The sequence below is a fragment of the Leucoraja erinacea genome, chromosome 7 (genome assembly GCF_028641065.1).
Source record: "Leucoraja erinacea ecotype New England chromosome 7, Leri_hhj_1, whole genome shotgun sequence".
Classification (NCBI taxonomy): Eukaryota; Metazoa; Chordata; class Chondrichthyes; order Rajiformes; family Rajidae; genus Leucoraja; species Leucoraja erinaceus.
Genome location: NC_073383.1, coordinates 31,970,347 through 32,258,704, shown reverse-complemented (window position 1 = coordinate 32,258,704; position 288,358 = coordinate 31,970,347). Strand labels below are relative to the sequence as shown.

Sequence of the window (288,358 nt, the reverse complement as noted above, 5' to 3'; positions counted from 1 at the left end):
CTAGAAGTTGCAGGATCATTTCATTCCAAAGAAGAATAAAGATTCAAAAGGGAGTAAGAAGCAACTGTGGCTGACAAGGGAAGTCAAGGACAGTATAAAAATAAAATTGAAGACGTATAACCTAGCAAAGATGAGCAGGGAGCCAGAGGATTGGGAAACTTTTAAAGATCAACATAAGGTAACTAAAAAGGCAATATGGGGAGAAAAGATTGTGCGAAGGTAAGCTAGCCAAGAATATATAGGAGGATAGTAAAAGCTTCTTTAGGTATGTGAAGAGGTAAAAAATAGTTAAGACAAATGTGAGTCCTTTGAAGACAGAAACTGGTGAATTATTATGGGGGACAAAGAAATAGCAGACGTGTTGAACAGGTACTTTGGTTCTGTCTTCACTAATGAAGACACAAACAATCTCCCAGATGTACTAGGGGACAGAGGACCTAGGGTGATGTAAATTAACTGAAGGAAATTCACATTAGTCAGGAAATGGTGTTGGGTAGACTGATGGGACTGAAGGCTGATAAATCCCCAAGGCCTAATGGTCTGTTTCCCATGGTACTCAAGGAGGTGGCTCTAGAAATTGTGGATGCATTGGTGATCATTTTCCAATGTTCTATAGATTCTGGATCAGTTCCTGTGGATTGGAGGGTAGCTATTGTTATCCCACTTTTCAAGAAAGGACAGAGAGAAAGCAAGGAATTGTAGACCAGTTAGCTTGACATCGGTGGTGGGGAAGATGCTGGAGTTGATTATTAAAGATGTAATAGCAGCACATTTGGATAGCAGTAACAGGGTCGGTCCAAGTCAGCATGGATTTATGAAGGGGAAATCATGCTTGACTAATCTTCTGGAATTTTATGTAACAAGTAAAATGGAAAAGGGAGAGTCAGTGGATGTAGTGTACCTGGACTTTCAGAAAGCATTTGCTAAGGTCCCACACAGGAAATTAGTGGGCAGAATTAGTGCACATGGTATTGTGGAAAGGGTATTGACATGGATAGAAAATTGGTTGGCAGACAGGAAACAAAGAGTAGGGATTAACAGATCCTTTACAGAATGCCAGTGAGGTGCTGCACGGCTTAGTGCTGAGACCGCAGCTATTTACAATATACATTAATGATTTAGATGAAGGAATTAAAAGTAACATTAGAAAAATTGCAGATGACACAAAGCTGGGTGGCAGTGTGAACTGTGAAGAGGATGCTATGAGGATGCAAGGTGACCTGGACAGTTTGGGTGAGTGGGCAGATGCGTGGCAGATGCAGTATAATGTGAATAAATGTGAGGTTATCCACTTTGGTGGCAAGAATGGGAAGGCAGATTATTATCTGAATGGTGTCAGGTTAGGAAAAGGGGAAATACAATAAGACCTTGTACATCAGTCACTAAAAGTAAGTATGCAGGAACAGCAGGCAGTGAAGAAAGCTAATGGCATCGTAACAATACGAGTTGAGTATAGGGGCAAAGAGGTCCTTCTGCAGTTGTACAGGGCCCTGGTGAGACCACACCTGGAGTGTTGTGTGCAATTTTGGTCTCCTTATTTGAGGAAGGACATTCTTGCTGTTGAGGGAGTGCAGCGTAGGTTCACAAGGTTAATTCACAGGATGACAGGACAGTCATATGATGAAAGAAAGGAACGACTAGGCTTGTGTTCACTGGAATTTAGATGGATGAGAGGGGATCTTATAGAAACATGTAAAATTATTAAGGGATTGTACATGCTAGATGCAGGAAACATATTCCCGATGTTGGGGGAGTCCAGAACCAGGGCGCACAGTTTAAGATAAGGGGTAGGCCATTTAGAACTGAGATGAGGCAAAACTTTACATTTAAAAGAGAGTTAGATAGAGCTCTTCGGGCTAGCGCAATCAAGGGATATGGGGAGAAAGCAGGAACGAGGTACTGATTGTGGATGGTCAGCCATGATCACATTGAATGGTGGTGCTGGCTCGAAGGGCCGAATGGCCTACTCCTGCACCTATTGTCTATGTATCTATGTATCTATATGTATCCTTCCATTCTCGCCTTAATTTGGCATCACGTTCAGCACAGACATTGTGGGCCAAAGGGCCCTTTCCTGTGTTGTATTGTTCTACTTTCTAACGTGCAAAAGTGGATTTAGTAAATTTTGCAATTCATACCACTGCCCTTTATAATCAAAATGAAAGGGCAATTACATGAGAAGGAACTGCTTAATAAGGTTGTATCTATTAGACAAAATGTGTTTTATATATATGTCTGGACACAAGGAACTGCAGATGCTGGTTTACAAAAGAGGACACAAAGTGCTGGAGTAACTCAGCGGATCATCCAGCATCTCTGGACAACATGGTAAGGGTGATGTTTCAAATCAGCACCCTTCCTTAGTTATATATACACACACATAGCTGTAACAAATATATATATACATGTATATATTAGGATAAATGCAACGTAATATCAATTATCGCCAACATTCTTTACCTTATCCTAAGATCCTTCTCTTTTCAATGTGATAATTTAGACATACAGGAAGTCGTCTTGCTAATTTACATTTGAAAGCCACACTTGCTACCATTTGTGTTAATTTGAACACTTGAAACCCTTGGAAAAAATAGATCATTTTTGTGTATGGTAATTCTCAGTGTTTAATAACTCTTCAGAGTGCCACTACAGATCTGTGGAGGACCATTTTCAGCAGCCTCAGTTGGCAACCTTATTGCTAGGCTTTTTGAACGGAATAAAAATGTTTTATGCATGGCTCTCCATACAGACGGTAAAACGATGTTGCTGAGATGAGCAAATATCAGGTCCAAGTAATAGGGAAAAGTTTTGGAAAGGACGGAGTAATATTTTGTCACGTTTCCAAGGTGCAAGCGAGCGGCAATATTTCCTGCAAGGACAACTTGTCAGTTTAAGGTCATGTCTATAAATTCAGAGTGAAATGATCTTCATCTGCTCGCGTTTAACAGTGGAGAACGGCCAGACGCTGTAGGCAGACTACAGATGATCACAGCTGAAATACTGCAAGATGTCTTTTTTGGGGGGTAGAGTGTATATTTTAAGCTCTTCGACTCCGCAAAATCAATGAAAAAGCAGCATCGAAAGGATCTGCAGGAGTGTATGGGAAGGAACTGTAGATGCTGGTTTACACGGAAGATAGATACAAAGTGCTGGAGTAACTGAACGGGTCAGACAGCATCACTGGACAAAAGGAATAGGTAGCGTTTCGGGTTGAGACCCTCCTTCAGACTGAGAGTCAGAGTGGGAGGGAAACTAGAGTTATGAAAAGGTACAGAACAAATCAGAGCCAACAGCAATGACCCAGGAAAGGTGGAGCCCACAATGGTCCATTGTTGACTGTGAAGATGTGATAATGAAGGGATACAAACAGTGAAACTAGCAAGACGACCAGCATGGGGGAGGGATGGAGAGAGACGGTTACTTGACATTAGAGAAATCAATATTCATAGCGCTGGGTTGTGAGCTGCCCAAGTGAAATATGAGGAGCTGTTCCTCCAATTTTCACATGGCCTCACTCTGACAGTGAAGGATGCCCAGGACAGAAAGGTCTTTATGGGAATGTAAGGGGAATGAAAACGTTTGGCAAGCAGGAGATTGTGTAGGCCAAGGTGGACTGAGTCTACTTGCTGCAAAAAGGCAGCCAGCATCATCAGAGACCGACACCATCCTGGCCACACTCAATGGGTCTGGTAGCATCTGTGGAGGGAATGTACAGGCAATGTTTCTTCAGATTAAGAAATCCGGACATTACAGTTTTCAGCTTCCTGTACCGTATTCCAGATGATAGCAGTGAGATGAGAGCATAGCCAGGGTGGTGTGGGTCTCTGATGATGGTGGCTGCCTTTTTGAGGCAGCGACACTTGTAGATCCCTTCGATGGTGGAGAGGTCGGTACCCGTGATGGACTGGGCAGTGTCCACCAATTTTTGGAATCTTCATAATTCCTGGGCGTTCGAGTTGTCGAACCAGGCCGTGATACTACCGTGATGATGGAAGTAAGAATTGTAAGTAATCCTTGCACTCCGTCCCTCCCCCACCCTCGTCATCCTGCGAGTTTCACTGTCCGTATCCCTTCATTATCATCTCCTCCACAGTCAACAATTGTGGGCTTTTTGTGGGCCATTGTGGGCTCCTTGGTCATTGGTGCCAGCTCTGATTTGTTCTGTACCTTCTCATACCTCTAGCTTCTCTCTCTCTCTCCTGACTCTCAGTCTGAAGAAGGGTCTCGGCTCTCCATAGATGCCTGACCTGCTGAGTTACTCCAGCATTTTGTGTCTACCTTACGAATGTCATCGTTCCGATTCGGGACACATGACAATAAAACACTCTTGACTCTTGAGTTTACACTGTAGCAGCTGGGTGGTAATCCTTTCCCATCCATTTCCATTATTTCCCTTTCAACATCTTAACAGGAAATGTGATTGAGTGTAGACAGGAAAAAACACACACTGAACTAATTCTAATAACATTCTTCATCAGCTTGTCACCTGCTATGTGTCATGCAGAACCACACCAATAGTAAACGAGACTTCCACATGCCCAGCATCTAATATTTGCCCTCTGACAGCAAGTTGTAACATTTGCCGACCAGGCTGCAATACAGGTCGGCAGCCTTGGTTCCAGATCCTTTTTGGATTATCCGATTTGCCGGAACTCCATCAGTACTGGAACGTTCCGACTAGGTCAGTGAGGGGCTGAGATCCCGGCCCGCAAAGACGGCCTCGGAAGTCGGCTATGGGAACCGATCTTCCAGTTCCGGCCGGGCCAGAGCCCTGGCCGCAGCGGGACAATGCCACCCACTAATCGGATCCCTATCTAAAATTGAGATCAGAATGGAGATATACAGTAGAAACAATATCTTTTACGGTACTATGCGTGATTTACACTGCTGACTGCCTTTAATATTAGTCATAGAGTCCCAGAGCACAGAAACAGTCCCTTTGGCCCAACTCGGCCATACAGACCAAGATGCCCCATCTAAGCTAATCCCATTTGCCCACATTTAGTCCATATCTCTCTATAGCTTTCCTATCCATGTACCTGTCTAAATATCCTTTAAATGTTTGTATTGTATCTTCTCTGGCAGTTTATTTCATACACCCACCACCCTCTGTGGGGAAAAGGTTGTGCCTCAGGTTCCTATTAAATCTTTCCCCTCTCACCTTAAACCTTTGTCTTCTGGTTCTTGATTCCCCAACTCTAGTAAATAGACTATCTGCTTGTATTTATCTGGTTATGTCTATTTAAAAACTCAATAATGCATTAAAAGCATAAAGCTGGGCTGAAGGGAACGAAATACTGGAGCATTCAGACAGGAGAAATATTCTTGAAGCAATTGGCATGAGATCTAGCAATTGTTGCCCTTGGCTACTTAGAAGTCAAGGCATATCTACAGCATTCCTCAAACTAACCAGTGCAAGGGATGTTAGTAAAAACACTGGCATGTAGACAAAGCCAAAAATAATGGTGAGCCTTTTATCATTACAAGGCGTTTAACATAACACAGGTGTTGGGTCTGTTCAAATGTGATTCTGCGTCAAATTAATTTGCTTTATATTTTGATGATTAATTCAGTAATGTCTCACAATATAACCTGCAACTTCACCAAGCTAGTTAAAAATGGATTGTTCTATCTCCTGGATTAATGCAAAAGAATCAAAATGATTACTTTTGTTGTTGAGAAGAAAGCAGTAGAAATATATTGGGTAGAGAGGGATGTTGGTGTCCAAGTTCATAATGTCCTGAGAGTGGTGACACATGTGGTAAGGAAGGCATATGGTATGCTTGCTTTCATCAGTCCATGTATTGAGTATAAGAGTCAGGAAATCATGATGCAGCTTTATATGATGTTGGCCTGCTCACGTTTGGTGTATTGCGTGTGGTTCTGGCCACCCTATTAGTTTAGTTTAATTTAGTTTAGTTTAGAGATACGGTGCAGAAACAGGCACTTTGGCCCACTGAGTCCACACCACCCAGCGATCCCTGCACACTAACGCTATCCTACAAACTATGGACAATTATACAATTTTTACCGGCCAATTAACCAAAAAACCTGCACATCTTTGGATGTGTGGGAGGAAACTAGAGCGCCTGGACACCATAAATAGAAAGCATTGGGAGGCTTTGGACAGGGTGCAGAAGATGTTTACCAGAATGATGCCTGAATTAAATGGGTATTAGCTACAGGGAGAGGTCCCGTTTTAAACTTTGCCGCGGGAGAGCTCTTCCCCCGCCCGTTGCTGTTGCACTGCGTGAGACGCTATGTCGCGCATGCGTGCTGGCGGGGTCTTCACGTAGTCACTCATGTGACTCCGAAGTAAAATAGCCTGATGGCTGTGGGGAAGTAGCTATTCTATAGTAGTATATAAAGTAGCTATAGGTTCATTTTAAGTTACTGTTATTTGTTTTTAAATCTCTGAATGGGCTCGCCCCGCCTTACCTCTCTGAGCTGCTCCACCCATACACTCCTGCCCGGTCCCTCAGGTCAGCTGGTCAGCTGCTCCTGGAGGTACCGAGGTCTAGTCGGAGGCTCAGAGGGGATAGAGCCTTCTCTGTTGCTGCTCCGGCACTCTGGAACACCCTGCCGCTGCACATCAGACAGGCCCCCTCACTGTCCATCTTCAAATCCAGTGTTAAAACGCATTTGTACTCCCTGGCTTTTGACCATGCCTGAGGCTTTGCTTCTGTTTGTGGTGTTTTTGATGTTTCTTTATTTTACATGTCTTTTCTACTATTTCTTTTGATTGTTATTTTTGGTGTGTATTAACTTTTTTGTCAATGATTAGTGATGTTCAGCACTTTGTTGCAGCTATGTTTGTTTTTAAAGTGCTCTATAAATAAAATTATTATTATTATTATTATTCCTGAACCTGGTTGTTGCAGTATTCAGGCTACTGTACCTTCTACCTGAAGGTAGCAGGGAGATGAGTGTGTGGCCAGGATGGTGTGGGTCTTTGATGATATTGCCAGCCTTTTTGAGGCAGCGACTGCGATAAATCCCCTCGATGGAAGGAAGGTCAGAGCCGATGATGGACTGGGCAGTGTTTACTACTTTTTGTAGTCTTTTCCTCTCCAGGGCGCTCAAGTTGCCGAACCAAGCCACGATGCAACCGGTCAGCATGCTCTCTACTGTGCACCTGTAGAAGTTAGAGAGAGTCCTCCTTGACAAACCGACTCTCCGTAATCTTCTCAGGAAGTAGAGGCGCTGACGAGCTTTCTTGATAATTGCATTAGTGTTCTCGGACCAGGAAAGATCTTCAGAGATGTGCACGCCCAGGAATTTGAAGTTCTTGACCCTTTCAACCATATAAACGAGGGGCTGTGGGTCCTCCTCCTACTCCTTCCAAAGTCCACAATCAGTTCCTTGGTTTTGCTGGTGTTGAGGGCCAGGTTATTGCGCTGGCACCATATGGACAGTTGCTCGATCTCTCTTCTATACTCTGATTCATCCCCATCAGTGATACGTCCCACAACAGTGGTGTCGTCAGCGAACTTGATGATGGAGTTCGCACTGTGACTGGCTGCGCAGTCATGAATATAGAGTGAGTACAGCAGGGGGTTCTGGTCACCCTATTAGTTTAGTTTAGTTTAGTTTAATTTGTTTAGTTTAGAGACTGGCACTTCGGCCCACTGAATCCACGCCAACCAGCGATCCCTGCACACTAACACCATCCTACAAACTATGGACAATTTTACAATTTTTACCGAAGCCAATTAACCAAAAAACCTGCACCTCTTTGGAGTGTGGGAGGAAATAGAAAGCATGTGGAGGCTTTGGACAGGGTGCAGAGGATGTTTACCAGAATGATGCCTGGATTAAAGGGGTATTAGTTACAGGGAGAGGTTGGATAAACTTGGATTGTTTCTCTGGAACGCTGGAGGTTGCGGCGAGACCTAATAGAAGTGTATTAATATATGAGAGGCATAGATGGGGGTAGACAGACAGAAGCTTTTTCCCAGGATGGAAAAAATCAAATACTAGAGGGCATAGCTTTAAGGTGAGTGGGGCAAAGTTTAAAGGAGATGTACAGGCAAGCTGTTTTACACAGAGGGTGGTCAGTGCCTGGAACATGTTGCTGAAACAGATATGATAGTGGCATTCCGAATAATTTGGGTAGGCATATGAATATGCAGGGGATGGAGGGATATGCGTTATGTGCAGGTAGATGAGAATTGGTCTTGGCATTATGTTCTGCAGAGACATTGTGGGCTGAAGGGCCTGCTACTGTGCTGTACTGTTCTATGTTCTGCACTATATGAAATGAGGATCAATCAGCAAATTCTAGCAAATGATTAGTATCCCTCTGATGCAGCATTTCACTGTGGATAGACACAAACTGCTGGAGTAACTCAGCGGGACAGGCAGCATCTCTGGAGAGAAGGAATGGGTGACGTTTCGGGTCAAGAACCTTCTTCAGACTGATGTCAAGGGAGAGGCAAAATAGATAACATTGATAAAGAAGTGCTAGGTGTGAAAACAGGACATAGGGAATGGAGATCAAGGAAAATGTTGAATAGATCATCGTTAGCTAGAAAAAATAACAACAAAGCAAACAGAGATAAAATGTAGTTAGAGACAGTAAGACCGGTCGGAGAACTGGGAAGGGGGAGGGATGGAGAGAGAGGGAAAGCAAGGGTTACTTGAAGTTAGATAGGTCAATGTTCATACCGCTGGGGTGTAAGCTGCCCAAGTGAAATATGAGGTGCTGTTCCTCCAATTTACACTGGGCCTCACTCTGACAATGGAGGAGGCCCAGGACAGAAAGGTCAGTGTGGGAATGGGGATGGGGGTTAAAGTGTTTAGCAACCAGGAGGTCTAAGCAGACTGATTTCACTGTGATATTGGGTTTTTCTCTGGAACTGTTATGCTACAATGCTGAGAAACTATATTTTGCACTCTGGTCATTTTTCTGTGCACTCCCTGTTTTAATTGTGTAGGCCTTGATTGCATTAATGTAAAATGTTATCACTCTCTCTTCTCCCCTCACCTATCGTGCAGAAGGTGCAAAAGCTTTAAAGCGCGTTCCTCCAGATTCAGGAACAGGTTCTTCCCGCTGTTATCTGACGACTGAATGGTCCACCTATAAGCTAGGGTATAGACCCAATCTTCCAACCTACCTCTCTACAGACTTCACAGTTTTCTCTGTAATGTTATAACACTATAGTCTGCACTCTGGTATTTTTTTCTTTGCACCATCTGTTGTACTTGTGTGTGGCATGATTGTACTCATGAATAGTATGATTTGAATGGATAGTACGCAAACAACAGTTGTTCACTGTACACATGGCAAAACCAACCCTAAACCTAACCCTGCAAGTTGCAATATTTTATATAATTCTATTTATGGCAATTAGAAAGAGAGTTTTTATTTTCAGGCAGTTTGCATTTTACGCTGAGGTTACGTGCTTGAAAAGCAGTGCATAAATCAGAAATCACATAAATCAAACATATCCCAAGCACCACACACGACTTAGCTGCCATACAGTGCCAAGCATAAATCTGAGTGCATTATTCTGAAAATAGGTGGGCTTAAACTAAACTTTGGTAGTAATTAGACAAGCACATTATTCTATCCATGCTTAAATCAAGTAAAACGTGAGGTCAAAAGCTCAATACAAACTCCATGCAGGCAACACCCATAGTCAGGATCGAGCCCGGGCCTCTGATGCTGTAAGGAAACAATTCTACTGCTGCACATCTGTGTAGGGAGTGAATGCAAAAATAGACTAACATAGAACTGGTGTGCATGGGTGTTCGATGGTCAGCGTGGACTCGGTGGGTTGAAGGGCCTGTTCCCATTCTGTATCTCTTAAAAAACACAGGCGAGAACTTGCTAGTGATTCTGTTCGTAGAGATTTATGCTCCTGTCCCACTTAGGAAACCTGAACGTAAACCTCTGGAGACTTTGCGCCCCACCCAAAGTTTCCATGCGGTTCCCGGAGGTTGCAGGTGGTTGCCGGAGGTTGCAGGTAGTGGACGCAGGTAGGGAGACTGACAAAACCCTCTGGGAACCTCCGGGAACCGCATGGAAACCTTAGGTGTGGCGCAAAGTCTTCAGAGGTTTCCGTTCAGGTTTCCTAAGTGGGACAGAGGCATTAGAATGATTCTAATGTGCAACATTCACTTTTTCCCCTGTGTATACAATGGCTTATCATTTGCACTGTCAGGGATTTTTTTATTAAGAGGGCAGGCATTTACAGTGAAGCTTGCTACCTTGCACACCAGGAATCTAACTTCCTTTCAAACCAACCATCTGCACTTGAAGGAAAAAAACTGACCCTACCTTTAAGGTGAGAGGGGCAAAGTTTGAAGGAGATGCGCAGGGCAAGTTGTTTTATACAGAAGGTGCCGTGGAAGCATTGCCATGGGTAGTGATGGAAGCAGATATGACCATGATGTTTAAATAATTTTTGACTCGGTACATGTATATGCAGGTAATAGAGGGTTATGGATTATGCGCAGGCAGGTAAGAATTAGTTAAATTTACTTTAGATATACAGCGTGGAAACAGGCCCACCAGCCCACACAAGTCCGTGCTGACCAATGATCACTCATACACTAGTTCTATCCTACACACTGGGGACAATTAACCTGCAAACCTGCAGAAACAAAGATCGACAGATGCTGGTTTATACCAAAGATAGACACAAATTGCTGGAGTAACTCAACGGGTCAGGCAGCATCTCTGGAGAAAAAGGACGGGTGATGTTACTCGATCGGGACCCTTCTTCAGAATCAAAGTTGCATGTTCTTGGAATGTGGGAGGAATCTGGAGCAGCCGGAGAAAACCCACTTGGTCACAGGGAGAACATACAAACCCCGTACAAACAGCACCTGTAGTCAGGATTGAACCCGGTTCTCTGACGCCGTAAGGCAGCAACTCTACCACTGTGCCGCCCTAGTCTTGACATCATGTTCAGAACTGACACCGTGGACTGAAGGGCCTGTCCTTGTCCTACATTCCATGTATCAGTTCTGAAACTAACAAAAATTAGTCTCCCCTCAGCCCTAGTCTAGATGAAAGCAGTCACATTACAAGCAGATTTATACCTAGTCTTCATGCCACTTTCAAATCATGCACAGCACAATGGAGCAGTGGACTAGCCTAGTATGGCAACTTGGCCTGGCATGAACAAGGTAGGCTGAAGGGCCGGTTTCTGTGTCCTGTCTCTAATTATAAGCCTATAATTGGTTGATTTTTGCTGTTTAACATCTCAAGATTTATCGGAGGGTTAAATTGAACATTTTATTTTTCTGTTTTCCATTCCTTTCCATTGACGGAACTAAATAGCTTCTGAATCATTAATTTTTAATTGATCATGTATTTAATTCGTAGCCAAACAAGCTGTTTCAAATACGCTTTCGATAGTACGCTCTGCTGTAATCAATCACTGTTTTTCTGTCCCAATGGTTTTGAGGGAAAGGTTTGGCACCTTTGTGGGTCATGTATCTGATGCCTCACAACAGATGTGCAACAGAGGTGAAGCATTAAATGCACAATTGTGCTTCCATGGTCATTTTGGAGATTGTGGGACCATCAAAATTAGGATGCGTTGTCTGTGAAAAGATACAATTTGAATTCTGAGTTAAATATGATGTCATAGAGAGTCATAGAGTGATACAGCACGGAAACAGGCCCTTCGGCCCACGCCGACCATCTCTACACTTGTCCCACCTGCCTGCATTTGGCCCATATCCCTCTAAACCTACCCTATCCATGTACCTGTCCAAATGTTTTTAACCACTGTTTTAGTACCTGCCTCAACTACCTCCTACAGCTGCTTGTTCTATATACCTACCACCCTTTGTGTAAAAAAGTTGCCCCTCAGATTTCTATTACTCAGCGGGCCAGGCTGAATCTCTGGAGAACATGGATAGGTGATGTTTCGGGTTATTAAGGGTCTCAACCCAAAACATCACCTATCCATGTTCTCCATAGATGCTGCCTGACATTCTGCGTTACTCCAGCTATCGTGTTTGTTTTCTAGGTCTGCACAAAACTTGAAAGTCTTTAGTTTACAACAGAAGTCTTTAATGTTTCACGCAATGCTGGCAGCAATACCAATGACAATGGCTGCCCGCATACTGTCTACTGACAGGATCAACTATATACAAGACATCTCCCTTTGTCCTGTGTAGCGCCACCTGCTGCACGGGAGGAGCAACGGGTCCTCCCACCACACACAGTCTACCAAACATCACACTCCCCCTTTTCAGTTTGAATGTCTCTAATCCTGAATGAGTCGCCTTGGTACCACGGTTGCAACGTGTCGATCGACAAAGGACCACAGGCAGATCGGCGGGGAGTTCATCTGGCGGAACTTCGTCAGACCTGGGGAGGGGCAAGTCAGGGACTCCAGTATCGACAGTGGGGTGTCGGACTGCTTGGTTTTGGTCAGGTTCTGCGCAGTCTTCGCTGGAGGAACGCGGCTTCTTAATTGGTCATCATGCCGTTTGCATTGTCTGTCTTGTCCTTGGGTGGTACATCATTTTGGTTCCAATGTGAGCCATGATCCTGCCATCTTTCCTTGGCCATATAATTGCGGTAATATACGTAGTCGCCAATGTCAAATTTGGACTTGTTCGACTTCGTTGGCTGAGTGCGCGCCCTATAAGAGTTACGGGTTGGGTTCAAAACTGATAGGGGAGAGTGCACTTGACGTCCAAGCATCATCTCCACTGCAGATCGACCGGTACTGCAGTTTGGAACGGTTCGATATTGCTGTATGAAATCGCACAATGCCAATCGTTTCGATTTTTTTTCGAATCCTACAGCACGTTTCATGGCCTGCTTGAAAACGCTGATGAGCCGCTTTGCCTCACCATTTGAGGGCGGATGAAAAGGTGCTGATGTCAGATGTATGATTGAGTGTTGTTTGCACCAGTCACCAAACATTTGTGAAGCAAATTGGGGTCCATGTTCGCTTACGATTGTTAAGGGCAATCCCCAAATGGCGAACAAATAGTCCAGCGCAGGAGTGGTCGTTTCGGTAGTTGGATACTTATTCATTTGGACAACATGTGGCCATTTTGAATGGGCGTCCATGACGACCACCACAACTCCTCCAGGAACGGTCCGGCAAAATCTATGTGGATTCGCTCCCATGGTTGGTCGTGGACGGGCCATGCGGAGGTCTCTTCCGGCGGATTCGGCGCTGTTTCGGCGCATGGTGTGCAGTCCTTGCAGCATTCCGCTATATCGGTCTCGATATTCGGCCACCACACACACATGCGTGCAAGCGCCTTCATTCGCACAATTCCAATGTGTGTCTTGTGTAACATTTTCAGCATTAGCGATCGCAGTTCCGTCGGAATGATCACTCGACCATTGCGGAGCAGAATGCCATCTTTGAGATTTCCATTTGCGCATTCTGGAATGAGCGGAATTCCTTGTCCAGCTTAGGACTGTTCGCCCACCCCTGAGTGACAAAATGTCGTACCTTCGACAAAATGGGGTTTGTGCTCATGTAGTTGGCGACCGTCCTTGCTGAGGCAGGGAAATTGGCGATGCCCCACATGTTCAGCACGTTCACGTCCATCTCAATTTCCATAATTTCTTCCTCTTTATCGAATGTCAGGTCAGGTCCAATCGGTAGACGAGACAGTGCATCGCCATTGGCAAGCTCGGCAGACTGTCGGTAAATGATGTGGTAATCATATCCCATCATGATCAGGGCCCAACGTTGTAGACGCTGCAACGTCATGACAGGCAAACATTTCTCCGGACTGAAAATAGTCAGCAGCGGCTTGTGGTCGGTGATGAGCAGGAAATGTCACCCACTCAAATATTGGTGGAACTTCTGGACACCAGACACGATCGCCAGTGCTTCTTTCTCCACTTGGCTGTAGCTTTTCTCGGCGGTCGTCAGCGTTTTGGATGCGAACGCGATTGGTTCTTCGTTGCCTTTCGGTGTCTGATTCCTTGAGAATCGCCTGCTGGATGAATGCGTGCCTGCAGTCCATGACCAGCCTATCCCACAACGTATGTCTTGGCACTTTTTGCAGCATTGAGTTTTAAAATCACATGCCTTTGCCTTGGTGTGAATTTCGGCAAGAAATTCGGTGATCGATTGCCCTTCCTTTTGCACCGTCCGGTAGGAATCAAAGCGAGCTGTGTGGAAATTTCGACTTTCTTCGAAATGCAGCTGCAAAGCCATTTTGATTTCAGCATATGAGGCTTCAGTTACTTCTTCTGTAAGTAAATTTTGAAGCAGGGCAAAGGTTTCTGGAGACATTGATGAACACAAGAGAGCCTTCTTCCTCTGGTCCGTAATTGCCATACTTTCAAAATAAAACTCAGTGTGCATTAAAAACTACCACCACCTTTCTCACTCGGGGTCAAAACGATCGAATTGCCGAGACATGTTAGTTTGAGTTCTTTTTTTTTAAATCAAAAGATTGGCTCTTATTGGTCTTTGGACGCCAACCGAAGTATCACACTCCTGACACCACATTCCTGTTCGTTTTCTACGTCTGCACAAAACTTGAAAATCTTTAGTTTACAACAGAAGTCTTTAATGTTTCATTCACTGCTGGCAGCAAGACTAGTCACAATGGCTGCCCGCATACTGTCTACTGACAGGGTCAACTATATACAAGACATCTCCCTTTGTCCTGTGCAGTACCACCTGCTGCACGGGAGGAGCAACAGGTCCTCCCACTTCACATTCCACCAAACATCACACCAGCATTTAGTAACTCCTCCAATATGTTTCCTGAGGCCGATAACCAACTCTGTTTTCCTTGCTGACTACTGCAAGATGATTCGAACTATTTGCCCCCAAATGTGAAATACTTGTTTTTATTTGAAAGCATCAATGTGATGAGGCTACAATTAGAGTATTGTATTCAATTTTGGTCACCCTATAATGAGAAAGATGCTGTTAAGCTGGGAAGGGTGCAGAGAACATTTTTGAGGATGTTGCCAGGACCCAAGGGCCTGAGCTTTAGGGAGAGGTTGAATAGGCTAGGACTTTATTCCTTGGAGCATGGGAGGCTGAAGAAAGATCTTATGGAGGTGCACAAAATCATGAGTGGAATAGGTAGGATGAATGCACTGGTCTTTTACCCAGAGTAGAGGAATCAATAACCAAAACAAAGTAAACCAACGCCTCTACTCCCTCAGGAGACCAAGGAAGTTTGGCATACAGTGATGCAGTGTGAAAACAGGCCCTTTGGCCCAGCTTGCCCACACTGTCAACCTGTCCCAGTTACACTAGTCCCACCTGCCTGCATTTGGTCCATTTTCCTCCAAACCTGTCCTATCCATGTACGTATCTAACAGTTTCTTAAATGTTGGGATAGTCCCAGCCTCAACTACCTCTGGAATTTTCAAATTTTCGCTGGAACTTTAAAGGGCCTGTCCCACTGACGCGACCTTTCAGCGACTGTCTTCGACCTTCAAACTCAAAGGTACTCGCCTGGAAAACCCCGAGCTGGATCGACCGTCAGCGATGAAACCGCAAGCTGGATTGACCAACCGCACACACAAACACATCGCAAAGGCGGGGGCCAGGGAAAGCGGGGGAGCGTTGGCTGGAAATTAACACCCGTGATGAACAGGATGGTAAAAGACGGCTGCACAGAGTACAGAGTAGAGAGTAAGTTCTTTAGAGGGGGGGGGGGGGGGGGGGGGGGGGGGGGGGGGGGGGGGGGGGGGGGGGGGGGGGGGGGGGGGGAGAGAGAGAGGGGGAGAGAGAGGGGAGAGGGGAGAGATAGGGGAGAGAAGGGGGGGGAGAAGGAGTGGAGACACTTTTAAGAAGTCAAACAACGTTTAATAAAGTTTAGTGGGCATTTTACATTACCGGTCGGTTTTCCTTGGACCTGAAAACTCCAATGAGCCAATTAAAATTCCCGGTCAGATTGCTTACGGCTGCCCTCGACTGCCTGTAAGTACATAGTGACCCCACTCCACTGCACAACGAGTTCAAAAGAACCATGCCGACCAATTTTTACTCGCGGAAAATATTTCAACATGCTGAAAAATTTCCTCGACCAAACTGAGGCCGCGAGCATGCGGGAACTTCCCTCGAGCATGAAGGAGAGTTCCAGTGACCTCATAGGACCTCCTAGGACCACGTGTCGACCATACTGCGAGTTTCAGTCGACGGCAAACTCTTCTAAACTCGCAGATTAGGTCGCCGCAGTGGGACAGCCCCTTTACACTACAATGGTGTAACATTCTATTCTACACTCTAGTAGTTTTCTCTTTGCACAACCTGTTGTACTTGTGTGTGTATTGAATGTACTCATGTAGAATATGTTTGACTGGATAGCATGCAAGCAAAACCTTTTCACTGTATCTCAACAATAAACAAACCAACACCAATATCAGTGGAATTGCCAGCCATTAATAGGTCAGTTCCTGCTATTTAATGCATTTAGATTTATAGGATTAAAACAAACATCCGATTTTTCTGTTTTCCATTTCTTCACATTGATATTATTGAAGGAATTAAACAACTTCTGAACTGTTAATATTTAATTGATCATGTATTTAATTGGTAGCTAAACAAGCGGTTTCAAGTAAGCTTTCAATAGCATTTTCTGCAGTAGGCAATCACTATTTTATTGTCCCAAAGGTTTTGAGGGTAAGGCTTGTGGGTCATGTATCTGACGCCTTGCAACAGATGTGCAACAGAGGTGAAGCATTAAATGCATAACTGTGTTTCCATGGTCACCTTGGAGATGGTGGGCCCAGCAAAATTAGAACAAGTTCTCTGCCAGACTATAGCTCCCAAAACATCGGCAACACGATTTGATAGAATGGAAAGAAGGCACACTTGGTATACTTACCTTCAATGGCTGAGGCATTTAGTATAAGAGCCAGGAAGTCTTTAGACTCTAGATTTTAGAGATACAGCGTGGCAACAGGCCCTTTGGCCTACTGAGTCCGCTCCGACCAGTGATCACCCTATACATAACCTATACACGCAGTAGGGACAATTTTACAACTTTCCAAAGGCAATTAACCTACAAACCTGCATGTCTATGGAAACCGGAGCACCCGGAGAAAACCACACGGTCACAGGGAGAATGTAAAACTCCGTACAGACTGCACCCGAGGTTAGGATCGAACCTGCATGTCTGGAGCTGTAAGGCAGCAACCCTACTGCTGTGCCATTGTGCCGCCCATCAGATGAGCATGTTGGATGAGGCATGTTGGTCGGTATTCATGTCAGGCCGAAGGGTTGCTCTTGACTCTTGACGTCATTGATCAAAACACACTTTATCTCCACTGCCATATAATTGGGGAAGAAACCCACAACACTCAGTATTTATTCCAAACCAAAAAACTCGTAGCGCATTGTGTGGCGTTGAGAGTATGTTAGGGTTTGCAAAGTCACACCGATGTGTTGCAAACAGCATCTTCCAGCCTTAGTCTCCGATGGTCAGTACTGTGCAGGATAAATCAATGGTACACCCTTCACTGATCACAGCCTATTTTTTTTTAAATCAATTCCGAGCTGCGGGCTGCGATTTCTCGCCTCTTGATCAGTTTGTGCCTTTCACCGGCACTGAGAGCATATGGCTAGGGAGTTGATCGGGTCAGATCTTTGCAATGCAGAATCTTCCGACTTACTGCAGGTTTGTCGGACTTTGGGCAGGCCGCATTTGGAGTACTGCGTGCAGTTCTGGTCACCCCATTACAGGAAGGATGTGGAGATTTGGAAAGGGTGCAGAGGAGGTTTATCATAATCATGCCTGGATTGGTGGTGGGGGGGGGGGGGGGGGGGGGAGGGAAGGGGGAGAGGGGGTGTTTAGCTACAGGGAGAGGTTGGACAGATTTGGATTGTTTTATTTGGAATGGAGGACAGTGAGGAGACTTGTTAGTTTAATTTATTATTGGCACTTGTATCGAGGTGCAATGAAAAAACTAGCTGCTTAGTGGATGGTTCAGTTTCCTGATAACAGCTGGGAGTAAACTGTCCTTGAATCTGGAGGAATGCATTTTCAAACTTGGTAGAAGTACATAAAATTATGAGAGGCATAGACAAGGTAAACAGTCAGAACCTTTTCCCCAGGTTAGAAAATGACGAAGATTCGAGGGGCAAAATTTTAAAGAGATGTGCGGGGCAAGTTTTTTTTATACAGAGAGTGGTGGTTGCTTGGGACATGCTGCCAGGTGTGGTGGTGGAGGCAGATACAATAGTGACATTTAAGAGGCTTTTAGATAGACATGTGTATATGCAGGGAATAGAAGGATATAGGTCAGGTGCAGGCAGAGGGCATTAGTTTAACTTGGAATCATGTTTGGCAAGGACATTGTTGCCTCTAATTTGCATTTGGCCTCACCGTGGTGTTGGAGGAGATGGTAGATTGACAGGTTGGTGGGGGAACGGAAAGAAGAATTAAAATGGTTTGTAACTGGGAGCTCTAAATGGCCATGGAGAGCAGAGCACATATGCCCAACAAAACTGTTGCCTTGTAAATGAGACCGTGTGGAAATGATCAACGGCAAGAGACCAGAGTGGAGGAGGTGCATGTGGATATATGTCTTCCTTGGAAGGACTGGTGAGGACTTCATAGGACCTGTTTTTGAGCAAGGACCTGGATGTCAACCACCACAACAGCAGTCTTAATTTTGGTTTAGTTTAGTGAGTTTAGTTTAGTTTATTATTGTAGATTAATCGGCCCCCACTAAGTTGCTCCTAGAGTGTAGGGAGTGGATGAGAAAGTGGAATAACATGGAAGTAGTGTGAATGGGGGATCGATGGTCTGTGTGGACTCGGTGGGCTGAAGGGCCCGTTTCCATTTTGTATCTTTCAATTCAGTTCAATTCACACTGTTGTTTAAGATGTGGAAAATCATTTGTAATCTTCTAAATTGAAATTGGAAGATTAAGGTACAGGATCAGGATGGTTCTGTTATTATATCCAAAATATAAAGGCAGAAACCAAGTTTCAGTGTAGTTTAGTTTATTATTGTCACATGTACTAAGGTACAGTGCAAAGTTTTTTTGTTGCGTGTTAATCAGCCAGCGCAAAGACAATACATGATTACAATCGAGCCATTCACAATGTACATGATAAAGGGAATAACGTTTAGTGCAAGATAAAGTCCAGTAAAATCCGAGGGTGTCCAATGAGGTAGATAGTGGCTGAGGACCGCTCTCTAGTTGGTGATAGAATGGTTCAGTTGGTTGATCTTCATGGATTTATACCTAATTTTGTAATTCCTCAGGAGATCTAAGTGTACATTAGCTCTGATTGCAATACATTAGTCAAGAGTGTTTAATTGCTAGATGTACCGGCAATGGAACAATGAACCTCTTACTTGCAGCAGCTGAACAGGCCTGTAAACACAACAACGCACAGATAATATAGAATATTGTTGTTGCCTCTCAGCGCCAGAGACCTGGTTCGATCCTGACCTCGGTGCTGTCTGTGTGAAGTCTGCACGTTTTCCCTGTGACCGCATAGGTTTCCTCCAGGTGCTCCAGTTTCTTCCCACAATCCCAAAGATGTGGGGGTTTATAGGTTAATTGGCCCTCTGTAAATTGCCCCTTGTGTGTAGGGAATGGTTGAGAAAGTGGGATAGCATAGAACTAGTGTGAATGGGTGATGGTCGGAGTGGACTCGGTGGGCCGAATGGTCTGTTTCTGTGGTGTACCTTTCTAACCATGAAAAGAGTAGGAAATCCAATCTCAAGGTAACACTGTACCAGTTTGTACATACAAACTGGGCACTTTTGCAAAGAATGTGATTCTCTAACAAGTCGAATCTCAAAGACAAGCTAAAGGTAAACAAAATGAATTCCCATCTCTGCTTTCCTTTCCTGATTTGAATTCATAGCCGCCCTTTCTTTGTGCAATGCAAGATTTCTTTCATCTTTTAGCTGCGATGGCTCGAAATGAAAAGAGATTGGCCGGTTACCTCCATGTTATTTTTCTCCACCAAGTGATGCATCTTCAGCACCCTGGATAGAGCTTAATAGTTACTCTGTGGGACACTTAATTGAGTTTTGTGTGAATTAATGAAACGTTTTCTTTATATTACTGGGCACAGTTAATCTTGTGGGTTTTTTTTGCATTCTTTTGTGTATCCAATATCTGTTAATGTCTTGACCTTTCCGTAACTCTCTGAGAGTCGCAGTCTTACTTTTGACTTTAAACTTTTCACTGCGCAGAAACAGGCCCTTTGGCCCATCTATTCTGCGGTGACCATTGATCACCCTCCCTCTCCTCCTCCCCTCCACCCCCCTCTCCCTCTGTCTCTTGCCCTTCTGTCTCTGCCCCTTTCTCTCTGTCTCTCCCCATTCTGTCTCTGCCCTCACTCTCTACCCTCCCCCCCCCCCCTCTCTAGACGTGCCTGCGAGGTGGGGGCTATGCAACAGTGGATAGGGCGGTAATGGGGTAAAAGGAGCAAATTAATAATATTAATATATCAAGGGGGGTAGTTAGCGTGTGTGCGGTGGGAGGGGTAGTTAGTGTGTGTGACGCCGCATGCGTCCCCCCCAGCCCCCCCTCCCCCGCAACCATACGGTGGGGGAACAGACCCAACGGGTCTGCACTTGGTCTAGTACTTATTAAAACTCTGATCTTCTTCGTGTGTATACGTGTGTGTATATGTGGTTGTCTTTACATCTTTGCAAAAACACTATTCAGTAACGATTACATTTTTCCATATTCCGTTTGACATTTTTCCCGTCGAGGCCGGGATCACCTTATCTGAACATTTCATACTTTATTTCTCGACCTATTCTCGACTCATTACTGCTTAAGTCAAAAGACTTTGAAATTAAAACCACCAGCTTCAAATGATGACGTCACAATGGCTCAGCTATCAGAGACAAGCCTAAATGAAGATTTCATCCTATATTTGACACGTTATTTGTGATTAAAGCTTTAAAAATGCCAACTTTTACAAGATTTTTACATATTCTGATTCACATTTTTAACCTCGAGGCAGAGATCACTTTTACTGATCATTTTATGCTTTATTGCTCAACTTATTACTGATTAATTACCTTGACCAGCTTCAAATAATGATGTCACAATGGCTCGACCAGGAGGGGGAGGGCGAATTGCTATTGCACACGCAGAGCAAGTGCAATTGGAATTTTTTGATGTCACAATGGCTCGACTAACAGGGGGAGGATGAATTGGTATTGCAACATGCAGGGCAAGTGCAATTGAGGAAGGCAAGGGGAGTGCTGGGGGCTCCGGGTAGGGAACGGGTGTGATGGGGAAGCAGACTCAACGGGCCTGCACTTGGTCTAGCATACTATTAAAAGTCTCATCTTGTATGCATGTATACGTGCGTGTGTGTGTGTATCTGTATGTGTTTTTCAAACTTCGTCATTTAAATATATACATATCCTGACACACATTTTTCCCCTCCACGCAGTAATCAGGTTCACAAGATTTCATCTTATATTTCACAAGTTATTGACGATTCAAGTTTAAAAAAAGGCCAAAAATCGGTTCTCACGCGCAGCCTTTTTCCAGGTCTTTCCACTGATGATGTCACATGCCACATCACTGCGCACCAATCACAATGGGCTCTCAAGATGCCGAGTGCCCCCCCCCCCCCCCCCTCCCCCCCACCCGGGTTATTCACAACCCCCCCCCCCCCCCCCCCGGTTATTCACACCCCCCCCCCCTCCCCCCCCCAGGGTATTCACACCCCCTGCCCCCCCCCCCCGCCCCCTCCCCCTCTGGGTATTCCCACCCCCCACCCCCCCCCCCCCCCCCCCCCCCCACCCGGGTTATTCATGATTAAAGTTTCAGCTTCCAGTGACGTCACAATGCGCTCCCCACCCCCTCAACGGTCCAGTGAAACTGAATATTCCACCACCTTCCTGTGATGTCTGGGAAGGGACTAATTTCAAAAACAGCGTCATCAGCTCCCAAATGCACACCGTTGGGGAGCAGACCTAACGGGTCTGCACTTAGTCTAATATACCTCTAAACCTTTCCTATCCATGTACCTGTCCAAGTGTCTCTTAAATGTTGTTATTGCATTTGCCTCAACTACCTTCTCTGTCAACTTGTTCCATATACCCACCACCGTCTGAGTGAAAAGGTTGCCACTCAGGTTCTTATTAAATCTTTCCCCGGAGGGTATAAGCTATAGGGAGAGGTTGGGCAGGCTCGGTCTTTATTCATACAGTCATAGTCATAGAGTAATACAGGGTGGAAACAGGCCGTTCTGCCTAACTTTCCAACACTGGCCAACATGTCCCAGCTACACTAGTCCCACCTGCCTGTGATTGGCCCATATCCCTCCAAACATGTCCGATCCATGTACTTGTCTAAATGTTTCTTAAATGTTGGGATAGTCCCTGCCTCAACTATCTCCTCTGGCAGCTTGTTCCATCCTATTTTTTGCAAAGAAAGGTGATCAAGTACTACCGGGCATCGGTTTAGGATGAGAGGGGAAAGATTTAATAGGAACCTAAGGGTCTACTTTTTCACACTGTGGGTGGTGGGTATATAGAATAAGCTGCCAGAGGAGGTCGTTGAGGCAGGTATTATATCAGCATTTAAAAGATAGTTGGACAAGTGTATAGATAGGAAACGTTTAGAGGGATATGAGCCAAAAGTGGGATAGCTTTAGGGCTAGATTTTAGGGATACAACACAGAAATAGGCCCTCAGCCCACTGCATCTGCACCGACCAGCATTCACCTGCCCAATAACACTATCCTACACACTAGGGACAATTTTACCACTTACCATAGCCAATTAACCTACAAACCTGTGCATCTTAGGAGTGAGGGTGGAAATCGGAGAAAGCTCAGGGAAAACCCATGTGGTCACAGGGAGAATGTACAAACTCCGTTCAGACAACACCTGTAGTCAGGATCTAACCCGGGCCTCTGGCATTGGAAGGCAACTCTACCGTTGCGCCACAGTGCTGCCCCAGCTTAGATGGGACACCTTGGCTGACATGGAAGAGTTGAACTGATGCACCTGTTTCTGTCTGTATGACTCTATTTGCATCCTTTTATCTTCTCCACTTATCTCCTCCAGCCCTTGTCACTTTCGCCACCACTTCTTTCCTCCATCTGACTCATCTGCAATTCAACCCCTTCCCACCTGGATCCACCTACCATTTGCCAGTCCTTCCCCCTCACCGCTTTGCACATGTTTCTCCTCACCAGGCTCCCAGTCCAGAACGACGAGTACCTGTCTATTCCCTCCACAGATGCTGCCTGACCCACTGCGTTGCTCCTGCACTTTGTGATTTGCTCAAATTTATGGTCATCGTATTACATTTTTCCTGTGACCCTGTGGGTCTCCTCTGGATGCTTTGATTTCCTGCCATATCCCAAAGACGTGCAGGTCTGCAGGTTAATTGGCCCTCTGTAGATTGTCTCTAGTGTGTAGGAAGTGGATGAGACAGTGGGAAAACAGAACTAGTGTGTACGGGTGATTGATGGTCGGCGTGGGCTCGGTGGGCCGAATGGCCTGTTTCCATGCAGTATCTCCAGGTCTAGAATACGGTGTATAAAATCACAAGGGGAATAGGTAAGGTGAATGCACAGAGGTTTTTCCCCAGGGCAGGGGAATCAAGAACAGGAGTGCAGAAGTTTAAGGTGAGAGGGGGAAGATTTAATAAGAACCTTTGCACAGATGTTGGTGGGTGTATGGAAAGAGCTACAACAGGTGTTATATGTATCTCACTCTCAATGTCCTGGGGAACTGGAGAGAGAAAATAAATACATACTATTCTGCCAGCATCCCAGTTTAAGACGAGCCACAGCCAGACACTAATAAATACATACTATTCTGCCAGCTACCCAGTGTAAGACGAGCCACAGCCAGGCACTAATAAGCCGACTGACATCCCTTGTGACACTAACAATCTCAGCAGGAAATACAAAGTCACGGAGAGGAAGGCTTAAAAAAAAGTGGCAATGATTCGAAACTTAAAAGACACTTAAAATAGGATCTCGGCTAGCTACTGAACAAGTGTTTTCTGTAGGTGAACACCAATTTCACGCACAATGCATCTTTAATCGTGGACCCGTACGTGGAGAACAATGCTCTATCTTTGAGATAGCTGGCTAATTAGGCTTCTGATCATATTGTGACAGTCTTGCGCACTCAGACGATATGTCGACTGGAATGAGAGTTATTTAAACCTGTGCAGATTTGTCACACTATGATAACCAGGGTATGATGTCAGCCTCATCCCAGGTAATATGAAGCTCTAGCATTTGACTTACATAAATGCAACTGGTATTAAGACTTTATCTTACTGCCTCACTCTGTTTATTTTTATGTCCCTTTAGAATTGCAAAATGAGCAATCTTTCCAGGCAGGCAACATATTATTTCAGACAAGAGGCCGATACAATAGTGCCATTCAAGATGCTTCAGCATAGCCACATGGGTATGGAGCCGGACACGAGGAATTGCGCATGCTGGAATCTTGTGCTAAAAAAATACAAGGTGCTGGAGTAACGCAGTATCACCAGCAAACATGGGTAGGTGATGTTTCTGATCGGGACCCTTCCTCAAACTGATTGTTCCCCTCATCCCTCCCTCACTACAATCAGCCTAAAAACATTGATATATGCTGTTTTCAATGCACATCCCCATAAGCTAGGGTACAGTCCAATTCACCTCTACTCCATTGTGGACATTGGACATGGTCTCTGGAACTGGTGCACTACAATGCTGAGAACTATATTCTGTATCTTTCCCTTTGCTTTAGCTATCGTAGGAAAGCCACAGCATGCTGGAGTAGCTCAATGGGTCAGTCAGCATCTCTGGACAACATGGATAGGTGAAGTTTCAGGTCGGGACCCTCTTTAGACTCTCACAGGTGACGTTTCGGATTGAGACACTTCTTCAGACCTAAAACATTGCCTATCCATATTCTTCATAGATGCTGCCTGATCCGCTGAGTTACTCAGGCATTCTGTGTCCTTTGTTAGTACTGTGTAAGTCAGCATCTGCAGTTGTTGGTTTCAATATATTATTTTAATCACCTACTTTGGGCATGATCGCAGCGAAATAAATTAACTTTAGTGTGGCTGAAAAAACATATAGAAGATTGAATCTCTGTGTCAATATTCTTATGGGTTGGGGAAATTGTTTATACAGGTATTACCCTGAGGGGTAACATTATTACACAAAATGTGCTGGGTGTATGGAACGAGCTGCTGGAAGACGTATTTTAGGCAGGTACTGTCATAATATTTGAGATATTTGGACAGGTAGATTGGTATAAAAGATTTGGAGTGATATGGGCCATTGCAGGCAGGTGGTCCAATTCACCTGTACCCCATTGTGGACATTGGACTTTTTGTCTCTGGAACTGATGCGCTACAATGCTGAGAACTATATTCTGCACTCTGTATCGTCCCCTTTGCTCTGCCCAATCGAGGGAAAGACACAAAGTGCTGGAGTATCTCAGCGGGTCAGGCAGCATCTCTGGAGAGAGTGGATAGGCGACATTTCAGGTTCGGACCATCTTCAGACTCTTATAGGTGGCATTTCGAGTCAAGACTCTTCTTAAGACCGGAATCATCACCTATCCATGTTCTCCAGGGATGCTGCCTGACCCGCTGAATTACTGCAGCATTTTTTGTCTTTCCTTGGTAAACCAGCATCTGCATTTCCTTGTTTCCGCATTTTGTCTGTCTTTTGTACTTGAGTTTAACTTGATTGTATGTATGTATAGTATATCTGATCTGTTTGGATAGCATGAAAAACAATGCTTAGTACACGTGGTATTAATAAACCTAAACCTAGCAATTGTGAAATCCAGGAAGTAGGAATATTACATTGATTATTTTTTTAATAGAAATGCTGGATATTTATGCTCCTTGCTAATAAACTCTTAACACATGTTTGGTATTCTGGTCTATCTTTCATCCGGCGATGCACCTATTAAAAGACAATACATGTTCCTCTGAAAATTATAACAAGGTTGTTAATTTCTAAAGTGTAATAGCATATAAATTGCTTGATCAGCCATATGGAACTAAACATAATTAAGACCAGTAAGGTTAATTTGTTTCATAATTGCATAATATAAGTAAATGAAAATTGCTTCTTTACCAAATTGCTTTCCATTAAAAACCACAGAGATAAAAGTAATATACAGTGAAAACACATGAAGCATATAGACATTAAAGACCAACAGTAATATAATTTGCTTTATCTGCCTTAACCAATTTTTAATAGATTGTCACTTAGTAATATACAATAGTTCACATCCTTAATGATTTGTCAACAGTACTTTAATGTCCAAATGCAATTTGGTTTGAATATTTTCATAAATTCACTGAATTTATGCCTTATTTAGATGACTTTTAATCAGGATCTTTGTATTTTTTTTTGTGGTGAACAACAAAGCAAATGGAATTAGATCAGGTGGCGTTCTGTAGCATAAGCTAATTACCTACCCAGGGGAAGGAGGTCTCTCTTCGACCATTTAGGGATGGGGATACATTCGAGATCTTGGAGTGGGACAATTTCACAAAACCCCGGGGACCTTCCCCACATCACGCCAAGCAGAGCCACCGCAAATTAGGACAGCGGCGGTATCTTTGTCAGTCACGCACATATTCCTGGTGCTTCTTTTTTAAACTGTTGCAGGCGTCTATTATGCGTGTTTTTTAGAATGCTGGTCATGTCGTGACTAACCATGAAATGGACAACAAGGCAACAGTCAAACTGGTCTATGACAAGTAATTATATAGACTCCACTGTAAAACCTTTTACAAAGGTCACCTGGTACAAATAATTAAAATGCATTATAAATCCTCTTTACTGATGCAATTAAATTATAAAGCTAAAAAAGTAATTATCTATTTAACTAATAGCTTTGTTGGTCAGCAGTATTTAACTAAGGAAGAGCAATGAACCTTTTACATATTTGAGTTCAGAGATGCATCTGACGTGTGGATGAAATACAAAAGTTCTCCACTATTTATTCATGCAGAAAATAAATGATAAAAGATAAAATTTATGTCACAATACGGGACTTTCACAAGTAATAATTAAATGGGCAGTATACCATTGCATTCTTTGTAATTTCTTTGTAGTATGCTCTTGAAATTAAAGTAAAATTAAATCCTATTGTCCTGGTCTGTTGTGAGGATTCTTTTGCAGGTTTAAAGAATTATTTTACACTGACCCAAAATATAATTAATCTTGCGTTGCAGAGTTAAACATTAAGTAATTATTTATTTTGTCTAATCATGATATAAATGAATATTTTATGAAAGATGATCTTTGTTTATTCTTCATTTATCATTTATTCTTCAATATTCATTTGTTTCCTATTGTTTCTATGTGTTACCCACTAAATAATTGTTTTTTCAATCAGTCTGTAGAAGGAACCTGACCTGAAACACCGCCTATCCATTCTCTCCACAGATGTTGTCTGGGCCGCTGAGTTACTCCAGCACTTTGTGTTTTGCTCCTAGATTCCAGCGTCTGCAGTTCCTTGTGTCTACTTGTAATTACTCGCTGCAAGAAACAGTTTTCAACAGCCTTCACGCTTTACTTTCGACTTTAGAGATACAGCACGGAAACAGGCCCTTCAGCCCACCGAGTCCGCAGCAACCAGCGATCACCCAGTCCAATCGACTCTTATGAGGAAGATGGGAGATCAGGACAGCTCTCTAGCTGTTGTTAGGATAGTTCATTTGGCTGATAAGAGCTGGTATGAAACTGTCCCTGAATCTGGAGGTGTACGTTTTCACACTTCTGCACAGCTTGCCTGATGGGAGAGGGGAGAAGAGGGAGTGACCGGGGAGAAGATGGAGAATGGGAATAGTCATTCTGTTTTGAAACAAGTGGGTATTCCAGAGAGAGTAGAAATATTTGAAGTGTGGCATGTCTAAGATCTTATTCTTGAAATATGGTGTAAAGTACATTTTAGAGTACAAATAAATGGTGGAGATATTTTGAAAAGTTAAATTCCGATAAATGCAACATGTACATTTGGAATTTCGTTAATATCCTTTTGTCATTTGTTCTCTATATCTAGTGGACACTAGGGGGCAGTTTACACACAGAAACATCCTTGTATTCCTCAGTAAAGAATGTCTGCAGTGTTAGAGTCATAGAGCCCTACAGCACGGAAACAGGCCCTTCGGCCCAACTTGTCCATGCTGACCAAAATGTCCCATCGAAGCTAGCTCCAATTTCCCTGATTGTCCCATATTCCTCTAAATTTTTCCCATCCATGTACCTGTCCAAGTATCTTTTAAATGCTGTTAAACTGCCTGCTTTAACTACCTCCTCTGGCAGCTTGTTCCATTTACCCACCACCCTCTGAGTGAAAAAGTTGCCGTTCAGGTTTCTATTAAATATTTCCCCTCTCAACTTAAACCTGTTCCATTTCTTTTCTTGATTCCCTCACCCTGGGGTAAAAGACTGTGCATTCACTTTATCTATTCCCCTCATTATTTTTTACATCTATTCCTGTAAGTTTTAAAATATTTCAGAAATATTATTTGGCCATTATTGTGCCGTAAACAACTCAAACTGAATCTAATTAATTCTGCTAAGGTAATAATCGGATCATCGAAATTTAATTTTCCTATAGCGAATTGAATTCTCATCTAGGGTGTATTCTAAAGATGTGATCTTAATTTAATTTAGTTTTGTTTCAGAGATACAGCATGGAAACCAAATCCGTGCAGACCATCGATCACCCGTTCACATCCGTTCTATCCTGCACACTAGCGCACAGTTAACGGAAGCTAATTAACCTGCAAGCCTTTGGGATGTGTGAGGAAACTGGAGCATCCGGAGGAAACCCACATGGTGACAGGGAGAACATGCAAACACCACACAGAGAGTAGCCGAGGTCAGGATCGAACCCGGGTCTCTGGTGCTGTGAGACAGCAGCTTTACCTCTATTACGGTTTTGTGTTTAAAATGTGAATATGTTTGCTGGCTGGGTGTATTTCAGGTCTCTCTGACTGCATGGAACTGTATGGTCCGGGGAAATGCAACGTGTACAAACTCCTCATCGAAAAATGGGAAATAATCCATTGAGTCCCTCAGGTTGTTCTAAGGTGCGTAGTCAAAGACCATGAAGCAAATCAATTCTCTCCTCTTAAAGTCATAGAGTCATACAGCATCGACACAGGCCCTTTGGCCCATCTTGCCCATGCAGACCAACATGCCCCATCCACACTCAGCCCACCTGCCTGTCCATGTACCTCATGTACAGAGAAAGGTGGTTGATGGAACAAACAGGTAGAGGGAATAATCAGAAAAATACATCTGTGTTTAACCATTACATAGAATATAGAGCATAGATTAGTATAGCACGTGTCTTCAATTTTAGGTAACCTCTAACAAACCCCCTCCCTCTACCCTTTCTCTACCCCCCACCCCCCCTCCCACAATCTGTCTGAAGAAGGGTTTTGACCCGAAACGTCCATGTTCCATGTTCTCCAGACCTGCTTAGTTACTCTCGCACTTTGTGCCATTTTTTGTATTAACCAGCATCTGCAGTTCCTTGTTTCTACACGGTGGTGTGTGACGAGTTGCTTGGTCACTTTTCAGAGGACATGTTTATAGAGAGAGAAAATACTTTGTTATGCCATATTGTAACCACATACAATCTACTTTATTTATGGCAATGTACTTATAGTGCAATAAAATCATATGCTTCAGAACCATAACGGAAACTCAAATACTGAGGAAAATACATAAAACCTATTATGATTTTTCATTAGACCTTGTCTGCAGATATATTGGGGTAGTGTCTCCTTCTTTGTATTCATAAACCATATTGTTGCTTAGAAAAAGGATAGGATTATTTATCATTTTCTGGTTACTTGGCTTGGACCAATGTTTGTTTGTTTTTTCCGTTCATTTACGTTGGAGGTGGATATTTGCTCTGAAGTTTGCTCAAAGATTGAAACAAATGAGAAAATGGAGTAGAAAGTCAAGAGTGTTTAATTGCCTTTTGTGCCAGCAACAGACAATTGAAATACTTATTTGCAGCTGCATAACAGGTCCGTAAACATAGTAGTTGTAGATAATATATAATAAACACCAAAGTTAACAAATTAATAACTGCAGTACAAGTGTGAAAAAAAACCTTAGACATGACATAGTCCTCAGACTTAGTCCTTTACATAGAACAAAGACAGGTATTATTTTGTTAACAACAAATATCTTTTGTAGATTGTGAACCAGAGAAACATAGGTTTATAGTAAGGGGGGAAAGATTTAATAGGAATCTGAGGGGTAACATTTTCACACAAAGGATGGTGGGTGTATGGAACGAGCTGCAGGAGGAGGTAATTGAGGCTGGGACGATCACAACATTTAAGAAACATTTAAACAGGTACATGAAAAGGACAGGTTTAGAGGGATATGGGTCAAACACAGGTAGATGGGACTAGTGTAGATGGGCCATGCTGGTCGGCATGGGTAAGTTGAGCTGAAGGGCCCATTTTCACGCTGTAGGATTCGACGAGGTTCTGGAAGGGATTACATTTAGTTTAGTTTAGTTTAGTTTATTATTTTCTTGTGTACCAAGGTAAAGTGAAAAGCTTTTGTTTGTGTGCTATCCAGTCAAAGAAAAGACATGGTTACAATCAAACCTTCAATAGTGTACAGTTAAAGGATAAAGGGTACAACATTTAGTGCAAAATATAACATTGAAATTGGAAAAAGTCTGACAGTATTTAAATGATAACTGTGTTTCTTAGGAATAACTCAGGAAACATAGAAAGACAATAACATTGCACGCTGCCCTGAATCAAAATCACAACTGTTTATTGCTAGTGCAATACGCGATTGATGTCCACCGAGGTTAATTAACTTTCTTCTGTTTAATATAAATTGAAGCCGGTCACCAAAATCATCAGCAAATTGCTTGCAGAATTTTACAACCTTGTATTTAATGTCATTAACATTCTTTACTTTTAAAATCAATTCAGATCTCGTCGTCTGCAGTAAATAAAAATGGTGAAGATTTTGTTGAGTGTGGCACTGCAGACTAATTCTGGTCAAACATGTATTTTCAAGGTTACTGTGTATTTTCGTTTGGTTTTGTTCTTGTTTAAATCTGCTTTCTGTCAGGCTGGACCAGACTATATCTTGCTGAGCCGCCATTCTCTGGGAGTTGCAAGTTGTACAAGAAAAATCTACGGCACTGCACAGATATTATTTATCAATGCCACTCACATAATGGCAGCATTTTGTTTCTCTTTAAGCGAAAAATGATGGCTAAGGATGTTTTATGTGAAACAACTCTTATGTTTTAACGCATCTAAATGTACCTGAAATTCCTGTATCTGAATAAGCAATTACTCTTTATTTGTTTTCACAGCTTAACAGACATGATGCATTTAGCATTTCTTGTTGAGGTGACATTTTCTTCTGTAGAATCCGCTACTTCACATCGAACATAGAACAGTACAGTACAGGAACAGGCCCTTTGGCACTCAATGATTGTGCTGAACATTTTAGTTTGGGTTTAGATTTAATTTTATTATTGTCACATGTACTGAGGTACAGTGAAAAGCTTTGTTATAGAGTCATGGAGTGATACAGTGTGGAAACAGGCCCTTCGGCCCAACTTGCCCACACCGGCCAACATATCCCAGATACACTAGTCCCACCAGCCTGCGTTTTGTCCATATCCCTCCAAATCTGTACCTGTCTAACTGTTTCTTAAATGTTGGGATAGTCCCAGCCTCAACTACCTCCTTTCGCAGCTTGTTCCATACACCCACCACCATTTGCATGAAAAAGTTACCCTTCTTATTAAATCTTTTCCCCTGTGCATCTGTCCGATCTATTACTCTCATGATTTTTGTTTTGCACGCTATCCAATCAGATCTGATAATATTATACATAAATACAATCAAGACAAACTCAAGTACACTAGGTAAAGCACAGTGGGCGATCTGGAATGTAGAATATAGTTTTAGTTAGGTTTAGAGATGCAGCGTGGAAACAGGTCTTTCGGCACACCGAGTCCAAACAGACCTTTGATCATTCACATTAGTTCTATGTTATTCCACTTTCTCATCCACTTCCTACTCACGAGGGGAAATTTATCTTCTAGTCTTTGTCTTTGGGATGTGGCAGGAAACTGGGGCAGCTGGAGGAAACTCACACAGTCACGGGGGGAACGTGCAAACTCCAGACAGACAGCACCCGAGGTCAGGATTGAACCCGTGTCTCAACGCTCTGATGCACTAACGCTACTGCTGCGCCAATATGCCGTCCAGTACTCTGCATTTATTTTAGGTTTAGGTTTATTATTATCACAAGGTGCAATAAAAGCTTTGTTTTACACGTTGTCCAACAGACCAGATGACACCATACATAAATACAATCAAGTCAAACTCAAGTACAATAGATAGAGCAATGGGGAAGATACAGATTGTATAGTATAGTTCTCAGCGTTGTAGTGCATAGTTACAGAGACAAGGTCCAATGTCTGCAAAATGGTAGAGGTGAATCGGACAGCTTCCTGGCTTATGGAAGGACCATTCAAAAGCCTGACAACAGAGGGGAATGAACTATTCCTGAGTGCTGGTGCACACTTTCAAACTTCTGTACCTTTTACCAGACGGGAGTGGGGAGAATAAGGAATGCCCAGGTGGGACAAGTCTTTGATTTTGCTGGCTGCTTTCCTGAGGCAGCGTGAAGTGTAGATGGAGTCAATATATAAATATCTCATGTTAATGCAATCAGAAACAGTCAGCAAAATCAAAGACGTGTTACCCCAGTCATTGTTGGGGAGTCTGGTCTGTGTGATGGACTGGGCTACATCCACAACTTTCTGCAGTTTCTTGCAGTCATGGGCAAAGCTGTTCCCAAACCAAGCTGTGATGCATCCCGACAGTACGCTTTCTATGGTGCATCTGTAGAAGTTGGTCAAAGTCATTGGAGACATGCCGAAAATCATTGGAAACATACACAACATGATGCCAGGTTATTTCATCTCCTCTACCTGCATGTGATCCATATTCTTCCATTCACTGCATGTTCTACTTCTTCTTCTTCTTGCGTATGGCGAGCACAGCCTAAAGTTGCAGGTCAACTTGTTCTATTTGATCTTATTTGATTGTGCACATCGGGTTGATTGCATTAGTCGAAACAGGGCGGACCACGTGAAGGTTGCAATCTCCCACCCCTGCATGTTCTACTAAGTTGTGTAGATAGACTGGTGACCTTTATACATTTCTCTCAAAGGACTTTGAGTGTTTATCAAGTTACTTGCAAATAAAAAAGACTGACTTGTATTCTTGTTTTTTGTACCGCCTTTCATAGATGACATTGAAGATTGTAATGAACGTTGTGTACAAAAAATTGAATTCATAAACTTCCATTTCATTATGTGGATTTTTCTTAATTATGTCACCAAGCAAGTAATAAAGAGGCAAAAATCATAGAACATTTAGCCCATTCAAAAATCATCTTTCATTTACTGGAAGCCTTCGAAAGTAAGGGTCCTAACACGAAACGTCACCAATCCATGTTCTCCAGAGATGCTGCCTAACCTGCTGAGTTACTCCAGCACCTTGTGCCTTCCTTAGAATGTAAGAGTCATTTCACAGACAAAAAGGTCTCGCCCAGCATCCATCCATTGGTATTTTGAGAAAGATTGGGCGAGTTGGGCTGAAGGGCCAGTTTCTTTGCTGTGTGACTTCACATTTTATTGTCGCATTTCAAGGGTTAGAATTGTATTCTAAAGTTTAAATCCACTTTTTGTTGATGCATTTCCTCGTGATATTGATCTCAAAGTGACATTATTAATTATTTCTCCATATATATAATATTCCTTCTGTACCCCTTTCAGAACGATGGTCACTGCATTTAAATGTTCAAATTTCTTTAAATCCCTCTTCATTACTCGTTTTAAATGGTCTTTAATCTGTTCTAAATCACAGATGACTGCAATTTTATGTCATTCATGATTTTCAGCCAACATTCTATATTTTGAATTTGAAGAAGGTTCTCGAACAGAAATATCGTCTGTCCATGTCCTCCACAGATGCTCAAGCGTCCAGCAGCTTCAGTCCCATTCAATATTTTATATTTGTCAGGATAGATTTAATCAGTGAACTCTATGATCACTGGCATAAATAATTGCAATCTGTTTCCAAAGGTTTGAATGAGTCAGAGAGTCATACAGTGTGGAAACAGGCCCGTCATCCCAAACTTGCCCTTGCTGGCCAAGATGGTCCATCTACTCTAGTCCTACTGTCTGTGTTTGGCCCATCTCCCTCTGCATATTTCCTGCCCACATACCTGTCCAAGTGTCTTTTTAAAAAGAGACACAAGGTCCAGCAGTACCTCGGTGGATCAGGTAGTATTCCTGGAGATCGTGGATAGGTGACGTTTCGGATCGGGACCCTTGTTCTGACTCAAAGTCTCAGTCTGAAGAACAGTTCGGACCCAAAACATCACCTATCCATGTTCTCCAGAGATGCTGCCTGACATGCTGAGTTAGTCTAGTTAATCCATGCAAAAATGTACACATCCCTTTTCTCAATCACATCGAGCTAAAATCCCATTAAACAAATGCATTTTGATTAGATTTTAGTTTAATATATTGCATTTGAATTTATGCACCTACTCTATTTAGCTTCTGCAATAAATGGCTTAAATTATATGTAAAAATATAACTAATTAAAAGGAAAATGAACACATAAGTCTCTCCAGAACTTGCATTTCCTTATTTTTACACTTAAAATTATGAATATTAGTTAATTTCCACAACTCTGAAAGGAATGCTCCCACATTACAGTGCCAATGTTTAAAGAAGAGTATTTTATTAATAATTAATTGACAATTTTCATTTTTATCTAATTTCCCTCCAGAAAATTCAGCATCAAATATATGGCAAATTCTTTTACAGACGCTACACAAAAGACTGGTCTATTCTGAGAACATAATGGAAGCTTAAAGTGTCTTTTAGGACCCAGAGGAGTTGAATGAATCGCTAAGAAAGCTTCTTCAAACTATTGAAAATCCAAACAGTGTAGGTTTTATCTTTGCTAGCGTTTACTCTCAATTATAGTTGGACAATCATTTTTTCTCAGGTTACATCTTTTCATGTTTACACTGGAAATCACAGCAATTTCCACTGACATCCAAATGTTTTATTCAGCAAATTAAAAGCATTCAGCTAAATGTAAAACTAAAATATTTTAAACATGATATTTTATTCATTCGTCAAATCTATGTTTGTGCATTGGCTCTAAAATGACTTTGAATCCTGCTCTGTTCAGTCCCGTTGGACAGCATTTGGTTTGCAGTGAATAGAATGTGGATGTAGCCCATCATCTACACTTCACGCTGCTTCGAAAAAGCAACCGACATAATCAAAGACTTGTCCCACTCCGGTCATATCTTCTTCACGCTCCCACCGGTGGAAGATACAGAAGCTTGAAAGTACACGCCACCAGACTCAAGAATAGCTTCTTCACCTCTGTTATCAGGCTGCGGAGTGGTTCTTCCATAAGCTAGGGTACTGTCCGATTCACCTCTACCCCATTACGGGACATTGGGTCTATGGAACTGATACGCCACAATGCTGAGAACTATATTCTGCACTCTGGGTCTTCCCCTTTGCTCTACCTAATGTACTTGAGTTTGACTTGAATGTATTATGTATAGTGTCATCTGATTTGTTTGGATCGCATGCAAACCAAACCCTTACAACTGTACCTCAGTATAGAATCATGCAGCATCATGTTTGGGTGGATATACAGAATCATTTACCTAGCAGAAGGGAATCAAGAACTAGAAGGCATAGGATTGACCGATGAGGTAGTTGAGATAGGTCATAGATTCATAGAGTTACACAGTGTGGAAACAGGCCCTTCGACTCAACTTGCCCCACACCGACCAGCATGCCCCATCTACACTAGTCCCACTTGCCTGTGTTTGGCCCATATATCTCTAAACCTGTCCTCTTCATGTACCTGTCTCATTGGTGCTTAAACGTTGCAATAGTATCTGCCGCAACTATCTCCTCTGGCAGCTTGTTTCATATACCCAACACCATTTGTGTGAAAAGGTTACCCCTCAGATTCCAATAAAATCTTTCCCCCTTCACCTTAAACCTGTACCCTCTGGCTCTCGATCCACCTACTCTTGGCAAGAGACTCTGTGTGTGTGTGCCTGATCTATTCCTCACATGTTTTTAATCACCTCTGTAAGATCACCCCTCATCCTCCTTCACTCCAGGGAATAGACCCAGTCTGCTCAACTCCCCTGATAGGTTAGACCCCCGAGTCCTGGTAACATCCTTGTAAATCTTCTCTGCACCCTTTCCGAGCTTAACATCTTTCCTATAGCATGGTACCCAGAACTGAACACTATACTCTAAATACAGCCTCATCAACACCTTATATAACAAAAACAATTATTATAATATTTAAAGGAAATTTGGACAAGTACATGGATGGGAAAGGTTAAGAGGGATATGGGCCGAACGTGGGCAGGTGGGGTGAGCATAGATGGTCAACAAGGACAAGTTGGGCCGAAGGGCCTGTTTCTGTGTTGTATAACTTTGTGACTATAAACTGGTGTACAAAGGATTTTAACTGCCAGTCAGACTGAGTGTACTGAGCGTGAGAAATGTTGTTATTGTACACCAAATATTTGACCAGGTAACAGCTTATCTAATCTGCTTGCCTGGATCTATTGGCTCTACGCCTGTTGTCAACATTATACTAAAGTGTGGCCAGCACTGGCTGCACCATGTGGCTGGGTTTCAGAGGGATCATCTTTCTATCCTTCTCTCTCCTTCAAAACTCTCAGTGACATCTGAGCTCCTTAGAATAAAAACATCATGTTTCCTCCTGGGAAGTGTGCATTGACCTGAATTATTTTCTTCGAGCATTGCATCTGATTTGCACACTGATGTCATAATAGTCCGACCTATTTATAGAACATAGAAAAGTACAGGACAGGGACAGGTACTTCAGCCCACCATACCCGTACCGAACATGTTGATGCCAAGATCATCTCTTATCTAGTAAACTAAGATGGTACTGGAGTGTCGTGACACAGTGGCACAGCGCTAGAGTTGCTGCCTCACAATGCCAGAGACCCGGGTTCGATCCTGACTCCGGGTGCTGTCTGAATGGTGCCTGTATGTTCTCCCTGTGACCATATGGGTTTTCTCCCAGTGGTCTGGTTTCTTCCCACACGTTAAAGATGTGCGGGTTTGTCGGTTAATTGGCTTTGGTAAAATTATAAATTGCCTCTAGTGTGTAGGATAGTGCTAGTGCAGGTGGTGATCGCTGGTCATCGCGGACTTGGTGGGCCTAAGGGCCTGTTTCCGCACTATCTCTAAAGTCTAAAGTCTGTAGACCATTAAGGTGTTTTTCGTAGACAAGGATCTACTATCATCCGATAAAATGGCTCTACTCTTCTCAATCTCTGTTCTATCTGTAACTATAGGTTCCCCTTTGCTCTATCTATTGTACTTGAGTTTGACTTGATTGTATCTTCATATAGCATTATGTGGATCTGTTTGGAATGCATGCAAAGTTTTTCACTGTACCTCAGTACACTTGACAATAATGAACCCAGACCTAAACCTATGCCCAAATCTACCTGCATATCCATGTGCCTATCCAAAAGTCTCTTAAATGCCACTATCGTATCTGTCCCCACCACCACCACCATGGGCGGCACGTTACAGTCCCCCACAACTCTCTGTGTAAAGAACGTGCCCCGCACATCTCCTTTAAAATTTGCCCTTCTGACTTTAAACTATAGTATTCTAGTATTGAATATTTCCATTCTGAGAAAAAAGTTTAGATACTTCTATCGGGTCCCCCCTCAAACTCCGATGCTCCAGGGAAAACAATTCAAGTCTATCCAACTCCTCCCGAATCCAGGCAGGTTACATGCAGTTTTCAGTACATGTGCAGAATATTGCTGTTTTACCTGGCGGAATTATCTTCTATTAAATATCTTCTATTACGGTTGAGGTAAGTGAGGCATGACATTATTGTAAGCATTGCAAATTGAGCCTGCTTTTCACTGGGAGGGAAGTCAAGATAGGAACAAAGAGCTGCAGATGCTGGTTGACAAAAAAAGACACAGAGTGCTGGAGTAACTTAGCGGGTTAGGCAGCATCTCAGGGGAACATGGATAGGTGATGTTTCGGGTCAGGACCCTTTTTCATCCGAAACATTGCCTATCCATTTTTTCCTGAGGTTTTTCCTCTTGAAGCTTAATCAAAAGTGTTTGCATTACATATGTAGGTTTGCCAGGACTTGAGGGCCTCTGCTACAGGGCCAGGTTGGAGTGCAGGAGGATGAGGGGTGATCTTATAGAGGTGTATAAAATCATGAGGGGAATAGATAGAGTGAATGCACAAAGCACAGCAATTTGAAAACTGTGACCTCCATATTCAAGAACAATTTCTCCCAACAACCATTAGGCTCTTGAACTCCAGACACCAACTAAATTATGAACTATGCGATGTCTTGATTACACTTTGGGCCTTTCTTTGCACTAATATTGGGTTTTTAATTTGTGGAAAGTATATTTGTTGATTATCTTTTCTATGAGTGCTGCATTTGCAGACCTGTTATACAGCTGCATTGTTCCATCTTGGTTACATATCACAATTAAACACCCTGGACATCAAGACCATTGAGAGACCTTTATCCAGGGTAGTAGAATGAAGAAGCAGAGGACATAGGTTTAAGATGAGAGGGGAAATATTTAATAGGATACTGAGGAGCAACGTTTTCACTCGGAAGGTGGTGGGTGTTTGGAATGAACTGTCAGAGGAGGTACAATAAGACATTTGGACATGTACATGGATAGGAAATGTTTAGAGGGATATGGGACAAACACAAGCAGGTGGGACTAGTGTAGATGGGGCATCTTGGTTGGCATGGGCAAGTTGGGCTGAAGAGCCTGTTTTCATGTTGTATGACAATGACTCTCCCATATAAATTTGATATACTTACACTGAAACAGAGTTGGGTAGCAATGCCTGGCTCAATTCTGTTGATATTTTCAGAGTAACAAAGGATTTTTCTTCTCACGTTCTTGCTAATATCTCCAGCCTAACTAGTGATGCCTAGTTAAAGAGCTAACAAGTGGTGTTTCCTCACTGTCAAAAGCAGATTTTAATGAGTGGGCTAAACAAATAATAAATTATAACATGTAGTCATAACATGTTTAGCACATTCACTTTGAACAGGACACAGCATACGAAACATTCCGGGTCTCATTAGAAAAATCACAGCTGTTCTGTCATGGTCAGTGCGATTAGCATTTTAAACAAAATTGACAACTTTTTGTTTTGTTTCATTGTGCATGTGGCACTCAAATACTAATTGCATGTTAAAAATGTTTTAAAGCGAAAGTAATACTATATGTTTGTATACTGAATTTAATTAGCAAGTCAACAATTAGTCCCTCTGAACGTGATCGCAATTGGACACCTCCCTCTCGTATCTGCAGAGCACAAAATCTAACTGTTCACACATACCTTTCCTTTCATACTCTTTAGTTCATTAATTTTGCTAAATTGTATTCTGTGTCTGTGTGTTTGTGTGTCTGTGTGCGATGGTCTGTGTGTGTATGCATATGCATGCATGTGTATGTATGTATGTGTATGTATATGTATATATCTGTATGTGTGTGCATGTGTATGTATATGAGTGCGTGAATGTATATATGTGATTTATGTAATTATATATATATAATTTATATATCATCATCCTTATATGACTATAAAACTCTGATGTATGTGGATGTGTGTGTGTGTGTGTGTATTTATTTGTTCGTGTGTGATCACATCTTCTCGAAAAAACGACAAATTTTTACATATTCCGGTAGAGATTTATCCCGTGAAATAAAAAATCGCCTATCTGAAAAATGTATGCATTATTTCTCGAGTTATTAATCAAAATGTTCACACATCCGATAACATTTTGAAATCAAAAAGCCTGTTTTTGGCTAATGATATCACAATGGATCTGCCTGCCTGCCGTCTGCTCGCGCTTGTATGTGTGTATAGATGTGTGTGTATATATTTGTGTATATGTGGTTGTCTTCATTTTATGCTTCAGAGACCACCTTCACTCCATTTTATGCTTCATTTCTCGACTTATTTTTGACTTATTACTGATTTAAGTTTAAAAAAATCAAAAGACTTTGAATTTGAAACGACCAGCTTCATCTGATGATGTCACAATTGCTCAGCTAGCAGTGATCAGCTAAACTGAAGATTTCATCCTATATTTCACGTCATTCGCGATTAAGGTTTTAAAAATGCCAACTTTAGCAAGATTTTTACTGTTAAAATCCTTCCTCCCAGCTTCAAACGCACCGATACAAAGTTGCAAGACAGAAACACTGAATTTTTCACCTCAAAGGCATATTTCAACAGGAGGGGAAGGGCCAATTGATATTGCAGTTGGAACTGCTGCGGCAGGCAGGGTAAGTGCTGGAATCTTATGTTCGGGAATGGCTTTAGTAGGAGGACCACGCATCCTGCAGGGCCTATGGGTAGGGAATGGGTGCATTGGGGGAGCAGACCCAAAGGGTCAGCACTTGGTCTGGTTATATATAAATATATATATTTCTTGATTAGTAAGGGTGTCAGTGGTTATAGTAATAGTAATAGGTTCTTTATTGTCATTATAACATGTAAACATGTACAATGAAATTAAAAATGCCAACCAGTCAGTGCACCATTCACACATTATCTAAAAGCTAACGATACGTAAAAGAGAAATATCTGAAATAAACAACTAAAATAAATAACATGAAAAAAACCCAAGCATAAACACACAACCATACATTCTTCTGTCGATTGCACAATCCCTTTGGTATGTAGCGCACCTGCACTCATTTGGTGGCTATATTAAGTGTAGTTATTGCTGTGGGATAAAAACTGTTTTTGAGTCTGTTTGTCCTTGTCCTCGTTGATCTGTACTGTCTGCCTGACGGCAACAGTTCAAACAGGGAGTGTCCGGGGTGGGAAATGTCCTTTATGATGTTCTGGGATTTCTTGAGACAGTGTGAACTGTGTAGGTCCTCCAAGGTGAGGAGAGGGCAGCCGACAATCTTCTGGGTGTTGTCAATAGCTCTCTGGAGCGCTTTCCTCTTAGCCGCTGTGCAGCTGGTGTACCACACGCATACACAGTATGTTAGGATGCTCTCTATGCTCTTTACTTGACAACTTCTCTCTCACTCAGCACGTCACCTTTCCCCACCCATGACAAAGGTCATATCCTTGACCTGGTCTGCTCCACAAATCAACCGGTACTCGACCTCCATCCATGCCTCTTCCCCCTCTCTGATCATAAGCTTATACGATTCACCATCCCTTTCTCCGACACCTCGCCCCCGTTTCCTCCGAGAAACCACCTTCCGTAATCTAAAATCCTCATAGTAAGATTAAACGAGAACTTACCAGTTTGAAGTTTGATCTGTATTTTACGAGTAGTTACGATGAGGGATTACGTGAAGAGCCCGCTCAGCACGCATGCACGGCATACTTCAAAGCAGCGGTGTGGAATCACAGATAGACACAGTTATTGAAGTAAACATAGTAAAGACAAGGAGACATCAGTTTATCAGTTTGATCCATATTATTGAGGGTAGGAGCGGAGGGCACATAATCCCTCATCGTAAATCCTCATAAAATACAGATCAAACTTCAAACTGGTAAGTTCTCGTTTAATCTTACTATGTTACTTCGGAATCACGTGAGTGATTCCGTGAAGACTTCAAAACTCTGTGATTTCAAACCGTGTAACAGGTATTATTTCACGCACTGCCGAAGTCCTTGAGGGAGGAAGTGTGTTATCTTAATCAACCAATGAATCTGTTTGTAGAAAAACACAATGGTATTTTTTAACAATAACAACAAAGAAATTAAATTGCTCCCCTGGGCTTAAATTAAATATTTGCAGTTTGTAAAATCTTTCCTGCAAATAAAACAGGTTTTGCCAACGGCTTATTATAAAATTTCTGAACGGTCTTTCCCCCGACCATCCTGCTGTAGCCAGGATGTAGTCTATAGGCACGTCCATTCTTTTAGCCGTCGACGTGGATGCTGCCCTGGTGGAATAAAATTTGTACATGTTAGTGTTTATCCCAGCAGTTTTTAGCACCTGCTTGAGCCATCTCGCAATGGTTTGGCTCGTCACCCGACCATAAGGTTTTTTATGACTGACCCACTAGGCTTTTCATCTCCCTCGAATATTTTGGTTGTGTCTATGTAGGATAGCAGTTGGGTCATGGCACATAACCGTGGTTCTGGCGGGTAAGCCCGGAATTCCACGACTGGATTAGGTGTTCCTGGTCTGCTCTGTTTGATCATTCCCTGGATAATGACAGAAATCTGGTCTGGAGCTGTGAGCATGCTGTCCAGTCGCAATAGGTGTAGTGACTGGACCCTCTGTGCAGATACAAGTGCCACCAACATGAATGTTTTGAGCATAGATTGTTCCAGGTTGAGGGATCTGGCTGGTGGCCATCCCCTGAGGTATGTCAGGACCACACTGACATCCCATGTATAGGTGTACTTTGGTCTAGGGGGTTAGAGTTGTAAATACCCTTGATTAGTTTGACCACCAGCGGGTGGGACCCCATGGCCTGTTGTCCTGGAGCTGGTTTTAAATAGACAGGCAGGGCACTTCTAGCTGTGTTGATGGCTCTGTAGCTGAGTCCTTCATCGTGGTGAAGGTTCACCAGGAATTCCAGTACATTGGTAACTGTAGCGGTTGAGTAGGTGGTCCCTGTATCCAAGCAGTACTTCTCCCATTTTTTGATGTTGGACAAGTGCTGTTTTTTAGTGGATGTTCGGAGGGATGCTGACACGGTGTCGATGGTTTGTTATGATAATCCCAGTCCCAGAAGTAGTTTGTGCAGAATCTGCAACCCAGGAGTTTGATTTTTTCATGGCACGGGTGGCTTGTGCCCGACACTGGGTGTTAATAACTCTGGGTCACTGGGGAATACCATCGGAGCTTCAACAACCATGTCATGGAGTATTGGGAACCATGGCTGTGTAGGCCAGTCGGGTACTATCAAAATACCTGAAGCAGAGTCCATTTGTATTGTGCGTAGACCCCGACTGATGAGGCAGAAGGGAGGAAATGCATAGAAGAAGAATTTCCCCAATCCAGCGCGAACGCATCTACCGCTGCTGCCTCAGGGTCTGGTTCCCAAGCGACAGACATAGGTACCTGGTGATTTAGCCTTGATGCAAATAAATCGATATCTGGCGTGCCATATTGCTTGATATCTTCTGCGAAAAACATGACCTGGTGTCTGCCACTGTGTTTAGCTTACCTGGCAGGTAAGTTACTGATAGCCAAATATGTCTTTGGACACACCATTGCCAAATTATGTTGACCAACTTGTCGCATGATACCGATTTTATGCCGCCCATATGGTTAATAAAGGCCACCACCGTAGTATTATATATTTGTAACCGTACATGTGATGCATATTTATGCATATGCTGTTAAACCATAAAAGTCACCCAACATCTCTAGATAATTAATGCCCAGTGTAAGTGGTAACGATGACTCTGGGTTAGTCCATCTACTACTTGTGCTGGATATAGAGTTAGTTGCTCCCCAGCCTTGAGCACTGGCGTCTGTTTGGATAACTGACATAGGGTTAGTGATGATAATAGGCTGAAACTATGCCAAACGTTTTTTGCCCACCACTGTAGTTCTGATATTGCTTCAGTGGGTAACTTCATGACATGATCATAATGACCTGTATGTCGTTTTTGGTGCAAAGGTCCGAATTATGTAGCCGGAAATGCTGCTACCATTTTCCCAATTACTCTGTTACTTGTCGAGTAGTTGGTAGTTTGTTGATCATTAAATTGTTGCATGATTGTGCCAATTCAACTATTTTGTCTCTTGGCAATGTTACAGTCACGTAGACTGAATTAATTGTGAAGCCCAAGTAGTCCATGATTGTGGATGGCTTCAACTTAGATTTATCTGGATGTAAGACAATCCCAGGGTTTCGAATAACTGTTTGGTAGCTGATACAGCTAACATAGTCAATTTCATGGTCTAGCCTACCATTTAAGATATCATCAAGATATGCCATGACAATATGTTTTTGTCTTCTGAATATTGCCAGAGCTGGTTTTAGTGTCTTGGTGAACAATCTTGGGCTGATGTGAACCCATTGGGTAACGCTTTAAACTGCTATAGCTGCCCCATCCAGGTAAATTTCAGGTATCTGCGATGATCCTTGTGAATGGTACTAAATAGTAAACATCTTTAAGATCAATGCTTGCCATGAAGGATCCTTTGGAATTTAGTTGTTTGGCAGTAACAACCGTTTCCATTTTGAAAAGTATATGCTTAACAAACATATTTAGTGAAGTTAAGTTAATGATGATGCGACATCCATCATCTTTTTTGGGTTTAGTGAATATATTTGATACGAATTGCAAGGGTTCAGGTTTTCCCATGATACCCTTTGTAATTAATCTCACCAGTTCAGCTTGTCCCTCTCGTTTCATTAACGGAGAGGGGAAAATACCCTCTGGGGTGAATGCTGACCTGGTGGCAATTTTTCTAGTATGAATTGTATTTGTATCCACTAATGCCATTGAGTATATACTGATCACTCGTGATAGACTCCCATGTGTTAGTATTACTCTATGTGCTGGTAGGAACCAGACCCACCTACCTCCATGGTTATGGGTATTCTTCTGTTTCCTGCCGGTCCAACAAGTGTTGCACGTCGTCTGACGTGGCGGTGACGTTGGGGGGTGGTACATTTTTCATGGGGTCCGCTCTGGGCCCTGGTCTAAAGAAAGACTTTCGGTGATAGAATGCGGACCCCGAGTTTTCATCAGTCCCATATGGTAGACGTCGACTGATGGATGTGATGGGGTGCTGCTGCGTAGGAATTATTGTTTTTGGTTTGCTCGTCCCGGTCCTGGCCTCATGAGACCAAAAGTTTTTTTTAAACCTTTTTCACGTCCTTCATATGCTTTGTGAGGTTTTTGCCAAAGAGCAGTGGGTCTGGCTCAGTGGCTGCGGTATGCACAACCCCGCAAATGTAGGATTTTTATGGCAGGTCTTATGATTTGTTTACGAAGGTTGTGGTCATCTCCGTATTTGTCCACGGAACGAGGAAAACGATGTGATGGTTGACGTCAGGCTTTTAACGGCCTCCTGCACGTGGGGTTTCCACGTAGCGGTCCACCACACCTAGCAGCTCTTCCTGTTCCTGCACCCCTTGCATACTCCCGAGATCTTCAGCCATTGTCCCCTGTTCTTGACCAGCCCAGTCCTGGTCACCAAAGCTACCCTTGGGTAAGAAGGAAGCAATGGACAGTGCACAAGGCACTGTGGAGGGAGTGCCTGAACTCCCCCTGCGAGAGCGCCCCTCACGAAGCGCGTCTCGCTGGAGCTCCTGTTCCAAGAGCCGCTCCATGCAGCTCAGGCGGCTGACTCCCCTCCCCGTGCGGGTGGAGCGACGTCCCCGTCCGACAAGTCGGAGCCACCGGCCGGACGCCTCTTCCGTGGCTTTACTTCCAGCCCACTGATCAGGTGCTAGCGGGCTGGACTCGGCACGGTGTCGGGGAATAGCGGAGCACCCGGTAAGCGGTCCTACCGCCTTGTTGCTGCCCCCGCCAGATGGAACGCTCCTCCGTGGAGTCGAGCGGGGGGCAGGTCTGTTCAGGCGGCTGTCCTTCCCCCCGTGCCGGTGGAGAGACGTCCCATCCGACAAGTCGGAGCCACCGGCCAGACGCCTCTTCCGTGGCTTTACTTCCAGCCCACTGCTCAGGCACTAGCGGGGCTGGGCTCGGTACGGTGTGGGGGGAAGGATGGTGTTAATAGCACAGCTGTAGTCCACAAAGAGCATCCGCACGTAGCTCCCCCGCTGCTCCAGGTGGGACAGTGCAGCATGGAGGGCTGTGGCTACACATCCTCTGTGGATCTGTTCACTCTATACGCAAACTGGTGGGGGTCAAAGCTTCGGGGCAGGAGTGATGTGATGTGACCCCGGACCAGTTTTTCAAAGCACTTCATCACTGGTGTGAGTGCGACTGGCCGGTAGTCGTTGAGGCTGGAGATGTGGGTTTTTTTGGGCAAGGGGACTATGGTGGAGGACTTCAGACAGGGTGGGACAGTGGACTGGGCCAGAGACTGATTGAAAATCCTCGTAAAGACTCCAGCCAGCTGTCCTTCAGCACGCGTCCAGAGACGTCGTCGGGTCCAGCAGCCTTCCTTGGATTGATGGCCCGCAGCGTGCGCCTCACCTCATGTTCCTCTATTTTGAGGGATAAGCTGCTGTGGACCATGTGGTGTGATGTGGCTGTCTCTGGTGGCTCCACTTCAAAGCGGAAGTTATGAGGAGGAGGCAGGAGAATGGGGTTGAGAGGGAAAGATAGATCAGCCATGATTGAATGGTGGGGTAGGCCTAATTCTGCTCCGGGTACTTATGAACTCATGAACATTTAAATAACAAGAATATATCACAAATATTTGAGGAATTTGAATCTCAAGGAAGAAATTGTAATTACAATTATTGACCCTTTGATTGTAAATGTCTATCTACCATTAGGCCTGGAACAGCACATTAACCACAACATAGTTCAGCAACAATCATCTACTGTTTTGGTTGCACCACAGACTCGTTTTGCACTGTCATGGTCTGGTTACTAAATGTTACTGATGATTAATTTATTGTCTTGTTAATTAAGTTGCAGCAAGTAAGACGTTTGTTGTTCTGTTGCCGGTACATATGACAATTAAACTCTCTTGTTTCTTCTTGGTCCTAAAACACACATTCGGTAAGTGAGTAAGGATAACAGAATAACGACAGTCTTACTCATTTAGGCAGGTATATGGATAGGGTAGGTTTAGAGGGATATGGGCCAAACGCAGGCAGGTGGGACTGGCGTAGATGGGGCATGTTGGTTGGCATGGGCAAGTTGGGCCGAAGGGCCTGTTTCCGTGCTGTATGACTCTATGACTTTATCATTCTGCGTGTTCACTCGAAGGAAATAGACGGCATTGTTCCAGCCAAATTGGAAATTTTGCAAACAAAATATATTTTCCTGATTTAGAAATTGGCTGCTCTTATAACGATTTCATTCCAAGAAAAGACAGCGGGGTGCAATACCTAGAGGTGTGCATGCATTATACATAGCAAGACTACAGCGGAGACCATGTGTGGTAACAACAAACTATGGTCGAAAAAGTTTGTGGTCAAATGTGTGAAATGTGACGAGTACACATGTGAAGGTCAATAGTGATTTAAAAACTGAAATTATTTCAGGAGTATGGAATGGAATAGAATACTTTATTGTCACATGTGACTAGGCACAGTGAGATTCTTTGCTCCATAACCAATGTATACAAATAGCAGCCTCCCACGGCGCTGACAATGTTACAAAGCACGGCAACTCCTCCTTTTGTTCATCCCCCCGCTTCCACAACGGTCCCACCACGCCGGGTCCCCATTGTCCTTTATCCCCTCCCCCCATATTGTCCATTGTTCTCCACACCTCCCCCCACCTCCCCCATTGTTCTCACCCCCCCCCCCTCACGGCTGTCCTCCACGCTCTCATCAACCATTGACCCGCAAGGCATTGCCGCAATCGCAAGGCTTCACCATGCCCAGGCCCCATCACCGCAAGGCTTCACTGTTGCCAATGCTCCACTTCACGCCTCCATGGTGCCGACCCGGGCCCCAGCCGCGGGCTCTGTCGGCCGCTCCACCGTCCCGGACTCCGACCAGCGCGGCCTGGCTCCTCCAACTGACCCGCACAGGCCCGCTGGGCACATATCCAATGTGCCTGAAAACGAGGCATTAGTCAGATCTTATTACATGTAAACAAATACTGTGTGAAAAAGGCAGAAGAAGCAATCTTAAAACCCCTCTCCCCCACTGAGTATGACTCTCCTGCGGTTATTTCCTGAAGGCAATACTTGAACAGGTAGCGTGGGACTAATAAATATATCTGAAATGGAAATTGAAAGAGACATACAGATAAGGAGAGACAGAGAGAGGGATGGGGGGATGAGGGCAGAGAGAAAAAAAGCAGACAGAGAGAAACAAACACGGAAACTGAGGGAAAGAGAGATAGGATAAAAGAGAGATAAAGAGAGAGGGGCTCAAAAAGCTGGAGTAACACAGAAGGACAGGCAGCATCTCTGGAGAAAAGGAATAGGTGATGTTTTCGGGACAAGACCCTGGATCTCAACCCAAAATGTCATCTATTCCTTTTCTCCAGAGATGCTGCCTGACCTGTTATTTACTCCATGTTTTTGTGTGTATCTTTGGTTTAAACCAGCACCTGCAGTTCCTTCTGATACATAAAGAGAGAGGGGACAGACAGACGGACAGGCAGAGAAAGAAGGTGAGAATAGAAAGAAACAAAGACGGAGACAGCGAGAAAGAGAGACAGAAATATATATTTATGTATGTGTGTGTAGGAAGGAACTGCAGATGCTGGTTTACACGGAAGATAGATGGGGGGGTGGTGGTTGTGGGGGCGGGGATGGGTGGCGGGGTGTGTGGGGGGGGGGGGTCTGTGTGTGGGGGTTTGTGTGGGCGGGGGGTTGGGTTTGTGTGGGTGGGGGTGTGTGTGTGGCACGGGAGCTTGTGGGAGGGAGGGGTGTGCAGGCGGGGGATGGGTGGCTGGGTGTGTGGGGGGGTCTGTGTGTGGGGGGTTTGTGTGGGCGGGGTGTGTGTGTGTGTGGGCAGGGGAGCTTGTGGGAGGAGGGGTGTGTGGGGTGTGTGGGGGAGAGGGGTGTGTGTGTGTGGGGGAGAGGGGTGTGTGGGCAGTTGGGGGGGGAGTGGTGTTCGGGCGGGGGGGAGAAATGACGGGGGAAGATGGAGGAGAGGGGGGCATCATGGGTGAGGGGAGGAGGAGCCAGCGAGGGGGACCAGAGGGGTAGTGACTGGAATTGGCGGTGCGATGGGGACTCACAGCGGGCGCTGGTTGCTGGCTGTTCTTCTCCGCCGGGATCAGTCTCAGTTTTCTGTTTGGCGACATCGGCGACATCTTCGACTCCAGGCTGGGCTGGGTCTCCGACTCTGGACTAGGTTTCTGACTGGGCTGGGACTCCCGAGCTGGGCTGGGCTGGGTCTCCAATGCTGGGGTGCTGCTTTGGGCTGGGCTGCTGCTTGGGGCTAGGCTGCTGCTTGAGGCTGGGCTGGGCTGCTTGGGGATGGGCTGCTTGGGGCTGGTCTGGGCTGCTTCGGAAGTCTGGTTGGAAAGCTCCGCTGGTCATCCTCAACTCCCATAAAGGCACGATGGCGTAGGAAGGGTGGACCGTCCCGGTGAGTGACCGGGGAAGAGACTAATCCACGCGGCGCTGAATGGCAGGAGAAGAGATCGATCTGTGCACGTGTGGTTTTTAAGATTTTTAAACCTCGCTAACGTTTATGACATTCAACCGGTCGGAACTAAATTTGGTACACTCGCAGCATTGGACAACGGTGAGTGAACTGGCAAAAAAATCGTAGCGATATCACAAACCGTTTTTGCGCAAATAGAAAGACCGGAAGATAACAAGATCAGAGTTTTAGTTATGTACTAGGCTAAGTGGGACCCATTGGGTCCCATGTTCACACGGGAGGGCTGGTCCCCCAACGCAATATTCCACCTCTCCACCAATTGGAGGCCAGTGGGGGGGGGCTTTCTGGAGCACTAGTATGGGTGTTGTGGGCTGAAGGGACTGGTTTCCAGAGGGCTAGTATGGACATTATGGGCCAAACGGATTCTTGCGGTGGCAACTCAGTCACTCAAGCCTGATGTGCTGGCAGCTCACTCATGGCTGGTGGGCTGGCAGTTGACTCACGGCTATTCTTTGAAATTCCATTTCAAGCAGGGTGCAAGGTCACCAAATTCAAGTGCAGTTTCATACCACTTCAAGCAGGGCGCAAGGCCACCAAATTCAAGTGCAGTTTCATGCCATTTCAAGCAGGGTGCAAGGCCACCAAATTCAAGTGCACTTTCATACCACTTCAAGCAGGGTGCAAGCAAGCCCACTTAATTCATATGCAGTTTCATACTATTTCAAGCAGGGTGCAAGGCCACCAAATTCAAGTGCAGTTTCATACCATTTCATGCAGGGTGCAAGGCCACCAAATTCAAGTGCAGTTTCATACCATTTCAAGCAGGGTGAAACCAGCCATAAAACCACCATAAAACCACACAAAACACCACAAAACACCACACTTCAGTTCAGTAGACATTCAGTGTGTTCAGTTGATTTACAGCTCAGACAGTCATGCCCTCTCCCTCCCCCATCTTGCAGAGACTGAGCCACACCCACACTTCCGGGTTTTATAATCTCCCCCCTCCCACCGGAAGGGGCGTGGCCTACATGGCATGATTGACATGAGAGAGATCCTCAATACTGATAACACTTTTCTTTTTATTAATGGGAAGAATCCTCTGCACCTGATGAGCGGAGGGGGACTGAGTAAGATGGCCAAAAATCGCAGCCGAAAGTGGTAGCGTTTTATTTTAAATCAATTTACAGTGCAAACAGGAAGTTGTCAAGTTTAGACTTCTAATGCAGTGCTTTATTTCAACCCAACCACCACCAACAACCATTTGCTTGGTTTATTTCAAACCAACCATCACCAACAACCATTTGCTGTGCTTTATTTCAAACCAACCATCACCAACAACCATTTGCTGTGGTTTATTTCAAACCAACCATCACCAACAACCATTTGCTGTGCTTTATTTCAAACCAACCACATTTTCATTTTCAAACCACATTAAAGGCACTCAAGGTCAGTAAAACCACACTCACAGTTTAGTAAACTTGTGTTCAGTGTTATTCACAGCTCAGACAGAGAGACGTGACCATCTCACTCCCCCATTTTGCAGCGACTGACTGAGGACAGAACAACAGGAAGTGGTCAAGATCAGACTTTTAGTAATATAGTTACACACACACACACACACACACACACACACACACACACACACACACACACACACACACACACACACACACACACACACACACACACACACACACACACACACACACACACACACACACACACACACACACACACACACACACACACACACACACACACACACACACATACTAGACCAAATGCAGACCCATCGGGTCTGTTTCCCCAATGCACGTTTGCGGTGTGTGGGGGGGGAGGGAGGATGGGGGGGCGGGGCGACATGTGGCATCACACACACACTATCCACCCACACACACCAGGCCCGTACGAAGCTTTTCAAAAAGGGGGGTGGCATGACAGGATTACAAAAAACTTAATGTGAAGGGCCTGTTTCCACACTGCATCAATCTATGACTAAAAAGTGAAGAAGAAAAATGCATGTAGATAAGTAGAGCAGATTTGAAAGAGAAGTGAAATGTAAAGGCAGAGTGAGGTTTATGGGTGGAAAGGAACATAGGGAAGGAGGGGGGAGAGTGGGCTTGGGCAGATGGGTGAAGGGAAAATATTCACAAAGTGCTGGAGTAACTCAGCGAGTATGGCAGCATCTGTGGAGAACATGGATAGGTGACATGCCACAGAGTGCTGGAGTAACTCAGTGGGTCAGGCAGAAATCTCTGGAGAAAAGGTATAGATTATATTTTGGGTCAAGACCATTCTTCAGTAATATTCATGATGTGCCAAGGAGTAGACATTCCTGAATGTTACCAAAACCATCGTGAGCTACTTTGTGCCGGTGCTTGCCCTCTCCCATAACAAATCTGCTGCCTTGGCTGATGCAGGACAGGACACAAGCTTTGGAACATGGTGTGAAGCTATTGCAGTCTGTCCAAGCCTGGTAAAAACCTGGATGGAGTGGATTTGGAGAGGATGTTTCCACTAGTGGGATAGTCTAGGACCAGTGGCCACAGCCTCAGATTTAAAAGACATTCCTTTAAGAAGGAGATGAGCAGGAATTTCTTAAGTCAGAGGGCGGTGAACTGTGGAATTCATTGCCACAGACAGCTGTGGAGGTCAAGTCAATGGACATTTTTCAGGAGGAGATTGATAGATTCTTGATTGATACGGGTGTCAGAGGTAATAGGGAGAAGGCAGGGGGATGGGTTTGAGAGGGAAAGATAGAGTCATAGAGTGATACAGTGTGGAAACAGACCCTTTGGCCCAGCATGTCCCATCTGCACTAGTCCCACCTGCCCACGTTTGACCCATATCCCTCCGAACAACCTGTCCTATCCATGTACCTGTCTAACTGTTTCTTAAATGTTGCGATAGTCCCGGCCTCAACTACCTCCTCTGGCAGCTTGTTCCATACACCTACCACCCTTTGTGTGAAAAACATACCCCACAGATTCCTATTAAATCTTTTGCCCTTCTCCTTAAACATATGTCCTCTGCTCCTCGATTCACCTACTCTGGGCAAAAGACTCAACCATATCTATTCAAATCATGATTTTATACACCTCTATTAGATCATCCCTCGTCCTCCTGTGCTCCAGTCCCAGCCTATTCAACCTCTCCCTATAGCTCTGGCCCTCTAGTCCTGGCAACATCCTCATAAATCTTCACTGTACCCTTTCCAGTTTGATCACATATTTCCTATAACATGGTGCCCAAAACTGAACACAATACTCTGAATGCGGCCTCACCAACTTCTTATGCAACTGCAACATGACCTACCAACTTCTATACTCAGCCTGACCCGCTGAGTTACTCCAGCACTCTGTGAAACGTCACAGAACAGGGCAAGATTAGCAGGTTTGCTGATGATACAGAAATGAGTGGTTTTGCAGACAGTGAAGATGGTTGTGAAAGATTGCAGCAGGATCTGGATCAATTAGCCAGGTGGGCAGAGGAATGGTTGATGGTTGCATGGTTCCTTGAAGGTCGTGTCGCAGGTATATCAGGTGGTCAAAATGTATTTTGGCACTTTGGCCTTCATCAGTGAGAGTATTGAGTATAGAAGTTGGGAGGTCATGTTGCAGTTGTATAAGATGTTGATGAGACCATCTTTAGAATATTGTGTTCAGTTCTGGGCATCATTTTATAGGAAAGATGTCAAACTGAAAAGAGTACAGAGATCCCCATCCTGGATCAGTCCAATCAGGGTTGTGTCATCCGCAAACTTGAGAAGCTTGACAGAGGTGTCTGTGGAGGTGCAGTCATTGGTGTGGCGAGAGTAGAGGAGAGGGGAGAGTATGCATCTTGCGGTGCTCCTATGCTGAGCGTTTGCGGGTCCGAGATATGCTTTCCCGCCTCACATGCTGCTTCCTGTCTGTCAGAAAGCTGGTGATCCACCAACAGAGGGGCTCAGGCACAGTCAACTCAGAAAGTTTGGAGCGCACTAGCTCTGGCACAATGGTGTTGAATGTAGAGCTAAAATCAATAAAAATCAGCAGGGGTGGCGTGGTCCCAGCGGGGGTGGCGTGGACCAAGTAGGGGTGGCATGGTCCCAGCGGGGGCGGCGTGGTCCCAGTGGAGGTGGCGTGGGCCAGCGGGGGTGGCATGGGCCAGTGTGGGGGGAAGATGGCTTCTGCCCCGGCGGCGGGGGGAGGCGAGGGGAGGCGAGGGGAGCGGGCTCCGCCGCAGCGGCGTCTGGTGTTGGGGTTACAGCCGTTGGGTTCAGATTCAGCCACTCCCGCCCGGCGACGGGAGAACAGAGAACTGGCCGTTCTCTGTTTGCACTGGTAGCACCCAACGCACCCCCCCTTCGGACGGCCATGCACACACACTAACTACCCCCCTTGATATTATATTAATATTATTAATTTGCTCCTTTTACCCCATAACCGCCCTATCCACTGACGCATAGCCCCCAACTCGCCGGGGCGTATAGTGAGTGAGGAAGGGTAGAGAGTGATGGCAGAGAGAGAATGGGGAGAGACAAAGAGAAAGGGGCAGAGACAGAAGGGCAAGAGACAGAGGGGTGGAGGGGGGGGGATGGAAGGGAGAAGGAGAGGGAGGGTGGGTGAGGGAGGAGGGTGGGGGAGGAGGGAAGCGTGTGATGGGAGGAGAGAGAGGGGGAGGAGAGAAGGGGGGGAAGAGGGGCTGAGATGGGGGGGAGGGAAGGGGGGAGAGGGGGGTGGGAAGCGAGGGGAAGAGGTGGGGGGGGAGGGAGGGGGGGGATGGGGAGGTGGAGGGGGGTTAGGGGAGGGGGTGGAGGGAAGCGGGGGAGGGGAGGGTGTGGAATGAAGCGGGGGGTTAGACAAGGGATGGTGGGAGAGGGCAGGGGGTTGGGAGGGAGGGGGGGGGAGAGAGAGAGGGGAGAGAGAGAGGGAGAGAGAGAGAGAGAGAGAGAGAGAGAGAGAGAGAGAGAGAGAGAGAGAGAGAGAGAGAGAGGGAGGGAGTAGAGAGAGAGAGGGAGAGAGAGAGAGAGAGAGAGAGAGAGAGAGGGGGGGGGGGGAGAGAGGGTGGTAGTGTCGTTTGTATCTGCAGGGAATGGAGGGATATGGACAATGTGCGGGCCGAGATTAGCTTAATTTAGCATCATGTTTGGCACGGACATTGCAGGCTGAAGGGCCTGTTCCTGTGCTGTACTGTTTCCCCAGCATCTCAAAACTAGAAACTCAGACACCTTGCAACACATTGAAGTTGGAGATTTGCATCACACTTTTTTTTTGACAATTATTTTAATCTGCAAACAACTTCTAGGTTTTTATCAGCAGCCTGAATTTGGGAATACAAACATTCACAAAAGAGAGCAGGAGGGCAATGCATTAAGGCAGTTATGGTGTAGACTATTAACTAGGTAGACGACTCACCTCGGGCTCATCTTGCACGTGGTGTGGTGGTTTATAGATAGAAAATTGGATGTAATTCACCAACCCACTCTTTGCGATCGGATTATTTTAACACAGGACATAAAAGAATAATGGAAAAATAGCTAATGTTACTCACAACAATTTAAAAAAGTCCTGCAAAAGTCTGAGAACTGTTGTAGGGAAGGTTATGGCAATTAAAGTAATTATTTCTGCATGCAGAATGTGTGTTGACTTGTGGACAATGCGACAAGCCTTTTTTTTTTAGAAACCGTGTTTGGATTGATTGCTGGAATTGAGAATATTTTATGAAAGCTTTCCATGATAATAAAAAAAAGCAAGCATTCAAAGAAATGTGTGCTGTCTCTTTCTCTGTCTCCTGCTCTCTCTTTCTCTCTCGCACATTAGACTCATCAGCCTGAAGAAGTAACGGACTACGGGTGCTGTCTGTGCTGAGGTTGTACGTTCTCCCCGTGACCGTGTGGGTTTTCTCCAAGATCTCCGGTTTCCTTCCACACTCGAAAGATGTACAGGTTTGTAGGTTAAAGTGTAAATCTCCATAGTGTATGTAGGATAGTGTTAATGTGCGGGGATCACTGGTTGGTGTGGACTTGGTGGGCTAAAGGGCCTGTTTCCATGCTGTATCTCTAAGTTTATCATGGTTGAAAACATTAGCAGTGCAGTGGTCCTGGTTCCGACGGGAACGGTGACGGACGCACCATATATCTCTGTCCTCCAGTTCCTGCGGACTTCCGCTGCTGGAAGTATAGGATTTTGGTGTGTGTACTTTATCATCATTCCTTACAATGCTATGTACGACAGTGATCGAAACTTCTACTGAAGTGAGGATGGCCGATGGCTCACTAGAAGCTCATCCGCCCTTTGACAGGTCTTGTTTTTGATCCTGCTCCCCCCTCACTTGGGGGAGACGGTTTAGTCACCGACTATCCGTCCATGGAGCAGGTAGCACGGGATTACATGGTACCCATGGCGGGGGGAACTCCCCCCCGACCTGATCTGACCCGACCTATCTTTAAAACTAAAACTAAATATGTAGCCCAACCGGCTGCGTTCCTCCAGCACTTTGTGTTTTGCTCTAAATTCCAGCGTCTGCAGTTCCTTATATCTCCTGCGTTTCCAATTTGCTTCAGGTATAACATTTTGGATTAGGATCCTACGCTGCCCTAATTGGTATCGATTTATTAGATTCAGATTCAGATTCAGATTCAATTTTAATTGTCATTGTCAGTGTACAGTACAGAGACAACGAAATGCATTATTATTATCATGTGCACCAAAATACAATAAAAAACTTAATTTTGATTGCTATCAGACCATATGTGAGTCTGAAGGAGGATCTCGACCCAAAACATTACCTATTCCTTTTCTCCAGAGATGCTGCCTGCCGCTGAATCACTCCGGCATTTTGTGTCTATCTTCATACGTGAGTGCATCAGGTGGTGAAGAACAGAAAATAGACAAGGTTCCGAATATAGTCTTTCTCTACAGGAAAGGTGCAGATAAAAAATAAGTGCAAGATATGAGCAGAACTTTCACCAGTCTGATAACAGCAGGGAAGAAGCTGTTCCTGAGTCTGGTGGTGCGTGCTTTCAAGCTTCTGTATCTTCTGCCTGACGGGAGAGGGGAGAAGAAAGAATGACCGCAGTCCTTGATTATGTTGGCTGCTTTACCGAAGCAGCGTGAAGTGTAGATGGTCGATGGTGGGGAGTCAGGTCTGTGCGATAGACTGGGCTACATCCACAACTCCCTGCAATTCCTTACAGTCTTGGGTTGAGCTGTTCCCACAAGCTGTGATGCATCCTGGCAGGATACTTTCAATGGTGCATTTGTAGAAATTGTAGAGTAATTGGAGAAATTCCAAATATCTTTCGCCTTCTGGAGGAAGTTGAGATGTTGGTGAGCCCTTTTGCCCATTGCACCAATGTGGTACGTTTTGCATAAATTTACGGTGATATTTACACCTAGAAACTGAGAGCTCTCAGCCATCTCCACTTCAGCATATTAGATACAGTCCTCCAAACTGCTTCCTGAAGTCAAAGCAAAGCCCCTTCATTTGCTGACTTTGAGGGAGATTAATAAGTATAAAAAGCTCAAGTGTATAAGATCAAGAGGGGAATAGATAGCGTGAACGCACAGAGTCTTTCATCCAGAGTAGGGGAACCAAGAACCAGAGGGCCTAGGTTTAAGGTGAGAGGAGAAAGATTTAATAGGAACCTGAGGGGCAACATTTTCACATCGTGGGTGGTGGGCATATGAAGCAAGCTGTTAGAGGAGGTATTTGAGGCAGGTACTATAACAGCATTTAAAGAATATTTGGACAGAGTGGTGAATCTCTGGAACTCTCTGCCACAGAGGGTAGTTGAGGCCAGTTCATTGGCTATATTTAGGAGGGAGTTAGATGTGGCCCTTGTGGCTAAGGGGATCAGGGGGTATGGAGAGAAGGCAGGTACGGGATACTGAGTTGGATGATCAGCCATGATCATATTGAATGGCGGTGCAGGCTCGAAGGGCCGAATGGCCTACTTCTGCACCTAATTTCTATGTTTCTATGTTTCTATGTACATGAATAGATTATTTGAGTAGGCACCCAGAGATCTGGATTCGATCTTGACTACTGGTGTTGCCTGTGTGGAGTTTGTACTTTCACCCTGTGACCACGTGAATTTTCTTCAGGTTCTCTGGTATCCTCTCACATTCAGTATTTACTTTAATGTCATTTTAACTGAGTACTTACATACACAGATGAAACAAAAAAAATATTTCTCGATCAGTTACCATCAGTGCGGTTAATAAAAACAGAATAAATACATATAGCTTTAAAATAAATTTAAATGACCATATCTAAAAATAGGCCTAAAAATTGAAATAAAAACAGACATTGAGACCGAACAGTGGCTTTACTTTGACAGGTGTCTAGCTGTCAAAGTATGGGCGAGGTTAGATATGTTGGTGTATGATATATGGGGAGGGGACACAGTCCGTTCACCAGTCTTATTGCCTGTGGGAAGAAGCTGTGGAGCATCCTGTTGGTTTTGCAGCTGATGCTCCTGTACCTCTTCCCAGATGGCAGAATTGCGAAGATGTGGTGTGGTGGATGATGGGGGTCCTTGATAATGGAGATGGCTCTGCTGATGCTCCGCTTCTGATAGATCTCCAACAGGAAAGGGAGTGGGGCACCAATGATCCTGCTGGCGGTCTTCATTATCCTGTTGAGTTGGTTTTGCTCATAAGCCTTGCAGCTCCCGAACCAGGAAGTGATGCCGTAGGTCAATATACTCTCGATGGTGCCCCTGTAGAAGGTCCTTAGATGAACAGTAGGGAGACCTGCTTTCCTTAGTCTCCGGAGAGGGTGGAATCGCTACTGACCCTCTCCACAGCAGCTCCATCAATATGCAGCGGAGTGTGATGTTGTTTACCAGCCCTCCTGAAATCGATCACCATTTCCTTAGTCTTTTCCACATCCCAAAAACGTACAGGTTTGTAGGTTAATTGGCTTCAGTAAAGATTGTAAATTGTACCTAGTGTGTAGGATAGTGTTCTTGTACGGTTGATCGCTGGTCAGCATGGACTTGGTGGGCTGAAGATCCTGTTTCCGCCCTGTATCTCTAAAGTCTTAAATCTAATCCTAGCATCTGTACATTCCCTCCACAGATGCTGCCGGACCCACTGAGTTGCTCCAGCACTTTGCGTTTTGCACAAGATTCCTCATGTCTGAATTAATAAAATTGGAGAACGTAACATTTGTACCGTTGGGTTGTAAGCTGCTCAATTGGACTATGAGATGCTGGACACAACGGTGACTTTAATAACCAGAGTCCACGTGTTACTACTTGAAACAAATTTATTTGTGCTAAGTACAGGATGGTATTTATAATGTTTAAATGAAAGTATAGCCAATACAAAATATGTAAATTATAGTAATTATATATCACAATAAATTTCTGCCATACAGCTGAAAATGGCTGGTATTCAAAGTGGGTAATACTTGGAGTGCACTAACAATTTCATCGCGATGGAGCACTGCACACTCTTGTGGGGTTAAGTACTCCCGTGTGATTATTCAGAATTTTGTTCCTACCTCTGACTACCCAGTTATGGAAATAAGTGTGTCCTCATCTCAGGTCTGAAGTATCACAGGCAGATTTATTTTCTAAAAAAGGACAGATGATAATTTTTTTACATTAACTATTTTTCTAAAAAAGACTCTGAAACTCATAATTACTTTGTGTAATTTAGATTATTTCTTCTCTAAACAACTTCCCATAAGTCACAACTTGAGACATGTCCATTTGTTTTAGATAGCATTGTGTTCAGGAAAAGGAAATAAAACAGGTCTAGGTTTAGGTATATTATTGTCACAGTGAAATACAGTGAAAAGCTCTGTTTTCCATGCTATCTAAAGATCATCAGATAATACTATACATCAATTAAAGTAATTGATGTGTCAAATCATGAGAAGAATAGATCAGGTAGATGCACAGAGTCTCTTGCCCAGAGTAGGTGAATCGAAGTCCAGAGGACATAGGTTTAAGGTGAAGGGGAAAATATTTAATAGGCATCTGAGGGGTAACGTTTTCACCCAAAAGGTGATGGGTGTCGTCCCTTGTCTGGACCTTGAGTCAGAAATAAAGTTTATTATTATTATATTATTATTATTATTATTATTATTATTATTATTATGATGAATGTATGGAACAAGTTGCCAGAGGAGGTAGTTGAGGCTGGGACTATCCCAACGTTTAAGAAACTGTTAGACAAGTACATGGTTTGGACAGGTTTTGAGGGATATGGACCAAAAACAGGCAGATGGGACTAGTGTAGATGGGACTTGTTGGCCGGTGTGGGCAAGTTGGGTCGAAGGGTCTGTTTCCACACTGTATCACTCTATGACCCTGTCACCGTATCAATGTAGTCAAGTCAAACTCAAGTACAATAGTTAGAGCAAAGGGGAAGGTACAGAGTGCAGAATATAGTTCTCAGCATTGTAGCGCACCAGTTCCAGAGACAAAGTTCAATGTCCGTAATAGGGTAGAGGTGAATCGGACAGTACCCTGGGTTATGGAAGGATCGTTCAGAAGTTTGGTAACAGAGGGGAAGAAGCTGTTCCTGAGTCTGATATTGTGCGCTTTCAAGCTTCTGTATCTTTTACCCGATGGGAGCAGGGAGAAGGAGGAATGAAAAGGGGTCGTGGCGCAGCGATAGAGTTGTTGCCTTACAGTGCCAGAGACCCAGGTTTGATCCTGACTATCAGTGCTGTCTGTGTGGAATTTGCATGTTTTCCCTGACGATGTGAGTTTCTTCTGGATGCTCCAGTTTCCTTGCGCATCCCAAAGACTTGCGGGTTAATTGGCCCTCTGTAAATTGCCCCTTGTGTGTATGGAGTGGATGCAAAAGTGGGATAACATAGAACTAGTGTGAACAGGTGATCGATGGTCAGTGTGGTCTCAGTGGGCCGAAGGGCCAGTTTCCATGTTGTATCTCTAAACTAAACTAAGACAAGGCAGATAGACATGTGAGTAACAGTAAAAGTAGAGTCAATACTTGTTCGTGATGCCGAGCTCAGAACATCATACAGTGTTAACCATTCCATCCATCCATTCCCTTCACAGACACTGCCTGGCCCTTTGAGCTCTTCCAGCACTTTGTGTTTTGCACAAGATCCCAGCACCTGCTGTATCCTGCTGTCTTGGTGCAGATATCCTTGTCTTTGAGTCATAGAGTCATACAACGTGACCCCTTGACCCAACTTGCCCACACCGCCCAACATGTCACATCTACACTACCTGCCTGTGTTTGGCCCATATCCCTCTAAGCCCATCTATCCATGTAATTGTCTAACTGTTTCTTAAATGTTGCGATAGTACCTGCCTCGACTACCTCCTCCAGCAGCTCGTTCCATATACCCAGCACCTTTTGAAAAAAAGGGTTAAAAAAGTTACCCCTCGGGTTCCTATCAAACCTTTCCCCGCCTCACATTAAACCTGTCCTCTGGTTCTCAATTCCCCTAATCTGGACTCTGTGCATCCACCCGATCTATTCCTCTCATGATTTTGTTCACCTCCATAAGATCACCTCTAATCCTTCTATGCCTGCCCAACATCTCCCTATAGCTCAGGCCCCTGTGCCCTGGCAATATGATCGTAAAGCTTCTCTTTACCCTTTCCAGCTTGACATCTTTCCTATAACATGGTACCCAAAACTGAATACAATACTCTAAATGTGGCCTCACCAACATCTTATATAACAGTCGCATGCCCTCCCAACTTCTATAATCTTCTCGGGTGATTCCTTGTGATTAAGGACAACCAGTTTCCGTTACGATTCGGTGGGTTCTGAATTAACTGAGAAAGTGACCTGCAGATGTGGCAAGTGATAGGTGGATACAGGTGAGGGGGTGATTGGTAGATGGGTGGAGTAAGTGACAAAAACTGTAGGTGAAAAGGAGACAAAAGGGTGTCAGGAGGAGTGAAATGTAAAGCAGGAGGGAGGGGTATGGGTGGAAGGTGGACAGAGGGAGGGGGAAAGAAGATGTTGTGGGGATGGGGTGGGTTATTACTTGAAATTGGAGAGTTCAATGTTCATACCATAGAAACAAAGAACTGCAGATGCTGGCTAATGCACAAAAAGACACAAAGTGCTGGAGTAACTCAGTGGGTCAGTCAGCATCTCTGGAGAACATGGATGATTGATGTTTCAGGTCGAGATATTTATTCAGTCTGGTGATGAAGGGTCTCTGACAAAGTGTCTTGACCTGAAACATTACCTATCCATGTTCTCCAGGGATGCTGCTTGACCCGCTGAGTTACTCCAGCACTTTGTGTCCTTCAATGTATGTACTGTTGGTTTGTAAGCTATCCAAGCAGAATATGAGGTGCTGTTCCTGCCGTTTGCGTGTGGCCCCAGTTTGTCAACGGAGAAGATCCAGGACTGAAATGTTAGCGCGGGGATTGGAAGGAGATTTCTTGTCTCTCCAAATGATTTCACTAATTATTTATGAGCATTTTAAGGGCTTTCAACCTTGCTTTTCTATAAAAGTTTGCAATTTAACAGAAAAAATTGACTGTTTTTAGGTAACTTTCATATTATGGTAGAAATTCAGGGTAGAAATGTCAAAGACTAGAGGGTGCATCTTTAAGGTGAGGGGGCAAAGTTTAAAGGAGATGAGCGGGACAAGTTTTTTTAGAGGGCAGTGGGTGCCTGGAACGCGCTGCCAGGATTGGTGGTGGAGGCAGATACAATAATGGCATTTAAGAGGCTTTTAGATAGGCACATGGATATGCATCATGTTTAGCACGGACATTGTGGGCCGATGGGCCTGTTCCTGCTTGCTCTATGTTCTTCAGTATCTAGATGTCTCACAAAACCACTACAAAAGTTTTATTTTGACCAGGCCACATTCGGCAGTGCAATGTTGAATAATGAATGTATTTTGAACAGTAGTGAGCGCTTCTCTACAATTCAGCACCAGGAGAAATTCATTATTCTTTCAGATTTATATGTCTTTAATTCTAACAGTTTGAAAATGTGCGTTATAACTCAAAGTAATGTCTTTGCAGATGCATTTGTGGCATTATGTTTGCCATATGTACTTATTGGTGTTCTGGAAGAATTTGATTGTTTGATTTAAACCACAGAAAGCATACTGTTGGGTAGCATCACAGCTTGGTTTGTGAACAGCTCTGCCCAAGAGTTGTGGATGTAGCTCAGTCCATCACACAGACCAGACTCCCCACCATTGACTCCATCTACACTTCATGCTGCCTCGGGAAAGCAGCCGATATAATCAAAGACTTGTCCCAGCCTGGTTATTCCTTCTTCTCCCCACTCCCGTCCGGCAGAAAATGTAGAAGCTTGAAAGTAATGCCCCTCTGTTTTAATTTCATTTCCCTTTTCATTTTTTTTTCTAAAAATGTCTAATCAAACCATTGAAGGAATTCAAGTGTACGTTTCCCTGCATTATTGAAATCGGCTTGCATGGCCAGTAATTCTTTTGAGAATGGATATGCACCATAATTCTACCTCAACAATTACTGTGCACTCAAATACATCAATTATATGTTTTTTTTTAACTGAACTGGTTTTGCATGCATAAAAAACACAGCATTTCGTAATAAATCTATTTTCTGCATGCATAATAGAATGCACAATTTGATTACATCCCTTGGTACATCTAATTGAATGTTAGGGGCACAGTATAAAATATTGGTGCAAGATTTTACTCTTTTTTTGTTTTAAGTGTAAGATTTATGTTCAATTCGAAACACAGATAATGTGTAGGAAGGAACTGCAGATGCTAGTTTATACCAAAGATAGGGACAAAGTGCTGGAGTAATTCAACGGATCAGGCAGCGTCTCTGGAGAAAAAGAATTGGTGACGTTTTGAGTCCGAAATCTTCTCTGAAGAACTGTACGGGGTGATCGATGGTCGGCTGGGACTCTGTGGACCGAAGGGCCTGTTTTCACTCTGTATCTCTAAACTAAACTAAACTAAACAAAACGTTCATATCAGAAATGGGCAGAACACTTCCAAACCTCGACAAAACGGACTCCAATGAGCCAATTAACACCCAAACAAACCTATATGTCATTGATGTCTGAAGAAGGGTCTCGACCCGAAACATCACCTATTCCTTCGGTCCATAGATGCTGCCTCACCCGCGGAGTTTCTCCAGCATTTTTATCTACCTTATATATCACTGATGATTGCTTTCCACAATGCATTTGGAGGATTTGTTCATGCTGTTGAGATCTGATCTCTTTTTGTTTACTTAACAAAGTTTTTTTATTGCATAATCACATACAAAGCACCGCATAGATCAAAACTGCAGTTGATCACCGCGTGTTCCCTCTCCAGGGATACGCGGAGCTTGGGCGTAAGTATAGAAACATAGAAACATAGAGACATAGAAATTAGTTGCAGGGGTAGGCCATTCGGCCCTTCGGGCCTGCACCGCCATTCAATATGATCATGGCTGATCATCCAACTCAGTATCCCGTACCTGCCTTCTCTCCATACCCTCTGATCCCCTTAGCCACAAGGGCCACATCTAACTCCCTCTTAAATATAGCCAATGAACTGGCCTCAACTACCCTCTGTGGCAGAGAGTTCCAGAGATTCACCACTCTCTGTGTGAAAAAAGTTTTTCTCATCTCGGTTTTAAAGGATTTCCCCCTTATCCTTAAGCTGTGACCCCTTGTCCTGGATTTCCCCAACATCGGGAACAATCTTCCTGCATCTAGCCTGTCCAACCACTTAAGAATTTTGTAAGTTTCTATAAGATCCCCTCTCAATCTCCTAAATTCTAGAGAGTATAAACCAAGTCTATCCAGTCTTTCTTCATATGGAAGAGCAGCGGACAGTCGACTTGGATCGAATACTCGATTGCCCACTGCTTGGACCTTTGAATAGCCTTTTTGGTCAGACCCGATCTAGATCTAATCTCCTACATACAGTATTATTAACATTGTATGGTAAGTCAACATACATCAAGCCATCTTATATGGAGGCTGATAATCAAACATCACATGAGGATTTGTACTCATGTTTGTTTAGTTAAGTTTAGTTTATAGATACATCATGGAAACAGGCCCTTCGGCCCACCGAGTCACTGACCAGCAATCCCCATACACGAACACTATCCTACACACTAGGGACATGTGTGTATACATTTATACCAAGCCAATAAACCTACAAACCTGTACGTCTTTGGGATGTGGGAGAAAACCGAAGCACCTGGAGAAAACGCACGCAGGTCATTGGGCGTAGGTACAATCTGTGTACAGACAGCACCGGAGTCAGGATCGAACCTGGGTCTCCGATGCTGTAAGGCAGCAACTCTACCGCAGTGCCAACGTGCCGCCCTTGTTGTGTGGTGTTGTGCTTTGTGTGTGTGGGTAGAGCACATGTAAAACAATGCAGCTGAATATTACATGAAATGAAAACCGTATTATAAGGTGCCAATTGCATTTTGTTATTGATTTTATGCTGCAACAGAAATCCCAGAGCACTTAGGAAGGATGTGCGATGTGATTGAATTTCTAGATCTTTCTAGTAATTCTACTAATTATGCACAAGTGGCATAAACAGAACACTTGATAGAGATCTGTGGATTACCAAATGAATTGTATTCATGATTAATAATTCATCACTAAATCTGTCACTGATTAGCAATTACATTTCCTTATACATATGCATATTTCTAAGATGCAGCACCTCAATAGTTTAAATTGCATGTAGTTGTGGCATTTTAGTCACGTATATCAGAATCATAGCAATGCGTGTTCCCTATTTGCCAATTGCATTTAGGGTATATGAAAATATTTCACCAGGTTACATTTTTATTAACATAATCTCAATGAAAAAGTCCACATACACACACACACACACACACACACACACACACACACACACACACACACACACACACACACACACACACACACACACACACACACACACACACACACACACACACACACACACACACACACACACACACACACACACACACACACACAGATCACACACAGATCTTTGTGATTGTATGTGTGCAGGTAGAATCTTGAAATTCCACAGAAGGGGCCTGTTTACATGCGGTTTGACTCTGTGACTGTCAACCAAAATGATGCTGAGAAGATTTACGAGGATGCTGCCAGGTCCTGAAGGCCTGAACTGCAGGGAGAGGTTGGGCAGACTAGAGCTTTATTCTTCAAGATTCAAGATTCACGTTTATTGCCATGTGTCCCTGATAGGAGAATAAATTCTTGCTTTGCTTCAGCACAATAGAACATAATAGGCATGACTACAGATCAGTGTGTCCATATACCATTATATAGATATATACACACATGAATAAATAAACTGATAAAGTGCAAATAAACAGATAATGGGCTATTAATGTTCAGAGTTTTGTCCGAGCCACGTTTAATAGGCTGATGGCTGTGGGGAAGTAGTTATTCCTGAACCTGGTCATTGCAGTATTCAGGCTACTGTACCTTCTACCTGAAGGTAGCATGGAGATGAGTGTGTGGCCAGGATGGTGTGGGTCCTTGATGATACTGCCAGCATTTTTGAAGCAACGACTGCGATAGATCCCCTCGATGGAAGGGAGGTCAGAGCCGATGATGGACTGGGCAGTGTTTACTACTTTTTGTAGTCGTTTCCGCTCCAGGGCGCTCAAGTTGCCGAACCAAGCCACGATGCAACCGGTCAGCATGCTCTCTACTGTGAATCTGTAGAAGTTAGAGAGAGTCCTCCTTGACAAACTGACTCTCCGTAATCTTCTCAGGAAGTAGAGGAGCTGATGTGCTTTCTTGATAATTGCATTAGTGTTCTTGGACCAGGAAAGATCTTCAGAGATGTGCACGCCCAGGAATTTGAAGTTCTTGACTCTTTCAACCATCGACCCGTTGATATAAATAGGATTGTGGGTCACCATCCTACTCCTTCCAAAGTCCACAATCAGTTCCTTGGTTTTGCTGGTGTTGAGGGCCAGGTTATTACGCTGGCACCATATGGACAGCTGCTCAATCTCTCTTCTATACTCTGATTCATCCCCATCAGTGATACGTCCCACAACAGAGGTGTCGTCAGCAAACTTGATGATGGAGTTTGTACTATGATCGGCTATGATGTCATGAGTATAGAGTGAGTACAGCAGGGGGCTGAGCATGCAGCCTTGAAGTGCTCCCGTGCTGATTGTTATCGAGGCTGACACATTTCCTCCAATACGAACAGACTGTGGTCTGTGAATGAGGAAGTCGAGGATCCAATTGCAGAGGGATGCGCAGAGACCCAGTTCTGCAAGTTTGGTAACCAGCTTGGAGGGGATGATTGTATTAAGTGCCGAGCTGTAATCAATGAATAACACCCTGACATATGAGTTTTTGTTGTCCAAGTGGTCCAGAGCGGAGTGGAGAGCCAGCAAGATCGCATCCACCGTTGATCTGTTGTGGCGGTAAGCGAACTGCAGAGGGTCCAGGTTTTTGTCGAGGTAGGAGTTGATTTGCGCCATGATCAACCTCTCAAAGCAATTCATCACCATTGGCGTTAGTGCCACTGGTCGATAGTCATTGAGGCACGTCACCTTACTCTTCTTGGGCACCGGTATAATTGATGCCCTTTTAAAGCAGGTGGGAATGTCAGACCTCAGAAGTGAGAGGTTGAAAATGTCCGTAAAAACTCCAGCCAGTTGGTCCGCACAAGTTTTTAGAACACGACCGGGTATACCATCAGGTCCAGGCGCTTTTCGAGGTTTCATCCCTCTGAAGGATTTCCTGACGTTGACCTCTGTGACTGTGACTGAAATACCATCACAGCGAATGGGGGCTCGGGAAGGCACATCAGTATTCTCCATATCAAAGCGTGCGTAAAACGCATTGCGCTCGTCAGGGAGTGATGTTTCGCCGACATTCAAGTTGCCTCCTTATTTTGGGTTGATCTTAAGGAAGAGTATAAAATCACGAAGGGAACAGATAGGGTGAATGCACGGAGTGTTTTACCCAGAAACGAGGAATCAAGAACTAGAGGGTATAAGTTTGAGGGAAAAGATTTAATAGGAATCTGAGGGGCAGCTTTTTCACACACAGTGGTGGGTATATGAATTGAATGGCCATACTTGAGGCAGGTACTAAAATAACATTTAATAGACATTTGGACAGGTACATGGTAGGAAAGGTTTAAATGAATATGAGACAAATGCAGGTAAATGGGAAATGGGGTATTTTGGTCGGCATGGTCAAGTTGGGCCGAAGGGCCTGTTTCCATGAATCCAGGACTATATGTGACATAAGCCAGCAGCATACAAGGGAAGGGACACCACTAGTTCATACATTGAAAAATACACAACTAATCTCCCTACAAAATATTCAAGTATTGTGAATAAAACATTGCATTCAAATACTTTAGGACACATTTTCTGCAAGTATGTCAGTTAAACAGATACATAGATTGGTCACCTGTTATACCAGCTGCCTTATTGTAATATCATTAGACAGGAGCAGAATTAGACCATTCAGCCCATCAAATCTACTCCCCCGTTCATGGCTGAACTATCTTTCCCTCTCAACCACATTTGCATGCCTTCTTTATGTAATCATTGACACCCTTCCTAATCAAGAACCCTTCAATCTCTTAAAATTTTAAACTTCTTTGCGGTTTATTGAAAGAAAAATAGGTCAATTTGTCAAATCTTCCCAAAACTGCCCACCTATTTTATGGAGACACATTGTACTGCAGATGCTGGAATCTTGAGCAAAACACAAAGTGCTGGAGGAACTCAGTGGGTCAGGCAGCATCTGTGGAGGGAAATGGACAGACGCCGCTTTTGGTTGGGACCTAAAAGAAGGGTCCCAATCTGACATGTCACTTGATCAATCCCTCCACAGATGCTACCTGACTCACTGAGTTCCTCCAACACTCTGTGTTTTATGCTCGTTATGCTAGGACTGCAATTAACAAAATATCCTGTGCATGAAGATTGTGATAGAAAATCAAAACAATGCACCAAAAACAATTAAAAATCTGTCAATGACTGAAAAAATAATTCAAGGATATTGCTGATTCAGATAGAATTAAAAAGCAGAGGCCAAATAGGTGACATTTCAATCAGTACTTGCAGTTTCATGGGAACTCATCAAGGAAACAAACACTACTAAGGCTAAAATTCTAGTTTAGTTTAGTTTAGTTTTTTGTTTATTATTGTCACATGTAGCGAGGTATAGTGGAAAGCTTTTGTTGTGTGCTAACCAGTCAAAGAAAAGACTACCCTTGATTACAATCAAGCCGTCCACAGTGCACAAATACAGAATAAAGGGAATAACGTTTAGTGCAAGGTATAACACTGAAGTCCGATAAAATTCAATTAAGGATAGTTCAAATGTTTCCAATGAGGTAGATAGAAGGTTAGGTCCGCTCTCAACTTGGTGAGAAGACGGTTCAGTCGCCTGATAAAGGCTGGGAAAAAAATGTTGGAAACAACTGGGAAGAAAAAGATCAAGATCTGTGATGAGGTAGGTTGGAAGATTACACCCTGGCTTACAGGAGCATCGTTCAGTAGTTGGATAACAGCAGGGAAGAAGCTGTTCCTGAATTTGGTGATACGTGCTGATGGGAGGGAGGGGAGGGAGATGGAATGACTGGTGTGAGTGGTCCTGCTGTCAGGACCACTCTCTAGCTGGTGAAAGGACAGTTTGGTTGCCTGATAACAGCTGGGAAGAAACTGTCTCTGAATCTGCAGCATTTTCAAACTTCTGTACTTCCTGCCTGATAGTAGAGGGGAGAAGAGGGAGTGGCTGGGATGAGACTGGTCCTTGATTATGCTGGTGGCCTTGCTGAGGCAGCGTGAAGTGTAGATGGAGTCAATGGAAGGGAGTCTATCTTTGCTAATCTAAGACTAACTACTGTGCACTGAATTTCAGATAGCTAGCTCAGATTGGTGTGTTGTTGGGTGTATCGACATTGCACTGTCCACAACTAGGTCCTGGGAGCAGGGAGGACAAAGTGACGAAGGGTATTGTCCTCATATTTACTGTGTAATGGGTTTAGTTTTATTATTGTCACATGTGCTGTTTGCTATCCTAACATATCAGATATACCATAGATAAATGCAATCAGTTAAAACTCAAGTACAATAGGTAGAGCAAAGGGGAAGGTGCAGAGAGCAGAATATAGTTCTCAGCATTGTAGCGCATCAGTTCCATATTATTATCACGTGCAACGAGGTACAGTGATAAGCTTTACTTTGCATGAGCTCCAATCAGATAATACTACACATAAAACCGATCAAGTAAAACTCCAGGTAAAACAAAGGGGAAGATGCAGAGTGCAGAATTCTCAGCATTGTAGTGCACCAGTTCCAGAGACAAGGTCCAATATCTGCAATGGGATAGAGGTGGATCAGACTGTACCGTAGCTTATGGGAGGACTGTTCAGAGGCCTGATAACAGAGGGGAAGAAGCAGTTCCTGAATCTGGTGGCGCACACTTTCAAGCTTCTGTATCTTCTTTATGATGGGAGTGGGGAGAAGAAGGAAGGACCGGGGTGGGACAAGTCTTTGATTAGGTTTGCTTTGCCTGCCAGAACTCATCATGGACCTTCCCCAGTTACTGTCATTCAGACCATCTGGGCAGTTTACAGAGGATGTGTCTGAAATTTAACTGAGGATAATTCCTTGCCAGCAATGCCGCCTGCTCAGAGTGAAACAATACCTGGGGAAGACAAACAGTTCACTGGGCTAAAAATTATCTTAAGCGACTGGAGGGGAATAAAGTTCCAACTGTTCACTGCCGATTTTTGATGCACCAATCTGCAGATGCTGGAATCTTGATCAAATCACTAAGTGTCATAGAGTCGTAAAGTCATTGTTGCATTTTATTTGTCATTTGTTCTTGGCTGTTATGTTTCCTCACATACTTTACAGCTAATTTATTTTTTAAGAACTGGGGCAGCACAGTAGTTAGCAGTAGAGTTGCTGTCTCACTGTGCCAGAGAACCCGGTTCAATCCTGACCTTGTGTGCAGTCTGTGTGTGCAGTTTGCACCTTCTCTCTGTGATCTCGTGGGTTTCCACCGGGTGCTCTGGTTTCCTCCCACACTCCAAAGACGTGCGGGTTTGTAGGTTAATTGGCCTCTTCAAATTTTCCCCTAGTGTGTAGGGAGTGGATGTGAAAGTGGGATAACATAGAACTAGTGTGAACGGGTGATTCAGTGGGCTGAAGGGTCTGTTTCCATGCTGTATCTATAGAACTAATCGAAACTAAACTTCTAGTTTGTAAAAAGATTATTGCTAAGCTTACGAAGCCTCATTTAGTATGTTACCTTAAAATCCCTTCCCTGTCAGCGGTAATTGCCTCACAGAGTAAAGACAATAGATATTATAAGGATTAACCTTGGAATTTTCTTTAATTTTTGTGCTTTTTATCTATTAAGATTCATTTGATCCCAATACCTACAAATGCTATCATAAAATGCAGAGGAAACCCCTTTTTCTTGTTCTTCAGTGAGGAAATTCAGTTAACCTCATCAAGAGTGTAGTCTCTGCAATCTATTACGTGAGTACTGTTCATGTGTAAATGTAGGGATTTCTAAATGCTTTTATGTTTTAATATGAGACACACTCACATATAACCCACACTTAACCACAAATTAGCCCTTCTCTTTATAAGGCTCTGCAATATTTAAAGAGATTTTCAGGATATAACACTTGGTATGAACAGTATCCTTTCACCACAGTCTATCCATAATCTATGCACACAATATACCTCTAGTTTCCCTTTCCCCTGACTCTCAGTCTGAAGAAGGGTCTCGACCCGAAACGTTACCTATCTCTTTTCTCCAGAGATGCTGCCTGACCCGCCGAGTTACTCCAGCACTTTGTGTCTATCTTCAGTGTAAACCAGCATCTGCAGTTCCTTCCAACACATACTGATAAGTAAAAGTTTTCCTCTTTACCACCTATTTCCTTTAGCTTAGTTTTGATACAGTGCAGATACAGGCCCTTCTGCCCATCGAAGATAGACACAAAATGCTGGAGTAACTCAGCGGGTCAGACAACTTCTCTGGAGAAAAGGAATAGGTGATGTTTCGGGTCAAGACACTTCTGATCCCGTCATGGTAATGGTTTTTGCTCTTTCAACAGTCAAGAGTCAAGAATGTTTAATTGTCATATGAGGGAGTGAATGAGAAAATGGGATAACATGGATCTAGTGTGATTGATGGTTGGCGTAGACTCGATGTGCCGAAGGAACGTGTAGGAAAGAGACACAAAAGGCTGGAGTAACTCTGAGTAACTCTGGAGTAGCTCGTCTGTAGATGGGTCCCGACCCGAAACGTCACCTATTCCTTTTCTCCAGGGATGCTGTCTGACCAGCTGAGTTACTCCAGCTTTTGGAGTCTATCTTCTCCTTGCCGTCAATATCCTTTAGTTTAGTTTAAAGATACAGTGCAGAAACAGGCCTTTCTGCCCATCGAAGATAGACACAAAATTTTGGTTAAGAGAAATATGGGTTGAGGGGTGAGCCTGGTTTTCTGTGTAGCAGAGTGGAGCGTTGTTAATTCTGCAGCACATTTGACAGAACACCAAACTTTTATTTTTGATTGAATTCACTGCAACTCCTTCAGTTGGTGTCTCTTTTGTCCAGAGTCAAAATGAGAGAGATTATCCCCCTGGCAGAAGCGCTTACAGCTTGATAATGGAATGATTTGCCAAAAGGTTTATCTGTCCCCTGTGGAAAGATCATGCAGCACAGAGGCATAATGGCTCTGTGACCTCCAGTCATGGAAAGAGACACTTTGGTCCTTAAAGTTGTCTGGAGGTCAGTTTGCAGCAGATGGCAAGGTTCGATCCCTGTTTCTGCAGAGAAGTGGAGAGATGATGTTGGTGTCGCCTGTCCTGGTCTGTAAACATGAGCCCTTGCATATTGATTTTAGTTTAGTTTAGAGATACAGCGTGGAAACAGGCCCTTCGGCCCACCGAGTCCGCACTGATCAGCTATCCCCGTACACCAGCACTACCCTACAAACTAATGCCCCTGTCCCACTTAGGAAACCTGAATGAAAACCTCTGGAGACTTTGCGCCCCACCCAAGGTTTCTGTGCGGTTCCCGGAGGTTGCAGGTGGTTGCCGGAGGTTGCAGGTAGTGGAAGCAGGTAGGGAGACTGACAAAAACCTCCGGGAACCGCACGGAAAGCTTGGGTGGGGCGCAAAGTCTCCAGAGGTTTCCGTTCAGGTTTCCTAAGTGGGACAGGGGCATAAGGACAATAAACAATCTTTACCCAAGCCAATTAACCTACAAACCTGCATGTCTTGGGAGGAAACCGGAGCACCTGGAGAAAACTCACGCATTCTTGGAGAGAACGTACAAATTCCGTACAGACAGCACCCGTAGTCAGGATTGAACCCGGGTCCCTGGCGTTGTAAGGCAGCAGCTCTGCCCCTGCGCCACCATGCCGATGTTCAGAAAAAGAACTGCCTAAGATCTCCATGGAAGCAGAGATTTTGGCCTCTAGCTAATCCATGACGAGATCTTGACAGAAAACCCGTCCTCCCACAATTGTTGCCTAAATTTCAAATGCAAAAGGCAATTGAGACAGTTTTGCAGAATTAAATGGGAGGACCTCGTTGAATCTTACCAAATGGTGAAAGGCCTGGATAGTGGATGTGAAGAGGGTGTCGAAGAAAACAGCACAGGCTCAACATAAAAGGACGTATCTTTAGAAAGGAGAAGAGGAGGAATTTCATTAGTCAGAGGGTGGTGAATCTGTGGAATTCATTGCCTTTGAGTATTATTAAGGTGGACATTGATAGGCAAGGGTGTCAACGTTATGGGGAAAAGGCAGGAAAATTGGGTTGAGAGGGAAAGATAGATCAGCCATGATTGAATGGCAGAGTGGACTCGATGGGCTAATTGCCTACATCTGCTCCCATGGCTTATGAACAACTAAATGAAAGATCTAGAATTAAAAAAAATATGTTCTGAGTATGTTTTACTTGAATAAGACAGATGCCCTTTGGCCCACAATGTATGTGTCACTAATGATGCCAAGATACACCAATCTCCTCTGCCTGCACATGATCCATATAGATATCCCTCTATTCCCTGCATATCCATGTGCCTATCTACAAACCACTATTGTATCTGCCTCCTCCACCCCCACCCCTGGCAGCACATTCCAGCCCCCCACTACCTTCTGTGTAAAACTACTTTCCAAAGCTGTGCTGGTTTGTCGGTTAATTGGGTTCTGTAAATTGTCCCTGGTGTGTAGGATAGAACTGGTGTATTAATGATTGCTGGTCGGCGTGGACTCAGTGGGCCGAAGGGCCTGTTCCACTCTGCACTAAATTAAAAAAAAACTATACTAAACTAAAAAAAAAAATAATCACAAGAATGCATAAAATTGGTTGAGAAAAAGGAGGGATCATTTTCCCTGTTCTAACCAGCAGTCAAAGGGTTAAGTACAGTGAGGATGGGAAAATGAATCTTAAAGCATATTGTGACACAGTGAAAAATCACGATGACAGCAAATAACAAATTATTGTAAAAACTGTGATGACAGCAAATAACAGATATTATTGTACAATCTGCTTTTCAGTGTTGTAGACTGTGGAAATAATTTGTTATCTACTCTTTAAGATATTGATTCCTTTGTCTGTCTGATCTATATAAACAAATGTTTACATTCATAACATGCACGGATATTGTGTTAGCTGTCATATTTTGTTAGCGAATGTGGAACTATACTATTGAACTATAAAGGTTAGTTAGATTATATCTTGTAGCATTACAGATTTCACCAAAAGGTCATCATACAGATGGTCCCTATGTCCTTGGAAGATAGAATTTAAATATTTATAGTTTAATAGATTAGTGTTGAAGTGACTTTATTCGCCCTCTCCTGGTTGAATTCTGAAAAATGACTGTTCCCAAACTTGTGCAGAGCCTATTGTATTGTGGTCTGATGATTTTAGATTTTAGGTGAGGGGGGAAAGATTTAATGGGGTATTGTTTTCACACAAAGGGTGGTGGGTGTATGGAATGAGCTGCTGGAGGAGGTAGTTGATGCAGGTATTATCACAGCGTTTAAGAAACATTTGGACAGGTACATGGATAGGATAGGTTTGGAGTGATATGGCCCAAATGCAGGCAGGTGGAACTGTGTAGATGGGTTGGCGTGGGCGAGGTGGGCCGAAGGGCCTGTTTCCACGCTGCAATGACTCAATGACTCTACAATTAGTTATATTTATTCTCTTCAATTAAAAATATATATAATTGCAGTCAGTTTAGTTGATTGTCACGTGTACCGAGGTACAGTAAAAAGTTTTTGTTGCGTGCTATAACCAGTCAGCAGAAAGACTTAACATGATTACAATCAATCCATTTACATTGTACGAATACATGATAAGGGAATAACGCTTAGTGCAGTCATAAATAGAGCAGAAATTAATACTGCAATTATTACTACATGAGAAAGTGGGATAACATAGAACTAGCGTGAATGGGTGATCGATGGTCGGCATGGACTTGGTGTACATGTTTCCATGCTACATCTCTAAAGAAAAGAGTTTGTTCTAACTGCATTGTTTGCTTTTTATGTATATCCTTATGTCTTACCGTCTAGTTTTATGTATAGTGTATCTGAATGCACATCTTAGTTTAGTTCAGATTTTGATAAGGTAATTGTTTCATGACCTTGCGTTGTCCTTTTCAGAGTTGCCTGGTAACTGGATTAGATCAACGCTGTACTCAATGCATTCATGTATTTATGTTCAAGGTTCACTTTTTAACTGTATCTTATCACCCGGTTTTCAGCTAAGGTATTTCTTTGACACAAATGCTCAAAAAATATTTCTTAAAGCAACACAGGCTTTTGAAAAGGACAATGGCCTCACAGTAAGAGAGGATGTCTCACTGGAAAATGGATACAATAGCATGTAGCAAGAAGCCTCTCACCTTACCTCAGCACACGTGACAATACATTAAAATAAAACTAAAATCATTTAATAGCAAGCCGTATATTCAGAACTAAGGGAGTGGGAAATGACTTAAACGTCATTGTTAACTGCATGTTAATGCGGATGTATATGGAGAGATTTATATATACATTAACATGTGTGTTGACCAATTCATTGAAATTGCTGCATTTTCGCAAACACAAACGCCTAATAAACGTTTGAATTTGATTACCCAAGTGAAATGAAAATTTAATTTATTGGAAGGTTTTCATGGTGAGTTGGAGGTTAAACTGTTCTGGGAAGGGGGAGGTGGAAAATGGGGAGAATTGCTAATGACCGAAGGACATCAGAGCAGCTTTAGGCCATTCGGCCCATCGAGGCTACACCGCCATTCAATCATGGCTGATCTATTTTTCCCTCTCAACCCCAATCTCCTGCCTTCTCCCCATAACCGATGGAAATGTTTTAAATTACTTTTTGGACTTCAGAGATACAGCGGGAAAACCAGGCCCTTCGGCCCACTGAGTTTGTACCGACCAACGATCACCCAATTCACGAGCACTATCCCACGCACTAGGGACAAATTATAATTTTACTGATCCAATTAACCTACAAACCCGTGCGTATTTGGAGTGGGAGAAACCCGGAGCACCCGGAGGAAACCCACACGGTCACAGGGAGAACGTACAAACTCGTACAGACAGCACTTCTAGTCAGGATCGAACCCGGGTCTCTGGCGCTGTAAGGCAGCAACTCTACTGCTGCGCCACTGTGTTGCCCCTGTGACTATTGAAAGGATATAGAGAGCAGTTTCTGACAGGTACATGCAAAGGCGGTGGGTGTTTTAGTACAACTTATGTCAGGTGGATAATAGTAATTTCCTAAGGAAGCCAGTCACTTGTGCGAATAAAGAAATAAACTATTTTGAGAAACCAGAAACCGCAGATGCTGGTTTACAACAAAAAAGCACCAAGTGCTGGAGAAACTCAACAGGCCAGGCAGTATTTGTGAAGGGAATGGACACGTTTCATGCTGGGTATGGATTTTTCTTCACACTGATTGTAGTGGGGAAAAAGAGGTGAAAGCTGGAAGAGAGGTGGGGGCAGGACAAAGGCTGGCAAGTGATTGGTTGATGCAGGTGAGGAGGTTTAATTGGCAGATGGTTGGACAAAGGCCAGAGATGAGAAACAGACAAAAAGATGTCAGATAAAGAGAGAAGAGTGAAACGTGTAGAGGGAGCAACATAGGTGGATGGAGATTGGGAGTGGAGGGATAGTCAGACAAATGCGTCTGCACACAGGTTCGACACAGGGAAGAGAGGGGGGGGGGGGGGGGGGGAGAGGGATAAACAAAGTGCTGAAGTAACTCAGTGGGTCAGGAAGCATCTCTGGAGAAAAAGGATGGGTGACGTTTCGGTTCGGGACCCTTCTGCAGACTGGAGGGGGGTTGTTACCTCGAACTGGAGAATTCAATGTTCATACCGTTGGGTAGTAAGCTACCTAAGCGGAACATGATGTGTCGTTCCTCAAGGTTGCGCGTGGCTTCACTCTGGCAATAAATAATTTTGTTCTCTGCATATACTACAGCGACAGAAATAGACTTGTGTCCATGACGTTACTCAGGATAATAAGAGGACAAGAGACAGAGAGAGAGAGAGAGAGAGAGATAGAGTTCAGGAACATATGGTTGCATAATTCTCCTGTTCAGAAAGGTGATCACGAGCTTGGAACAAAATAATATTATTCAATTTCGATTTAGGTTTACAAAGGATGCAAGAATCCCTCAGTGTTCAGGCAACTGAAGACTGGAAATAAAAAAAAAACCTCAGAGAGGACGGAGTTTAATTGGAAGTATGTCTTTGAAATAATAACTAAACATTATTTCTTCCATCTGCAATAACAGGAGAATAAATAAATCACTCATATAATTTTTCGGGATACAATGACAGGTGAAACTTCAATGGTCATGTAATGCTTATCCACCCGTCAATAGCTAAGTTTTACCCCGACCCCACCTCTCTCTTCCAGCTTTCTCACCTCTACTCCACAGGCTGAAGATGGGCGGCACAGTGATGCAGCAGGTAGAGCTACTACCTCACAGCGCCAGAGACCCGGGTTCAATCCTGACCTTGGATGCTGCCTGTGTGGAGTTTATTGAGATTGATTATGTGTGCATGTGTCTACACACACTGAACTTTTTTTCTTCTCCCGTTATGTACTATGTTTACATATTCTGTTGTGCTGCAGCAAGCAAGAATTTCATTGTCGATTCTGGGACATATGACAATAAAACACTCTTGAGTCTCTTGACTCTTCTCCCGTGGGTTTCTTCCGGGTGCTCTAGTTTCCTCCCACATCCCAAAGAGGTACGGGTTTGTGGGTTAATTGGTCCTCTGTAAAGTACCCCTCATGTGTAGGAGTGGAATAACATAGAGCTCATGTGAACCTGTGGTCGATGGTCAGCATGGACTCAGTGAATCAACAACTCGAGAAAAATCCTTCTGATGAGGCATTTATTACAGCCATTTCTAATGAGTGGCATTAATAGCACATAGAACATACGACAAAGAGCAGAGAACAGTAAAGCACAGGAACAGGCCATTTATCCCGCAATGTCCATGCCAAACATACTGCCAAGACCAAATCTTACCTGCCTCTACATCATCCATATTTCTCCATACACTGCATATCCACGTGCCTGTCCAAAAGTCCCTTAAATGCCACTATTGTATCTGTTTCCACCATCGCCCCTGGCAGCGTACTCCAGGTACCCACCACCCTCTGTATAAAAAACTTGTCCGCACATCTCCTTTAAACTTTGCCCCAATCACAAAAGCTACATCCTCTATTATTTGAAAATAATGTCTCTCTATTATTCTGGGACAAATGTCCCGACTGTATAACCTATCTATGCCATTCGTAATTTTATATACAGTATAGTATATGTTTAGAACCTATATTACTAGCAAATCTCGGGAGGGAAATGGCAATCTTTTTCAGTGAACTGATCAATACTTTCTTTCATTTATCTTTTGTTATTGATTTTAAAAAGTTCCCAAAGATTTCTGTCTTCTGTTGACTGTCACTGGTTGCTGTTGAAATTTAGACTTCAGCGACATAATGCTGGAGCAGTACTGTGTCAGGCTTTATTGTACTCCTATAACAACTGGATAGCAGGCAAATATGAAGGTATGCTTGTCTGGGCATTGTATATCAGAGTCAGGAAGTCAAGCTTTGGTTCAGCTGCATTACAGGAGGGATGTGGAGGCTTTGGAGAAGGTGCAGAAGAGGTTTACCAGAATGATGCCTGGATTCAAGGGTATTAGCTACAAAGAGATGGACTGATTTGGATTGTTTTCTCTGACACTTTCATTTTTTTTTATGGTTCAAGGGTACAATGTTTGAATCTGAAAACAAAACAATTTGCAGAGTGGTGCAGTCAAAGTAAATTGCAAGGGCGGACATGAAAAACATCTTTAAATTCTAATCTCCATTTGTGCCAGAATATACCTTAATTGGTTCAAATTGAGCAAACCAAAAAGTGCTGGAGGAACTCAGCTGGGTCAAGCAGCATCTGTGGAGGAAATCCACAGATGGGATTTCGGGTTGGGAACTTTCGTCAGACTGATGGAGTAGGGAGGAGAAAGCTGGAAAAGAAAGATCAGGCAGGAAAAAGCCTGGCGAGTGATAGGTGGATACAGGTTGGGGGAGTGGATTGGCAGGAGGGTGGAGTAAGTGACAAAGGCTGGAGGTTAAAAGGAGACAAAAGAGTGTCAGATAAGGAGAGAAGAGGAGGAGTGAAATGTAAAGCCGGAGGGAGGGATATGGGTGGAAGGGCAGATGAGGCAACAGGACAGTTCATTGTATTTACTGTAGTAATTAGATATGAAAGAATAACAATTAGTAATACGGTCAGCAAGTCTTTGAAAGTTGAAGGTGGACTTTAGAGACTTTAGAGATACAGCGTGGAAACAGGCCCTTTAGCTCACTAAGTCCACGCCGATCAGTGATTACCCTATACACTAGGTAAACAAAAATGCTGGAGAAACTCAGTGGGTGCAGCAGCATCTATGGAGCGAAGGAAATAGGCAACATTTCAGGCCGAAACCCTTCTTCAGTCTGAAGGCTCCATAGATGCTGCTGCACCCGCTGAGTTTCTCCAGCATTTTTGTGTACCTTCGATTTTCCAGCATCTGCAGTTCCTTCTTAAACCCTATACACTAGCACTGACTGACACACAAGGGAACATTTACAGATGCTAATTAGCCTACAAACCTGTCTTGGGAGTGTGGGAGGAAACCCACACGGTAACAAGGAGAACATGCAAACTCCGTACAGACTGCACGCGTAGTCAGGATTGAACCCGGGTCTCTGGCGCTGTAAGGAGGCAGCTCTACCGCTGCGCCACCGTGCCATCCCTGATGTAAGTATTGTTAAAACTAAATACTTTGATGGCTAATAAAGAATGCACCATTTACCAGAACACTTTGTAAGCTCACGGGTTCAGGAATCCTGCTCTAAATTACCCAGCTGCCTGGAAATATCAGATTGATCTTTCAATATTGTGAGTAAATATTAGCCGTTTGAGCTCAATGCACAGAGGATGGATGTTGGTCTGTAGCAAATAAACCACCACACGGGAACAAGTGTGCCTTGACAACCTCCACCGAATTCAAGTGAGTTATGTTCACGCTGATATGATTGGTGTATAGGTTCAGCATCTGAATACTGAAATAAGAAAAGATGAAACCTGCTGGATCTCCCGGTTGCCAACCATTTTAACTCCCCTTCCCATTCCCACACCGACCTTTCTGTCCTGGGCTGCCTGCCTTTGCCAGAGTGAGGCCACAGGCAAACTGGAGGAACAACACCTCATATTCCACTTGGGTAGCTTACAACCCAGTGGTATGAACATTGAATTCTCCAATTTCAGGTAATTTCGACAAATACCTCCCTCCCCTTTTGGTCTTGTAGTCCTGGGCAGAGCTGTTGCCAGACCAAGTTGTCATACATCCAAACAGTTTGCTTTCTATGGTGCATCTGCTTCTGCATGGTGATGCAATGGCAGAGTTGCTCCCTTACAGTGCGTTAGACGGAGTTTGATCCTGACTATGCGTGCAGTCTGTACAGAGGTTTTACATTCTCTCTGTGACCACGTGGTTTTTCTCCAGGCGCTCTGGTTTCCTCCCACACTGCAGACGTTCAAGTTTATAGGCTAATTGGCTTCAGTAAAATTGTAAATTGCCCTAGTGTGTTGGATAGAGTTAATCTGTGGGGATCGCTGGTCGATGTGGACCTGGTGGGTTAAAGGGCCTGTTTCCACACTGTATCTCTGATAACTAAACTAAAGTTGGTAAGAGTCATTGGAGAAATGTCGAAATTCCTCATCTCATGAGAAGCCTGATAAGTGGTAGGTGCAAACGATGGGGATTTTGATTGACCACCTGGCCAGGCTTTGTTTCCCCCACCCACCTCTCTTTTCCGGTTTCTCCCCCCTACTCCATCAGTCTGAAGATGGGTCCTGACCCAAAACGCCACTTGTCAATTCCCTCCACAGATGCTGCTTGACCGCTGAGTTCTTCCAGCACTTTGTGTTCAATGTTGAATATATATATATGTGTGTGTGTGTGTGTGTTATATGCACACACACACACACACACACATATATATATATGCACACACACACACACACACATATATATATAGATATACACACACACACACACACACACACACACACACACACACACACACACACACACACACACACACACACACACAAATGGATTGAGAGTTAAAATTATTTCAGGAAGGATAAAACGAGGGAAATAGAAGGAGATTAATATTGCATTTAAAATTACAACAGGAATTATGCTAATGGAATCATGAAAATTTGCAAAGAATTGATTCAACATTGGTGCTAAAATATATGTTCTACAGATATTAAAAATTAATGCATTTGATAAGACACTGCATAAACTCACCTATGTAAATAGGACCAAGCACAATCAAGTATTCAGCTGGAAAGCATTGCTAAATGATCAGATGCAGCAAGGTAGCCTGTCACAGATATTAAAATGAATTATATCTCATCTGAATTTTAGTCACGCTACATTAACTAATAGAAAGTTATTAACATTTCAAAAGAAAAAAAAGGCTTTTGCCTGCAAAATTAACAGTGGCAGAGACGTGACCTGTAAACCATGCAGACTGATCACTGTAATGGCAGTGTAATGGCATATTTACATTAAAATCTCTGCAGCTAATATGTGATTCAGAATTGGACACTAAGTCTGAGGATTATTTCCTCTAGCCTCTTGGCCTCTCTGAATAGTTTTGGTTTTATACAAATCAGAAACTTTTCTATTCAAGATTGCTTACGGACAAGTGGAGAATGACAGGTCCTTGATTAGTAAGGGTGTCAAAGGTTATGGGGGGAAGGCAGGAGAATGGGGTTGACGGGGAAAGAAGGATCAGCCATGGACTTGATGGACTGAATGGCCTAAATCTGCTCCCATGACTTATGAACAACATTATATATTTCCTCAATTTCTCATTCCTTTTACGTGTGTTCCTTATTCCATAATTAAAGTCATAGACATACAACACGGAGCAAATCATCCATGCTGACTAAGATGCCCCATCTAAGCTAATCCCATTTGTCCGCATTTGGCCCATATGTCTCTTTCCAATCCATGTACCTGTCCATATGCCTTTTAAATGCTGTTATTGTACCTGCCTCAACTACCTCCTCTGGCACCTCATTCTATATATCCACTACCCTCTGTGTGAAAAATGTTCCTTTCAGGTTCCTATAAATGTTTTCCCCTCTCACCTTAAACCCCATGCCCTGCAGCTCTTGACTCCTCTACTCTGGGTAAGAGACACTGTGCATTCCTATTATTCACCAGACCTTTCTCATATTCTATTGATGTCTGACAATTAAGCTTCTCTGGTTTGACTATTTATTTTATTACACCATGTTTCCTCACTCAGAATTTTACTCAGTTTAGTCTATGAACATGCGGGTGGGTGGATGGCAGCATGTCCCACACCACCCTGGACACACTCTCATCTTGCTACTACCATCAGGAAGAAGGTACAGCTCAACTGACTGGATGCATAACAGCCTGGCCCGGTAACTCAAAAGCCCAGGAACGAAGGAGATCACTGAGAGTGGTGTGGACACTGCCTGGTCCAGCACAGGTACTGGCCTCCCCTCCATTGAAGGGATCTACAGAGAGGGATGGGCACTGTCCAGTCCATCATGGGTACTGCCCTCTTCACCATTGAAAGAATCTACAGAAGGCGCTGACTCTCATCTTGCTCTCATCTTGCTACCATTGGGAATAAGGTAAATAAGCCTGAAAATTGGACCTCCAGGTTCAAGAACAGCTTCTTCCCAGCAACCATCAGGCTCTTGAACACTGCACAACACTAACCTCAGCAACTGTGATCTTCTATGGACTGTGTTTTTGGTTGCACTACAGAATTTTGCTCTTGGACTATTAATTTATTATAGTAAAAGGACACAGAGTGCTGCAGTAACTCGGTGGGTCAGGCTGCATCTCTGGAGAACATGGATAGCTGGTGTTTCAGATCGAGACACTTTCTGAAATTATGATATAATATCTGTGTTTTATTGCGTTAATGGGCTTTTAAGCTGCAGCAAGCAAGAATGTCATTGTTCTGTAACTGGTACATCTGACAATTAAACACTCTTGACACTTGACTCATGAAAGCTAGTGTGCATGCAATTGTAAAGGACAAATTATTGCGGACAATCATCTTGACTCATGAAATGCTTTAGACTTTTAGACTTTAGAGACACAGCGTGGAAACAGGCCAAAACAGTGCAAAGTCGGCAAAGGTAGGAAGCATTTTATCGGGATGCACCGCAGCGTGGTTTGGGAACAGCTCCATCCAAGACCGCAAGAAATTGCAGAGAATTTTGGATGTAGCCCAGAGACATCACACAAAAACCTTCTTTCCATTGACTTCTACATTTCATGCTGCCCCGGCAAGGCCACCAGCATATTCAAGGAACACTCACCCCTGTCACTCCCTCGTCTCCTCTCCCCCATCAGGCATAAGGTACAATAGTTTGAAAACGCACATCTGTAGATTTGTGGATAGTTTCTTCCCAGCTGTTATCAGGCAACTGAAACATCCCATTAATAACTAGAGAGTAGTTCTGAGCTACTATCTACCTCATTGGAGACCCTGGGACTCTCTTTAATCAGACTTTACTGGACTTTATCTTGCGCTAAACATTATTTCCTTTATTATGTATCTGTACACTGTGGACGCTCGATTGTAATCATGTATAGTCTTTCCGCTGACTAGTTAGCGTGCAATAAAAGCTTTTCACTGCACCTTGGTGACAATAAAGTAAAGTGGAAGTAAAGGAAAGTAAAGGAAATTAAACTAAAGAGCTTTGGTGCTGAGGTTGGGTTGAGGTTTGTGAGGTGCAGGCTGGTTCAGGAACCTGATAATTCCTGGGAGGAATGAATGGGCAAGAGTTATTATAATGGCGCTGTCAGGAAATATCGAAAACAGTTTATAATGGGGCTATGCCGCATCTCCTGATACATCTCTGGTTCCCAAAATATATGTTCATTGGTTTGAACTCAAAAACGGCCCGTATACAGGCTGAGCATCAGGCAAGGCTACATTACCCCTTGCCACCTGGATCTTTCGGTTGCTAACTATCTCAACTCCCCTTCCCATTCCCACACTGTCCTGGGCCTCCTCCATTGCCAGAGTGAGACTACATGGAAGTTGGAAGAACAGCACCTCATATTCTGCATGGGTAAGCTCACAATGTAACCCAACCCAACCCAACCCGGCGGGATGAACATTGTATTTTCCAATTTTAGGCAACTAACTACAAACAATGTTTTTTGTTCTTCTTCCTCCCCCCCCCCCCCCCCCCCCCCCCCCCCCCATCTTCCCTGTGCCCTACCTGAACTGACATCCATTTTACCCCTTTCCGACTCTATTCCTTCCTCTGGCTTCACCATTCGCACTTCTTCAATCCTTCTCTCAATTTTTTTGTCTTTTCATCTCTGGCCTTTGTCCAACAGTTTAAAGATACCATGTGGAGACAGGTCCTTCGGCCCACGGAGTCTGCGCAATCACCCATCCACTTGTTCTATCCTACACACTAGAGGCAATTTGCAGAGGGTCAATTAACCTACAAACCTACAAACCCCACGTCTTTGGAATGTGGGAGGACTGGAGGAAACATACATCGTCACAGGGAGAGCGTGCAAACTCCGTACAGAAAGCGCCCATACTCAGGTTTCTGGTGCGGTGAGGCAGCAACTCTACCGCAGCGCCAATGTGCCGATCATGAACTCCCATCACCCATATCCACCTATCACTTGCAAGGCTTTGTCCTGCCTCTCCTTTCTTGCAGCTTTCTCAGCCCCCCCCCCCCCCCCCCCCCCCCACACACACACACACACACACACACACACACACACACACACACACACACACACACACACACACACACACACACACACACACACACACACACACACACACACACACACACACACACACACACACACACACACACACACACATCACAATCAACCTGACCCCTCTAAAGCTTGGAAACAAGGAAGTGCAGATGCTGGTTTACACAAAATGACACAATGTGCTAGACTAACGGAGACAGCATCTCTGGAGAACATGGATAAGGTGAAGGTTTTGGTCGTAACCTATCTTCAGACTGGACAAGAGCCCTGACCCGAAGCGTCACCTATCCATGCTCACCAGTGATGCTGCCTGACCCGCTGAGTTACTCCAACACTTTGTATCTTATTTTGGTAAAGCAGCATCTGCAGTTCCTCCTGTCTCAGTTACTCCGTTCCATGCCCTAGTTCCCCCACACCTGCACCCATCGATTGGTCTCAAGAGCAGCATCATTTAATGTCACCTTGGAATAACTCCAGGGATTAAGCTGCAAGCACCAGGGTTCCTCCACGTGAAGTATGAAAATTGTACACAACTCATAGACATGTGAGTGTGGGGGGGACAGATGTAAATAAAAATATAATTTATTGAGAGCAACCAAGACTAAAAAGACTTCTTCCCTTGGAAATAAACGTAAATCGATCAGGCAAATGAGCCCAGGGCAGTACTTAAACCAGCTGATCTGAAATATCATAAACTGCTGTTTATTGTCACTTTAGAATAGCAAAACCCATAACAATAATCATAATCCTTGCATTTTATAGCCCCCAATCACATTAAGATGCTTCTGTACCACAAGCAATTAATTACCTTAGGAGCGTTGCCTAATGCACTACGTTTAAACCTTATAATAAAATTTAACTACTTGCCAACTTAAATTCCAGGAACATGGATATGCAGGGAATGGAGGGATATGGATTATGTGCAGGTAAATAAGATGGCATCATGGTCGGCACAGATGTCGTGGGCCAAATGGCCTGTTTCTGTGCTGCACTGCTCTATGTTCTATGTTCCAAATACAGCAACATACCATTATGAGGATGTTGCCAGGATTCGAGAGCCTGAGCTATAAGGATGTTGGACAGGAGGCTGAGGGGTGATCTTATAAAGGTGCATAAAATCATGACGGGAATAGATCGGGTCTTTTACCCAGGGTGGGGGAATCAAGAACTAAAGGGTACAAGTTTAAAGTGGGCGGGGAAACATTAAATAGAAACATAATGCTACTATTGTATCTGTCCCCACCACCACCCCTGGCAGTGCGTTCCAAGCACTTACCACCCTCTGTTTAAAAATAAAGCACTACAAACATCTTAAAAATGTTGCCGTTATCACGATAAAGCTATGGCCGCTAGACTTTGACAATTCTACCCCGGGAGAAAGGTTCTGACTGTCTATCCTATCCATGCTTCTCATCATTTTATATACTTATAATTGTCCCCCTCAATCTTTGGCATTCCAGAGAAATAGAGAAAATAATCCAACTCCAACCAACCTCTCCATTCATTTGCATAAAGCAAATGTTATCATCTCTGCTAACATCATGGGAATCTTTTTCCCAGGCTGGGAAAATCAAATACTAGAGGGATAGCTTTAAAATTGGAAGGAAAGCGTGAGACAAGTTTTTTACACAGTGGGCGGTGGGGGCCTGAAACACACTGTTGGAGGTGGTGGTGGAGGCAGATATGATAGTGGTGTTTAAGAGGCTTTTGGAGAGGCACATGGACATGCAGGGAATGGAGGGATATGGATTATGTGCAGGCAGATAATAGTTGGTCTTGGAATCATGTTTGGACAGACATTGTTCTTTGCTGCACTAATTTGCGTTCTTTTACCTGATCTGATTTGACAGCATATAAAACAAAGCTTTCCACTGGAACTCTGTACACATGACAATAATAAATATAAACTCAAACCAAAACCCTCTTGCAAGGCCAAGCAGAATCCAACAACTCCCGTTTAGAGTGGGCATCCCATCAGTTACATCCGAGCAGAACAGGGGTGCAGCAGTAGAGTTGCTGCCTAGCAGCACCAGAGTCCCAGGTTCGATCCTGCCTACGGGTGCTGTCTGAACGGAGTTTTCACGTTCTACCTGTGACTGCGGGGGTTTTCTCTGGGTGCTCCAGTTTCCTCCCATACTCCAAAGACATACAGGCTTGTAGGTGAAATGTCTCTAGTGTGTAGGATAGTACTAGTGTACGGGATAATTGATGGTCGGCGCAGTCTCTATGGGGTCGAAGGGCCTGTTTCCGTGCTGTATATATAAAATCTAAGGTGAAGTACACTGATGTTGGCTGTCGTCCTACACTGCTTGTACTGCAGTGTATTCTGAGACATCACCCATTAGACAATGCACAATGGGTCCATCAGTGCTGAGATTGCAGCCAGCATCCACAAGGGATGCTCACCTGTGTCAGGTTTAATTATTTTGTTTTCTATTTGCTCTTTTTGCAGATCATCTACTGGGTTAATTGGCTTCTGCAAAATTGTCCCTAGTGTGCAGGATAGAACTACGGTGAATGGATGATCACTGGTCGGCACGGACTGGGTGGGCCGAAGGGCCTGCTTCCGCTCCGCACCTCTAAATGAATAACTTTGGCTTTGTCACGCAAACAAGTGGAACACCAGTGATGGACACAAACTGCAGGAGTAACTCAGCGGGTGACACAAAACGCTGGAGCAGCTTAAAAAGTAAAATGCTTTTTCATTACGTTTGGAACACCCCGTGGGCCTGTTAGCCGATGAAATTGAAATCTGTCCCTCAGGTGCACTACTGAGGGAGACACACAAAAAAACAACAACAACGAAAACCAAAGCATCTTTATCTTGTCCACTGCATCCTGGGTTAAATCCAAATTCCTTGTGAAGCGTCGGCATTAACCAGTCTGACAAAATCCCTTTCTCCTTTACAGTGCAACAAAGAATGGTCATTAAATGTAATGTGAATTTTAAATGTGTGCCTGCTTTTGGAGGGCGCGTGAGGTGAACTTACCAATTAGGAAACCATGCATGAAAAGTCAGGAGGTGAATTTATTATTTCTTGCTGTTTTCTCCCTGACATTAGCGCCTCGCCCTGAGTGTTTCCACTCAATTCCGAGTTGTATCATCCTGTTCTCTCATTCTACTTAAAAGTTTGGAATTATTTGCAGCAACGGGGAAAAACAAAGCAAATCTCGGGGCCCCCGTATAATTGTTGGTTTTACATTACAGTTTACAGTTTTCCAATCCGACTGTCAACTATTGTGAAAACTTCAATTGGTTACTAATGCTACAAATCAGAGAGATACGATCAGAGTTTGGGGCAGGCGGCTGAGAGTCTTATGCAGGGATCTCGTCCAGCTTGAAGCCCAACCCCAACAACCATTCCTGACTGGATTGTATTGGATTTTGTGTTAGAATTTGGATAACGGTGGGAGAATATACATTGTAGCCCCATCTGCCACCTGCCACGCATGAAATTGGTGTTCCCGCAACTCATTATCCTGTTTCAGCACATACCCAACACCGACTGCACTGATAATATTCATTACACTTCAGCGACTCTGTGACAGAGCTGGACCTATCGAACATTAATGGCCAGGTTTTGATATACAGCTGGAGTTCTTTCTTAATCTAAAGTCTCAGGGAAGATCCCCCACCCCAAACCTTAACAATTCTCCATTCCATTGACCAATATGTCAAAAAATCGATTACAGACGAAGTCCTTGTGGAATGTTTGAGTTTTTGCTTCCGATTACCGTCCTGTTATAAACCATTCTTCTTTCAACATGAAACACCCAAGATGGGGCACAAACCAGGCGACTCGGTGGCGGAGCGGTACACTTGTTGCCTTCCAGCGCCAGTGACCCAGGTTCGATCTTTGTACAGAGTTTGTACATTCTCCCTGTGACCACGTGGGTTTTCTCCGGGTTCTGTGGTTTCCTCCCACACTCCAAAGACGTGCAGGTGTGTAGATTAATTAGCTTTGGTATAATTGTAAATTGTCCCTAGTGTGTTTAGGGTGGTATTGGCGTGCGGGGATCGCTGATTGGCACGGACAGTGGGCCGAAGGGCCTGTTTCCGCACTATATTCTGTGGATATTTTTAAGGCAGAGATATATAGATTCTTGAGGTGTCAGAGGTTGTGGGGAGAATGGGGTTAGGAGGGAGTGATAGATCAGCCATGATTGAAGAAAGGTCTTGACCTGAAGTGTCTCTTATCCATGTTCTCCAGAGATGCTGCCTGACACGCTGAGTTACTCCAACACTTTGTATCCTATTGTGTATTAACCAGCATCTGCAGTTCTTTGTTTCTAAATAGGAATAGGTGATGTTTCGGGATGTAGCCCTTCTTCAGACTGGTTCATATTCAGCGGGTCTGAAGAAGGGTTCCGCCCAAAATGTTACCTATTCCTTTTATCCAGAGATGCTGCCTGACCCGCTGAGTTACTCCAGTATTTCGTGTTTAAACCAGCATCTGCAGTTCCTTTCTACACTCGATGCCAAGTTAAACTGATCTGCCTGAACACCCTGCATGTGATCCATATCCCTCCATTCCCTGCACTTCCATATGCCTATCCAAAAGTCTTGATGTCAAGATTAACTCTTATCCATATCCATAATAATCCATAATCAATATCCCTCCATTCCATGCATATCCATGCACGTTCCAGGCACGCTGTGTAAAAATCTGCTTCCACCACCACCCCTGGCAGCACTTTCCAGGCACTCTGTGTAAAAAAACTTGCCACACATCCCCTTTAAACTTTGCCCCTCTTACCTTATAGCTAAACCCTCTAGCACTCAATGTTTTCCATATCAGTTGTACTGCAGGTATTAGAAGGTGTTGCAGTTCAGACCATTAGTGATGCATTCAATGTGTGAGTGTAGTCAATGGCAACCTCCACCACTGTCTCTTGTGCTGTCTGTACAAAGCTATATGTCGCTACCTGCCCTGGAGAAAGATAATGAATTCCACTCTCCCACAGGTGTGTGTGTTGCAAGCTGAGAGATTCTGCAGCCTTCTCCTGCTCTCATTTTGAGAAAAGCTAAGGGTGTATAAAATAATGATCAGGGTGACCTTACGGGCCTTTGGTTGGATTACGTGGCCGGCATAGTGGGTAAAGTACGGGATTGGTATAGACGAGGTTTTGACCAACATGATTGTAGCAGAATAAACTTTGTGGTGGCAAATTGGAGCAACGTTGAGAGACATTGTCCATGGGGGGGTCCTCAACATTCACGGTCTACTCCATCAACTTACACCAGACCAATGCTTCCACACCTCAAACAAAAAATTCCTTAAATAGAATCCCAAATTTCCTGGAATTTGATGGTATTTCCTGAAATTTAAAAAAAATGCTTCCTGCGTGCTATTTGTTGTTTTTTTGTTTTGCGGGCACACGTTAACAACACAAAGAAGAACAAGGCAAAACAGTGATGTAACTACACCGTATCTGCCTTCCTCCATCACTCCCTCTCTCCCTTCCACCCTCCCCTTTCCCTCCCTCCCTCACTCACTCTCTCTTCGTCCCCCTCTCTCCATCTCCCTCCCTCGCTCTCTCTCCCTCTCTCTTCTCTCCTCTCTCTCTCTCTCCTCTCTCTCTCTCTCTCTCTCTCTCTCTCTCTCTCTCTCTCTCTCTCTCTCTCTCTCCTCTCTCCCTCCCTCTCTCTCTCTCCCTCCTCTCTCTCTCTCTCTCCCTCTCTCTCCCTCTCTCCCTCTCTCTCTCTCCCTCTCCCTCCCTCCTCTCTCTCTCTCTCTCCCTCCCATGCTCCCTCCCTCCCTCTCGCTCTCTCTCCCCCCCCCCTCTCCCTCCCTCCCTCCCTCCCCCCTCCCTCCTCTCTCTCTCTCCCTCCCTCTCCCCTCCCTCCTTCCCTCTCCCCCTCTCCTACTCCTTTCCTCGTGTATCTCTCCTCCCCCCTCCCTCCCTTTCTCTTTCTCTCTCTCTCCCTCTCCATCTCCCTCTCCCCCTCTCCCTCCCCTCTCCCTCTCCCCCCCACCCGTCTCTCTCTCCCTCTCGGCCCCTTGAGCCCACCCACAGTTCTGTACGATCAAGGCCAAACCCAATGTAACTGGAATCCCACCGCCCACTGGTATCTTTTCACCACTAGGCTTATCCAGAATTCTACCACTGCTGGAAAAATAATCAAAGGCTCAACTTCCACTGTGAAAGAATTCCAAACTCATTGTTAAACGAGAATTTCCCTGAACAGTCTGTGACCCATAGCGCTGCGGCCATAGCGCTATATTCCAGAAATTTCCCGAAATTATTCCACTTCCATAAAATTACCCGAAGACAACCAGAATTTCCAGAATTTCGGGTAATTTCCTTCAAAGTGGAAACATTGCCTCAGACACAGGCAAGGACATCTGCTGATCATTATCTATCAGCTGCTGAAATTACTGTTACCCAGAGTGGAGGAATCAAGACCCAGAGTACAGAGGATACTCAATACCCTGGCCTTCGTTAGAGGTTTGAGTGCAGCTGCTCCTCGACCTACGATGGGGTTACATTCCAATAAACCCATCGTAAACCAAAAATATCGCTAGTCGAAAGTGCATTTAATACATTGCGATCACGTGACTGGAAGTGACGTGCAGCTCGCTGCCGTTGCCGAGCTTTTGTCGATCGTAAAGTCGAAATATCGCAAGTCAAAGCTTCGTAAATCGGGGAGCACCTGTATAGAAGTTGGGAGGTCATGGTGATGGCATTGGTGATGGCAAATTTATAGTGTGTTCAGTTTTGGGCACAATGTTATAGGGAAGATGTTGTCAAGCAGTAAAAGGTGCAGAGAGTATTTACGAGGATGTTGCCAGGACTCAACGGTCTGAGCTATAGGAAGAGTTTGAGCAGGCTACTAATGTATTCCTTGGACTGCACGATGATGAGATGTAATCTTATAGAGGTGTACATTGGGTAAATATACAGTCTCTTGCCCAGAGTAGGGGGAATCGTGAATCAGAGGAAAAGGTTTAAGGTGAGGGGGGAAAGATTTAATGGGAACATGGGAGTTGAGGTAGTTGAGGCTGGGACTATCGCAACATTTAGCGGACGGGTTTAGTGGGATATAGGCCAAATGCAGGCAGGTGTGACTAGTGTAGATGGGGCATGTTGGTGGGCATGGGCAAGTTGGGCCGAAGGGCCAGTTTCCACACTGTACGACTCTATAACTCTACGACTCTGGTAAAGAGACACCCAAATTATGGTCATTAGGCCTTGATTTCACAGGGTTCAAGCATGAGTGAGCCTTGCATCTGGGGCAGATGGCACGTTGTTGGACAATATTGTACCTCACAGAAGATCTAATGGCCTCGGATTTCTTTCCTCCGGAAAAACAACAATGATTACATGCATACAATAGCTCGGGAGCTGCTTCTCCTTTTCTCTAGAGTGGCTGCACCTTGTCATTTTACAAATGGAATCACCTTGAAGACTCAGAGAATTAATATCATAATGAAGAAGTGAGTGCCCATTAGCTGACTCTAATATTGCTCCAGAGAGTAGTGATGGATGTCCGGATGTTTCCAGCCCTTATCTTCGGAGTCACCTCTACAGTTGCCATTATGAGCAAGACATCTAAGGCAGGAGATCAGACACGGCTGCCGTGAGATGTGATTCACTTTGACTGGTTTCCAGGGAGTTTGAGAAACAACCCCAACCATTTCTGTCACAACAGGCTTGCAGTACCTTGCTAAACGTCTCCTGCTGCAGGCATTATTTTCATCCATCCCCGAGCAACCTATTGCTTGGGACATAATACAAGGCAAATAATTACAGAAAGGGGAGTGGGGATATAAAGATGCACCGGTGAAGAGGGTGCAGAATGAAACGCTGCATTTTACAGGGACTTCAGTGCTGGGTAAGTGAGCAGTCAGTTCAGCTGAGTCCAGTCCAGCTTACAGCAAGCGGGAAGGAGCAGCGTTTTAATGTGATTGGACTATAACAGTGAATCTATTTACAGCATGCTCTAGGGAGACTATAAACAAATGTTGAGTAATCTCAGCCAGCAGTAATTACCCTTGCAGCTGACAAGGATAGCGTGATACTTTATCCTTCACCCTCGGCCTCCATCCTGATGGCACCGTATGGAATTACAGGTCCTTTAATTATTTTTGCATTTCTGCGGCCGAAGACTACAAGTATATGTCAATTTAAATGTCCTTCAATCAAGACTCCTTAAAGCATATTGATTGGAATAATTCCATTTTAAAGGCTGCTGCGCATATTCCAAGGCAAAAATAAAGATAAGCGTTTACTTCTGCACAAAGGCAACGTTACCAAACCAGACTTGGAAAATCAAGCGAAAGACCAAATTTCTGGAATTTTATTTTGTGCAGTGTCGCAGCGGTTAGAGTCCCTGCCTCGCAGCGCTGGAGACCCGGGTTCGATCGCGACCTCGGGTGCTGCCTGTGTGGAGTTTGCACGTTCACACTGTGACCATGAGGGTTTCCTCCGGGTGCTCCAGTTTCCCCCCACATCCCAAAGATGTACAGATTTATAGGCTAATTGGCCCTCTGTAAATTGCCCCTAGTGTGCAGGGAGCGGATGCGAAAGTGGCATAACATAGAACTATTGTGAATGGGTGATCGTTAGTTTACATGGACTCGGTGGGCCGAAGGGCCTGTTTCCATTGTATATCTCTAAAATAAACTGTGCAGGAAGCTCGGCATGTGTCAATTGTAAAATAAATTTACAAAATGCAGAAACTTGGCAAAAGAGATCTTTAATTCTAAGGTGGTGCTTGTTGTTAACAGTTCATATTCTGCTTGTGCAGCATCCAACCAGTGGTATAAGCAGCAAATATTCCTATTTCAGGTAATTCAGCACACCCATGGTGGTGTGCCACACACATTGGGGTGGCACGGTGGCACAGCGGAAGAGTTGCTGCCTTACAGAGACCAGGGTTCGACCCTCTGTGAGTACTCTCTGTACAGAATTTGTATGTCCTCCCTGTAACCACGTGTGTTTTCTCCGGGTGCTCTGGTTTCCTCCCACACTCCAAAGACATACAGGTTTGAAGGTGAATTGGCTTCTGTAAATTGTCCCTAGTGCGTAGGATAGAACTAGTGCAACAGTGATAGTTGGTCGGCATGGACTCGGTGGGCTTAAGGACCTGTTTCCACACTGTATCTCTAAAGTAAACTCAACTAAAACATAGTTTTTTCTCTTTTTCTCCCTGTACCCACCTTCTACCTGGTTCCATTGCATGGAATTATAAAATCATACAGCATGGAAACAGGCCTTTCAGCCCAATCGTCCATGGCTGACCAAAATGCCCAATTTACACTGATCCCAATCGCTTGCATTTGAGACTACATCTCTCTAAGCCTTTCCAATCCATGTAGTTGTCCACGGTTCCCCATCTACACCAATTCCACTTGTTCACATTTGTCCCTTTCACTCTACGCCACTCCTGTCCATGTTCCTGTCTGAATGTCTTTTAAATGCTGTTTATAGTTTTTGCCTCAACTACCTCCTCTGACAGCCTCCATATACCCACCACCCTCTGCGTGAAAATGTTGCCCCTCAGGTTCCCATTAAATCCCATCTATCCCCCCTCACCTCAAACATATGCCTGCGTTTGGGTCATTTTCCCCCAAACCTTTCCTTCCCTGTCATTACCCCGCACATTTAGGTGGAACAGCACCTACCCACCTCATTGCCAACCTCGCACCGCCCATCCCCCATGAAATGTTGGTTCTCGATTTCCGTATCTGAGCATCTACACTAATGATTCCACTACCCTATCTATAACAATATAAATGGAATCAAAAATGAAACTGAGATTTTTCATTCAATTCATATTGCTCAATAAACAGAAAAAAGCACTGATATGTTTTGAATACTTCAATAGCAATCAAAATGAAAACATTCAAATCCAACTTTTGTATTTGGGAGTTCCCCCGCTACGGGTACCGTGTAATCCTGTGTTACTTGCTCCATGGTCGGATAGTCGGTGACTAAACCGTCTCTTCCATCTAGTTTGCCAGGTGAGGAGGGGGCTCTGGACCCCCAGCAGGACCAAAAAGAAGACCTGTCAAAGGGCGGATGAGCTTCTAGCGAGCCACCGGCCATCCACACTTCAGTAGAAGTTGTGATCACTGTCGTACATAGCATTGTAAGGAATGATGATAAAGCACACACACCAAAATCCTATACTTCCAGCAACGGAGGTCCGCAGGAACTGGAGGACAGAGATGTGTGGTGTGTCTGTCACCATTCCCATCGGAAACCAGCACCACTGTGTCACTAATGTTTTCAACAATGATGAATGAATGAATGAATGAATGAACAATGATGAATGAATCAAAGCACAAGTGCTGGAGGTACTCAGCGGATCAGGCAGAATTTGTGGAGGGAATGGACATGCGATGTTTCGGGTCAGGACCCTTCTTGAAACACATTCCCTCCACAGATGCTGCACGACACATTGTACTTTGCACAATATTCCAACATCTGCAGTTACTAGTGTCTCCAAGAATCAACATTTGTATGTCATAGAGTGACACAATGTGGAAACAGGCCCTTCGGCCCAACTTGTTTTCACCAGCGAACATGTCCCAGCTACACTAGACCCACCTGCCAGCTTTTGGTCCATATCCTCCCAAACCTGTCCTATCCATGTACCTGTCTAACTGCTTCTTAATCATTTGAATAGTTCCTGCCTCAACTACCTCCTCTGGCAGCTTGTTCCATACATCCACCACCCTTTGTGTGGAAAAGTTACCCCTCAGATTTCTATTAAATCTTTTCCCCTTCACCTTAAACCTTTGTCCCCTGGTCCTCGATTTACCTACTCTGGACAAGAGGCTCTCTGCATCTACCCAATCTTTTCCTCTCACCTCTATAAGATCACTCCTTATCCTTATGCACTCCATGGAATAGAGTCCCAGCCTACTCAACCTCTCCCTATAGCCCAGACCCTCTAGTCCTGGCAACATCCTCGTACATATTCTCTGCACCCTCTCCAGCTTTCCTATAACGTGCTGCCCAGGTTGTCATACCGCTTAAGATTAACATGAGAAAGAATCCAATTTGGCAATATTAACTTGCAGTATCTTCTCACAGCGAGCTTTGGGGGTGGGTAGAATTAGATGTGGGATATCAATTGAGCATACCAAATTGTATTAGCTATCAGGAGAGGTTGGACAAACGTGGATTGTTTTCTCCGAAGAACATAGATTTAAGGTGAGAGTATATTTCCACACATACTCCTTTGGTGGGTGTATGGAACGAGCTGCCAAAGGAGGTAGTTGAGGCAGGTAAACTATAATTGCATTTTAAAGACAGTTGGACAGGTAAGTAGATAGCAAAGGTTTAGAGGAATATGGGCAAAACATGGGCAGGTGGGACTAGTGTAGATGGACATAATGGTCAGCATGGAGAAATTTGGCTGAATGGCCTGTTTTTGTTCCATATGACTAGATCCCTCTGCCCCAGTAAACCAGTTCAGCACAAGGGAGGCTTGGAGCCAGGTTCAAAAACAAATTTAAAGTGCCTATTAACAACTGCTGGGGACATTAATTGAGCCATTATCTACTCAGCTGCAGCCAATTTGGAAGTTCCCATCTTCATCAAGCTGTTTCTCACTGCCAAAAAACAGCTCCCCGCACCCCCACCCCCAACACAGGAGCGCAAGAAATCAAGTACACAAGGAAACAGGAACAGGAGAAAGGTGTCAAATTTCTCCAGCCGGTCCCAACATTCTAAGAACATAGAACATTACAGCACAGGACCAATCGGCCCACAATGTGTGTGTCAAACATGATACCAAGATAATCTAATCTCCTCTGCCTGCACGTGATCCATATCCCTCTATTACAAAGGTTCAAAGGTTATTGTATTAGTCACATACACCTAGGTGTAGTGAAATTCTTCTTGCCATGCAGCACATAAAGAATGAATACAGACATAACAATAATAAAGAAATTTAAACATAAAAACATCCCCCCACAATGGTTCCCATTATGAGGGAAGGCACAGTGTCCAGTCCCCATCCCATGTCCACCCATAGTTGGGCCTATTTAGGCCTCCACAGTTACCTTTAGGGAAGCCTGATGTTCCAGGCCCTTCTCGCCGGGTGATGGTGCTCCGGCGTCGGGAGAATCCTCTCAGCGGCATGGGAACCCTGGAACGGCCGCTTCCTTACTCGAAACCGTGGCTTCCAAAGCCGACAAGGCCGCGCTGGATGGAGCTCCACCACTGGCGATCTCGGCAAGAGATCCCAGGCTCCCGATGAAAGGTCAGCGCCGCCGCCCGCGGCTGTCCGCTCCACAGACCGCCGCTCCGCGATGTTCAATCGGCGGTCTTCAGCTCACCGGAGCTCCAGCGCGGCGACCCGGGCAAGGCATCGCCCGCTCCAGCGCTGTGCCGCCCCCGGCATTTGTGCCCGTCTAAAAGCCTCTTAAACGCCAATACCGTATTTGCCTCCACCACCATCCCTGGCAGCGTGTTCCAGGCACCCACCTGTGTAAAAAAACTAGCCCCACACATCTCCTTTAAACTTTGTCCCTCCCACCTTAAAGCTATGCCCTTTGGTCTATGACATTTCCACCCTCGGAAATAGGATTATTCTATCTATGCCTCTGATAAATTTATATATTTTTTATCAGGTTTCCCCATAACTTTCACGGTTTAACAGAAAACGACCCAAGTTTATAAAAGCTCTCACGATAGTCAAAACCCTCTAATCCAAGCATCTTTCTGGTAAAGCTTTTCTGCGCTCTCTCCAAAGCCTCCACCTTCATCCTTTTACAGGGAACTTCAATGGCTGGTCCATGCTATCATAATATGTAAAAGATACTTGGACATGATAGGCCAGGTTTAGAGGGGGATATGGTACCAGTGTAGATGGGGCATGTTGGTCGGCGTGGATGACTCTATGACTCTTTCTCTAGAACAATCTTATCATTTTATTCCCTAATCTAAAAATACTTTAATAAGGCCTCACTAGGAGAATTTGCGATTTTTAAACCACAGATGAAGTTACCAAGTATTCATTTCTTGTCTGAGTAGCTCTCAAAACTACAAGCCCGAGGCTTGCCACTTATCTCTTACTATGGGGAAGCCTTTCATTCTAGGCTCTGCCTTATGTTGTGATTTTCCATAACAACAGTTTCTCATTTATCTTGTTAAGTCCAACCACATTTCCAAAAGTTGAAAATATACCCTTTTATGCTGCTGATCAATATCAGATCCTTCCTTATGTTCACTTCTCACCACTTAATGGCTAGATAGAATTACACGGAAATTATAGCACACAAACAGGGCTTTTGCCCAAATTACCTTCATCAGCTCAGCTCCCCCATTATGGTCAAAATTCCACTTTGTCCCAGAAGTCTGTAAATTGATACGATGGATTGATCAGGGAACATGTTAAATTTGCAGTATAGATAATGAGAAGGTTAAGGAACCCTTTTGGCCACTGACCTTATTTATTCAAAAATCAGCAGCACGGTGGCGTAGTGGTAGAGTTGCTGTCTTACAGCGCTTACAGCGCCAGAGACCCGGGTTCAATCCCGACTGCGGGTGCTGTCTGTACGGAGTTTGTACAGGTTTGTAGGTTAATCGGCTTGGTACAAATGTAAATTGTCCCTCGAGTGGGTAGAATAGTGTTAATGTGTGAGGAATGCTGGCTGATGCAGACTCGGTGGGCCGAAGGACCCGTTTCCGTGCTGTATGTCTAAACTAAACTAAACTTTAAACACAGGTATTTGTTGAGGCAGTGGATAATAGAAAATTCATCACACAGGAAGAGGGCATATGGTCCACAACAACCTTACTGGTTAATAAAAGGATTAAAACGATGCCTATTCTTTACATACTATCCAACATGGCACAGTGGCGCAGCTGGTAGTGCTACTGCCTTACAGCGCCAGGGACCCGGGTTCAATCCTGACAATGGGTGCTGTACTGTAGCAGTTTTGTTTCCCTTTTACTCCACTTCGGGCCCAACTGCCCGAGTTATTCTCTCCCTTGTCCGAGGGTCAAACGGCCACCACTCCACTCGAGCGGTTTCCAAGAGAGAGAATACAACAAAAGGGATTCCCCTAGGTTCTAGACCTCGGAATTATGGTGGGATATGATAAAAGGTTGAATTGACCAGAGTGTGCTGATGAGAGAAAACAGAAACCAAGATGGACTCAAAGCAAGTCTAAAATTTACAGGCTTTATTAAACAATGAGAAATCGAATCTCACCAACACTACATAATACGTGGCTAAACTTATGCTTTAAACTAAGACTATGGAAGGAAAACTATCGGGCACGTCGTAAAACTTACTTTACACAATTTTACCCCCCTTTTCCCTTTCGTCTCTCAACTATCCTATTTCGGGAAATTCACCAGGTCACCGGGATACATACAGTTGGGCTCACGAGCCGTCCAGCAGAGCAGAAAGAGAGAGAGTTCTGGCTTGACTCCTGTTTTTATACCTGAGCTTCCTTTGAAACCCCCAGGTGGTACTCTGGATAAAAGGGTTCTTTTGATGATTTCCAGTTTCGATCTGGCATGAACAATAGGCTTCCGATGATAAGGGGTTTGCTGATGTCATGATCCCTCAGCCTGATCGTTATCCCATCGCCTGGACGGGCTCCTATTGTCTCGATGGATGGGTCATCCAAGATGGTGATTGTGCTTGTGCTGGCCTGTTTACCACCGTCTGCTGAGGCTTGGTTCCTTCCTTTGTGTATCCAAGATAATCTCGTTATCTCCGTCTCAGCCTTTCCTGTCCACATCATTCGCAGAGTTGTGTGATGCCCAAGTCCACAGGCCAGACAGGTTTGAAACTTGAAACTGCTTCTTTCTGTGGATTGGGGTTTTTTCTGTTGCAGCCAGCAAATCTGTCTTTTTAAAATATCCATGTCCTTATCCGAGTTCTTCCATAATTTTGGAGGATTTGCCCCAATAACTTACAGTACGGAGTTTGCACGTTCTCCCTGTGACTGCGTGGGGTTTCTCCAGGTGCTCCGGTTTCCTCCCACATTCCAAAGACGTACAGGTTTGTAGGTTAATTGGCTTCGGTAAATAGTAAATTGACCCTGGAGTGTATGATAGTGCTAGTGTGTAGGGTGATCACTGGCCAGCCCGGACTCGGTGGGCCGAAGGGCCTGTTTCCACGCTGTGCCTACAAAAAAAGATCCACCTTATTTCTTTTGTCAAATTTTAATTTGCCTTCTTTTAAATTCTGAACAATCCCTAATTCATTCTTTCATCAATTTTCACAGGGGCTTTCTACACATTTAGGTTATCTTCTTGCCAATTCCACTGAGTTTCATTTTTCTGTTGAATAATTTATTAATGTAGCTCCGTCCCTGGCTTCCAAAATTTAGATCTTCATCTCGATATAAAGGAAAATATTCCTTCTCCCACCATTGATGCTGGATTACTGATACATTATTTAAGGGATTCTGTGAAATCCAATATAGCCAAAAGGTGTACCTGAGATGTACTTGAAGACTGTCTATCAGTTGCCAGCACAAATGCATTTTGCACCCGGGGAACATGAAACTCGTAACCACGTTTTAGGGGAATGTTTAAAGGTGCAAATTATGTCCCGGAATGAACCAGTTTCGACTTTAGGCATAGAGCGTAGAAACAGGCCCTTCGGCCCACCGAGTCTGCGCCGACCAGCGATCACCCCGTGCACTAGCAGTATCCTACGCACTACGGACAAGTTACAGTTTTTACCAAAGCCAATTAACCGACAAACCTGTACGTCTTTGGAGTACGGGAGGAAAACGGATCACCTGGAAAAAGAGCAGGTGGTCACAGGGAGAACATGCAAACTCCGCACAGACAGCACCCGCATAGTCAGATGCGACCCCGGTTCTCATAAGTAATAGGAGCAGAAGTAGGCCATTCGGCCCATCGAGTTTGATCTGCTATTCAATCATGGCTGACCTATCGTTCCCTTTCAACTGCAACCATCCACTCCCTTCCACCACCCCCCCCCCCCCCCCATCTCCCAATGCCCCACTCAGATGTGTCATTTCCCCCTCCCCCCTTCATTCCACCTATATTCCTTCCTCAGGCTTCACATTTCATGCCTCCTATTCTTATCACATTACTCACACTTTTTGTCTTTGCATCTCTGTCCAACCATTTGCCAATAATCTAACTCCCTTCACCTTTATCCACCTATCACTCACCAGCCTTTGTCCTGCCCCCATCTTTCTACCAGCTTCCCCACCCACCACCACCCACAATCTGTCTGAAGAAGGGTCCCGATCCAAAACGTCACCTATCCATGTTCTTCAGAGGTGCTGCCTGACCTGTTGAGTTACTCCAGTACTTTGTGTCTTTTTTTATCTTTATACAGAAATGTTTCATCTCTCACTGTGTATTTATTTGTAACATTTATGGATAATATTTTATTGATTATGAAAATAATGTTTAGTGGGTAAATTAGTTTTGGAAACTAATACGTAAAATTGGACTCTTTGTTCTGTCACTCGCATTTTTTGGGGTTGGCACAGTGCGTGGTTGGTAGAGCTGCCTCCTCACAGCGCCAAAGACCCGGGTTCAATCCTGACTACGGGTGCTGTCTGCGTGAAGGATACACATTCTCCACCTGACAACATGGGTTTTCTCCGGGTGCTCCGGTTTCTTCCCGACATCCCAAAGACGTGCAGGTTTGTAGGTTATTTGGCCCTCTATAAATTGCCCCCAGTGTGTAGGGAGTGGATGCGAAAGTGAAATAACATAGAACTAGTGTGATCGATGGTCGGCGTGGACTCGATGGACCGAAGGGCCTTCTCCATGCTGCATCTCTAAACTAAACTAAACTAAAATTTTATCAATAGTACCTGCATTTTCCATGCTAAAAATCCGACGTGTTTATATATGGAGATGGTACGATATCACAGCAGCCCGTCTCCATAGAGTATGGGAAATGCCTGTGGCTTTTCTGTGCTATGTAAGCATGACTCTGTCAGATCGCGTGGTTTAGGCTAAAGCAATGATTAGATTTATTACCAGAAAGAAAATCACACAGGAGCAAATGTGCAAATGACACCCTACATAATCTTTAATCTAAGTCAATCTGTAATAATTTATGTAGCTATAAGCAACCCCATGCCAAAAATCATGGAGCACCAGCAATGTTTATTAAAGAATAATAATAAAAATAATAGTTGAAATAAATATAATGGTCTTGTTTCCCAGTTATAGCCTTCAGATTCTTTAAAATGGAAACCTTTTCTCTTAATAAAATGATTCCAACTCATTTAGAAATAAGTTTTGATGTTTATCATTATTTTTACAAGAAAGCAAATAGGGTCGCATATTAATGAATTGAAGAAAAATATTACTAGGCTATTTTAAATTTTTCAATCTGGTATGATGCATATTCAATTATTGGTTAATCAATGACAATAATAAGGTCCACTGCCCTTCACAGTGCCAAACTGCCATATTAATTATTCATTTATCTAAGGCACAGATAGGATATCTTTGACCTGATTAGGTTTGATTTATTGGCAATAATATTAATGGATCCAGAGCACAAGTTGAAACCAATTTCAAAGTTCCTTGCAGATGGCTTACATCTAACAAGGGGGCACCATTCAACAGCAATTGTCTGCTTTTGCATAAGTTCACACGTTTTAGGAGCAGAATTAAGCCATTCAGTCCACCGAGTCTACTCCGCCATTCAATCTATCTTTCCCTCTCAACTACATTCTCCTGCCTTTTCCGCATAACACTTGACACTACTAATCAAGAATCTATCAATCTCTGCCTTAAAAATACCCGATGATGGCCTCCACAACCATCTTTGGCAATGAATTCCACAGATTCACCACCCTCTGACTGAAGAAATTCCTCCTATCTCCTTTCTGTAGGAATGTCCATTTATTCTGAGGTTATGGCCTCCAGTCCTGAACTCTCCCACTAGTGGCAACATCCTCTCCACACCCACTCTATCCAGATCTTTCACTATTCAGGAAGTTTCAATGAGGCCTCTCAGCCTTGTAAAGCCTCCTTTGCACATTGTTTGACTGGCATCGAAAACTAGATTCTTGTTTTGCTCACAACCCAACGGGTAAGAACATTAGTTACTACTTCTACTGGTTACAACCATCCTAGTTCCACCCATTCACATCCTTGTACCCTGTCGTTAGTACACCTTCCCCAACCAAGAATGGGCCATTATTGGACTCCATCTTTCCTGAGGTCATCTGTTACTAATCCTGAATTTTTCTGGCCTTTTCTCACCTACAGTTTTCCTGCAGTGTCCCCCTTGTCCTCACCTTCCACCCCATCAGCCGTCGCATGCAGCACATAATCCTCTGACATTTTCACCACCTCTAATGGGATCCCACTATTTGCCACATCTTCCCATCTCCACCCCTTTCTGCTTTCAGCAGAGACCGTTCCTCCACATCCCCCTGGTCAACTCGTCCCTTCCCACCCAAAACACCCACTCCCCAGGTACTTTCCCCTGCAACCGCAGGAGATGCAACACCTGTCCCTTTACCTCCCTCCTCGACTCCGTCCAAAGACCCGAACAGTATTTCCAGGTGAGGCAGAGGTTCACGCACCTCCCCCAACCTCATCTACTTTGCCAGGTGTTGACTGCTGGATATAGGCAAGACAAAGCGCAGGCTCGAAGATCATTTTATTGAACACCTCCGCTCAGTCCACCAAAACCTACCTGATCTCCCGGTTGCCCAGCACTTTAACTCCCCCTCCCATTCTCAATCTGATCTTTCTGTCCTGGGCCTCCTCCATTGTCAGAGTGAGGCCCAATGCAAATAGGAGGAACAGCACCTCGTATTTCGCTTGGGTAACTTACACCCCAGCGCTATGAACATTGACTTCTCTAACTTCAAGTAGCCCTTGCTTTCCCTCTCTCCATCCCTCCCCCTTCCCAGTTCTCCCACTAGTCTTACTGTCTCCGCCTACATTCTATCTTTGTCCCGCCCCCTCCCCTGACATCAGTCTGAAGAAATGTCTCGACCTGAAACGTCCTATTCCTTTTCTCCAAAGATGCTGCCTCACTCGCTGAGTTGCTCTAGCATTTTGTGTCAACCATGTACTTGTCCAAGTGTTTTTTAAACGTTGTTATAGTTTCTGCCTCAACTACCTCCTCCAGCAGCTCGTTCCATATACCCATATACCCACTGTGTGAAAATGGTACTCCTCAGGTTCCCATTAAATCTTTCCCCTCTCACCTTAAACCTATGCTTCTTGATTCCAACCTTGCCAATCAAAACACCCTCACCTGGATCCACCTATCACTTGCCAGACTTTGTCCTGCCCCCACCTCTTTAGTGCAGCTCCCCCCTCCCCCACCCTACTACTATGGTCCCGACATAAAATGTTCCCTGTCTATTCCCTCCACAGATGCTGCCTGACCCGCTGAGTTCTTTCCAGCACTTTGTGTTTGTTGCTCAATATTACTGCATGTGCAGAATTTTGTGTTGAGTCAGGAGAAGGGTCCTGACCCGAAATGTCATCAGTTCATTCCCTTCACAGATGCTGCCTGACCCGCTGAGTTCTTCCAGCACTTTGTGTTTCTTGCTTTTGTTAAAACGCGACTGCATAACAAATCAAGTACACAGTATCACAGGGGAGACCTCCCAGGGTAAAGTATTTTAAACATTAACCAGAATTAAATCATAAATTGACATTCATTCCCACCCCGGGCTGTATGTGACTGATTGAAAATCGCAATGACAATTCAAATAACTAAGATTAAAAACTCAGCAGAGAATAATTATTCGCACTTTACTCCATGGACATCACTAAGCGGAAACAATATGTGCACATAACAATTACCTCCACCAAACAAGATATACACTCAAAAAAATTGTCCTTTCATAAATGAGCAACAAATTACCTTAGATTAAATATATATGATACCCATGCAGAAGTTTTAACATTGATTTTTCTTTCAAAACACTGTTTTGTATAAAAGGGGATTTGTGCTTTTGCAATTCTTGGTAAACGGAACACTCATACAAATCGTGCACTCTATACACAAAAAAAATCATCTGTTTTCCACGAATGTTTGATCGCGAGTGGGAATACTGTGTGCAGCCTGATTCTTCTCAAGTGTCATAGGGTCATTCACTCAGACCTGACTTGCTGGTAGAAATCAAGTCAGCTCTCTACCTCTCCACCGACTGAAGATATTTTTTGCTCTGCTGCACGTTCACACTGGATAATAGGATTTCCATCTTCTCCCGGTAACATTCTGGCTGGATATATAAACATTAAAGTGTGTTTCACAGTAACAATAACATCTATCGGCTATAAAACAACACTTAGTTCCTTAGCATAATCTTCAAGTTTTTATATTTAAAAAAAGCAATTTTTTTCTCATCTAGCTTCCAATCTACTTGCTATATCATGCACATTAAAATTTATATTCAATTTACTCAGCGTAAAATTATGTCCTACCAGCAGAATTAAAGGTAGAGATTTAACTTGGGCCACTTGTGCTGTATGGGGGCTAAAACATTAGGCACCCATTGTTGTTTAATGTAGTTCCACCTGCCCGCGTTTGGCACATATTCCTTTAAACCTTTCCTATTTATCTACCTGTCCAAATGTCTTTTAGGCATTCGGATGGAGTTTACACATTTTCCCTATGACCTCGCGGGTTTTCTCTGACGTGTTCTGGTTTCCTCCCACATCCCAAAGACGTGTGGGTTTGTCAGTTAATTGGCCCTCTGTAAATTGTCCCCTTGTGTGTGGGGAGTGGATGGGAAAGTGGGTTAACATAGAGCTAGTGTAAATGGGTGACCAATGGTCGGCATGGATTCGGTGGGCTGAAGGGCATGTTTCCATGCCATACCTTCAAACTAAACTATATGTTCTTATTGTACCTGCCTCAACTAGTTTAGTTTAGTTTATTGTCACGTGTTCTGAGGTATAGTGGAAACTGTTTGTTGCATGCTATCCAGTCAGTGAAAAGAGTACACATGATTACAATTAAGTCGTCTACAGTGTACAGATACTACCTCTTCTGACAGCTCCTTCCACACACCCACCACCCTCTGTGTGAGAAAATGTCGCCCCTCAGGTTCCGATTAAATCCTTCCCATCTCACCTTAAACCTATGTCCTCTGGTTTTCAATTCACCTACCCTGGGAAAAAAAGCCTGTCAAATTATATAGATTAGATGGTTCAGCATTTCTCTCGAAAAACAAATTGATTTACTTTTAAGTAGTAAGCAGTATGATTTGCAGGATGTGCCCCCTGCAAACGTAGATGCACATCTAACCAGTGACGTGGAAGACAATCGCTGTAAAATACAGGATAATTCTGGCTCTGTCCCAGTATAGTTTATTTTCAGAATATCGTGTGTTACTTATAAGAATATCTGACAAGGATTTACCAAATAGATAATAAATACAAAATATATATTTTTTGTGTATGAAATCATAAGGAGGACTGATAGGGTGAATACACTGTCTTTCATCCAGAGTAGGGGAATCAAGAACCAAATGACATAGGTTTAAGATTAAATATTTAATAGGAACCTGAGGAGCAACTTGTTCACATAGAGGGTGGGTACTGTATATGGAACAAGCTACCAGAGGAGGTAGTTGAGGCAGGTACTATAACAACAATTAAAATACATTTGGACAGGTACATTGATAGGAAAGATTTTGAATGATATGTGCCAAATGCAGGCAGGTGGAACTAGCATCTTGGTTAGCATGGGCGTGTTGGGCCGAAGGGCCTGTTTCTGTGTTGTCGTTCAGTTTAGTTTATTATCACATGTACCAAGGTACAGTGAAAAGCTTTGCCTCTCAATTGATGACTCTATCAATTGATGTAAAGGTGATCGATACATTCTGACACTAATTGCATGGTGTAATTCCATGATCAAATAGCCGCATTAAGATGCCAGCCATGACTGACTACAAAGTGACGAAGAACTCGTTTATCCTTGCTCCGAAAAGACAGACGTCACTTTGTTTAGTCCAGGAACCAGAGTGACAGAGATTCCGCACCTGATGAAATGGGAATGCAGAAACGCCAAGAGTTCCCCTGAGAATTCACTGATCAGTTTTGGACAACATAAGACCACGAAAAGGGTCTCCATTCGTCGTTTTTTTGGAATCAATCATATGGTGCAACACAATTGTTTCAGGACTGGACGAATTGGTCAGAAACGATCTCCTTTTCTTTTCAGTATTTTCCCTCTGAGAATTCACTGATCAGTTTTTTCTTCACAACATAAGACCAAGAAAAAAAAAAAAAAGAAGTTGTACATAAAATGTATTATGAAAATATATATTAGGCACTTTGGTGCCATATGAATATGCTTACTTCTAATAAAATAAAATAAAAAAAAAAAAAAAAAAAAAAAAAAAAAAAAAAGACCACGAAAAGATGCTGAAATACCCCACCATAATTGATGAGTAAGGGTGTCAGGGGCTACAGGGAGAAGGCAGGAAAATGGGGTTGAGAGGGAATGATAGATCAGCCATGATTGAATGGCAGAGGAGCCTTGATGGGCCAAATGGCCTAAATCTGCTCCTGGAATATGAACCAATGAGTCATAAACTCCAAGTACACTGCACTGCAATATGCAGTATAGGATAGCGCACATCAAAACCCTTGTCACTATACCTCGGAACACGTAACAATCATAAGCTAAACTGGGCGGCACAATGGTGCAGCGGTAGAGTTACTGCCTTACAGCGCCAGAGACCCGGGTTCAATCCTGACTACAGGTGCTGTCGGTGCAGAGTTTGTACATCCTACCCGTGACTGCATGGGTTTTCTCCGGGTGCTCTGGTTTCCTCCCATACTCTAAAGGTGTACAGGTTTGCAGGTTAGTTGACTTTAGTAAAAAAAAATTATAAATTATCCCCGGTGTGTATGATAGTGCTCGAGTACGGGGTGAATGGTAATCAGTGAGCTGAACGGTCTGTTTCCGCGCTGTAGCTCTGAAGTCTAAAGTCTAATATATCTTAAGTTTTGCAAGCTCGGACTCATACAATAACACATTCAGTTTTTAAAATGTTCCCGAGAATCTATTTTAAGCATTCATTCTCTTTACTTTATTAAACACTTTGGTATTCTGCCTTTTTAGCAGTTTGGATTTTGAAAGAATAGAAGGCCTTTGATTTATCTGTAAGTGATTAAGATAAGAGGGAAGTATGCTTAGGATAGGATCACTGACATCGAGGTGCAAAAGCTACTGGCTTGCAATTAATTGTGAGTGAGGGGGATTTGATTCTGTAGCCTTGTAAAACTACTCCCACGTGGCCGAACCTGTGGTCATAAGACGTTAGGCAACATTAACTGTCTGCACATTTCAGCGGGGCTCTTGAGAAGCAGTGTTGGCATAGGGGCTCCGTTCTCAGGCACTGGGGGATGCGAGGCATCACTCCGTCCCCTTTCATCTTTGCTGAGATTTGGAAAGGGTTCAGACCACAGAGGCTCCTTAATTCTCACTAATTCATTTGCGCTCCTGATTCATTTGGCATGGAGGAACCCGAGAATGATAATGAAGCTGTAGAAGTAGTATTTGCTCCCTTGCCTTTGGATGTGTTCGGAATGCATGCAGTGTGCTCTGTAAATTCCACTCGCTGAGGGCGTCTTGTTAGCACAAGGCGTCAGAAGCAGCCTTCTTGCAGTAAGGTTTTTGATGTCGAATGTCATTTAGGAGATTAAAGGTAATGATGTAAGTCTGCAAAAAATAAAACTGATTTATTAAATGACAGCAGTATTAAACATTACAGGAGTGTAGTTTGGATTCTAAAAAGGATTCTAGATAACAGCAGGTGAGATCATTGATCTCCTTTTGGTAAGCAAATTAGGAGATCACATTCTCACATACCTGTGGATGGTGTGTGTGTTGTGTGTGTGTGTGTGTGTGTGTGTGTGTGTGTGTGTGTGTGTGTGTGTGTGTGTGTGTGTGTGTGTGTGTGTGTGTGTGTGTGTGTGTGTGTGTGTGTGTGTGTGTGTGTGTGTAAGATGTTTTAAGAAATAATCTATATTAAAATACAAAATTTGTTGCCCTGATATAAAATACATAAGTAAATATATATGTGTGTGTGTAAATATATAGACAGATAAATATATAATATATAGATATATAGGTAAATATATAGATATATATAGCTAGATATATGTATACTGTTTATAACTGTGTATATATATATATATTTATAACTGAAATTGATTATTACTATATATATATGACTATAAATTAGATATATAAAATATGTGACAAATACATATATAAATACACACACACACACACACACACACATATATATATTTGGTAGGATCAATTACAGAACAATATATGTGTGTGTGTGTGTGTGTGTGTGTGTGTGTGTGTGTGTGTATATATATATATGTAATATATATATATGATATACATTATAGAAAGGTGGACTATATAAATATATATATATATATATATGAATATATTTATTAACAAGTGAATTTTTTGCTAGAAATTGCAACAAAAGATGAATAAATGTAATGATATCCATTGATATTTATCTAGCTCAAGTGTTTCAGTGTTGATATCTGAAACATCAGACAGTTCTGAAGGATCCTACAATTTTCTGATTCTGCATTGAATCCAAACAGTCATGTCTATATCAGAGGAACAGATTTTGTGTTTTAATGCATATTATTATTTCTTAAAACACCATCCCAATTTGCATACCCAGGAAACACTGTGAGAACTATATATTTAATAAAGGTATCATAAATGTTGTTTGTTGTTTCACTCTAGAATGTGGCAGGGAACAGATAAAACGTAATTAGCACCAAGATGCCTGAACCAACTCTATACATTTTGAGGCATTTATTCTGAGGCATTCATGAGTACACCCATGGATATGTTTTATGCTCGCTAGTTCACATGCATTTTGCTTTTTAAAAAAATATTTAAATATTCAAAGCACTTCTTAAAGGACGGGTTGAATTGCACTACAATGTTGCTGTATTTTAATGTGATATTTTGTTATATCTGTTGTTACTTTGTGGTTTATTTTCATCTTTATGGCGTTTAAAAAAAATTAAACTAAACACTGCACAGTAAGATACAGAAGTAAATTTGTCCAAATGTTCACTTTCATATATTCAATTTATTAAATCTGCTCGGCTGATTTTTGCAAAATTTTACATTTCAAGCTCATGATGTATAATTTTGATTAACAACACATTCCGCTAGTTTACCTGACAATCACTGGAATTAAATATGTGCACTTGTATTTAGAGATTTTTAATCAAACACAGCAACGTTTTAATGCTTTGGATTTTATTTTTCTCATAATCCATATGATAACCATGAATGAGCCTTAATACATCGGTAAGTTTTACAAATGAATACATCCTATTGTACTCAAGGATTAAGTAGACATTGTCCATCATCCTGGTTTAAAAAAAAATCAAATGCCCTAATAATGCAGTTCCACATTATTATTCCTTAGTGAAAAATTTTAATAGATATGTGCCTGCAAGAATTGGTTTCTTTCCCCGCATTTTTCACTAGAAGTCGTTCAATATTTTTTTAATACGTGGATGAAGATCTCTCCTTCATATTCATGAAACATCATATAACACAGTCCTCTGACTTTTTAGATATGAATATACATTGACAAATGATGGTTTTTTTATCTTATTTCTATGTTTGTGAAATATTAAATGTAAAATAAAAAATATTCCAATGTTTCCACATTTCTGGAATTTATTATCAGATATGCGGAACAAATATTAAAGAGACGATTTCTGTCCTTTGCTAAACTGACTCAGGTAAAGAGATAATATATTCAGGATGCATTCATGTAGCTCTGGCATAAAAGCACACTGATATCTCCCATCAAATGCTTACAACACCAGCACAAGAGATGATCATGTAGAAACAAGGAACTACAGATGCTGGTTTATACCAAAGATAGGCACAAAGTGCTGGAGTAACTCAGTGGGTCAAGCAGCATCTCTCATGGAGAAAAGGGATAGTTTAGCTTAGAGGCACAGTGTGGAAACAGGCCACTCAGCCCACTGTCTCTGCGCCAACCAGCGATCCCTGCACACTAACACTATCCTACACACTGGGGACTATTTATAATCTTTACCAAAGAAAATTAATCTACAAACCTGCATGTCTTTGGAGTGTGGGAGGAAACTGAAGCACTCAGAGAAAACGCATTGGTCACAGGGACTCCGTACAGACAGCACCTGTAGTCAGGATCGAATCTGGGTCTCTGCTGCTGTATGGCAGCAACTCTACTGCTGTGCCACTGTGCTGCCCTGTGCCGCTCTGATGTGACCCGTTAAGTTACTCCAGCATTTTGTGTCTGTCAAGAGATGATTACGCTCTCTTAGAGATATCAAACAATTTGCCAACAAGCAACATCATTATATTTTTGGCTACCAGTATACATTCACAGAAAGGCAACAGATAAATGGTATGCATACCTTGACATACTTTGCACTGAATAATTTTGTGCATTTGAGGTCTGCAGATGATGGGGATCACTTGCACCAAAGGGGGTTTTACAGGCTGCTCCCTATTTATTTGCTTTGGAGCATAGTAGGCTGAGGGGTGACCTTATTGAGGTGTACAAGATCCTGAGGGGCATGGGTAAAGTGAATACTCACCATCTTTTCCACAGGGTCGAGGATTCTAAAACTATAGAGCACATGCTTAATGTGAGAGGGGACAGGTTTAAGTGGGACCTCGAGGGCAACCTTTTCACCCAGAGAGTTGTCCTTGTCTGGAATGAGCTGCCAGAGGAAGCTATAGAAGCGGGTACAATTACGACTTTTAAAAGACATTTGGGCAGATACATGGATAGGAAGGGTTTGGAGGGATATGGGCCTAATGCAAGTACATGGGATCACTCCAGTACACCAACTTGGTCAGCAAGGACAATGGCCTGGATCATTGCTGTACAGCTCTATGCCTCTATATAGACTACATTTGGAGTATTTTGAGCAGTTTTGGACCTCACATCTGAGAAGGGATGTTCTGACATTGAATAGGGTCCAGAGGGGATTTATGAGAATGATCCCCAGAATGATTAGGTTAACATATAATTAACATTTGACTGGTCTGAAACTGTACTCACTAGAGTTTAGAAAATTTACCGAATAATGGAAGGCCCAGATAGAGTGGATGTGTAGTAATGGGAGAGTCTAGGACCAGAGGGCATAGTCTCAGAACAAAATGACATACCTTTAGAAAGGAGATGAGGAGATGAGGGGTAATTTCATTAGTCAGGGGGTTGTGAATTTGTGGAATTCATTGCCTCAAAGCATTGTGGAGGCCGTCATTGGGTATTTTAAAAGCAGCAATTGACAGGTTCTTGATTAGTGAGGGGGGTCAAAGGTTATGGGGAGAAGGCAGGAGAATGAGGTTAGGAGAGAAAGATAGATCAACCATGATTGAATGGTGGAGTGGACTTGATGGGCCGAATGCCCTAATTCTGCTCCTATGACATGAATTAATGTAGAGTTGTGGTCTGTTTCAGCATTAGTTACAGGGGGAAACACATTTCTATCTAAGACCTCCATTGTCTATGCGGATAGAAGTTACCTTGCCGCACATCCGCACAGCCGCCAGTGTCTCGAGGACCACCTTCTTGTAGGTCCACCCTCACACCCTCACCTGATCCCAGCTGCATCAGGCACGGCAGGGACCACACCGGTTCTGACCCGAAACATCACCTATTCTTTTCCCCCAGAGATGCTGCCTAATCCGCTGAGTTACTCCAGCACTTAGTGCCCATCTTCAGTGACATTCACGTCGTTCAGGCCAGCGGCCCCAGGTTCAATGTGGGGAAGCAGTGACTCCTGCCGAGCTGTAAGCGGAGAGAGAGTTAGGGAGTTGGTGGTTCCTCCTTCCAGCCTCATCCCTTATCCACCAGGCATCATTAGTAAACTGTTCCAACTCAGCCACCATCTGCAGAACACTAAGATGCACCTTCCCCAGTGCCCCAACATATGTTGGATGATTTACGATGTCCTTATTTTAAATACGGGACTCCAGATATATCTGCCTCTGACGCAGGTTTGGCCAGGCCAGATGTCACCCGACCTTCTGCTCAGCTGTCACCTCCTCCTCATCCTCCACCCAGCTGCTCCAGCTTATTGTCAGTTCTGGTCCAGCCCCGACCACATGAAGGATAGCTTTGCCTTGGGACAGATCACTGGAACAACGCCGGCAATGAAAGGGTTAAATTGTAAAGGCCACGTAATAAGTCAAGTTGCACTATTGTGAGTTCAAAGCGTTCAAGTTTAGTTTAGTTTAGTTCATTATCACGTGTACAGTGAAAAGCTCCTGGTCAGGCAGCGGAAAGACTATACATGATTACAATCGAGCCGTCCATAATGTACAGATACAGGATGGAGGGAATAACATTTCATGCAAGATAAAGTCCAGTAAAGTCTGATTAAAGACAGTCCGAAAGTCTCCAATGAGGTAGATAGTAACTCTCTATTTGTTGATAGGTCGGTTCAGTTGCCTAATATAGCTGGGAAAAAACTGTTCCTGAATGTGTGTGCTTTCACACATCTGTACCTCTTGCCTGATGGGAGAGGGGAGAAGAGGGAATGGCTGGTGTGTGACTCGTTCTTGATTATGTTGGTGGCCTTGCCGAGGCAGAGTGAAGTGTAGATGGAGTCAATGGAAGGGAGGTTGGTTTGTGTGATGGCCTGGGCTGCATCAACAATTCCCTGCAATATCTTGCGGTCTTAGATGGAGCTGTTCCCAAACCATGCTTTGACGCATCCTGATAAATTCTCAAAACATCTTATTAGATTACAGCACAGTCTATATCTGGTCAATGGCCTAATTCTGATGTGACATATCCTATGGTCACCATTGTGAAACGTACCACATTAGTCTGTTATTTATTTTCTTAACTTTTGAAATTCTCTTAGAAAACCGTTCTTCTTTGTTGGAATTGCCATATCCGCATGACCTGGTACAGCAATCCCACCGCACAGGAACGCAAGAGGCTGCAGAGTGGTGGACTCAGCCCGGTCCATCACAGCCACAGCCCTCCCCTTATCGAAAGCATCTACACCAGGAGCTCGAGAAGACGGCATCTATCATCAAGGACCCCATCCATCTGGGCCGTGCCCTCTTCTCACAGCCACCATCAGGCAGGAGGTACAGAAGCCTAAAGTCCCACACCACCAGGTTCAGGATCATCTACTTTCCTGCAACCATCTGGTTCCCGAACTGACCCACACAAACCTAATCCTACCTCAGCAATGGAACACTATGGACCACCTCTTGCACTACCATGGACTTCAGACTTTACAGATACAGCGTGGAAACTAGCACTGAGCCCACACCAACCAGCAATCATCCATACACTAGCACTATCCTACACACTAAGGTCAATTTACAATTTACAGAAGACCATTCACTACAAACCTGTAAGTCTTTGGAGGAAGACAGAGGAGGAAACCGAAACCCCACAAGGTCATCCCATATACCCACCACCCTCTGACTGAAAAAAGATACAGCATGGAAACAGGCCGTTCGGTCCACCAAGTCCATGCTGACCATTTGTTTACCCTAGTTCTATGTTATCCCATTTTCTCATCCACTCCCTACACACTCAGGACAATGAACTCTACCTGAGCCAATCAACCTACAAACCTGCACATCTTTGAAGTGTGGGAGGAAACCTGAGCACCCGGAGAAAACCCACATGGTCACAGGGAGAATGTGCAAACTCCATACAGACAGTACGGGTGTCTGGCGCTGTATGGCAGCAACTCTACCGCTGCGCCACCATCCTGGTTAAATACTATTCTGGTTCATATTTTAAGAAGCAGCAACTAGTTAACCTTGGACTAACATCTCTAGGTGTTGCAAAATAGTCGAGAGACTATTATACACAGCAACCGAGCAGGAGCAAACATCTTGGACAGATATGCCGGCAGAATCAATGCAAGGAGGAATTGTTTCACGGGCTGGGTGGATGTGGAAGAGCAGTATAGAACTCAGGGAGCCAATAACAGTGGTAACTGCAAGCTTCAGCATCTCAGGACCTGTGCCTGAGATCTGAAAAAGGTCCAATTACCTCACAAAGGTAAGTCAAGACACCTGTGCCACCACTAATTGAGTCTTTGCTCCCCTCCTGACCTCTTACTCTTTCTCTCTCCACCACCATGTGTCAGGGGAACTTACTAATGCAAAGGGCATCTTCTCCAAACAGTCAACCACCATCAAAACTCATGAGCAACTTTCAAAACTCATATTACTTGTCACAAAGGCAATTGTTTATTCCAAGGGCATTTCATTTAAAGAGACAATGCATCTTTGGAGTTACACTCTCGCAGAACGTAGAACATGTTCAGGGCGGCATGGTGGCACAGCGGTAGAGTTGCTGCCTTACAATGATTTCAGCTCCAGAGACCTGAGTTCGATCCCGACTATGGGTGCTGTCTGTACGGTGTTTGTACATTCTCCCCGTGACCGCGTGGCTTTTCTGCGAGATCTTTGGTTTCCTCCCACACTCCAAGTACAACACAGAGGTTTGTAGGTTAATTGGCTTTGTATAAAAATGTAAATTGGCTCCAGAGTGTGTAGGATAGTGTTAATATGTTGGGATCGCTGACTCGGTGGGCCGAAGGGCCTGTTTCCGCACTGTATCTCTAAACTAAACTAAACTAAACTAAAGAACACAGAACAGTACAGCACAGGAACAGGCTTTTCAGCCCGCAATGTCTGTGCCAAACATAATGCCAGGTTAAATTAATCTCACCTGCCAGCACGTGATCCATATCCCTCCACCACCACGTGGCTATCTACAAGTCTCTTGAACACCACTGTCATTTGCTTCAGAGTTGGCCTCTGCAATATTTGATTTCTTATTTGAAATAATCTTATTTGAAATTTCTTATTTCTTATTTCTTATTTGAAATAATAATTTGACAATGTTCACTCATCGGTGATGTTTGGGAGTAACCCTTGAACTATCTCACAAACTCTGCATCACAAAGTAGTTTTGCATTGGCGAGGAGCTAGCAACTTCAAGTGCGACATTTGCAATTTACATTAAACTAACCCCAAGAAGGGGCCCAACCCAAAATGTTGCCTATGCATGTTCTCCAGAAACGCTGCCTGACCCATAGACTTACCCCAACACTTTGTGCCTTTTTTTGTAAATCAGCATCTGCAGTCTATTGTATCTACATCTTAAATTGATCTACTCTGCCTGCTCATGATCCATAGCCTTCCATTCCCTCCATACCCTTGTGCCATCGTATCTGCCTCCACCACCACCCCTGACAGTGCGTTCCAGGCATTCACCACACTCTGTGTAGAAAATGTACACATCTGTACATCTCTAAAGTTGTCCCTCCAGACAGCCACCTGGGTAAATACATGGGGAAAGATGTCTGCAGTTTACAGATCTTTCAGGGCGGCACGGTGGTGTAACGGTGGAGTTGTTGCCTTACAGCGCTCGAGGCCCTGGTTCGATCCTGATTACGGTTGCTCTCCATGTGGAGTTTGTACGTTCTCCCTGTGACTGCTTGGTTTTCCCCGGTTGCTCCGATTTCTTCCCACATCCGAAACGTGCAGGTCTATAGGTTAATTGGCTTTGGTAAAATTGTCCCTAGTGTGTAGGATAGAACTAGTATACCGGAGATTGGTGGTTGGAGGGGACTCGGTGGATCTAAGGCCTGCTTTCACATTGTATCTCTAAATCGGTACTGAATAAATTCTACCTTAAAGTACCATGAAACAATGCATGGTTAGAAATATGCAGACAGTGCGGTACCTGCTCAGACACACAGGCATACACGGTGCACATGCATCTGTACATACACACATGCACACACACATATGCGTGCACACATGCACACACACATGCGCACACACTGCCCCAGTGGTACTGGAAAAGCAACATGTTTCTTAATGGGACTGCAAGCAGTTCCAAAAATAACTAACCTTCATTTGGAGTGGTGAGACCACACTCAAAAATACTCCAAATCTTTATCCCCGGGGGAGAGGATTAAAAAAAAGGCACAGGCTTAAGGTGAGAGTGGAAATATTTAAGAGGGATCTCAAAAGCAACTTTTTCATCCTTATCTGGAATGAGCTGCAATAAAAGTGGATCCAATTACGACTTTTAAAGGACATTTGGTCGTCATGGACATGATGGGCTGAAGGGCCTGTTTCTGATTCAATGATCAGCCAGTGTTATGACTTGTACATGGCTACCAACAGGAAGTATGAACAACTAATAGCCACACTGACACCACCACCTCATTCCACCTAATTCCCTGTTAACCACCATGCCGTCTGCTCTCCGCTTTGCTGCTATGCATCTACTTCTGCTCTGCCATAAGACAGCTGAATTTCTTTGTGTGTAAAATTACCCAAATGGTCCCAATGAGACATTATTGAAGATAGACACAAAATGCTGGAGTAACTTAGCAGGTCAGGCAGCATCTCTGGAGAAAAAGAATCAGTGATGTTTCAGGTCGGGACCTTTCTTCGGACATTATTAGGGTCTCTCTGGTGACATCTAGTGGGCAACGGATTTGATGAAAGGTTTCAAATGAAAACAGACGTACTGGAGTAACGACACAAGGACACAAAGTGCAGGTGGTGCAGCGGTAGAGTTGCAGCCTTACAGCTCCAGTCCTGGATTCAATCATGACTATGGATGCTGTCTGTATGGAGTTTGTACGTTCTCCCAGTGACTGTGTGGGTTTTCTCTGGGTGCTCCGGTTTCCTCCCACATCCCAAAGACGTGTATGTTGGTAGGTTGATAGGCTTGGTAAAATTGTAAATTGTCCCTAGTGTGTAGGATAGTGTTAGTGTGTGAGGATCGCTGGTCGGGGTGGACTCAGTGGGTCGAAGGGCCTGTTTCCGGGAGGTATCAATAAACTAAACTAAACTAAACTAAACTCAACGGGTCAGGCAGCATGTCTAGAGAACATGGATAGGTGACATTTTGGGGTGGGGCCCTTCTTTTGACTGCTATCAATCATATCTGATGGACACCCATGTCCTTTTACCCTCTGAGAGAAAGGTTAGCCCATCTGTAGTTCCAGGGAGGTGTGGCTGTACAAATATTATGGAATGTAGGAAGCTGGAGGGTGACCTAGTAGGTTATATACAGTTAAGAGATGTATCAATGATGTAGATTAAGATTAGAAATTAAGGCAAACTAAAAGATAGGTTAGAACCTAAACCACACCACCTTGGCCACTCTCTCATCTCGCTGCTCCATTGGGAAGATGGTACAGGAGCCTGAAAACTATGACCTCCAGGTTCAAGAACAACTTCTTCCCAACAACATTCATGCTCTTGAACACTACAGAACACAAACCTCAAAATGCAGAGGATTTAAGGAGAAACCCGCGGAGCTCGGGATCTTGATAGGTGAAGATAAAGCTGCCAGTTATGCAGCAATTAAGTTCAGGGTGATTCATAGACTAGAATCGGAGGAGTGCTGATATCTTTGTGTGTTGAAAGGAGTGAAAATGATTACAGCACTGGTGGGAGTGGGACAAGGTGATGTGCTAATGAGGGACTTGGGTAATGGAAGGAGCATTGGAAATTATGATAAAGAGTTGTCAGGACGGTACTTCTGTTCAAGAGGAGTGACAAATGAAGTCAGTATCAGATAAGTGAGAGTTTAATTTCTGGAACAGGCAGTCAGAGCAGAGGGAAAAAATAATGCTTGTTTAAAAAAGACATGGATTAATGAAGGAGAGACAGAGAGGAATGATAAAAGGGAAATTGAGCCTGAAAATATTAAATCTCCTTGCGGAAATAATGGAGATTAAGGGAATTCAGCAGGTGCTATGCGTCTGGATTTGAATACGTTAGTGTAAGAGGTTCAGTATGTCTGTCAATGCAGTTACAGACAAAACTATGTGTGGGATGCAAATGCAGATGCTGTTTTACATTGAAGATAGGCACAGAACGCTGGAGTAACTCTTCTCCAGACAGTCTTCTGCGAGACCAGTCTGGAAAAGGATCCTGACCCGAAACGTCACCTATTCATTTTCTCCAGAGATGCTACCTGACCCATTGAGTTACTCCAGCATTTATGCATTTGAAAACTGTAACTGGTAATGGAGATGCTAGAACAAAACATCTATCTATCTATCTATCTATCTATCTATCTATCTATCTATCTATCTATCTATCTATCTATCTATCTATCTATCTATCTATCTATCTATCTATCTATCTATCTATCTATCAATAAAACTTCATCTTGTTTGTTTCTATGTGTGTCTGTCTGATTCGGTGATGTCCTCAAATGACGCCAAAACGGTACCCGATAGACAATAGACAATAGGTGCAGGAATAGGCCATTTGGCCCTTCGAACCAGCACCACCATTCAATGTGATCATGGCTGATCATCCCCAATCAGTACCCCGTTCCTGCCTTCTCCCCTGACTCCGCTATTTTTAAGAGCCATATCTAGCTCTCTCTTGAAAGCATCCAGAGAACCTGCCTCCACTGCCCTCTGAGGCAGAGAATTCCACACTCACCAATCTCTGTGAGAAAAAGTGTTTCCTCGTCTCCATTCTAAATGGCTTACTCCTTATTCTTAAACTGTGGCCCCTGGTTCTGGACTCCCCCAACATCGGGAACATGTTTCCTGCCTCTAGTGTGTCCAAGCCCTTAACAATCTGATATGTTTCAATGAGATCCCCTCTCAACCTCCAGAGTGTACAAGCTCAGCTGCTCCATTCTCTCAGCATATGACAGTCCTGCCATCCCGTTGTAACCTTGTAAACCTACGCTGCACTCCCTCAATAGCAAGAATGTCCTTCCTCAAATTAGGGGACCAAAACTGCACACAATAGTCCAGGTGTGGTCTCACTAGGGCTCTATACAACTGCAGAAGGACCTCTTTGTTCCTATATTCGATTCCTCTTGTTATAAAGGCCAACATGCAATTCGCTTTCTTCACTGCCTGCTGTACAATAGCACTACAATTTTGTACCACCTTACTCACAATTGTCATGTGGTGGCTTGTATCAAGGTTTGTTCAGATTTATGTTATATTTTATAAGTTATTCACATTTTTAACCTTACAAAATCCAGTTTAAGAAAAATCACTTCAATTGGAGTTAGCAGCTATGACATCACAATCAGATCTCATTTACATAAACTGCCGACTTAACTTGCTAGCCCTGCCCATTACAATATTGCAAATCACAGGACACTGAGTCCTGACAGTGTGCAATTAGATTTTTTAAAGTGAAAAGTCAATTTTTTTAAGTTTAAAAAAAGGGAGGGTGAAGAAAAGGGGGAAGGAGTGCTGGGGGAAATGAGCTGCCCCAGCACAGTTGGGGGCTCTGGGAGAGTGGTGGAATAATGCATTGGGAGAATGGGTTGCGTTGGGGGAACTGGCGTGTGGTGGAATATTGCATTGGGGAATGGGTTGCGTTGGGGACCTGACCTCGCGTGGGGGCTATATGTGAGTGGTGGAATATTGCATTGGGGGAATGGTTACATTTCCCAATTACATTACATTTCCCAATTGTTCAGATTCAGATTCAGATTCAATTTTAATTGTCATTGTCAGTGTACAGTGACAATTAAAATTGAATCTGAATCTGAATCTGAACAATTGGGAAATGTAATGTAATTGGGAAATGTAACCGTTCCCCCAATGCAATGGGTTGCATTGGAGGATCAAGCCTCCCGTGTGACAGGTACCCAAGGGCCCCACTTGGTCGAGTATATATTACTAAAACTCTCATTTTGTTTGTTATTATGTCTGTCTGTCTATCTGTGTGTCTGTGATGTCCTGAATTACGCCAAAACAGTACACAAAAGCACTACAATTTTTGGCCTGCCTTATTCACCATTGTCCTGTTTAAGAAAGAACTGCAGATGCTGGGAAAATCACTGAAAAAATTCTGTCCAGTCACTCTACACCTCCATCCCCCACCAGGTGGGTCTTAAAGCCCTACGTTTCTTCCTCGACCACAGAACCAACCAATCCCCGACTACTGATACTCTCCTCCGCCTAACGGAGCTGATCCTTACCCTCAACAACTTTTCTTTTGACTCCTCCCATTTCCGCCAAATCCAAGGCGTAGCTATGGGCACATGCAGGGGCCCCAACTGTGCCTCTCTCTTTGTAGGGTGCATCGAACAATCCTTGTTCGAGGTATACCGTGGTCCTATGAACATTGACCTCTAATTTAAGGTAGTCCTTGCTCCCTCCTTCCCCTCCCCTTCCCAGCTCTCCCACATCCCACTGTCTCCGTCTCTTCCATTCATCATCCGCCCCCTCCCCCCACCGTCACATCAGTCTGAAGAAGGGTCTCGACCCGAAACGTCCTCTATTCCTTCGCTCTATAGATGCTGCCTCACCCGCTGAGTTTCCCCACCATTTTTATCCACCATTGTCCTGTGTTGTGTTGTATCAAGTTTCGTTCAGATTGATGGTATGTATATTGTACAAGTTATTCACATTTTAAACCTTACAAAACCCCACTTTGAAAAAGTCTCTTCCATCTGCACTGGCAGTTAGCAGTGTAAGACATCATAATGGGATATGACGTCACAATGGAATCTCATTTACATTAAAAAAATTGTGTTTTAAAAAACACAACAGTGTTCCATTCAGATTAATGTTATATTTTACAATTTATTCACATTTTACACTTTAAAAAATTAACTTTTCTTTTAAAAAAATCAAACTTTTCACTTTAAAACTTGCCCTGCCTGTTAAAATGTTACCAATTTACAGAACACCCAATGCAATGAGATTTGTTTCATTGTTCTAAGGGGAAAGAGGGGGTGGGGGAGGGGAGACAGGATTCCCAGTGAAATGAGAGATTTGTTACATTGTTGTAAGGAGAGGGAGGGAGTGTGGGAGGGGAGGAGGAGATATGTTATTTAAACATTGTGTTTAGTGCAGGAGTGGGATGGGGAGAGGTGAGGAGTGGGAAAGCATAGAGATAGAGGGAGAAGAGGGGGGTAGGGAGTTATGGAAGGAGGGAGGGAGTGACTGAGGGTAGGGGAAAGGGAATCTGCGTTCCATTCAGATCGGTGTTATATTTTACAAGTTATTCACATTTTTAATTTTACAAAACCCCACTTTGACAAAATATCTCTTCCATCTGCACTGGCAGTTAGCAGCGTATAATGTCACAATGAGATCTCATTTACATAAACTGCTTGTCAGCAGTGTTCCACCCCACAATTACATCATCATTTACATTTAAAAAAAATCTGTTTTCAAAAACACAGTAGCTTCCACCTCACAATGACGTCAAGGGGGTAGGGAGGGGAGAGGGGTTATGGAGGGAGTGAATGAGGGTAGGGGAAATGAGAGGGAGGGAGAGGTGAGGGAGGGAGTGGGGAGGGGAGGAGTAGAGGGGAAAGAAGAGGGAGGATGAAGAGGAGGGGGTGGAAATGCTGGAGTTGAGGGGGAATGGAGGAGGATAGGGGTAGGAAGAGAGATGGCGAGGTGCACTTGGGGAGGGTTGCTGTGACTCGAGCCATGACGGGGATCTCTGCCATCACAACGGGAACCCGTCAGCCGCGCCTGCGCAGTTTGGGGCTATGGGTGAGTGGTGGAATGTTGCGTTTGGGGACCAGCCCTCCCATGTGACACGGACCCAACTGGTCTAGTTGGCTATAAAGGCATGCAAAGGAATGAGTGAGTTTCATTGACAAGGGCAATGGTGACCCGGGATCAGAGTAATGATCATTACAATGAAGAAGTGGCCTAAATGATCAGGTGTGCTACAACACAAAGCGTAGCTGGTAGAGGCGTTGCCTCAGAGCGCCAGAGACCCGACCGATCCTGACTTTGGGTACCGTCTGTGTATGGTGTTTGCACCTTCTCCCTGTGACTGCGCGGGTTTCCTCCAGTTTCATTCCACATCCCAAAGACAGCAGGTTTGTAGATTGCGCGGGTTTCCTCCAGTTTCATTCCACATCCCAAAGACAGCAGGTTTGTAGATTAATTGGGCCTCTGAAAATTGATCCTCATGTGTAGGGTGTGGATGAGAAAGTTGGATAACGTAGAACTAGTGAGAACATGTAATTGATGGTCAGCATTAACTCGGTGGGCCAAAGGGCCTTTTTCCATGCTGTGTCTTTGAATGAATTCGAAACAAAAGGCTAAGTTAAATATTAAAAATAACTAAAATGAGTTCCTGTTGTTCTTTGGGACCAGGGAAACAGAATATTTAGAAAATACTCAGCACGTGAGGCAGCATCTGTGGAGAGGGAAACAAAGCTAACCTTTCCGGTTCATGAAGGACATTAACTTTGTTCCTCTTCCTACAGCTGTTGAATGTTTCCAGCATTTTCTACTCTTATTTCAGACATTAGACTATAGACTTTAGAAATACAGCATGGAAACAGACCCTTCGGCCAATCAAATTCTCACCGATCAGCAATCACAAAGTGCTGGAGGAAGTCAGTGAATCAGGCAGCATCTGTGGAGTGGATGGACAGATGACATTTCGGGCCGAGGCGCTTCTTCAGTCTGACTCAGATACTACCTGAGCTGTTAGGTTGCTCCAGCACTGTTTGGTGCACAGAAATGAAATTTAAACATAATAAAAAGCAAGTAAATGGCAGGGAAAGAGATTGCCTGTGGTGTTCCATTGTTGTGGTAAGGCTAGGATTGTGTAGGTTGGTTCTGGAAGCTGATGGTTGTAGGGAAGTAGCTGTTCCCGAACCTGGAGTAATTTATTTTGCCAGAGAGTGGTGAATCTGTGGAATTAATTCCCACAGACGACGGTGGAAATTAGTCATTGGGTATTTTTAAGGTGGAGATTGACAGATTCGTGATTAGTTAGGGCGTCAAAAGTTATGGTGAGAAGGCAGGAGAATGGGGTTGAGAGAAAAAAATAGATCAGCCATGATTGAATAGCAGACTAGACTCAATGGGCCGAATGGCCTAATTCTGTTCCTGCATCTTATGGTGGTGTGAGCGGCAGGCTTCTGTACCTTCTGCACAATAGAAGCAGTGGGAACTGCACAGTTGCTGTCTTACTTCGATCCTGTCTACGAGTGCTGCCTGTATGGACTTTGAACGTTCTCCCAGGTGCTCCGGTTTCCTCCCACATCCCAAAGACGTGCGGGTTTGTACATTAATTGGCCCTCTGTAAAATTGTCCCTAGTGTGGAAGATAGAACTAGTGTAAGGGGTGATCACTGGTTGGCATGGACTCAGTGGGCCAAAGAGCCTTTTTTTACACTGCATAACTAAACTAAACTAAACTAAACTAAACTAAACTAAACTAAACTAAACTAAACTAAATTAAACTAAACTAAACTAAGATTCTAATGTAGAAACAAAGAGCTGTGGATGCTGGTTTATACCAAAGATAGATGCAAAGTGCTGGAGTAACTCAGCGGGTCAGGCAGCATCTCTGGAGAAAAAGAATGGGTGATGTTTCGGGTTGGATCAGTTTGAAGAAGGATCCTGATCTGAAATGTAACACATACTTTTTCTCCAGAGATGCTGCCTGACCCGCTGAGTTACTCCAGCACAATGTGGTCAGATTCATAGATAGGCAAAATAGAAACCAGATGATGTTTATTCGGAGGTGGTACACTCGATATAAAAATAAGAATTTACTATATGAATCATCATTTCACAGAACTCTTTAAATTCAAATATCGTACCTTTGAACTAGAAAACTGTATTAGTGTAGAAGGAAGGGAGAAAGATATTCAGTAACTACAAAGCCATTGGTATAACAAGCATTGCGGGGAAGGTGCAGGAATTCATCATCAGAGACAGGGCTAAGCACTTGGACAAGTATGAGCTGATCAAAGGATGTTAGCATGGATTTAGAAAGGTTGGCCTTCGTCTTACTAATCTGTTGAATCTTTTGATGATATCACCAGTGCCATGGATAGAAGAATGTCTATGAATGTGGTCTACATGGAATTTCAAAGGGCTTTTGTTAATGTTCTACACCATGAATAGTTAGTAGGAATGACAGCACAGAGAGCTGGATATAAATGTGATATGGATTGGGAATTATTGGAATGATGGAAAATATAATACAGCGAGAAGTGGGGAGTAAGCTAAAAGAGAGTATCAGGAGGGCAAAAAGGGGACAGGAGATAGCTCTGGCAGATAACATTAAGAATAATGCCAAGGATCAGCTTGTTCCATATCCTGTACCTTCCACACATTGTGTAAAAACGTTGCCCCTCAGGTTCCTATGAAATCTTCCCCCCTCACCTTCAATCTATGTTCTCTGGTTCTTTATTTGCCTACTCTAGGTAAAGGACTGTGTGTTTAAACTATCTTTTCCCCTCATGACTTTGCACACCTCTATGCAATCACCTTTCAGCCTCCTGCACTCCAAGGAATAAAGTCCTGACTTTCCCAGCCTCTCCCAATAGCTCAGGCCCTCGAGTCCTGGCAACATCCTCTCTGTACTCTTTCCAGCTTGGCAGCATCCATCGTATAGCAAGGTGACCAAAACTGAGTGCAATACTCTAAATTTGGCCTCACTAATATCTTGCAGAACTGTAATGTGACCTCCCAACCTCTATACTCATAGGTGGGCATGGAGTTTACATTGTTTAAAGCCATTGTGCAATGTTCAGTAAATCAGTGTTGTGAGGTGGAGTGGAATATAATCCAACCCACTGAGCTTGTACATCAAGCCAACATGGTTATGTTGAACCCTAACTCAGAACAAAACCTCACGGCTTAAACAACATTGAGAATGAAAAACCAAAATGGCTTGTTATTAATCAAAGTTAATAATCCAAGGATATTTAACAGAGAGCCAGTAAAGAGGATTAATTAGGAGTCTTGGTCCATTAGGTGTTTATAATCAACGTTTCAGTACTGGACATCAGGAGTGTAAACACATTAGGAAAAAATTGTGAAACTGTAATAATAACAGTGGGTGATTTTAATCATCCACAAATGGGCTGTGCTTCAGTTTTTTAAATTTTATTTTAGCGATACACTGTAGAAACAGGCCCTTCGGCCCACCAAGTCCACACTGACCAGCGATCGCCCGTTCACACTAGTTCTATGTAATCCCACTTTCGCATCCACACCCTACTTCAGTAGGGGGAATTTACAGTGGGTCAATTAACCTACAAACCCGCACGACTTTAGGATAGGGGAGGAAAGCAAAACACCAGGAGAAAACCCACGCAGAGTGTGATGCATACTGCCAGGAAAGGAAGAGACTTCCGCGATCCTTGTAGATTCTTTTTGGAGTAATAGATTTTCCAGAACATGGAAGAAGCCTTTCCTGTATTTCCTTCCACGTAATGGATGAAATATGGTGTGAAATAGATACCAGGTTTACTCAGGACCCAAGGGCCTGAGCTACAGGGAGAGGTTGGGCAGGGTAGGACTCTATTCCCTGGAGTGCAGGAGCCTGAGGGATGATGTTATAGAGGTGTCAAAATCATGAGGGGAATAGATAGGATAAAAGCAGAGACTCGCGCCCAGAGTAGGGAATTGAGAACCAGAGGACATAGGTTTAAGGTGAGGGAAGAAAACAATTAATAGGAACCTGAGGGGTAATGTGCAATTGTCTGCTTTTACAGGTTCATAATTTCTAGGAGCAGAATTAGGCCATTCTATCCGTCAAGCCTACTCTGCCATTTAATCATGGCTGATCTATCCTTCCCTCACAACCCCATTCTCATGCCTTCTCCTCATAAACCCTAGCACCAATACTAACCAAGAATCTGTCAATCTCCACCTTATAAATATCCATTGACTTAGCCTCCACAGGTGTCCATGGAATTGAATTCCACAGATTCACCACCCTCTGACTAAAGAAATTCCTCCTCATCTCCTTTCTCAAGATACATCCTTTTATTCTGAGGCATCTGCTCCTAGACCCTCCCACTAATGGAAACATCCTCTCCACATCCACTCCATCCAGGTCTGTTATTCGGTAAGTTTCAATGAGGTCCCATCCTCATCCTTCTAAACTCACGAGTACAGGCCCAGTGCCGTCAAATGCTCATCGTATGTTACCCCACTCATTCCTGGGATCATTCTCGTAACCCTCCTCTGGACCCTCTCCAACGCCAGCACATCCTTCCTAAGATAAGGGGCCCATATCTCTCACAATACTCCAAATGCGGTCTGACCAGTACATTATAAAGTACCATTGACTATTCTTGGCCGGACTGCTGATTTCTGTCTGCGCTTGAAAATCGCTTCATAGGAATGCAACAGGGTACAGGTTGTTAGTTATACCTGCAGGCTGCAACTCCGCAGCTCCTCTGCTGAGGTTTATTGCAGTGTCTTAGAATTTGTGATGCAGCAAACTAGAAAGGTATATTGTTATCATGGTATTCAGGTCTTGTCCCAACTTCATGCTGGCCATTGTAAATGAAGTAGATCTAAACCATTTCCTTTCTGCACTGCTATAGACACATGAAGAAGCTCAGCCCAATATATCATTTTTATAGTGCTTCTCTCACTTAATGTTACAATAGTTAACATGATAGATGCAACATTTAATGATCAACTGATTTTTGAATTCAAGTCTGGTTAGATGCACCATCAATAATAAGGTGATCATTTAAAAAAAAAATCTCTGCATGCAGGTGAAATATTTAAAGTTTAATTTCAACTGAGCACAATTATTAATTTGCTAGTTAACATGTTAATGTTAAGTTCTTCTCCGCAACATTTAATCAGAGCCCTTAACCTGTTGAAGATGAATGGATCAATTTAGATATTAAATAGTGTAGATTAGAACGTAAATGTGACACATTGTGAAAGTGCCCAGCAGATATTAATAATAGGACACAAATTGTTGGAGTAACTCAGTGGAACGGGCAGCATCTCTGGAGAACATGGTTATGTGACTTTTCGGGGAGGGACCATTCTTCAGACTGATTATCGGGTGGAGAGGTTGGGAGAGAAAAAAGGTGGGACAGCTTTCTTTCCCTACCTTGCCCCTATAATCAGTCAACGTGTAGAAATAAGGAACTGCAAATGCTTGTTTACATGAAAGAACACAAAGAGTTGGAGTAACTCAGCGGATCAGGCAGCATTTCTGGAGAACGTGGTTAGGTGACATTTCAGGTTGGGTCTCTTCATCAATATCACTATCATCACTAGATAATTCTAATTCTAAAAACCTTTCTATATTTTTAATCAAATCTAAAACTGCCTGATTCAACTAAGTAACAGAACCTAAGAATAGATAGTCATCGAGTCTTACAGCATGGAAACAGGCCCTTCGGCCCAACTTGGCCAAACCGGCCAATTTGCCCCATCTACACTAGACCCTCCTGCTTGCACTTGGTCCATATCCCTCCAAACCTTCCCTCTACCCCTCTGTCCCTCTTCCACCACTCCCCCTACCCCTCCCTCCCCACTCTTCCACTTCTCTCCCCTTACCCCTTACTTGCGATAGTACCTGCCTCAATGACTCCTCCGGCAGCTCGTTCCATACACCCACCACCCTTTGTGTGAAAAAGTTACCCCTCAAGTTCCTATAAAATCTTTCCCCCCTTTACCTTAAACCTATGTCCTCTGGTTCTTGATTCCTCTACTCTGGGCAAGAGACTGTGCATTTACCCGGTCTATTCGCCTCATGAGGGGAGAATAAGTGTTCGGCACGGACTAGAAGGGACTAGATGGCCTGTTTCCGTGCTGTAAATTGTTATATGGTTATATGATTTTGTGCACCTCTATAAGATCACCCCCTCATCCTCCTGCATTCCAAGAATACAGTCCTAGCCTGCTCAACCTCGCCCAGGCCCTCGAGTCCTTGCAACATCCTTGTAAATCTTCTCTGCACCCTTTCCGGATTGGCAAAATCTTTCCCATAACATGCTGGCCAGAACTGACCACAATAGCGATATAACAGTGGAATGCGGAGACCAAATTGCAAGGTTGCTAGGTCTGAACTCTAAACAGCATAATTGGACACCGTTAGAAAGACTCTGTGAGGGAAGAGAGAGAACAATGCATGATTGCTCTGTCACTGCAGTTCCTGAAAGCCTGCCAGAACGACTGTGCGTGACAGAACAATTTAATATTTTGACAAGAAAAAAAGCATAAAGCAGCGTTTTACTCTGTGGAGAATTTGTTTGACACAAACGTGGAACTGACTGCGATCAATAAACTTAGTGGCAGAGGGTGATGCTATTTACAACTGTGGATTATGTAGAGAGAGAGAGGTTTGATATTGCCATTGGGTTTCTTGTGGTAATGGGTCGTACACAGTCCTTTCATGCCAGAGTTAGATAGTCACGGTTTCAGTAGCAGTATTCTGTGTTATCGGATCAGCCTCAAAGACACCAGAACTAGACAGATGATTAGTTACCTAAAACGGCCTTCATAAGGCAGAAATTGATGATTTAATATACTGCATGACAGATGATTACATTAATGCTAGATAAAGTGTCTGTGGTTTGTATCAATCATAATAGTTATTACTGGGCATATAAGAAAGCAGGTTTAATATCATTAATTCCAGCTATGTTGAGCTTCACATCTGGTTTTCATATACGCAGTGAAAGCACTCGAGGCTACCTATTCAGCTTGCTTACTGACGACGCCAATGTTTTTGTAATTTCAAAATGTCTTCGGCACCTGAAGCTAAGTGCAATAACGGTTTACAGATTGCCTTTGTCAACCCGTTTTGACAAACATCTCCATCTGCTTTCACCTCCGTCCACATCCATCTGCCTTTTTCTTTAAAGCCTTAGCTTCATGCTCAGCATACTCTTGCCATCAACTGGAATGTGGAAGCACGGCTAGTGGTGTCTGAGACAACCAGCCATGAGAATTACATTACTATCATCAGAGCAAACTTTCCACACAATGGTCGATAAATAATTACCTGCGGTGCTTTCTTTTTTGCAGACAAATAGGTGCAGATATGCACAATTAATAAACACGTGGTCGGAGATTAAAAATAACGATGATGCCGTTCAGAGGTGCCGTTACAACACACCATCGCACAAAATGCACTCATTATCTCTGTCCATCTCACTAGGAATTCTTCCCATTCAGAGTCAGAGTCAGAGTCAATTTACAGCATGGAAACAGGCCCTTCGGCCCAACTTCGGCCCAACTCATCCATGTTGACCAAGATGTCCCATCTAAGTTAGCCTCATTTGCTCATATTTGCTCTACATCCCTTTAAACATTTCTCATCCATATAGGATTGAGGTTTAGGTCTAGGCTTAAGTTTATCATTGTTACGTGTACCAAAGTACAGTGAAGAGCTTTGTTCTGCATCCTATGCAAACAGATCAGATTATACCATACATAGATACAATCAAGTCAAACTCAAGTACAATAGGCCGAGCAAAGGGGAAGATACAGAGTGCAGAATATAGTTCTCAGCATGGTAGCGCATCAGTTCCAGAGACAAAGTCCAATGTCTGCAATGGGGTAGAGCTGAAACGGACTGTACCCCTGTTCATGAAAGGCCTGATCTGTAGTCTGGTGACAGAGGGAAAGAAGCTGTTCCTGAGTCTGATGGTGAGCACTTTCAAACTTCTGCTGGACGGTTGAGGGGAGAAGAAAGAATGACCGGTGTGGGATAAGTCTTTGATTATTTGGGCTGCTTTCCTGAGGCAGCGTGGAAGTGTAGATGGATTCATTGGTGGGAAGCCTGGTCTGTGTGATGGACTGGGCTACACCTACAACTCTCTGCGTTATCCCCAATTCTTAAAAAAAACAAACACTATAAATATATTGCATGTAGTGTTATTAATTACATTGATTTTAAGCCAATAGCTGTAGCACCAGCTGCCCTTACTATTTTTTGATGGAAACATGTTCTTGGATTAATTCTCCTGCACACTTTCCTTTTTTCAATGAAAAGTATTGAAAAATGGGGAGCACCATTGTGCAGCGGTAGAGCTGCTGCCTTACAGTGCTAGAGAACCGGGGTCTATTCTGACTAAGGGTGATGTCTGTGTGGAGTTTGCATGTTCTCCCTGTGACCACGTGGGTTTTCTCTGGGTGCTCCGGATTACTCCCACACTCCAAAGACATGCATGTTTGTAGGTTAATTGGCTTCGGTAAAATAAACTGTCCCTAGTGTGCAGGATAACGCTAGTGTACGGGGATCGCTAGTTTGCGCTGTCCCGGTGGGATGAAAGGCCTGCTTCCGCACTATTTCTAAAGTCTAAAGTCTAGTGTTTAAAATCCAAACCCAATATCAATTGAATTTCAAAGGCCCATTTTAATATTTAATTGCGACTTTGCACATGACCCTCCAAACGTATGCGACAACCAGTGATGGTAATCATATGGCAAAATACAGATTTAAAAATATATTTTTTAATGTTTTAAGCATCTTAGTCACAATTTTTCATGCTTGGTAACATTTAAACACCGAGTGAATATGATCTTGATATTTCACCGGTTAGAACCTTGCTTCTTACAAACCATGTGCAAATATAGAACATAGAACAGTACAGCACAGGAACAGGCCCTTCGGCACACAATGTCTGTGCCAAGATGAACTAATCCCACATACCAGAACTTGATCCATATCTCTACATATCCATGTGACTATCTAAAAGCTTTTTTTAATGCCACTATCATTTGCTTAAGTTAAGTTCATAAGGTATAAGAGCAAAATTAGACCATAGTCTGCTCCGCCATTCAATCATGGCTGATCTATCTTTCCCTCTCAACCGCATTCTCCTGCCTTCTCCCCATAACCCCTGACACCCTTATGCTGAGTATGCCCTCTGGTGCTAAACTCTCCACATCCACTCTATCCAGGCCTTTCACTATTCAGTAAGTTTCAGTCTAAAGAAGGGACTCGACCCGAAACGTCACCCATTCCTTTTCTTTAGAGATGTTGCCTGTCCCGCTGAGTTACACCAGCATTTTTTGTCTTTCTTAAGACATACATTGTAAATGGAGAATGTTGTAGAACAGAGGAGAATGTTGTAGAACAGAGGAGAATAGGAGGCTGAGGAGTGACCTTATTGAAGTTTATAAAATCATGAGGGGCATGGTGAATGCTTTCCCCTAAGATAGAGGATTCTAAAACTAGAGGTCCTAGCCTTAAGCTGAGAGGGGAGTAAATTAAGAGGGACCACAGGGGCAACCTTTTCACAGAGGGTAGTCCGTATCTGGACTGAGCTGCCAGAGGAAGATATAGAAATGGATACAATTCTGACTATCAAAAAAATATTTGCACTCGTATGAAAGGGAAGGGTTTAGAGGGCAATGGGCCAAATGCAGGCAAATGGGACTAGTCCTGTATTGATCAGCATGGATATGTTGGGCCAAAAGGATCTGTTTCAATGCTGTACACATCAATTACTCTAATTAGACTTTTTTAAACATTCTTAAAGAATTAAAAATCACAAATAAATGTAAACAGCTTTAAAAAAACCTTATTCTCACTGTTATTCCTTGCTTCCAAGACGGCGTCCAACACAGGCAACTATTTGTGTGCTAGCCACAGAAGCAGATATGCAATCACATATTACAATCACTCCAGACGTTTCAATCTCTACTCCTACATCACCATTTCTTACTTTAGCAGACTTTACTAGCAGACATTACTAGCTTTACCTTGCACTAAACGTTATTCCCTGTATCTGTACACTGCAAATGGCTCAATTGTAATCATGTATAGTCTTTCCGCTGTCTGGTTAGCATGCAACAAAAGCTTTTCACTGTACCTCGGTACACAGGACAATAAACTAAACTAAATTAAACTAAACTAAACTAAACTAAACTGCAGCTATCAAATTCTCCATTCAATTAAATTACCGGGATAGCTCTTGTATCTCATGCCAAGATCCACATACAGATTTCTGGGCTTAACACAGAGAACTCCAGCAAATTCGGCCAAAACGGGAATCAATTGTAAATTCAAGAGGCACGAGTCTTTAAATATCATGTACTGAAACAAACAATGAAATTCTTTCTTGCAGCAGCACAGCAGGTCCGTAAACACAGCTCAATAGATAACATAATATCCAAACCAAAAAATATATAAATATAAATTTAAAAAACAATATTTGTGCAAAAGCCCAAAGTCCCTAGTGTAACCATGAAAGTTTAGTTGGTGCTTGCAGCGTTTAATAGCTTGATGGATGTTGGAAAGAACGTAATAAGTAGTTATTTGCAATATTAATTGAAGATTTTTTTTGAATGTCCACAATTTGTCCTCTCAGTTTCTTCCCAGGCATTCATCAATTGAGAATTAATAAGTAAAATCATTAAAATGAGTTATTGCCATTGGAGTTTGAGTTTAGATTATTGTTGCGTGTACTGACGTACAGTGAAAAGCTTTTGTTGCGTGCTAACCAGTCAGCGGACAGACAATACAGGATTGCAATTGAGCCGTCCCCAGTGTACAGATAAATGATAAAGGGAATAATGTGAATAACGTTCAGTGTAAGATAAAGTCCAGTAAAGTCTGACCACAGATAGTCCGAGAGTTGCCAATGAGATAATGAGTAGTTCACCACTATGAGCAGGTGTAAGATAGTAAAGCCCAGCAATAATGGACCTCTAAATGGTGCATTGTGGTTATAGCAGACTGAGGCTCCCGTAGCACCAACCCCCACTGTCACCAGTTACCCAAAGAGCTGGCACTGGGTGGTGGGAGCTTCCTGCTGTGTGAGCGGAGAGAGCGAGCAGCACAAAGATGGTGTGAGTACCGGGCCTGTCCTTGGCGCATCGCGTGCAGGACTGGGAGCCTGTGAATTCCCACTGGTTTAAACGCCCCCAACAATGCAATTCTTCCCTCTCAGCCTTGAGTTAAACGTTACCCCCTCACTTGGTTATAGCCGACAATCGGCAATAACGGACACCATCCCCATCCTCCCCCACCTCATCCCGTTGGGCTTTTACGAGGGTTTACCATAAATGGCATTTCATGTGTAATGACCCAACACCTAGACTGAGCAAGAACCATACTGACCGAGGTGTCTATTTTCAGCTGGTTCATTAAAGCAAAGCCTTACCTGTGCTACAAAGCTCTAAGGTCTCAATACAGTAATACAGGCGGTGTTGGCTATAGGTCAGGCCTGGAAGTGGCTGGGGAGGTGGTGCGGACAGGAATTGGCGTCGGCAGCTCAGCCTGGTGGTGAGGATCGGCAGATATGTCTGCTATAACTGAAATCTGAAAGAGGTCCGTAAAAACGAGGGGAGACTACACTGACAATAGAACATCCTGTCCCAGGTAAATACATCCGATCCCAATCAATACATTCTGACATCAATAGACTATCTGCAGACATTGATGGAATTCATGTGAAAGTACCCCGAGAGTTTAGTTCAGTTTGTTTAGTTTAATTGTCACATGTACCGAGGTACAGTGAAAAGCTTTTGTTCCGTGCTATCCAGTCAGTGGATATACTATACATGATTACAATCGAGCCATCTGCAGTGTTAAGATACTTGATGAAGGAAATAACGTTTCGTGCAAGATAAAGTCCAGTAAAAGTCCAATTACCAATAGTCCGAAGGGTCTCCAATGACGCAGATAGTAGCTCAGGAGCACTCTCTAGTTGGTGAGAGGACGCTTCAGTTGCCTGATAACAGCCGGGAGGAAACTGGCCCTGAATCTGGAGGTGTGCGTTTTCACACCTCTGTACCCCTTGCCTGATGGGAGAGGGAGTTAATTTTTAATTTAACACCCATTCTCCTAATTTCAAGACAACATAATTTTTATTATAAAGTGTTGAGAACATTAAGTCATTATTTCCTGGTTAATTAAAAGAATCAGATTGGCTTAAGGACTGAAACGTCAAAGAGGAGATGTGGCTTTGGTTTTAGTGAAAACAGATGGAACTATTAATCACATGCATGCCACAGCGACTCTCGCCATATCCAAAACATTCTCATTTGGGTATAAATGAACATCTGGACCTTGGATTTAAAAAAAAAAGTGAAATAAATTGGTTGGGACATTAAAAAAAAGCCATTCTCGTTTCCAGAAGTTTTTTGCTTGTATGTTAGAAAACAATGGAAAATATTAAAAATCTAAGATTTTTTAATTCTACACGAAATAAATCGTTGTCAAGAGTATTACATTGGGCAAACGGTTTCAATACTCATTTTGTTCAGTCAACCACTGAGTCTATACATCTAAGTCTATACATGGGCTTAAGATTTGGTAACTGTTGGAAACACACACAAATTGGAAAAGATACTGAAGTATGATGAGCTGCCCAAGATCACAACTTTACAAGCCTGAAGAGCGAATATGCTTTTTCACTGAAATGTTTCTAGTGTGAGTTGGGTAATAGCAATAGGTGCCTAAAGGACTGTGAGTTGCTGAGAAAGATTAATAATTTACACATGTTTTGTTTCCTTGCAAGCAGGATACAGCTGGTAAGCATTAACCCTCCTATGGGGCATGTAAAACAACAATCAATGAGAAGAGGTAATATGACAAGTATTCGAAAGCACAGAAATACATGAGGATGCAAGGTATAAAAAAAACAAATGTTTGAAAATGCAATTTAGACCTTTTATATTAAACGCCGCATTGGAACATTGTCAGATTTTTATTACTTGGGTTCAACCCTGAACAAAGTAAGCATTTAAGAGATTTTTGGATTGGCATATGGATATGCAGGGAATGGAAGGATATGGATCACGTGCAAGCAGGCAGATGAGTTGGTCTCGGCATCATTTTCGGCACATACATTGTGGGCCGAAGGATCTGTTCCTGTGTTGTACTGTTCTATGAATACCAAATTAATTTTTAACCTTTTTTAAGCATGAAAATCAACCATACAAATAACTTGCTTTACAATCACAGACTGCATCTATTATCCTTTTGCAACATGGGTTTAGAGAATGTAAGGTCAAGAAAAGATAGCAATACTTCACAAACATTCAACAGTTATTCTAAGTCTTAGTTTAGTTTAGCTTAGATCCAGCATGGTAACAGGCCCTTCGACCCACAGAGTTCATGCTGACTATCGATCACCCATTCACACTAGATCTATGTTATCCCATTTTCTCATCCACTCCCTACACACCAGGGGAAATTTACAGAGGGTCAATTAACCCACGAACCCGCATATCTTTGGGATGTGGAAGGAAACTAGAGCACCCGGAGGAAGCCCACGCAGTAACAGGGAGAACGTTTAAACTCCACACAGACAGCATCTGAGGTCAGGATTAAACCCAGGTGCCTGGCACTATGAGGCGACAGCTCTACCCAGCAGCCAGCTCTACAAACTGTGCCACTGTGCCACTCATGTTCTTAAATATTCTTAGGAAATTTTAATTTAATTTTTTTATTTGCAAACAGGAACATTTGTGGAAGATTGCTATCTTTACTAGGCCTTAGATTTTTCACCTATAGTTTTGTCATAGAACAGTACAACACAGGAACAGGCCCTTCAGCCCACAATGTCTGTGCTGAGCATGATGCAAAGCCAAACACTTCTCTGCCTGCACATCATCCATATCCCACCATTCCCTGCATTTCCATGCGCCAATCTAAAAGCCTCTTAAACACCACTATTGTATCTACCTCCACCCCCAACCCTATGTGGTTCAAAAACTTGCCTCGGATAACACTGAGGCAGGGGCACAGAGGTAGAGTTGCTGCCTTACAGCGCCAGACACCTGGGCTTGATCCTGACTAAGGGTGCTGTCTATACGGAGTTTGCATGCTCTCACCACGTGGGTTTTATCCGGCTGCTCCAGTTACCTCCCACATTCCAAGGACGTGCAGGTTTGTAAGTTAATTGGCTTCTATGAATCGTCCGAGTGTGTAGGGAGTGGATGAGAAAGTGGGATAACAGAACTAGAATGTTACAATGATACGATACTATTTATTTGTTGTCATTTGAACCTCAGTGAGGTTCAAACGAAATTTGGTTTCTGCAGTCATACAAACAAGTAGAAGAACCAAGACACAACACAATTTACACCAACATCCATCACAGCGAATCTCCTCCTCACTGTGATGGAAGGCAAAGTCTTATCTCTCCCCTGCACTCCCCATTCTCCTCCCAATGAACAGGTGATCGATGGCCGGCGTGGACCCTGTGGGCCGAAGGGCCTGTTCCCGTGCAGTGTCTCGAAACTAAACTATATATCTCTTTTGAACCTTGTTTCTCTCACCTTAGTTATGCATCCTAGTGTGTGGTATTTCCACGCTGGGAAAAATATTTTATTATTGGTATGATTAACAATAAACATTGAAATTATGAGAGGGAAAGAAGAGATTTATCAGAATGCTGCCCGGATTAGAGGTTGTTAGCTACAAGTAGAGTTGGACACAATCGTATCTGCCTCCACCACCACCACCCTCTGTGGTAAAAAACTTGCCCCGCACATCTCTTTTAAACTTTGCTCCTCTCACTTGAAAGCTATGCCGTCAAGTATTTGATATTTAAATCTTGTGTAAAAGGTTGTGTTAAGCTTCAATGTTATACTGTTCACGATCTTTATTGCCGCTACTTTCTCACAGGCATATTGCAGGGTCGTTTGGCATCTCATTTAATTAGATGGACATCATCCTTCTTTTGCATTTTAGTTATAAACCAGTAACTTTCTTGATTACCTCAGCAACCCTCTACAGCCCAATTCACAAGGGAACTTTTACCTCTCTAAACATGAAGGAATAACGCGCTCCCAATTATCTCCTTTTGAACTTCCTTTTTCATTCTCAACTCTGGCAAGATACTTCTGTGCTGCTCAGCCAGTGAAGAAATGGTTCAGGCTGAGAAATTAATTTGTAAGATTCGATGGCAAGATATTTTAATTTGCCAAACTGAAACAATCTTGCTGCACTTTTGAAATCTGTTATTCCCATTCTGATTGTCCCATTATTGTACAGATTTTGCAATTTCTGAGTGCAAAAATCAAGAAACTATATTTTAACAGTTGTAATTTTGTTTTGCTCAAGGTAGCTTAAGGCAGCACAGTGGCACAGCGGGTAGGACTGCTACCTTACAGCGCCAGAGTCCCGGGTTCATTTCTGACCTTGGGTGCTGCCTGTGTGTGGAGATTACACATTCTCCCTGTGACCGTGTGGGTTTTGTCCGGATGCTCCGGCTTCCTCCCCCATCCCAAAGACAAGCGAGTTTGTCGGTTATATGCCCCTCTGTAAATTGTCTCTAATGTGTAGGAAGTGGATGCGAAAGTAAGATAACACAGAACTAGTGAACAGGGAGAACATGCAAACTCCAAACAGACTGCATCCAAAGTCAGGATCAAATCTGATTACAGAACCCAATTAACCTACAAACCTGTACATCTCTGAAGTGTGGGAGGAAACCGGAGCACAGTCCTGGTGTAAACCCACGCAGTCACAGGGAGAACGTAAAACTCTATATAAACAGCACCCATAGTCAGGATTGAACTATCTCTGGGGCTGTAAGGCACCAAGTCTATCGCTGCGCCACTGTGCCGCACATAATTATTGCCCAAAATTCTTCAAATGTTTAAATTCTACAATTGACATATACCTGCAGACAATGGTAGAGTTAGGGAGCCATGATACAGCTTAATAGGATGTTGGCCAGGTTGCATTTGCAGTAAATTGTGCAGTTCTGGTCGCCCCATTACAGGAAGGATGTGGGGGCTTTGAAATGGATGCAGATGAGGTTTACTTGAACGCTGCCTGGATTAGAGCATATTAGCTACAGAGAGAGGTTGGACAGACTTGGATTGTATTCATTGAAATACCAATGGTTGAGAAGAAGTATATAAAATTGATACGAGAGGCATGGATAGGATAGATAGCACCCATGGTGGGAATATTAAATACTAGAGGGCAAAACATTAACGTGGAAGGGGCAAAGTATAATGGAGATGTGCAGGACAGGACATAACCAAAACAAAAGTCCCAACTCCCTAGTGCAACCAAAACAGTTCGTAGTGTAGTTGGAGTTTGTAGTATTCTAGCACCTGAGCATTGCTGGTATGGCATAGAGTCATATAGCAAGGAAATATGCCCTTCAATCCAACATGCCCATGCCGACCAACATACCCATCGACACTAGTCCCACCTGCCTGCATTAGGCCCATATCCCCCTAAACCTTTCCAATCCGTGTACCTGTTAAATGTTGTGATAGTAATTGCATCAATTACCTCCTCCGGCAACTCGCTCCCTATACACACCACCTTCTGTGTGGAAACAGTTGGCCCTCGGGTTTCAATTAAACAAACCTATGTCCTCTGGTTCTTGATTCCCCCACTCTGAGTAAAAGGTAGGCATTCCAGAAACTCTAACACTCTGAACTCTGCACTGAACACACAGCCCCCATTGCCAATATTTTGTACGGCCACGACACTATACTGTGAAATGTTGCACATTATGACGGCGATGTTTTCTTGCCGTTTTTGTTATTTGTTATTATTTATCTGATACGTTGGAGCTCCGCTCGGGTAGTGCACCGGAAATTTTGTTGTATGTATTTACAATGACAATAAAGTATTATTATGATTATTATTATGATTATTATTATTATTATTACTACTATTAAAAGCCTTTACATCCACATCCACATCCACAGGGTAGCACGGTGGCGCAGTGGTAGAGTAAAGGCCTTACAGAGGTTACGGTGCCAGAGGACTGGGTTCGATCCCGGCTGCGGGTGTGGGTGCCTATCTGTACGGAGTTTGTATGTTCTCCCTGTGACCTGCGTGGGTTTTCTCCGAGAAATTTCAGTTTCCTACCCCAGTCCAAAGACATACAGGTTTGTAGGTCAATTGGCTTGGTATAAAAATGTAAAAATAGTCCCAGGTGTAGTGTAGTGTTAGTGTGAGGGATCGTTGATCAGTGTGGATTCGATGGGCCGAAGGGCCTGTTTCTGTGCTGTATCTCTAAACTAAACTAAACTAAACACTCCGTGCTCAAAGCTAATATTCTTGCTGCAGTAAAGTCATAGATTGCGCCGATATTTTGAGGTATCTCTCTGTGCGGTCAGCACATTACCTAACTATTCTCTTAAGGAGAGAAAGATTGGTTAAGCCACTGCTTTGACTCCACCTGTGTTGATCTGTCAGTGTCTACAAACTCCCTCCAGGGGGTGTCTGAAAGTGCCCTCGGGGAATCTGTGACCTGATAGACTTTTTCTCTTCTCAAATCTTTCCCTGACAGCTTGCCTGTGGCCAGGGATTCAAAACAAGAGAGAAGGCCTCTGAACCAACATGTACAAGGTAACCTCACTGATACTGCTGGAGACCAGCCCCCATCCTCACTCTTTAAAGGTTGATGGTACTTTCATACATAAGCAAAAAGCCAATAAACTCGACTGACATTGTGTAAAAGGAGGTTTTGCAGCTTCCAGCAGTCACACGTTCTAGAACTGATCAGTGTGGTAACCCAAAGACAGACATAAAGTGCTGGGGTAACTCACCGGGTCAGGCAGCATCCCTGGAGAAAAGGAATAGTGCCCTTTTAGGTCGAGACCCTTCTGCAGACTGAGAGGAAGGGGAAAGGGGAACAAGAGGTATAGACAGTGCGTAGGAGAAATAAACGGAAGATATGCTAAACGCATCGACAATCAAGGACATGTGGGGCACAGAATAAGTAAAAAACCAGTACACAACTAGAGTGGGGGAGAGACGGAGAGAGAGAGGGGATGCAAGGGTTACTTGAAGCTAGAGAAATCAAAATTCATACCGAAAATAGACACAAAATGCTGGGGTAACTCAGCGAGACAGACAGCATCTCTGGAGAGAAGGAATAAGTGACGTTTCGGGTTGAGATCCTTCTTCAGACTGACCCTCCTCAAAATTCATACCGCTGGGTTCTAAGCTGCCCAAGTGAAATATGAGATTCTGTTCCCGCAGCTCATGTTCCTTAGCTACATTTTGTAGAATGCAAAACCTTACATAATCTCTTTGAAACTGCTTTACCCCTTTTAACTGAAGGAGCACACTTCACCCAATCCCATTCCCCTCTTTTAAAAAAACTAGGTGTCACGGGTTACGTGGAGAAGGTAGGAGGATGGGGTTGAGAGGGAAAGATAGATCAGCCATGATCGAATGGCAGAGTGTTCGATGGGCCGAATGGCCTAATTCTGCTCCTATGACTTATGAACATGTTACAAGGATGTTGCCAAGACTCGAGGGCCTGTGCTATAGGGAGAGGTTGAGCAGGCGAGGACTTTATCCCTTGGAGCTCAAGAAGCTGAGGGGTGACATAATAGTGGTGGACAAGATTATGAGAGGAATAGATAGAGTAAATGCACAAGGCTTTTACCGGGAGTAAGGGAAACAAGAACCAGAGGACATAGGTTTAAGGTGAGGTGGGAAAGATTTAACAGGAAACATTAGTCTTTAGAGATATAGTGTGGAAACAGGCCCTTCGGCCCAACGGGTCCACACCGACCATTGAATACCCCGTACACTAGCACTATCCTACACACTAGGGTAAATTTACAATTTTACCAAAGCCAATTAACTTAGGATCCTGTACGTCTTTGGAATGTGGGGGGAAACCGGAGAACCCGGAGATAACCCACGTGGTCAGATGGCGAACGTTTAAACTCCGCACAGACAGCACCCGTCGTTAGAATCGAACCTGGGTCTCTGGCGCTTTAAGGCAGCAACTCCACCGCTGTGCCACTCTGCCGCCCTAACCTGGAGGGGCAACTATTTTTTTAATTCACGAAGCTGTATGGAACAAGCTGCTAGAGGAGGTAGTTGAGGCTGGCACAATCACTACATTTAGGAAATATTTAGACAGTTACGTGGATAGGATAGGTTTGGAGGGAAGGTAGAAACAAAATGCTGGAGTAACTCAGCGGGACAGGCAGCATCTCTGGAGAGAAGGAATGGGGGATATTTCGAGTCGAGACCCTTCTTCAGACTTGACCCAAAATGTGACACATTCCGTCTCTCCGGAGATGCTACCTGTTCCGTTGAGTTACTCCAGCATTTTGTGTCTACCTTCGATTTAAACCAGCATCTGCAGTTCTTTCCTACCTATAGGCTTAGAGGGATATGGACAAACACCAGGCAGGTGGGACTAGTGTAGATGAGGCATGTTGATCAGTGTGGGCAAGTTGGGACAAAGGGCCTGTTTGACGATATGACTCTCTTATTATTGTACTTTGCCCTTTGCAACATTTCATTTCAAACCTCAGTGGTAGTAATACACTCTAACATACACTCTTTCTTTCTCTCCATTGCCTTGCCTTCTGGTTTCACTTTCAATTTCTTTCTTCCCATTTTTCCCTTCACTGGACTCCAACTATAGCTGTGCGCTTTCATCTCTAAACAGACCCTGAAAACTTCTTTTCAGAACATCCCATTAGAGTCATCGAGCTATAGAGCAAGAAAACAGGTGCTTTGGCCCACCTTGTCCATGCTGACCAAGTTGGCATACTGGGCAAGATCCATTTGTCTGTATTTGGCCCATATCGCCCCAAACGCTCCCATTCATATATTTGTCCAAATGTCTTTTAATTGTATCTGCTTCTACAGCCTCCTTTACTAGCTCATTCGAGATACGGACTACCCTCTCATGAAAAATGTTGCCCTTGAGGTCCCTCTTAAATCTCTCCCCTCTCACCTGGAGCCAATGGTTTAGTGGAAAGGAAATGTTGAGAGGGATATGAGGGATAGTGTAGATGAGGCATGTTGATCAGTGTGAGCTAGTTGGGACAAAGGGCCAGGTGGGACTAGCTTAGATGGGGCATCTTGGTCACCATGGGCAAGTTGGGCTGAAGGGCCTGTTTCTATGCTGTATGACTCTAGCCTGGAAAAGAGACTGTGAGCATTCACTTTATCCACCTCAATTACACTTATTACGCCTCAATAAGGTCACCCCACAGCCTCCTAAGCGCCAAAGAAAAAAAGTACCAGCCTATCCATTAGGCTGGTACTTTTCCATTAACTCAAGTCCAGGTAACATCCTGATGAATCTCTTCTGCTCAAACAAGGAACTGCAGATGCTGGTGTACACTAAATGACACAAAGTGCTGGAGCTGAGTTGAGTTTGAGTTGAGTTGAAGAAGGGCCTTGACCCAAAACGTCACCTATTCCTTTTCCCCAGAGATGCTACCTGTTCCGTTGTTACTCCAGCATTTTGTGTCTATCTTTGGTCTATAAACCAGCATTTGTAGTTCCTTCCTACACATACCTTGATTCCATCCTATCCCCCCCTTGTCCAGTCCATTCCCACCTGCATCAGACACACCTCACCCGCCCAAAACCCCAGTTCAAACCTTTCCATCCACACGCTCTCCTTTGCTCACTACTAATGTCATTGTTTCAGTGAAGTCTACACGGGGTCTTGAAGGCTTCTCCCATTATTAAAACCCAGAGGAGCACATAAGTCTTCCTCACAGCTAATTAACGCTAACCGATTTGAAGTGCTAAATATTTGATCTACATCTGCGAAGACTTTACTCACATTAACACGGTAATTTAAGCAGCACTATAGTTACGGCGTGAGAAGGCTGGGAAGATCTTTTTATATCTTAAGCGGTCTTCGAATAAAATTATACTCCAAAATATTTTTGTCCATAAATGTCCTTTAATAATTAATGCCTTTTACTGAATAGAAAATGTTTTATAACATGATATCGTCATCCACGCCAGGCCACCACCATTACTCAATAAAAAATGTTTTAGAACATGAGAGGAATAGATTGGGTAGTGGCACAGTCTCTGGCCCAGAGTAGGCAAATCAAGAACCAGAGGACAAAGGTTTAAGGTGAGAGGGGTTAAGATTTAACAAGCACTGGAGAGGAAACCTTTTTACACAAAGAGTGGTGGATTTATGGAATGACTTGCTGGAGGAGGTAGCTGAGGCAGGTAGTATTTCAACGTTTAAGAAACATTTTGACAGGTACATGGTCATGATTGGTTTAGAGGGATATGGGCCAAATGCAGGCAGGTGGGATTAGTGTAGATGGGACATGTTAGCTGCTGTGGACATGTTGGGCTGAAGGGACTGTTTTCACACTGTAAGACTCTGTGACTCAATGATTCAAGTCCCTGAGAAGATCGCGATGATCTTCTTTAAGAGCACGTGAGACTAGCTTAGATGGCGCATTTTGGTCAGCATGGATGAGTTGGGCCAAAGGGCCTGTTTCCATGTTTTGTGACTTGGTTCAGCTAAATTTAAATACTATGTTATGATGTTATATCAGTATTTGTAAAATGGTAGGTCAGATAATTTGTCATAAATTTAAAAAATAATTGTTACCGCAATATAAAACTGTCATAGGTTTAACATATAAAATACTTTGGTTAGATTTATTCCACTATAGGAGGATAAATCTCAATTGGAACTATAATTGTAATTGTAATTGTAATTAATTTATTAGCCAAGTATGTAAACATACAAGGAATTTGATTTTCCAACAGTTATACAAAAAAGCACCAAGATACATAATCACATAAAAATTAAACATCAGTAGCCACCACAGCAGCGTGTGGGAATCCCCAGGGCACACAGCATAAGCGGAGACCCACAGCCATCAGTTCAATGTCCAGGCCACACACACGCTCCTTCACCGTGATGTGACCAGAGTTGTACCGACCGCTGTCACTCTCTCTGCAATCCCTGCCCGCCCGAACAGCCAGAAAGCCGTCCACACTCGCACTAGACTCTAGGATGTCCTCATGGAGCCATGTCCCCGCAAAACACCGCGATCACTGCACTCACGGCACTCCCTCCGAGTCCTCACCAGTGCAGGCAACATGTCCATCTTGTTTTTCTCGGTGACCTCACATCCCCCACTGTGATGGAAGGCAAATAACTTATACCTTATTTCCTCCTTTTCTCCCACGGTCGGGGCAATCGAAATTTCCGCAGTCGGGGAGATTGAAGCTCCCGCGATCGGGATGGTCGAAGCTCCCGCGGTTGGAGCTCCCGCAGTCGACCCCTAACAAAGGGACCACCAGCTCCACGATGTTAAAGTCACAGTGCAGACGGAGATACGATGAAAAAGTCGCATCTCCGTCGAGGAAAGAGATAAAAAAGGTTTCCCCCAATCTTGCCCCCCCCCCCCCCCCCCCCATAATACAAAAAACTTAAAACATACAAGTAAACACAGACCAAAACAGCAAAAGAAGGAAAAGACGTGATGAGACGGGCTGTTGGCGCAGCTGCCATGCATGGCGCCCCGTATGTATCATGTATATCGTACCCTAACTATTTCAGGACAGATCATTCCAGGCAATTTACATGCACAAAAAATATATTAAATGCTATTTGCCATAAATTTAACACATTAAATATTCTTCATAATATCTTGTAGATGCATGCTTTTAACTTGTTGATACTAGCTTCTAAAACATGATGCATTAGCTTTAATATGCCTCGCAGACCCAGAGACCTGGGTTCGATCCTGACATCAGATGCTGTCTCTGCGGAATTTGCATGTTCTCTCTGTGATCGCGTGGGTTTCCTCCGGGTGCTTTGGTTTCTTCCCACATCCCAAAGTCGTATGGGTTTGTACATTAATTAGCCTCAGTGAAATGCCCCCTCATGTGTAGGGAGTGGATGCGAAAGTGGAATAATGTGTATAAAATCATGATCGGGTAGACACACAGTAGGGGAATCGAGAACCAGAGGACTTAGGTTTAAGCTGAAGGGGGAAAGATTTAATAGGAATCTGAGTGGTAACTTCTTCACACAAGGGATGGTGAGTGTATGGAACAAGCTGCCAGAGGAGGTAGCTGAGGCAGGTACTATACCAACGTTTAAGAAACATTTTGAAGGTTCATGGATAGGATAGATTTAGAGGGATATGGTCCAAATGCGGGCAGGTGGGACTAGTGTGGATGGGACATGTCGGCCTGTGTCAGCAATGTATCATTCCATGACTCTATGACTAACAAGAACTAGTGTGAACGGGCGATCGATGGTTGACGTGGACTCGGTGGGCCAAAGGACCCGTTTCCATGCTGTATCTCTAAACAAATGCAATTGGATTCTAAACTCATTTATTTTGAGTTTCTGCTAATTACTGATACTTATATCCCACTAGGGAAACAAAATCAATGTGATGGTATCTTCAAAGAACTGCAGATGCTGGTGAATACACAAAAGGACACAAAGTGCCAGAGTAACACAGTGGGTCAGGCAGCATCTCTGGCAAACATGGATAGGTGACGTTTCGGGTCTCTCGATGTTCTCCAGAGATGCTGCCTGACTTGCTGTGCTATTTGTCCTAATGGTATCAACATGTTTGATCAACAGCAGTAAATGGGGCAGCAGCAGCATATCAGTCTCAACGTTACGAGGCAAAGATTAACAACTTATTTCAGAGAGTGTTCTATCTCTTTGAATATTTCTGGATGAAATGCCCCATCTAAAATGACACTAGGCATAGGCAGTCAATTGCTGCCACATTAATAATACAAGACGGAATGGCCCCAAATGGACAATGCATAGACAGATAAGTCATCCTAATTTACGCATACTAATTGAGGTTATGTTTATTGGTAATCATATTTTGGGAGCAATTTTAATTCCTATTCATCTTAACCATGCTGTCTGCCACGTGAGTAAAAGGAATGTAGAGATTCTTGTACTTAAAGATATAACTTATATTTAAAAGTGCAAGCAAAATGTTTGTGGTTGCAGGAGTCAATACTTTACAAACTGTCTTAAGAAATCTTGTGTATAAATTTATTTGCTGGATTGATGACTCTGAAAATGAAGTCATCTTGTCCTTATCAAACATAAGGTTTAGTATTAAACGCTACCAATCCCAGCTGTGGAGACATTGGTATAGGTGTCTCGTTGTAGGACACTGATTTTTTAAATTCTTGTTCTTAAACCATGTACTGTGCTTTTGTATGTAATTTATCGTGCTTTTGTAAATAATTTACTGTGCTTTTCTATGTAATTTATTGGGCCTTTGTATGCAATTTATTCTATGTAATGTATTTTATCTGGACGTTGAGTCTGTGATAAAAAGTAAGTAAGTATTCTTCTGCTCCGCTGAGTATTCTTGGGTATTGGCTGCTTGTGTTCTTTCTGCTGCGTGCAAGAAAAGGAAAATGCTCGAGTTTGCGGAAGTCTTTAATGTACGGGAACCTTTGCTCTAATGAGTGATTTTTTTCTAGTGTTCTTAACCTTATCAGCAGCCCCTGAAGTGATAAAGGCTTCCCCATTATGTGTTGAAAGATGCTGATAATTCCCCGTCTAGATGGGAGAAAAAAGGACTTTTTGTCACCATTCAGAAGGCAGAGTTAAACGAGACAAGACTGGTCGCAATTACCATGCCAGTTTGTGTTTTGTGAAGTGGACAGCTACAGGAAATACAGGGGAGTCGGCAGGGAAAGGCCTTCCTTGTCAGGGCAAGAATTATTGCGTGGTCCCTAACAGAATAAGGACTACTTACAGTGTCGTGACTTGTGTCCTGAAAAATGGAAAATTGTAAGAGTTGACAGGACAGAAAGGAAAGGGTCTTCTGATGTTTGAGTGGCCACAGGAAGGAAACATACATGTCGGAATGTTAAGCGGGGGAGAGACAGAGAGAGAGAGAGCGAGAACAGAGACAGAAACAGAGAGAGAGAGAGAGAGAGAGAGAGAGAGAGGGAGGGAGCAGAGAGAGGCAGAGAGAGAGAGATAGAGCAGAGAAAGGCAGAGAGAGAGAGAGAGAGAGAGAGAGAGAGAGAGAGAGGCAGGGAGAGAGGGGCAGAGAGAAAGCCGAGAGAGCGGCAGAGAGCAATAGAGGCAGAGAGAGAGAGAGAGAGACAAAAGACAGAGAGAAAGAGGCAGAGACAGAGGGTGAGGGAGAGACAGAGAGAGGAACAGAGGGAGAGACAGACAGAAAGGGACAGAGAGAGAGAGAGGGGGAGACTGAGAGACAGACAGAGAGAGACAGAGAGATGGAACATCTCTTCTCAAAGTAGAAAATAAAACCACAAGATGTGAAGGAGTTTTCCGACAGCCTGCTACGGAGTCAGGAAGAATGGACCTTGTTTCTGGCAAGCAGATCCAAAGATAACGATAAAAATGATCAGCTGAATGGTTTAAGATGGCCGAATGTTTGAAGAGATGAAGATGTAATTTTGTCTCAGTTCCCAAAGGATCTGAATTAAATATGACTACAGGGCTTAATCAAATAGCAAGTCGCCGAACGACAGCAGAGGATGCATTTTTCTCCTCTTTATTCCGAGCATGTTTTCCGCGGTTGTATTATTTATGCAGAGGTTTGTCAGCAGTGAGTATTATTAGTGCTTAGAGAAAAAACTCTAAGTGCGTTCCCAATTAACAGAAGAGTGACCATGTTCAGCGTTCGGGCTTAATGCCTGTGCTCAGAGAGAAGCTAGTTATGAAGGTCTGAGGAAATGAAACAGCTTAAGTATTCATTGTGAGTGGAAAGACAGCTCCTATTAACATTTAACAGCATTTGTGCAACTCTGTACTGAGGTTATGATGCAAATGAGAAAGAATTAAAAGTGGTCAGGGGTTTGGCATTGATGGATTGCAGTCTAGAAGTGTTCATACTTCTGTCGTGTCCATCATAAACGATTACTGTATAATTAAACCTTATTTCTCTATTCTCCAGTGCATAATTACTTTGCAAACGTAACCATCATCTAAAAGCTACCAAAATGCTTTAGCATTTAGTCCTGCAGTCATTTTTACCCAGTGTCAGATATAGCCATCAGACAGTGCAAAGGAACTGTCACTTTTAATAAGAGGCAAAAAATTAAATGAAACAGTATGCTTATTACAGAAAAATTAGGCTTTCAAGTGGTAGAGTCCTTTTGTGATTTGCATAATTTATTCTTTTTTTTACACCAGCTAGCTTCTGGCAATTTTCCGCACATTTAAATAGATCGCACATTTAAGGCTACTTAAGTAAAATTATCACTTTGCATATTTTAATTGTTGAGAAGAAAGTGAATAGAGGGGTCGTCGGCACGGACTTTAGAGCTGGTCAGATGAGCGACAGTCTGATTCGGAGCTGAGTGCTGTTCAACTATAGATAACCCCACAGTTCACAGACATCCGCTTGCATTTCATCAGCATGCAAATGCCGCTTGAAGGAGTGTAACAAGTGGATCTTTGATATTTACAAACTATCCACTAATAACCAGAATGTAATTTGTCTGACACAGGACCAGATCCTGCTATCTTGCCTCACTGTGTGCCCATGGGTACCTTTGTTTGTGATTGGACCTTCTATAGCAAGTGGAGCTTGACTGGAAGCAACGCTATATAACAGCGTGTAGAGCCACTGCTTCACAGCGCCGGAGACCCGGGTTCGATACTGACCTTGGGGTGTGTGTGTGTGTGTGTGTGTATGCGTGTGTACGTGTGTGTATGTGTGTGTGTGTGTGTGTACGTGTGTGTGTATGTGTGTGTGTGTACGTGTGTGTGTGTGTGTGTGTGTGTGTGTGTGTGTGTGTGTGTGTGTGTGTGTGTGTGTGTGTGTGTGTGTGTGTGTGTGTGTGTACGTGTGTGTGTATGTATGTGTGTGTGTGTGTGTGTGTGTGTGTGTGTGTGTGTGTGTGTGTGTGTGTGTGTGTACGTGTGTGTGTATATGTATGTGTGTGTGTGTGTGTGTGTGTATACGTGTGTGTGTGTGTGTGTATGTGTGTGTGTATACGTGTGTGTGTGTGTGTGTGTGTGTGTGTGTGTGTGTGTGTACGTGTGTGTGTGTCCATGTGTGGAGTTTGTATGTTCTCCCTGTGACCGCGTGGGTTTCCTCCGGGTGCCCCAGTTTCCTCCCACATCCCAAGGAACGTGCAAGTTTGTAGGTTAATTAGCCCTTTGTAAATTGCCCCTAGTTTATAAGGAGTTGATGAGAAAGTGGGATAACATAGAACTAATGTGAATGGGTGATCGATGGTCAGCCACAAAGTGCTGGAGTAACTCAGGGGGTCAGGCAGCATCTCAGGAGAACATAGATAGGTGACTTTTCGGGACAAGATCCTTCTCGGTCTGATTGTTGTCCATGTGGACTCAGTGGGCCTAAGGGCCTGTTTCCATGCTGGATTTCTAAATTAAACTGTAGACACAAGGAACTGTAGATTCTGGTTTACAAAATTAAGTGCTGGAGTAACCTCCCATTCCTTTCCTCCCCCCCCCCCCCCCCCCCCCTCCCCGCCTTCCTTTTGCTCCATCGAAATGCACTCCCATCTCCCCCTCCCCCTACCCTTCCATCCATATTATTTTCTCATTGAAACTTACTGAATAGTGAAAGGCCTGGATATAGTGGATGCAAAGTGAATGTTTCCAGTGGGATTGTCTAGGACCAGAGGACATAGCCTCAGAATAAAAGTACGCCCTTTAGAAATGAGATGTGAAGGAATGTCTTTAGTCAGAGGGTGGTGAATCTGTGGAATCCATTGTCACAGACGCTGTGAAGGCCAAGTCAATGGATATTCTTAAGGCAGAGATTGACGGATTCTCGATTAGTATGGGTGTCAGGAGTTATGGGGAGAATGCAGAAGAATGGGGTTGAGAGGGAAAATAGATCAGCCATGATTGATTGAATGGCAGCGCAGACTTGATGGACTGAATGGCCTATTCCTGCTCCTAGAACATGAATATTTCATGCCTCTTGAACATTGAATTCTCCAATAACAGGCAACTAATCTACAAACAATCTCCTCCTTCCCGAGTCTCATCCGGATCCACACCCATTTCACTCCATCCCCCTCCCCTTCCACCAATATCCTTTCATCTGGCTTCACAACTCACACTTCTTATATTTCTATCTCGCACTTTTTGTCTCTTCATTCAACCATCTGTCTATCAGAAACCTCCGCCACCTATCTACCTAGGCATCCACTAACCACTCGCTGGGCTTTGTCCCACCTCTATCTCTCTTCCAGCTTTCTCGTCCCCACTACAATCAGTCCAAAGTGAGGTCCCGACCTGAAACATCACCTATCCATGTTCTCCAGAGATGCTGCCTGACCTGCTGAGTTACTCCAGCACTTTGTGTTCTACGCAAGATTCCAGCAGCTGCAGTTCCTTGTGCCCAGTCGGAAGTAGGGTCCTGACCCGAAATGTCACCCATCCATTTCTCTAGTGATGCTGCCAGACCCGCTGAGCTACTCCAGCGCCCCTTGCCTTTTTTTGAGACGAATACCGTGCCTTGTATCTATGCATTTTACAAGAATTCCTTGCAGCGGAAGACACAGCTTGTGAGTACAGATTGGCCAACGATTCGGAGCCACTGATACTGACAACCACAGCTCCACTCTCACCACAGACTATAAAGTAGGAAGCTTTATGCTGTGAGAAACGAGAGCAGGAAAAATACCTGGCAACCCACCACAGAGCAGGAAAGGTAATACAAACGTCTCCAATTGTGAGCATTGTGAAGAGTGAAGCCGGCCGTGGTGGGGATACAAAAAGCTGCAAGTGGTGAAAATTGTTTACCAATTTCAATTGGACAATAAGTGGATGAAGATTACAAATATAAAGTCCGTTTTTGGCAACCAGTGGGGCGACATGGTGGCGCAGCGGTAGAGCTGCTGCCTTACAGCGTCAGAGTCCCGGGTTCGATTCTGACGATGGATGCTGTGTGTACGGGGTTTGTACGTTCTCTCCACGTCCTCCATAGGTTTTCTCCGGATGCTCCGGTTTCCTCTTGCCCTCCAAAGACGTACAGGTTTATAGGCTAATTGGCTTCTGTAAAAATGTAAATTGTCCCTAGCGTGTAGGATAGTGCTAGCGTACGGGAATCGTTGAACGGCGTGGACTTGGTGGGCCGAAGGGCCTGTTTCTGCGCTGTATCTCTAAACTAAAACTAAGCAAGATCTCTTTTAAATAAAACGATCATTCGTTAATTAGTTGGATGAAGGCTCCCGACCCAAAGCTTCACCTATCCATGTTCTCCAGGAATGATGCCTGACCCGCTGAGTTACTCCAGCACTTTGTGCTTTTTATTCATTAATTAGCATAGTTTAGAGATACAGCATGGAAGCAGGGCCTTTGGCTGTGAGCTGTGGGAGGAAACCGGAGCACCCGGAGGAAAGCCACGTGGTCACAGGGGAATGTGCAAACTCCTTTCAGACAGGGCTCGCTGTCAAGATCAAACCTGGATCTCTCGTGCTGTGAGGCAGTGGTTCTACTCGTTGTGCCACCGAGTTGCTCTTGAGGTATATCACATTTTATTTAATCTCAAGCTTTATTAAAAATACTTTAATAACATTTAAAAGACACCTGAAAAGGTACATGGATAGGAAAGGTTTAGAGGGATATGGGCCAGATGTCTACAAATGTGACTAGCTTAGCTGGGGCATCTCGGTCAGCATGGATGAGTTGGGCCGAAGGGCTCTAATAGAATGGACATGTCTTGGCACAAATTAAAGATACAAATATGCTTTTGGTTTCAAGTGTGCCCCCACAACAAAAAGTAAATCACTCCCCAAAAACATGACCTAATTTATGTTCATTATTTATAATTTTTTTTTTTTTTTTTAACTTCAAAAAAACAACACCAACTTTTTTTTCTCCACGTTTCTCAACAGCAAAGGCAGCTTCCTCACCAAAATCCGGATCGAATTACACTTGGAACTGCACACTTGCCCGTTTCACTTATGCATTCTGGATTACAACATTCAGATTTGTCGAGGAATTCGAGAGGGCAGCAGATGAGAAAACGCGGGTAACTTGGAGAGGAAGCAAATCTGAAGGAAAGGGAAAAGGGAAAAAAAAATTCAAAACGCGGCTCCTGATGGTCAGCAGAGCAGTGGGCTGGAGCCACGGGGGAATAGAGAGGCACATACCCACCTCCGCAGTGTGGGGCTCAGATGCATGACATCCCCTCCCCCAGCCTGATCAGCATTCCACAGCCACCAGGGATCGAGGATACAAGCCTGCCACTACATTTCCAAGGATGGACCATCACTGGACGTCACGGGAAAACCTAAGGCCTTTTATTTTGTCATTACACGACCAAGAATTCAATGCTCTCTTTACACACATTGGTCTACGAAACGGATAAACCGTATAGGGTGAATATGGCATCCAGCCATTGCTAAGAAGATTACTGGTGGACGGCTCGATTGTAATCATGCAGTCTTTCCGCTGACTGGTTAGCACCCAACGAAAGCTTTTCACTGTACCTCGGTACACATGACAATAAATTAAACTGAAACTTTAGATTGAAAAAAATTTACTAAAGAGGGGAGAAAAATAGTTTGTAAATGCAAACAATATCTGTACACTGGATGGCTCGATTGTATTCATGTATAGTCTTTTTCGCTGGCTGGATAGCACACGATTAAACATTTTTTTTTTCCACTGTACCTTGTACACGTGTGAATAATAATCTAAACTAGATTTACCTTTGGTTCCAGCTGTGAACAGCAGATGCCTCATTCATTACCTGTCCTGATAATTATATCGATTGAAAGATACAACGTGGAAACAGACACTTGGCCACCCATTCACACTAGTTCTATGTTATCCCACTTTCTCATCCACTTCCTACACTAGGGGGCGATTTAAGGGCCAATTAACTTACAAACTGCACATCTTTGGGATGTGGGAGGAAACCGGAGCACCTGGAAGAAACCCATGCAGTCACAGAGAGAATGTGAAAACTGCACACACAGACAGACTGCACCCGAGGTCAGAGAGTGGGAAAAAGTGAGGGCGAGACCAAGCGCAGGCTCGGCAATCGTTTCGCTGAACACCTCCGCTCAGTCCGTCTTAACCTACCTGATATCCCGGTGGCTCAGCACTTCAATTCCCCCTCCCATTTCCAATCTGACCTTTCAGTCCTGGGCCTCCCCCACTGTCAGAGTGTGGCCCAGCGCAAATTGGAGGAACAGCACCTCATATTTCGCTTGGGTAGTTTACACCCCAGCGGTATGAACATTGACTTCTCTAACTTCAGATAGCCCTTGCTTTCTCCCTCCATCCCCTTCCCCTTCCCAGTTCTCCCACTAGTCTTACTGTCACCGCCTACATTCTATCTTTGTCCCGCCCCCTCCCCTGACAGAGATGCTGCCTCACCCGCTAAGTTACTCTAGCATTTTGTGTCTACACCCGAGGTGAAGATTGAAATGGGGTCTCTGGCGCAGTGAGGCAGGCTGAACACACTGAAAGGTGGCATATGTACACATGCGTTTTCATTTATTAAACAGACATGTCCAGTACATCTAAATGAAACTGGGTTACTTATGGACTCAATTTGATTCCATTCTCTCACCCATTGTCAGTAACGTGGAATAATCATAGCTGGATTCTCAAATTGACTGCATCTTCCGTCGTTGGTTTTCCATTCCGAGGTCAGCATGAGACAACGCATAGCAAAGTTGACACAAGGAACTGCAGATGCTGGCATCTTGAGCAAAACACAAAGTGCTGGAGGAACACAGCTGGTCAGGCAGCATCTGTGAAGGGAATGGACATGTGACGTTTCAGGCCAGGAGTCTTCTTCAGTGATGGAGTGGGGAGTGGAGAAAGCTGGAAAGGAGAGTGGGGTGGGACAAAGCCTGGCAAGTGATAGGTGGATACTTGAAGGGGGGGGGTGCGGGGTGATGGGTGGAGCAAGAGACAAAGGCTGGAGGTGAAAAAGGAGAGAAAAGGATGTTGGATAAGGAGAGGAGGTAAATGTAAATCCATGGGGAGAAGGGGACAGGGAGGAGGGGGCTTGATAGTGGGAGAAATGGTTGTGTATCAGGTTGATGGAAGGGTGGGGGGAACAGAAGAAAGAGAGAGGGGGTGGGTGGAGGAGACTATTATTGAAATTGGAGAACTCAATGTTCATACCTTTGGGATGTATCTATCCAAGCGGAAAATATGAGGTGCTGTTCCTCCAATTTGCATGTGGCCGCACTCTGGCAATGGAGGAGGCCCAGGACAGAGAGGTCAGTGTGGGAAGGGGGTTAGCAACTGGGAGATCCAGTAGACCTTGGCGGACCGATTGCAATGGCTGTCTTGTCTATGCTTGGTCTCGTCGAGATAAGGTGACTGTAGATACAAAAAACTGCAGGTGCTGGAATCTCAAGTCAAACACAAAATGCTGGAGGAACTCAGCAGCACAGGCAGCATATGTGGAGGGAATGGACAGGCAAGGATTTGGGTCAGAATGATTGCGGTATGGAAGAAAGCTGGAGGAGAGATGGGACTGGGATACTGGGGACCTTTGATATTTTTGTACATGACGAGAAAATAACTTGCAAACTTCCCCCCTCAGACCTCGTGAGTTTTCATGCATCCTTGCGTTTGTGTGAAGGAAAGAGATAGGCATAATCTTTCATATTCAGAATTTTATTTGAGGTATGCTTGTTCTTTTTGTTTCCATATTTAGTAGCATAGCCATATACAACAAATTGTACAATAGAGAAAACTTTTCATAAAAATATCTGCCTTGAACCACAAATTTTCTTTCAATGGTCACTACTTAAACTAGTTAATTCTATATGAAAATTTACTCCGATAATTTCCCTGTGGTAGCAAGTAATTATGAAAAGAAAGATTCTATGTGGCTAGATAATATAATAGGATTTAGCACTGAAGTTCCGGTTTTTCAGTGCATCACTACTTTCTACGAATGAGATGCAGAATTTTATGATCAGACTGCATCGCTGGGGGGGAAAACAAATGCATTGCAACAATTTCGGGGACTCAGTCAAGATCACCAGTTTAATTATAAAGCAGATTCCTATGCATATACATTCAACCATACATTGATCCCAACACATTGGCAAGTGAAACAAAAAGTCTGAACCAGAAGTGTTTCATTTACACAAATAATATTCACAAACTATGTGAATTAATTAATCAACCTTTTTCTTTTATCAATGATACCGTGCAGCCTAGATGACCAAACGACACAGTCCGGGAAAGACTAATTTAGTTTCAGCAGATACAAAATAATATGTACATATTTTAAAACCTGCTGAAAATATTTATAATTTATGACATCGAAGGTTTTCCTTTTTTTTAAAAAAAAAACAAAATTTGAGGGACCAAGTTTTTTTTGTGTTAAATCCCTATCCTCAATTGTTCTTTGTTTGATGGGCCAGAATTAAATATGACATACAAATTATTTGTAGCATGTATGGCTACAGAAAAAGGCGAATACAGTAACAAACACCCTACAGAAACGCTCTGGCCATCAGTAACATTTTCCAGTCAGTCCAACAACATCACCAGTAGGTATGTATTTTTAATCTACACGGCTACACTTTGCCAATGCTTCCGAGCATTTAGCTTGATAATACTGTTCAGTGTAAAGACAGTCTTTGAGGTAGACTGTTCCAAACTCAAGGACAAGTCATTTTATTTTACAAATGCATGACATTCAAAAAGGACATAAAATAATAAATACTACATGTACAATATGTAGCAATGAGGTAGAAATGGTTACAAAGAATGCAAAAATGTTTGAATTTACAACAGATGTAGGCTAAAAGAAAATTCCAAGTAGTTAAATTGCAAATAATTTTTCTTTAAAGCTCTTTCACGATAGTAGCCTTATGATGAATTATTGTGCTCTGATACTACAGTAGGAATATTTTAAATACTGAACATTCAGTCCTGTCTTTTCAATTTTTTTCCTCAGTCCTACAGCATAGCCGACCCAAATTGTTTGCATTGTAACTATTGTAAGGACTCAGATATGCCATCCTTCCATTTTAGATTGAACTGCCTTTAACAATGCTGTATATTGTGCTGTATTACTTGTGTTACATACAAGAGCGAAGAAGAATTAAAAATGACAAGGAATGACTGTGTGCTGATACAGGAACAACTGATTAGGACTGGGGGTGGGGAAAGGAGGTAGTATGTGCCATTGTAATTAAACGTTGCCTATCTCTCTCTGTGCTATTAGGTGGGGTTGTGTGTAATTTAAACGACTCCAAAAACATAACACAGACTTTCTCTGCCCGACGCACTCCTGTATCTCTGCCTGCATGACCTCCAGAACAACATTAAACCTATTTACACTTCAACAGCACAAGGGCCGACTAAAGAGCTTTCCACAAATAAAAACTAATTTCACATTCCGTTAATTAGTTTAGACGGCTGGAATTTAAATTACTGTCGGAAATACCAGGCTGTAAAGGAAATTATGGAACAAATAAATTCTAAACATGGAAGCTGGTCTTTTAGGGTTTTTCCCCCCCCAAATTGAAAATGATTTTTTTTTTAAACCAAAAAAAAATCTATTTTGTTTAAGTAATGATGAAATATGAAATTTTACTTTGGGGGCACAATTTACCACCAATAAGTCAGAAACTTTGGTTCCTATGTTACATTCACAAGACTATTTATGGATAAAAACACACGTGGAAAATCCATGTTAATTTTAGTCGCTGTATTTGGTTGCAGGCTTGGTTCAAATTGGATGAAAATGTTTCACGCGGAAGCCAGTTTGGCTCCATCAAGGCTCCACAATGTGACAGGTCCAAGGCTAGCCAATTGCACTGCCGTTCATAATTACACACCCATTTTACTCTCAAAAGAGTCCAAGCTAAAGATAATATTGAAACCTATTATTGGCCTTGTGATCGGAGGGTTAGGTGGAATTATTGAAACATCTTTCACTTCTTCATTTCCAATAAATGCGTCAAGATTGAAATAAAAATCTAGTTTGAAAGCAGATACCAAAAATTAATGGCTAACCTAAAATCAAGGGTCAACACAGTGCATTGGCAAACCTTTAAGAGAAATATTGATTTTTTTAGACCGTAGCTGCTTTACTTTTTTTTTAAATGGTGAAATTTTAATTAAATGAGTTTTTTTTCTCTCCCCCACAATCAGGGAAAATCCTATGTCTTCTAGTTGGTATATTCAGTGCAGTTTTATTATTTTTTTTAAATGCTTTTAAAAACTTACATTATTTAATGGCAACACAAAGTACCAGTGCTTTTTGCAACAGTTCTTTAAAAACTGTATAAAATAAAGAATTGGAAAGGAAAACATTACATCCAGTGGGGAGTGAATGTGTCCGACTCACTCACGTAGTCACTAGCATTGATACAGGCGCCTTCTAAACTGCTGCTGTTCAGAGGCATTAGCCAACATCAATCAGCTGTCAAAAACAAAAAAAAAGTTGCACATAAAGCATTAAAGGATAAAAAGAAAGACAACACAGGAGGGGTGATAAAAATGCCGCACATGCCAGCTAATAGTTGTTCCAGAAACATCACTCCGCAGAGCGAGGGGTTGGCGGAGGGGAGGAGGGGGAATGAAATAGTGAAACTCACTTCAAGAGGAATAAGCAGCTCACAGAAACTTGTTCTGCAGGTTAGCATACCAAAGTGTAATCAGACTTTCCAAACCTCTACCCCCCCCCCAAAAAAAGCCCTCTGATAATCTGCTTCGAGAGAGAGAACACAACAAAAATAAAAGTGAGGTAGAACAGAGACCAGGGCACGCTTCCTCCCAGGGTTTCCAACCAGTCTACAAGGGGCAGTGGGTTAAATTAATCCAAAATGGTCGGTTTTCTTCCTGGTAACAGACTGAACATTTTGCACACATTTTCATACATCAGCCACTGCGCTACCAACTGCCCACCACATGTAGCTCTCTGACCCGTGACCTTCTAACGCCGACACTTGAGGAGCCCTCAACTTCACACCCTCCCTTCCCTTCCCCCCTAAACCCCCCCCCCCCCCCCCCCATCCCAACAACTCAGTAGCTCCAACTGTAAACGGCTAGCTTGAAGGTCAACAGTTACAGCTCGCAGCTAAGTGGACCTTCCGCGCAGTAACGGGTGACCAAACAATGGAAAAAGAAAAGATTATTTCCCCAAATACTTAATTATTAAAGTGGCTTTTCAAATGACACGTGCACCTTCTGACTGAATACTGCAGGTACTGTAATTTTACAAACATTGTCAGTTGCTAAAGTTCACAAAGCAGAGGAGTTTGGGCTGAATTTTAATCTCTCTCCCCCCCCCCCCCCCCCCCCCCCCCCCCCCCCTCCCTCCCTCCCCCCCATTAGAAATCAATCACTTTCACTATAAGGATTTATCCTTCTGCTTCAAGCCTGGGACGGCCAAACAGTGTAAAAGGCTTTGACAAACCACTTCAGAATAAACCCGGATACATTCAAAGTCATCTCCTCCCTATTCATTTAAATTTTTTTGAGGTAAACGTACAGTAATATCAGTAATGAGAAACCCAGACTATGACTGTCAGCAGTACATAGTGCTTCCAAAGACATTCTATTGAGGTACAAATCACACATTCCTGAGTATTTGTGGACCAAAGATTAAAAGAACTGAACTGCTAAAATTAAGGTCCAGATTATCGATACCCTGCGTATAACTGTTTGCAGGTGATACTGCACAACAAGACAGGTTTTTTTTTTTGAGGAATATTGTTGTCCTAAGAATGGCAAAAAAAGTTGGCAAGAAACCTCCTGTGACGATATTTTCTCAACAAATATCTTGTTCAAATAAAAACCGTTTAAAGTTACAGCTCTTGTGTGTTAGCACATGCCACCAACTGAATTGTGAGGCAAAAAAAAATAAAAATAAAAAATAATAAAGCACCACTTCAGGCACTTGACAGCAACTGAATCTCAAGAAGAGCAGAATGGAATTGACACAAGAGGGCTGGCAACCTTTGACAGCAACCCCATTTCTCTCCGCATCTTTTGGTGAGCGGGATCTTTGAGAGGAACTTGGCTTTGACGCAAGCTTTTCACGATTATACAGCTCGCTTCGACTTTGCGCTCTGCCTTCAAGTGTACCCGACTCTAGTCATTTGCCAAGGTCAGTGGCCTCCTCAGTACCTCTTTCATCTGCAATACTACTGAAAAAGGGGTTTCTAATCCCCGTGTAGCACAATACTGTCACCCACAATCACTGCCTGTTATCATTGGCTAGAGCCAAACATTTTGTTCCATTCAACGTACACATCCAGATCTTTCTGGGAGATACTTGGCTGGATCTTGCAGAAAGCATTATCAAGGTCCTGGTAAGTGATGGGTCTCAACTGGTTGGGCATGATGGCCGAGAGGTCCGTGCCTTGCATGGCGTGGAGAGGTCCCACCACTGCCTCCTGACACAACCGGGCAACATCCAAGCCCGAGAGGTTCTCGGCACGTTGCACAATCAGTGCAATCTCCTTGTCGCTGAGACAGTAGTTGTGTTGCGAGAGCAAGTGTAGCACCATCTGATGCCTGGCCGGCCCGTCGGGCAACGGGATTAAGAGTCGTTTCATGAAGTACCTGCGCGCTGTCTCATCCAGATCTTCGGGCTTGCTGGTGGAGCAGATGACCAACACTTGGTCCTCCAAGGAGGTCACCAACCTGTCCAACTGCACCAGGAGCTCCGTCTTGACGCGGCCGATGGGGCTGGACTCCTCGTTGACTTGCGACGAGAGAAGCAGGTCGGCCTCACTGATGAAAACCACAGCGGGCTGCCTGCAACGGGCCACCAAGAAGGAGGCTTGGATGACTTTGTCGCCTTCCCCCAGCCACTTGGAGATAAGTGCGGAGCCGTTGATCCTGAAGAAGGAGGCACCCAGCTGGTTGGCTATGCAGCGGCCCAGCAGCGTCTTGCCCGTCCCTTGAGGGCCGAAGAAGAGGAGGCTTCGCGGCGGGGCACCGAGTCCGGTGAAGACGTCCGGCCTGAGCATCGGCCACAACACCTCTTCCTTGACAGCCGCCTTGGCCATCTCCAGCCCCGCTATGTCGCCCCAGTCCAACGGGGGTGCCTGGCTGATAATCTCGTTGGACACCAGCTCGATGAGGTGGGCTTCTGTCTTCTTCAACTGCTCGTCGGCCGGTCGGTTGGGTCGGGAGCCGGCGGAGCCTTGGACGGGGTGCAGCGAGGTAAATTTCCCAAAGCCCTCGGCCGTCCTGGAGGGTCCCAGGGATGTTTTGGCGTAGGAGGAGGAGGGAGGGGTGGCGGAGCGGCCGGGCTGCCCGCCGAACTTGCGCTGCTGCTCGGACACCATCAGCTGCTTGGTGGGCTTGAAGGCCAAGGACGCCGTGTCGGGGCTGCGCTCGAAGCCCGCATTGGGCATGGTGCCGTCCGCCATCCTGTACATGGGACTGTGCGCAGTCCGCTGGTGCCCGTAGCCGTAAGGTCCATAGCCTGCCTCCATCTCCCCTTGCCCCGCCATGTAGAAGGCCTTCCTCTTCAGCGAGTTGGGCGGGCTACTGAGGAGCGGCGTGGGGGCCACGGGAGTCAGGCCGTGGCCTTGGTAGCCGTAGCTGGGCACCGTGGTGGGGGGCAGAGGGGTGGGGGCAGCGATGCCTGACGGCAGGTAGGGAGAGGAGGGGGGGCCTGAGCCGGAGGTGTAGCCGGGCCCCGCGGGGGCCTGCGAGGTGTAGGCTGCAGCCGGGTAGTTGTAGGCCCCGGCGGAAAGGTTCGGCGAGCCGGCGGTGTAGGCGGGAACTAGGGAAGGGGGAGGGGGAGGCTGCAGGAGGCTTGAGGGGTGAGGGGAGGGCTGCCCGGTGTAGCTGGAATGAAGGTAGGAGCCGTTGTAGGCAGCGGCATAGTCCTGAGGCCCACCGACCGCCGGTAGGCCAGAGTGCAGGCTGCCGCAGGTACTGTTGGAGTAGCTGGTCTCCGGCAGGTTGGTGGGCACGCCGGGGGAGCTCCCGATGCTTCCGGAAGCTTCCGCAGAGGCCCCTACCCCGCCCTTTCCTCCCGAGATGACGTCGGGGACGCAGGTCATGGAGTAGACACCGTCCGAGTTGACCGAGGCCTGCCAGCCCTCGCCCTCGGCCTTCCTCCCGTTGGACAGGCCCGGGGGACCTTCCACGTAGCTACCCAGGATGGACCGCTCGCTGGGGCCCTCCAAGATGCCCGAATACTTCTCGGCGTATTTCTTCAGCAGGTTGGAGGCGGTCAAGGCTGAGATGTCATCGTTGGCCCAGGCGTATTGGTAGGTGCGTTGCAGGTGCCCCCTGAATACGTCCGCCTTGTGGGCAGGAGATCGGGTGGTGGACGAGATGTCAAAGTGCTGCTCTGGCCACTGGCTCAGAGGTTGGGCATGCTCCGGGGTCCACTGCATCTTCAGACCTGCAACACACAAGGTTTCAGTCCATTAACAACCAACTCCTGCAAAGCCCACCAACAGCAGCGAACATTAGTGCTCAAAGATAACCAAGGTGACAAGTCAATGTTCTCTCCCAGGCCACCAACCCCAGCACCAAGTCTATTGTCACTACCGATAGACAAAGTGCTGGACTAACTCAGCGGGTCAGGCAGCATCTCTGGATAACATGGATAGGTACATTAACCAGCATCTGCAGTTCTTTGTTTCTACATTTTGACTGCTCCACTGTGAAATCTCAAGGGCAGTTGAAAGGAGGATCACAATCTGAAACGTCACCCATCTATGCTCTTCAGAGACGTTGCCTGATCCGCTGAGGTACTCCAGCACTTTGTATCTATCCTTGGAATAAACCAGCATCTGCAGTTTTTTTGTTTCTACAATTTTCACTACATATGGGTCACATGCCGGCACAGGAGATTGGCTTACCGAAGAAAACGGAAACAGGCCCTTCAGCCCATCGAGTCCATGCCAACCACTCGTTCCAAGTAATAAAAAGGAACTGCAGATGCAGCTTTATACCAAACGCAGACACAAAGTGCTGCAGTAACTCAGCAGGTCAGGCAGGATCTCTGGAGAACATAAATAGGTGACGTTTCGGGTCAGGACACTTCTTATGCAGTGTAGCAGGCCCTTCGGCCCATATAGTCCGCCGAACATGTGTAGGAAAGAACTTCAGACAGTGGCGGACTGGGTCTAAAAATATTGGTTGCCAGGAGACAAAGGGGGCCCACTTCATCAGGGGCCCACTTGCCATCGGGCAAGCTGACACTCTGGCCAGTCCGCCCCTGACTGCAGATGCTGGTTTAAATCGAAGAGAGACACAATATGCTGGAGTAACGCAGCAGGACAGGCAGCATCTCTGGACTGAAGGAATGGGTGATGTTTCGGGTCGAGACTGAAGTCTGAAGAAGGGTCTCAACCCGAAATGTCACCCATTCCTTCTCTCCATAGATGCTGCCTGTCCCACTAAGCAACTGCAGATGCTGGTTTACAAAAACAGTCACCTAGTGCTGGAGAACATATTTCAGGTCGGGTAATAAGGGGCTAAAGGTCCAAGAGAGGTGGAGGTCTGTTGGTCAAAACATCAGTCTTAAACACCACTATCGTATCTACTTTCACCATTGCCCCTGGCAGTGCGTTCTAGGCCCCCACCACCCTCTGTGTAAAAAAACCTGACCCGCACATCTCCTTTAAATTTTGCCCCTCTTGCCTTAAACCTATGTCCTCTATCCCTTGACATTTACATTCTGGGATATAGGTTCTGACTGTCTACCCTATCTATTCCTCTCACAAATCAGATCTCGCCTCAACCTCCAACGCGCCACAGAAAATAATCCAAGTCTTTCCAATCTCTCCCTGTAGCTAATACCCTTTAATCCAGGCATCATACTGGTAAACCTCCCCTGCACCCTCTCCAAAGCCGCCACACACTTTCTCTAATGGGGTGGCCAGAACTGCACACAATACGGTCTAACCAAAGTCCTATGAAGCTGCATCATGACTTCTTAACTCATATGCAATGTCCTGACTGATGAAGCCAAACATATATAACGCCTTCTGTACCACTCCACCTACTTGTGTTGTCAACTACACTGCATCTCCAAGGCCAATGAGACTGCAGTGTTTTCAAGTGGGGAATGGTGGTAGAGCTGCTGCCTCACAGCGCCAGACCTGGGTTCAATCCTGATTATGGGTGCTGTCTGTGGACAGAGTTTGTACATTCTCCCTGTGACCGCACAGGTTTCCCCCGGGTGCTCCGGTTTCCTCCCACATTCCAAAGTTGTACAGATTTGTAGGTTAATTGGCTTTGGTAAAAATTGTAAATTGTCGCTAAGGTGTAATGTGTAAAAATTGTAATTGCCACTAAAGTGCTAGTATACAGGGGTGCACGTTGGTTGGCGTGCTCAGTGGGCCGAAGCGCCTGTTTCCATGCTGTAACTATAAGATGATTAATGAAATATTAAGTATTAATATAGAACAGTCTAGCACAGGAACAGGCCCTTCAGCCTACATATTCTGTGCCAAGCATGGTGCCAAAACCAATCCTTTTCTGTCTGCACGTGATCTATATCACTCCATTCCCTGCATATCCATGTCCCAATCCAAAATTCCTTTGCTTATTATCTTTAAATGTATTCCTTCGACTTCCCGGGCAGCCGGTAACTTCTACACAGCATCCACCGCAAAAGTATAGAACTCGTTGTGATGGGGGCAGAGATCACGTGAATCGAGTACTGTCCCTAACTTCCCTCTCTCGTCACAGGCTTGGTGATCGACAGGTACCTGCAGATGAAGTCTACATCACATGTACACTGACTACGCAACCAAAATCCACTCCTGGTTGGGGGGAAAAAGTCACTTCTCCTCAGGAGGCATTTAACAAAGGAATACAATATTTTTATGGCAACCTTTTCCAACTTGTGTCCACAAAGCAAGGAACAATGGCACCGCTGGGAAAAAAACATGTTTTTAAATTACATCTAACTTTAAATTACTGTGCTTGCACAATCATTGGTGATAAATCTATAAAAAATATATAAACTGCAAGTGAAATATTAGAAGCAAGATACTGAAATTCATATATTAGAATCAAGATACTGAAATTCATACATTAGAATCAAGATACTGAAATTCATATATCAGAATCAAGAAACTGAAATTCATATATTAGAATCACAAAATTGCAATTCAAATTTTAGAATCAAGTAACTCCAATCCCAATATTAGAATCAAGATACTGCAGTGGAAATATTAAAATCACAAAATTGCAATTCAAATATTAGAATCATGAAAATCAAATTGAAATGTTAGAATCAAGAAAATGCAAGTGAAATATTACATTTAAGAAATTCCAATTCAAATATTAATCAAGAAACTGCAATTTGAATATTAGAATATTGGCAGCTTTTCTCAATCACTTTAAAATATTAAAGTACGGCAAAATCATTTTCCAGAGTGGAATAATGTTATATTTGCCATTTTAATTTACAAAAACTAAATTAATGACCCCATCTCGCAGCATAGCCTGTTACTCAAAAGCAATCTAGACTCACTGGGCACCTCCTAATACAGTTTCTGTTTTCTCTCTAATGTGGAATGAGAGACACAGCTGACATACATATCACTGCTAGGATACCTTTCTGATTTTATACCCAACACCTAGTTAGTGGGCTATAATGCACCCTTTGCTGAACAATATGACACAGACATTTCAGGTCATTCTATAATCCAACTCTCATCAGTGTGGTTCGGGGAGAAGTTTCAAATCTGCAGCAAAGCAATCTTGCAGGCAGCGCTCAGTTGCTCACATCACACAAAGCCTACAACTCGCCATGAATTATAACTGTCCCCTCTTTTTTTTTGCTTCTTCGTCCAGCGCTCCAAGCTCTTGGAGAAAAAAAGGCCTCGCTTGTCTGTCAGTCTTTCTTTTAACAGCCTTCGGGGTACAAAAGGCACTGGACAGCATAATCCTGCCATTTTCACACAAAACTCAAAATGCCATGGAGCTGAGCAGGGATGTTTAAGGTTGACTGAGACTCAAGGCACGGCATGTAAAGAAAAAAACCTTGCATTTCATTCACCTAAATCCACACACTTCAGCTTCCCTCCCCCCGTCCACCCCGCTCCCCTCAACCCCCTGAAAAAGTGTCACCCAACTCTGCCCCAAGTCTTACCCAAGCATGACGCACGTTACTGTTTCTCATCAGTGATTATCAACAGGGTTCCGTAATCTTGGTCATATTACCAACAGTGATTCTTCCCCCCCTCCCTCTCCTCCCACCACACATACACATCCCTCACCACACACTTACACACGCACACATACACACGCACACACACACGCGCGCACACATACACACCCCTCACCACACACACGCACACAGCACACATACACACCCCTCACCACACACACGCGCACACATACACATGCACACACACACACACACACACGCGCGCACACACACACACACACGCACACACACACATCACACACACACACACACACACACGCACACACACACACACCCTCACCACACACACACACACACACACAGCACACACACACACCCCTCACCACAAGCACACGCGCGCGCACACATACACACACACACACACACACACACACACACACACACACACACACACACACACACACACACACACACACACACACACACACACACACAGTTCTAGTGCCCTCTGGTACAGATTCTGTGACAAGGAGAAAGCATACAGATGAATGTAAGCATCTGTGGTACTGGGCCGCTCTGAATTATTGCCTTCTTTTCTTTACAGCGCGCACCTCCTCCCCTTCTTCTCTCTCTCCCCCCCTCCCCCCCCCCCCTCCCTCTCTCTCTCTCTCTCTCTCTCTCTCTGGCTGTTCACAGCCTGGAAGAGGCTTCAGATACGAATGAATGCTGTAATGTTGCTCCACTAAACAAAATGCAACATACAGTTTGCCTGGTAACTGATCAGCGCGTCGATCCCCATCTGACTCCCTCCCTGCCATTAGCCATCCACTGCACCAGACACGGCGAGCTAATTAACGCAACGCTGCTTTGTTAATTGTGTTAATTTACTGGGTCCAACTCAAAAGAAAGCCACAATACAGTTAGCACCCTTCTTTACGTTTCCAACTTAGCACCGGGGAGATGTATGAAAATGAGAAGACTTAACGCGCACAAAGACTGAAAACAAAATCAGGGATTACTAGGGAGGGGAGAAAGTCCAGCTTTTCACCACAGCAATGTCAAACTAATACTTCAACCTCCCACTGAAGCAAAAAAAAATACAAACATCCTGAAAATAAAAATAAAAGCTCCTGTGATTGAACTAGTTTGATTATATAAAACTTCTATGCGATCAGTATAATTTTTCCCAAGCTTTGAAATTAGTTAATAATTACTTGATCAGCAACTCATTGACACAATGACCAGCTTAAATGTCAGTGATTTTGTGATACAATAATTAATCGGCATTGCTCTTTGGACTTTGTGAAGGAACGGCCAAAGGAGCTAGCTTTTTCTTTACCCCGCCGAAGATATGGATACGCAGATACACTAAACTTCAGTTTCAATTCCGTCAAGATGCCTTGAACTTTCTCTGTAATTAGTGCTCCTAATTAAATAATTATAAACAGCCACAGTTCACCATCAGTCATGCTGCCTGAGATTTTTTTCTTTGTGATTCTTGAGGCCCATGTCTCTCAATTGATTGTTATTTTATTTATTAGTCTAATAGACTTCTTTAAGTTTAATTATAAATATTTAGGGGAATGGTGATTACTCATCTGGTCCTTCTGCTTTGACTTTTTTTTAAAGTGTGTATGTGCCGACTGGAATTAATGGCATTAACATACTTTGCTGATAGAATTAGAATGAAATAGCAACACACTCCGCCCACTTCATCCAGGGTCCAAACAAAGTATAATGTAACGAGCAACTTGCTCTCCAAGGCTAATAGATTCCAATTTAAATTGAGACTGAAGAGCAATTCTTTTAAATCACACTTTCACACCTTGAATTTGCAGATTATATTACATCTTGGGGCAAATTAGTTAATTTCATTTCATTGGCGTAGAGAGACACCCAAGATCATCTCAAAATCCTCTGCCTCTGGCAGTGCCTGTTTGTAGCAGGGAGGGATGGATGTAGCTCACAGCTGCAAATGTTAAATAAAATGGAAGCTGAAAGTTAAAAGTAAAACTCAATGACAGACTTGAAGCCATTCAACCCAAGCTTGAACTCCATCCATATTGGTGAAGGTTTTTTACCATCACGTGCACCGACATACAATGACAAATTTGTTTTGCCTGATATCCAGTCAGACCAGACTCCCAACCATTGGCTCCATCTACATTTTATGCTGCCGTGGGAAAACATAATGAAGGACCTTGCTCAATCTCGGTCATTCCCTCTTCTCCCCTCTCCCATCAGGCAGAAGGTACAGCAGCTCAAAAGCATGCACCACCAGGCTCAAGAACAACTTCTTCCCCTCTGTTCTCAGATGACGGAATGGTCCTCCAATAAGGTAGGGTGCAGTCCCGATCTTCCAACCTACCACACTGCAGACATTGTACTTTTTCCTGTAACTGTAATGCTACAATGCTGAAAAACTACTGTTATCCGACAATTGAACAGACCTCTCATCAGCTAAGGAAGCATTCCAGATCTTCCAATTTATCTTGTTGTTGACTGTCACTGTTAAAAAAATCTGCACTTTTCTCTACCTGTTATATCTGGGTATGGTTTGATTGTAATCATGTATATTATCATCTGATTTAATTGTAAAGGATGCAAACAAAAGTCTTTCACTGCATCTTGGTACACAATAAAGTAATATCAAATTATACCATATATGGCTACTTCAAGCAATGCCAAAGAGAAAATAAACTCGGACCAGAACACAGTTACAGCTAAAGAAAAGTGCAGATAAGCCTTCATTAGTCAGATAATTGAGTATAGAAGTCAGGAGGTCACGTTGCAGACATAGAAAACGTTGGTGAGGCCATATCTAGAGTATTGGGTCCAGTTTTGGGCATCATGTAAGGGGGAATATGTTGTTAAGCTGGAATGGGTGCAGAGAAGATTTACGAGGATGTTGCCAGGACTCTGGCCCGTGGTCCGTACAGTGTAGCCGTGAGTGTACAGTGCAGCGTAAGTGTAGAGAGAGCTGAACAAGGGGCTGGGAACGCATCCTCCTGGGACACGGACAAAACGTAACTGTTTGCAAGCCTGGCTTCATGGCAAACATTTCAAGTCATGGACACAACTATTACCCATGTGCAAAATTCTCTTCGCCACATCAGTGCGACCGTAAACATTTAAACAAACAAAAGGGAAGACAACTGGTCCTCAGTGGATGAGTCGCTAGATTATTAATTTAGTCTTGGCTCCTTTCCTATCGTGTGTTCGTTTCCAAATCACCTCGAGACAGTCAACTATTAAAATTGATTTCAACACATCCGGCTGCGCTGGTAGTGAAAGCACTGGGCTCTGGTAAGAGGACCCAGAGGCTATCGACTCATGTTGTAGTTTCCACTGCACAAGAGGACTAAAGTTCACCCTGCCCCAGGAAAGGATGAGGCGGGTGTGGGTGAAGGTTCCTGTAAGTGGGGGGGGGAGGGAGAGAGATGGCAGCAGAGTGAGGGGGGGGTGAGAAAAACGGGCCTGAGAAAAAACAACCTCACTTTAGAGGTAGACACAAAATGCTAAGTAACTCAGCGGGACAGGCAGCATCTCTGGAGATAAGGAATGGGTGACTTTTCGGATTGAGACCCTTCTTCAGACTCTGTGATTCCTCCTGCTCTCCGACAGTACTCACTTTGGAGGTGTTACATTGAACACAGAACAGCACAGCACGTGGTGTGACTGCATTTAGAGTATTGCATTCAGTTCTGGGCACCATGTTATAGGAAATATGCTGTCAAGCTGGAAAGGGTGCAGCGAAGATTTACGAGGATGTTGCCAAGACCCGAGGGCCTGAGCTCCTGGGAGACGTTGAGCAGCTTAGGACTCTATTCCTTGGAGTGCAGGAGGATGAGGGTGATCTAATAGAGGTGTACAAACTCATGTGCAATTCTGTGTCACTGTGCCGCCCCTCACCTCTGTCCCACACAAATCAACAGCAACAATTGTTACCACCCTTCCTGAGGTTATCTGTCACTGGCCCTGTATTGTTCTGGCCTTTTCAGTCTTTCTGGCTGAAGAAGGGTTCTGACCTGAAACGTCACCTGTCCACGTTCTCCAGAGATGCTGCTGAGTTACTCCAGCATTTTGCGTCTATCTTCGGTACAAACCAGCATGGAGTCTGAAGACGAGTCTCGACCCGAATCATCACCCATTCCTTCTCTCCAGAGATGCAGCCTGTCCCACAGAGTTTCGCCAGCTTTTTGTTTCTATCTTTGGTATAAACCAACATTCGCAGTTCCTTCCTACACCTAGAATCATGCAGTGTGGAAACCGGCCCTTCGGTCCAACTTGCCCACATGTCTCTTCTTCACTAGTCCCACTTGCCTGCGTTTGGCCCATATCCTTCTAAACCTGTACCTGTCTCATTTTTTCTTAAACGTTACGATAGTCCCTGCCTCAACCACCTCCTCCGGCAGCTCATTCCATACACCCACCTCCCTTTGCGTGAAAAAGTTAGTCAGATTCCTATAAAATCTTCCCCCCCCCCCGTGTCCTCTGGTTCTTGATTCCCCTACTCTGGGCAAGAGGCTCTGTGCGTCCACACGATCTATCCCTCTCATCTGCAGTTCCTTCCTACACAGTAACATTTGCTTACTGCTGTTGTCTTAGACCACCGAGATGCCTTTCACAACGTATTACCAAGTAATATCAAACACACTTCCACACAACACCAACAAAAAAATAACTAAAATCACATTCTGGTTGTTAGTTCAGAAGGGAACGGAGTAGAAAGTCCACAGCACCATTTTTTTTTTTTGCTAGCGAGTTTGATTACACAACATCCCAATAATGAAATAGTTTCTGACTGGCTCGAGGGGCTGCTCTCACATTCCAATGATTAGCAGCTCAAAAGACTCACAAAGAATGCACTTTTGTATAATTTAACAGCGCTTGGTGGTCAAGCCATCAACACAATGATAAAAAACCTACAACATTTTACAGCACATTCTTCATGCTTTGTAAATGTCAATCTCCAGAAAAACATAAAGTGTGCTTTGCTTCTTTATATTTTTTTTAAATATTCCTTTTGTAGTGACGAAGCTGGAAGAATTTCCTGCATTTGGGAGAGAATTGTTATTTTTCTTACACACACACACACACACACACAAAGGATTACCAAAGTCTTTTTCTCTAAAACTCAAAAGTGTAATATTTTCTCCATCCAAGGCTCAGCGGGCAAACAACACAAAGCTGACCCTATTTAGTCCTATTAATCTCTATTCTTTGCCATTTTTAAGCAAACATGTCAGTGTCTCCAATATGATCATCCAATTTCCCACCACGTAAATTGGACTGCTGCACACACAATTCGCTATTCATTATGACACAGCTGAATGAAACACAGGGTGAACTGTTCTCATGATGGTTTTTGCCGGATTCCAAACACATCAAAAACAGAGAATTTTATGCTGGGAGAACACTATAATTGAAATTCATTCTCATTAGACTCATTACTGCTTTCATCGATTTGCAATACTAAAGGTACTTATTAAGTTACTATGCTCAATAAACCACCATGTATAAAACAAAATCTGTAACTAGTTCTGAACAGACGAGTTTCACCAGGATTATAAACGTTAGACTGCATTGTAACAATCTATCAACAATGCTATCACCAGCTACAGAGCAGTCCTGAGCTACCATCTATGTTATTGGACACCCTCGGACTATCTTTAATCAAACCTTACTGGACTTTATAGGGTGATAGAGCATGGAAACAGGCCCTCCGGCCAAACTTGCCCACACCGACCAATATTTCCCATCTACACTAGTCCAAACAGCCCACATTTGGCCCATATCCCCCGAGACCTATCCTATTCATATACGTCCAAATGTTTCTTAAACATCGTGGTAGTACCTGCCCCAACTACCTCCTCCATCAGCCCGTTCCATACACCCACCACCCTCTGTGTGAAAATCTTACTCCTCTGGTTCTATTAAATCTTTCCCCCCTCACTTTAAACCCATGTCCTCTGGTTCTCAATTCCCCTACTCTGGGCAAGATACTCTGTGCTTCTACCCGATCTATTCCTCTCATGATTTTGTACACTATCATACACTAAACAGTATTTATTCCCTTTATCTGCACACTGTGGATGAAAGCTTTTCACTGTATCTCGGTACACGTGACAATTAACTAAAAAAGAGGGAGAGAAAGAGAGACGTTGGATGGCATGGGAACGTTGGGCTGAAAAACCCGTTTCCATGTTGTATGACTACATTGGATGTTAAATGCAAAGATACAATTTAAATTCCTACTAAAATATCACATTGACGATTCCAAAGTAAAAAAAATCTTTTAAATTTAGAAAAGGATTTTTTTTTAAACTTTATGAATACATAGAACAACGTTATGAGCATGGTTTGGGAGCTACTCCATCCAAGACCATAAGAAATTGCAGAGAATTGTGAACACAGCTCAGACCATCACACAGACCAACCATCTACATTGACACCATCTACACTTTACCCTGCCTCGGCAAGGCCACCAACATAATCAAGGACCAGTTTCACCCGCCACTCACTCTTCCCGCTCCCATCAGGCAAGAGGTACAGAAGTGTGAAAACGCACATCTCCAGATTCAGGGTCAGTTTCTTCCCAGCTGTTATCAGGCAACTGAACCGCCCTATCCTATCAACAACTTGAGAGCAGTCCTGAGTTACTACCTACCACATTGGAGACCCTTGGACTATCTTTAATCGGACTTTATCTTGCACTAAACATTACTGCACAAGATTTTGTAGGCCCATCAGCCCACAATGCCCATCTCGCCCCCCACCTCGCGGCCTACCACTGGAACAGACTGGCCTTTCCTACTGGAGACCGGGGACCAGACCAGAGCTTCGGCAACGGCGGCGCGGCGCTGGATTCACCGCGGAGCGGGCGATATCTACCTGGATCGCCGTTTGAAGCTCCGGAGCGTTGGGCCTGCAGCATTGACATCACGGTGCTGTGGTTCGCGGAGCTCCCAGCGCGGGCGGCGCTGACCGACATCGCGGAGTCCCTGGGGCCCTTTGCCGAGGGCCGCCAGCGTGAATCTCCGCCCGGCGCGGCCTGGGGACGTCGGGAGCCGCGGACTCCGGTGGGAAGCGGCGGACGTTTTGGAGGTCCAAGCCACTGAGGCTGGCCTCCCGTTCCAACATCCCGGCGAGCGGGCTGCCCGTAGCGGCGACTGCGGAGGGCTCCGGAGGCCCGACCACGGGTGAACATCAGGAACATTAGAGGAAGATGACTGACTTTGGTGCCATACCTCACAGTGGGAAACTTTGATTCTGCTGTGTGGGGATGGTTTATGTTGAACTCTATCGTGTGTTGTGTCCTTATGTTTATTGTATGGTGTATGGTGATCACATTTCACTGTGCCAACTGGAACATGTGACAAATAAATGCATCTTGAATCGTGAATCTATCCCTCCATTATCTGTGTATCCATATCAATAAGGGCACATTAATATATAATAAGCTGCTGTTTGAAAGTAGGCAATGGTGATAGGTATTTACACTCTACATAAAAAGGACCAATTCTGCCTCGGGTTTGCTACCAGTTGGGAAAGTAGCATTTTACATTGTGGGGCTCTTGGGCAAAGTCCCTTGGGAGTGAGGGATAGATGTGTGCCTCTCATTTCAGACATTAAATTAATAGAACAGATGCCATTACTGCATCTACCTGCACGTGATCCAAATCCAATCATTCCATGCATATTCAGGTGCCTTTCCAAAAAGCCTTTTAAACACCACTATCATATCTGCCTCCACCACCACCCCCTGGCAGAGCATTCCAGGCACTCACCACCATCTGTGTAAAAAAAACCTGCCCTGCACACTTGATTGGGATGCATCACAGCATGGTTTGGGAACTACTCCATCCAAGACCATAAGAAATTGCAGAGAATTGTGAACACAGCTCAGACCATCACACAGACCAACCATCTACATTGACACCATCTACACTTTACCCTGCCTCGGCAAGGCCACCAACATAATCAAGGACCAGTTTCGCCCGTCACTCACTCTTCCCGCTTCCATCAGGCAAGAGGTACAGAAGTGTGAAAACGCACATCTCCAGATTCAGGGACAGTTCCTTCCCAGCTGTTATCAGGCAACTGAACAGCCCTATCCTATCAACAACTTGAGAGCAGTCCTGAGTTACTACCTACCTCATTGGAGACCCTTGGACTATCTTTAATCGGACTTTATCTTGCACTAAACATTATTTGCGTCATCATGTATCTGTACCATGTGGTTGGCTAAATTGTAATCTTTCCGCTGACCGGTTAGAAGGCAACAAAAGCTTTTCACTGTACCTCATTACACATGGCAATAAACAAAACTAAACCTCCTTTAAACTTTGCCCCTCACACCTTGAAGTTGTGCCCTCTAGTATTTGAATTTCCCATCCAGGGAGAAAGGTTCTGACTGTTGTGGAACAAGTCAGCATAAATTATGGACATTATGGACTGACGGGCCTGTCCCTGTGATGTCCTCCATCTATGTCTACTTTAGTTTAGGGGAGAAAGACAGTGCGGAAACAGGCCTTTCAGCTGATCACTGACCAGCGACCCCCACACACTAACACGAGCCTACACGCGGGGGACAATTTACATTTTGTGCCAAAGCCAATTACTCTACAAACCTGTACGTCTTTGGAATGTGGGACGAAACCGGTGCACCCGGAGAAAAGCCACACGATTACGGGGAGAGCATACAAACTCTGTACAGACAGCACCTGTAGTCAAGATCGAACCCGGGTCTCTGGCTCTGTGAGGCAGCGACTCTACCACTGCGCCACCGTGTCGCCCTACGTCCTTTGTCCCGATTGCCAAGTTTTAGGAGGAAATTGCTCAAATCCATCCTCAGTTAGTTCTTTTGCAAAAATAAAAATAATAACCAAGGCTTGCGAGGCCCCGCACTCAGTGAGATCTTGTGGTGGGTGTAAACTCTCCAAATGGAGGTCAGGCTCCATAATCAGGAGCAGTTCTGCTGCGTGCATTGTTTGGCAAGACCATAATGCTCCAGCACAGGGATGGAGCCTTCTTATACGCTAAGGCTGCCAATACTTTGTAAGGGGGCCAGTCAGTAATCAAAATACAGCAGGACAAAAACCCAGAACATGAAGGAAAATCTTCTTTTACACTAATAACAGAAACATCTGATTAAACGGCAGCACGGGGCAGTATAACATGAGGGCAAGCATGTTACTGGTGTATTGTAGCATCACGTTCACACTAATAACTCTCACAGATACAGCTCACCATAGGCGCTACTAATAAATCTAGCATCACAGGCAGCAGTCTGATGACCTTACGTTATCACACTGGCGTCTCATGCTGCCTTGAAACATGCAGTATAGATCAAAGAAAGATTGTGTTGCCAGCCATTGACATTGCAAGCTGCATTGCAGCAAAGAATCTACGGTTATTACAATAATTAAGGAGGCTAGAAAGAGCCCAGTTGTTTGCGGAGAACCAGGAAAGCATGGTGAAAGATAACAGATACAGCGTGGAAACAGGCCCTTCAGCCCACCGAGCCGGCGCCGACCATCGATCACTTGTTCACACGTTCGATGTTATCCCACTTTCTCATCCACTCCCTACCCACTAAGGACAATTTACAGAGGGACAATTAACCTACAAACCCGCACGTCTTTGGGATGAGGGAGGAAACCCCGCGCAGTCACAGGGAGAACGTGCAAACTCCACAGAGACAGACAGCACCCAAGATCAGAATTGAAGCTGGGTCTCTGGCACAGCGCCTCTGTAAGACTGAAGGAAACGACACATACCATTGAGGGTTAGAGTTTGTAAAGTAAAAGAAGTCCACCGAGAAAACAGTGGAGAGGCCTCAGCAGATTGAGGAGATTCATTACGTCACCAAGTATGCTATTGAGTTCCGATACATTAGAGAACAAACAGACTGGCTGTATTACGGTCTGGTTTGGCAACTCAAATACCCAGAAATGAAGGAGATCTAGAGAGTGGTGGACACTGCCCGGTCCATCACGGGCACTGACCTCCCCACCATCGAAGAGATCTACAGAGGGTGGTGGACACTGACCAGGTACTGAACTAGCAACTTTACCTTTCACCATGCAAGCACGGGTATTGACTGATGACCAAGGGGATCCTTGTTCATCAGTCACTGAAAGTAAGCATGTAGGTACAGCAGGCAGTGAAGAAAGTGAATGGCATGTTGGCCTTCATAACAAGAGGAGTTGAGTATATGAGCAAAGAGGTCCTTCTGCAGTTGTACAGGGCCATAGTGAGACCACACCTGGAGTATTTGGTGCAGTTTTGGTCCCCTAATTTGAGGAAGAACATTCTTGCCATTGAGGCAGTGCAGCGTAGGTTTACAGGATTAATTCCCGGGATGGAGGGACTGTCATATGATGAGAGAATGGAGTGGCTGGGCTTGTATACACTAGAATTTAGAATGAGAGGGGATCTTATTGTAATAAGATTATTAAGGGTTTGGACACGCGAGAACAGGGGTCGGCAACCTACGGCCCCCCAGCCGAATGCGGCCCGTGACACAAAATCACCAGGTGTATTTCTTTCCCGTAGTCATCTGGCCCGCAGACTTCCTTCATCTCCGGTACGTCCCAGGCCCGAGGCGCCCAGGAGCGGTGAAGCAAGGAGGCCAGCGGGGTCGAGGTCTGGCTGTACCGCATCCTGCGCACAGCCGCCGGCACGGCCGCGCACCTTCGGTGTCTGGACTTCATTGTCGGGATCGGGATTGTCAATAGGCCGGGGACGAGTGAGTATGAGTATTTGAGCCACCGCCTTCAGGACAGAGCCAAGGCAATGGTCCGTAGGTACACCGTGTTCATGAGCACCCGTAACTAGGGGCCAGTGCTCCGGGTTGCGTCCACGAAGGGGCGGGATCAATGTGAACACGTGACTTGTTGCCTGCTATCCAGGGCGGGTTGGGGGACGAGATCTATGTGAACACGTGGTAGATGTGGCCTGCCCTCCGCTCACAGACATGCGTCCTGGCCCCTATGCGGAACAAAGTTGCCGACCCTTGCGCTAGAGGCAGGAAACATGTTCCCGATGTTGGGGGAGTCCAGAACCAGGGGCCACAGTTTAAGAATAAGGGGTAAGCCATTTAGAACGGAGATGAGGAAACACTTTTTCACACAGAGGGTTGTGAGTCTGTGAAATTCTCTGCCTCAGAGGGCGGTGGAGGCCGGTTCTCTGGATACTTTCAAGAGAGTTAGATAGAGGTCTTAAAGATAGCCGAGTCAGGGGATGATCAGCCATGATCACATTGATTGGCGGTGCAGGCTTCAAGGGCCAGATGGTCTACTCCTGCACCTATTGTCTATTGTCTCCCCATCATTGGATGGATCTAGAGGGGCCATGGCCTCAAAAAGGCAGCCGGCATCATCAGAGACCCACACCACCCTGGCCACATTCTTAACTCATTGCATCGCGAAGAAGCTACAGGAGCCTGAAAACCGTGACCTCCAGGTACAAGAACAGCTTCTACCCAACAACCTTCAGGCTCTTGAACACTGCACAAGACCAACCTCAGCAACTGTGATCTTCTATGGACTTTGTTTTTATTGCGGTATGTAGTTCGGCTTTGGATTATTGTGATCTGGTTACCAAGTATTACTGATTAGAAATAGTTTATTTGTTCAGTAGGTATATATGTTATACCCTCTGTGTGAAAAAGTTGCCCCTCAGGTTCCTATTAAATCTTTTCCCTCTCACCCTAAACCTATGTCCTCTGGCTCTTGATTACCATACTCTGGGTATAAGACATTTACCTTTCTATTCCTCTCATGATTTTGTATACCGCTTTAAGATCATCCCTCTTCCTTCAGCCTGCCCAACCTCTCTTTATAGCTCAGGCCCTCGAGTTCTGGCAACATCCTTGTAAATCTTCTCTGCATCATTTCCTTTGGCAAGGTGACCAAAACTGAGCACAATACTTCAAGTGTGGCCCCCTCAGTTTCTTGACCTCTGCTTTTGCTGCACAGATACTCCTGTCAAACAGGGCTATGCTAAACCGTTTAAGGTGTAGTCAATTAGACTTTTGAGATACAGCATGGAAACAGGCACTTTGTCCCATTGAGTCCGTGTCGACCAGCGATCGCCTCGTACCCTAACACTATTCTACACATTAGGGACAATTTACAATTTTCAGAAGCGAATTAACCTACAATCTTGCACGTCTTTGGAGTGGGTTCCACCATTCAGTTGTGGTTGATCTATCTTTCACTCTCAACCTCAATCTCCTGCCTTCTCCCCATAACCTCCGACACTCTTACTAATGGGGAGAGAAATAGAGAGAGGACGAAGGGGAGAGGGATAGAAATAGGATAGAACCAGTGTCTTGCTGATTGATGCTCGGCGTGGATTTGGTGGGATAAAGGGCCTGTTTCCATGCTGTATCTCTAAACAAAAAAACTAGTTTTGCTCCCACAATGGGGTGCAGTGGGGCTTGACGCCAGGGTCTCTGGGCCCCTGCCTCAACACTGTAGACACATGGCTGGTGCAGTGGGTGGGATGCAGGGGCCAGGGGTTTGCAAGGACAAAGGGGCTTGTTGACAAGGGGGATATGACGGCAGCAGCTCTCTAGAGAGAGAGAGAGAGAAGGAGAGAGAGACGGCGCCTGAAGCAACGGGAGCCGTTTACAATCTCCCTCAGCACGGGAACACAGCGAGGAAAATTCAAACAGGAAAGAAGTTTATGTCAAAGTCAAAAGTGGTGGAGCTTACATTAAAGAGTGAATTGGGAACCTGGGAGCGAGGGGACGGCGGGAGAGAGAGTAGACGGGGAGGAACAGAGAGAGATAAGAGAGAGTGGGAGAGGGAGAGAGAGGTGAGGAGGAAAGAGAAAGTGGGGACGGGACGTGAGTGGGATAAGTTTGAATACGTTTATTGGCCAATTGTGTACACATACAAGTAATTTGCCTTGGTGCTCCGCTCGCAAGTAACCTCACGACATACAGTAACAATTAAGAATGACACATAAAACATTAAAAATTAATAATAAAACATTACAGTTTAAACATGTGAATAAAATAAAATACCAGAGCAAAATGAGGCTATAGACTTTTGGTTATTTAGTAGAGCTACTACTCGTGGAAAAAAAGCTGTTTTTATGTCTGGCTGTGGCGGTTGTGACAGTCGGGAGTCACCTTCCACAGGGAAGCGATTCAAAGAGTTTGGGTGAGATGGGTCAGAGATGATCCTACCTGCTCACTTCCGGCCCTTGCATTGGGGAAAAAAGGGATAGAGAGAGGGGAGGGAAGGGATGGAGCGGGAGAAAGAGAGAGGGGATGGGGAGAGAGAATGTGGGGAGATCGGGTTAGAGAGGGGACAGGGAGAGAGGGATAGAGAGAGGATGATGAGAGGGACAGAGTGAGGATGGGGTGAGAGGCAGAGAGAGGAGGGGGATATAAAAATGAGGGGGCAGAGAGAGGAGGGGGACAGAGAGAGGAGGGGGAGAGGGACAGAGAGAGGAGGGGGAGGGTGAGGGTAACAGAGAGAGGAGGGGGGGAGGGACAGAGAGAAGATGGGGAGGAGGACAGAGAGAGCAGGGATGGGGAGGGGGACAGAGCGAAGATGGGGAGGACAGAGAGAGCAGGGATGGGGAGGGGGACAGACGAAGATGGGGAGGACAGAGAGAAGGGATGGGGAGGGGGACAGAGAGAGCAGGGATGGGGAGGGGGACAGAGAGAGCAGGGATGGGGACCTGACAGGGATAAAGAGAAGGACGGGGGATGGACAGAGAGAGGGAGAGAGAGCGGGGACAGGGGGCTGAAGGGGACAGAGAGAGAGAGAGTGACTGAACTGGAGGAAATTTGGATCTGACAGTGGAGGAAATAGATAAGTAAAAGGTCAGTAAATGGACAATGACAAAACCTTTCAGCCATCATGCATCATCTCATATATCTATATTTTACTGCAGCTAAAATGAATCGATTTCAATAATCACAGGTGATTACTGCAGGAATGACTACTGCTTTATCCCACATTACCTTTTTGCCTCATTTCATCACGTTAATGAACAACTTAGACATGAAGAAGATCAATTTTATATCTGCGTGGAAGTCAAGCAAAGGCGTTCCATCATCGCCTCTGCCCCTTTCCCCAAACATTTGCATGGTTTTCTTCATTCAACTTTACAATTTAATTTCATTTTATTTTCCTGAAAGTGCCGACATCACAAGGCACTATTTTCAATTTTCCATTTCACATCGACAACTTTATATCGGAGAAACAAAGAACTGCAGATATGGAATGAGCTGCTGGAGGAGGTAGTTGAGGCAGGTACTATCGCAACGTTTAAGAAACATTTGGACAGGTACGATGGATAGGGCAGGTTTAAACGTAGTGGTCCAAACGCAGGCAGGTGAGACGGGGCAGGTTGGTTGGCATGGGCAAGTTGGGCCGAAGGGCCTGGTTCCACTCTGTATGACTCTAGATGCTGGTTTATACTAAAGATAGACACAACGTGCTGGACTAATTCAGTGGGTCAGGCAGCAACTCTGGAGAAAATGGATAGAAGATGTTTCGAGTCGCGACCTTTCTTCAAACATACTGAGACATTCAGACAATTCATATTATCTGTGACGAATTACAAATAAAAGCAGATTATAGTCCATTGGTGTGAAAGTTGCTTTCAATTGAACAAAACATTTCAAACAAATTCTATTCTATCGTTCTACTGTTGAATACCTCATTGGAGAAGCACAGAAACTCTTATTAACACAAGAGCTTTCTGTTTGAAAATGTAGTTAAATGCTATTAAAGCACATTCTGTTCAAGAAACTGAAATGTTACTCAACGGGTCAGACAGCATCTGGGAGGTGACGTTTTAGGTCAGTACCCTTCATCAGTCTGAAGAAGGATCCTGACTGGAAATGTCATCCATTCATTCCCTCCACAGGACCTGCTGAGTTTCTTCAGCATCTCGTGTCCCCCAACTAAAGCCCCTGTCCCACTTACGTGTCCTTGGCACACTAATTACGTGACCTTGTGGTCGTGTTGAGCCGCGAAGGTCGGCGCGACTTCATTCGACCGCACAGACGTCTGGATCGCGTGACGTCATTTGAAGATGGACACAAAATGCTGGAGTAACTCAGTGGGACCGTCAGCATCTCCGGAGAGAAGCAATGGGTGATGTTTTGGGTCGAGACTCTTCTTCAGTCTGAAAGAAGGCTCTTGACCCGAAACATCACCCATTGCTTCTCTCCAGAGATGCTGCCGGTCCTGCTGAGTTACTCCTGCATTTTGTGTCTATCTTCAATTTTCTTGGTCCCGTTCTGGGATTAGGAATGGGGGCGGATCCGGACCGTAACGGCCGTGAGTCCCAGGCCGAGCTCGGCGATCGTTTGCCTGCTTCTGCTGCTGTTGAAGGTGAGACGTTGTCGCACCAGGGTCTTGGGCCTGTCCCTCTTTGGCCGTCAGTTCCACGACAGGCCGTTGGCGCGCAAAGATTTCTTTCGCTACAAAATTTTCGGAGCCCTGCGCTATACCGCGCACAACTCCAAACCCCTCAGCGCTTCTCAGTGGGACCGGCCCCGCGTGGCCAAACGATACCCGTGCACCTCAACGCGACCACGAGGGCGCGCAATTTGCGTGCCAAGGACACATAAGTGTGACAGGCCCTTAACAATCTTCAATCATATCCTTTAACCATTCAACATAGTAATTTGTAGACAGAAGGAACTACAGGTGCTGGTTAGAGTAACTCAGTAGGTCAGGCAGTATCACTGGATGCTTGGAGTTGACAACCTTTCTTCAGACAAGTGGCTCGATTGTAATCATGTGTAGTCTTTCTGCTGGCTGATTAGCACGCAACAAAAGCTTTTCCCTGTACCTCAGTACACGTGACAATAGACTAAACGCAACTAATTGTAGTGGGGAGGGGGGGGCGAGGGAGGGAGGGAGGAGGAGGGGGAGAGTTGAGAATAGAAATGGAGCAGTACAAGGTCCGGCGAACAATAGATGGATAGAGGTGATGGGGGGGGTTGACCCATTGAGTTACTCCAGTGCTGTCATTTTTTTGTAAACCAGCATCTGCAATTCCTTGCATCTACCAAGTTCATAGCTCTGCCTTACATCACTCTCCCTGACTTTCCACCTTAATTTCATGAGAATTGTCAGTAAACCCACCTCACATTTGTGAATAACTTGCATTAACCTTATTGACGAGGAAATATAGGGGAGGCTAGTGTCTGACTTCAGAATGCTTTGACCAGACACACTATAGCAAGAAAGTACACAGCTCTCTACCTCCTCAGGAGACTGAGGATATTCAGCATCTCCGAAGACCCTTACAAACTTCCAAAGATGCACCATGGACTGTTGGGATGCATCACAGCTTGGTTGGGGAAGAGCTCTGCCCAAGACCGCAAGAAATTGCAGTGCGTTGTGGATGTAGCCCTGTCCATCACACAGACCAGACTGCCCACCATTGACTCCATCTACACTTCTGGGAAAAGTTACAGAAGCGTGAAAGCGTGCGACTCCGGACTCAGGAACAGCTTCCTCCCCTCTATCATCATGCTTCTGAATGGTCCTTCCATAAACAAGGGTACTGTCCGATTCACCTCTACTACATTGTGGATATTGTCTATGGAACTTAACCTGCACTTTGTATCTTCCACTTTGCTCTCCCTATTGTACATGAGTTTGACTTGATTGTACTTATGTATCGCATTATCTGATCTGATGGGATATCATGCAGAACAAAGCTTTTCACTGTACCTCAGTACACCTGACAATAATAAGCATAAACGCAAGATGAAAATAACAATAAAACAGACAACCTTTCATTCCTTAATTTCCTTTTCTCCGCTCTTTATGTCACGTTCCTCTCTGATCCCAGTTTCTGATCTTTTTTTCCACATGCCAAAGTTCATAAAACTAAACGTGTAGGAAGGGAAAACTGCAGATGCTGGTTTACACCAGAGATGGACACAAAATACTGGAGTAACTCAGCGGGTCAGGCCACGTCTCTGGAGAAAAGGAATAGGTGACGTTTCGGGTCGAGATCCTTCTTCAGATTGCGAGTCAGGGGAGGGGGAAATTAGAGGTAAAACTCAAAACTGGCAATGGTTGTGTATTTAGACACCATCACTGCTTACTTTCATCTTTACAGCCTCAATTGTTCTTCAGCTTATAGTTTGAAGACGTCCCTACTCATGTAAGAATGAGCGATAACCATCTTCTTTGGCTGTTCAGTGGACAGAAGGGTTTGATTCTAACACCAAGACCCGGTGTGCGACCTCACACCACCCGGCGTGGCTTTAATGGCTTCGCCATCGCCAGCCGGGGGCTTTGACTTTGACTGTTCAGTGGAGAGATAAGTTTATCTGGCTATGTGATGATTCTTTAAATTATGGTGTCTTGGGTCTATTTGTTTGTAATGTATGGCTGCAGACAGGCATTTCAGACCTCACTAAATGCCAAAAATGTATCTTGTATCATAGGGAAGACTGCTGTCAGACACAGCCAAAACCATAGTACTGTACAGCACAGGAAGCGGCCCTTCGGCCCACAATTTTCGTGCTGAACAAGATGCTAACTCAAACTAATCCCCTCTGCCTGCATATGATCCATATCCCTCCATGCCCTACATATCGACGTGCCCAGCCATGCGGGTTTGTAGGTTAATTGGCCCTCTGTAAATTGCCCCTGGTTTGTAGGGAGTGGTTGGAAAAGTGGGATAACATTGAACGATTCATCGATGGTCAGCATGAGCCCGGTGGGCTGAAGGGCCTGTTGCATGCTGTATCTCTAAATTCTAAACTAGAACTCCCTGCTAATGTGCTCCAGGCACCCACCACTCTCTGCGTAAAACAATTGTCCCATACATCTCCTTTGAACCTTGCCCCTCTCACCTTAAAGCTGTCTCGTCTTTGAAATGTTTAATCTGAATAGAAAGATTCTGACTGCCTACCTATCTGCGCCTCTCAACTTGACAAATATTGTAGCATATGAGAAGATTGCACTAATGTACTTCATGAAACACCTGCTCAAAATTGTGTTTCCAATCTTTAATTGAAAAGCTTTTCTCTGTACCTCAGTACACGTGATAATAAACTAAACTAAACTGAAGGCATGAGATGACACCAGGGCAACTGGGATCTTGGTAAGCTCGGCACCAACAGTTTATCTTGTTAATCAATTAAAGATTGGAAAGTCAACTCCGGAAGGATGGGGTAGCAAGCAGAACCAGGTAGAGAGAGAGAGAGAGAGAGATAAACGGAGCTGGGAGAAGGTCGGATTAGGAGACATGGAGGTAAAGAGGGGGCCTGAAACGCACTTCAGTGGTGGTGGTGGAGGAGGCTGATACGATGGTGGCGTTGAAGAGACTTTTAGAAAGGAAGGGAATGGAGGGATGTGGATTACGTGGTAAGAGTTGGTCTTGGCATCATGTGCAGCACAGACATTGTGGGAGGAAGTGCCTGTTCTTGTGTTGTACTGTTCTATGTTCAATGTGCACCTCAGACGTGATAGAGAAGGGTTTCATTACTAAGCAGGGAGAATGTCACAGCAACACTCAGAGAGGACATACTGGAGCGTTCATCTACTGAAGTAATACAGGCAGAAATCAAAAGTAACACATCTCTGAAGGATTTATACTGGAGATTGGCCAGTCGCCAGTAGGACATAGAGGGACAGATATGTACACAGATTATGGAAAGATTCAAAGCAACAAGATTGCCATAGTGTGTAGGAAGGAACTGTAGGTGATATATACCAAAGATAGACACAAAGTGCTGGTGTAACTCAGCGGGCCAGGCAGCATCTTTGGAGAACATGGATAGGCGAAGTGTGTACTTTGTTGATCTCACCGGCACTCCAGTGCTCAGGTCAGGCAGAGGTTCACTTGCACCTCCTACAATCCATTGTTCCCGGTGTGGACTAATATATATATCGGCGAGACCAAGTGTGGACTGGGTGACTGTTTCGCTGAACACCTTCGCTCAGTCCTCCTTGGCCTACACAATCTCCTGGTTGCCAAACATTTTTACTCCCCTTCCCATTTACATATTGACAGTTCTGTCCTAGGCCTCCTCCACTGTCAGTGAGGCCACACGCAAATTGGCGGAACAGTACCTCCTATTTCACTTGCATAGCTTACAATCCAGCGGTATGAATATTGATTTCTCTAATTTCAAGTAACCACTGCATTCCTCCTCTCTCGACACACTCCAAAGACATACGGGTTTGTAGGCTAATTGGCTTTGGTAAAATTGTGAATTATACATGGTGTGTAGGATAGTGCTAGTGTACAGGGTGATCGCTGGTCGGTGCAAATCGGTGGGTCGAGGGCCCGTTTCCACACTGTGTCTTTAAAGTAAAGTCTAAAGAACCACAATTGAAGAAGGGTCCTGACCTGAAACGTCACCTATCCATGTTCTCCAGTGATGCCACCTGACCTACTGAGTTACTCTAGCACTTTGTGTCTTTTTTTTAAACCTCTAAGCTCCTTGCATTGAAGTCATTGTCATACAGAGTGGAAACGGGCCCTTCGGCCCAACTTGCCCACACTGACCAACATGTTCCATCTACACTAGTCCCACCTCCCTGTGTTTGGCCCAAATCCCTCTAAACCTGTCCTTTCCATATACCTGTCTAATTGTTTCTTAAACATTGCAACAGTCCCTTCCTCAATTACCTCCTCAGCAGCTCATTCCACACACCCACCGTCCTTTGTGTGAAAAAGGTACTCCTCAGATGCCTATTAAATCTTCCCCATTCACCTTAAACCCATGTCCTCTGGACATGCAGTAAATGCAGCCCCCCCATGCTCGCTACCTGCCCAAGTGTTCTGTCCACTGATCGCGCATGATTTACCCTCTACAGTTGATTCTGACACTCTTGCTCTGTTATTATGTCTCCCACCCCACCTCTGGATTAGTTCCAACCCTCCCCCACAGCACGTGAAAATCTCCCTGCACTCATATTAGTCCCTTCCCAGTTTAGAACAATAATTGATAATACCTCAGATTCAGATCTGGTGAGGTATTCAGTCAATCCTTTCTGGACACGGAGATTTAGATTTTTAAGACTTTAGAGATAAAGTGTGGAAACAAGCCATTCGGCCCACCGAGTCCGCGCTGACCAGCGATCACCCTGTACACTTGCACTATCCTTTCACAGGGAGAACATACAAACTCCATACAGACAGCACCCGTAGTCAGGATAGAATCCGGGTCTTTGGCGCTTTTTTGGCAGCAACTCTAACGCTGCGCCACCTTGCCGCCCAAAGATTGGGCAGATCATCATCTCATTCATTACTCCACACAGGCATCGTTTTGGCCTCAGTGCCCCAGTCACCCAGCACTGTTAGACTGGTATGGTTAGGATTGTTCAAGCATGCCTCACTCCACCCCTCCTTCTGCTGATACTACCTAAACACCGTCCACCTGAAAGAACATAACTGGGCAATGCATTCTCTTAAAACACCACTATCCTATCTGCCCCCACCATCATTCCTGGCAGCTCATTCCAGGCACCCACCACTCTGTGTACAAAAAAATGTGGGGTACATGTGCATATGTATATATCCATTTGCCTATCCAAAACCCTCTTAGAAACATAGAAAATAGGTGCACGGGTAGGCCATTCGGCCCTTCGGGCTAGCACCGTCATCCAATATGATCATGGCTGATCATCCAAAATCAATACCCCGTTCCCAATTTTTTTCCATATCCCTTGATTGTGTTAGCCCAAAGAGCTAAATCTAACTCTCTCTTGAAAACATCCAGTGAATTGGTCTCCACTGTCTTTGGGGCAGAGAATCACACTATCGATTAAATCACACTATCGTATCTACCTCCACCACCCGCAGCGCATTCAAGGTAGCACCACCCTCCATGTAAAAAAATTCTACCCCATACATCTGCTTTAGACTTTGCCCCTCTCACCTTACATCTATGCCCACTCGTATTTGACATTTCTACCCTGGAGAAAAAGGTTCTGACTGTCTACCCTATCTATGGCACTCATCATATCATATCTATCTACATATTTTTTAAACTATGTGTGTGTGTGTGTGTGTGTGTGTGTGTGTGTGTGTGTGTGTGTGTGTGTGTGTGTATGTGTGTGTGTGTGTGTGTGTGTGTGTGTGTGTGTGTGTGTGTGTGTGTGAGATTTTGTCTTTGAAACGTGTCTCCTCGAAAACCAGATGCCGTAACGGGGATATTTTTACATATTTCAGTAGAGATTTTCCTTGTGATTTTTGAAATCCACTCCTGTGTACATTTGGTACCTTATTCTCCCGACTTTTTTATTAAAAATGTTGACCAATCTGACCTTTTTTTTAAATATGACTGCTGCCCAGCTGCTGACGTTGCAATAACAGTGAAATTTTTACATCTTCTGGTAGAAATTTTTCTTATGATTTCAAAAATCCAATCCCCAATAAATTTGTTCAATTATTTCCCGAGATATTTATTAAAATTTATCACCAAACGGACATTTCTTTAAAATATAAAGGCTGCCCAACTGCTGACCTCACAATGCCTTTCCTCGTGCCCCCCCCCCCCCCCCCATGCCGCTTTGGATTAATGCAGCTGCTGTCAACGGCATGCAGTTTTCTCTGCCCCCCCTCCTCCCCCCCCCCCCCCCTCCTCTATGCCCCTCCCTCCCTCTCTGCCCCCCCCCTCCCTCTCTAGGGAGTGGTGAATATTGGGACCTATGGGTGAGTGGTGGGGTATTGCGTTAGGGAAACAGCCCTTCCCTGTGACGCCCCCCCCCCCCCCCCACTCCTCAATCTCTACCCCCCTCCCTCTCCCTCTCCCTCTCCACCCCCCTCCCTCTCCACCCCTCTCCCTCTCTAGCCACGCTTGCGCAGTTGGGGGTTATGCGTGAGTGGATAGGGTGGGGGATGGGGTAAAAGGAGCGAATGAATAATATTAATATATCAATGGGGGTGGTTAGTGTGTGTGTGGTGGTTAGTGTGTGTGTGTGTGTGTGGGTGTGTGCGTGGTTAGTGTGTGTGGTTAGTGTGTGTGTGTGTGTGTGTGGGGGGGGGTGGTTAGTGTGTGTGTGGGGGGGGTGGTTAGTGTGTGTATGTGGGGGTGGTTGTGTGTGTGGTGTGTGTGTGTGTGTGTGTGGGGGGTGTGGTTAGTGTGTGTGTGTGTGTGTGTGTGTGGTGTGTATGTGTGGGGTGTGTGTGTGTGTCTGTGTGTGTGCGTTTGTGTGGTGTGTGTGTGTGTGTGGGTGGGGGGGGTGTGTGTGTGTGTGGGGGTTGTGTGTGTGTGTGTGGTGCGTGTGTGGGGTGTGGTGTGGGTGTGTGGTGTGTATGTGGGTGGTGTGTGTATGTGTGTGGTGTGTGTGTGTGTGTGGGGGGGGGTAGTTAGTGTGTGTGTGTGTGTGAGTGTGTGGGGGGGGGGTGTGTGTGTGTGTGTGTGAATGTAGGGGTGTAGGTGTGTGTGTGTCTCTCTCTCTCCCCCCATGTCTATCTCTCTCTCTCCCGCTCTCTCTCTCCCTCTCTCTCTCACCCTCTCTCTCTCTCTCGTGTGTGTGGGGGGTGTGTGGGCGGGGGGGGCGGGTGGGGGGGGGGGGTGGGGGGGGGGGGGGGGGGTGGTTAGTGTGTGTGTGTGTGGGGGGTGGTTAGTGTGTGTGTGTGTGACGCTGAAGGCGGCCCCACGCGCAACCGCGGGACGGGACCCAACAATCCAGGTGGGTCCCACCTCCCCACCCTCTAATACAGACATCATTCAAATTAAATCATTATTAATTTTGCAGGGATATTATATTTATCACTAATATAGTTTATATCTGAAATAAAATTTCCTGTTAAGAGCCAATTACAGAGCAACACCGACTGAGACACGAGTGGTGGGCTCATTGCAGTTCCAGAAAGATTGAGAAAAATTACAATTAATTAAAGGCTAGATCTGACTTCAAGCCTTCGATTTCTTGTTCAGAGTAAAATACCCACGGAACTACACAAGTATGATGGACTACACATTGCGTCATTCCAATTAAAAGAAATAGTCCGCGAGCAATTTCCGATGGTGCCGACCTTGGATTTTGAAATTCAACAAGAAGTCAATGCTATCATCTTTCCTGCCCCGTGACTGATTTTAGCAGCTGTGTCAGCCCTTCAACCTCCACTCAGTTCACGTCTGAATCAGCCAATACACTATGCAAGCGGCACCAAAAGGTGAAGAACAACAGATGATTTAATGAAGACACGATGAACTGCAGATGCTGGCTTGCTAAGAAACACGCGAAGTGCTGGAGTAACTCGGCGGGTCAGGCAGCATCTCTGGAGAACATGGATAGGTGGCGTTTTGGGACGATATGACCACATGCCGCCCTGGGCTACTATCTACCTCAATGGAGACCCTCGGACTATCTTTATTTGGACTTTACTGGACATTATCGTGCACTAAATATTATTTCCTTTATCCTGTACCTGTACACTGTGGATGGCTCGATTATAACTTGTTTAGCCTTTCCGCTAGCTGGATAGCACGCAACAAAACTTTTCACTGTACCTCGGTACACATGATAATAAACTAAACTAAGACATAGAAGCAGAATTAGGCCATTCAGCGCATCGAGTCCACTCCATCATTTAGGTGGAGAAAGTTGGAATTAAATGAGGTGAGACTTTGCAAAGGGAAATCAGACCAGCAAACCAATCATTTTCTTTCAAGAGTCAAGAGTGCTTAAACGTCTTATGTATCGATAACGGAACAAGATATCCTTACTTGCCGCAGTGTAATAGGCCCATAAGCGCAATAACGCACAGATAAATAAATCATCATAAATGCAATAAATTATACTGCAAATTTCCCTAACGCTAATAAGTACAACCTAGAAAGACCGATCAAAAACGAGGGCAAATATAACTCACAAGTCAAATACATTACCACACTATAGGGTGGCACAGTGGCGACTCGGTAGAGTGCTGTCTTATTGTGCCAGGGACCAGGGTTCGATTCTGACTATGGGTGCTGTCTGTACGGAGTTTGTACGTTCTCCCTGTTACTGCTTGACGATGCTTCGGTAATCCTCCCATGCTCCAAAGATGTGCAGGTTTGTAGGTTTTTGGGCAGAGTAAAATTGTAAATTGTCCCTAGTGTGTAGGATAGTGATAGTGTACAGGTATCACTGATCAGTGCAGACCCGATGGGCTGAAGGGCCTGTTTCCGTGCTGCATCTCCAAAGTTAACTAAACTATAAGCATGCGTGGGTTAATACACATTTGATCAGCTACTGAGTAAGGGGTGCGTTTCTGAATTGTATCTGTCCACTAATGATTGGAGGGTTATTTCTAAATGAAAATCACCCAGCTGTTTGGGCAGATCTAATGAGAACATCACCTTCCTCAATCTAAGATCTACCTGTCAAGCATAGGAACACAGGTTATTCTTAAAGCAATGTTGTGTTTTATTAAATGGTTTATCCCCCGAGGGAAGATTGCAGCAGGCTGGATTTAGCTTCTCAGTAAATAATCTTGTGTAAATGTTACCAGAGTCGTAACTAACGATTCAATAAAATTCATCTGTTGAATGTGTTTGTTCATAAGTTCATGTTATAGGAGCAGAATTAAGCCATTCGGCCCATAGTTTACTCTGCCATTCAATCATGGCTGACCTATCTTTCCCTCTCAACCCCATTCTCCTGCCTTCTCCCCATAACCCCTGACACGCTTACTAATCAATGGCTTGGCCTCCACAGCCGTCTGTGGCAATGAATTCCACAAAATCACCACCCTCGGATTTTAAACATTATTTCCCATCACCTTTCTAAAGGTTGGTCCTTTTTTTCTGAGGGTGTGTTCTCTGGTCTTAGACTCTCCCACTCTCTCCACATCCACTCGATCCAGGTGTTTGATTTGGAAGTGAATTGAGTTTAGTTTAGTTTAAAGATACAGCAGGGAAACAGGCCCTTTGGCCTACCGAGTCCGCGCCGACCAGTGATTACCCTGTACACTAGAAAGTGGAAAGACCTCAGGAGATCCAGCATATCAAAGTCCGACAGCGAGGAAACAGCCCCATCAGCCCAACTTGCCCCATCTCTGCTAGTCCCACCTGCCTGTATGTGGCCCATATCCCTCTAAACCATTTCTATCCACTTATCTGAACAAATGTTTAAGAAGGAACAGCAGATGCTGGAAAATCGAATGTAGACAAAAATGCTGGAGAAACTCAGCAGGTGAGGCAGCATCTATGGAACGAAGGAAATAGGCAACGTTTTGGGTCGAGACACTTCTTCAGACAGGTGGGACGAAGAAAGGAAGAGGCGGAGATAGTGGGCTGAGGGAGAGCTGAGAAGGGGAGGAGAAAGCAGGGACTACCTGAAATTAGAGAAGTCAATGTTCATGCCGCTGGGGTGTAAACTGCCCAAGCGAAATATGAGGTGCTGCTCCTCCAATTTACAGTGGTCCTCATCTGGCCATGGAGGAGGCCCAGGATAGAAAGGTGGGATTCGGAATGGGAGGAGGAGTTGAAGTGCTGAGTCACCGGGAGATCAGGTAGGTTAATGCGAACCGAACGGAGGTGTTGGGCGAAGCAATCGCCAAGCCTAGGCTTGGTCTCACCGATGTAGAGCAGTTGACACCTAGAGCAGCGGATGCAATAGATGAGGTTGGAGGAGGTGCAGGTGAACCTCTGCCGCACCTGGAAAGACTGCTTGGGTCCTTGAACGGAGTCAAGGGGGGAGGTAAAGCGACAAGTGTAGTATTTCCTACGGTTGCAAGGGAAAGTGCCCGGAGAGGGGGTGGTTTGGGTGGGAAGGGATGAATTGACCAAGAAGTTACGGAGGGAGCGGTCTCTGCAGAAAGCAGACAGGGGAGGAGATGGGAAGATGTGGCCGGTGGTGGGATCCCGTTGGAGGTGGCGAAAATGTTGGAGGATTATTTGCTGTATGTGACGGCTGGTAGTGTGGAAGGTGAGGACAAGGGGGACTCTGCCCTTGTTACCAGTGGGGGGGATGGGGAGTGAGAGCAGAGTTACGGGGTATAGAAGAGACCCTGGTGACAGCCTCATCTATAGTGGAAGAGGGGAAACCCCCCTTCCCTGAAGAATGAGGACATCTCCGATGCCCTGGTGTGGAACACCTCGTCCTGGGTGCAGATGCGGCGTAGACGGAGGAATTGGGAGTAGGGGATGGAGTCCTTACAGGAAGCAGGGTGGGAAGAAGTGTAGTCCAGATAAGAAACATTTAATTGTCACATGTACCAATTGGTACAGTGAAATGTGTGGTCACCATATAACCATACGAATAATAAAGAGCACAGAACACGATAGTCTTCAACACAGACATCCCCACACAGCGGGATCAAAGTTTCCCACTGTGAGGGAAGGCTACAAAATTCAGTCATCCTCCTTTATTGTCCGCTGTTGTTCACCCGTGGTCGGGGGGCTCCTGAACCCCTCGCAGTCGCCGCTACGGGCGGCCCGATGTTTGGGCCTTCTCGCCGGGATGATGGAACTCCGACGTAGGAACGGGAGAACCACCTCAACGCCTTAGACCTCCGAAAGCCACTTCCTACCAGAGTCCACGGCTCCCGGAATCCACAGGCCGCGCTGGGCGGAGAATCAACGCTGGAGGCCCTCGGCAAAGGGTCCCAGGACTCCGCGATGTTGGTCAGCGCTGCCCGCGCTGGGAGCTCTACAAACCACAGCTACGAGGTGTTGAAGCAGCAGGCCCAGCACTCAGGAGCTTCAAACGGTGATCCCAGGTGAGGCATCGCCCGCTCTGCAGTGTATCCAGCGCTGCGCCGCCGCCGCTGAAGCTTTGGCCGTTCCCCGGCAGGAAAGGCCGTGCCAATCCAGTTGGTAGGCCGCGAGGAGGGGTGCGAGGACGTGACTCAGAGAATAGTCGCATCCTCGCCAGGAAGTGACTGGGAAACGGTTTCCCCCTTACCCTACCCCCCTCCCCCACATAGAAAAACTAAAGAAACCTCCAAAACACACTTTCAAAACAGACTAAAAATTAAAAAAAGATAGAAAAACAGACAGACTGTAGGCAGAGGCTGCCATCAATGCAGCGACAGTGTGGAAATAGGCCCTTCGGCCCATCGAGTCCAACCAGTGATCACCCTGTATATACACACTATCCTACGCACTAGGGACAATTTGCAATCTTTGCCGAAGCCAATTGACCTAGAAATCTGTACGTCCTTAGAATGTGGGGGAACTCGGAGCACTCGGAAAAGCCCATACGATCATAGGAGGAATGTACAAACTCCGTACAGACAGCACTAGTCAGAATTGAACCCAGGTCTCTGGCACAGTGAGACAGCAATTATACCACCGCACCACTGCTGCCTCTTTAATTATGAACCAGAACTGCTTCATTCAGAAGGTTAAAGTTGAGAGACTCAAGAAACTGCAGATGCTGATTTATAAAATAAAAACGACACAAATTGTTGGAATAACCCATCGGGTCAGGCAGCATCTCTGGAGAACATGGATAGGTGACGTTTTGGGATGGGACCCTTCTTCAGACTGATGGCCCCTTCTTCAGATTGATATGTCTAAAGAAGGGTTTCCGAACTGAAACGTCACCTATCCATATTCTCCAGAGATGCGGACTGTACTCGCTGAGTTACTCCAACACTGTGTCTTTTTTTGTAAACCAGCATCTTTTTACAAATCTTTTTACTGTACATGGATATGCAGGGATATGGATCATGTGTAGGCCCAGAAGAATTGGTCTAGGCATCATGTTCGGCACAGATATTGTGGGTGAGGGGCCCGTGCCTTACTGTTCCATGTTCTGTGTAACACCAAGCTGCAGACAACAACTAAAATATCGCTAAATATCTTGCAGCAAGTGGCCCGTAACAATCGTTGAAAAACCGCTTAAATACGTGATAATTCATACCACAATTGTGATTAGATTATACCTCCTAATCGGTCTTAGCTTTCCACAAAAGAAATTGTCAATCAAAATCCCTTTGAGGAGGCTGACTGCCTCCGCAACAAAGAAAAGTGCTTATGTATTAAAATATATAGAACGGTATGCGATTGTGGTTAGTTTAGTGAGGTTGTCCATCAATCAGAATTAACAGTACGACAGGGCATAATCTGGTGATGGTACAAACATAAACTGTATCTGTGGCACTGCATCAATGTTGAATAGACTGAGCCAAATCCAACACAGGAGCCTTCGACACTTAAACAGGTTTCGCTTTCCTGTGTACTACACAGCTCTCTCCTGGCCCTGTCAAATTAGTAATCGATGATGTTTTTGATACAGTTATGGCTTCTACCTTTGTCTGCCAATTACCGCTTCAAAAAGGCCTGTAATTGGGAAGTGCTTTTATTTTGCCAGAGACAGCCAAGAATCTTCCCGGCAAAAACTACCCCCTCTTGCTAAAAGAGCATCTCAACACCTAATTATAGATTTCCCAAACTGCACAAAGATTGTGTGACAACGAGCGGTGCAAAAGTTAATGCCTTGTAAGTATAACCTGCGAGGCAGCTCAAAACAGAGTGGGAATCTGTCCTCTGTCACAAATGTTGATGGTGACTGGGACAGAAGCTGGGAATTCAATGGAAGGAAATCTCAGAGGCAGAGTTTAATTTGCCATTGCCACAGCACTGCACATTTACTGCAAGTGATTGAACAAATAGCAGCCCCGGTGAGTATTGCTGAAGTTTATTAAGCATTTACTAGCAATTTTGGAAGCTCACTGGTAAACAAATCACCAGCGTTATTCCATTGAGAGGAATCTATCCTTGGGAACATATTCGCTAACTTTTAAATAAAACTAAACAGAATTGTTTTCTGTCATCTCGGGCATCTCGCAAGTAAACAGGGATTCATTCAAAGCTGCATTTATGGTGTGGTAGGAAAGATTTAATAGGAACCTGTCGTAACTTTTTCACACAAAGGGCGATGGGTGTATGGAATGAGCTGCTGGAGGAGGTAGGTGAGGCAGGAACTTTCGCAATGTTTAGGAAACATTTAGACAGGTACATACATAGGACAGGTGTAGAGGGATAAGGGCCACACGCAAGCAGGTGAGACGAGCGCAGATGGGACATGTTGGTCACCATGGTATAAGTTCGGCTGTAAGACTGACTGTGGGCACCAAGGTTTCAATGCTCTAATGCTCTGACATGAACAATCCAGAGGGCTGGTTTTAACTCAGCTCGTGATAAGACTTACTGAGTGACAGGGTAGAGAAATCTTTGCCAATCTTTGCCAAAACTTGGGCTTAAAGACTGGGCTAATATAATTCTTGTGTGCCCTGTCTGAAACAGGTGGATGTACAAGGTGTTTAAGAAAGGTGTACATTGATAGCGGGTGGATGCAGAACAGGATTGGACTATTTATCCCCTCGAGGATGAGAGAGAGAAATAAAACAACTGGACATAGAACAGTACAGCACGGCAACATCCCCTTCGGCCCACAGTGTCCATGCTGAATATGATGCCAACATAAACTAACCTCCTCTGCCTACACGGGATCCATAATCCCTCCATGTCCATGGTGCCTACCTAGAAAACACCACTATTGTATTTGCCTCCACCACCACCCCCAGCGGAGTGTTCCAGGTACCCATCATTCTACGGAAAAAACTTGCCCAGCACATCTCCCTTAAACTTTGCCCCACTCACCTTAAAGTTATGGCTTCTAGTCATTGAAATTACCACCCTGGGAAAATTAGGTATAATCAGAGCGTTTAAGAAACATTAAGGCTGGCTGCTTCCTTTAAGACACAACAGTCAATAGGAAGATCATTCTTGCAACTACTCTATCCAGCCCCATCCAGAGTTTTATACTTCCCTCAAAATCCCCTCCCATTCTTTACAAAATGCAAGCCGAGTGTACATGAATCCCAGCTCCTTCTGACTGATCTCTGTCGCACATCCGGGCTTCTTGGTGGAAAGCCAATAGTGCTTTGGCGATGGTAGAATCCTTCCACAACACTTTTTTGATCTGTGGTGACCATTGCTTCTAGCATGTTACCATTTAGGAAGCATCCCAGACACAAAGAATTGCAGATACTGGTTTACAAAAAAACACTCCACAAAGCGCTGGAGTAACTCAGTGGGTCAAGCAGCATCTCTGGAGAACATGGATAGGCAATGTTTCGGGTTGGGTCCGAAGACGGATTCCATCCTGAAACGGCCCTATCCATGTACTCCATAGTTGATGACTGACCCACTTGAACTACTCCAGCACTTTGTGTATTTTTTGAAGGAAGTATCCAAACCCGAATTGACAGTCATTGTCTCTGTTCTGGTCACCCAGCTGCAGGAAGGACATAATTAGTTGAAAAGAGTGCTGGAGGGGTTCACTGGGATGTTACCTGGGCTTGCGGACTTTCGGTGCTGTCTTTGCAGAGTTTACACGTTCACTGTGACCGCGTGGGTTTCCACCGGATGTTCCAGTTTCCCCCCACATCTCAAAGACATGCAGATTTGTAGGTTAATTGGCCTCTGTAAATTGTCCCTAGTGTGTAGGGAGTGCATGAGAAAGTGGGATAACATAGAATTAGTGTGAACAAGAAACGAAGAACTGTTGATGCTGTAAATATATGTAAATATAGTGTACAGTTGCAGTTTCCACTGGCCCCATCCAGAAACAGGCTCTTCATCCCAACCTGCCCACAACAACCAACATGCACCATCTACACTAGTCCCACTTGCTGACATTTGGCCCACATTCCTCTAAACCCATCCTATCCATGTACCTGTCCAAATGTTTCTTAAATGTTGCGATAGTACCTGCCTCAACAACCTCCTCTGGCAACTCATTCCATACACCTACCACCCTTTGTGTAAAAACTGTTCCCCCTATGGCCCCTATTACATATTTTTCACCTCACCTTAAATCTATGTCCTTGGGTCCCCAATCCTCCTGCTCTGGACAAAAGACTGCGCTTTTAATCGATCTATTCTTCTCAATAAATTGCCTTCATTTCCAAAAGCCTCAACCTTAGCTCACTGTTTCTTATGAGGGATTTTGGAAAGTACTTTGCAGAAGTCCACATAATTAACTTCCACAGAACTGCACAGCTCACGACCTTGGTCAACTCTCCCAATAAATTCAATCAGCATTGTCAAGCATGATATAATTTTCAAGGTGTTCAGTGTGTGCGCAGTTAATTACCAAATCCAGCAATTCCCAAACAGTTATTTGGCTGGCACTCCCGAATTCTCTCTATTGCTCAACTTTCTTAACTTACAAACTTTGGGCATCACAGTCGTGCAGCAGTGGAGTTACTGCCGCACAGCTCCAGAGACCCGGGTTCGATCCTGACTACAGGTGCCGTCTGTACGGAGTTTGCACGTTCTCCTTGTGACCACATGGGTTTTCTCCCACACTCCAAAGACGTGCAGGTTTGCAGGTTAATAGGCTTCTGTAAATTGTAAATTGTCCCTCATGTGTGGGATAGTGTTATTGTACGGGGTGATAGCTGGTCGACACGGACTCGGAGGGACGAAGGGACTGTTTCCACGCTGTATCTCTAAAGACTAACAACTCAGACAATTTGCCAGCATGGTTCTCAGATAGAGTCATGGAGCTGCACTGCACAGAAACAGGCCCTTTGGCCCACCTTGTCCATGCTGACCATTTTGGTGTGCTGGACTAGCCCCATTTGCCCAGATTGGGTGATTACCCAGACTAGGCCAATCAAGAACTCGAAGGCATGAGTTTAAGGTGAGAGAGGAAAGATGTAATTTTCAGCGGGGGCACCGTGAGATGGCTGCCCTGCCAGCAGCATGTTCGTCATTTCTAGTGTGTCCAAATGTGTGTTTTAATGTCTCTAGGTCTGTCTTGTGTTGGGGTGGTGAGGGAGGGTAAGGGCGGGAACTGCTTTTGGTCACCTCCTCCACGGAGAGGCAACTTTTTCCATCTCCCTCTCGGCTTAACACCATGGATTGGTGCGGCCTTTCCCAGAGTCGGGCCCGGAGTTTCAGCAGCGTGGACTTCTCAGCGTGGAGCGGGCGAGCCCTTGCAGGAGTCGCCGGAAGGAAGTGCTCCGATCACTAACATCCTGAAGCCGCGGTCTGTGGAGCTTCTAGCCGTGGGCGCAGCGTCCGGAGCCTGGGACCCCTCGTTAGGGATCGCCGGAGAAGAGCTCCGACCGCCGGCCCACGGCCGATAACATCCTGAAGCCACGGTCTCCAGTAGGGACGCGCCGATTCGGGACATACCGTCCCAACGAGAGGGTCTGTACATCCGCGACTGTGGAGGTTTATGACCCCGACCATGGGGGAACAATGGAGGGGGACTGAATGTACTTTGTGCCTTCCACCACAGTGAAGAATGCTGTGGTGGATGTTTGTGTTACATTTTATTGTGTATTGTGTGTTCTTTTTTGATTGTACCGCTGCTGGCAAATTAATTTCACTGCACTTTATTGTGTATGTGATGAATAAAACTGATTGATTGATTGAATTGGAACCTCAGGTGGCAAAGGAGGCAGTTACCATAGCAACATTTAAAATACATTTGGACAGGTACAGGGATAGGAAAGGTTTAGATGGATATGGGCCAAACACAGGCCAATTGGGACTTAGATGGGGCACCTGGGTTTAGTTTAGTTTATTGGTACATGTACTGAGCACAATAAAAAGCTTTTTTTTTTGCATGCTAACAAGTCAGTGGAAAGACAATACATGATCACAATTGAGCCGTCCACAGTGTACAGATACAGGATAAAAGGAAAAACGTTTAGTGCAAGATAGAGTCTAGTAAAGTCCAATTAAAGATAGCCCGAGGGTCTCCAATGAGATAGATCTTGGTTGGCAAGGATGCGTTGGGCCGATGGGCCTGTTTCCCTGTTGCACAACCATGAGTTGGGGTGAAAAGGGGTCGCGAGAGCAGGTTGGAAATTCCGATGCAGCCTCTGACATCTTCTCAGCACATGTACATTGATGAAAAGAAAGACAGGCAAGATATTTATCTTGCAACTTCAGGGATTTACAAATACTTTACAATTGACCATTGAAGCATAGTCCCTATTATAATGCAGGTTTATGCTTAGCTTGCTTGCACAGCAGTAAGATATAACCGATCAGATAATCTGTTGCTGCGATATTAATGGTGGGATAAATATTGACTCCCACACTCTTCAAAATAGTTTCACGGGGTCTTCTAAATGCAACTAGGAATGCAACAGGAGACAGACACAAAGTGCCTCCATGCCTGGAGCTGCCTAATCCGCCAATTTCTTTTTCTCCAGATGCTGCCGGACCTGCTGAAATATTCCAGCACTTTGTGTCTATCTTGGTCTACACTAGCATTTGCTTCTTTCCTATACAGTGCAACAGGAGAATCGGTCTCAGACTGCTTTCACTGCTAACACTAATACGCTGCGATCGTCAGGCACTGTACAGGTGCACACATTTTTTACGGTCCAGATCTCTGGCCCGAGTCCTGAACCCACATCTCCTGATTCAGAGGCGAGGGTGCCCAGTCTGATCTTGTTTAGTTCAGAGATTCAGCGCAGAAACAGGCCCTTTGGCCCGAGTCCGTACCGACCAGTGATCACCCCGTACACTAGCAATATCCTACACACTAGGGACAATTTACAATCTTTACCAAAGTCAACTAACCTACAAAGCCTGCATATCTTTGGGATGAGGGAGGAAATTGGAGCACCCGGAGAAAAATCTCACAGGGGGATATGTACAAACTGTGTACTAACGGCAGCAGTAGCCAAGATCAAACCCAGGTCTCTAGCTCTAAGGCAGCAACTATACCGCTGCACCATCGTGCCCATGCATTAGTTTAGTTTAGTTTATTGTCACGTGTACTGGGGAACAGTGAAAAGCTTTTGTTTTTGCGTGCTACCCAGTCAGTGGAAAGACTATGGTTGACAAAAGTGCTGGAGAAACTCAGCGGAAAGACTATACGGGATTATAGCCGAGCTGTCCACATTGTACAGGTACAGGATAAAGGGAATAAAGTTTAATGCAAGATAAAGTCCAGTGAAGAATGAATAAAGATTATCAGAAGGTCTCCAATGAGGTAGATGGGAGGTCAGGACCCCTCTAGTTGTTGGTAGGACGGTTCAGTTGCCCGATAACATCTGTGAAGAAAATGTTTCTGAATCTGGAAGTACGTGTACCTCTTGTCTGTCAGGAGAGGGGCGTACAGGGAATGACCAGGGTGAGACTAACCCTTGTATGAATTAATTCATGATTCATAAAATTCCTAAGCAGAGTTGAGTGATATCATATTTCTGCCCTGCTGAATCACATTCTGGTTACACTGAGATTTCAACTTTTGGTCAAAGCATAAACTGGGTACTACTGAACTGTCTGATTGCCAAAGATTCTACATCATATCCCTCTGCATTGGAGATAGTGGATGGACAATCAAATAACTACAAGTATTTTAAATGACTGTTAAAGTGACCCTGAAGAAATTCTTGTGAAAAACGCAGATTGCTGGATGAACACAGCGGGCCAGGTAGCATCTGTGGGGGAGGGGGGGGGGGACGGGCAGGGCGGCGACATTTCAGGTCGGGACCCTTCAGTCTGAATATCTGTCTATTCCCTCCACAGATGCTGCCTGACCTGCAGAGTTCCTCCAACACTTAGTGCTTTGCCTGAGATTCCAGCACCTGCAGCTCCTCCTCTATCTGAAGGAATTTGTGCTGTGTTGGTCGCGAGCCCTACCTTGCCAGTTGTCTTAAATAAAGCAGATGAACTAATCGTTAGCCTTGCTCTTTGTGTACAAGGAGATCGCTTGCAGAATGACAGTTACTGCACATCATTTTGTGCTTTGGGGCATTTTTAAAGACATCTATTTAATTGCAGCATGAACAGTGATTTCTATCCTAACTAAGTCAATTTAAAATGATTCCGTCTGCATTTATTTTGGTGGGTTGGTGATGAGATTCTTGTTGAGCATTCTGTAGGTCTTTAAACAATAAAGCAAGTCACATGAAGTACAGAATCACTGGTGTTGGTTTGCCGGGGGTGAGTGCAAATCTAGGGAGACACGGTTCCCTTCTTACCACAGGGAAATAGCTAATTTCACTTCTGATAAAAATAACATCTGAAGTGGAATCTAAGTGCAATATTGGAACATAGTTTGCAACAGGATCCTGCTGCACTTCAAGAACTGGAATAACCTTCCAGCAAAACAAAATAAGGCATTAGTCACAGTCATAGAGCATGGAAATAGGCCCATAAGCCCAACTTACCCATGTCATCCCCCATCTACACCAGCCCCACCTGCCTGCGTTTGTCCCCTATTCCTCAAAACCGTTTCTATCTATGTGCCTGTCCAAGTATCTTTTAAATGTTGTGATGCTAATAGCCTCAACCACGTCCTCTGACAGCACGTTCCATTCATAGACCACTCTGTCTGAATATCTTTTGATATTCAACACTTGACTGTCCCTCTAAATCTTTCCTATCCATGTAACTGTCCAAATATTTTTTTAAATGATGTAGTACCTGCCTTAACTACCTCCTCCTTCAGCTTGTTCCATACACCTACTATCTTCTATGTGGAAAGGTTGCACCTCAGGTTCCTATTAAATGTTTCCCCCTCACCTTAAACCTACAGTGCCCTCCATAGTGTTAGGGACGAAGACCCTATTTATGTTAGGGACATAAGAATTTATTTCTTTGCCCCTGTAATCCACAATTTGAGATTTGTAATAGAAAAAAAATCACATGTGATTAAAGTGCACATTGTCAGATTTGAATAAAGGCCATTTTTATACATTTTGGTTTCACCATGTAGAAATTACAGCAGTGTTTATACATCGTCCCTCCATTTCAGGGCACCATAATGTTTAGGACACTGCAATGTCATGTAATTGAAAGTAGTCACGTTTAGTATTTTGTTACATATCCTTTGCATGCAATGACTGCTTGACATCACCAGTTGCTGGGTGTCTTCTCTCGCGATGCTCTGCCAGGCCTGTATTGCTGCCATCTTTAGATTGTGCTTGTTTTGGGGGCTAGTCCCCTTCAGTTTTCTTTTCAGCATATAAAAGGCATGCTCAATTGGGTTCAGATCTGGTGATTAACTTGGCCACTCAAGAATTGACCATTTTTTAGCTTTGAGAAACTCCTTTGTTGCTTTAGCAGTATGTTTGGGATCATTGTCTTGCTGTAGAATGAATCACCGGACAATGAGTTTTGAGGCATTTGTTTGAACTTGATAGGATGTGTCTATACACTTCAGAATTCATTATGCTACTACCATCAGCAGTTGTATCATCAATGAAGATCAGTGAGTCAGTACCTTCAGCAGCCATACATGCCCAGGCCATAACACCCCCACCACCGTGTTTCACAGATGAGGTGGTATGCTTTGGATCTTGGGCAGTTCCTTCTCTCCTCAATGCTTTGCAGTTGCCTTCATTCTGATAGAAGTTAATCTTCATCTTATCTGTCCACAAGACCTTTTTCCCCGAACTGTAGTTGCTCTTTTAAGTACTTCTTGGCAAACTGTAACATCACCATCCTATTTTTGTAGCTAGCCAGTGGTTTGCATCTTGCAGTGTAGCCTCTGTATTTCTGTTCATGAAACCTTCTGCGGACAGTGGTCATTGACAAATCCACATATGAGCTGAAGAGTGTTTCTGATCTGTCAGACAGGTGTTTGGGAATTTTTCTTTATTATAGAGATAATTCTTCTGTCATCAGCTGTGGGGGTCTTCCTTGGCCTGCCAGTCCCTTTGTGATTAGTAAGCTCACCAGTGCTCTCTTTCATCTTAATGATGTTCCAAACTGTTGATTTTGGTAAGCCTGAGGTTTGGCTGAAGTTTCTTAACAGTTTTATTCTTGTTTCTCAGTCTCATAATGGTTTCTTTGACTTTCATTTGCGCAACTTTGGTCCTCATGTTGATAAACAACAATAAAAGTTTCCAAAGGTGATGGAAAGACTGGAGGAAAGACTAGGTGCTGAGAGCTCTCTTATACCTGCATTAAGGAGGCAATTAAACACACCTGAACAATTATAAATACCTGTGAAGCCATGTGTCCCAAACACTATGATGCCCTGAAATGGGGGGACTATGCTGTGATTTCTACATGGTGAAACCAAAACGTATAAAAATGGCCTTCAGTAAAATCTGACAATGTGCACTTTAACCACGTGATTGATCCTGTGTTGTGCTGCTCTACGAATGAGATTACTGGAAAGAGTTGCAAGGAGCCTACAAAAGAAACACAGAAGCTGTTGTTTAATTTTGACTTTTTATAGTTTTGACCCATAGTCAAATCAATTTGGCAAAAAAGAAATGTCATCTTCTTTAATAATAATGCGCTGTCAGAGACTGATTGATGGCAATGAGCTTAGTTCACAATCAGTTCTGAATCTCGTTCTGTGTTTGCCCAGATTTTCCCCTGCAACTTCTCACAGTCGGCGTGATGCATGTAGAAATTCTACACAAGGGCATGCATAAAGAATTCCCCCAAACATCTGCAAGCATTCCTGACTCTTGTGTATGTGGAGTCCGGAGTGCATGGAGAGAGGGGCTGGCTGCAAGGGTTGGTTTGTTCCTGTGCATTCCACTGCGCTAAATGAGGAATGATGAGGAAATAGCTAGCCAGTCATCTGGCCAATATTCTCCGTCGACAGAGATTGTACACAGCGATAAGCCGTCACCTTTTGGAACTTGGAGCAATTTTCACGTCAAATGCAGATCATTTAAATTGATAGCTCTAGAATACAGTTATTAAAGATAATTGTAAAAGACAAGCATGTAAGAACACAATGAAAGTTTGTAGCTCAGGAGATAATAAGATGTCTGAACAACAAAATCCAGAATCTTTTCCACCCACTACAGCTAAAAGGAAAATGACTTTATTTAAACTACGTTATTTTTAAGGCGGCACAATGGCATAGCTGCTAGAGCCACTGCCTCACAGCGCCAGAGGCCCGGGTTCGATCCTGACATCGGGTGCTGTCTGTGTGTGGAATTTGCACGTACTCCCTGTGACTGCGTGGGTTTCCTCCGGGTGCTTCGGTTTCCTCCCACATCCCAAAGAATTGCGGGCTTGTAGGTTAATTGGCCTCTGAAAATTGTACCCTAGTGTGTAGGGAGTGAATGAAAAAGTGGAATAACATAGAACTAGCGTGAACGGGTGATCGATGGGCGGACACAGAGGGCTGCAGTTACTTTTTGGGTTAGGCAGCAACTCTGGAAAAGAAAGATATGTGACGTTTCAGGTCGGAACCCTTCTTCAGACTACACTGTCCCTGTCTGAGGAAGGATCCTGACCCAAACTACCACCTATTATTTTTCTCCAGAGATGCTGCCTGACCCACTAAGTTACTCCAACATTGTGTGTCTATCTTCAATGGATCGAAGATAGTGTTTCCATTCTACAAATCTAAAAGTAAATTAAAACTCTAAAACAAAAAAGGAGAGAAAGGCTTATTTTGCTATCACCTTGAAACAATGCCACGTTATCATTCAGTAACAAAGATAGACTGATTGGCAAAACATGCAAAAAATTCATTACATCAATCTGAAAGAGCAGGAATACACAGTCTGATTTTCCACTGACTTCTGAGATCAGTACAAGTTTACTGAACAATGAATGTTTGTTTCTCAGGCTAATGCACAGCTTTAAATGTCAGAGCTCAAAATTGATCACCACTGCCATTTTAAATCACTTCACAGGAAAGCGATAACATATATCTGGAACATTGGAACCTCTCGATGCCTTCTTCATACGCAGAGCTGGGGCAGAATGAGTGTAGCTGAGAGGCGAACTGCTTTTGTAAAATCAGCGATCCCACTCCCACCAAAAACACGAGACTGAGATAATTCTGTAAGGACGAGTCTCACCCCGGTCGGTCACTCCCTCTTCTTCCCTCAGGCATCAGGCAAGAGGTACAGAAGTTTGAAAACGCACAACTCCGGGTTCAGGGGTAGTTTCTTACCAGCTGTTATCAGGCGGTGCGGTGGTAGTTGTTGCCTTACAGTGCCAGGGACCCGGGTTTGATCCTGACTACGGGTGCTGTCTGTATGGAGTTTGTACGTTCTCCCCGTGACCTGCATGGGCTTCCTCCGGGATCTCTGGTTTCCCCCCACACTCCAAAGATGTACAGGATTGTAGGTTAATTGGCTTGGTGTAAATGTGCAATTGTCCCTAGTGTGTAGGATAGTGTGAATGTGCGCAGATTGCTGGTCGGCACGGGCTCAGTGGGCCAAAGGGCCTGTTTCCACACTGTTTCGCTAAACTAAATCCTCTCATCAGCTGGATAGCGGTCCTGACCTCATTGGAGGCATTTGAACTAACTCTATCAGACTTTAATGTTACATCTTTGCACTAAGTGTTATACCCTTTATCTGTGTACTGTGGATGGCTTGATTGCATTCATATATAGCCTTGTTTTTGACTGATAGCACACAAACAAAAAGCTTTTCACAATACCTCAGTACACATGACAATAATAAGTTAAACTGAACAAAATCCATTCAAGTACTTTTTGCATTCTCTCTCTCTGAAAAATAACAAATTTAAAATCACAAGATCACCACAATTTATTTTAGAGTAACACTATTTTCATTAACATCAGTCAAATTAGTTTAAAATACCATAATAAATGGAGTCCAGAGTCTTATAGGTACTTTAAAAAAAAAAAGAAACTGACCAAATGATAAATATCAAGACTTGTTATGCAATAAGTATAACCAAAAGTGGTAAGTTAATGATTTCTAAATGTTATACTTAGAAACAAGAAACTTTCCTAATTGAGGAAAACCACAAAGTGCTGGAGGAACTCAGCAGGTCAAGGAGCAACTTTAGACTTTAGATATACAGTGCAAAAACAGACCCTTCGGCCCACTGAGTCCGCGCCAACCAGCGATCCCCATACACTAGCACTATCCTACACCAGGGATCGGCAACCTTGTTCTGCATAGGGGTCGGGACACACGTCTGTGAGCGGATGGCGGGCCACATCTATCACGTGTTCACTTAGATCCCGCCCCGGATAGCAGGCATCAAATCACGTGTTCACAGAAGGTATCAAAAATGCTGGAGAAACTCAGCGGGTGAGGCAGCCTCATGCAATCCTTGCACGTCTCACCCGCTGAGTTTCTCCAGCATTTTTGTCTACCTTCGATTTTTCCAGCATCTGCAGTTCTTTCTTAAACGTGTTCACAGAAGGTGTGCGTTCGTGCCGGCGGCTTTGCGCAGGATGCGGTGCAGCCAGAGCTCGGCCGCTTTCGGGGCGGGTGCTCGGCGGGCCGGATGATTACGGGGAAAAAAAATCCACCTGCGGGCCGGATGATTTCAGGTTACGGGCCGCATTCGGCCCGAGGGCCGTAGGTTGCTGACCCATCCTACATCCTACACACTAGGAACAATTTACAATAGCCAATTAAACTATAAACTGCACGTCTTTGGAGTGCGGGAGAGAACACGTGCAGCCACAGAGAGAACGTGCAAACTTCATACAGACAGCACCCAAGGCTGCGCCACTGTACCGCTGGGTATCTTGGGTTCAAAAACAAAATCTGAGATCAAGCAACGAGCACTCCAATAACTAATTACATAATTCACAACTCAAAAGCAACATAACATTTACATCCCCACAGAAATGCGGAAAATGCACTTCTGGAGTTTGTGAATACTTTGCTTGCCTGTTTAATACACTGCACAAATGATTCATCCATTGCTACACTGCAAACGCCACAAAGCTGAACATGTTTCAGCCATGCCAATAGAAATTATTCACTGCAAACCTCCTATGTGTTCCTCTCCACCGAGCAACAGGCCTAACAAGGAGACGGAAAATAAATATATTCCTTAATCCAGAAAACAGAACATTCAAACCATGTTGAGTGTCTTGTTTCCATGTTTTCTGTCATTCTCAAAGACACATCTATCGGTGCTTGACAGAGTTACTGGAAACCACTGGATCAAAAAATGAACTTCTGGTGAATTCTCCCTCTCTGAATGCCCGTTTTTACGCACTGCCCCGGCAAGGCCAGCAGCATAATCAAGGACCAGTCTCACCCTAGTCGCCCTTCTCTTCTCCCATCTTCCATCAGGCAAGAGGTACAGAAGTGCGAAAACGCACACCTCCAGATTCAGGGACAGTTTCTTCCCAGCTGTTATCAGGCAACTGAACCATCCTACCAACAACTAGAGAGCAGTCCTGACCTCCCATCAAACTTTAATCGGACTTTACCTTGCACTAAACGTTATTCACATTATCCTGTATCTGTGCACTGTGGATGGCTCGATATTAATGGTGTATAGTCTTTCTGCTGACTGGATAGCATGCAACAAAAAGCTTTTAACTATGCCCTGGTACACGTGACAATAAATAAACTAAAAATGTTGTGGCAGTGGCATATTTGACAGACTGAGAGAATCAGTCAAAGATCTTTAAACACAAACAAAGACAGATTAGAATGTCTTGCAGTGTTATTGTGGGGATGGCTTTAGTTAAAACTCACTGGAATGTGATCACATCTTCAATCAATCAGTGCTCTACAAATTTGTGCCTGCTTCGGACATGTTCAACTTAAACATATTCTTCTGAGGTTTCTGCTTTACCTTTTAAAATAATTGATAATAAAGACATGAATGAATAAAATATCTGTACACTGTGGACGGCTCTGTTGTAATCATGACTTTTCGCTGACTGGATAGCATGCAACAAACAAGCCTTTCACTGTGCATCGGTACACGTGACAATAAACGACACCACTCATGGACAAAATTACTAATTGGAAGCCAACAGAACAAGACTCGAGAACGGTAAAATTACATCAGTACAATTTCTAGCAAACTTCTTTGCAGTTCTTTAGAGTGGCACAGCACAGCCGTCGAGTTACTGCCTTACAGCGCCAGAGACCCGGGTTCAATCCTGACTACGGGTGCTGTCTGTGTGGAGTTTGTACATTGTCCCCGTGGGTTTTCTCCAGGTTTCCCACACTACGAAGACGTGCAGGTTTGTAGGTTAATTGGCTTTGGTAAAATTGTAAATTGTCCCTAGTGTGTAGGATAGTGCTAGTATACAGGGCGATCGCTGGTCGGAGTGGTCTCGATGGGCGGAAGTTTCCGCACTATTTCTAAACTATATTAAAGTAACAGAAATATCTCCTGTTCCTGTCTGTTCGTCCAGGAACGTTGACTAAACTCCGTGTGGGGGAAAACAGCTACTTGGTAAGAATGGCCGAAGATGCCCACATGTATAATAATTTACTTTACAGACTGTATGCACGCGCTGGTGTTGACCAGATCAGCAAAACTAAACAAGCCTTTAAATTAATACCTCAGGGAAAAGCTAGATGCATTTATCCAGAAATGGACTGTGTATGACCATAAAGACAAACACCTCTTTTTTTGACGTGGCAAATTAGCTGGCAATGCATAAATAATAATTAATCAGATATTGTGCAGATAGTGATCGGTCCTAAACATTTAGAAAACCTAATACCTTTTCATAAACTATAATACCTTTTATTAATTCCACCACAAGATAGATACATTTCTGCATTAAGGCATCCAAGAGAGGAATGGGCTGTTGTTTTTTTTATTAAAATAGGCCAAAAATCACTAACTTTGCATTTAGAATATGTGACTTTATTAACATCTATAGATGAATGGTAGAATATTTAACAATGTTTAGAGTGTATATTGCATTAGAAACAAAAAAATCACTGATCTTTCTTTTTGCACGTATTGATATTGTAATGTTGTTGATATTCATTTCTCATCAGTGCAGTTTTATTTTCTTCTATGGATGTCTTTAAACAAAGGTTAAGCTGCTACCTTACGGGCTAGAGATGCAGGTTCGATCCTGACTACGGGTGCTGTCTGTGCGGAGTTTGCACGTTCTCCTAGTGACTGTGTGGGTTTCCTCCCACATCCCAAAGACGAGCAGGTTTGAAGGTTAATTGAATGTCATTAATCTCCAGTGTGTGGGGAGTGGATGAGAAAGTAGGATAACACATGACTAATGTAAACGGGTAATCGGTGGTCGGCATGGACTTAGTGGGCTGAAGGGCCTGATTCCATGCAGTATCTCTAAACTGAACTAAAATGTATATCACATAAATGTGTATAAAGCCTGAAAATTATATTGTTTACCAAATGTAGAGACATTTAAACAATCTCTCACAAATAGACAATTTTATGCAACACTATCCTTGCAAAACGTTGAACATACAAATACTAAAAAAATACCTTTCAGATAGCAAATTGGTGAAAAGATTAAGACACAAGAAACTACTACTGGAGGAATGTAATGGGTCAGGCAGCATCTGTGAAATGGGAAGATGATGTTTCGGAAAGGGACAACATAGGTAGACAAAAATGCTGGAGAAACTCAGCGGGTGAGGCAGCATCTATGGAGCGAAGGAATAGGTGACATTTTGGGTGGAGACCCTTCAAGAAAGGGACCCTTCAGAAAGGGACTCTTCTTCAAACCTGTGTAAAAGATTGCTAGCATTAGTGTTAGTCATCAAACATCGCAACATTAATGCTTCAGGTTGCTTGTCATAAAGGTGGCTCAACCAAAAATTGGCAAATAATTATAGATAATTATCAAACAATGGTCAAAAAAGCACACCAATGGCACAGCAAAGTTTAAGGAAATGCGTGGATGTTTTCTTTCCTCATGCAGAGAGTGGTGAGTGCCAGGACACCCTGCCACACTGGTGGTGGGGACAGATACGATAGCGGCCTTGAGAGACTTTGGGACATGCAGGGAAAGGAGAGATATGGGTGTGTGCAGGCCGATAACAGCTGGTCTTGGCATTATGTTTGGCAGAGGCACCGTGGGCCAAAGAGCCTGTTCCTGTGATGTACCGTTCTATGTTCAATAATTCCCCAGGTAATTTATGGTTTTGGTCTGGGGCGTGGCAGTAATGCGTGGAAAGAGGTTTAGCTGTTGGAAGGATAGATAAAGCAAGATTTTGCTTTAGAGATAATCTACTGTATGTCCTTTAGTTTAGTTAGGAGGTACAGCATGGAAACAAGCTGTTCAACCCACCGATCCCCACACGCTAACACTACCCTGCACACACTAGGGACAATTTAGAGCATAATTATACCTAGCCAAAAAGCCTACAAGCCTGTAATCTTTCGAATGTGGGAGAAATTGCGGAAAAACCCATGCAGTCATAGGAAAAAGTACAAACTCTGTACAGACACCATTCGTGGTTAGGATGGAACCTGGGTCTCTGGTGCTGTAAAGCAGCACCTCTACCAGTGCATCACCATGCCTCCCAAAGTGTAACATAGATGGCTGTGTTACACACATGTTCTGCATTAAACCCCTGTCCCACGGTACGAGTTCATTCCGAGAGATCTCCCGAGTTTGCCCTGATTCGAACTCGGAGATTCATGGTAATGGTCACTCGTCAGTAATCGGGGCTCTCGTGGACATTTTTCATCATGTTGAAAAATCTTCACGTCTTCCCGTGCTTACCTGCCGTCTGCGAGTCTTCCCGAGTACCTGCCGTTAGCACTGAGAGGCGTCCCCGAGCTCCGACGTACCCCAACGTTCATTCTCCGTGCTTACCACGAGTTTGATTTTATTTTAAACTCGGGAGAACTCTTGGAATGAACTCGTACCGTGGGACAGGGCTTTAAATGTCACTAATGATCTGTCATGGACAAACCACATGAAGTGACAGCCAAGACGGCACACCAACACCTCTAACTCCTTCACAGCCTGAGGATGTTCAGCATGTCTCCAATTTCTTCAGATACCCCATAGAAAGCATACTGTCAGGTTGCATTACAGCTTGGTTTGGGAACAGCTCTGCACAAGACCACAATAAACCGCAGAGAGTTGTAGATGCAGCCCAGTCCATCACACTGACCAAACTCCATATATACTTCATGTTGTCTCAGAACAGCAGCCTACATAATCCAAGATGTTCTTCAGACCAGTCTGAAGACGTGTCTCAACCCAAAACATCACCTATCCATGATCTCCAGAGATGCTGGCTGACCCACCCGCTGAGTTACTCCCGCACTTCGTGTCTGTTTTTGTAAACCAACACCTGCAGTTCCTTGTTTCTACATAAGCAACGACTTGTCCCACCCCATTCCTCCTTCTCCCCGCTCCCGTCCAGCAAGAAGGTACAGAAGCCCAAAAGCACCAGACTCAGGAACAGCTGATTTTAGAGATACAGAGATATTTTAGAGATTTAGAGATACAGCCCTTCGGCCCACCGAGTCAGCGTTAACACTACGCTACACGCAGTACAGACAATTTATAAATTTACCAAGCCAATTAATCTACAAACCCGTACGTCTAAAATGCATGAGCTGCACTCAGTTTAGAGTAAACAGTGAATAGTGGCCCCAATCCCCCAGCGTTGTTGCAATGATAGCTTGACAGGTTAGACTCTGAGTGTAATGAACAATATGGTTTCAAATTTAATTTAGCAAACTTTCATATGTAACGAATTTGCCCTATTATTGGAGACCCCTTTCTGAACACTATGTAATTGCACAGAATTATTAACCTAAATATTATTTAATTTCAAATGTTTAAACAAGATACACAGTCAATCCTTGGAGTTAATGTGCCAATGATCGCTTCATATAACATCGAGAGGGGGAAAAAAAAGAAGACTTGATGCAATTCACAACACTGTAAATAGTCGAACATCTAACTTTTAGATTTAATCTGCGATCAGCAAGATCAAATGTACTTAGAAAGGTACATGGCTTTGTAACTAAAGTTTGTATGATAATTTGAGGTTATCAGTACTGGAGCAAAGGAAACACTAGCTCAACATTTACCTATAACATAACGATATGATGTTCACGAAGAGAATTTTAAATTAGTTACTCAAAAGAGAGTTGGGAGGGAAAGATAGATCAGCCATGATTGAATTGCGGAGTAGACTCGATGGGCTGAATGGCCTAGCAGTATTTCTATGAATTATAAAAAGTTTGAAACTTATTTTTGTTACAAATACTATTGATAAACTTTAACACTCACCTTGGAATACATTAAAATACGCATTTACAAGGAAAATAAATTAAATAGAGTAAACATTAAATACTAGAAAAAAAATTAAAAGCAGAATGCACCTCATTTTAAAAATACAACATGGAAATAGGCCCTTCGGCTCACCAAATCCAAGCTGACCATCAGTCGCCCGTTCATGCTAGTTCTACGTTATCCCACTTTCTCATCCACTCCCTACACACCAGGGTCACAATTTACAGAGGCCAATTAACCTACAAAACTGTACGTCTTTGGGGTGTGGGAGGAGTAAGGAGCATCTGGAGAAAACCCACGCAGTCACAGGGAGAACGTGCAAACTCCGTGCAGACAGCACCAGAGGCCAGGATCGAACCCTGATCAGGTCTCTGGCTCTGAGACAACAACAGCTCTACCACTGCACCACTGTGCTGGCCGATCAAATGTTATTCAAAATAATAACAAGCTATTTTTCCCTCTTCACACTCCTCTGATATATTCTACATATTTTAAGAAGTATCCTTACTTTTAATAACATTCGACTTTGTTAATAAAAACAGCTGGAGGTCAGGCAGCATCTGTGGAGGGAATGGACAGATGACGTTTCAGACGGGGGCGGGACAAAGTGATAGGTGGATACAAGTGAGCGGGATGATTGGCAGATGGGTGGAGTAAAAGATAAAGGCTGGAGGTGAAAAGGAGACAAAAGGGTGTAAGATGAGGAAAGTTACTTGGTAGTGTTTGGTGAACATTGCAAATAACGCATCTCATTTCCTTTCCTGGTCGTTCCCTGTTCTCCCCTCTCCTGTCGATAGAGGCTTGAAAACACGCAACGCCAGACTCAGGAACAGCTTCTTCTCTGCTGTTATCAGACGAATGAATGGTCTTCCCATTAGTTAAGGTATAGTCCTGAACTTCCAACTTACCGCACTACGGACCTTGTACATGTTTGGAACTAACGCTATAATCTACATGACACGATCTGACTGGATAGCAGACAAACAAAGCTTTTCACTGCATATTAATACGTGACAATAATAAACTGGTGGATTGAACCCAATTTCCATTGGCACATTCTGACAACCAAGTAGCAAATCTTTTAAAAATGCAACTTTTCTTTAAGCAGTTTAGACTTTGGAGATTAAGCATGGAATTGTGTCCTTGGTCCATGCCGACCAGTGATCACCCTGTATACTACCACTATCCTACACACTAGGGGGCAATTTACAGAAGCCAGTTTGATCCCGACCACGGGTGCTGTCTGTACGGAGTTTATACATCCACCCCGCGACCGTGTGCATTTTCTCCAGGTGCTCCCGTTTCCTCCCACTCTCAGAGGCGAAGGCCCTGTTTCCGTGCTGTATCTCTGAACTAAAGTAAACTGCACTACATTAATCTACAAACCTTCGAGTCATTGGAGTGTGGGAGTAAACCAGAGCACCCGGAGGAAACCCACGTGGTCACAAGAAGAACATGCAAACTACATACAGACAGCACCGGTAGTCAGGATCGTACGCGGGTATCTACCCGCTGCACCAGACCTTACAAAAATACAAACAAGATTGATCCTGATCAGTTGCCTGAACTGAATTCATTATTTTATGCTAAGCAAGAGTCCAAAAAGATTCTTGCAAGACCTCACAAAGTAATATCTGAGAGTTTTCATTCTAATCAAAATGAAATAATCTCTTATTTTCCCCCACACAGAAAATACCTGGCTCCAAACCGGTGGGCACTGACAAGTTGGGCCGAAGGGCCTGTTTCCACACTGTATGACTATGACTAGAAATTTACAGCACTCAAATTTTAAATCTAATTTAATATGGTGTGCATTAAAGGATAGAACACTGAATTATTATCATGTTTTCCATGATTGTGCGTTAGTATGCAGAGGCAAAATACAACTAAATTGGCTCATGGATAGTCAAAGCATAGAGCAATGGGTTCATCTGATAATAACATAACACAATGCTCTGCTGATTGGCGATACAAGCAATCATGAATTTCATACAAATGTACTTTATTCTATGTTTTAAATTATAAAGATAACATGGGTTCTCTGAACCCTACTGCATTGTTCTGGTTGCGATTAAAATGGCACATGCAAAAGAATCAATGGATTATTACGTGACAGTACAGGTCCACCACCGATTTTCCGGCACCCTTGGTTCCTGAGCCGTTTTGGATTATCTGTTTTGCCGGACATGAGGTCACGGCCTCTGAGAGGGGTCCAACAGTGCTGGAACAGTCCACCTAGACCACCGAGGAGCCGTGATACCAGCCGGGAATGTCGGCCTCACCCGGCCAAGGCACCACAATTGCGGAAGGACTTCCACGGGATGATTTCAAGTGCGCTCTTGTAATTTTGTCCGGATTAAAGGAGGTGCTGGAAAATCAGTGGTGGACCTGTACAACAAGATTCACCATGTCATTGCCTGGGATTGAGTTTTTGGGAGAAGTTTGATAAACTGAGACTTTTTTCTACAGAGCATCAGAGACAGAGGGGAGTCCTTAGAGTCAGAGTCATACAACACAGAAACTGACCCTTGCCGACCAAAATGTGCCATCTACACTAATCCCACCTAAATCCCTCTAAATCTTTGTTATCCATGTACCTGGCCAAGTCTCTTTTAAATGCTGTTATTGTATCTGCCTCAACTACCTCCTTACAACTTTATTGAGGTGTATAAGATCGTGAGGGTCATAGATAACGTAAAAACTCAGTCTTTTTCTCCCAGGGTAGAGGATTCTAAAACTAGAGGACACAGGCTCAAGGTGAAACTGGAGAGCTTTAAGAGGGACCTCAGAGGCAACCTTTTCATTCGGAGGGTAGTCCGTATCTGGAACAAGCTGCCAGAGAAAGCAATAGAAGCGGATACAATTATGATTTTTAAAAGACATTTGGATTGATATGCGGATAGGAAGGGTTTAGAGCGATATGGGCCAAATGCAGGCAAATAGGACTTGCCTAGTGTGCTAACCTGGGCAGCATGGACAAGATGGGCTGAAGGGCGTGTGTCTGTGCTGTACAGCTCCACGACTCCAAGAGATGGCAGTCATATGTCCTGACAGAATAGCCTCAGAATAAAAGGACGCACATTTAGAAACTAGATGAGGAAGAATTTCTTAAACCAGAGGATGGCAAATCTGTGGAATTTATTGCAATGGACGGCTATGGAGGTCAAGACATTGGGTAAGGTGGAGATTGACAGATTTGTGATTAGGAAAAGTGTCAGAGGTTATGGGGATAAGAAGAGAATGGGATTGAGAGGGAATGATAGATCAGCCATGACTGAATGGCGGAGCATACTCGATGGGCTGAATGGCCTAATTCTGCTCCTATGATTTATGAACATTTAGAAATACTTTTCAGAAAAGGTATTTTCTGATTATCGGGCGGCATGGTGGCACAGCGGTAGAGTTGCTGCCGCCTTACAGCGCCAGAGACCGAGGTTCGATACTGACTACAGGTGATGTCTGTAAGGAGATTGTAAGTCTCCCTGTGACCTGAGTGGGTTTTCTCCGAGAGCTTTGTTTTTATCCTCCCACACTCCAAAGACATTTGTAGGCCAATTGGCTTTGCTAAAATTGTAAATTGTCCCTAGTGTGCAGGGATCGCTGGATGGGGCAGACTCGGTGGGCCGGAGGGCCTGTTTTCACGCTGTATCTCCAAACTAAACTAACAGCGACAACTGTATTTAGATTAAAACGCATTACGCACAGGGTTGAAAAAAACATTCTGCATTGCGAGAGGGCCGAGGTTTAGAAGTAAGACGACTGCATCCTGCAACACAGCCTATATTGTGGACAGCTACAGAATTATGAGGCAGTCGCAGGGTGGATATCAAGGTTCTTGGCCAGAGTATAAAACCACAACAGAAATGAGTATCGAGAGAAGGCCGGGAGAAAATGAAAGCAAGCACCAGATTAAATCAACAATAAAAAGCAGAGCAGAAGCCGAGAGAATAAACGGAAAAGGGAATTTATATTAAAAAAAGGTATTCCAAGGTTGAGTTCATTAGATCTGCCAAACCGTTCGGGGAAGAATTAAACCAACAATTGGTGACCTTGGCGAGAACGTACAGAGCACAAACATCGTCAAATAAACCACTGGTATGGATTTATCAATGTGGAATATGCAAGAGTTTGCAGCATGTACTACATCAAGCGCACCTAGTGAATTTTATGCTTGCTTTTTTAAAATAAACTTTCTAACGCTGCTGTCCTTGGCCGTCCTGGGTTTTAGTGTCGAATGTCAACGGAGGCCAATATCAAAGAGAAAATATAAGCTGCTATTTTTACAAAACTCTCTGCTATCTGTGGCATTTAGCTGAAAAAATAAAAATACAAATGCCACTCAAATTTAATGCACATCATTCCAAAAGATCTTTGGACTGAAATGCACTTCAGTGTTTAATAGCAAGAATGTAACATTAGTTGGATTGCTAGCTACTATTTTTTGGGGGTTCGTCCCCTTTAAGTTTAAATTGTGCTTTAGTTTTCTTTCTCAAATCTCACATACAAACACTGAAGCAAACCAGTTGGAGGGCACTAAACTTTGCTACCATTGCTCTGTAATCGCAGACTGAAATGCTTGTAAGAATAATTCATGAGACGTGTGATTTAATTTCTTTCTATATCCCTCAAGAAACATTTCAGCTCCATCTCAAATTTTTGCATTGAACCAATGATCAGAATCTAGGCAATAATGTGTTGCAGTTAAATATTCCTTTCCGTGCCTCATTTAGTCAATCGTGGAACACTTGCCTAAGATTTTAATATGGCTATTCATTCCAGCGTGTTAAATTTCTATTGGAAAGAACTGCAGATGCTGGTTTAAATCGAAGGTAGACACAAAATGCTGGAGCAACTCAGTCTGAAGAAGGACCCGAAACGTCACCCATTCCTTCTCTCCAGAGATGCTGCCTGACCCGCTGAGTTACTCTAGCATTTTGTGTCTATCTTCGTGGTAAAATTCTAGCTGTTAAAAATTTACAAATAAAATCAGGATTCAAAGTACAAAGCTTGCAGAAGACATGTAAACCAGTATTTTTTATTCTCGTTTCAAAGTAAGTTGAGCAATTGTTTCCATATTTACTTTGAATTTCAATGTTAAATAATTTTAAAATATCATTAACCATTTTTCCAAACTATTCTGATAATGTAAAAGTTTGCAATGCTATTCTAGTCTCTGATTAAATAGACAACGTTCTTTATTTCCCGATAACAATTTTAGGACGCTGTCTCAAAAATGTATAATTAATCGCATCTGATAGATACTGTGGACGGCTCGATTATAATCATGTGTAGTCTTTCCACTGACTGGTTAGCATGCAACAAAAGTTTTTCACTGTACCTCGGTACACATGATAATAAACTAAACTTAAACATAATTTTACGCAGATGTGACCTTTACTTAACCAAATAACAAATATAGATAAATCAAATCTAGGATGCAGGAACCAAACATTATATTTCGGGTAAAATGAACTCCAGTGCTCATGGCAATCCTTTCTCCTTATTGTGAAAATGTAAAGATTTCTGCCAAGCAGCATAAATCAGCAGCAAAAATGTTTATGACACCAGTAACAAGACTATTTCATCCAAGAATGAATGGTTCTACTTCCAGGAACTAATGAAACTGCCGCCATATCACAATCTCATTGCACTTTCACGGCAAAAACAAAAAGAGGCCAATCATGAAATTCTAGCACAAACAGCAAGCCCGGCATTTTGCCGGACAGAATTGGGGCCTGTGCTTCCAAAGCAAAATAGCAATGCGGAGCGACTACTGGAGACTGGATGCGATTAATAGTATTGCTTACAGCACACAAGAGGGGTTTTCTCCTAACCCTAAAGCCACAACGGTGAAGAAGAAAGCAGATGGGTCACATTGCGACCTATGCACGTGAATGAATGACAAGTCATAACAGACCCAAATAACCAATTATTCCTTAGCTTCCGCAAACAAAATTTTCTTTAAAATCTTGCAGAGTGTTTAAAAAGCGGGCAACTCATGCATGAGCGTATACACAGGTCACGTTTCAGACAATCATAAGAAGACAGTTAAGCGAAGGGGATCAAGCAGCTGTATCTGTGGACACCACGGATGTGAACAGTAGCTCCTGAAATAGTGCGAGGAACCAAATTATTTCAGGCCTGCAATGGTAAAATATAGACCAAATATCTTCTATCTACCATCACTATCCAAAAATACTTTGCGTGGAAAATGCACCGAGTAACCAATAATTGCACCACTAATACACAATCCAACCACACCTAACACAAGCAACCACAACAGTAAAATTTAGCTAACAAGGGCAGATTGGCAACATCTTCACTTGTGTGCCTCATTTACAGCCACGCAAACAATATATAATGATTAAGGTCCATAAATAAAAACATATGAAAGAATATATATTTTTAAAACATTTCTTCAAAATTCACAGCCTAGCCTTTCATACCACAGATATTGCTCTTTATGAATAGTTAATTTGTGTTTTCTTTAGTTTTAATCTTGTCATCCCCGATTAGGAATATAATTCATTTGGAATTTTACTGTATACACAGCAAATAAATATTATGCAAATCATAAAAGCACTCATTTAGCAAACATAAATTAATATTACAAGCCAACACATCCAAAACAGCAAATGTTATTAAACTTAAACACACACACCAAAGGGAAGGAAATATAGTTACCAATTAGTGATTTTTAAGCTACTTTCTATATCTTAAAACACTTTCAATATAAAAATTACACACATCCCCTCATACATTAGACATAAAATAAATTAGTGTTAAAATAATTGAAATTCAAAAAGAAAACTGAGCTTATAAAGCAGATAATGAAATTAATGTGATATATGATTTTTGAGTCAATTGTTGCAGAGAATAACAGCTAAAATGCACTTTATACAGCTATTAAAGATATGACCCTTTGCATCCCTTCTTTTGTGGTGCACTTTTTACATCGGCAAGGCCATTAATCAAATGGCAGGTTCAAATTGATGCATTTTATATAGACAGCCCTGACCACACACTTTAATTGCCTGATATTAAATAGTAATTAAGTTTCCAAGCTTTAAAGTTTAATTAAAAAATTAAGTGGATGTTACAGCCGTTTATTGGTTTGAAGAAGTCTTTAGCAATCACAGTACTCTTCGTCTGAATGGTGAAGCTGCAATTTGTTATTGACAGTCACTCAAATATGGAGTCATCACACAAGCCTGCCATGGACAAAGGTGAACGAGGCAACTAATGAACGCTATGACCAAGAACAGCGTTGACAATCTGAAGGCAAACGGTAATAAAAGTTAGTAAAAATGCAGTGGTGATTAGGACACACCTTGACAAACTATCTCCAGCAAGCAGTACTGTTGACAATCATTTTACACTACAAGCAACAGATGCAACCTGGCAGAGAAATTATAATTTCACTATTAGAACAAAAACATCTCTTTAAAATAAAAATCACAAAATTGCTCAACTCTGTAGTTAAATTAAACAAATACATTTGACTAGAAAGTGCACGTTCGTTAGGACCCAAGTATGAATCATTCCATTGAAATGTTGTACAGCACTGCCTGTGAAATTATTCATGACTAAAACAGTATCTCACTTTTTTTAATATTTCATTTAAAATCTAAATGATATTCTGTCAAAGTATTAAACGTATAATCCCATGGGTACATTTCCTCGATATTAATGCTCATATTAACCCTAGTTTATTTTCTATATTTCTATTCATACAATATTTCCAATACAGAATTTATGATTCTGTTTTGCAATTTTAGCAGACACTTTCATTCAATCACTCCTTATTTAGCACATCCGTTTAATCACTTTGTATTAAGATTAAACTAACAAACATAAAAAACGATTTTTTTAAAAACAGGCAACACGCTGACCAAGCGAACGACAATCAGACCGACCTGGGTGGTACTGGTTTTGATCCCAGTCCGTGCCACAGTACAGAGTTTGCCACACTTCTCCATGAGGTCGGGAGGAAGAACAGAAACACTCAGGATTCATTTTTTTTAATCCAATGAATCCTGTTGAGAACGAGTGTGCACATATAGACATCAACAGCCGACTAACGTTTATGGTCTTGACTTGCGTGTAGACAAAAGCCACCTTAAAAGTATCAGTGGGCAATTAAGCTCCATGCATAGAGAGACTCTCCAATAAGTCCAAGTGTTTATAAAATGGGGGGAGGGACAGGGGGAGAAATGGAGAAGATTATAAAGACCAAAGATTAACGCGAGTTCATCCTTGAACCAATTGCAGCAGAACCCCGCTCCGTATAACAACTGCGGTAGAATCATTAAAACATAAGCTACCAAAATGTTTTATTCTTGAAAAAGAATTTGCAATGCAGAACAACTTCCAATGAAGGAATACAAGGCTGGATTTGGTGAAGATGGTAGTAATTTTGCTAAACAGTGCTAGAGGAAATATATTACTGCCAATATTTTCATTAAGCACTTGTGAATATGCCCGATTGCTGTGCTAAACGACAAGAATTATACAAAACAAATGCTTGTACAGTCTCAGCTGGTTGGTTTAGAGTCAAATTTTAGTCAGGACTAATGCACTCCAGAAGGCAAAGAATTGTAATTGTGTTTTTCAGTTTCATATTGCAGCAAAGTTAAAAAATCAATACCGTTTGTCTAGCCTGCAGTAAAAATGGAATCTCTTATTGAGTAATTAAACTCCCATTATTGTCATGGACAGCAAAACAATGAATTTTAAAAGGGAACAAATTTTTATAATGAAATACTGGAGTGACAAATATGTTTCTAGAAATAGGCAGACAATAAAATGCCTAAATGCTTTTGGTATCGAACAAGGCAAAGAACTGGAAGGAAAAATACACACACACACACACACACTCTCTCTCACACACACACACAATCAGGCAATAACAGCGTAACCTTGAACTAAAATCATTTCGGCTGGAAATATAATATAGTGACCAATATTTGAACATACTTTGAACTTTATCAGTGGCTCACTGTCAGTATTTAAAAGTTTAAAAAAAAATCCACCCAGCAGTGTAATTAATTTAAAAAGGTAGAAATTTGCTGGATTGATTATTTGCACTATGTGAATTCAAATTTGTTGATAGGGTGTAAATTGTGAATTAGCAGTTGGCACATTTAAGAACGTGACTATTGCGGGTTATGGTCTATTTTGTGATTCTTTTATGCACATTTGTTTCCAAAGTTAGCTTTGCATGCTGGCCGAGTAAGTAGTGAGCCTGTACTGAATCTGCATTTGGCCATTGCAATGAATCATTGATTTACTAATACACTGGTCAGCAAGAATGCTTTTGGCTCGTAGACTTAATAAGCAGCTATTTCTAACGCAAAGTCTCAGACTGGAGTTTGAAGCTGATTACGCGGAGCTCTTTCCGACATTCCCCAAATCCTTATGGCAGTTTACCAACATTTTCATTGCTTCGTATTTCTTTCTTTCTTTCTTTCTTGATACTGACCAGGGAACCAATAAGCTCCCAGGTACCAAGCATCCTGCAGTCAATGCCTGGAACTCTGCCAACTACAAAGCTATAGGATGCTACAGAATCTTGCTGTAAAAACATTCAAAGGGCAGCAGAAAAAAAAAAGAGAAATGTGCAGGATGATAAAAAAAAGTTGGGAGATGAAAAACTAAAATCAGGAACTCGAAAAATGTTATTTTTAGTTTTTTCCCCCCATTATTATGAAAAATAGTCAGATTTCTATTTTCTGCTCAGAATTTACCATGAAAAAAAAATTGTTATACGGTTAGCCCTCAGCTACATAACCTGCTCGATTAACATGTAAACAGTGTAATAAAGACATCACGTTTTAGGCAATAGTCTTCCTGTATCACTGGGGATATGATAATTACTGGTGTAAATCTATGGATACTCATGAATTCTCTACAAGTCCAGATTAAAAGTATTAACATTAAATCTCCTTCCCCCTCCACCCTCCACCTCTTTAGGGACTCCCCTGTCCAATTCCCAATTTCCACATAAACAATCCAATCACCGCTTGCTACCAGCAATTGATCTGCTTTTTTTTTACACAATGCAAAGCCAACACCAAGCAACATCCAAGATTTCGGTTTCTAAATGCATTAGATTAAGACGAGAGTCATACGGCGTGGAAACAGGCCCTTTGGCCCAACTTGCCCAGACTGACCAACATGTCCCATCTACACTAGTCCCACCTGCCTGCGTTTGCCCCATATCCCCCTAAACCGGTCCTATCCATGTACCTGTCCAAATGTATCTCAAACGTTGTGATACTACGTGCCTCAACTACCTCTTTGGGCAGCTCGTTCCTTACACCCACCACCTTATGTGTAACTACTGTTACTGTTAATTGTTGGGAAAAGAGACAGGCTCTCCACTCCATTCTATCTGCAAAAGGAGTAAATATTTCATCGGGGGGGGGGGGGGGGAAGAATACTTTGAGGGAATCCCACACCGAAGGCTTCAAACAGAATCAGAGAGCAAGCAAAGGCAGGAGAGAATACTGCGTTGGTGCAGAAAACTTTGTTTTTTCGCCTGGGCTTTAATTTGTTTCTGCTCCATGCTGCCAGTCAGAACACAAAAAAAATTGCCCAAGCAGACAATCTAGGCAGCTGAATGTTGATCGTGTCAGGGAAGTGTGTCGAGGATTTGTGGCTCTTCCCCTGTGCAAGAGTGCAAACACTTCCCTTCAGGGATGCCACAGACAGCTGCCTTTACTTCATAACGTTGCCCATACCAGGATCCACACAACTAAAAATTGTCAGCACTCACAGAAATAACACAAAGAAAAAAAACATATCCAGCTGCGGAAAGGTTGAATATCATGCATATTAGAAATGGGATTTGTTATATCTGCATGGTGCTACCTCCCTTGGGTCTCCTCTTTCTAATCTAAAGCACAAACACAACACTTAGCATATTTGCTTACAGATGACAGGCTGAGCTTGATGGCATTTTACTCCAGCAATCTTATTTACAGATACTGTACTATGCATCACGTTTAAACCAGACTTACTGTACATTGCACACTTGCTGAACCAGCCATTATTTTCACTGCCCAAGCAAAAGCACATTTATTTATATTATTTAAATCAGTGTCTCACTAAGTTTAAAAAAATATTTGAAGATGCAGCGGTGATTACCAAAAAATCATGCAATTTGTTTACATTTTGCATAAAGCTTTTTTACACACACAAAGATAAATAATCTGACCTTAAAGCCCCAACATTTTGCCCATTTTTAAACGACTTGAGCAATTAGCAACTGTCCCCTACTCACGCCGATCTCTGAAATGTTTTTTTATTCCTCCGTTAGGTATATTCCGTTTGATTAAACAAACGCACCCCACGCAAGACAGGTTTCTTTTAGAAGTCGCTGCTGTGCCTCTGTGGACGGGGAAGCAGATTGTTCACAGCAGGGCAATTGTCTCGCCTGGAAAATATTTCAGTGAAGGTCCCACCGCGTACTTGTCCTCATGCTTGTAACGCCGGCGTTTGCATGGGAATAGGGGGACAGAGAGGCTAGGATCTGGGGGAGGAAGGGGACAACAGATTGTGTAGGCGTGGGTTGCCAACAATATATAGAAGTACACTTCAGAGCAGGACTTCAATTCACTGAAGACAGACACAAAATGCTGGAGTAACTCGTTGACCGGCTCGGGGAGAGGAAATTGCGTGGCCGGGGACAACTCACAAGTTTTGCCTGTGATTCCTACAGAGACCGGCCACATCTACATTCACCGGTAGCCCTATTGATTAGAACCAATTACAGATTCTCTGTAAACGTCTCATTAACTGCAAACTGAGCGTTTAAAAAAAAAAAAATCAGCTCTCCTCCAAATATCCACCAGCGGACTTTATTGCTACCTTCGATTTCTGACTTGGGAACTACTTTAACAGGCGGGACGTATTTTATTTCCCCTGACCACCCCGGGTTTGTTATGACCTGTGGTACACATCTGCACTAGAGGCTTGCAATTAAATGGCATCCAAAATTCACACACAATCCTCGCCAAACAAGCAGTCATCCAGTCTCAGAGGGTCTCGTAAAGTATAATTGATTAATGTCTCCAAGTTTGGGTGCCAATAGATTTTGTTGTTGTTGTTGAAAACAAATGGTGTACAGGGTATTAAAACCAACCCTAAACCACACGACTGACAATCGCACTCGCTGGCCCGAAAGCCCGTGAATTGTTTCTCCCCCCCCTGGACTGGTCGCTGTGAAATCTGCACTAATTAAAACCAATCGCAAAGGTGGGGGAGGAAAAAAAAGATCACATTCCCGTCAAATGCCAGGTCTCATCACTAGTACTGGCCCCGATTTAAAATTTATAAAGCCGATCGCCTCTGCACTGTACCCAAAGCGCACCGCCACTAAATCCGCTATGAATATATATTACAACGTTAAGGTGAAATCCGGAGCGCTCCAAATTATGAATGGCCCTATATTAAACGTGCAAGGAGGGAGAGAGAGAGAGAGAGAGAGAGAGAGAGAGAGAGAAAATAAGCCCCCGCTGCTCCCAGAGTCTTGTGTCTTTTTTTGCAAATGACAAAATCACAACAGCAACACCAAAACATCACATACCGTAAACATTCGCGCTACCTGATCATTTCGTGCACCACGGATTCCAACGGTTGGATTTTTCATGAACCACTTTTTCTCTCCCCCCCCCCCCCCTTTCTTGACTATCAAATTTCACTGCCGAAAACGTGGAGCCCATGACCAGGTATTCATTTAACCTACATGCATATAATTAGGGTGCAGGGAGGAGAGAGAGGGAAGGGCAACAACAAAAAGAGGGGGCTAGGGGAGAGAGAGAGAGAGCAGAGGAGTCAGAGGAGGAAAGGGAGCAGAGGAGTCAGAGGGAAAGGGAGAGAGAGCGCTCTCACACACAACACACACATAACATAAAATACAACCACATGATCCTGGAATCCAAATCACTGTCAATTTCACTCACTTCCATGGAAACTAACAAGAACCTCCGGGGAAGGGGAGAAATGGGATCAACCTCTTGTATATACCGTGAGATTACACATGCCCCCCTCTTCCTGCCCCCTCCCCCACCCCACTACCCCCCCCCCCCCCTCTCTCTCTTCTCCTTACCCCCTCTACTCCTCTCCTTACCCCCCTCTACCCCCTCTCCTTACCCCCCCCCCCCCCACCCTAACACGCCCTCAGATGATGTTTGTGTATCTTCTCAACCCCCAAACGTCACAGAGAAGCTGACATTTGGGGTCCACCCCCTCCCCTCAATTATTGACTTTGAAATCAAAAATTGAAATAACCCCCCCCCCCCCTCTACAGGCTTCGATTAGACTTTCATTTGAAGTTATTCCTCTCTTTCTCTCCCCCCCCCCCCCCCCCCCACACAGCAATTCTGACACACTGACAGTGGGGTGGGGGAGTGAGGGAGCGAGGGTGGGGGGGGAGGGATTGGGAGGGATGGGGGGGGGGGAGGGGGAGGAGGGGGGAGGGAGGGGGAAGAGAGGGGGAGAGAGAGTGGGGAGGGGGAGAGAGAGGAGAGGAGGAGGGAGAGAGGGATGGAGAGGGGGGAGGGGAGGGAGGGTGAGAGAGAGAGGGGGGGGAGAGGGGGAGGGAGGGGAGGGAGGGAGGGAGGGAGGGGGAGAGGGGAGAGAGAGGGAGGGAGGGGGGAGAGGGGAGGGGGGGAGGGGGGGGAGGGGGAGGGGAGGGGGAGTGAAATAGGGGGGAGAGCGGGAGGGATGGAAGGAAGAAGGGGAGAGGAGGGGGGGAGGGGGAGAGAGATGGATGGATGGAGGGGGAGGGGAGAAAGAGGAGAGAGAGAGAGGGAGGGAGGGAGGAGGAGAGAGAGAGAGAGAGAGAGAGATGGGGATTGAGAGAGAAAACTCTCCACCTCAAATTCTCACCAGGGCTTCTTACTTCAAATGCAAACTCGCGGGCTCCCTTTGTGTTGCGGGAGTCTCGGCTGCGGATCAGCGATGAACCATTGAAGATAAACAGTGGACAGAGACAGAGGGAGGGGGGAGAAGTCAGGCGCGGTTTCCCTGCCCTCTCCCCGCACACAAGCCCTCTGTGTGTGTGTGTGTGTGTCTCTGGGTGCAGGGGTCGGAGAGCAGTGATCTGCATGTGGACGAGGGGGTGGGGGGTTAAAGTCTTACCTGGAGCTGTAGAGAGGAGGAGGGCGGCGGCGCCGGGACGGGGACGGGGGCGGCTCGGGGTCCCGCTCTGCACCGCTCGACAGGAGGCAGGGAGCGCGGCCGCTCCGCGTTCATTCCAAGTTTGCAAAGGCGAGCGCCAGCGGCCCTGCCATGTTGCAACCCCCAACCCAAAGCACAGCGGCCAGCACACGCATGCGTCACGCTACAGAGGCAAATTCAAACTGCAACACATTCCCAGCAATTATTGTGCAGGATGCTGCCCGGGCTGGAGGGAGAGCTGTACACACTCTTTCACACACTCATATACACACTCTCACATACACACTCACACACACAGACACTCACATACACACTCTCACACGCACACAGACTCATACACACACACACTCACATACACACTCTCACACGCACACACACTCACACACAGACTCATATTCACACGCACACTCATACACACACTCACACGCACACAAACTCATATACACACTCACACACAGACAGACTCATACACACACTCTCACACAGACGTATATACGCAGTCTCACACACACAGACTCATATACACACTCACACACAGAGAGAATCATATACACACTCTCACATGCACACAGACTCACATACACAATCTCTCACACACACAGACACATATACACACTCTCACATACACACCCACTGAGACTCATATACACACTCACACACACACTCTCACATGCACACACAGACTCATATACACACACTAATATACACACGCTCACACACACAGATTCATATACACACACACTAATATCCACACACACACACACACACACTCATGTACACACTCACACACACACTCATATACACACTCTCACACACACACACACACACAGACTCGTATACACACACAGACTCAAATACACTCTCACACACACAGACATACACAGACTCATATACACACACTCAAATACACACACACAGACTCATACACACTCACACACAGTCTCAAATACACACTCACACACACACACACTCATATACGCACTCTCACACACTCGCATACACACTGACATACACACACAGACTCATATACACACTCTCACACACACAGAGTCATATACACACAGACTCAAATACACACATATACATAGACATACACACTCTCACAGTCTCAAATACACACTCACACACACACACATATACACACTCACACACACTCTCACAAACACACTCTCACACACACTCACATACACACTCTCACACACACTCATACACACTATCATACACACACTCATATACACACTCTCATATACACACGCTCTCACATACGCACTCTCACACACACTCTCACATACACACTCTCACACACACTCTAACATACACACTCACACACACAGACTCATATACATACTCTTACACACACATACTCATGTACACACTCTCACACACTCTCACGCACACTCTCACTTACAAACTCTCACATGTACACTCACAGACACTCAGATACACAATCACATACACACACTCACAAACACACTCACACGCACACAGACTCATATACACACTCTCACAAACACAAACTCATACACACTCTCACACAGACATATACACACTCACACACACACAGACTCATATACACACTCACACACACATACTCATATACACACTCTCTCACACACACACTCATATACACACTCTCACACACAGACAGACGCATATACACAATCTCTCACACACAGACTCATATACACTCTCACACACATAGACTCATATACACACTCCCACACACAGACAGACATATACACATACTCATATACACACTCTCACATACACACTCATGCACACACACAGACTCATATACACACTCTCACACACATAGACTCATATCCACACTCCCACACACAGACAGACATATACACACACTCATATACACACTCTCACATACACACTCACACACACACAGACTCCTATACACACTCACACTGACTCAAATACACACACATACACACTCTCACACACAGACTCAAATACACACACACACACACACTCATATACACACTCACACACACTCTCACATACACACTCTCACACACACTCTCACACACACTCACACACACACTCTCACACACACTCTCACACACACACACACAGGCTCATATATACACTCTCACACACTCTCACACATACTCTCCACACACACAGGCTCATATATACACTCTCACACACACAGACTCCGATACAAACTCTCACATACACTCATATACACACTCTCACGCACACAGTCATATACACACTCACACACACTCTTACATACACACTCACACACACATTCACATACACACTCTCACACACACTCAGACAAACACACTCACACACTCTCACACATACTCTCACACACATTCTCACATACACTCACACATACACACGCACACACTCGCACCCACTCTGACACACTCTCACACACACTCTCACACTATCACACACACTCTCACACACACTCTCTCACATACACACTCAGATGCACTCCCACACATACACTCTCACATACACACTCACATACCCACTCACAGATACACACACTCACATACACACTCACACACACTCACACACACATTCACATACACACTCTCACACACACTCAGACAAACACACTCACACACTCTCACACATACTCTCACACACATTCTCACATACACTCACACATACACACTCACACACACACACACACTCACACACCCACACTCACACACACACTCTCACACACACTCTGACACACTCTCACACACACTCTGACACTATCACACACACTCTCACACACACACTCTCACATACACACTCAGATGCACTCCCACATACACACTCTCACATACACTCTCACATACACTCACATACACCGACTCATATACACACTTACACACAGACTCCTATACACACACACAGACATACACACTCTCACACACTCATATACACACACACACACACTCATACACACTCTCACACACAGACTCATATACACACTCTCACATACACATTCATACACACGCAGACTCATATGCATACTCACACACAAATATACACACTCACACACACATGCATATGCACACTCACACACACAGACACACTCTCTTACACACACACACACACACACACACACACACACACACACACACACACACACACACACACACACACACACACTCTCTCACACAGACTTACATACACTCTCTCACAGACTCATTCACACACAAAGATACACAGACAGCCACATACGCATAGAGACACATACACACCCACACTCACATATACACAAACACACTCACACATACACGCACAGATATGGACTCACGTATGCACAGGCACTCTTTCATACAACCCCCACACTCTCACATGCAGACACACACACACTCACACCTACACACATATACACACAGATATGCACTCACACACACACACACACACACCCTCTCTGGCATTCTCACCCCCCCCCCCCCCTCCCCCTCCCCCCCCCACTCTCTCATACATACAAATACACACACCTCTCTACAATCTCCTCTCATCCACCTGTGCTCCAAGGAAGAGAGTCCTAGTCTGCTCAACCTCTACCTATAGCTCAGGCCCTCGAGTCTTGGCAACATCCTCGTAAATCTTTTCTGCACCATTTCCAGCTTGACAACATCTTTCCTGTAGTATGGTGCCCAGAAATGAACACAATACTCTAAATGCAGCCTCACCACTGTCCTATATAGCTGCAACATGACCTCCCAAATTCCATACTCAATACTCTCACTGATGAAGGCCAATGTGCCCAAAGCCTTTTTAATGACAGGGTTTCGGCCCGAAACATTACCTATCTCCTTCGCTCCATAGATGCTGCTGCACCCGCTGAGTTTCTCCAGCATTTCTGTGTACCTTTGCCTTTTTAACTACCCTGTCTATTGTGATGCAGCTTTCAACGAACCATGTACCTGCACTCCTAGATCCCTCTGCTCTGCAACACTGCCCGGGTGAGTAGGTTCTGCCCATGTTAGTGCACCCAAAATGCAACACCTCACATTTCTCTGTATTATATTCCATCAACCATTCCTCAGCCCACCTGCCCTAAAGAGATATAGGAAAGGAAAGGCTAAAGTATTCTGGTCATGTTCTGATATTAAAATGTCATTAAGATGGAGAAAGTGCAGAGAAGATTCACGAGGACGTTGCCAGGACTCGAGGGTCTGAGCTATAGGGAGAGATTGAGCAGGCAAGGACTTCATTCCTCGGAGTGCAGGAGGCTGGGGGCTGAAGAGTGATCTTATAGAGGTGTATAGTCCCGAGGGGAATTGATAGGGTGATGGAGTAGATGGATCGCTCTCTAGTTGGTGATAGTTGGTTCAGTTGCCTGATAACCGGTGGGAAAAAACTGTCCCTGAATCTGGAGGTAGTTCTATGTTATCCCACTTTCTCATCCACTCCCTACACACGAGAGGCAATTTACAGAGGGCCAATTAACCTACAAACCCGCACATCTTTGGGATGTGGGAGGAAACCGTAGCACCCGGAGGAAACCCACGTGGTCACAGGCAGAACATGCAAACTCCACACACAGACAGCATCCGAGGTCGGGTTCGAACCTGGATCTCTGGTGCCATGCGTGCAACCGTTGAATTTTGCTTTCTATTCTTCATGTCCTGATCTGTTTTGTGTTCTTGTTCTTACTTTCTATTACATTTTTATTAATTCTCTGAAATTCCTCTGCCTCCAAAAATATCTCCATTCATGATCTCAGAATTAAAAAAAGTGGCGTGTGATTAGTTGTCATTCTCAATGAAGCTATCCTTCTTCCCAACTAATCAGATGATACTTCATTAAACTCTGACCTGGATATGTCAGAAGAGTAGCGGATGAAACATTCCATGTAAAATTATGAGAATCTACAGGCGATAATTGTTGGATGAGGTAACTTGATATGAAACTAAGCCTGCCAAAATTAAAAAGGCTACCAAATATTCTGCATTGCAGGCTTGTGAGAAGTGGCTTAATATAAATGATTATGTTCGGAGTGCTATAGTGGTATCCAACATTATCTGATGAAGTCATTGGGGATTTAGGCATTTAATTTTTAAATTCCGGAAATATGCCATTATGTTAGTGGTATCACAATGGCGTTACCTCACATGTTGACAGAGCAAAAGGTAATGTCAAATCTTGAATTCTCTCCTGAACCTGACCCAGCAATTTAGAAGCCTTTATCTTTTATATTAGAATCGCTGCGTTTGTATTTTTTTGCAATAAATATTTTGAGCATAGAACATAAAACATAGAACAGTGCAATATAGGAACAGAAACAGTCTGGAGGATGGTTACGACCTGAAATGTCACCTATTCCTTTTCTCCAGAGATGCTGCCTGACCCGCTGAGTTACTCCAGCATTTTGTGTCTATCTGTGGTGTAAACCAGCATCTGCAGTTCCTTTCTACACATTTTTTCCACTCCACTGTGAAGGCTCCTCTAAGTATGCCTACTTTGAAGAAGTTCTCCTCCTCTCTGCGACAGTTCTGCAAAATTCTACCTCGAGTTTCCCTCTCCCCTCCCTGACTCTCAGTCTGAAGAAGGGTCTCGACCCAAAATGGCCCCTGCTCCTTTTCTCCAGAGATGCTGCCTGACCCACAGAGTTAATCCAGCATTTTGTGCCTATTTTCAGTACAGCCCAGGAATAGTCCCTACGGCCAACAATGTCTGTGCTGAACATGATGGCAAGACCAACTGCTATTTGCCTGTACGTGAGCCATATCCCTCAATTTCCTGCATATCCATGTGCTTTTCCAAAAGTCTCTTTAAACTACACTATCGTATCTGCCTCCACCACCACCACCCCTGGCAGCGCGCTCCAAATATACTTGTCCCACCCCTTTCCTTTAATCTTTGTCCCTCTCGCCTGAAAGTTATGCCTTCTAGTATTTGATATTTCCATCGTGGGGAAAAAGGTTTTGACTGTCTTCTGTATATTTCAATATATGAATGAAGTCTTTGTCATCTTCATATGAAAAATAAAAATATATTTGATATCAATGAAATCATGCCAATATCTTTTTATTGCACTCGATCATATTAAAATATTATGGTCACAGTTTTATTTATTCTTAATCCAGATTGTATCCAAAAGTGAAGCACAGAGTGGCACAGCTGGTAGAGCTGCTGCCTTACAGCGACAGAGACCCAGGTTCGATCCTGGCCTCGGGCTCTGTCTGTGTGGAGTTTGAACATTCTCCCTGTAACGGTATGGGCTTCCTTTGGGTGCTCTGGCTTCCTCCTACATCCCAAAGATGTGCCGGTTTGCAGGTTAATTGACCACGAGTAAGTTTCCCTTAGTGTATATAGGGAGTGGATGGGAAAGTGGGATAACATGGAACTGGTGTGAGCAGATGATCAATGGTCCTCACGGACTCCGTGGACCGAAGTCCTGTTTCCATGCTGGCTCTAAGCTAAACAAAAACTAGATTAAATGTGATTGCATTTCTGAACAAAAACCTGTTATTACAAAAAAATATAGGCATTACAGACTATAATTTTCTGAATTTGTAACTAATTACATTGCATGATTGCTACAGAAATAAGACTAAAATGCCCAAATGTCAAACTATTTACTTTATACATTTTTACCACAAACTGAAGAATCATCGGAATAGATCATTAGAATGTGTTTATATATACAGGTAATGCTTGTGACATTAATACAGCAGAAATCTAGTTTTCATTATTTAGTTCCAATCCAATCCAATCCAACTTTATTTGTTAAGCACTTTAAAACAGCCAATGTTGACCAAAGTGCTGTACAGAAGAATAAACAAGACATCATAAACAGACACCATAACAGCTCACATGAGGTGCAAAACTTACATATGAAATACAACAATGAATTAAAAAACATAAAACATGAGTAAAAATAATAGCCACGGAATAAAAGCAATCAAAAAAGAAGAAATTAAATCAAGTAAATAAATAAAGTCGACATCTTACTGGGTATCAAAGGCCACGGAGAAGAGATGGGTTTTAAGAAGTGATTTAAAAACAGACAGAGAAGAGGCCTGTTTAGTGTGGAGAGGCAGATCGTTCCATAATTTTGTTGTTTGATACAATTATATCTTAAAAATCAAACTAACATGTATCGCAGCTTTATAAAAATAGCCTCTTGCATTTAAACTCAATTCATTTAGGTTTCAATCAGAGCTTAAGAATGTTTAAAGATTGCATTAACATTATACTGGTACGCTTATATTGACCTTCATATTTAAAATATTCCTGGTTAGGCATTCTTACATGAGACATGGCACCTATACACATTTGCTAATGATAATTATAGAACAGATGCTGATTTAGTCATTTCAAGAAAGAGTTGAAGCATAATTAGTGCCTAAATGGCCTAGTTACTGCATTGCTATCGGAGACAGTCAAATCTTAAGATGAGAACATCTCGTCTGCTAACAGCAAACATGAAATACATAATTCATTCACTTGGAAAATTTATATCAGTTGGTATCCATGAAGGATAATAATGATCAGATTCTTTGTGAGTGGCTTTTGGGTACTGCAGTCATCTGCAATCATTTGAACAAATCTTCAGAGATCACATAACATTTCCATGGAATTCTCAGCGGTGGTTATGTAATAAAATATGAGCAAACAGAAAACGTGCACCCCTGGTCATTCTTAAAGCATTCAAGACGTTATCAGCTGGGAATTTAATTCCAAGTATAACATTATAAAAGAGTATAAATATGCCATTAAAGCTGAAAAGGTCACTTCACCTTGCTTAAACAATAGGATTTATACAGTTGAAATATTGCATTTATCTGCCTGTGTTCAGGTCAACTGTTATGTAGAATATGAATCATATTTGAAGCTAAGGAAGTAATTTTCAGCACAAACATATGGGACAGCACTTGTGCAGACATTAATATCAGTCATGAGCTGTAAAATTGGAGGTCATCTATTAGCTTAGTTTAGAGATACAGCATTGAAACAGGCCCTTTGGCCCACTGAGTCCATGCTGACCAGCGATCGCCCCGTACAATAGCACTATCCCATACCCAAGGGACAATTTACAATCTTTTCCGAAGCCAATTAATCTACAAATCTGTCCGTCTTTGCAATGTGGGAGGAAATCGGAGCACCCGGTGAAAACCCACGTGGAGAGAATGGAGAGAATGTACAAGATCGAACCCAGGTCTCTGGCATTGTAAGGCAGCAACTCTACCGCTGCACTACCTTGATATGTGTTTACAAAGACACAAGGAGCTGCAGAGGCTGGTTCACAAAAAGAAAGACACAAAGTGCTGGAGTAATGCAGCATCCCTGGAGAACATGGATAGGTGACGTTTTGGGTCAAGATATTTCTTCAGACTGATTGTGGTGGGGCAGAGGGGGGAGAAAGCTGGAAGAGAGGAAGAGGGCAGGATAAAGTTCCATAAGTGATAGGTGGATGCTGTCTGACCCACTGAGTTACTTCAACACTTTGTGCCTTATTTTCTTAACCAGATCAGCAGTTCCTTGTATTGTTTAATTATTATGGAGTTTACAGAGTACTATGTTTACATATTCTGTTATGCTGCTGCTAATAAGAATTTCATTGTTCCATTTCGGGACATATGACTATAAACCACTTGACTCTTGTCTCCAAGCAATCCAGGCAGAACTATAATAACATTTAAAAGACACTTGGACTGGTACATGGATAGGAAAGGTGTAAAGAGATATGTCAAACGTGGGCAAATGGGCCTAGTTTACTACAATCCATCTGAAGAAAGGTTTGAACCCAAACGTTGCCTATCCATGTTCTCCAGAGATGCTGCCTGACCCACGGAGTTACTCCAGTACTCTGTATTCTATGGGTGGATTACATTCAGTCAGTCTCCTACAGTAAGTTAGTAAGTTTAGATTATTGTCATGTGCTCCGAGGTACAGTAAAAAGATTTTTTGTTGCGTGCTATCCAGTCAGTGGGAAGACATGATTACAATCGAGCCATCACAGTGTACAGATACAGGGTAAAGAAAATAACGTTACATGCAGGATAAGTCCAGTAAAGTCTGATTAAAGATAGTCCGAGGGTGTCCAACGAGATAGATAGTAGCTCAGGACCGCTCTCTAGTTATTGATAGGATGGTTCAGTTGCTTGGTAAAACCCGAGAAGAAACTGTCCCTGAATCTGGACGTGTGCGTTTTCACAAATCTGTACCTCTTGCCTGATGGGAGAGGGGAGAAGAGAGAGTGACCGGGGTGAGACTCGTCCTTGATCATGTTGGTGGCCTTGCCGAGACAACAGGAAGTGTAAATGGAGTCAATGGAAGGGAAGTTGGTTTGTGTGATGGTCTAGGCTTCGTCTACAACTGTCCGCAATTTTGTGCGGTCTTGGATGGCGCTGTTCCCAAAACATGCTGTGATGCATCCCGATAAAATGCTTCCTACGCCGCATCTGCACCAGATCTGTATTCTCAACACACGCTCAACTCCACTTCAACACATGATCTGGTGCCTCTGCCCTTGGAAGGATAATCCCAAAACTAAAGAGAATGTAAAAGCCCATGGCACCTTGAAGTATGCTCTTTTTGAAATAGGTGTATTGTTGCAGTTGGTAAACCAGTACTGAATTAACACAGCAAAGACCAGTATTATTTCTGTGATGCATCTTACATACTAAAATAGGGTTGCTAACCCCTCCAACATCACTGTTTCTTTTTTCACTCAAATTAACTGTCTCTTCCCAAACATAGAACATTGCAGCACAGGAACAGACCCTTCGGCCCACAATGTCTGTGCTGAACATGATGCCATTAAACTAATCTCTGCCTGCATGTGATCCATATCCCTCCATTCCCTGCATATCCACATGCCTATTTAAAAGCCCCTTCAACACCACTTATCATCAAGTCAAGTCACATTTAATTATATAGCACATTTAAAAAACAACTCTCGTTGGCCAAAGTGCTTTACATTTGTTATAAGAATAGCACAACAAAACAAACTACATACATATATACATGTAGCCCTCACTCAGAGAACGTCAGGAAAGGCTTGGGAGTATAGATAAGCTACTTATACTTTGCATTATACTTTTACTTTTCATTATTTAGTAAAAACAATATATAAATGAACGAGAATTTTTTTCTCTTTAATCTAAAATAAAGAGAAACTTTCTGCGCTGCATTATTCTATTCATGATATACATTTAGCTTGTTGGTGGGCATCGAAGATCACACTATTAAACACTAGTAATGTTTTATTAGGGACTATTAAATTGTAAAATATAAGAAATATCCATTTGTGGGAAGGAACTGCAGATGCTGTTTTAAACAGGAGATAGATACACAAAATGCTGGAGTAACTCAGCGGGACAGGCAGCATCTCTGGAGAAAAGGAATGGGTGACGTTTCTGGTCGAGACCCTTCTTTAGACTAGTTAGGGATAAGGGAAACTAGAGATATAGACAATGTTGTAGAGAGATAAAGAACAATGAATAAAAGATATGCTGTTCCTTCTCTCCAGAGATGCTGCCTGTCCTGTTGAATTACTTCAGCTCTTTGTGTCAATAGACAATAGACAATAGGTGCAGGAGTAGGCCATTCGGACTTCGAGCCAGCACCACCATTCAATGTGATCATGACTGATCATCCCAAATCAGTATCTTTAGAAATATATATATTTGATTAGTACAGGTGTCAAGGGTTATGGGGAGAAGGCAGGAGAATGGGATTAGGAGGGAGAGATAGATCATCCATGATTGAATGGCAGAGTAGGCTTGATGGGCCGAATGGTCTAATTCTGCTCCTTGCACTTATGACCTTATGACCATATGACCTTATATCATAGTAACTAATCATTATGAAAGTGTTATTGTTTTGCTTTAGAGAGGTGTTTTGAAACTTGTTAGGGGCATTGAGTATAAGCGACGAGCCAACTCTATCATTGGTTAGGCCGCATTTGGAAAATTGAGGTTGAGGGGAGACCTGATAGAAGTATATAAAATGATGAGAACCATAGAGCAGATCCTGTCACCCAGGATGTAAATGTCAATGACTTTAAGGTGAGAGGGGCAAAGTTCAAATGAGATGTGTGGATTGTGACCATTGGCGCTAAGTCTGGCATTCATTGCCTTTTTCTAAATGTCCTTGAGAAAATATCTATTTTGTACATAACATTGGCGTAAATGGGTGATCGATGGTCGGCGTGGACTCGGTGGGCCGAAGGGCCTGTTTCCACGCTGTATATCTATGGCAAGTGATAGATGGATACAGGTGAGGGAGGTTTAGTTCACAGATGGGTGGACAGAGATGAAAACAAGACACAAGGCCTTGAGATAAGGAAGAGATGTGAATTGTGAGGGCAGAGAAAGGAATGTAGGTGTAAGGGGATGGGTTACTCCAGCACTGAGTCTATTTTCGGTATAAACCAGCATTTGCAGTTCCTTCCTACACATGAGCTGGTCTGAAATGCATGGTCATAACAATGCATAATTGTATGTAATGTGATGTTGGAACGGTGAATTATTAAACATTCTGTCATGATTTGCAGTGAATATATTTACATATAACTGGTGGTGAAGGGCAACATTTCAATAGTAATGCTTGCAGCAGGGACAGGTAGGTAGTCAGATTCATATCATTAGAACGGGGTTTACAGTGCAGCTCCATAGTCAGACCTTTAGAGCTCTGATGCAAATGGTCTCAATCCCCGCCTCTGTTTCTCATACCCCATTGATTCTGAGAGTCGAGGAACGGGGTCTGTACTGATGTGCTATTTGCTTCATTGCTTATATAAGGATCATACCTGTTTGGGAACGAAATGCCTGTTTGAAAGCTGGATTTCAGTGAGAGTATTATAGCAACTCCCACCGCCAACTTCATTTCCATTTCATTCCCCTCCTCTCAGTCCCCTTCCACCCATATCCCTCCCTCTGCTTTATCCCACCATCTCCCCCCGTCACCCTGCTCCTTTCCCTTCCTTCCATCCCACATTCATCTCCCTTCCACAAATCCTCCATTCCCCTTTATAGTTTCAGTTTGGAGATACAGCGCAGAAACAGGACCTTCAGCCCACCGAGTCCGCTCCGACCAGCAACCCCACACATTAACACTATCCTACACAGACCAGGGACAATTTACACTTATAAAAAGTCAATTAACCTATAAACCTGTATGTCTTTGGAGTGTGGGAGGAAATCGAAAATCTCGGAGAAAACCTGCGCGGTCACAGGGAGAAAGTACAAACTCCAGCTGGGATCAAACCCAGGTCTCTGGCGCTGCAGGTACTGAAGGGCAGCAACTCTACCGCTGCGCCTCCATGCCGTCCCTCCCCCCACCCTCCCCTCCCCCCCCCTGTCCACTTCCGCCCATATCCCTCCCTCCGGCTTTGCATTTCACTCCTACTCATCTCTCCTTATCTAAGGGGCAGGGTGAATCTTTCCTTACTGCCCACTGACCTGAAATATTCACTGTTGCCCTCGTTACACATGCTGCTGCTTCTTCTTGTGTATGGCGTGCACAGCCTAAAGTTGTAGGACAACTTGTTATATTTGATCTTATTTGATTTTGCACGCCAGGTTGATTGCATTCATTGAAACAGGGCGGACCACGTGAAGGTTGCAATCTCCCACCACCTCTACACATGCTGACTGACCTGGTGATTATTTCCTGCTTTTCTGGATTTACTTAAGACTTTCAGCATTAAGAGTGTTTTGTTTTGAACTGAAAGTCCATCAATCTGTATCATAGAGTCATAGAGTCATACAGCATGGAAACAGGCCCTTCGGCCCAACTCATCCCATCTACACTAGTCCCACCTGAGTGCGTTTGGCCATATCCCTCCAAGCCTGTCCAATCCATGTCCCTGTCGAAATGTTTCTTAAACGTTGTGATAGTCCCCGCCTCAACTACCTCCTTCAGCAGCTATTCCTTACGCCCACCACCCTTTGTGTGAAAAAGTTACCCCTCGCGTTCCTATTAAATCTTTCCCCCGTCACCGTAAATCTATGTCCTCCGGAAACTCATCAGTAATTCTGTTCAAATTGCCCCCTTAACTATTGTTGTGTGTTTGGAAAACTAAACTGCTAGATGTGGCTCTTGAGAATTACTTTCTTCAGCAATCATTTAAAAAACTGCAACTTCTATCTTAATTTTCCCTTTGTATTAAATATCCATTTAAGATTAAGATCCTGTCTTTGAATACATAAAAGTACTATATTTGTGTATCTTTTACATTATATTATGTGGAGAAGGCAAGAGACATAGGTTAAGAGGGAAAAATAGAACAACTATTAATGAATGTTGGAGTAGACTCGATGGGCTGAATGGCCTAATTCTACCCCAAGTATTATGGTCTTAAACTTTCATCGGGGCAAACAAGTATTCATAAGTTCATAAGTTAGGAGCAGAGTTAGGCCATTTTGCCCATTAAGTCTGTTGTCTGCACAATCATGGCTGATCTATCTTTCCCTCTCAACCCTATTCTTCTGCTTTCTTCCCACAACCCATGTCACCCTTACTAGTCAGAATATATCAATCTCCACCTTAAAAATATCCATTGACTTGGCCTCCACAGCCATCTCTGGCAATGAATTGCATTGAAAATATATTGACAAATAGCTGCCAGTTTAGTTTAGTTTAGTTTAGTTTAGAGATACAGCCTGGAAACATCCCCTTTGGCCCACGGAGTTTATGCCGACCATCGAACACCCAATTCACTCTTGTTCTATGTTATCCACCTTCTCATCCACTCCCTACACAGTGGGGGTAATTTACAGGGGGCCAATTAACCTGCAAACCCACCCATCTTTGGGATGTGGAAGGAAACCGGAGCACCCAGAGGAAACCAACGTGGTAACAGGGAAAACGTGCAATCTCCACGCAGACAACATCCAAGGTCAGGATCGCACAGTAGTATCTGGCGCGGTGAGGCCTCTTGGCCATTTGCCATTCGGTCCTGCTCCTCCATTCAATTTGACCTTTCCGAGAAGGATCCCAAAACATGAAAGGCTTGTCCATTCCCTCCATAATGCTGCCTGACCCGCTGAGTCCCTCCAGCACTTTGCGGTTTTCTCATGATTCAAGCATCTGCAGTCTCCTGTGTCTCCATCCAAACGCATTTCCCATTTTGCCTTTCTCCCCAAGTGTCTTTGTCTCTCCTGACCGTTGAAAAATATTCAACTTCATCTTGAATATGTTTAATGATTTGGATTCAACTTCTTTTTATGTGGAGAGTTTCACCAGGTCTTCAATTCTCTGACACTGAGAGACCAGCTGCACCACTGTGCTGCCCGTAGAATGGGAACTTTGCCCCATCTAAAGCTTACCTCTCCATCAACATGGCACAGTGGCACAGCAGGGAGAGCCGCTACCTCACGCACCAGAGACATGGGTTCGATCCTGACCTCGGGTGCTGTCTGTGTGTGTAGTTTGCATGTTCTCCCTGTGACCACGCGGGTTTTCTCCGGGTGCTCCGGTTTCCTCCCACATTCCAAAGGCGTGCTGGTTTGTAGATTAATGGTCATAGAAACATAAAAACATAGAAAAAAGGTGCAGGAGTAGGCCATTCGGCCCTTCGAGCCTGCACCGCCATTCAATATGATCATGGCTGATCATTCAACTCAGTATCCTGTACCTGCCTTCTCTCCATACCCCCTGATCCCTTTAGCCACAAAGGCCACATCTAACTCCCTCTTAAATATAGCCAATGAACTGGCCTCAACTACCTTCTGTGGCAGAGAATTCCAGAGATTCACCACTCTCTGTGTGAAAAATGTTTTCCTCATCTCGGTCCTAAAAGGATTTCCCCCTTATCCTTACACTGTGACCCTTTGTTCTGGACTTCCCCAACATCGGGAACAATCTTCCTGCATCTAGCCTGTCCAACCCCTTAAGAATTTTGTAAGTTGTCCCTGGAGTGTAGGGAGAGGATGAGAAAGTAAGATAATGTAGAACTAGTGTGAACGGATGGTCGATGGTCGGCGGGGACTCGGTGGGCCAGAGGGCCTGTTTCCATGTTGCAATTAATCCATCTATTAAAAACAAAATAAATGATGTGGTTGGTGTAAGATTGAAGTTCGCGAGTTTGTGTATCTAGTGTTTGTTGCATTTCCATGACTGCAGCAGCGGCTGCACTTAAAACAATACCAGAATACAATAGAAGTGTAGATAATTATGAGAGGCTTAGAAAGGGTAGATAGTCAGAACCTTTTTACCAGGATGGATATGTTGGATACTAGAGGGCACAACTTCAGGGTGAGAGTGGAAATGTTTAAAGAGGATGTGTAGGTCAAGTTTCTATTTACACAGAGGGTATACTTAGAGCCATAGAGACATCCAACACGGAAATACGTCTTTCGGCCAAACTTGCCCATGCCAACCAAGGTCCCATTTACATTAGTCCCAGCTGCCACTTTTGGCCCATATTCCTCTAAACCTTGTATAGGAAGGAACTTTATACCAAAGATAGACATAAAATTCTGGAGTATCAGCGGTTCAGGGAGCATCTCTGGAGAAAAGGAATAGGTGACGTTTCGGGTCGGAACGCTTCTTCAGGATTTTGTGTCTATGTTCGACTTTTCAGGTCGGGACCCTTCTTCAGATTGTTTGGTATAAACCAACAACTGCAGTTTCTTCTTACATATTTTGTCTGAAACAACACTTCATTGGTTGTAAAGTGCATTGGGACATTCCGAGATAATAAAAGGGGTGACATTAATACAAGTATTTCTTTTATATATGTAAACTTATGATGAACCTTGCTCACTTTCCCATCTCCCCTATGTGTGAAGCAATGGCCTGCACTATGTTAGTTTAATCTCCCAGGACCGTTCCTGTTGCATTCAGTTTTAGGCTCATTCCCTGAGCTTTATTTCTACTGTTCTGTGACATTTCCATCTTGTCTCAAAACACTTTGTTAACTTTTAATTTTTCATTTTCTTCCCGATCCACTACCATGTGATGGTTTTCAACGATGCTGAGGAGGATGTTTGTGGAGCATCTCAACATTTCTCCAAAATGCCCGTTCTCCTCTCGACGGCCACAGGAACTTAATCTCCACAGCATTTTTGCAAGAATCAAGAGTCCAGTGTTTTATTGTCATATGTCGCAGACAGAACAAGGACATTTTTACGTGCAGCAGTGCAACAGAATATGCAAGCATAGTATTCTGTAAACAGTATAATTAAAGCGAAAAAAAAAGTTCAGTGTGTATGGCACGTTGGCGTAGTGGTAGCGTTGCTGCCTTACAGCACCAGAGTCTGGGTTCAATCCTGACCAGGGGTGCTGTCTGCACGGAGTTTGAACGTTCTCCCCATGGGTTTTTCCGGGATCTTGGGTTTCCTCCCACTCTCCAAAGACGTACATGGTGGCCGACTAGGAAAAGGGGAGATGCAGCGAGACCTGGGTGTCATGGTACACCAGTCATTGAAGGTAGGCATGCAGGTGCAGCAGGCAGTAAAGAAAGCGAATGGTATGTTAGCTTTCATTGCAAAAGGATTTGAGTATAGGAGCAGGGAGGATCTACTGCAGTTGTACAGGGTCTTGGTGAGACCACACCTGGAGTATTGCGTACAGTTTTGGTCTCCAAATCTGAGGAAGGACATTATTGCCATAGAGGGAGTGCAGAGAAGGTTCACCAGACTGATTCCTGGGATGTCAGGACTGTCTTATGAAGAAAGACTGGATGGACTTGGTTTATACTCTCTAGAAACTCTCTAGAGATTGAGAGGGGATCTTATAGAAACTTACAAAATTCTTAAGGGGTTGGACAGGCTAGATGCAGGAAGATTGTTCCTGATGTTGGGGAAGTCCAGGACAAAGGGTCACAGCTTAAGGATAAGGGGGAAATCCTTTAAAACCGAGATGAGAAGAACTTTTTTCACAGAGAGAGTGGTGAATCTCTGGAACTCTCTGCCGCAGAGGGTAGTCGAGGCCAGTTCATTGGCTATATTTAAGAGGGAGTTAGATGTGGCCTTTGTGGCTAAGGGGATCAGAGGGTATGGAGAGAAGGCAGGTAGGGGATATTGAGTTGGATGATCAGCCATGATCATATTGAATGGCGGTGCAGGCTCGAAGGGCCGAATGGCCTACTCCTGCACCTAATTTCTATATTTCTATGTCTCTATGAACAGGTTTGCAGGCTAATTGGCTTGGTATAAATTATCCCTGTGTAGGAAGGAACTGCAGATGCTGATTTAAAACGGATTTTAAAACAAATGCTGAGGTAACTCAGCGGGACATGCAGCATCTCTGGAGAGAAGGAATGGGTGACGTTTCGGAGTCTGAAGAAGGGCCTCAACCTGAAACGTTACCCATCCTTTCTATCCAGGGATGGTCCCTGTCCTGCTGAGTTACTGAGAAATTATCCTTAGTGTGTGTAGGATAGTGTTAGTGTGTGGGGATCACTAGTCGGCACAGACTCGGTGGGCCGAAGAGCCTGTTTCTGCTCTCTATTCCTAAATTAAACTAAATATATGAGGAAAGATTGAAAAGACTTGGCTTGTATCCACTGGAGTTTAGAAGGATGAGGGGGATCTAATAGAAACATTAAATTATAAAAGGACTGGACAAGCTAGATACGGGAAAAATGTTCCCAATGTTGGGCGAGTCCAGAACTAGGGGCCACAGTCTTAGAATAAAGGGGAGGTCATTTAAGACTGAGGTGAGAAAACACTTTTTCACCCAGAGAGTTGTGAATTTATGGAATTCCCTGCCACAGAGGACAGTGGAGGCCAAGTCACTGGATGGATTTAAGAGAGAGTTAGATAGATCTAGGGGCTAGTGGAGTCAAGGGATATGGGGGCAGCCATGATCACAATGAATGGCGTTGCTGGCTCAAATTTTCTATGTTTCTATGTTTCTATATATATACACACACATATACCCATACACATAAAAACAAACAAACAATAATAGTGCAAAAAGATAAAAAAACAATGTCCCCAAGTCTATGTTAGTAGAGTTTGAATCATTACCAGACCTGTCAGCAAGAAAAAACAGATTGGAGACACAAAGAACTGCAGATGCTGGAATCTTCATCAAAGCACAAAGTCGGAGCATCTGTGGAGGGAATGGATAGATGACTTATCATGGTCGGGACCCTTCTTCACACCTTCATCAGTCTGAAGAAGGGTCCCGACCTGAAAAGTTGCCTACCCATATTCTCCAGATATGCTGCCTGACCCTCTGGGTTACTCCAGCACTTACTCAAAAACAGCTGGAATTTCACAACTTTCTGGAGTAACTCAGAGGGTCAGGCAGCATCTTCGGAGAACATGGATAGGAGACCTTTCAGGTTGGGACCCTTCTTCAGGCCGATTGTATGGGTGGAGGTGAGGGAGATAGAAAGCTGGGCTTTCTAGAACTAAAAGAGCTACACTGTTCCAGCCTTCCATCTCCCCCGGCCAGTGATCACCCGGTACACCAGCACTATCCTACACACTAGGAACAATTTACAATTTACCGAAGCCAATTAACCTACAAACCTGTACGTCTTTGCAGTGTGGGAGGAAACCGGAGCACCCAGAGAAAACCCCCGCGGTCACGGGAGAATGTATAAACTCCGTACCCACTGCACCTGTAGTCAGGATCAAACCCAGGTCTCTGGTTCTGTGAGGCAGCAACTCTACCGCAGTGTCACCATGCGTCCCTAAGAAGCCATCTCAAGGAATCTGGACATTATCGAAGCAAGGCTTCTGTTTGTGTCCCATCCACCACCGTGACATTCACCCTGACATTCGCTGCCCTACACTGTTGCAGTAAGCACGATCAACAAAATGCAAGGCAGCAACTTGCCAAGGTTTATTTGACAGCACATGAAAAATTAGCAACCTCTCAGAGGATAAGGGCAGCAAATCATACGTTTGTCTCCAATTCACATACAATCGTGACTTACAGATATAGATCTGCATATCTCTATCATTGACAAAATCTTACAAGCTCAATACTTTATAGCACTGTGGGATCTTCACCTCAAATATAAAGTAGATCAAGAACATAGAAAATACTAGTGCAGCACAGTGGCACAGCATGTAGATCTGCTGCCTCACGGTGCCACACTTAAATATGGTTCCAAACATTGGCAACATTCAGTGAGAAAAAAAATCTATTAACAATAACTTAAATTTGGGCAGCACAGAGGCGCAGCAGTAAAGTTGCTGCCTTACAGCGCCAGAGACCCGGGTTTCATCCTGACTGCGGGTGCTATCTGTGTGTGCGGAGTTTGCACGTACTCCCATGTCCCGGTGCTTTGGTTTCCTCCCAAGTCCCAAAGGCGTGTGAGTTTGTAGGTTAATTCGCTCTCTGTAAATTGCCACTAGTGTGTAGGGAGTAGATGAGGAAGTAGATGGGATAACTTAGAACTCGTGTGAACGGGTGATCGATGCTCGGCATGAACTCGGTGGGCCGAAGGGCCTGTTTCCATCCTGTATCTCTAAAATTGAAAACTAAAACAAAAAATCATAGGAAATCAAATTTCAGCCTAGGAAGGAACTGCAGATGCTGGTTTATACCGAAGCTAGACACAAAATGCTGGAGTAACTCAGAGGGTCAGGCAGCATCTCTGGAGAAAACGAATAGGTGACGGTTCCGGGATCTGACCCGAAACATCACCTATTCCTTCTTCTCCAGAGATGCTGCCTCACCCACTGAGTTATTCAAGCACTTTGTATCTATCTTTGGATACCAGTATATTTCAACTGTTCAGTGCAACTGATACTGAACAACTCCATGCTGGAGTAACTCAGTGAGTCAGTCAGCTTCTCTGGAGAAAAAGGAATAGGTGTCTTTTTTTGGGTCGGGACCCTTCTTCAGACTGATTACTAAATAACCCTTGACTGTTTACATTGAGATATGAGTGTTTTTTTGTAACATTAAGATCATCCTCAAGATAGTTTGTGTGGGTTGGGTGGGTGAATGAATGGTATTTAAAAACTACAGCTCCAATTTATCCATTTTACTTGAACTGAGTGCTTCGCAGTCTCAAGATTAAATGTAACGATAAACAAAATGTTTGCAATGATAAACCAAAAATTGAGCATCAGTCATGACACTTTCACTGATCTTTTGTGATATTATTCAAACATTTTGAAAATATCTGTGCTCTGTGGAACAACTGACAATGGATGATTATCTAAACTATGTAAAAACACCGTACAATCCCAAGGTAGACAAAAATGCTGGAGAAACTAAGCGGGTGAGGCAACATCTATAGAGCGAAGGAATAGATGACGTTTCGGGCCTCGACCAGAAACGTTGCCTATTCCTTCGCTCCATTGATGCTGCCTTGCCCGCTGAGTTTGTCTAGCATTTTTGTCTACCTTCGATTTTTAAAGCATCTACAGTTCTTTCTTCAACATACAATCCCAAGGATGACTTTTTACCAGAATGCCGCTTAGATTAGAGGGTTTCAGCTACAGGGAGAGGTTGGAGAGAGCGCAGAGAATGTTTACCAAAATGATGCCTGGTATAGAGGGTTTCAGATACAGGGAGAGGTAGACGAGGGTGCAGAGGAGGTTTAACAGAATGATGTCCGGACTAGAGGGCTACAGCTACAGGGAGAGGCTGGAGAGAGTGCAGAGGAGGTTTAACAGAATGAAGCATGGAATAGAGGGTTTCATATACAGGGGGAGGTTGGACTAACTTGGATTGTTGTCTCTGGAATGTCAGAGGTTGAGGGGGGATGATAGAAGTAAATAAAATTCTGAGAGGCGTAGATAGCGTAAACAGTCAGAGCTTTTTTTTCCAGCGTAGCAATGTCCAAAACTAGTGGGCACAGCTATAAGGTGAGAGGGAGAAAATTTAATGGAGATGTGCAGGGTAGGTTTCTTTACACAGAGGGTAATGGGTGCTGGAATGCATTGGTAGCGGTGGTGATGGAGGCTGCTACAATAGTGGTGTTTAAGAGGCTTTTACATAGGTATATGGAAGGGCAGGGAATGGAGGAACATGGATCAAGTACAGGCAGATGAGATTGAATTAATTTGCCTGATCTGCCAAATTACTCCAGCACTTCATGTCTTTTAATTTCAAAAAATAGCATCTGCAGTTCCTTGTTCCTAAAATCTAAAAATGAACCTAAAACATAACAGTACAGTACAGGATGTTCAGGTTTATATTTATTATTGTCACGCACACCAAGGAACAGTGAAAAGCTTTGTTTTGCATGCAATCAAAACAGATCAGATATACCATACACAGATATAATCAGTACAATTTCAAGTACATTAGGTAGAGAAAAGGGAAAAAATACAGAGTGCAAAATATCTGTGCTCTGTGGAACAACTGACAATGGATGATTATGGAAAATATTGTTCTCAGCATTGCAGTGCACCAGTTCTGCAGAACAGGCCCTTCGGCCCACAATGTTGATGCCGAATGTGAAGCCAAGTTAAACTAATCTCCTCTACCCTCACATGATCATGATCGCCAGTTTATTGGCTATATTCAAGAGGGAGTTAGATGTGGCCCTTGTGGCTAAGGGGATCAGGGGGTAGGAGAGAAGGCAGGTGCGGGATACTGAGTTGGATGATCAGCCATGATCATATTGAATGGTGGTGCAGGCTCGAAGGGCCGAATGGCCTACTCCTGCACCTAATTTCTATGTTTCTATGTTTCTATGATCCATATCCCTCCATTCCCAGCATATCCATGTGCTTATCCAAAATTCTCTTAAACGCCATTATTTTATCTGCCTCCACCACCACCACCCCAGTAGTGCGTTCCAGGCCCCCTGCACCCTCTGTGTAAAACACTTGCCCTGCACATGTCTGACCTTAAAGCCATGCCCTCTGGTCTTTGACATTTCCACCCTGGGAGAGGGGTTCTAACTATCGATGCCTCTCAGAATTGTATATACTTTTATCAGGTCTTCCTTCAAGCTCATCTGAAAGGTTGACATTCATTACGCTGATATTCATCGAACTGCTGATGCTGCAAATCTCATTTTGGACGTCAGAGTGGGTGCATAACTTAAATCAAAAGATGGTGGCTATTTGTTTTAGAAAAAAAACATGCTTGCAATTTATTTGTAACAATAAAGATTGGATGGACTTTGTCTGGTTTGATTTAATATGACAGCTTGTAATAATAAATATGGTTACCATTCACGAAAGGCCCAATGATGCTGTGTCCACATGTCTCAAGGGGAATGATACGGTACGGCTTCCAAAAGGATGCCTTTACATTTGAGAGATAAATAGTCCTCTTGTGACTCAGACTAATTGAGATGAGGTTTAAGTTGATGTATGTGGAAGGGGGTGCTGCTAAAACAACAAAACATGTATGATGCAGGTTGCAATTTTTTTTATTAGTTCCCTTCGAGCTGACTGCAAACGAGGAATTTGTTTTGCTGCAAGCGACGTACAGCTGGTCCCACAGAAAATACACAATTTCATTCAGAAGGATAGGCGTGCAGGTATGGACCCAAGAAAGCCTATCAATTGAAAATGATTACATTTACAAATTTCCATCTCTAGTTAGTTTAGTTTATTATTGTTACATGAGACCGAGATACAGCAAAAAGCTTTTGTTGTTGCTTGCTATCTGGTCAGAGAAAAGACAATACATGATTACAAATCGAACCCTCCACAGTGTACAGACACAGTATAAATGGAATAACGTTTAGTGCAAGATGAATTCCAGTAAAGTCTAATAAAAGATATTCCGAGGGGTCTCCGATGAGGGAGATGGTAGCTCTGCAGTTGGTGGAAAGATGGTTCAGTTGCCTGACAACAGCTGGGAAGAAACAGTCCCTGAATCTGGAGGTATGCGTTTTCATACTTCTGTACCTTAAACCTTAAACCTACAGGATGTCCTCTGGTTCTTGATTGCCCTACCCTGGGTAAAAACTGTACATTCACCCCATCTACTCCCTTCATGTTTTATGCTCCTCCATAAGATCACCCCTCATCCTTCTGCACTCCAAGAAATAAAGTCAAATGCTGCCCAACTACGGCCTATTGCTCAGGCCCTCGAGTCTTGGCAACGTCCTCAAATGTATCATAAATAATCAATTATAGATTTATATTAATAAAATTAAGAACAAGATTAAATGGCATAAGAAATTAAATGAGTAAGTTAGTGGCCATGTACATGGATAGGAAAAGTTTAGAGCGATATGGGTCAAACATGGGCAGATTGGACTAGCATAGATGGGCAACCATAGACTAGCTTGGTTGGCATGGGCAAGTTGCGCTGAAGGGCCTGTTTCTGTGCTGTATGACTATTGCTTTTAGTAGACTAATTACACTGCTTTTCTTTAGACTTTAGACTTTAACATTAGAAATACATAGTGGAACATTGCCCTTCGGCCCACTAAGTCCTCACCGACCAGCATCCCCTTACACCAGTTCTATCCTACACACTAGCGACACTTTGCAAAAGCCAATTAAGCTATAAACCAGCATGTCTTCGGAGTGTGGAAAGAAAAAGGGAGCACCCAGAGAAAACCCACGCGGTCACGGGAAAACATGCAAACTCTGTAAAGACAGCATCCTTAGTCAGGATGGAACCTGGCTCTCTGGTGCTATAAGGCAACAACTGTACCACTGTGTCACTGTGCCACCCCCTGAAAATATACTCAGTTGAAAGACTGTCTAACTGGATTTTAGCAAATCATGAAATCAAAGCTGCAATTGCAAGTTGTAAGGATTATAAGCATTTTCCAATTAAATTTGCGCAAGTGGTATTAATTTTGGAGATGAGGTCCGTAACATCTGCATTGTAATTTGTCTCATCTTTTGATGCAGCAGCTGGAAGATCCATTCAATTAGAAAGTGAAGGTCGTAATAAAACCGCAGTTAGGAGATACTGTCTAGGACTGGCAGAGAAAATAAAAGTAATGTTGTAAGTGTACAACTCCATTGAGAAAAGTGTGGGCTATAATTTACTTGAGCAGCACTTGCTGAATAAGTGGACAGAATTTAGGTTTGGAAAATTGAAAAATGAAACCTTTGGTTTCTCTCTCATGTTTGATAGTCTGTAGTAAGTCCCTTTATGGACTCGGGCTAACATCCTAATAGGGACAAGCTTTCAGTGAATAGAGCCTACAGAGGATAAGCTAGTAAATCTTGCAATAAAAGCTCTGTGATTTACAGTAAATTCCAGAGGGCTTACAGCACCACAGCTGAGAACATAAACAGTTCTTTCATTCCATTCCATACAGCCAGCCCTGCGTTCCGTAAGGTACAATTGCAGAGAAAGGCGCAATGCTTACAAGGAATGACTTTGATAAATAACTAGCAAGTCCCACAGTTGGCTTAAAACTAGAAGTTGTTCAGTTGCAATTCTGAATTTGTCCTGGTTTAATGGGTATGGAAGTGGCTTTAGCTGTAATCTGTCATTGATTGATTACATCTGCCTAAATCCCACACAGCTCAGTTTTCCTCAGTGCCATGTTACAGGGAAAATTTAAACGAAAATTGCTAGGATCCTGACTGTTGCATTTATTCAAAAAGTAAATTCAGACTGTGTTGGCCGTACAAATCAATTGTTTCTTTCATTCTTTTACAGGTCATTCTCAATTTTGTGTGGAGCTGGGAGTGCGTATGCCTCGCTGCAGAAGGCTATTGTAAAAAAAAAAGTGTTTTAAGCAGTTTCATTAAAAAGCTTGACAATCTTAGGCATATGACTTGCCTCTTCACCATTTGGTTAAGTAAGGTAAATCTGGAGTGCAGGGAAAATTTATGAGGATGTTGCCAGGACTTGAGGGCCTGACCTATAAGGAGACATTCAATTGTGCAATGGTGCTTTTATTATCATGTGTACAAAGTGCTAACACAGTGAAATTACTTTTCTTACAAACAGTCCTGTAGAGTATTGTCATAGCCGCTGATCCCCGATTAGTAAGTGTACACAGATAATTTACTGAGCCCACATACAATACAATACAATACAATTTATTTGTTGTCATTTGAACCCAGAGGTTCAAACGAAATTTGGTTTCTGCAGGAGGCGCCATGTTCTGCAGGAGGCGCCATGTTTTGGCGCCATTTTTAAGGTCCATGCTCCAGTTCTTATGAGCGGTGTCTGTTCCAGGCAAGTCCCAGGCTGTTGTGGGCCTCCAGCCATCACCTTCCTTGGACACCACATCCCTCTCCTCGCCCGTCCACATTTGCTCCCCGAGGGTGCTTCCTGCAGCCGACCATGAGAGGAGGTTATCATGATTGGAGATGTTGGGCAGGGGGGGTGGGGAGGGGGTGGGGAGACAAAGCCTGGCAAGTAATAGTTCTGAAGAAGGATCTCGCCCCTGAAACATCACCAATTTCTTCTCTCCAGAGATTCTGCCTGTCCCGGGGCTGAGTTACTCCAGCATTTTATGTCTATCTTAACTGATAGGTGGATACAGGCCAACATAAATCCCTTTGTTGTGGTGGGATTATATTTTTAAAGTCTGATTGTTTTTAGTTAATCCAAAACATGTTATGTTGTTAAATCGCGAGCAGCTACTTCCCCTCTGTTATCAGGCTTCTGAATGGTCTTTCCATAAACTAGGGTACTGTCCGATTCACCTCTACGCCATTGCAGACTTTGGACATTGTCTATGGAACTGGTACACAAGAATGCTGAGAACTATATTCTGCACTCTGTATTTTCCCTTTTATTCCACCTATTCTACTTGATTGTATTATGTATAGTATCATCTGATCTGCTTGGATCTGTTGGATAGCATGCAGAACAAAGCTTTTCACTGTAGCTCGGTTCATGTGACAATAATAAACAATAATAAACCTAAATTTAAACCTACACTTGGTTTAATCCAGCCTTAGCTGTGAAATTGTGGCTATTGCAGTTGGAGTTGCCTGTAGGCTACTTATCAAATATACTTATATTTCACCTGTAAGCGTATCCCATATGGATCTAAACTCTTGGTAATAAATGAAATGAATACAGAGCTTGCTGTTGAGTAACCTTTGGCTATAATGCAAGGGGAATTTGTAATTCCCCAAATATTTAATATTCAATTACAGAGTCACTGGCAAAAAAACTAAAGCAGTGAGATTTTTAATCCCAATTTACTCTTATTTCTGGATTAAGGGTATTACACAAATTATTAATATTTGGCAAAGAGCACCCCTTCTTCTCTCCTCTCCAAGCAGCTGCGTGAGGAGCTGCCCCTGCTCTTCCCCGAAGACCAGAGACTGGGAGGATGGAGCCGGCGACCACGATGGATGCGATGGGCGAGGAGCGAGGCTGATTTGAGAGTGAAGGCCACCCTGGGGCACGAAGGTGGACGGACGAGGAGACGGACAATCCATACATCCAAGGAAGGAGACGGCTGGAGGCCCTGGAGCAGCCTGGCACTCGCCTGGAACGAGCACCACTCACAAGACCTAGAGCGCAGACTGGACTTTGAAAATGGTGCCAAATCCTGGTGCTTCGTGCATGCGGGCTCAGTGGACTATTACTGTACACTTTGCTAATCTGGGATTGTGCTTCGTATGACAATACTTTCCTGAACCGTATGCAAGAAAAATAATATCACTGTGATAATAAAGCACCCATTGACCATTGAATCTTTGAACAGAAGCTTGAAAGTGCCACCGCCAGTTTCAGGAACAGCTTCTTCCCCTTATTATTATCAGACGTCTGAATGGTCCTTCCATAAGCTAGGGTATTGTCCGATTCACCTCTACCCCATTGTGGGCATTGGACTTGGTCTGTGGAAGTGGTGCGCTACAATGTTGAGAATTATATTCGGCACTCTGTGTCTTCCCCTTTGCTCTAACTATTACACTTAAGTTTGACTTGACTGTATTTACATGTTGTACTATCCGATCTGATTGGATAGCATATAAAACAAAGTTGTTCACTGTACCTCGGCACACGTGACAATAATATACCTAAGCCTAAATATAAATGGCTGTGACTTGTACCATAAGTTCCCATAATTTGAATTTAAATGGTTGAAGTCCCAAAACAAACCAAGAAATTAAAATTTTTCGATCGTTTAGCTTTATTGTGATACAGCATCGAAACAGGCCCTTCGGCCCACGGAGTCCAAGGGGATCACAGATCACTGTTCACACTAGTTCTATGTTATCCCACTTTCTCATCCATTCCCTGCACACTACGGGCAATTTACAGAGTTCAGTTAACCTACAAACTGAGCATCTGGAGAAAACCCACCTGGTCACAGGGAGAGCATACAAACTCCATACAGACAGCACCCGTGGGTCAAGATTGAGCCCGAGTCTCTGGCGTTATGAGGCAGCAACTCTACTGCTGCACCCTCTCGTCCTTGTTTCCCCTTATCTGGCTAAAGGATTCTGTGCATTCACCCCATCTATACCCCACATTAATAGTTCTAACATTTTTTTAAACAAAGCGGTTTTGCATCAAACTTTTTGAAAAAGAATAGTTGTAAAATAGTATTTTATATAATTCATGCACTCCACATGCACACAGAAAATCGCATTCCTGCCTCAACATCACAATCCCAAAAGGGAATATTGTTCGCTGCCTTATTTTCTCGTCAGGAATCAAAGGGTCACTTAGTCAGACCTGACTTGTTAGTAAAAAAAACAGCTTATCGCCAACTCTGGCCTCAAACTAAAAGTATTAGTGAACAAGCACCTATTGCTAAAATACACATAGAGCTCCAGATAATAGGATTTCCAACTTGGAATCGAATTCCATCCTGAAACCTAAATAACCAAGTGTGTTTAATAGTAATAATGTCTCCTGTCAGTAACACAACAGCACCTAACCTATACCCCCCATTAGAATCACCAAGGAGTTCATAAGTTCATAAGTTATAGGAGCAGAATTAGGCCATTCGCCCATCATCTATTCCGCCATTCAATCATGGCTGATCTATCATTCGTAAGGATTATCGTAAGAACTCATTCTCTGCATCCAACTGAGAACATTGAACACAGTGGTGCAGCGGGTAGAGTAGCTGCCTCACAGCGCAGGAGACCCGGGTTTGATCCAGACCTCGGGTGCTGTCTGTGTGTAGAGTTTGAACATTCTCCCTGTGACAGCGTGTGTTTCCTCCGCATGCTCCCATTACCTCCCCCATTCTAAAGAAGTGCGGGTTTGTAGAGTCATAGAGTCATATTCATATAGTGAGGAAACAGGCCCTTCGGCCCAACTTCCCCACAATTTCTTGAATGATAGTTTTACATGGGTTAAGAAGAATAGGGACTGACCTCATTTGAATGTATACAATTCTTTAAATGCCTGACAGGGTAGATATGGTAAATACGTATTATCCCTGGTTGAGGAGATGAGAAGGATCATAAAGCCTTCTGAACGGTCCATTACACAAGCATTCCCACCATTAACTCCGTCTACACTTCATGCTGCTTCAGGAAAGCAGCCAACATAATCAAAGACTTGTCCCACCCTGGTCAATCCTTCTTCTCCCCTCTCCAGTAGAAGGTACAGGAGCTTGAAAGTGTGCACCACCAGATTCAGGAACAGATTCTTCCCCTCTGTTATCAGGCTTCCGAGTGCTCCCTTCCATAAGCTAGTGTACTGTCTGATTCACCTCTACCCCATTGTGGACATTGGACTTTTTCTCTGGAACTGATGCGCTACAATGCTGAGAACTATATTCTGCACTCGATATTTCCCCCTTTGCTTTACCTATTGTATTTGTGTTAGGCTTGATTGTATTTATGTATAGTATATCTGATCCGTTCGGATAGCATGCAAAACAAAGCTTTTCACTGTACCTCAGTACACACAACAATAATAACCCTAAACCTAAACCTAAAGATAATCCAATTAGGATTCAATTTCATTGTTTAAATCATGTAAATCATTGTGATTCTCAACTCAGCTGAAGACTCAGTCATTTATTGTATTCTAAACAAATATTAGAACCATAGATTCTCACAGCTCAGAAACAACCCCTTAGTCCAACCCATTCACACCGAGTATGATGCCTCATTTCAGCTGGTTTCATTTGCCTGCATTTGACCCATATCTCACCAACATCTACGGGTGTACCATAGAAGACATTTTATCAGGATGCATCCCAGCATAGTTTGGGAACAGCTCCATCCAAGACCAGAAGAAAATTGCAGAGAATTGCGGACGCAGCCCAGATCATCACACAAACCAACCTCCCTTCCATTGACTCCATCTACACTTCACGTTGCCTCAGCAAAGCCTCCAGCAAAATCAAGGACAAGTCTCACCTTGGTCATTCCCTCTTTTCCCCTCTCCCATCAGGCAAGAGGATCAGAAGTGTGAAACCTCTGCACACCTCCAGATTCAGGGACAGTTTCCTCCCAGCTGTTAACAGGCAACTGAACCATCCTATCAACAACTAGAGAGCTGTTCTGAGCAACTAACCTCATTGGAGACCCTCAGACTGTCTTTAATCAGACTTCACTGGACTTTATCTTGCACAAAACATTATTCCCTGCATCATGTATCTGTACACTGTGGATTGCTTGATTTTAATCGTGTATGGTCTTTTCGCTGACTAGTTAGCAACACACATTTTTCACTGTATTATGGTACACGTGACAATAAACTAAACTAAGATATCACTCTCAACATTTCCTGTCTATGTATCTGACAAAATGTCTATAATTTTTTTAGAATACCTGCTTCAACTACCCGGCAACTCTTTTCAAATATCCACCGCTTTCTGTGAAAAATGCCCATCTCATCTGAAGAAGGGTCCCGATCTAAAATGTTACTTATCCATTCCCTCCAGAGATGACCTGATACATTACACCAGCACTCAATAAAGCTTGGCAATTGGACTTGTTCAGGTCAGGGAAAGTGTAGGTTTTAATGTCTATAATTTGTTTCGTTCCATAAAAAGTTGGGTGAAATAATGAACGGTCTTGAGTCAAGAGAGTCGAGAGTGTTTTATTGTCATATGTCTTGAAATGGAACAAGGAAACTCGTACTGGCAACGGTTCAGCACAGTGGCGCTGAGTAGTTATTTCCGGTGGGCGGCGCGACTCACGTCGCAGCGGCCTCTGCAGTCCGTTTGTCTTTTTGTTATTTTTTGTCCCGTTTTAATGTAGTTTTTTTTTTTTTTTTGATGGGGTATGTGTGTGTGTGTGTGTGTGTGTGTGTGTGTGTGTGTGTGTGTGTGTGTGTGTGTGTGTGTGTGTGTGTGTGTGTGTGTGTGTGTGTGTGTGTGTGTGTGTGTGTGTGTGTGTGGTGTGTGTGCGGGGGGGGGGGGGGGGGGGGGGGGGGGGGGAAACTTTTTAAATCTTTCCTCTGCACGGAGAACCTGACCTTTTCCCTGTCGGGTCTCCGTTGTCGTTGGGGCTGCAACGTGCAGCGGCCTCCAGCAGGAACGTCCTGGGGCTCCAGTCACGGAGCTGCGGAGCTACTCACCATCATGGAGCTGGCCGAGTCCGGAGCGGGTGGAGCTGTGGTGGCGCGCTGCTGTGACCCGACCCCCGGAGATTCGGAGGCTTACCGTAGGTCTGGCAGACAGTAATATCAGGAGCCCGCAGGTCCCTGATGAGAGACCGCTTTTTGAGGCTTCTGCAACGGCGACTTCTCCCGCCCGAGTAGCGGGGTCGAGGATGACCTGGAGCGGGGCCTTACATCATCGCCCGGCGCGGCTTCAACGGCTGCGGGACTTTGCTAGCGCCCGCCGGGGGCTCCAACAACAAGACCTTGCATCGCCCGGCATGGCTTTAATGGCCGCGGGACAATGGGCATCGCCCGCCGGGGGCTTTGACTCTGACATCGGGAGGGGAATGGGGAGTGCAGGGGAGAGATATGTTTTTTTGCCTTCCATCACAGCGAGGAGGAGATGCGCTGTGATGGATGTCTGTGTAAACTGTGTTGTGTCTTGTGTCTTTTTTTTCATGTGTGTATGACTGCAGAAACAACATTTCATTTGAGCCTCTATGAGGTTCAAGTGACAACTAAATAGTATTGTGTATTGTGTATTATGTAGCCCTTACAGCGCCAGAGACACGAGTTTGATCCTGACTACCGATGCTGTCTGTACAGAGTTTATACGTTCTCCCTGTGACCACATGGGTTTTCGCCGGGGTGCGGGTTTCTTCCCATGTTCCAAAGACATGGAGATTTGTAAATTAATTGGACCCCTGTAAATTGTCCCTAGAGTGCAGGATAGAACTAGTGTACGGGTGATCGATTGCTGGCGTTGACCCAGTGGGTCAAAGATCCTGCTTCCATGCTGTATCTCTAAACTAAACTAAACTAAAAAAAGTACAATGGATTTGTTAACATAGGCTTCTGATTCATTGTCTTACCAACTTTATAACAAGGAGGAGTTTATCTTAAATCAGCTGAGACTGTCGAATTTATTTAGTTTTTAATCCCTGGCTCCAATTGAGGGATTTTCTTTATTTTTCGTAGTATTTGGCAAAATTGAGTAATTTTGTTCAGTAATGAAAAATCAATGGCAGATTGCTTTAACTTTTGCTGTCAGTGGTGTGTAACTAAATCAAAACTATCAATAATAATAATTATAGATTAAGTGAGGCTCTGTCTGTTTTTATTAAATTTATTTTCCTTCATGTAACTATATGAACAGAGCACAAGGGAGCAGCGGTAGAGCGCTAGAGCCTCACAGCGCTAGAGACACGGGTTCAATCCTGACTATGGGTGCTGTCCGTATGAAGTTTGCACGTTTCTCCCTGTGACCACGTGTGTTTTCTTCTGTGCTCCGGTTTCCTCCAATACCTCAAAGACATGCAGGTTTGCAGGTTAGTTGGCTTCTGTGAATTGTCCCTAGAGTATAGGGAGTGGATGAGAACGTGAGATAACATAGAACTAGTGTGAATGGGTGATGGATAGCTGGTGTGGACTGAGGGACCTATTTCCATGCTGTACCATTTAAAAGAAAAAATCAGTGAAGCAAAAAAAAGTTTTTCAATATTGTGTTCTGAGTGTCTTCTTGATTATTAATTGGATAAAATATGAACATTCTTAACCAGGCTCGGACTACATTCCGTGGAGCACCAGAGGCTGAGGGGAGGCTTTATCAAGGTGTATAAAGTCATGCGTAATGGCTAGAGTGAATACACTGTCTTTTTCCCAGGATAAGAGAATCAAGGGCATGAGTTTAAGATGAGAGGGGGGAAATTTAATAGGAACTTGAGTTGCTACCTTTTCACTTATAGGGTAGTGGGAAAGAGCTGCTAGAGGAGGTAGTTGAGGCAGGTACAATAACAACATTTAAAACACACTTGGACAGGTACATGGATAGGAAAGGTTTAGAGGAATATGAGCCAAACTGGCAAAATTGGACTCACTTATATGGGACATCATCTTGGTCGGCATGGTCAAGTTGGGCTGAAGGGCCTCTATGATGTAGTTTTGCTCATTTATGTCAGCTATGAAAAAATATAGTTAAAATAGCCAGAGGGTGGTGAATCTGTGAAAATCTGTGTCTGCAGAGGCCTAAGTCAATTGGGTAATTATAAAGTGGAGTTTGACAGGTTCTTGATTAGGAAGGGCACCAATGGTTATTGGGAGAAGGCAGGAGAATGGTTGAGAGGGAAAGATAGATCAGCCATGAATGAATGGCAGAGTGGACTCGATGGGCCGAATGGCCTAATTCTGCTCCTACGACTCATGAGTGTGAATTCTCCTTTTGAATTCCCATTACATTTTATGAATACAGTGTGGAACTACAAGTTTCCCTCTTCACATGTCTTCAGGCGCTCAGGGTAAGGTAACGAATTGACTCATTTTGCGCAGGAGACCTGGGAAGCCACAGATGGGTCTAAGAAATCATTATTAGTGAATGTACGTCACCACGCTGGATAAATGATGAATCAAAAGGTTCGGTCATTAACTCAGCAGTGGATTATTACAGAACCTGGCTAATATATGTCAGAAGGAGGATTTAGGCAGGATGTGTCACTGAGTATATTTTCATTAAGGCTGAAAGGAAAAAGGGAAATTGGTAACAAAAGCAGGAATAAGCGTTGTCATAGAGTGGTGGAGCTGTACAGAGCAACAACAGGCCTTTTGGCCCACCTTGCCCATGCTGGAAAATTGGGCAAGTACACTTTGCCCAGATTTGGCCCATAGCCCACTAAATCCTTCCCATGCATATAAATGTGAAAATGTCATTTAAAAGTCGTAATTGTATCTGCTTGTATAGCTTCCCCTGGCAGCTTGTTCCAGATACAGACGACTCTCTGAGTAAAAAAGTTGCCCCTGAGATCCCTCTTAAATCTCTCCATTCTCACTTTAAATCTACGTGGGAGAAATGGGTGGGGTTCCAGATGGGGCACAGGTGAAGAGAGTGTGAGAGAAAGGAGTGGGCTGCAGGATGGTGATAATTTTCCATACATCTCAGCCAATATAACATGTGAACAAAATCAAACAGGGCCAATCTTAATATTGCCAACTCTCCAGGGCCTGAGCTACAGGGAGCAGTTGAGAGGCTAGGACACTGTTGGAGCACAGGCAAACAAGGGGTGATCTTATAGAAGTGTACAAAATCAGGAACAAAGAGGAATAGATTGGGTAAATGTGCAGAGTCTTTTACCCAGAGCAGGGGAATCAAGAATCAGAGGATATAAATTTCAGGTGAGGGGGATTTTTTTCACACTATGGGTGGTGGGTGTATGCTACAAGCTGCCAGAGGAGGTAGTTGAGACAGGTACTACTGCAACGTTATAAAATATTTGGACAGGTACAAGGATAGGACAGGTTTAGAGGGAGAAGGGCCAAACGCAGGCAGGTGGGACTAGTGTACATGGGACATGTTGGGTGGCGTGGGCAATTTGGGCCAATGGGCCTGTTTCCACGCTGTATGACTCTATGACACTATGACTCTATAATGGTTGATACGGGACAATTATTTCACATAAGGGGTAATGCCATTGCAGTTGGAGTTGTAAATGCATGGACAAAGTTGTAATCTGACACAACGTGTTCTGACTCCACTGAACTCTGTCAAAGAGACATAAAGTCATACAGCCACATAAATAATGGTTCATTGCTGAAGTTAGTGTTGTGCAGTGTTCAATGCTTAATGGTTGCTGAGAAGAAACCATATAACCATATAACCATATAACAATTACAGCACGGAAACAGGCCAACTCGTCCCTTCTAGTCCGTGCCAAACACTTATCCTGCCCTAGTCCCCTAGAAGCTGTTCTTGAACCTGGAGGTGACGGTTTTCTTTGATGATGCTGGCTGCCATATTGAGGCAGTGCCTCCTGTAGTTCCCTTCGATGATGGGGATGTCAGTACCCATAATGGAGCGTCCACCATTCTCTGAAATCCCCTTCTATTCCTGGATGTTCTATGTTTGTCTAAAAAGCACATTACTATTTTTATTTCATATCCACCAATAGTGGTTGTAATTTAAAATAGCAATAACTTCTATAATGAGCGAGTATACTTGAGATTAAAAAAACTACCACCACTGTATAAATGGTTGGCCTTTGGACTATGCTTTTATTCAGCACAGTTAGCTTTTAGTACCTTGCACGCTCCCTTAGAACAGAATTTATTGGTTAATGAAATTAGAACAATACGGTAATAATGTTGATGCTGCTTTTTAAACTAAACAAAAACCACTCTACAAAAAAAAGTTTGGCGGGTGGGGGGTGGGGAATGAGGGGGAATGGGGGGGGGGGGGGGATGGTGCACAGAGAAATCACTAGGTCTCATTTTTAAATGATTTATCTTGCCACTGCCATGGGAAGAGATGAGTGTATGAGAAAATTTTAAATTAATTTTAATGCAGACACATAAATTATAATTACTTCCCTCAGATCAAGTGCGGGTATTTAAATGAATTGCAATCAGTCTGCCTGCATAATGATGGTCATTAAAGTAGGAATAATGTTGAAATCATATCTACATAAAAGTTTCAGGCATTTTATACCGTGTAACATTGATCTCCATGGAGATGTGTATTTGATGTTTAGGGGTCTTAAAGAGGTGTATAAAATCATGAGAGGATTAGATCGGGTGGAAGGCACAGTCTCTTGCCCAGAGTGGGGGAATCGAGAACCAGAGGGCATAGGTTTGAGGTGAAGGGGGGAAAGATTTTATAGGAATCTGAAGGGTAACTTTTCCAGGCAGAGGGTGATGGGTATAGAGGGCCAACATCAGTGTACTTTACTTTAGACCAGAGATACAGCAGGGAAACAGGCCCTTTGGCCCGAGTCCTTGCCAACCAGATATCACCCCATACACCAACACTATCTTATACACATTGGTGACAATTTACAATTTTACTGAAGCCACAACCTCCAAGCTTTGGAATATGGGAAGAAATCTGAGCACCCAGAGAAAACACATGTAGTCACAGGGAGAATGTGCAAAACTCCATACGACAGCACTTTACAGTCGGGATCGAACCTGGGTCCCTGGCGCTGTAAGGCAACAAATCTACAGTTGTGCCACTGCACCACTGACATGCTGGTTAATAGGACACAAAGTACTTGAGCAACCTCATGGATCAGGGAGCATCTCTGGAGAACATGGATAGGTAACGTTTCAAATCGAGATATTTCTTCAGACTGGATAATGTACCGTAAAAGCACTGGGCAAAACGTCCCAAATTCAACTACAAAATATATGGTGAGAATATTTTGATCGCTACTGTCATATTTGTAAATGTATATTTTCACTGTTGCTTTGAAAGTTCAGCAATTTTACAGAACCATCAATTAACCTGACACCAAACTGTCTCATAATTTTCATCTGTCTGTATTCAAAACAGACAATGTAGTTTAACTGTGTAGAAAGGAACTACAGATGCTGATTTACACCGAAGATAGATGCAAAATACTGGAGTAACTCAACGAGTTAGACAGCATCTCTGGAGAAACAAAATAGGTGATGTTTCAGTTTGAGACCCATCTTCAGATTGAACTGAAACGTCACCTATTCTTTTTCTTCAGAGATGCTGCCTGACCCGCTGAGTTACTCCAGCATTTTGTGTCTATCCTCAGTGTAGTTTAACTGGTGGGCGATCGATATGAAGGTGTTTTGTTCCAAGTTATCATTGTGCATCTGCAGGATTGTTGCTATTCTGGCATATCTAGACTATCTAGAGCCAATGACAACTTTTATTAAGACACAAGTGCGACACAGTGGGTTAGTGGCAGAGTTGCTGCCTTACAGTGCCGGGTTTGATCCTTATGATGGGTGTTGCCTGTATGGAGTTCGTACGTTCTCCCTGTGACCACGTTGTTTTTTTCTGGGTGCTCCGGTTTCCTGCCACACCTCAAAGATGTACAGGTTTGTAGGTTAATTGGCGTCGGTAAAAATTGTAAATTGTCCCTAGTGTGTAGGATGGTGCCCATATACAGGGATCAATGGTCACACGGACTCAGTGGGCCGAAGGGCCTGTTCCCGTGCTGTATCTATAAACTAAACTCAATGAACTCCAGTTGCTGGAATTTTGAGCAAACCACAGCGTGTTGGAGGAACTCAGTGGGGCAGGCAGCATTTTCGGAGGGAATGGACAGACTACATTTCTGGTCGGGACCCTCCTTCAGACTGATGGAGTTGGGGGGTGGATAGAGAAAGCTGGAAAAGATAGGTGGGGGCGGGGCAAAGCCTGACAAGTGATAGGTGGATACAGGTGAGGGGGGAGGGGTGGGTGATTGGCAGATGAGTAAGTGAAAAAGGCTGGAGATGAAAAGGAGACAAAAAGGTGTCAGAAAAGAAGAGAAGAGGAGGAGTGGAATGGAAAGCTGGAGGGAGGGATATGAGTGGATGGGGACAGGAGGGAGGGTTTGAGAGGGAGGAGATGAGACAGATAGTAGGGGAAATGTGTGTGTATCAGAGAGAGGGAGAGGTGGGGGTATTAGTTAACATTTTATTAGTGGACACAACAAAATTGATGCAAACAAGCAACCATGATTTCACCAAGGCCATTGGATTTAGCCAATGACGTGCAGAAATCAATGGAGTTCCAGTAAAAAAAAAGATGGGGACACAAGGAAATGTAGATGCTGGTTTACAGAAAAAGATACAAAGTGCGGGAATAACTAAGTGGGTCAGGCAACATGTCTGGAGAACATGGATAGGTATGATTGGGTTGGTACCCTTCTTCAGACCTGTTAATGCTTGGCTCTATGGATGTCAACATTGAATTGCAAAAGCTACCCATGTGTTTCTTAATATTTCCAGAGATTTTTACTTGTTGATTGAAGTGATTGAAAGATGCAGAATGGATACGGGTACTTCCACACCATCCATCGATCACCCGTTCACACTAATTCTGCGTTATCTCACTCTCACATCCACTCCCTGCACAATAGGGACAATTTACAGAAGAATTAACCTACACGTCTTTGAAATGTTGGTGGGAACTTGAGCAATTGGAGGAAACCATGTGGTTGAAGGGAGAACGTGCAAACTCCACACAGTCACAACACCCGAGGTCAGGATCGAACCCGGGTATCAGCAGCTCCACCAGCTCCACTGTGCTGCCTGAACCTGTTTAATATTGGTTCAAGCAGGCAGTTAGAAATCACAGTGTAGGTTGGGAGGTACAGTATATATTGTGTCTGGATTACTGCTGCCAGCTTTTTATTAAATGTTTGCAATACCATCAACATTTATCTTTTTCCAAACGAATATTGGCAGCTCTCTCAAAAACATTAGATGGACAGTCCACTAGAAACTGGAGAATCTTGTACTGATCAATAAACATTGTTACATTGTTGGAAGCTGGGTTGTGAGATCATGGACATTCAATACTATCCCAGTCTGAGACACCAATCTGAAGAAAGGACCTTTCCATGTCCTGCATCGAAGCTGCCTTACCTGCTGACCAGCACTTTGTGCCTTTTACTAACCATGTGTTTGCTTAGCCCACTACCCCGTTTCTTCCGCCCCACCCCTCACTCCCCTGTGTCCCACCTGGGCTCACACCTATTTCTCCCCTTCAACCTACATTCCTTCCTCTGGCTTCACTATTCGTGGCTCTTCCATCCTTTTGTCTCACGGCGGCACTGTGGTGCAGCGGTAGAGTTGCTGCCTTACAGCGAATGCAGCGGCGGAGTCCCGGATTCGATCCCGACTACGGGTGCTGTCTGTACGGAGTTTGTACGTTCTCTCCGTGACCTGCGTGTGTTTTCTCCGAGATTTTCGTTCTTCCTCCCACACTCCAAAGACGCATAGGTTTGTAGCTTAATTGGCTTGATATATGTAAAAATGTCCCTAGTGTGTGTAAGATAGTGTTAATATGTGGGGATCGCTGGTCGGCGCGGACCCGGTGGGCTGAAGGGCCTGTTTCTGCGCTGTTTCTCTGAGCTAAACTAAACTAAAACCTTTTGTTTTCTCATCCCTGGCCTATCACACCGCCCTCTCCCTCACTTTTGTCCACATATTACCTGCTATGCTTTGTCCAGCCTCTCTTCTCTCCAGGTTTCTTTCCCTCTTACCACAAAATGAGTCTGGAGAATGATCCCAATCAATGTCACCTCTCCATGTCCTGCACGGATGTTGCCTGATCTGGTAGGTTACCCCAGCACTTTGTGTTTCGATCAAGATTCCAGCATCTCCAGTTTCTTGTGACTCCAGTTGGAAATAGAATGCTGGCCATTACATAAGACATATCCGCAGTACAGTCGGAAAGCTGAGTTTTGAGAGTTTTGAGCAATAGCCAGACAAATCATTGCAAACATAATTCAGTTCTTTATTTCTCTGTTTAACTTTCCCACCACATAAATGGCATAGCTTTAAGTTGAGAAATATATTTCAAAGGGTGAGAGGTGTAGGGAGTGTAGAACCTTTTTACCAGGGTGGAAATGTCAAATACTGTGGGCGGCACGGGGGCGCAATGGTAGAGTTGCTGCCTTACAGCACCAGAGACCCAGGTGCTTATCTGTATGGAGTTTGTACGTTCTCCCCCTTACCTGCATGAGTTTTCTCTGGGATCTCTGGTTTCCTCCCACACTCCAAAGATGTACAGGTTTGTAGGCTAATTGGTTTGGTATAATTATATATTGTCGCTACTGTGCGTAGGATAGTATTAATGTGTGAGGATCGTTGGGCTGAAGGGCCTGTTTCCGCACTGTATCACTAAACTAAACTAAACTAAACTAAAGGGCATAGGTTTAAGGTGAGAGGCACAAAGTTTAAAGGTGTGGGCATATTTTATACACAGAGGGTGGTAAGTACCTTGAACGTGCTGCCAGGGAGGGTTCTGTGGTGGAGGCAAATATGATAGTGGCGTTTAAAAGACTTTTAGATTGGTGCATGGATATGCAGGGAATGGAGGGATATGGATACATGCAAGCAGATAAGAGTTGGTCTTGGCATCATGTTCGGCACGGACTTTGTGGGCCGAAGGGCCTGTTCCCTGTGATGGTTCGGGGACACCAGAACTAACTGACAAGCCTACCCGAGGTGTCATGGGCCAAACTCAACGAAACTCCAGTGAAGGAAGCAACTACTTGATAACCCCAATGATATACTGGCATCTACATGGCTAGTTTTTGTTGTTCATAGTTTAATTGTGTAAAGGCCTTTGAAATTCTCATGTGGCATTGGATTGGGTTTCTTGGTTGAACATTTAGCTTGTGTGTTTGCTAACAGGTAGAGAGCTTATTACTGAATATGGAGTTAGTTTTCGCCATATAGCATAAGCGTGTATAGGTGGTTTAGATACTACTTTGGCATTGGGCTTGGATTTCTTGGTTGAGCGCTTGTCCTGGTGTTATAACAGAAGTTTGTAGTGTTGTAACACTACACAGCATAATGTGATTCACTGTACTGTTCTATGTTTAAGAAGGAACTGCAGATGCTGGGTTATACTGAAGATAGACACAAAATTCTGGAGTAACACAGCGGGTCAGGCAGCATCTCTGGAGAAAAGGAATAGATACATAGATACATAGACAATAGGTGCAGGAGTAGGCCATTCGGCCCTTCGAGCCAGCACCGCCATTCAACGATCATCCACAATCAGTACCTGCCTTTTCCCCATATCCCTTCATTCCGCTAGCCCTAAGAGCTCTATCCAACTCTCATTTGAATGCATCCAGTGAATCAGTCTCCACTGCCTCTGAGGCAGAGAATTCCACAAACTCTCTGGGTGAAAACGTTTTTCATCATCTCAGTTTTAAATGGCCCACCCCTTATTCTTAAACTGTGCCCCCTGGTTCTGGTCTACCCCAACATCGAGAACATGTTTCCTGCATCTAGCGTGTCAAGTCAAGTCAAGTCAAGTTTATTCGTCACATACACATACGAGATGTGCAGTGATGTCCAATAACATAATAATATTATATGTTTGTATAAGATTCCCTCTCATCCTTCTAAATTCCAGTGAATACAAGCCCAGTCATTCCATTCTTTCATCATATGACAGTCCCGCCATCCCGGGAATTAACCTCGTGAACCTATGCTGCACTCCCTTCCTCCAAAGAGGTGACGTTTCATGTCGAGACCCTTCATCAGACTATTCTATGTTCTATGTTCTATTTGGGAACCCTTGAAAATAGATTTTTTTTTTACTGGACCTCATCCTATACTGTTTTTTTTATGTTCTGTATCTCAGAAATATTAAAATCTATTAAAATAGAAAAGCTATAGTCTTCCTTTCCTGCTAATTTTTGATTGATGTCAGTTAAGAAATTGGTAAAAAATAAAGGTTGCATCTTGAAAGTTTTAAGAAAATATTGCATTAAATTTTATTGATTCTTCAGCAGTAACTTGGTTTGCATTTCATCAATGTAAAAGGCATTTAAATGAAATGTTATGCTAGCTAACTTATTGGCTCTTAACACCAGCTACAAAATCATTTTCTCAGATAGCCTCCCAAACAATGACCAATTAATTTGCTGATTGTTAAGTAAAGTAACACATTGGAAACAGGATTCCCACTTCAGCTGTTCTCTGCAGATTGTTGCTTGGTTTCAACTTGTTTTGTTTTGTGTATCAAGTTACAGCTATTGGTTGTTTCTGACGTTTATGGATGTAGAAATGGGATTTCCATAAGACATAGGAGCAGAAATCGGCCATTCGGCCCATTGTGTCTGCTCCAACTTTCAATCATGGCTGATCTATATGTATGGGAAGGAACTGCAGAAGCTGGTTTAAACACAAAAAGCTGGACCTGTAACTCAGCGGGACAGGCAGCATCTCTGGGGAGATGGAATGGGTGACGTTTCAGATCGAGACCCTTCTTGATCTACCTTTCCCTCTTAACCCCATTCTCCTACCTTCCCCCCATAACCTTTGACACCCTTACTAATCAAGAACATATCAATCTGCCCTTTAAAAATACCCCCAATGACTTAGCCTCCACAGTCATCTGTGGCAATGAATTCCACAGATTCACCACCCTCTGGCTAAAGAAATTCCTCCTCATCTCCTTTCTAAAGACATGTCCTTTTATTCTGAGGCTTTCCTTGAAGTGCGGTCCCACCAAACCCTTCCATAATAATCCTCCCCCCCTCTCTCCAACACCCTAATGGACACCACGTCAAACCTGCAGAGGGATATTCTTCACTTTATTCTTCATCTCCCCCAGGGAAGACTCATAGAATCATAAATTGAAGCACACGCCAAAGACCTTGGTTCGATCCTGACCTGGGGTACTGTCTGGATGTGGCGTTTGCACGTTCTCCACTTGACCCCGTGGGTTTCCTTTGGGTTCTCCTGTTTCCTCCCACACCCCAAAAGATGCGCGGGTTTATAGATTACTTGGCTCTCTGTAAATTGCCCCTAGTGTGTAGGGAGTGGATAAGGAAGTGGGATAACATGGAACTACTGTGAACGGGTGATCGATGGTCAGCGAGGATTCGGTGGGCCGAAGGTCCTGTTTCCATGCTGGATCTCTAAACGAAACAAAACTTTACCATGATAGACACAAAGTGCAGGATCAGGCAGCATCTCTGGAGATGATGGAAGGGCAACTTTTCGGATTGGAACCTTTCTTCAGACCAAAAACATCGCCTTTCCATGTTCTCCAAAGGTGTTGCCTGACCACTGAGTTACTCCAGAACTTTGTGTCTTATTTTGGAAACCATGCTTGCAATTTCCTTGTGCCGAAACATTACCATTGTATATCTAACCCGAAATAACTAGAAATGATCACCTCATACCCTACACATTTAACTGGGTGGTACCGGCTTGAAATCGAGGAGGAAGCAAGACAAAGTAGCTATGAATTATGAGAGCTATTTTAAAGCAGTAGTGGAATAATAAATGAACATGATCTGACAGCAACTATTAACACCACATAAACTGTATCACATGCACTCAAGCATGACAAATGCTGTTTGTTGCATAAATTACATTATTTGCAATATATGTTGATGTCTGTCAATATTTAACAAGCTGCAAAGTCAACCTTATTTCCATAAAAATGCATTGTTTTCTTTTTTTGGTCTATAATTTTGAAAGAAGGAAACCAAAAATTCTATGAATGTAGATTTGTGTAGGTTTATGGTGCGTTATTCAGCAGAGGTCTCATAGACGACAACGTATTTTCTGTGTGCAGTGCAGGTTGCTGAACCAATGCTGTCATTATTAAAACCAGATTGCTGTGTTAGAGTTCAGTAGGCTTGTGCAAAACCACTGTGACATTTTGATTGTGCCACAAATAACTAACTTTCCTCTGCAGCCGCAACCAAGGATTTCTACATCAGAACGGAGGCAATAACAAGCTGGTCATGGAGTCACAGTCATACAGTGTGGAAACAGGCCCTTCAGCCCAACTTACCCAGACTGACCAACATGTCCCACCTACACTAGTCCTACCTGTCTGCATTTGGCCCACATCCCTCTAAACCTGTTCTATCCATGTACAGTACTTGTCTAAATGTTTCTTAAACATTGCGATAGTAACTACCACAAATACCTCCTCTGGCAGCTCACTCCATCCATCCAACACCCTTTGTATGAAAAAGTTACCACTCAGGTAGGCTCCTATTAAATCTTTCCCCCCATCACCTAAAGCCTATGTCCTCTGGTTCTTGAATCCCCTAATCTAATCTATTCCTGTCATGATTTTGTACACCTCTTTTAGGTAATTTTTCTCAACACATTTCCTTTAACACACCTAAATATGGATCAAAAAAATGTCAACATTGAGTGAGAATGAATAAACAATAAATTAAAATGTGGGCAGCACAGTAGCGCAACAGTAGAGTTGCCGCCTTTACAGCGCCAGAGACCTGGGTTTGATCCTACCTGTGTGTGGAATTTGCATGATTTCCCTGTGACCGCGTGGGTTTCCTCCAGGTGCTCTAGTTTCCTTCCACATCCCAAAGACGCGCAGGTAATTGGTTTGTGTAAAATTGTCCCTAGAGTGTAAGATTGAACCAGTGTATGGAGTGATCGCTGGTCAGATCGGACTCGGTGGGCCAAAGGGCCTGTTTCTACGCTGTTTGTATCTTTTAATCTACGCAAACAAATTAAAAGGGTTTCCTCATCTGTCTCTTTATTAGTTATAGAACCTTTTGAATGGACCTCATATGCTAGGGATGAATTGCCTGATCTTCCAATCTACCTTGTTGTGGCCTGATCATTTTTTTTTGTCTGCACTTTCTCCGTAGCAGTAATGCTATATTCTGCACTGTTTAGTTTCTAATTTGCATAACCCATGTCCTCATGTGTGGTATGATTTGCCTGGATAACACGCAAAAATAACGTTTTTCACGTATCTCGGCACATGTGACAATAAACTACGAATACTAATATCAGTGATTTATAATTAGTTGTTAAAGGTGGATCTTGAATTATTACCATCTTGAATTGTATGGTATGAAACAACACTGAACTAGACCAACTAATGCTGCCGTTAATCTTCCATGCAATCTCTCACCCTTAGGTAGTCCTAATCTCAAGATTCTACCTTTTACTGTGTGCCTTAATTTTCCCATTTTGATTCAGATATCTAACTCATTTTTCAGAGTTGATATTATCTCTATTCTGTGCTTTATTCCATTAAAACATTCACCAGTTTCAGAAAAAATGTTTAAAGTGCTCTTTGTTGTAGGTCATGTACTTTCAATCTCATATCAATGGCAGCTCAATCTAATCTATCAAAGATGATCTGTTTTGATCTGCAAAGTGCAGTCCATTGAAAAATCATGTCAAAATATCTTCTGTTCGAAAGAAATAAGCTCCAATTTTTAATCTATTTCCATCCATTTTACCATTCACAACACAAACAGTTTCCTGGTAAAAAAAAATGTTGATTTGTATGAGAAAGCAATGAAACAGGCCCATCGGCACACTGAGTCCACACCAACCATTGAGTCATAGAGTCATAGAGTGATACAGTGTGGAAACAGGCCCTTCGGCCCAACTCCCCCACACCGGCCAACAATGTCCCAGCTACCTGAGTCCCACTTGCCTGTGCTTGGTCCATAACCCTCCAAACCTGTCCTATCCATACACTGTCTCTTAAATGATGGGATAGGCCCAGCCTCAACTACCTTCTCTGGCAGCTTGTTCCATACACTCATCCCCCTTTGTGTGAAAAAGTAACCCCACGGATTCCTATTAAATATTTTCCCCTTTACCTTGAACTTATGTCCTCCAGATCGAAACTAATGTTGAGGGGAGGTGGTGGCTCATCCAGCCGTGGCACGTGCCCAGCCTCACTTCATACCCCAGCCCGACCGACCCAGCCCTTAGTGCCAATCCTAATGTTGTTATACTACCTCAACTACCTCCTCTGGCACTCGTTCCGCACACCCACTACCCTTTATGTGGAAAAGTTGTTGGTTACCAGTTTATCTACCACAAGCAGCAGTTCAAGTCCCACCGAGATGTTTCCCTCTCTTATATTATTGCCGTTTGTTGTTCATCATCATGTTAATTCCTTAACCTACTGTAGCTCTTGGGTTTCCCTTTTAGATAGATTTAATTTTCCATTCTAATCATATTGAATAAGGCTCAAAATTATTGTTAGCGATATCAAATCAACACTAAATAAATTTGAACCGAATCTCCATCCTTGTTATTTTAACGTGGATTTCATATGAGCAGTTAAATATTTATGCAATAACATCACCCAAGGTAATTTCCAGCCAGTAGTTCATTTTATTATTCTCTGATCTTGACTTATTAATCATAACACCAATCCCTAATCTCTTCAAAACACATTAGGCTAATCATATCAAGCCATCGTTAACTTAAAGCTTGCATCTATCATATGCTTTTCTCTCTGGAGACCATTATGATTAGCAGTTTGTTTGCAATACCTATCGTAATATAAGCAATGTACATTACCATTACTATAGTAATTTGTGTCCATCCATTTTCTATAACATAACTCCATATTTATTCATTATTTATATATTTACAATTATTTTATCTAATGCTTTCCAGTTTAAATATGATACTTCAAGGGGACTATTGATTGAGTGAAAGATGCAGTAAGGAAACAGGCCATTTCAGCCCACCAAGTCGAGCCAAGTTGGCATACTGTGCTAGTCTCATTTGCCTGCATTTGGTTCAAATTTGGTCTAAACCCTTCCTATCCAGATATTGGTCTAAATTAGAGTCTTTTGACAGTCATTTGCCCAGAGTAGGGGGATAGAAACAAAGGGAAACATAGAAATTAGGTGCAGGAGTAGGCCATTCGGCCCTTCGAGCCTGCACCGCCATTCAATATGATCATGGCTGATCATCCAACTCAGTATCCCGTACCTGCCTTCTCTCCATACCCTCTGATCCCCTTAGCCACAAGGGCCACATCTAACTCCCTCTTAAATATAGCCAATGAAAAGGCCTGATTGTTACCCTTATGTGAGTAGAGTTTCCTGAGATTTCACCACTCTTGTGTTTTCAGATTTCCCCAAAAATACATTTAAGGTGAGGGGGAAAATATTTAATAGGAACCCACACTTCAAAGATGTACAGGGCTTAATTAGTGTTAGTGCAAGACGGTGATAGCTGATTGGCGTGGACTCAGTGGACTGAAGGGCCTGTTTCCGCATTGTATCTTTAAAGTCTAAAGTCTAAAAGATTGATTGTTAGATTATTGAGTATTTCCTGTATTTTCAATTTTTATGTTTACAGATTTCCCCAAAAAACAAAGCGTAGGTCTAAACATGAACTATCCAACCTGTATGAACTGATTTGCACACATCACCTGTCAAATCGTGTTGTTACGAGCTTCTAGTGATAAATTGTTCTGGCCTTTTCCATCAGAATAGGTCCAAAATGCTGCCTTTTGTTCCTTCTTATGTACTCACAAATGCAGGCAAGCATGCAGTCGGACATAGCTCATGTAATATAAATACGGACAGTTAATTGTGTTAACAACAGATTCATATTCACATCATTCCTTGATATCAAGACCGGTGGCCCTGAACCAGAATGCAGGATTATATTTTCTTCTTCTTTTTTTCCCCTCATCCTTTTTCCCTTCACCACATTTTTGAAAACCAACCTCTTGTCAACCCGAGTCACAAGGGCAAAGATGGACTCAGGCGGCTGCCGAGGTTAATAAGAACAGGCCTGCAGAGCCACCAAGAACGAAGATCCCGTGTGCCTCCTGCGGCCATGTGTAGCGGCAGGCCTGGTTCACCCTCGTGAAGAAGGACCCAGCAGGGTGGAAGCTTGGAAGCTGCCGAGAGACCAGAGAGCCGAGGAAGAGGGAGCCGCTGGTGACGACAGACGTGAGGAGCAGGCCGGTAGTAGAGGAATCAGGGTAATGCCTCCAGCGTCTTCAAGGTCAGCTGCAGGAGGTGTCCCCAGGCCACAGAGGCAGTCAGGTGAGGAGAGGGGCATTGGTTCGCAGGTCAAGCTGGTCGAGGAGGCCCTGCAGCAACCTAGGGCTTACCTGGCCGCACCTGGATCAGGGGTGATCCAGTACATCCAGCATTTGAACCGAAATGTGGACTTTGAACTTTTTCTGTGCAGTGCTGGCACCTCTAAAAAGAGTTTAAAAAATCACTTTTTTTTTCACATGTCAGTACATGTGAAATTTTATGCATTTTAGTTTATTAAGTTGGTTGGTCACAAATTCAAAACAAAACTCCTTTGTGAAGGACAATTTGTTATGGTAAATGTAGCTTAAGTTGTAATTTAAGCGTGGCAAGGTGGTGCCACAGTAGACCCGGGTTCGCTCCTGATTACAGGTGCTGTCTCTATGCCGTTTGTACATTCTCCCTGTAACCGTGTGGGTTTTGTCCAAAGGCTCCAGTCTCCTCCCACATTCCAAAGATGTGCAGGTTTGTAGGCTAATTGGCTTGATAAAATTATAAATTGTCCATAGGGTGTAGAATAGTACGGGGATTGCTGATCAGCATGGACTCGATGGGCCTGTTTCTGCGCTGTATCTCTAAACTCTCTAAATTAAATTGACATGTGTTTCGGCACCTTACTGTCTACGAAAATAAAAGATACTGGGTACTTCTATTTTCCCTTTAGCAAACGGACCTGTGTGAAATATATTGTTGCTAATTTGACAAGGAATCCTTCTCTTATTTACAACACTGGGAATAAAGCTGATTACTGCAGTGGAATGATTCTGTTTGAAGTATAGTCCAGTTGTTGTACTTGTCCCACAGTCTCCATGGCCATGCTTCAGGGCACACAGAATGAATGGCTGTTGTGAGATTGCAAGTCATTCCGTTCTATGGCGTTGCTAGTATTTTGATATCACCGCTACCCTGCAGCAGTGAATTAAATGACATTAGGTCACAGACAATGATTCACTGAAGCGCCCTGGATACAATATGCTTTCACTAAAGGCTAAAGATTAGTTGGTAGTCAGAACACAATAAGCATCTTATCCAGGCATTCAAAGAGGAAAGGGAAGTTAAGCCAAAGCATAGAGCAAACGCGATGCAGAGTGCATCTTGTATAAATACTTCCAGGATATCAAAGATGGTTTCAGTTTATGAATGACATGTCAGTGCACAAGTACGCATCGTTTTACTTCGTGAATATTTTCAATGGCTCTGTGTCCGCAGCAGTGGGGGATAGGCAACATGGTCACAGCAAATACAATGCATGGTCAGCCTGAATGTGTCCTAGAGCCACTTGACATCATCTGTCAGACACCAGGGAGTGTCTTGAGACACATGTAACCTGATCTTAGTTATATATATATACTATGTGATGGGGACCAGCCCTCCCGTGTGAACATGGAACCTAACGGTTCCTACTTAGTCTAATATATATATATGTATGTACACACTAGACTAAGTGTGTGTGTGTGTGTGTGTGTGTGTGTGTGTATATATATACCTTTGTGTATGTCTATATATATATATACCTTTGTTTAACATATGTTTAACATATACATATACAACATGGGACCCGCTAGGTCCCATATTCACAAGGGAGGGCTGGTCCCCCAACGCAATATTCCACCTCGCCACCGATTCCGATATTGGTGGCCAGTGGGGGGTGAAGGGGCTTTCTGGAGCGCTAGTATGGGTGTTGTGGGCTGAAGGGACTGGTTTCCAGAGGGCTGGTATGGACATTGTGGGCCAAAAGGAGTCTTGGGGTGGCAGCTCAGTCACTCAAGCCTGATGTGCTGGCTGCTCACTGACGGCTGATGGGCTGGCAGTTGATTCACGGCTTTTCCTTGAAATTGCATTTAAGTAGGGTGCAAGACCACCAAATTCAAATGCAGTTTCCTACCATTTCAAGCAATGTGCAAGGCCACCAAATTCAAGTGCAGTTTTACACCACTTCAAGCAAGGTGCAAGGCCACCAAATTCAAGTGCAGTTTCCGAGCACTTCAAGCAGGGTGCAAGGCCACCAAATTCAAGTGCATTTTCATACCATTTCAAGCAGGGTGCAAGCCCACCAAATTCAAATGCAGTTTCATACCATTTCATGCAGGGTGTAAGGCCACCAAATTCAAATGCAGTTTCATACTATTTCATGCACGGTGCAGGCCACCACATTCAAATGCAGTTTCATACCATTTCAATCAGGGTGAAACCACCGTGAAACCACCATAAAACCATCATAAAACCACACAAAACACCACACAAAACACCACAAAACACTGCACTCACAGTTCAGTAGACATTCAGTGTGTTTAGTTGATTCACAGCTCAGACAGAGTCGTGACCTTTCCCTCTCCCATCTTGCAGAGACTGAGCCACACCCACACTTCCGGGTTTTATAATCCCTCCCCCCTCCCACCGAAAGGGGCGTGACCTTTATGGCGTGATTGACAGGAGAGAGATTCTCAACATTTTTTAAACACTAATAACACTTTTATTTTTCATTGATGGGAAGAATTCTCTGCACCTGATGGGTGGAGGGGGACTGAATAAGATGGCCAAAAATCACAGCCGTAAGTGGTAGCGTTTTATCTAAAATCAATATACAGTGCAAACAGAAAGTTGTCACGTTTAGACTTTTAATCATTTGCCATTTCAAACCAACCACCACCAACCATTTGCTGTGCTTTATTTCAAACCAACCACCACCAACCGTTTGCTGTGCTTTATTTCAAACCAACTACCACCAACCATTTGCTGTGCTTTATTTTAAACCAACCACCACCAACCAATTGCTGTGCTTTATTTCAAACCAACCACATTTTCATTTTCAAACCACATTAAGGGCACTGAAGGTCAGTAAAACCACACTCACAGTTTAGTAGACATGTGTTCAGTGTTATTCACAGCTCAGACTGAGAGACGTGACCCTCTCACTCCCCCATCTTGCAGAGACTGACTGAGGCACTCAACACTTCCGGGTTTTATAGTCCCTCCGGAAAGGGCGTGGCCTTCAGGAGAGAGAATCTCAACATATTTTAAACACTAATAACTCTTTTATTTTTCACCGATGGGAAAAATCCTCTTGTCCTGCATAGCAGAGGGGTACTCGGAGTAAAATGGCCAAAAATCATAGCCGTAAGTGGCAGCGCTTTTTCTAAAATCAATATACAGAACAACAGGAAGTGGCCAAGATCAGACTTTTAGTAATATAGATATATATGTGTGTGTATACACACATATATATATACACATTTGTCCATATAATAGCTACTATTGCACATATATATTATGTGTGCGTGTGTGCGTGTGCATATGTGTGTATGTTTTTTATAAACACCCAAAGACACAAACGCTATATATGCTGGACATGTAAAACAACATAATAATTAATAAATGCTGTTAAATGTCCACATCCATTGAATGTTATCACCTTTTACACAAATAACAATGCAGGATTTGTAACCTCTTTTTGCAAATGCGGAAGGATTTAATTGAATATAACAAACTCTTGGGGCAACATGGTGTCGCAGCAGTAGAATTGCTGCATTGCAGCGCCAAAGACCAGGGTTTGATCCTGACCAAGGGAGTTGTCTGAACGATGTTTGCACGTTCTTTCCGTGACGGCGTGTGTTTTCTGTATTTTTGAAACTGAAACTGAAACAAGGTTCCTATTAAATCTTTCCCCTCATCTTTGACCGGAGAGCATGCAACAAAATTCTTTCATTGTACTCATGACAATGATAAACTAAACCAAAAACCAAAAATATGTCCTCTCATCTTGATTCCCCTTCTCTGGTTGTTGCATTAAAATTGTAACAGGTTTTGATAATTCACATTGAATTTTTATTATAAATTTCCAAAATCAATAAGAAAGAACATTATATTCTGCTGTATACATTTAAACAGATTTTTACCAATGGTATTGGTAAAATTAAATTTCTAACAGTACTAATTCTACTATGTTTAGAGACACAATAATCAATAAAGGCATTAAATTATATTGCTCTTTAAATCTGGTATTGTGCATGCAAATTTAAAAGAATTTATTTGTTACAATAATCTGTCTCCATTAATATTAATTTGTCTTGTCTGTCCTACCAAAATAAAACTGTTCGGGAACAGCTCCATCCAAGACCGTAAGAAATTGTAGAGAATTGTGGACGCAGCCCAGACCATCACATAAACCAACCTCCCTACCATTGTCCACATCTACACCTCACGCTGCCTCGGCAAGGCCACCAGCATAATCAATAATGCTAATCACACCTGCCCACATTTGTCCCATATCCCACTAAACTTTCCTGTCCATGTACCTGTCCAAATGTATTTTAAATGCTGTTAGAGTACCTGCCTCAACTACCTCCTCTGCAGCTCGTTCCATATCGTGTGAGGACGGGACGTCGAAGGACGAGAAGCCGAAGCCAAGAAGTGGAAGCCAAGATACCAAAAGTACATCACGGGTTTTGTCCTAGACCTTGTCAGCGATTGGTCCAGACCCCCGCGTCCATCACATCACTAGCCAGAGGGGAGACGGGAAGGATGCGAGGCCGGGGTGCTTGAGCTTGTGTTTGTAAAATGGTGGCAGTGACTCCAAGCTACTGCGATTGCCACAGGGGCAGTGATGTGATGGACGCCACGGGGGTCTGGATCGATCGCTGACCTTTATCGATGACTGACAAGGTGTCAGATCAATCCCGTCCCCGGAGACGTACAAGGTACAACAATTTAACTATTTCAAAATGTAACAAGGTACAACAATTCTTGCAGCAAATATAGATTTTTTAAAAGTGTTTCAGTGTTTCATACCTATTCATCATTTTGACTTCATGTGCGTTTGGCGTCAGATTGTTTTTCGGCTTAAAATCTGACGGGGAACGAACATGACGTTGAAAGCCTCTGTGGCAATTGCAGCAGCTTGGAGTCACTGCCATCATTTTACAAACGCAAGCCCAAGCTCCCCCCACCCACCTGTCTCCCCCCGGCCAGTGATGTGATGGACGCGGGGGTCTGGACCAATCACTGACCTTTGTTAATGACTGACAAGGTTTCGGACCAATCCCGTCCCCAGAGACGTCATGTCCGTTCGGCGGCTTTTCTGCGTCATGTCCGTTCTGCGTCTTGATTTTGCGGTGTGGTGTCTGTTTGGGTTCGTATCCTTTTGACGCGATGTACTTTCAATATCTTGGCTTTTCGGCACGATGTACTTTTGGTCTCTTGGCTTCCACTTCTTGGCTTCGGCTTCTTGTCCTCCGGGTACCGTTCCATATATCCACCAGCCTCTGAGTGGAAAAGTAAATCATAAGACCATAAAACATATGAGCAGAATGACCATTCGGCCCATTGAGTCTGCTCTACCATTCGATCATGGCTGATCTATTTTTCCCTCCCAACCTCTTTCACCTGCCTTCTCCCCATAGCCTTCGATACCTTTCCTTATTTAAATAAATTTTATTGAGCCATCAAAAAATGGGTACAGATTATGTTGCCATATTCAAGCTCATTTTTTTCCAAATGTACATATCAAAACAGAACATTTGAGTATTATACAAACGATATGGACAGGCATGTTTGTAAAAACGACATAAATAAATAAATAAATAAATTAATAGTGAGGGGGAAAAAAGATAAATAATAAAAATAAATAAATACATAAGTAAAGTGCAGAAGGCGACTACAGTACATAGGGAGCAGTTCAGTGCAATAATTCTTTGTGAAGACTCTTGTTTCTAAAGCTTCTAACTCTCTTGTCTATCCTTTACTGATAATGTGATTAAAATGGATGGTTTGTGTTATGTATCAATATTCTTCTGTGCAAGAAATGACATAAATGGTTGCCAGATTTTATTAAATTTGTTGACTCTATCCTTTAGAACATATCTTATTCTTTCTAAATGTAATGTACTGGTCAAGTCATGAAGCCACATTCGGAAATTGGGAGCTGTTGTTTTTTCCCCATGACATGAGCAGTAGTTTCTTTGCCGTAATGAGATAGTAGGAGAGGAATTGTCGTTGAACAAGTTGTGAGTCTTGATGTTTCAGATACCCCAAAGATGATTAATAAGGGCTCTGAGTTTAATTGGATGTTAAGAATGTCTGAGATATTCTTAAATATATCAGATCAGAAAGAGGTGAGTTTAGGGCACGATACAAAGTTATGAAAAAGAGTAGCATCTGAGGAGTGACATTTATTACAAGTAGAAGAAACATTTGGATATAACTATCTATATTACTAAAAGTCTGATCTTGACCGCTTTTGGCCCACTGTGCTGCGATTTCCAAGAGAACGCCGCCACCAACGGCCGTCATTTTTGGCCACCTCGCTCAGAGCCCCCCTCTGCCTTCTGGGACCAGAGAATTTTTCCCATCGATGAAAAATCAGAGAGATATTAATGTTTTTTTTTTAATTCCCCATTCTCCCTAGTGCCCCCGCTGGCGGCAGGGGGAGGGACTATAAAACCCGGAAGTGTAGTGCCTCACTCAGTCTCTGTCAGACCCAGGAAGCGAGAGGATCACGGCTCTCTGAGCTGCGAATAACACTGAACGCACGTCTACTCCACGGTAAGTCCCCTCAATGCGGCTGTAAAGTGGCTGCAGCCCAATTGTTTGCCTCGCCTTTTTAACAAGTTTGTGTTCACAAAATGAATTTTGGTTGTCAGGTGGCTGCAGCCCAATTGTTTGCCTCACCTTTTTAACAAGTTTGTGTTCACAAAATGAATTTTGGTTGTCAGGTGGCTGCTGCCCAATTGTTTGCCTTGGCTTGGCTTTTAAAATCGTTGCAACAGTTGGATGCCAGCCCAAGAATCCATTCGGCCCACAATGTCTATACTAGCCCTCTGGAAACCAGTACCTTTCGGCCCGCAACACCCATACTAGCGCAACAGACAGCCCCCCCACTGGCGAGCAATATTGGAATTGGTGAAGAGGTGGAATATTGTGTTGGTGACCAGCCCTCCCGTATGATGCTGGGACCCAACGGGTCCCACTTAGTCTGGTACAGTGTATTTTTGCCTTGGAGAAGTGCAGTTTATGTATAATTTTGAACTGTGTGAGGCAGTGTCTAGCATTGTTTGAGCATCTATGCTCAAGTTTGAGCACCTATGCCAAGTTTGAGGCTTTCCTCCCATATTTCATCTGGTATTTGGACATTTAGATATTTTTCCCAATTGATCTAATACTTGCCAGAGGATGGAGAGGCTATTGATAGAAGGACATCATACATCTAGGAGATGAACTTGTCTTTATATGGTGATGTTTTAAGGCAGTCATCTATATGAGACTGTCTCTCAACTTCAAATCCCGACAGATGCTTTCGTATATAATCCCTGATTTGCAAGTATCTGAAGAGGTTACTATTTGGGATTTCAAATTTATTTTGTAGCTGTGTAAAGGTGGCAAACGTACCATCGATATATAGGTCTCTGACACTGTGGATTCCGAATTCACTCCATGTAGAGAAAGTCTTATCTAAAATAGATGGCTTGAATGTGGGGTTGTTTGCTACGGGCAAAGCGAGAGATATAGGTTTAAGTTCAAAATGGGTTCTGATTTGCTTCCATATATGTATCAAATCCTGTGTATAACAAGATTAAATCCATAAAATGATTTATCAATTGAAGTAGGAGCTAGTAGGATGGTACCTATTGAGTATGGGTGACAATCTTCTTGTTCTATTTTTAGCCAATTCAGAGGGATGTTTGAGGTGTCAAGCCAGAAAGCAAAGGACTTGATGGCAGACGCCCAGTAACATAATCTGAAATTTGGAAGAGCAAGCCCGCCCTTAGTTTTTGATTTGTAGAGCTGATTTTTTTTTTATCCTATGAGTTTTGTAATTCCACAAGAAAGGTATTATTATTGAATCTAATCTCTTAAAAAATATTTTTGTAAGAGAAATAGGTATGTTCAGAATTAGATATAGTAGCTGGTGTAAGAAGATAATTTTAATGGTATTCACTCTTCTGAGTAAGGAAATTGGAAGAGTTTTCCAGAATTGGATTTTGCTTTTTATGTTTTCTAATAAGGGAAGGAAATTGGCCTGTAGAAGGGAAGAGTAATGCTTTGTAATCTCAATCTGTAAATTTATCTGTTGTTACTCTGAAAGGAAAATTCTCAAATGTATCTGAGGGGATGGTATGAACTGGCAATAGTATACTTTTATTCCAGTTAATACTGTAGCCTGAAAATGTACCAAACAGGTTAATTTTTCCAGTATCGCTGGAATGATGGTTTGAGGTTCCGTTATGTACAGGAGGATATCATCCGAGTATAAAGATATTTTATTTGTAGCCTTTCCATCCTCAACTCAAACCAATATCCTCTTATTCTCGATTTCTCTACTCTAGGCAAAAAGACTGTGCATTCACCTTATCTGTTCCCTTCATAGTTTTGTTCACCTCTCATCCTCCTGTGCTCCAAGGAATAAAGACCTAGCCTGCTCAGCCTCTCCCTCCATAAGATCATCCCTTAGCCTCCTGTGCTCCGAGGAATGAAGTCCTTGCCTGCCCAACGAGTCCTGGCAACATCTTTGTAAATCTTCTCTGCACCCTTTCCAGCTTGACGAAATCTTTCCTACATACAGGGTGACTAACACTGACCACAACACTCCAGATGTGGCCTTGCCACTGGTGACTTTTATGAAGTACACAAGTCTTTTGCTGTCGCCGTTTTAGTGTGCTGGGAGTGTCCCAGCAAGCAGGCCTGGCTCACCGCCGTGGACTGAGAACTCACGCCATGACCGATGACAGAGGACCAGCCAGTAGGCCCGACTCGTCCACCGCCGACTCCGAACTTGGCCCTGCACCACCATCATCGATGGGACCCGCGCCACCGAGAGTGAGGAGGGACCCGATAGTGAGGTGGATCGTCGAGAACATTAAAAAACTTTTTTTTTTAACCAAAAATAATACAATCAATTATTTACAATAATATGTACGGTACGAAATAAATTTTACGCAAAACCCACCACCATAATACAAGTCAAACAGATTTACTAAATAAACGGCTATAGAACTATATCACCATCCTTATTGAGGATGCGTTCAACCCCCCGTGGTGCCCAGCTGTCCTGGAAAACTCCCAGGGTGCCCATGGACAGCGTTTAGTCCCTTTCTAAAACCACCCAGTAACGTAACCCTGGAAAAGGAGCAGGCAGCAGGCTCGGGCACCCGTCGAGAACATTGTGAGGGCCGCTGAGATCGAAGGGGGTGGTGGGGGGGGGGGGGGGGTGGGGGGGGTGGGGTGGGGGGAGGGGGGTTGCCTCACGCTGCGGCAGGCAGTAAATGGGACTGTTCGGTGGTCTTTTATAACTGTGTCGACGCCAGGACATACATGACACGACCCTTGTGTACTGCCTAGATCAGGTCGGGTTTATGATTTTACCGGGGTGTATGCAAAGCAAAGAATTTCACTCGACTTAGGTAGTAGATGTGATCATAAAGTGTCACTGAATCGTTTTTTTTCTGTTGAACTGTTTTTAAGACAAGCCAATTGGCAGAATAGGTCTCTGGATTTGGTTCAACAAACATTGCCCGAAAGAAAGACTGTTGATACCTAGTTATCTTGTACGAGTGTGTTGCGTGTATCAAATGATTGATCAGGAGTGTGACTCTAATAATGACATACGACATACCCCCCTAGTACTGTTTCTCAAGCTTCACCCATTATTCTTATTCAGTCAAAAAACTAACCTTTACTCCCAGGCATAGTGTTCAAGCTAATCGTGAAAACTTTTCTTTCCGTCGAAGCCTATTGGAAAAAAATGAATGTCTCTGAGGAAACAGGGAATCTCTAAATGTCAGGATCATAAATTACATCAAATTACATATTACCTATGTTTTTCTTGACACCAGAGTTTGTAGCGATTGCAAGAACTACAATATTCGACTGGTTTCCTGAATAGATTTATTCGTTTTACTTGGAACATTGACAAATGTGAGCATATTTTTCTATTTTCATCTTTTTTTTTAGACTCTTTTAGACTTTTAGATATGCAGCGCAGAAACAGCCATTTCGGCCCACTGAGTCCATGCCGACTATCGCAACGTTTAAGAAGCATTTAGTCAGGTACATTGATATGACAGCTTATGAGGGGTTTGGGCCAAACATAGGCAGGTGGGACTAATGCAGATGGGATGTGATGGCCATGATGTCTGGGCAAGTAGGGCCGAAAAGCCTGTTTCCATGCTGTATGACTCGGTGTCCAGCAATCACCCCGTACTCTAGCACTATCCTACACACTAGGGACAATTTTACACATTTACTGAATGCAATTTTACCTATAAACCTGCACGTCTTTGGATTGTGGAAGGAATTGGGAGCACCCGGAGAAAATCCATGCGATCACAAAGAGAACTGTACAGACAGCACCCGTAGTCAGGATTGAATCCTGGGCTTTGGTGCTGTGGCAGCAACTCTACTGCTGCGCCACTGTGCCACACTTGTACTGACACTTTTTTTTACCATTCCAGCAGTTCAGTGGTTCAATGGTTCTTTATTTCTTTTCTGCTTACAGATCAGTTAAGATTATTGCCATACACATGTACAAAAATAAAAGAGAAGTATAACATAGCAAAGATGAGCAGGAAGCCAGAGGATTGGGAACATTTTAAAGAGTAACAGGAGATGACTAAAAAGGCAACATGGGGAGAAAAGATGAGGTACGAAGGTAAGCTAGACAAGAATATAAATGAGGACAGTGACAGCTTCTTTAGGTATGTGAAGAGGAAAAAAATAGTTAAGACCAAAGTTGGACCCTTGAAGACTGAAACGGGTGAATTTATTAAGGGGAACAAAGAAATGGCAGACGAGTTGAACAGGTAAAGTAGACAAAAATGCGGGAGAAACTCAGCGGGTGCAGCAGCATCTATGGAGCGAAGGAAATAGGCAACGTTCAAGCCGAAACCCTTCTTCAGACTATCCCCTCTCTCTCTCTCCCCCTCCCCCCCCCTCCCCCTCCCCCTCCCCCCCCCCTCCCCCCTCCCCCCCCCCCTCCCCCTCCCCCTCCCCCTCCCCCTCCCCCTCCCCCTCCCCCTCCCCCTCCCCCTCCCCCTCCCCCCTCCCCCTCCTTCCCCTTCCTCTCTCTCTCTCACTCCTTCCCTCTCCTCCTCCCTCTCTCCCTCCTTCTCTCCTTCTTGTTGAACAGGTACTTTGGATCCGTCTTCACTAAGGAGGACACAAACAATCTCCCTGATGTACTAGTGGCCAGAGGATCTAGGGTGTCGGTGGAACTGAAGGAAATTCACATTAAGCAGGAAATGGTGTTGGGTAGACTGATGGGACTGAAGGCTGATAAATCCCCAGGGCCTGATGGTCTGCATCCCAATGCACGTAAGGACGTGGCTCTAGAAATCGTGGATGCATTGATGATCATTTTCCAATGTTCTATAGATTCAGGATCAGTTCCGGTGGATTGGAGGGTAGCTAATGTTATCCCACTTTTTAAAAAAGGCGGGAGAGAGAAAACAGGGAATTATGGACCAGTTAGCCCAACCGGTGGTGGGGAAGATGCTGGAGTCAATCATAAAAGATGAAATAGCGGCACATTTGGACAGCAGTAACAGGATCGGTCCGAGTCAGCATGGATTTACGAAGGGGAAATCATACATGACTAATCTTCTGGAATTTTTTGAGGCTGTAACTAGGAAACTGGACAAGGGAGAGCCAGTAGATGTAGTGTACCTGGACTTTCAGAAAGCATTAGATAAGGTCCCACATAGGAGATTAGTGGGCAAAATTAGGGCACATGGTATTAGGGGTAGGGTACTGACAGGGATAGAAAATTGTTTGGCAGACAGGAATCAAAGAGTAGGAATTAACAGGTCCCTTTCAGAATGGCAGGCAGTGACTAGTGGGGTACCGCAAGGCTCGGTGCTGGGACAGCAGCTATTTACAATATACATCAATCATTTAGATGAAGAGATTCAAAGTAACATTAGAAAATTTGCAGATGACACAAAGCTGGGTGGCAGTGTGAACCGTGAAGAGGATGGTATGAGGATGTAGGGTGGCTTGGACAGGTTGGGTGAGTGGACAGATGCATGGCAGAAGCAGTTTAATGTGGATAAATGTGAGGTTATCCACTTTGGTGGCAAAAACAGGAATGCAGATTATTATCTGAATGGTGTCAAGTTGGGAAAATCAGAAGTACAAAGAGATCTGGGGGTTTTTGTTCATCAGTTGATGAAAGTAAGCATGTAGCTACAGCAGGCAGTGAAGAAAGCAAATAGCATATTGGCTTTCATAACAAGAGGTGTGGAAGGACATTATTGCTATTCAGGGAGTGCAGCGTAGGTTTACAAGGTTAATACCCGGGATGGCGGGACTGTCATTTGTTCATAGAATGGAATAGCTGGGCTTGTATACTCTGGAATTTAAAAGGATGAGAGGCGATCTTATTGAAACATATAAGGTTATTAAGGGATTGGACACTCTAGAGCCAGGAAACGTTCCCAATGTTGGGGGAGTCCAGAACCAGGGGCAACAGTTTAAGAATAAGGGGTAGGCCATTTGGAACGGAGATGAGGAAAAACTATTTCACCCAGAGAGTTGTGAATCTGCGGAATTCTCTGCCTCAAAAGACAGTGGAGGCCAATTCTCTGGATGCTTTCAAGAGAGAGTTAGATAGGGCTCGTAAAGATAGTGGAGTCAAGGGATATGGGAAGAAGGCAGGAACGGGGTACTGATTGTGGATGATCAGCCATGATCACAGTGAATGGTGGTGCTGGCTCGAAGGGTGAATGGCCTACTCCTGCACCTATTGTCTGTTATCTATAATCCCTGATTCAGTACGGAATGTATAGAAACAACCCACTGTGTCCATATGCTTCAGGTTTTGGTGCCATTTTCAAAGTCCCAGTTGCAGCTGACCATAAAGGCCATTGCAGGCATCTCCTCCATTCCACTCATGTGATCCATATCGCTCCATTCCCTGTATATCCATATGCCTGTCATATATTCTGGTACAGGTCCACCACCGATCTTCGGGTAACTGGTGGTTCGGCACCTCCTTTGACCCACACAAAATTAAGAGAGCGTACTTGAAATCCCCCTTAGGAAGTCCCCCTGAAAATGTGTTGCCTAGGCTGGGTGAGACGGCCGATCTATACCTCATCTGGACTTCTACGCTCGATCGACGGGTCAAAATTTGCCCCCTGCAGCTGGGAATCTGGAATTTTGCCGCCCGGCCGAAGCCGGCAGATCCGTCCCCATAGCCAACTTCCGAGGACAACTTTTCAGCCTGCTCGCTATCTTGGCCGCTTGGAGGGCCTTGGCCGTTCTGCTATTGTTGGGTTCCTCTCAGAGGCTGTGACCTCTGTTGGTCCAGCAAAATGGATAATCCAGCAAAGGGTGCCAGAAAAGTGGTGATGGATGTGTATAAGCTTATGCAGCTGAGCATTTGTTTTTGTACGATCACAATCTGTGAATCACCAGCCTGTATTGTTAAATTGGTTATATTAATGTTAAATAATATAAATTGCTGTTATTTCCGAAAGATAATGATTTGCATTTTGATTGTACCTCCATTGTCAAGGTTTACTCTGAAGCACTTTACATCAATGAAGTGTGGTCATTGCTGTAGCACGGACAGGGAATCAGGGCATGGAGAGAGGTTCTTCATCCCACCAGGTCTATGCGGGTATCAGTCACCCATTCACACTACAGTTTAGGAACAGCTCTGCCCAAGACTGTAGGAAATTTCTGAGTTGTGCATGTACCTCATTCCATCACATAGACCGAAGTCCCCACCATCGACTCGATCTACAACTCACGCTGTCTCGGGAAAGAAGCCAACATAATCAAAGAGTGGAGGAAGTAATTGCAGATGCTGGTTTATGCCAAAGATAGACACAAAGTGCTGGAGTAACTCAGCGGGTCAGGCAGCTCCTCTGGAGGAAAAGGATGGGGGACATTTCAGGTCAGAACCCTTCTTCAGACTGTCCGAAGAAAAGTTCTGACCCAAACGTAACTTATTCCTTATCTCCAGAGATGTTGCCTAACCCGTTAAGTTACTCCAGCACTTTGTGTCTATCTTCAACATAATCAAAGATTTGTCCCACCCCAGTCTTTCCGTCTTTTACCTGCTCTCATCGGACAGAAAATACAGAAGCTTGAAACCATGCACCACCAGACTCAGGAACAGTTTCTTCCCCTCTGCTATCAGGCTTCTGAATGGTCCTTCCATAAGCTTGGGTACTGTCCCAGGTCAGGATCACAACGGGTCTCTAGTGGTGTGAGGCAGTTGCTCTACCAGCTACATTGCTGTACAGTCTCCTGAGAACGTGACTGATATTTGGAGCAATTCTTGGATTGTTGGTTTCCATGCTGTATCTCAACATTAAACTAAAAGGATGCACTTCTCGGTCGTTAATAGGGACATGTAACAAGCAGAGGTTTCCAATATTTTTCAGTTTAGCAATCTATGTAAAATTGTCACCAGACAGGAGTGGACTCGGTGGTCCAAAGGGCCTATTTCAATGCTGTATCTCTAAACTAAAGTGCGTTATACGATAAGTTAACTTAAAACGTGCGCACTTTAAGCATGCGGACCATATACGCTAAATCTTTTATTGTAGTTTCTGGTCAATGAAATGACATGCAGTATTTTAAGAATATCATGAATTCTCATAATACTTACATCAGTTGGAAGTAACATCTTCGTTGTAATTAAATGATGTATTTAGAGCTGTGTATAATGGTCCCTTGGCGCTTTGGTGATATATATTCTCATAAGTCTGTTTCTCTCCGTGTGGTGGAGGAGCCTGTAAGCTGTGACAGAGTCGTAAATGTGTATTATCTGTCTCAGAATACACTAGAAGAGGTGATGTCTTGGACAAGTAGCAATTATCAGCAATCACACTGATCTGTAGTAATCCTCGATACATGCCCACTTCATTGTGAGTGATGAGAGATGGTATTTACAGAGACCAAGTCCAAAAGAGCTTCATGAAACAGAATTTAAACATGCAATGGGATTCCGTAGCTGATCACTGTCAGTGTGTGTGTGTGTGTGTATTTTTTTCCTGCACAGAAATCCTACATAAAGGATGCAGCTAATTATTGCTAGTGTTGGCTCAGACTGGTGCGTTGAGAGTGGAGAAGGTATTCCCCAGGGCACTCTGAAACAGAACCAAATGTGTATTGTCCAGCCTCTTCTTTAGATTAGATTTTGGATGATGTGCCTGCCTCACTCAGTATGTTTTTAGCCCAGCTGTGAAGTGCTTGCATTGCCTTTTACCTGATTGAATATAGACTATAAGGCCGTGATGAATTAGATGTTTTCCGTAGATTGTTTGTTGAATCGAAGGAAATTGTGCAATTTTGCATCAGAATTTTATTCATAAGAACACATTTTTTTGTTGAATTTAGTTTAGAGAAACGCATGGCCACAGGCCCTTTGGCCCATCGAATCCGCGCCAACCACTGATCACCCATACGCTAGTTCTATCTTACTCACTGGGGCCAATTTACAGAAACTGTTTAACCTACAAACCCACACATCTTTGGAGTGAGCACAGAAACAGGCCCTTCTGCTCGCTGATTCCACGCCGACCAGCGATCACCCTGTACACTAACATTACCCTTCACACTAGGGACAATTTTACTGGTCAATTAACCTGCAATCCTGCACGTCTTTGCAGTGTGCGAGGAAACCGGAACACCCAGAGAAAACGCACGCAGGCACAGGGAGAACGTGCAAACTCTGTATAGACAGCACGCGTAGTCAGGATCAAACCCAGATCTCTGGCATTGTAAGGCAGCAACTTTACTGCTGCCCCACTAATTTTGTTGAATTTACGGTATAATGGTATAATTTATTGGTATAATGAGGTAGGATTTTTTTACCTGCCATTCAAAGACTTGAGGGCATAGTTTTAAGGTGAGAGGGGCAAACTAAAGGAGATGTATGGTGCAAGTTTTTTACACTGAGAATGATGGGTTCCTGGAACGAGCTGCCAGGGCGGTGGTGGAGGTAGATATGAAAGTGGAGTTTAAGAAGCTTCTGTACCTCATGACCAGCAGGCAAGAGGTACAGAGATGTGAAAACGCACACCTCCAGATTCAGGGACAGTTTCATCCCAGCTGTTATCAGGCAACTGAACCATCCTTTCACCAACTAGAGAGCGATCCATCTAACTCATTGGAGACCCTCGGACTATCTTTAATTGGTCCTTACTGGACTTTATCTTGCACTAAACATTATTCCTTTTATCCTGTACAGGTATATGTACACTGTGGATGACTCGATTGTAATCATGTCTAGTCTTTCCACAAACTGGATAGTACGCAACAAAAATGCTTTTCACTGTACCTCGGTACCCGTGACAATAAGCTAAACTAAACTCATCATCATCATCATCATCATCGGCGGTCACTCAAAACGTGTATGACTGTCCTCTTTTGGGAGGATGCCTGTGCATGACTTTGTTTAACGTGGGGAGACTGGTGCATTTATAGCTACCACACGGTTCTTGGCAGATCTGGGTCAGGATCCAGTGGCATGGAGTCCAAGACGACCGGGGACCCTTTTCCGCTCCCAGCCGTTGTGACGCTGCACTAATGTCAGCCATCATCGTTCGCCTGTTCCACCCTTGAGGTCTTGGTTGGATTGCTCTTTGTCAGGGACCTCCCCCTCCACCTTTCCGCCATGGGTGGCCCTACCAGGAGCATAGCTCCAGACGGCATCACTCTCAGGATCGCAGGACCACAC

At 43.9% G+C, this 288,358-nt stretch overlaps 1 protein-coding gene across 9 annotated transcripts; it reads right to left on the bottom strand.

Annotated features, from left to right (window-relative positions):
* Nucleotides 1-108,079: 108,079 nt before the first annotated feature.
* fign (fidgetin) lies at nucleotides 108,080-225,269 on the bottom strand. Of its 9 annotated transcripts, none has more exons than XR_008723735.1 (3): nucleotides 224,828-225,035; nucleotides 222,153-222,467; nucleotides 108,080-108,229 (listed from the first exon to the last, which is right to left on the bottom strand). XR_008723735.1 is itself a non-coding variant. In XM_055638151.1 (3 exons), the coding sequence occupies exon 3, from the start codon at nucleotides 161,332-161,334 to the stop codon at nucleotides 159,184-159,186; it is 2,151 nt and encodes a 716-aa protein (XP_055494126.1). In that variant the 5' UTR covers nucleotides 161,335-161,342; nucleotides 222,153-222,467; nucleotides 225,080-225,220; the 3' UTR covers nucleotides 158,322-159,183. The 9 variants fall into 9 exon arrangements, 7 of the variants coding, with proteins under 7 accessions (XP_055494126.1, XP_055494128.1, XP_055494129.1 ...); XM_055638151.1 differs by lacking the exons at nucleotides 108,080-108,229; nucleotides 224,828-225,035 and adding exons at nucleotides 158,322-161,342; nucleotides 225,080-225,220; XM_055638153.1 differs by lacking the exon at nucleotides 108,080-108,229 and adding an exon at nucleotides 158,322-161,342 and having other exon boundaries at nucleotides 222,219-222,467; nucleotides 224,828-225,046.
* Nucleotides 225,270-288,358: the final 63,089 nt, after the last annotated feature.

What these genes read in the sequence shown, in the direction of transcription:
- fign (XM_055638156.1), bottom strand. Translation starts at nt 161,334, where the DNA reads ATGCAGTGGACCCCGGAGCATGCCCAACCTCTGAGCCAGTGGCCAGAG.